Raw genomic sequence first — 251639 nt, 5'->3', positions numbered from 1 at the left:
AAATGATTGAAAAAAAGTCTGTATTCAGAATTTGATTTTTGAATCAATTTATTTATTTCTCTTTTTAATTCCAAAGAAGAAGATTTAGAAAATCTGGTTTTTAATTCTGGATTTTTTGAGAATTTAATGTTTTGTTTTGTTTTTCATGTAAATCCCTTTTCCATTTGAAGTTAAATAATAATAATGAATTACCATATAATACTCAAATAAATAGAAAAGATTAAAATTAATTCACAAATAAATTGATTAATCAATCATTTACATGGTTAATTATTACTTTGTGAGATCCTTGATGTAGCTGACTCTCCTGGTCTTCCATACTCAGTACAACACAGACTCCAACCATAGACTGGATATAGTGTTTTACCAAGATGTCCTCACCAACTAAACTTCCCTAAAAGCAGCCATTGCTGCCACTGCCCAGGGAACAGAGGTGCATTTGGCAGGAGCTAGAATACTTTGGGAGTTCAAGTGGTAGAGCATGTACCAATCAGAAGGTCGTTAGATTAACTCCCACCTCTTGCAGTCCCACTGTCAAAGTATTCATAGGCAACATGCTGATGCTGATTTCTTCTGTTTGAAGACACCTACTGTTTAGTTCTGCTGGAAACAATTAGCAAAATTTGTTTGACAAAATAATGCAATTAGTTTGATTCTGTCAGTAAGTTAGAGTCACTTTGAGTAACAAAGGAACCTGTCCAATCTGCTTATAACTCTTACTATTAACGTTCAACCTGACTTTTTCCTTATTTGAAGACAAATAAATTAAAAAATATTATTTTAAATATCCTTTAAACAATTAGCAGAAATAGTTCCGCAAAATAATGACATCAATTCTATCCTGTCAGTATGTTAGAGAAACAAAGACTAACAAAAGAACCTGTCCCATCTCCTTGTAACCGATTAGCGCTGTGGCGCACTAGCTGTCATTAATTGATGAGGTGAGATTACACGTGTCTGGAGATCAGATCAGCTGCAGGGCACACTGACAGCCCTTGCTGGAAACAGTGACACACTCTTGGAGGTCTGCATTACATGGAGACAATCAGCTTATAAAGGCTCTGAGTATGAATGCAAAGGAGGAAGAGTGAGGCTCTCAGATGTAAACACAAAGCACATAATGATCAGTTCTGTCACATAAAGGAAACGTCCTGAGCAAACCTGGAGCAGTGGGATCAGTTCCTTTTGGCATTAATTTGATGACAGGTTTGTCATAATTTGAAACTAGTAATCCATCCATTGTTTTCATCTTATTCAAAGTAGGGTTAAGGTGTGGGTGGACTGGTTCTAAGAGTATTCTAGATTGGCCTCTGACTAACACTCTATCCCCTCCAGCTGGATCCGGAGGTCCTCCAATGAACATGGAGAGATATAATCTCTCCATATAATGGGTTGGTTTTCCAGCATGACAATGGCCCCAAACATACCACAAATTCAATAAAGGAGTGACTAAAGAAGAAGCACATTAAGGTCCTGGGTTGGCCTAGCCCGTCTCCAGACCTCTGTCCTATAGAAAAACCGTGAAGGGAGACGAGGCTTATAGTTGCCAAGTGGCAGCCAAGAAGCCTAAAGGATTCAGAGAGTTTCTGTAAAGAGGAGTCATTCAAAATCCCTCCTGAGATGTGTGCAAACCGGGTGAGCAACTACAAGAAACATCTCACTGCTGTGCTGGCCAAAAAGGATTTCTCCACCAAGTACTGAATCACGTTTTTCTTGGGGATTAAATACTTTTTTGCTCAGTGACATATAAATCTATTTATAACTTTTATGTATTCGGTTGATATTCTGTGTCTCTCCAGTAAAATTAAGCTATCATAAGATGGATTGGTAAATTGAGAGCTCCACCATTTGGCTCACCCTTGCTTGATCACAACAGTATGGCACAACACCCACATTACTGCTAACAACACAAAAATCAACCATCAGATCCTCCTGAGATACTCTTCTTCCCTCACTTGGGGCATCCAATCCACTGGTTTCCTGAGTGGTGCCTTGCTACCTCTTTGGAAGTAATACATAACAACACCATTAATTTATGAGAAGTCATATGTGTTTGTCCTAAAATCTCAATTTTCAGGTTGTTTCCTATAGAAAAAGCAATTTGTTCATATTGATATTAGTTTAAATAATGCAGTATTTAAAATGCAATAATTTCCCTTCATTTTGCCTTTATTCTCATGGTATGGTCATGTTTAACCTAAAAAAAATCTAAACAATATCCTGAGCATGAAGGAATCTTAATGACAGAAGTGTACTGCTTCACGTCAGCCAACATATAGCCTTGATTCAATGCCAATATAAGCCTTTAAGTGGATCTGTGTTAGCTAGATTTTTATTGTAATCTGCAACCATCATGTTTGGATTCGAGGGTTTTCACTTACTTTATATAAGCCGTACAGCCCTCCCACCCTTGGTCAAACACCATCAAAAATTTGTATATTTCATAACATGTTCTGGATGGCAGCTTCCAGCCCATGTGACTTTCTGAGAGAACATTCTGGAAACATCTTCTCAAAAACAAAAGCGGACAAATACAGCTTCCTGCGGACGCCTACACGCTCCGCTCCATTGTTGACGAGGACCTCGCCCACAACAATCACTGTCATCACGATTTCCACGGAAGATTTGGCAAAGATTGGAGTTCTTATCCAAACTCCAAGAAATGCTGTCCCGAGATCCCAAAAAACACAGATGACGCATTGAGACAAAAGAAAGAAAAAATAGAAAATGAGGAAAGTTACATATTTGAACCTGAACTTCATAGAGTCGTTGTGTTTGTTGTGATACCCTACACAAGTAAATCTTCCGCCCATAAAGATGGGACGCTGCCAATGAGGAACAATGGAAACTTTAATTAGATCAAGACTTTATTCAGGGATTGTCCGTGCACGCTTGCATTCCTGTGTGCCCAAGAACACAATCGCATTAAGACATTAGCTGTATTCTTGTCTGTTTGGTAGGTTGTAATAACAAGTTTAAAGGCACTAACCCTGACAGGTACATAAATTTACTGTTCTGATTTTTTTTGCCTCCAAACAACGTACATATGGAAATATAATCAGGATATTTTCTATAATCTGATCTGACTTGGTCATTGATCCTTGTGCAGGCTGCAATGTGAGATCGTGAAATTACAAAGAATTTCAGTACAGTAACTCATGAGCAACTGAGAGTAACATTTATAAACAGGTGGATTGTAGACATTCATTTCTGAAGTCTCGTTTTGAAGCCTTGAGATTGGTGTTTTCACTGTCATCATCTTGGTTTAAAAAAACCCCACAAAAAAACAACAAACAACAAAATCTTCTAATCAAACCAACGATAACGATCCATTTTGAAACATAGTATGACCAATATTTATAAACTAGACTAAAATATTTATTCCATATGACATAACATGAGTGACATGAGCCCATAACCTCAGTAGAAAAGTGTTTACAGACATCAGGTCAGAACAGAAACTCGTGTTTTTATTGCCATGAAAAAAAAATATAGCTGATCTACTCCATCTGTAAATGTGTAAGTTCAACTGTTAGCATGCGACCTCTTTGTTTCCCACTTAGCCACGCCCACATTGAACCACTGAGACACCTACAAAGGAACATGAGAAATTATTGTACAAAATCATGTTTTCTGATGCAGGCTAAGAAGCTGACTTTGATGGTTTCAGCTGTGTTTTAATTGGAAGATGGAAGTTGGATTACGGTCTGGAAATTGATTTAAAGTTATTTCAAGTAACTTTGAACATTCTGGTTGATTACTAAAAAAAAAAGCGTTTACGTACATCTTCTATATACAGTGTATGCTTAATCCCTATGTTGTTGCTTGTAGTGTCTTTTAAAGGGTTATATTAGTTTGTCTTTTGTTTAGTGTATTTCTTCATTTTTTGCAAATTTAGTCAAAATGCAAAATGCTTATAGTCAAGTAAATGTTATGTGAATCATAAACACCCTGAGCTAGTCAAACCACTTGTGATTGGTCCTGTTTTCATTATGAAACTTCAACATCTGGCAGCAGGAGGAGTCTCCTGTAGCTGCAGTACTCACTCCCCACTGAGCTGCTGCTGAATATTTCATCCTCAAAGCAGAGATAGAGTGTCCCGAACTCTTCACAAGATCTCCCCCTTTGTCTTTAGTGTGAGGAGTGAAACACCAGGTCAGCAGTGTCGGTCTCAAACAGCATCAGGACAACAGCTTGAAACATGAGACGTGTTTTGTTTTTCAGTCAGACTCTCATATGAAACTCTGTGATACTGCACCGGAGTTCATGAAGGTCAGTGGAGGGACATTTTGTCCTGCAAACTAAGATGTTTAAAGGTCATCTGAGATTGAGCCCAGGCTCAGATTCCTTTTCGCTGCTGTGCGAATGTTTTAGATCGTCAAATAAAAGACAGCAACTTGAAAATTGTTTTTTGTATTTTAATATAGTACTTCTTTTGGTTAGGTCATTTAATTGCAGAAGACAAAATATTATATAAGTCTCTTCTGTATTTCTTAAATCTTCCAGTAAGCTTCAATCTACCCCAAGCATGTCCTGTTTTCTTTCTATATTATGCAATGTAATATTTTTAAACACACGTTAAACAGTCCTAAAGTACCAGTCTGTCTGTCCACTGAATGAGGTTTCTTCATCCCCCAGGAACTGCCTGCATCTTGCCATATGAGGCCGGGCATTGTCGTCCACCAGGAGGAACCCAGGACCCAGTCTGACAATGACTGCAAGGTTTCATCCTGATAATGGCAGTCAGGGTGCCATTGCCTAGCCTGTAGAGATCTGTTAATCCCTCCATGGATATACATCCCCAGACCATCACTGACTCACCACCAAGCCTCTGGTTGTTCTTATCCTGTTCCTCCTTTTACAAAGAAGAAGATACCGGTCCTACTGATGGGTTAAGGACCTTCTAAGGTCCTTCTCCTCGAGTGCTGCCTATCTCCTGGAATCTTGAACAATCTTGAAATTTTAGTGGGAGACACAACAAACCTTGTGGCAATGGCACCCCGTCTGCTAATAAACTGGCATGATTATCACTTCAGGACTTAAGAGGTTAGCTGAACTGATGCTACACTCTGATTAAAACCTGTCCCTTTAATTTTTTGAGTAGTGTATCAAATTGAAATTGCATTTAAGACTAACACAATCACGTTCTAGTGTCTTCAACCTGGCTCACTAGAGATGCATGCCACAGTTCACAAGGGTGAAAAGAGTGAGTATAAAATAGGAGTCAGAATGAAGGCGGTTAAGCTAGTCAATGAAATTTTGCTTGCTAACTGTAACATTAGCATCAACTTCTTAAGTTATCCTTTAAAATACAAAACTTACTGAAAAAAGCTGTATATGTTCTCAAAACTCTTTATAATCTAATCAGGAATTTGAACATTTGACCAACTGATGAAATGAACTTAATCTGTCATACTCACTATATTTAGTAAAATCTAGTATATTTGAGGTAATTTTCCAGCTGCTAACATAGAGACTATACTCTGCCACCAGGGGGCGACTAGCATGTCATCGTTCATGCAGTCTGTGGTGAAACAGGAACAGTTCAGTCTAGTATGCTAATATCATCCTATATATTAATTCTGTTCCCTCTGTCTTCACCTTCCTGTTAGTTATCTGTTTTTACCTGAAAAGACTGAACTTTTGTTTAGTTAAACTGAAGCTGCAAACACAAGACGTGCAAGTGGTGTTGAACCACTAATCAGTGTGACTCTAAACTTTATTGTTCTGCCACATTCCCCATAAAGTCACACTGGTTCTTAGCTTGTCATGTGGAAACAGCTGCAGCCCACCAGTGTTTGAGTCAGAAAACAACATAAATAGGGCAGTAGGGGAAAAGTGTCCCAGCGCATTTCTTTGCATTACAAATAACGAGGCCAAGAATTTGAGCTCTGCCTGGGTGTTTGTTTGCCGTCTCAGCGTGAAAGAAATGAAAACGTCCGACTTCTGCCTGATACAAAAAATAGGCCATCAGTCTATGGGTCTCATTACAGTATGGATTTATTTATAAGCCTGATCGATATTGTAAAACATGTTTGATATATATTATCTATGTTTTTATTACTCAAATTTTTATTTCTTAGGATGTAAGTGTGAATGCCACAGATGTGTGTGGTTTCTTTGCTTTTGCTTAAGATACTTTCATTAATGTTTTATAAATGTACAGCAAGACCCAAATTCAGGACACAGGAGGCAGACTAGGTGAACAAAATAACAGCAGGTTTATTATCTGATGAAAAAACAAAACAGAAATGCAGAACAAACGACATCAGTGAACATGGAGAGAAAATGAAAGCAAAACATCCAAGAGAATGAAGAGACAATCTAGGTGAAGAGAGCATTGCACCAACACCTCCCATAACTGTTTTGGTCACTGGCACATTGCTACTAACTGCTAGCTTAGTGGTAGTAAAACTTGCCTTTATTGAACAGTGGCAGCAGAAATGGACAGGAGAGCGATTAGAGAGAGGGGAAGATGCTTAGCACAGTGCCGCTGGTCAGACTTGAACCTGGTGAACTGTTTTCTGACCATGGTCGCCTACTGGCTCACTGAGCTAAACCGACACCTTATTTGGCTTTATTTTTAAAGTGCCTGATCACAACAGTCACCTCAAGGCCCCTTAAATTGTAAGGTAAAGAACCTACAATAGTCACAAAGAAAACCCCCAGGAATCAGATCACCCTCTTTGAGCAAGCACTTGTCAACAGTGGAAATGAAAACCTCCCTTTTAACAGGAAGAAACCTCCAGCAGAACCAGGCTCAGGGAGTCAGGGGGTCACTGACAGTTCCCCAGGCCGGTGTGACTTTGGCCTTATGCACTTAGACTTAGGTAGCCATAGACTGCTACCACCAAAATGATGGGCATGGTAATGTCACATAGTTAGCAGTCATGTGTATACAAAACCTGAATAAATGAAAGTTAAAAACATCACCTAATCACTGAGGTTGGAATTTTAAAGATAAAGAAACATATAGCCAATAAAAAGAAACAGAGATGATCCCATGTCAGTGCTTTCCTACTCCTTGATTCAAATTTCTATGAGCAAAGTAAAATTCTGCTCATCTGTCACTTATTCAAGCAGAACCAAAGGAAAAATTCATTTATGAGCCCACATATAAATGCTCCCAATACAAGAACAGACATTACTAATGAAAAGTGACCTACAGCGAAATGTAAACACACTCTGATCAGTTAATATTATACATGGGAAACAACATCAGCATCCATCCATTTACGCTGTTTGTGGCATCATACCCAGAACTGGTTTGACCAAGGAGACGATGTTATGCTATTTCAGCCATGTTTAGTGGGTTATAATTTTCTTTTTAAATCTCCATCACTCACAGAAGAGGAGGTAAAGACTAAGAGATAAATTTCACACTTGAGATTTTAACTCCACATTTTAAGCTGCCTTCACTTTAATGCCATTACAACTTATATAACATTCAGATTTAGTGTTTCTTGGAATTTTTATTGAGAAAAGCAATGAGCCGTGCCGTAAAATGCTCTGGATACTGTCATTCACACCACAGGGACTCCACAACGGGGTTTCACACACGGTTACATCACGATGGAGCTGTTTCATGGTGGTTGGCGGGGGGCAATGACCCCCCGTGTCCTCTGCTCGTCCAGGCAGGCCGGACCTCCGACAGTAACGCTGTGATGTGCCAGGATCAAGTAGCCTGGCTGCAACTATCTTGTTACTAATCTGATAATCTGTTTGGCACAGGAGCTGTTTTCCATTCCTCCTTACATAACTGGGTCTATGTTGGGATTCGTACTGAGTCTGGGCCAAGATGACCACTGAGAGGGACAGACTATCACTTTTACACAAGAGCAGGGCTTTGCCGTCACTTTAAGGGGGTGTAAGTTAAATTTGTCTCTTTCTTCAGAAGGGGTCAGAGGTTAAAGTCATCTATAATGTACAGCTCCAGGGTGATTTGGAGCATCATGATCTGCACCAATGACAAGTAGGATCTACTTATACCTCACGTTACCACATGGCTTTATTGACTCTAGACCTAAAGCTGTTGATGATACTGTATTTTCGGTCTCTGTGTGTGTGTGTGTGTGTGTGTGTGTGTGTGTGTGTGTGTGTGTGTGTGTGTGTGTGTGTGTGTGTGTGTCACAGGCATCAAAGCACAACTACAACTATAAGAATGAGGGTTCAATTGCCAGAGTGTGAACAGTGTTCAGCCAGCTAGACTGTGTGATATTATTTTTTCAAATTGATTCATCTTTGTAACTAATCTTAATCATTGTGGTTTTGCAAAACACTGCAGTGCAGCAGATCGGGGAGGAGTATCATCCAAGAAGGCATTAGTTTAATTCTGGCAACGCTGCACTTTGCCTGTCTGTAAAGTTGGTGACTTTCTTTTCTTAAAAAGAGCTTGTAAGCAGGAACTTTAGTCAGGGCCTGAATAAGGTAATCCTGAAGAGTATTGATTTAAAAAGAAGAAAAACTAAAGGTTTTGGTCAGTCTCTTTTGGGAAAACAAGTCAAGAAATACTAAATGTATATACAGATAATTGAAGGACATTTAAACTACATTTTAAACTATAATATTCCACAATATTATCAGGCAAATATTTAAAACCTGCACTTAAGTAAATGTAGAGGCATCATAACTAGTTAAAAACAGATATGCTCTAGTCTAGTCTATAAATGTACATTAATTTCTTCAGATAGGACTGCACACTGGATGGGTGAAACCTGACCCTAATAAATTAACCTGAGTAACTCTAACCCCAGACTTTACTATAAGGCCAAATTTAAATCCGATGGAGTTTCAAAGTGTCACCGCACACCAGCTCGTGCTAGCACGTGCTTCCAGAGGGACTTTGATGGTGAGATATGTCCTGATGTCTCAAACTCCCCCTCTGCTTACTGGTTAAGCAAACATATTTAATGCAAATATAGTCATTGGTTGGAAAAAAATAGTGGTTACTTATGTTAAACTGGAGAATTTTTCTTTGTGTGCTTCTTATTTAACTGGCTGGGCGAGGAGAGGAAAGAACCTGCTACAGTGTGCGTGCTTAACCTTTAACTTAAGTGTTATTTACATGCCAGTGTGCACCTTTGCGGTATAACTGGTTTGAGCAAGCTGTCGGAAAACATGAAAATAAGCTTCTTATCTGATGAGCACTTTTGTTTGAATCATTTTTACACGTACACTGGAGGGTGAGACTTCAGAGAAGACATTTTTAAATTTTAGTTTTTTATTCCTTTTGCTGTTTTTATCAGGGATTGTTTCTTTCCTCTTGTACTTTCTTGTTTTCTCTTTCCCCAACCCCCAAAGAATTTGCAGCAAGCGGCCGCCTCTTCCTGAGCCTGGTGCTGCTGGAGGTGTCTTCCTGTTAAAAGGCAGTTTTTACTTCCCCACTGTTGCCAAGTGATGGCTCATAAGGCAGCTTGGTTGTTAAGAATTTCTCCAGAATACTGTAGGGTGTACCTTACAGTATAAAGCATCTGGTTGAATGCTTCGGCATGAGTTTTAAAAAATCCTGCAAAGCAGTGTGAAACACTCATTACTAGTTATCGCAAACGCTTAGCTGCTGTTCTACCTGTGCAGACCTACCTAGCTATATATGACAAAGTGATTGCCCCTTATTAACCTAATAAGTAGCTGTGGCAACCTTGGCAGCTTGAGATAACTCTTTACTGTCATTACACAGTCATTCGTTGTACTATTGTACTAGGTACGACTGTGTAATGACAATAAAGAGTTATCTCTAGCTGCCAAGGTTGCCACAGCTACTTATTAGGTTAATAAGGGGCAATCACTTTGTCATATATAGCTAGGTAGGTCTGCACAGGTAGGTAGAGATTTTTCCTTAATAAATAAAATAATTATTTAGAAACTGCATTTTGTATTTACTCAGGTTATATTTGTCTAGAATTAAAATCTGTGTGACGATCTGAAACACGTAACTAAGTTTAATATCCAACAGAAAAGAAAGAAGAAAATGGGGCAAATACTTTTTAAACAGATCTATAGGCGTTAAAATTCTTCTTTAAAACATCCATATGTGAAGAAGTTAAAATGTCTTAGGAAAGATAAGTAACAAAAAGTGAGAAAACTTGAGGAATAGTGCTAAAATTGCTCCTCGGCTCTTTGGACTATGTCTTACAGAAAAGGGTGAATTAAGGGAAAGAAGCAGAATAAAAACAAAGAAACAGAAATGACACATCACGACTCTCATTTAATTTCATCCGTGATTAGTTTTATTCGGCGCTTTAGTCTGTTTTTGTCGGTTTGTTCACTTTGTTTTTATTGAGCTGGGGGGAAAAAAAACCGGCGAAGAATACCCATGATGCCTCGCGCGACTATAAAAGCGCCGTGTTTCGTCTGCGGGCTGCAGAAGTGTAGTTGTAGCGTCGGGTGGTAGTTTTATCTATAGAAAGTGGAACTACAGACTTAACAAACACCAAGTTTGCTCCGAGTCCCCGAATGGTGAATACATCTGCGGAGTTTTTGTTGAACAGTGATTGCTTTGGTTGTCATAAAAGAAGTAAATATCCGCGTTTCCTCGAAGCCATCATGTTGAACACCGAGGAAAGGTATGAGGATGTTTGTTTTTCTTTACCGAGATACTGAAAGCAGATGTTTGCGCTGCTGTCAGCTGCTCATATTAACGCTGTTTCTTTGTTAAAGGTGCTTAGTTTGTAAAAACTAAAAACCCAACTCGTTAGCACGGAGCTCAGTTAGCAAGGCTGGAAACATCTAGAAATTATTCCCCTGACAGATGTCGAGCCACTGTAAACACACGGAGCTGAAGGTTTTATGTTTATGATATTTACCGAGCAGGTTAATGGCGAATTTTATTACCGTCTTTAAAAAATAAGCAGGACAAGTTCACCCAGACGTTTCTAACAGTGTTAAAGCTGCTTTATGCCACATTTACACGGTATTTTCCCCGCGGTATAAAGCAGGTAAGCATCCCCTAACTGTGAGCTATACGTGAATTAAATTGTACGCTGTTTTATTGTTGGAGGTGGAGGTCTTTAAGGCCGTGAAAGCCCCATTACACCACTTTTTAGCTTTCTTCCGGGAGCAAGCAAGTTGCTTCTTGTTATTGAAAATATAGGAACTATAGGCCTGCATCGGCACCTTTTTTTAAATTTGTGTTTTGTGTTTAACGTTTCTTCCTTAGTCGCTAGAAGTTAATGAGCTCCAACTATGACATTTTCTTAAAAAACAAACAAACAGCCAGACACAGACTATTTTAGTTGGTTCACAGATTTCACAGATTTCATATAATTCATATTAATTTTTTAATCCAACTCCTTAAGTGATTACATTTCTGGATGTAATGCACTCCTCACCTTATTTCAGTAGAAAGTTAGTAGCCCTAACAGATTATTGAACGCATTTTTCCAGCTATTTATTCATTTGGATATTTGCTGTTTCCAATACTGGAATAATTTAGATGACTTACTTTTTCCTCCACTTCTAATAATATCACTGTTTTAATTGAATAATAGAAACATCACGTTTTATAAGCTGATAAGGTCTTTATTGGGGGGACCTCATGACATTTTTCCTAATGGGGAGTTCACCTACTGAGCAGATTTGTAGGAAGCAAGATGCTTTTTAGCTGGAAAATAATCAGTGCTCTCTGGTGGACAAACCATGTATTGGAGATACTACTGTTTTTTTTCTTGTTTTTCTTTCATGAACTCTGATATTTTTCCTTATCAGCCGACACATGCACTGATTTATTTCTGTGTAGACTGCCAGGGTGCCAGCTAAGTCCCACTGAACTGTGGGAAGTCTGGATAGTTATTTTGACTTGATCAAAAATGAAAATAACAATTAGTGGCAGCCTGTGTGGTTTTGTTTGGGCCTGGTTTTCCCCACCTCTGTGTGCATAGTGATATGCAAGCGCTAAGAGCATTATATTATCTTCACTTTATCTGGAGTGTGTAGTACAGTGGCTGTTCGGTGAGTGTTTAAACTGGTGGTGTTTTGCACCTCATGTTCCTGCTATTGCATCACCATAGTCCTACAGGGATTTGGTGTCTTGTCTTTTATTATACAGCACCCACCTGTTTAACCCATGTTGGGAGTGATTACAGTGTTAGACATTAAATAACTATTTGACCTTTTGGTTAAATGAGCATATGCAGCATTTAATTGTAGCCTGTGTGTTTTCTTTGTACGCCTCTGCCCTCAAACAAAAAGAGAGCGAAACAAGGCCTGTTTTTGTCCTGTGTGTTTATCATCTGACACGCAGAGCAGGGAGAAGGCAGAGGTCCATTGATGCTGTGAGCCAGAGCAGTGACTATATTAGCTCTCTGACTGCTATGGCCTTGTCAGCAGAAGGCATGCACTGGCCTACATTAGAGCAGTTGCATAACCCCATTCTCTCCCCTGGTTCACTTCCCAAGAATCAATGGAATCTGCATGTGGAAAGTGTCTAGGAGTGCATTCACTCAGAAACGGCTGGACTTTCTAACCTGTGCTACCTGAGTGCACTAAGTGCCTTTTTAATTCAGTGGTTCTGGGCTCTGCGCTGTTTGCTGGTATATCCTGGATCAGTCATGTTAAATATTCCGTAACAAAGCCAAAACTGTGCCAAGCAACATCAGCTGACATCTGGCTTTAACAGCCGCCGGTTTTATAGTTGTCCGCAGGGAGTTGGTTACATAAACAGGACGAATTCCTAACTGCCAACATGAAACAGACATTGATTGTTTTGAAGCAGTTGGAGATGAAATGCTTAATCACATAGGTCATTTACCAGTAATAAGTAGCAGTTATTATTCTTAATTTGTCACGCAAGATTTTTATTTTTTTGCTTTGCTTGTGCTCGCTTCTCAGATTTAAGCATGGAGTATTTTACCACAGTCACTGTCAGGCTGTTACCCACAGGGTTTGAACTGTTGGCTGGACTAAGCATGAGATTGAAGATGGAGATTGTGATGAGAAAGGTTGCTTAATTTGTTTATTAATTACAGCTTTAGTGCAAAGATATTAATCACCAGAGACAGTTGGGGTTTTTTTTTTTGTGTCTGTTGGGTTTTTGTGAAACTCCATCTCTGATCAGATCTTATTGTTTTATAATTGATCGTATTAATTAACTGTGATTTGATTTTTGTCAGTCCAGTTATAGCACTGTTTGATTTGGTGGTTCTCAAACTGTGGGAATAAAACCTAAATTACAGATTGCCAACAGGGGGCAGTGGCTGTGGTTGCAAATGCACTTTCCCAATTATCCTAATGCGGGGGTGGGCAACTCCAGGCCTCGAGGGCCGGTGTATTGCAGGTTTTGGATATTACCGTGGGTCAACACACCTGAATCACATGATTAGTTCGTTACCAAGCCTCTGGAGAACTTCAGGACATGTTGAGGAGGTAATTTAGCCATTTGAATCAGCTGTGTTGGATCACACATCTAAAACCGTCTAAAACCTGCAGGACACCGGCCCTCGAGGCCTGGAGTTGCCCACCCCTGTGCTAATGTCATTTTTGGGGGGTCACACTGAGTAAAAAAAAGCTGATTCATTAAATTGTGGGCATTTTAAATGTCAGAAAGTTGGATTATCCACAATATGCTCATTGGCTAGTGGCAGTCAGTTGTTAGCTATTGCATTTTCTTGATTTATGGTGTCACTGGATATTATGCCCTTGCAGCTGCGGACACCCTTTTTCGGTAGATTCACACTTCGAATATGCAAGTACGTCAGTGAGAGTGGCTCATTGGAAAATGCTCTGCCTTTACCTACACTAATAAATATATTATTATTGCAAGTATCAATAAAATTATGTGTATGTAGTATTTATTTTTCTGTGTTCTCAGCCCCACCCCGAAGATCCACCCATGTCTCATCAGATATGATGGTGACGGGGAAAAACGGTTATTTTGAGGCTTCATATTATGACCAATGGTTTGTTCAGGTTTGTTACCAGCCCCACTTGCATGGCTGGTATTGTTTTCACCTTGTGCGGCTGTATATCGTTGAGAGAACTCGTGGTCCTGTAGATGTCTTTGACTGCTGGCACAATCTCAAATACTTTGGCGGGTATTTGTGTTGGTCTGTTGGCTTGTAGGTCAACTGATTTTTGTGACTGTGATGGTATCATAAAACTTTACAGGTCTGTAGTTGAAATCAAAAGTAAAAGGTCTGATTATAGATATGGTCTGATAAAGTGGCTGCTGGTGTTTTCCGTCATGAAAGGGGTCTCAAAGTCTCTCTGATTCAGCTGCAGTCTGTGCGCTCTCTGTCAGCCACAGAAATACTGTAGTAGCAGAAAGGCAGGCACTTAATGAGATACCCATCCAATACACAAATGCCCTCACAAGTCTTTTGAGTCAGACACACCCTTTTTGCTGTTGGATAATGGAGTTGATGTTTTATGTCAAACTGCTTGCACAACAGGCATGAGCATGCATACTTTTCCCTTTAGTCATGCTTCAGTTTTATGTCATTCTGAACATTTAAGACCATTTGTCATGGATAAAGACAACACTACAAGTATGATAAATCCAGATAGAATTTAATAAGGATTTGTATAAAAAATAAATGGGCCCACTGTCATTTTTCTGGTTAAAATAGCTCAGTTGCTTAAGGATTGAAGGTCGAGGAGCCAGGACATCTTGTTTCACACTGAACTGTAGAGTTGCTCCAAGGCCCAGTGTGAGATAAATAAGAATTATTTTTTAAACTGTGAATCATCCAAAGGTACTCTAATCCAACAATAAAAAATGTGGAGCAGAAAATGAGCATAATGGGTCATCTTTAAGCAACTGCAATGCTTGAATTCAGTGTTGCAGAGCTGCTAGTGCAGATACAGGCTTTTACATTTGTATCTGAATGCATATCTCATCTCAAATGCACATCCTGTCATTTTTATCAGCAGATACATTCATTAATATATCTGTTATCTTGTTAATATAACAAGCTAAAATCTTCTGATTGATCGGATTGTGTCGTTCAGCTCTGTTTTGAACTGTGGTTAAGTATTGACCTTATGTGTCGTGTTCCTGAGTAACAAAAACGTTACATTTATGTCTCCACTGTACTTCACTGTTTGTCTGATGATTTTACTGTGAAGCATGTTCAACATACCCAGGATTTATTCAGTTTCCTGGCTTTCTAACCCTAAAATCAGAACTGAAGGCAGCAGTCAGACAAAGGTGATCGATAAATGAACCCAGGATTTCCCAGTGTAGTTTCTATAAGAGGAGGTGGGACAGCATATGACCAGTCAGAAACACAGAAGGGGCTGCTGCTAGCAGAGCAGCTAATTTTTTATTTATTTATTTTTTTATTTTTTTTTTTTACAAAGGAACATAACTGTAATGCACAAAGTGCTGTATGATATTCTGAGCTTTAAGCACTTTGGACAGTGAGATGGGAAAAGAGATAGTACACTTGTAACTCCAGCATATCTGAAGCCAGGAAGGAAATCTGGTAAAAATACTGTGCAAGATAAGACTTGTGAGTATCATAGCTCTACCTTTAAGACACAGGACAATCTGATAGATTACAGTAAATGACTGTTTAGATGTTCAGCCCAGATTGTTTTTAACAGTCTGAGAGCCAAAACAAATCAAGGTTCATTTTGTATTCAGTAGTAACTTGAACAACAATTTGATGACTGCTAAGTTACGCACGTAACATGTGAAACAAACACAAACAGAGAACTTAAGAACGCATTCTCAGAAAATCGTCACAATTCAGGTTTGTTTTTCATGATGTTTGCAGAAAGGGTTATTGAGATTGGTCCAACTGTTACGGAGAAATGGGGTACAGACATCTATATAGATAATACATAATTTAAAATGAATCTTGGGTTAAATCTGAAGTTTCTAGTACCGCTTCAGCACATACAGTTTAGGTGCAGGGGTCAGTTCTATGTTTTTGTCAGAGACGCCTCCTTTTACGCTGACGTTTCAGAGCACGTGTGCCTTTCCTGTTTCTCGATATTTCTCCGACATGCTGCTCTGACAGACTTACTGGGGTCGGCAAAAGTCTAAGGACTGTCCTTATTTTCCTACAGTAAATAGTTGTTCATGTGTAAGACCTAAAGCCCTTTCCCAAAGCTTTTCTGGAGCCAGGAAGCTTGTTTATGTTCAGTGTGGATTTGAGTTGAGTCGTTTTCCATGACTAATCTTGTAATTACAGCGTTAAAAGTTGGTTTGGTGTGTCTTGGGCTTCTTGGAGGACCTGCTAGAAAGCTTCCTGTTTTGGTTGAGTTGTGTGTTTTTTGGCTTTTGGCCAAACTCTGGATCAGCTGCCTGTCCAACCCGGGGTATTCATCCCCGTGAAACAATTCACCTGAATCAGTTCTCATAACAACTTGCACCTCAGGAAGCGCAAACTGGCAGTGCAAGCGTTCATCCGCTTTAAAAATAAAATAATAAATTCTCTTGAATACAAACATACTCTCACCAGTCCTGCCAAAATGGGATGATGACGCATCTCTCTGCAATACACAGATGATCCTCACTAGCAACTTAATGCAGCACAGGCTTGTGAACGTGCTCAGTCTTCACATTAATGGTCTACAAAGCATAAAGTCAACCTTCTGATGTAAACTAAATGGTCTTTTTGTCACTTGTGATTTGTTGGGAGACGACTAAAGGCCAAAGCCCTTCAACTTGAGTGGCATATTGGGACAGGAGGGTGTAGAGGAGGGTGTTTAGAGTGTGGCTGAAATGTCAGAGGACAAGAGCGTTGGCTTTCAAAACAAGCTGGCATTTCCATCAAGGGCAGACTGTCTGAAAGGGAAGATGGAAAAAGAAGCCTGCCTTGGCATCTTGCTCTCTCTCCCTCCATCTGTGTCCTACCTGTTGACCCAAATACAGTCGGTATCAGTTTTGTTTCTATGGAATCGACATGCCCTATTGATGAAGGCACAGAGGCTATGACCAATTTTTATAGATTACTTAAAGACTATTTAAAGAAATTGAGTAACCTACAGGTAGAGGGTCCTAAAATGTTACCCACTATAATGCAGTGGCACATTTCCTGTGCACAGCTAAGCACAAATAATGAGACAAGCAAACAGAGGGTGTGTGCAGCAGACATGAACAGGCATAATAAGCTTTGTTTTCCATTGCTCACTCTCTTGGCTTGTAGCTCTGTTCATCAGGTTGTGGGGGTAACCTGTCTGGTCTGCAGGGAAGCTGTGGCACCTCCCTCTCATGAAAGGCACATGCTTGTTTGATACATGTGACTGTTCTGTTGCACATGACTTGGATATGTGTGTATACTTGCAAACAGGTCAGTCCATCTGATGCATGTTTAAGAGAGAACGTGTCAGGTTTCACTGGCAATCGGGGACAGAATTGAGTCAGGTGCTGGTGCATAGCTGTCCACCTAAAGTTTGACACCATAAGGACCGGGAGCCCTCCCCGTGTCCCAGCCCGGCTCTGGCAGCGCCGGCCGTCTGCCAGCGTCTGGTGTGAGATGCATGACTGTAACTCGAAACGCAGACCATGCTTGTTCCCGAAAGCCATGAAGGCTATTTGCAGAGGTGTTTACAGATCATGCGCTTGTTTATGATACATTCCCTCCACCGCATGTGGTGGCTCTTTGAAGGTGTAATAAATCATCGGCTTTAATTCTGTCAGTGACAGGCTCGCTGTAAACAAACAGCTCGTGGAGGAGAGTCCATGAACTGGAGCTCAATACGAGCAATTTAAGAGTTTGTTGCTGGTTTGCATCACATGATTGATATTCAGACATTTGTGATTTGAATTTACTGTGAATTGTGGTAACAGGTTTGAAGCAGTGAAGAACTTTCTATATATAACCAAGCAGACCACTGAGTCTCAGGTTAAAGGCCACAGTGTTGCAGTCAGGCTGTTTCTGCTTCTGAGTTTGACGCAAATATACAAAGACGACTGTAGGAGTTTCTCTTAAGCTATGTTTAAATATGTAATTTAAGTTTCTCTTTTTTTCCAAACCTCAAAGAAATGTTAAAACTTACTTTATTTGGCCACATGCATGAGAACATATGTGGGGAAAACGGTATAAAGACAAAGTTTAGTTCTGGGTTTCTGGCGAAGCACCATCTTTACAACCAGTTGCACCCAGAAACTGCTAGCAACCTCCAGTAATCACCTGTCAGAATTCATTCTTCCATAGCAACCACTGGTTGCCAGGGTGTTGTAGACCAGACTCTATGCCTTTGTGACTGAGGCCTTACTGAATGAAGTGAAACTAGCACAGCAAATATCAGATGACCTTGAAGTAGCTCAGTATAAGAGCGTGAAGTACAGTAGAAGGACACTGGTGACACTTGTTGGGAAATGCTTGTTGTGCTTGCAGTAACATGACCTGTGACGAGCTGATTTCATTTATGCCGATTGTTTGAGGAGCCTCAGGAAAAGACAAAAGCGTTGCTAATATTTGGTTGCTGTAAGTGAGACAAATGCAAATATTTTACCACATTTATATCAGGCCTTTTCAACTCATTATTCTACTATATTTTATTATTTCTATAGATTTTAATTTGTAAAATTAGTAAAGCAGTGTTTATGGCAGCATCAGGCATAATTCTTCACAGTGAAGATTATAGCTCATGGATTTTTACACTGATATCTGATCAGAAGTTGGAATGAAGCGTCCTCATTTTTAATGAGCCTGACATTTCTGAGGTAGAATACGTTTTAAAAAAAATTTATAAATGTCAGCAGTGTCAGGTTTTCCACATTCCAGTGTGTCTACTAAGCATGTTGAGTAATTAAATGCTGGATCACACTTCACAAGGCTTTCCAGTAACCACTTCTCGCCCCTGGGCAGCAGGTTTGACATCCCTGGCTTTAAATGGAGCCAACAAACGAGCGGGCAGTATCGTGTTAAATCTCGTTCTTGGAGCTTGTTGCCACAGGTGCTTCATAGTTGCTAGTTATATGAACATGCTTAATGAAGTTAAAATAAGGTGTGTGTGAAGTAACAAGCTAAGAGGTTTACATCAGCAGTGGATCAGGCATTAGTCATGAGTGCCAGGGTTTTACTTCTGTCTGTCTGAGTTAGAGATGCCCTGCAGTGTTGTAAGTGCACGAAAGGATTCCCATAAAACTTTATTTATCTAGCTGTGGTCTTGGTGATTAGTCACTCTGCAGATTTTAATAATGCACTCTGGTTTCTCCTCATTCGCTGATGGTTTCTGTTTTGCTCTGTCAGGTATAAGGGTAGATCAAAGAGCGCCAATCATTTCCATCCAGTTTAGTTTGGCATGTTTGCAGCTCTTCATTTAAGTTTCTGTGAAGTACAGTCACAGTAAACAAGAACTTTAAGGCAGGAGACATATGTCTCGAAAACATTTCCATCTCACTATTTTATGGCAGTTGTATAAATTTATACAAAGTTGTTTTTTGTTTGTTTTTTTTACTTACACGAGTATTGAAAAATGTTTCTCCATGCTTCTCTCTGCAGTTCCTGGTTAGGGGGGTCTCTGATGCCCTGCTCCATCCCTCAGGCTCCGGGGCCTCTGTGGTGCTCCTGATGCCCCTCACCCACAGCTGAAGATCCCGGGTGGGCGAGGGACGGTCAGGGATCACTCTCTCGGCGTGCTACTGCACAAGGTGAAGGTCCTCAATATCTCACACAGAGCTATAGTCCAATTTTGTAAATCATCTTCTCCACGTGTGGCCACTCTAACCAACACACATGCAAAGTGGTGCCATAATGCATGCAAATATCACCCTCTTAATGCTGCTGTGGTGAGAGTCCTACATTAGTAGTCATCAGGGTCTTTATTTCAGATTAAATAGGGTTTAATAAAACTGAATGGGGTTTAGGGGGTAAACACTGGGGGAAAGGGTTGGCACGTGTTGCTCTAATTCACTATAAGCTTTTCTGTCATAACTGTTAAGTGCTTCACCACTCAAGGTCATTTCTGACTCACTGAGCCAAACACAGGAGCACCTGCCTAACGAGTTATACCCTCATTTCCCAAAGTTGTTTTATTTAAAGCTAAAAAAAATCCTTTAATCTGCTCATCTGCACCTGCAGTGGATTTAACAAAATTTTTTTAGTCCTCTCTCCCCTGGACATACTCAAATGGTATGTTTGCCATGCAGAACACAAAAAAGCACCCAAGTGAAAATGTATACTTTTATAGCTGTCTCATATTTATGAACTTCTTGGGTGGGGTTGCACACAAACTCACAAACAATAGAGAGGAAACAACAGTGTTTGTGTGTATGTCAGGTTGCTCCCCAGACATGTGACTGACTCTCTCAGGAGGATTAGAGCTTTAGGATCAGGCAGATCAGTCACAAACTGTCATTAACATCTTCATCTGTGCTCTGAGTGTGCAGCCCTTTGTAATATTACTGCTTCAGCAACAGCACAGAATGCTGAACGCGTTCACACTTTCACTTCTATTTCGGCACACGAGAGTCATGCACGACTATTTAGAGTGACGCTGCTGATCAGAGTTCCTGAAGTGGACAGCATCCTGTGAAGGGCAGCTATTAAAAAAACGAACCAAGACTTTACCTTTGCTGTTTGCCATGCTTTGGTTTAGTTTCAGTTTCATGACCCAAAGAGCTGTGCGCCACTAACTTGTTGGTAAAGACAAATGGTTTGCTAGTTCACAGAAGATCACACTTGTCTGCTGCTTCTTTAACCACTTCCTCTTTAACTGGTTTCATTTCAGCACAGTTCTCAGACAGAGAGAAGTCTTCTTCAGACTTGTGCCAAGCTTTCAGCCTCCTGGCATGTTTACACTTGCTGCTTCACCCTCGCACCAAAAGTGACACCACAGCTGGAGGCGTGTGCTGCAGTTTGATGTTTTAGCTTTCGTTCACCCCTCAAACTTTCTAAGTTGGCATGCACAGCCAGGATAAAGATGTGTACGCGTGGATGTGATATTCCTGCTAGAACTCAGATTCCCAAAAAAACAGAGTAGGAGCTTGAAAATGGCGGAACCGGGGGGGTGTTTGTGTTTATTGTCCTTAGAAAGTGTATCATATAGCATCTCACTCTGGTTTCACAAAGCTGGATTAGGATCTATTCTAAATCTGTTCTTCCTCCCTGTGCCTCCAGGATGAAAAGTTAACTGTGACTCAGGCCTCTTCAGTGAGTGGGAGCTCTACTCTGCTCCGCTTCCACTACCAGCTGAGCGAGCGCCGCTCGGCCTCCTGGGATACAGCTCTATCAGGAGACAGCCTCTTTCTGGAGATTCCTGCTGGGCCGTTGGTGGAGGGCAGCAAGGAGGGGTCAGTTCAAGAGGGATATTGTTAGAAAAGCACAAAATACCAGACCTGACCAACGCTGTTCTTTGACAATAAAATGTGACTTTAATAAAGGAGAACAGAGTTTATAAGACGATCTTTTAAGTTACAACTTTCCTCATTTTATTGTGGTTTACTAAGAAGCCACCCTGCTTTTTATTTGCTGTTGTTAAAACTCTAAATGGTCTCATCAGGAAGAAATTTCTGAGTGCTTTTCAGCTTTGTCTCAGATGTGTAGAAGCATTTTAAGCATAATGCAAAACATTGTTTTTGCCTCTTCCTATTCCACTGTTAGTTTCAGTGGAAGTTCAGGTTTAAGTTTAGAGGCTGAAGAGAGGAGAGTTTTGGTCCCTCACAGGACACATTTTTCTACATTTGTGATATTTTAACTGTTAATTATTGTTAGAAACTACAAGATTAGGTTCATTAACCTGTCATTGTTTGTGTTAGAGTACATTTTCTGGCATTTTCGAAACAATTTTTCTTGCTTACTGAATACAAAGTCGTGACATCCTTGAGTGACATGAAAAAACTGGGCACTGTTAAGACAGAAATGGCTTTTGTGAATCTTTCATATTTTACTGAGACCAGCATAAAAACGAGCAAAACACAAGCTCTTCTTCTTCTGGAGTTCTGGGTCATAAAGCTGCTTAAATGGGACATTTCTTATGTTGGTCTAGTTTTAGAAATGTTGACATACTGTCCCAGTGTTCTCCACCAGAGCAGGTTTTATGCCAGGATGTAAGTTGTTTATGAGAAGCTATTTATCATGGTGCTTCAAATCTACTACAAATTAAAAGGCTATGCTAATAAGTTTCTGCTTTTAGAGCCTGGCTTTGTGTTTGTCTGTAATCAATGCTGGGACAGAGTAACCTTGCCTGGTGCAGGCACCCTGCCAGTCCTAAAACAGCCAGCTTTGCAGCTGCCACTGCATTATTATGTAAAGTTGCAGTGCTTATATAAAAGAGGGGAAAAAAAATACTCTGTGCGTCATCCCCGCTCGTCTCTTCCCTCGCTTATCGGCTGACTCTGTATCTCTGTGTTCATGTCATCCACAGGCTCACCGTGCTGCTCGAGTTTGCAGAAGAGAAGCTCAAAGTTAACTACGTCTTCCTGTGGTTCCATAAAAACAGAGAGGATCGATGTAAGAGCTCCTGTTATTTTAAAATGCACTTCCCTTGTTCTTTCTGAAGCATGATTTGCCTTTGCCAACCATTGTATACTGATGCAGAGACCTTATCCAGGTGTACAGCCAATAGTAAGAGTGTATAAATACAGTGCTAGTATTCATACGCTATCAGTGCTACTAGTTTTTTGTGTATTTTTAACAGTTACATGTTTGGACAAAGATAACAGGAGTAAATACAAAATTTTTAAATGGTTTTATTTATTAAGGGGAAAAAAAAGCCCCCTATGCTTTGGTATGATCTTAAACAGGCCACTCAGTGTGGCGGATCTGAAACAATTCTGCAAACATCAGTGGGCCAAAATTCCTCCACAGCAAAAGACTCATTGCCAGTTATCACAAACGCTTGATTACAGTTTGTGTTGCCAAGGGTGGCACAGCCGGTTATTAGGATTAGGGGACAATTACTTTTTCACACAGGGCCAGGTGAGTCTGGATGACTTTTTGGCCTAAATAAATGAAATCATCATTTACTGAGAGGAGCTTATGCACAAACTGGCACAAAGACGGGACCACTTAGAGTCAAGATTAACACTCCAACTCAGATCATTTAATATTCCTACGAAAAGGAGCAGAATTTGCGGTTCCATTATATTTTCCTATATTAGAAAAGTATTAAAGAAGGAATCGGAGCTAGAATACGAGGCTGGTATGAGTCTCAGTGTAAATAAAAAGGAGACCTTATCATATGTTGGTTTGAGCAGTCTATCCCAGCTCCTTAAAAGATACAAAAACTACTTTTTTGAGGTTTTCTCCAGTGAATTATCTGAAAAATGGATAGAATATCCAGTGTTCCTGTGTCAGATCTTTAAATGGAGCAGTGTTGCTATTGAAATAAGATAGATAGATAGATAGATAAATAGATATAGACATAGAAAAAAAAATGAGATGTTTAGCTTCACATTCTGAGACGTGGAGTTGGCACAAAATTGATTTGGTTGCAGTTTTTAGGGCTTAAATGTTACCTCAACAAATACACTGAGCGCTCTCCCTCATTTCCTCTCCAGTGTCCATCATCAAGACGTTCCACTACATGGGCTTTGAGATGGTGAAGCCGGGTAACCCCATGGTACCTGCCCGGCCTGATTTGGCCTTCATGGTTTACTCTCTGGAGAACAGCAGCAGCTCTGACGAGGAGTGACTGTCACATTATCCCTGACGCCTCCCTTTCCCACCCTCACCCCCCTCTCCCCTCCTTTCCACCGTTTTTATTTCCTCTTCAAACAATCGAACCTGCCTCAACTTTCCCTCTGACACACCTCTCCTCCCCCTCCTCTACGAGGTGTCACTTTTTTTTTTCTTCGTTTTTTTTCTTAGACTTATTTTAAGGAGGTGTTCAGGAGCGGCAACGTGTCTGTGCGACAGAGCACAGACACTGCCGCTTCACCCTCCTATCTCCCCTTCTCTGAAGATAGCCGCATTATGAAGAAGCAGCATAGCTTGAACTAAGTTGTCACATGCAACGTGGGGATTTTTTTTTTCTTTTTCTTTTTTTCTTTTTTTTCTTTCCTGCTTCCTCTCTTGGCCACATTGTTTATGCTGCGGTTGACAGGACAACCAACTGCTGGACATCCAGGAGGATGTTAAAATTCAACATATCTCTCCTGACGTTGCAGAAAGGAGACTTTGTGTCTTTGTGTGCTGTTTATCTTAAAGCTGTGTTGATGGGGGAAGCCTGGGGTGTGGTATGGTTTTACTTTATAATATAGACGATGATCTGTTACATTTAGCATTAAACACATGTAAACGTTTCTTTAATCTTCCTCAAATGTGTCGAGGCATCATTCCAGCACGTCACTCACACTTCTTTTTTTTTCCTGCTCTAAACGATTTAGCCACAAATGTGGAAACACTCTGTTAGTGTTTGCAGTAAGAAGCAGCGAGCCTGTTCAATGCCATCGCCTTTACCTCTCCCCCGCCCACTAATTATGTCAGTGAGTTGCTAAGAAGCTGGAGAAAGAGACTGCTCCACTTCACAGAAACAGATCCTCACAATTTGCGATGACATTTAAGTCTGAGCGTCCTGGTTTTCATAGAACGTGACGAGCAGCCATAATTTGTGCGTTTATTTCAGACGTAATTGTCAAACAAGCTGAGCAGACTCGTGTCAGGCATTTCTGATCTGGAGATGTCACATTTTGAGAACAGAACAATCGGCTTTGTGACTCAAATATGATGAAGGTGCAATGAGAGGCTGGAAATGACGCTCGTTCAGTCCCGCAGATTCTTCAGCGCCGCCTAAAGTGTTGATCGAAACTGGGTTTTCAGTGCCTCAAGAGGAGAGTGCGAATGCTTCTTACACTCAAGTCTTATTGAAGGAATGTGTCCATTTTTCACCCCAGTTTCAGACGCATGTTGTGTGAGAGGAACGTTAGCTCGCCATCGGGGTACAAGCAGGAACTCTTCAGGTGATTATCCTATATGCAAGAACGGTTAAAACGCAGGCGCTTTTTGTTTTTATTTCTTTTTTCCATTTCAGTCTTTGCTTTTATGGTTTTAAGTACTCTGAATAAAACGCCAAAGAATTCAGTTTGTCTGCAGTCAGTTCAAATCCAGCTAATCTGAACCTAGCTTGTGTTTATGTAAAGCAATATTAACCTACATTCCCCACGCCAGCCATACTTCCTGTAACATGACCGTCTGTCCAGTGTCTGGGTGAGATGGGGCAGGGCCTTGTTTTTGTTTTGTTTTTTCTTCTGTGTTCACATCATACCAGTCTTTATTGCTACTGATTGAGCCCTGACTATAAGCTGTTAGGAAATGTCTATATGAAGTTTTTCAGAGGTATATTTTTATGTATATTTCTCTATGGTGATAGTTTTAGGGTTTTACTTTTTGTTCTAACTAGTTGGCAACCATCCAATGACAATCCGCACTTGTATTTCACGCAGGGGGAATCAATAAAGGTTGTTAACTGAAACATGCTTTGTTTTCTTTCCTTCAAAGAAATGCACATTTTGCTTGCAGAGATGTTAAAATAGACCGTGCAAAACATGGATGTTTACTGAAGATATGATAGAAATGATAGAAAAATCTATGGGGAAAAACACCAGTCACTAGTTTAAAGCTATAGTGAATAAAACCTGAATTTGACTTGATAAATTTAGCTCATTGTTGGTATCAGAAAGGTGGATTTTACCTAAACTTGTCAATGTCAAGATCATGTTCTCTGTATTATTGTAGGGTCTTTACCTTAAAATATAAAGCACCTTGAGGCAACTGTTGTTGTGATTTGGTGCTATATAAATAAAATTGGTTTGAATCTTTTGCACATCTTAGTTGTAACAAGTGGTTATTTGACTTACTGACGCCTTTCTGTCGTCTAGAAGCAGCCATTCTAATCTGAAGAGAAAACAGCCGCTCACTGGATGTTTCTCTCCCAGACCATTCTCTGTAAAAACCAGAGATGATTGTGCTGGAAAGTCCCAGCAGAGATCAGCAGTTTCTGAAATATTTAGACCAGAGCCACAGTCGCTCACTTAAATTGCCTTTCTTCCTCATTCTGATGCTGTTTGACCCTCAGCAGGTTCCCTTGACTGCGTCCACATGCTTAAATGCACTGACTTGCTGTAATAGTATAAGCAAAGAAACGCTGCAGAGAGAACAGACAGGAGGCAAGAAGAGCTTTCTAAACTGTGAAACCTTAGTGAACACCGAGACAGTGCAGTGATGAGGCTGATCTGAGGAAGTGAAAGTTTGTTTTTGTTTGTGTTTTTTAATCAGCTGTCAGTAGTTTCAGACAGCCACTGTCACATACACTTATATCCTTCATGCTAAGGTCACTGTTGACTCCTCACCAAAATCACCAGTTGATCAAGAGGACTATTTTCAGCTGTGGTGAACCTGAGCTGCAAAATACAAAACACTTCCTAAAGCAGAAAACTCAACATTCTGATTGATCTTCACTTTCTTTTCTGTGATAGATTATCACCATAAGCACAGTAATCTCTGTTAGCCAAACGCAGACTTCAGGCTGTTTCATACATTCAGTTTCAGTTATGTTTCTCACTTCTGTATCTGTATGATGTCAGAAACAGGAGCTATCCCTAGCACAGATCTCAGCCACACGTCTTTGGGGGAAGAGCGGCCCATCACACCCGCCATCCCCACCTTCTGTTTGTGTTGGGCAGCCAATCGAGGGAAGCAAAAGGGCTCAAACAGAGGATGAGCTGATATTATACCCTATAACCAGCTGTAAGACTCCCAAATTAACCTCTACACTCCTGTATAGTCTACAAAGTTTTTTCTGTGTGTTCATGTTTAACTGCTGCTTGAGGCTCCATTTAAGTGCTTGTGCTCTTCCATGGCCGACAACAGCTCGCATGTTAAAATAAAGCTGTGTCACTAATCCCGTGCACTAAAAGTCAAGAGGCAGGCTGTCCCCTCCTGGCCTTAATCTTATGTTGACTTTACGTAAAGTCACCTCAGATGGAGGCAAGTAAGTGGTTACAGCATCAGCTGCACTCACAGCACGGCACTTCTCAGAAGCTGCCCATGTAGGCTGCGTCCTCCCATCTCAGTTTCCAGCACTGGGTAGCGAGTTAAAGTCAGACAGTGGACAGCTAATCCCTTCAGAAGGCATTTAAACTGATGCAGATCGGATGTTCTAATAAAATCTACTTTTCTGTGCTTCTCTACGCTCACCACTGCAGACAAAAATACACTGTTTATCAGCTGTTCTGGCCCTTTCTGTCACATTAAGTGATCTTCATCATGTCACTGTCTTTTTTTTTTCCTCAGTACTTTAAAGGACTAACTGTCTAAGTTTAGGCTCACAAACCTTATATTTATTATCTAGGACTCTTGTAGAGTAGCTTTGCATGATTTGCAGATCAAAACAAGAACTGTCCGAGACCGTGAACCTCCAAGGCTGAAAATTCACTGTGCACAGAAGTGTGTTTATGAATTCCTGGATCTTGTTGTGTGGATTTGCATTAATGCGTGGCATTACTGAAGAACATCAAGATAATGACTTAAATGTCCGTTTTTGTGGTGGCAAAAAATGTCCAAATACTGTAGCTCCAGGATGCAGATGCAAAACTAAAACACTTCCAAGTTCCAAGGCCCCCTTTTCTAAAACTTTCCATGCACATTCTGATATATCTTTTTTGGTAGGCCAGCAAATAAAATGGGACATAGTTAACTTATTTTAGAGCCTGCTCTCCAAAACTGCTCTCTTGCTGCAAACCAAAGGCAGCCACGAGAGTAGCAACAGTGACTAAAAAGCTGTAAAGCTGCAGGATGACAGCCTAAAAGATACAAACATCACTATAAAGCTGACTCAAGCTGCAGACTCAACTGATAAATGTCTGGAGGTTTAACAATATTATATCTTCATTCAGTGTGACTGCCACATATCGATCACAACAAGGAATGCCACAACCATCACGTCCTGATCGACCAACTCTTATCCAGACTAAACGTAGCATTTCCCCATTTAGCAAATATGAACATATCATTCATTGTGTAATTGCCATCTCCCATTTCATAACAGTTTAAAGTATCCATTACAACATTCATGCAGAATACATGAATGCAAAGCAAAAAGCACTTGGGTCTAAAAGGTGACAAACAATCCAGGCCATCATTATATAAAGTAAAGGACTTTATATAATACTGATAATGATTATTAAAAACAGGTTAAGTAGCGTTCATCACCTGATGTGTATTTTGCTTTGTAATCTGACACGTGCATCATTGACCCTGGGTTTTATGTCTTTACTTAATATTTGGTTCTGACATGTGTTTCATTGTTCTTAGTTATTCTTTATTCCTGTTGATTCCCGTGTTTATGGCGTTAAACAGTAAATGGACTCGTTCTCCAATGGATACATCAGAGAGTAACTTGGGGCATGCAGGCTGGAGCAGAGCCAGAGTTCAAACCACCAACCTTCTGATTAATAGCTGACCTGTGCTACCTCATGAGCTACAGCCACCCCTCGTTCCCTTTAAATTTTGTATTCTTTGTATGTAGTACAAAAAAAGCTTTAGTTATGATTGTATTTTACGTTTAGTTTTAGTTATTGCTGCTTTATGAAATCTAGTTGCTTGACTTGAGTTGCAGTTTATACTGAATTCCTCGTGTTTCAGTTTATTCTACTATGTTTACTATGTTTTGTCAAGTCTACTTGGTTGTTTTTTCCTGTTCAGTTACTTCCTATTTTATTTTGGCGAGTCCTCAATCTCTTGTGCTTTGCTATAAGTTTTAGTTTTTATTGTCAGTGGCATTGGTTAGTTTCCACTGTGCCTTGTTACCCCTATGTTTCCATTTTCCCTGATTACCTCCTGTGTATATAAAACCCCAGTAAACTTGTGTTGTCTGTTAACTTTAGCTCATGTTTGTTTTGAGTTCTGTTGGTTGTTTCTTGGGTTCTGCTTTCTGCTGAATTTAATATAAACATGCTGATGACAATAGCGGCTCCTAACGCTTGCATTACCACTGGGCTACTTTGGATTTCACCTTCCACATCTTGTCTAGTTAGTCCTTCAGTCCCTGGTACTTCTCAGTCTACTTTCCTTGTGATGCTAATGTCAGCTGGGATTCCTCATCTATCTTCTCCTTCATGTCAATCACCACTCCCATAAGACCTTTGCCCTGTTGTTGGATGTCAGAGGTTTTGCTGATGGGTTAAATCTTGGTCAGTAAGGGTCCACAGGCTTAAACTGCCTTTTTACAACAAGGATATCCCATAATATAAGCCAAAAGAACTTAATCATATCGATGTATGTTGCTGATGGTTATTTATTTATTTTAACTTTGCCTTGAGAACAAACTACTGCTGGATTTAAAATGTTACTCTATCACCAAGTCAACTATTCTGGAAACACATGTATAGAGAAAGTTGTATCTGTAGCTTGTAATCGACTGCAAATCAACTTTCAGTAAATAAGTGAGACCTAACAGTTTTCACTACGCTGACTGGAGTTCAAAGTTGTGAAAACAGTTGTCTGCTCTATCTGCTGCCCATTATAATGGATTAATCTTGGAAGGTGCACTGATGTAACACTTTAACCTCATCAAAGTAACTCAACCAACTGTTCAATGAACATTTAAACCCACACTGTGCTACGATGTTTATTTGGTCGGGGACATTGACCAAAATTACTCCAGTTCTTTATTTTTACGGTGGCACGGTGGTTAGCACTGTTGCCTCACAGCAAGAAGGTCGTGAGTTCAATTCCACCATCAGGCCGGGGTCTTTCTGTGTGGAGTTTGCACGTTCTCCCTGTGTTTGCGTGGGTTCCCTCCGGGTACTCCGGCTTCCTCCCACCATCCAAAGACATGCAGTTTGTGGGGATAGGTTAATTGATTAATCCAAATTGCCCATAGGTGTGAATGCGGGAGTGAATGTGAGCGCGAATGGTTGTCTGTCTCTGTGTGTTAGCCCTGCGACAGACTGGCGACCTGTCCAGGGTGTACCCCGCTTCTCGCCCTATGACAGCTGGGATAGGCTCCAGCGCCCCCTGCGACCCTGAAAAGGATAAGCAGAAGCGAATGGATGGATGGATGGCCTTATTTTTGCAGTTTTACCACTAAATTGTTAAAATCTGAATAAAAAAGATTTCTTAAACATTGCACCTCTCTACAGACAGCTTGCTGACATCGTGGTTTTATTGAGCACTTTCATGGTGAGAGTGAAGGCCAAGGAAAGGGTAATCTCTCCCTCCCTCTAGTCCTGCTTCAGCATTGACACAGCAGCCTTGAAATTAGCTGAGTAGGTGAAGAGAAAGACAGTAAAAACTCTTACTGTCACTGTTATCACAAAGTTTACACCCATCACCCTCCCTGTTAGTGATGCAGACTTCACAGGTGTGTAGATGTGTGCAAACCGGACTTCAGAGACATGTAGAACTGAAGGTTTCCTTTGAAACAGTGTTCATCCTCTCATGTACACTTTCACTGTCTGCCGACTCTCATACAAGCTCACTGTGTGTCAGGATCAGGTGTCTCTCCTCCTCGGACAAAACCTGCGCCCACTCATGTTACTGTATGGCTTCTTGGACACAATGCACAGCAGAGGCTGTTACCCACAATCCTTTGTCTGCAGAGATCAGCAAAGCCAGCCTGAATTTAGAGTTGCAGAGTTGCCCCAAGAGTCAGCACTAAGTAGGCCACAGCATGTCTGCTTATTGTGAGCGTCCAGTCTTTGTCATTACCAGACACACTGAGCAGAGGCGCCTTCTAGTGTCACTATTTAGAAACGCATTTTATTTTCATTTCTCCAGGTTTCTGTTTAGCAGGGCTGCTTCTTTACTGCATGATTATTTTGGTTATTTAACAGCATTGCTCACTGACTGTAGATAATAAATGCCTTTACTGAACTTTTTACAGTCTTAAACTGTGGATTTCATTTAATTTTTTATCATAATATAAATACATTAATGCAAAAGAAAAAAAGAGAAACGAAACAGAACCATATTGGGGATATCATCTCTCTTTGACGTCCTGAAGATTTAAGAATAGAAAAGACTTCTATGAGTTCAGAACAGTTTTTGGCTTACAGAGATTGCTTACACTTTCATTGGCCTCATTATTTTTCCTTGGTTAGTGTTAAAATCTTGACCAAAAGTACACCTTCACGGTTTTTCTTTACCCAAAAACGATAAGCACTCGCCTACACATGCTCAAATCAAATTGGTTGAAGATTCAAATTTCTGCAGTGGATCTGTCAGGTCCGCCGGTGCCCTATGGTGCCCCGACCGGCGACCTGTGTGTATGTGTGTTTGTTCTCTCTCTCTCGCTCTGTTTCTCTCTCCGGCTCCGCTGCGATTGTTACGCGGTTGCGTAGCAACGGGAGATCTCCGACCCGGAAGTGCTGCCACTCTGAGCTGTCCCACCTGCGACTGATTCCTCGCCAGCTGCTGCCAATCATCCACCATCGTTGGCAGAGCTATTTAATGGTGTGGCTGAGTGACAGACAGCGCTGGAGTATTCCACCAAGCCTGGTAGAGACTCGAGCTCAGCGAGTGTAAGACCAGTGTCTGATAGCGGAGGGAGGCTAATCGGTTTCCATAGCCAGCCAGCTCCTGTAGGTGTAATGTATAGGTGGCCCGGTAAACATGAAGGGGTGTATAATGTTTAATTTGTGGAAGATGGAGAGAATAGTCAACATTATCTGCTAATTCATTGGTTTGAACAGTAGATGGCGGTGCTGCATAAAATAACAACCTGAGATTCACCTTTGCGCAGCTCATGTGCTCAGTAGCTTCTAAATCCTTTATAACACTTGAATAAGCCTGCTGAAGAGCAAGAGGGCCAGTACAGACCAGTGGGTTTAGCTGGTATATGATAAGCACCAGTTTACCTTAAAAGCTGTAGCCCATCAGATTTTATGACTGCTACATCAAAGCAAATGTGACTGAAACTATTTACACTACATGCTGGTGCTGGTGGTGGCCAACACACTGTGTTGCTGCTGCTGTGGGATAAACTGAACCAGTGGTTCAACTCACCGTACTATAAGGCACTGAAGTGAAATTAAATCTCTGAAGTATAAACTGGTATTTCAAGATATTAGTACATCATTCATTTGGTTTACTGTGAGTTTATTTTATTGGGACAGTGTACAAGTACACCAAATCCTTCTGTGATGAAAACCAGATGTTGCTTTGCACCCGATTATAATCATACATATGTTTCCACCTGGAGTCCCTAAGTGGCCTAACATGTTAGATAACGCAAAAAAGCAGTCATGCCAGGAAACTACAAAAGGAAAGCAGAGTGAGACACAACATCCCTTGAAGTGACGAAGAGAGCAGCCATCGATGTCATCGGTGGAAAACCCATATTAGGTTTGACAGGTCAATCATTCAGATGTATATTAAAAGGAGGCAGGTAAAGGAAGGAAAAGCAGTCATTTATAGTGGACAAGGGGAAGTGAAGAAGATTTTCACAGAGGGCATAAAGAGGGAACATGCAGAAAATGGTTTTTTTTAGCAGGTGTTTACTTTGTGTGAAAGTAAACACAACAGTGTGTTAGAAAAAATGATGTCCTTTTAGGTAAGATTAGCTCAGGAATCTTGTGACGCCATCATCTTTCCTCCTATGTGCTTGAAGCAACTTCAAGAAGCTGTGGCTCTTGAGAAGAGCTATAGCGTTTGGTGAAACTAACCCCCCCCCCCGAAAAAAAACCAAAAACAGGACGTTGTGTAAAATGTAAATAAAAATAGAAATCATTGATTTGCAAATCTCGTGAACCCAGTTTATTCACAGTACACACATCAAATGCTGTTTAAACTGGCATTAATAAGAAATATAAGCTCATTTTAAACAACACATCTTAAAAAATCTGAGACAAAGGGGGAAAAAAGCTAGAAAAGTAAGTGGTATTTAAAAGAAACAGCTGAAGGAACATTTTGAAACCAGTTAGGTTAACTGACAACAGGTCAGGTCAGGTTTTCAGAAGAGGTTCCTCGGTCTTCAAAAAAATGTATCTACGAATTGTGCAACAGTTTCAGAAAAGTGCACCTCAGCATAAAAAATGTCTAGACTTTGAATATCTCATCATCTACAGTAGATAATATCACAGTATTCTGAGATTCTGGAGAAATTTCTGTACACAAGGGACAAGAGTGAAAATCAGTGATGGATATGCGTGCATGCCATCCTTGAAAACAGGCAGGATCCTGTCGTGGAAATCACTGCATGGGTTCAGGAACACGTCCAGAAATCCTTGTCTTTGAACACAGTTCACTGTGCCATCCACAATCCAGGTTAAAGGTCTGTGACGTTAAGAAAAAGCCTTAAGTGAACGTGCATGTACTGCAGGAACAAGTGCAATCTATTCAAAAACTATTTTTGGGATTTTTCACACAACTGGACAGATAAAAATCAGCTTTAGTCACGAAAAATCCCCCCAAGCCTGCTACGTTTATTGTCAGTGCGATGAGTCAGCTCACTGTATGTTATCAGTCAAATTTCCATTTTTAGAAAGTCCATGAAAGCTTGAAAACCCTAAACAAATACTAAACACACCTAAAGTTTTGTTTTTCCAGGGGGGAATTCATTTACTTCTACAGATCTGATCAGTAAAAGCAGAGATTCTGCTTTCTGATCGTATACACAGCACCGTAGCATGTTAGGAGAAACCTTTTTTCCTGTTTGAGGTTTTTCTCTCTATTGCACAGCCCAGCTTTGTGAAAGTCTGCCAGGTTATCAGATATAATCACATCATCACATTGCACTCAGGGGATTGCCACAGGAAAGTAGAAAGTTACAACCACTCACAACATCTCAATAAACAAACAAATGATGGCACCCTGTTTATTCATCTCAAAAGACCTTATTGCAATTGCTCTGTTTTTCAAATTTCTGACATCTGAGCTGAATCCAAAGCAACCACGCTGTGACTTTTTGGGAGGAGTCTCTCCTGACAATCTGTTTTGACATTGTTTTGACAAACCAGCTCTTGGCTGAGTGGCAGCTCTGAGCTATCAAGTTTCCTCTTTTTGCCTTTAATTGTACGGTATCACTAAAGGAGTCTGCTCCAAAGGGATTTTTATTGTCTCTTATAAAAATCAGTGTAGTGGCATTTTAGTTTCAGCACTCAGGTGAAATAGGAGACTGTGAAGAGGATCCACAGACCAGAAACCTCACATTAACACACACACAGCCATGCAGTCAGATTCAGCTAGCAAACGTATAGAACTGCAGATAATTCCGGCTCATTATCCTTTAAAGCACCAACAGGTTAAACCGCCTGCTGTGCTGTGATATACACTGCTTTACAATGTTGCTCAGACTGACACGTTTAAAATTTGCTTTCCTTGTGAAACTACTACAAAATGTAGACAAAAACATAATAAACAGTATTAGTTAAAGGACTGAAAGAAATACGATATAAATGAAGTCTACAGTATATCTGTGTTAGTTTCCTCAGTTTAAAAGTCTGTTTAAATGAGCCTTTTACGTTGTGTTTGTAAAAAATCTCAACAGTTTCACGTTAGAATATTTCATTATAAAGTTCATTGTAAATTCCAGCATTTTAAAATCATGTTAAAGCTTCCAAACTTACATAACACCATCAGGACAATGAAGAAACAACCACTATGAAAACATCTGTGTACTGTGTTGAAGAAATATCAACCAAAGTTGAATATGGACCTGGCTGTAGTTTTGCGTAATACAGTTGTTGTTGTTGTTGTTGTTGTTGTTGTTGTTGTTGTTGTTGTTGTTGTGGTCACATTTTTATTTACAATGAGCAGCCAAGAAAAGCCAATTGAAGCAATGGGTGTAGGAATATAAAGGAAGTCTCATAAGTTAAAAGAACAACAGAACCCACTCAAGAAATCCTGACCCTTAGTGGTGGAAGTTTTTATTCAACTTTGCAGAAGGTTAATGCAAAAAGTACTTTTAAACCAATTTGGTGCGACTCAAAAGGTATCAACCAAGAGGCAGAGTAAGTCATCTACCAGTCGGAGGGTTGGTGGTTTGGTTCCAGCCTGTGTGTATCCTTGGGTAAGATACTGAACCCCAAGTTGCTCTCCAATTCATCTATCAGAGTGTTAATGTTAGATACAAAGCGCTTAGGTAGAAAAAACATAGAAAAGAGCTTGTATGAATGGGCAAATGAGGCATGTTATATAAAGTGCTTTGAGTGCTCGACTAGAAAAGTACCATATAAGAATCAGTCCATTTACAGCTCTGCATCTACCCTTAACTCATGCCAAGAGAAAAAAAACCCCAAACCGTATGAATAGATTTTTATGTTCCCATTCTTTGACTTTGATGACATTTCCTCTCATTATTATGGCCTACAAAGTCATAGTTTTATGAGACACCTTAAAAAGCTAAGAAATACAGTGTGGGTTAATTTCATGGCCTAAAGGAATATTATTTTTCACAATTCAGCTCAGCAGTCCTGTGATCAATAAACATTGATCAGGTATACTTTTTCTATAGCTTTTTTATGTGTGACACATTGTCAGTGATTTTTGACATCCAAATAAAATACTTTATCCCGAACTGTGGCAATTAGTCTTTTTAGTTTTTGTTGTACATTTAATTTAGTTTATTCAGTAAAATTTAAATCATGCTGTCACAAATCTGCCAAAATATCTGCATGTGGTTTATTCCCCACATTTCCCAGACGTCAGGAAAACATGGTGACCCACTGACTCTACCTTTCAGCTTTGTTCTATTTTTGTTCTTAATCTCGTGAGTCATGAAGACGATCATCAGACGTAATCCGGAAACAGTCACACGGTGCAAAATTTCAAAGGATTTTGAAATGATGGGATGTCCAAAGAGTCAGAGCAAAGGCAGGTGTGAGACAGGTGTATTTAAGATTGTGGGAATTTTTCATTCATTCCAGAAAAAGATTCGCCATTTGGGAAAGTACTACAAAATTAAAATATTATCAGACAAGTCATGAACATAAATCAATATATGTATAAAAGAATTAGTAAAATAAGTTACAATGTAAGTGTAAAGAACTGGTAACAAAGATTTAAACTTTGTGTAAGTCATTTGGCACAAAGAGAACAGTGCAGCTAGCTTAAATAAAAACACAGGTAGCTAAAAGCTAGCCAAACATTTGTCATAAAACTCCATCAGTCAGTACTTCTGAAGATCTTAATATAAGCTTAAAGCGCGTGCACTACAGCAGTAGAAAACAACACCAAGTACCACTCCTGTCAGGAAACAAGAAGAAACTGAGGCTACAATTTACACAGGCTCATAAAATTGAACAACAGAAGACCAAAAAAACCTTGTCTGGTCTGACAAGTCTCGATTTTGATTTCTGCTGCGACATTTAGAGTCAGAATTTGGATATTTGGATAAGATATGTGCATTACGGAGGTGCAGCGAGCAAACCTTCAGCATTTTTTATGCTATCGTGTGAACATGAACTCAAATCTCAGAGGAATGCTTTCCTTCTGAATCTTTGCCAAAAAGAGTTACGTCTCTCCTGAAGGTAAAATGTGTCCAACCTGGTACTAGTACAAGGTTTAACTAACAAAGTGGCTGGTGTATATGGTCTGTTGCAACTTTAATGTATTGTTGTATATCACTGTATTAAATCTTGCATCAGTAACTAGCTAAAACATTTTAGTGAGCAGGCTAATACTAGCAAAAGTAGCTAGCAAACATTTTCTATATCTACCACCCTAGTTATTAGAGAAGTCATGTACAGGTATATAAAATAAAATGTTTAAGTATGAATAAATAATATTATTAGTTTAATAAGTTAAAGAACACCCTGAAAACAGAAGTTAAAATTGTTTATTTTTATTCTAATAACCCATTTAATAACCCACTCCTACATCGTTCCCTCGCTCACCTGGAGACCGCTGGGAGCACTGTGAGAATCATGTTCTTTGATTTCTCCAGTGCCTTCAACACCATTCTTCCCACAGTCATGAAGGACAAGCTGGAGAACTCTGGAGTGGACCATCACCTCACTACCTGGATTTTGGACTACCTCACCGACCGACCACAGTATGTGAGAACTCAGGGCTGTGTGTCGGACAGGGTCGTCTGCAGTACGGGGGCCCCACAGGGAATGGTTCTGTCTCCGTTCCTCTTCACCATCTACACTGCAGACTTCTCCCACAACTCCACCCAGTGCTTCCTGCAGAAGTTCTCTGATGACTCTGCTATAGTCGGCCTCATCACTGATGGGGACGACAAGGAGTACAGAGGACTGACTCAGGACTTTGTGGACTGGTGCCAGCTGAACTACCTCCAGATCAACACTAATAAAACCAAGGAGCTGGTGGTAGACTTCCACAGGCACAAACATCCTCCACTGCAACCACTGAACATCCAAGGTATGGACATTGAGGCCGTGGACAGCTACAGGTACCTTGGTGTTCATCTGAACAACAAACTGGACTGGACTCATAACTCAGACGCCCTCTACAGGAAAGGGGAGAGCAGGCTGTACCTGCTGCGGAGACCCACGTCTTTTGGAGTGAAGGGCCCACTCATGAAGACCTTCTATGACTCTTTGGTGGCCTCAGCCATCTTTTATGGTGTGGTCTGCTGGGGTGGCAACATCTCTGCTGGGGACAGGAAGAGACTGAACAGGCTGATCCGCAGGTCCAGCTCTGTTCTAGGATGCCCTCTGGACCCAGTGGAGGTGGTGGGTGACAGGAGAATGGTGGCTAAGCTGTCATCCCTGTTGGACAACATCTCCCACCCCATGCAGGAGACTCTGACAGCACTGAGCAGCTTCTTCAGTGGCAGGCTGCGGCACCCACGGTGTGGGACGGAGAGATTTCGCAGGTCTTTCCTCCCCACTGCTGTCAGACTCCACAACAAAGACTTCTGCAGCTGATCAAACACACACATCCACACATGTGCACTAAGACTAAGTGCAATACTCTTTTCTGACAAAGTTGTATTTTTACTCAGTTGTATACAGCATTTGCATTCTATTTTTATCCTATTGTGTATTTTATTCTATTTTATTCTACTGTATATAGTATTTTATTTTATTCTATTCTATTCTGTACAGTTCTGTACAGTATTTTATTCTTATTGTATTCTAATTTTTGCTATATAACTTTGCACTGTCCACTTCCTGCTGTGACAAAACAAATTTCCCACGTGTGGGACTAATAAAGGTTATCATATCTTATCTTATTTTCTGTTCTATTTTTATCTTCATTTCAAAGATGCAAGAATTACTTTGAGAAGATTTCTGTGGAAACTTAACAGGCTAAGGCTATTGATTATTTTTATGATTGTTTTCAGTGTAGAAAAGTAAAAATTGATCATCTGGATAAAGCATGGTGAACCATGTTGTTAAAGAAAGCTTGCAGTTTCTTTCCTTTTCTCTCCGTTGTGCTTCAGTACAACCAGGGATTATTTTGTGATTAACTTGATTCATCTCATGTTTTTCATCCAGTTATGCTTCCATCCACGAATTTCCCAGAAAAAGTATGAGGCAAAGACCGGCATTGTTTTTCTTTTTAGTTCCATGAGTCATAAAAGTCACATCATGAGATATAATTAACTGTGACACAAAGAAAAATTAAAAGAAGATTATGAAAAGACGGGATGTCCAACTTATTTGCACGGCTGGGAAATGAGACAGGTATTAGACAGTGTGTCATTTCAGGTGGGTGTGAGACTGGAAGATTTCCCCAGAACATCTTTGATATATACTGTATGGGAAACAATTGTTCACCCGACAGAATTTTTAACAACGTTTACATCATTCTTTGTGGCCAGCACAACTCAGCACTTTCAGTCTTATTTCAGTCAGATGTAAAAGTGCAAAAGAAATAAATAAAATCATCAGTTTGGCTGTAAAAACAGGACTTTAATGGAAACCCAAACAGAGTGGATTCCCGTCTTTTATAAATCTTATATAAAAAACATTAGTTTGACCTAAAATATATATGTTATTTGCTTTGTGTGTGTTCATGCTGGTATACAGATGTTGCCACTGTGAGACGGGGCCACTTTTCACCCTGTTTTAAATAGAAAAATTTCCAAGTGTCAAATAGCAAGAGGTGTCTTTGTTACTGCCTCCTCTGTTCCCGAGGATACAGATTTTTTCTTCATCCTGTCTCAGGTTTCTCATGTCAGTAGAGCCCTTTCGGCCTCCTGGCTAAACTCCCCTCCATTTAAACGTTTCTAGTCGACTGTCTCCATCACCCCGGCCTCTTCTCTCAGCTCCTGTTCCTCTAATTTAATGTCGAGCTACTGTCATTTTGGACGCTGACGCTAGCCTGAATGTGTGAGCAGAGGGCCCCACGACACGGAGTAGGATTCCAGCTTTCAGGGCCGAGGGGAGGATTTCCTTTTCAACATGTCTGGCTGGTAAATATGTCACCGGGCTGGAAACCGATCCTGTGAAAAACAGGTGGGATGTTTTCAAACCCACTACAGGAGTGCATGTGATCTGTCTTTCTTCCCTCACACATGCACACACACACATACACACACATATTTGAATGTAAAGAGAGTTAGTTCCCTGCCAGCAAAGGTATTATCTGTCAAGAGTAAGCAGCCCTGGAGCAGTTTATCTGAGATCGGCTGCTAAATCTTCTCTCATAAGATTCCTTAAAGATTTACTGTGTGTGGTGTGTCCGTACCTCAAAAGGAGTTACATTTCACCGAACACCCCTGCGGTGGAAACGAAAATGAAACGACAGTGACCTTTCCAATGACAAATCCATCTTGACACAAAGGTGTGTTGTGTAAAGCCAGTATTGACTCACAGCCAGCCCGCTGTCATCACACGCCTCAGAGAAGAAAAAAACCTGTGATTAATTCTTATAATGACGTAGCAGAAATGCTCCGGTATACTCCGAGTTTTTTATAACTCTGACAATAATTTATTGCTTGATTCCAACAGCTGCGACCAGGGACCAATACTTGATCAGTTTGTTGTTATTAAAAGTTTCAACAAATGTACAAATCCTCCAAATTCACTGTAACTTTGGATCCACGTACCGATGCTTACCACATACTGTTTAGCTTTTTAGCGTGCATGTACAGAAGTTTAGTCCGCCAAGAAAAAAATAAACAGCAACATACGTAACTGATAACAGACACGTGCATTTTCTTTATCTGATGCCACTATGTTGAGAGTTTTAGGTGTTTTTTGAGGTGTGGCTCTGTCCACATGTGCACAGGTGTTTTGGAAAGCACAGGTTTTTCTGTGTTCTGTGCTGTGAGGTTTAGTTTGAAAAGATTTATAAAGGCTTAGAAAATCAAAATGTTTATCAGGGAAGGAAAAGGAAATCAGATGATTATGATAAAGCATGGTGATCTGTGACTTTGATAAAAACCTGTAGTTTCTTTCTCTGTCTTTGCCATTGTGCTTAATTATTGTGACGTTTTTCACACATTAAGTTAAAAAAAAATGCAAATGGAAAAATGCCGTTGTTACCGGTGTCACAGTTGCATCGCTTCTTTGCCCTTTCATCTATTCCAACCACTAACTTAATCACTTTCTTTATCATTTAGCAGTAAACACATCTTGTTTGTTTTTACATTTAAAAGAAAAGTATTATACGAAATGACGTAGGTACAACCAAGTAACAGCCTAAAAACACAACAACAAAAACTAAGTCCCAAAAACTGCAGTTCCTCTAGTGGCCACTTGAGGTCAAGACTGCTATGTTGAAATTTCCAGATTTAGAGCATTCAAAAGCATGAGCACAACCTGCTACAAAAACAGTCCTCACCCCCCATTAGATAACTTTCCCCTCTATACTAACTCAATGGAAGTTTGAAGTGAGTGAAGTTCTAGTATTTAATCAGTGTGCTCCTTGGTATTGTGTCTGTGCAGTTTATGGCTGTATCTTGCTAACTAAACTTGCCAGTGAACACCAGGGACGTCAAACTGATTCTACACTGTAGGCCACATACAGCCCACTTTGATCTTAAGCAGTGAAAATCTGTTTTCTGTCAGTGTAAAGAAATCGAATTACACTTTTACTCCCTGTTACATCTTAATATTTAATTAATTTCAGTTCAGTTTTATTTATATAGCACCAATTCACAACAACAGTCACCCCAAGGAGCTTTATATTAAAATATATAATATAGCATAATATAAGAAAGATGTGCAATTTTAATAATTGTTGCCGTAGTAAATGAAAGAAGCCGCTCATTGGGCTTAAAGAAATAAATGTGTTAAATTAGAGTGAAACGTTCCGGTAGCTCATCGCCCCAGACTGTCGCCCAGACACAGCGGGGGGGGGGGGGGGGGGAAGCAACTTTTCTATCAGTTGATTGTTTATCTATTACTTTATCAGTAGGAAAAGTTGTAAAACTTTTACAGTTAAAACTCCAAAATGTATTGGATTCATTGCTGTGCTGATTCTGGCCCCAGGCCTTATGCTTGACTCCTGTGACTGATAACATCACATCACTCTATTTTATGATCAGTTTTGGGTCCCCCCCCCCCAAAAAAAAAAACCCCACCCAAAACAATATGACAGCTTCCAGCCAGGGGTGCCTCTGGAATTTTTTCATAGCGGAAGTAGCTTAAGATTCACTTTCCCAGAATGGAGTAACCTAATGTCAGCAAATTTGGGGGGCAGTGCCCCCTTGGCCCCCCTTTGGTGGTGCCCCTGCTTTCAGCTTTCATTGTGAGTTGTAGTTCAAAATCAGTGTTTGATGCCTTGGTGGCCACACCCATATTTTAAACTGTCCCTGAGTACAACATATGTACAGCCAATAAATATCATCATCAAGGAAATCATTCACTAGTTTTTAAGACACTTAACTTTTAACCAAAAAGAAAAGCACACAGGGGTTTCTGCCCAAAAAATGTATTAGGGATCAGCAAAGTCATTAGGCTTCATCCTCTGGGGATCATTAATGCTTGCGGCCAGCTATCAAACTGATGCCGAGATGTTTTGGCTTGGCCCAAAGTGGTAGGCTGACAGACATCGGAGACGTCGCTGAGGCTCTCTAAACAGCCCAAAGACAACACTGGGAGTGCCTGAGATGTCACAGAACAGGTCGTGAGAGATGTGAATCCATCCTGGCATCACACAAGAATGTCTGCACATAATTAGGTCTCTTGGTAACATGTCTCTGACAGCAAGTGGTAATTAAATCAATGATACACTCATGCTACACTATAAAAAGTCCCTGACAGCCATTGGGTTTGTTTGTTTTTTTTCCACACTCAACATTTGGTTTATCCCATATAGAAGGATGTAAGATATCCACAACACATTCTGCAGCTAAAACAAATACAGCCTTGTTGTCTAATAGATCTTTGGTGGCATATTTTAATCATGCACAAAATAATAGAAACATGTCAGTAAAGTCAGTTCTACTAAGGACACACTGGGAAGCTGGAAGCACATCAAGGCCCAGACATAGCCCTGCGTTCACTTGCTTGTATTGTGTTGTGTTTGTTTCTTTCTTTATTTTTAATGGTTAATTCTCTGCTGCCCTTTTGGCCCCGTCAGTCTTGGAAAAACAAAAGATTTTTAATCTCGGTGACATGTCGATAAGGATTGCATGATTGCATCTATAAAACAATAATAGAAAACAGACAGTAAAATTAAGCTTTCTGTGTCATTTTAGTGATCTGTATTAAATAAATACGGTAAGCTTTGGTTTGGATTTCATCTTCATAATAAGCGCTTGATTCTGCAGGTAGTACTGATTTGTATATTGGTCATTTTATAACTGGCTTAATGCAAAACACCATACTGTAAAAACCTCCACTAAATTCAGTCGTAAATCTTCCAGAAGTACAAAGATATTTTACTCCAATTTATGCATCTTCCTGTGTGTGTGTGTGTGTGTGTGTGTGTGTGTGTGTGTTAGTTTATTGTATATTGGGTGTGTCAGCATTGGCCACACCCCTCAGCACGTCATGATCTGAGTGACACTCTCAGATCCAACACGTTAATTCTGCTCAGAAAAAAACTAACTATCAAAAACTACTTGTATTGCTCAGATCTTCACTTGAAAACAATCGCTGTTGGTTCATAGCAGTCTCCCACCTCCACCCACCAGCATCACTGCTATAAAGCGCCCATCCTACGGTGTGCGTGAACGCGCAAGCGCGAGTCCACGCGCGGTAACAGCACCGCGGCTCGTAGAGGAAAAAAAGGGAGAGAGAGCGAGAAGAGAGCACAGAGGAGCTGGAGGAGCTGCTGTGGGAGGAGGGCAGACGTGACGGGAGCACCCAAAACAGAAGCTGCCGGGAGTACGACACGGACAGAGGGACGGGAAAGCAAAGACCGGATCTTATCTGCGGCACATTTTGGAGATTTGAGCAGCCGGATACGCGCTCTGTTAACGACGGCGGCTTTTCCCCTGCGGTTAAAAAAACACATCAGCACGGGTGTTTTTGGTGAGGAGGTCTGCTCTTCCTCTTCAGAAAGGACAGTCTGTGACGGAGGGCTGTGCTCAGACTGAAGGCACGGTGGAGGAGGTAAGCCTTCCTTTTCTCCTTTCTTTCATCTCCGTGTTGTTCAGCTCCCGCTGTCAGTAAGAGCAGACACCGGGGTGAGGAATGCCAAACCTCCGTCCTGCGGAGCTGCTGGCTGCCCCGATCAGTCAGCTCATCGGCTGCAGCCGCCTGTCCACCCCCCCCACCCCAGTTCAGATGTTCCACCAGGACACCTAACCCACACCATCATTCAAAAATACCCTCCACCTTACGATGCCTACACACACGCACACACACCTACACCTTTCTCACGTCACCCTCTTCCACCGCCGCCACCGCCTCGGATGAATGTCACCCTGTTTTCTTACATAATGCAGTAAATGTGCGGGTACTGTTACAGATGTTGGCCGGTGGATGCGAGGCTCCACATCTGGCGGGGTGCAGCAGATAAACGTGACGCACTGGTGTAAACGGATAAGACGGTCCGGGGCGCTGACCCGGCCGGGCTCTGTGTCGCAGAGGACGGGCTGCTGGAGCTGCAGCTGCGGGGCTTTGTTTTTGTGTCATTTACCTCCCCGCTAACGCGCTCTGTGAGCTCGTGACGCTCGGTAGTGACATTTTTTTTTTCGTCAAGCGCGAGCCTCTCAGCTTGCTGACATCACGCTGCTGCTGCTGATGGGGCATGGCTGCTTTTTTTTTCTTTTACAGCAGGGCAGGATGATGTTCAGCTGCTGTGGACGAGGCTCAGTATAGATCCTGTATTATGTCCTGTTGATCACAGCGTGCACATAGAGCAGTGTTCTGCTTTACCTGTAGTCTAAACATACTTTGATTCCGGCCTGATCGTAGATTCTGAATGGTTTGATTTCGAAACGTAGGCAATTCGACTTTTAAATGCAATTTAGTGACTAAAGAATGCACTAATTTGACACACATCCATCAGATCAACAAGTCTGACACAGCTCTTGTCAGCAAAAGTAGAGCTATCAACACCAGAGCGGGATTTTAAGCTGTAAGCCTGTTACACATTGGAATGAGAGAGCAGGTAGAGGAAATGTTGGTGTGATGTAATACTAAAAAGTACGAGCCATTTTGTGATGTTAAGTCGGGCTGAGAATGAAAATAAAATAACGCTTGAGTGAGAGTCTGAGTCAAAATGAGGTGATTTCAAACCAGCTGACAGGTTAAAACATGCCTGCTTGGCCTCAGTCAGACCACCGGTGCCCTCAAGGTCTCCATCCACTAGCTCCAAAAGCCCCAGTACTAGTTCTACCCTCCTCCTCCCCTCCCTGTGGCAATCTGCATGAAATGCCACAGTGATGGCACTTTTAAGAAAACAGATAACAGCATTTTGGGTGGACGTCTTTGACAGGCAAGGAGAGACACTCCTCACCACCTCCGGGTGCTCTTGAGCTCAACTGTCTGGTTTCACTCTCCCCGTTGCCGGTTCGGGATAAGGAACGTGCTGCTTTTTTGCAGTGTCAACTTTGCTGACGTTAACATTTCATGCAGGTCATTATGTAAGTGGCGAGGCCCTTGAGAGCAGAACTGAAAACATTGCTTTGACAGCTCCAGCTGGCTGGCGAATGGGCTCGTGAGCGCGCCGAAGGAGCTCCAAAGCGGCCCAGAGATGTTTCGTTTTTAAATCTGTGGCAGATGAAGACATTTGTGAACGTGTTCGAGCAGCCAGTGTGGCTATTTTTCCTCACAAGTTAATATAAACACCACATAAGAGCACTCAAGGCACTGAAAGAGAGATACCAGTCATTTCAATAATTCATAAACAGTGGAAGCCTTTAATCTATTTTCTACAGCTGTTTAGAGGCTCTGGACCAATGTGTCTAGATTTGACTTTTTCTTGACTTTTTAATGCAAATGCACTCTTCTGCTGGGAAGCTGCTTTGTGAACATCACGGTGTGCCAGTTTAACTCACTGGGGCCCATTTTCCAAACCCCTTTGACAGGGATCTGCTGACAACTAGTCACTATTTATGAATTCTACCTTGTATCCAGAACCTGGGAACTTGTGCACGTGTCCCTGACGATATGGAGGTTTTCCACTAAGATTTAATTGCATTTAAACACTAAATATGTAGCCTGTAATTATGCCATTTATTATCAGAAATAATAAATCATACTGGTAACGCGGTTGTTAGTGTAGCAAGAAGGTCCTGGGTTTGAATCCACCATCTGGCCATGCTAGGTAACTTGAACCTATCCCACAATTCAAAGATGTGTAGGTAGTGAGGTTAGCTTAACTGGTGATTTTAAATTGGCCGCAGGTGAGAAGGGGAGTCCAAATTATCTGTCTCTCTGTGTTAGTCCTGCAAACAGCAGGCAACCTGTCTAGGATGTACCTTGCCTCTTGCCCTATGGTAGCTGGGATAGGCCCCAGTCCTCTGTGACCCTGAATTAGATAAGTGGGAAAGAATGGATGGATAAATCATACAATCTTGTGGTTCATTGCTCTCACATCTGCAGTTTGTTTGGTTGATGTGAAACAGGAAAACAAATGGAAATGTGTGAAGGAAGGGTTCGAAAAGAGAGGCTTATACGGTAGTATGAATGGGGAATATTTACCAAGCCAAGTGTCTGAATTTTTAAAGAAGAAACAGGTCAAATCTGTGCAGCTGCAGTGTAAAATTGCCAAGTTATTGTCATAAATAAGCACCTTAAAAGACAGTTGGTCAGACAGTTTGACTGATAGCTTAAGCACAACGAGTTAATTCAGTTCAAATGGATTTAAGTCAGTGAACAACTACATTTATGAAGCGAAATAGCTTCTGTGTGAACAATCTGGACCCTATTTGTCCTCACATGAGATGTTGACTCATTCTTGAACCTGCTGCAGCAATACTCAAGGCTTCATGTAAAACAATATCAGGATGAGGTTAAGGCCTCATATAGCATGTCAGTAGCTATGTGCATCTCTAAGCAAGTGTATTTATAGAGCCTTTTACAATGGTGTGAATGGTGTGTGTGCATGCATGTGTGTGAGGCATCTATCTTTGGATTCACGCTGACAAAAAGATTTTAAAAAGATACTGCAGTTAACTAGTCAGATTTCAGTTGTCACTAGTTTTATTTTATTTACCATGGCCATGGCTCATTTATGCACCTTTTTTTTTTTTTGTAATGCTTTGCCCTCACATTTTCTAACCCTGATCAGACAAATGTAAATGAAAATATAAAAGCCTTAATTGATTTCTATTCCATGTTTATTTATGTGTTAGTTGTATTTAGACCCCTCTATTGTCTGCTTCAACTTATAGTATGAGATTTCTCACAGTTTTATTTTAGGTGTCACCCACATGGACTGTGGTGGTTGTGGTGTGAGAGGAAACAAACCTTCACAGACATCGTTCAAAAAACAGTCACTGCGATGCATTGTGGAGTACTGAGGCATGTCTGTGCACAGTTTGACGTTTTGCGTTTACTATTAGATTCTGATGAACATAAAAAGTAATGTTTTTTTTTTTTTTTTTATCTGTTAGATATAAATATCTCATTATATAAAAGATATAGCGCTATCCCAGAAAGACCAAAGCTGTTTGTTTAAAGCAAGAAATACATGTTACGATTGTGTCCTAGGCCTCAACTGTTGTCCAGAAAATGTTAAAAAAGTTAGCCTGACTAGATCGAAAGTGTGTCAGTCTTCATAGACTCCCATGTTGAACTTTGTGGCATTTGTGTGCACCTGTAAACTCAAGTTATGAAAAATCATATCTATATTTTATCATCGGAGACCAAAAAAGTAAAAACGCATAGAGAAAATAGACAACTTGACCACCAACTGAATAAAATCTTATCCTCTTCCTCCTCACCTCAAGCCTCATCTCCTGACCTGAAGTCGGGACTCTAACACATGCAAACATGCAGAAACATGCTCGTTTAGTCCCCATCATTGTTGCAGTTGCATATTGTCAGCAGATTACACATCTGTATCTGAACCTGAAGCATTATCTCATTTGGAGTTCTCCAGTTATGTGCAGCCATCTACAACAAACCTAAGGCAGCAAGGGAAATCATTGCCAACACTGCACAAATGTAGTAGAGACCAACATATTTGTTGATCTTCTTATAAGGAGTTTATTAAGCTTCATTTCTTATCTATTTTCTAGAATAAAAGCTTTAGTTGTTGTGTTAACTTCCTGTTAAACTCCTACACTCGATCCATGTTTAGAAGAGACCTCCTCTTGGTGGTGCATCCACTGTTGCCACAATGTGTTGGTGGAACACCACTAGAATAGACCCAGTTCTTTTACGAAATCTGTTTCACTGCCTGATGAAGGAGTGTATGCTGGAAGACGCTGAAGTTTTCATTTTAGATTCGACATACTCGTGCCACGAGAATAAAGGCATTTTAAAATGTTATATAAAAAAAGAGTGTCTTGGCCTTCTTTAATGCCTTAGCTAATCTGTCTTATTCCCAAAATGATTTGAAGGAAGATACAATGTAGCACTGGCAGCTTATTGATTGTGTAAATCCCGTTATCAGTGGTGGTTGAGCTTGTAGTCTCGTGCATCTGATGTTGCTGTGTCCTTCAATTTGCTCCTAACAAACTCATTTTTACATACACCAGCACACGGGTGCGTTAAAATAAAGAATCGCACATTTGCTCCAGCCGGCTGGATCACTCAGTCAAACACGATTGCTGTCACACTTTAGTGTTAGTCGCTGTTAGTCGAGGCCGCCTTGTGACCTGCTGACCTCTGTCACACGTGTACCGTGAAGACAGAAGCTGACTTGTTAAGAGTGTGGATGCTGTCAGATAAGTGCTTCATTTCATTGATTGAAGTCCTTCTCACAAACTCCTGAATCCAACAAATAATCCCCACACAGACACGTTTATCCCTTTATTACGTCCGTCATCCGCAGCTGGGGTTAATTCATGAGCGCATTTTACTTGTTAGGTGTTATTTAGAGAAAAACATTCAAAGGAGCTGCGTCCAAACCAAAGAGACAGCCGGTGAGAATTCCTACCTCTCTTTTGTGCAGCTGTCTGATGAGATTAAAATACCTTTCACTTTTTTTTTTTCTCCAGAAGCTTCTTGAAAGGATTTACTGCAGTATAAGAAGTGTCAGTGGCGCAGATTGTTAGCATGATAGCAGAAGTCCTTTTGATTCCAACATGGCTTGTTTCTTGGTGGGGGCTCCGCTGTTTGTTATTCCTACAGCTGCTCAAAGCCCGGCTCTCCGTGGATTTCTGCATCCATTATCGCTTCTCACATCTCCTTTGTATTATTCATTAACCTCATGCTATGGCTGTCACTGCTTTAGGCACCATTTAACGAGTATTCGCCTTGTGGAAATAAACACGTCTTGGTTTTATTGGTGGGCTTATTTTGACATAGAGAATAGGCGCACTTGATTGTGGTTCTTACAGTAGGTAGCAGCCGGTGAGGGCATGGATCAGTCCCCTGGCACTGCCCGGGGGCAAAGAGCAGCCAGCGGCACAGCACCTCTCCCCTCCATCCTGCCTAGCTGGTTACAGATGGAGAGGCAGCAAGAGAGACTTTGACAGGGAACGAGGATCATTAAGCGAGCGAGTTTGGGCGTTGATACATGTTGAAGGATTCCTTTTAAATCAGCCAGCAGTGAGACTCCCTCTGCAGATTAAGACTGTGTCTCTTACCCTTATATGTCTCTACTAGTTTCTGAAGGCAGTATATTTATGGTATATAAAGAGGAATCTTTGGTGGATCTCTGACTTTAAAAGCTGTGTGTGGTCAGCGTGTTGTCAACTACTGCATGAGAGGGTAGACCTGGGGACAGCTAAGGCTGATTAATAGGATGCTAAATATGGCTTGTGTAGAAACAGGTTTAAAACAAAACCTGCGTATCAAGCAGCTCAGTGTTTTTATCTACTGTCACCCATCTATCACCAACAGCGGACTGCCCATAATAATTTACAATTTTAAGCTTTACCCAACAGTCACAGTGAGTGAAATTGGCTAAACAGGCCAAAACCATTTTTATACCAGGCTGTAAACGTGTTTATTTCACCTCTAAAGTTTGGCATTTTAGCATGGGAGTCAATGGGATTTATTCAGTTTTGGAAACAGCTTCAAGTAGCCATTGGAGGAACTTCAGGTTTTGGCAGTTCTGCAAAAACTAACCACAGAGAATGTGACTTGGCCCAAGAACCTGGAAACAGTGTCACTTACCACAAGAACTCAAGTCGATCCTCGCCAGCTACACGTTACGTTTAGCTCCAGTAAAGACCTGTCCTAATAATGCAGCTGGCAGCCTCCAATGAATTATATCATGAGTTTTAGTTTACTCCCTGTGGACTGAACCACTACAAAGAACAATTTGGGACAGGAGATAAGATACTGTTGTCTGAGTTTGTGCTAAAGTCCTATATTAAAGACTGCTGCATATTCAAGTATATATGCATACGTGTATCATTTTCTCTCTCTTAATTCTCTTAAAATCATTTATCAAGCGCAACAGTTTCAGCTGGCTGTTATTTCTGTGAATAGAACGATCAAAACACTGAATTTGTATGCCAGAAAACCAAAGCGCTAACGGGCACTAAAATGTAAAAGTAAAGGACGTCTTTCACGTCACATACAGTTAAGAAAATAATTGTGGTATCTTTAAAGTAGCATTTTCTACTGTACTTTATGGCTTTTGCTTAGCAGGGCAAAATACGCAAGTAGTCAAATGAGTCTGGTTCACAGATTATCTTAACCACTTTATTTGGAAATTATGCCTGTAGTGAGTACACTCAAATGCTATAATTATCTCTAAAACTGTTTGCATACTTTGTAAAGGCGCGTTGAGCCATTTAAAGATGAAATGGAAACATGTTCTCTGAAAAGATCCATCACAATTGACAGTTTGGGTACATAAAACCTATAAACAAATCCTATAGGACTGTGTAAATATTGGTGCCGTTTACCCTCTTTAATGATTATCAACTGGGAGCGAGCAGAGTTATCACAACTGATATCAACTGATATAAAACCCAAATTGTATGAAAGTGGAATTTCCCTGTGAACATTTCCAGTTCGTCTCCCTTTCCTTGTCCACTTCTGTGTGGCTTAGTGCTCACATGATCCACATGACCCCAGACCATACATTTAAGTGAACAGTGGTCTGTCAGTCATTAGTTCCATTAATTTCTTAAGATTGCAAGTTCACTGTGTTAGAGCTCAAATGGCTTTTGAGTAGATTAGTAACTTGGGCAACTAAAGGCCATTTCCTTGGAGTCATCCATAAAATATCACACTGATCTTTTTTTGTTTGTTTGTTTTATTGAGTTTATATGTTAAGTAGCTGAGGGGAGCCAGAATCCAAACCTCAGCTCTTGGAAACAATGGACACACCTCAGAGGAAGTCATCCAGAAATGCTGAAAAATCTCAAATTCCTTCAGTTATTATTATTATTCTCATATGAAGTTATAAGCAGCAACTGAAAATGGTTGAACTTGCACTTAAAGCCCTCGAGTGAGTTCAGGTGGCCAGTATTAGGCCCTGCCGTGTGTTTTAGCTCTGCTCATGATGCTGATGCTTGCACTGTTTGTCTCACTGTGTTAACACCAGATTGATGGAGTCGCTGCCCAGATTGACAGATCTAGCTCAGCCAGCCACTCTCCCCTAAAGTCTGCCAGACTCTGCCTGTGAAAATGCCTGTGAGGTTAAATCAGTAGTAAGAAAAACTCTTGCCCCCCTCTGCAATTAGCACCGTGTCATTTTGGGGTTCCGAGGCAGTCGATAATGTCACATCTCACTTGTGTGTCAGTGGTTCACTTTTTAAACGTTTTTGACATGGTGCCTACAGACTGAAGGGGGGCTGCGTTATTCCACGCTTGTGTCACTTCCCTAAATGCTGAACTACTGTCTATAATAAGTGCTTGTTTCATATTCGTTCTGTCAGTTAGTTTGCAGGCTGCAGAGTCTGGCTTCAGTCACTGCGGCCTCGGCTGCGGGTTGGGAGTCGTAGCCAAATGACGCCCTGCTGAAGAGAGCTGGCAGCCGATACACACGCGAGAGGAATTTGAATACATGCACAGTACGACAAGCAGGCAGGACAAGCATGTGACCTGCTGTCTGCCACTGCTTTGTTGCAGTATGCTGTTGGCAGTGTGTGAGAGAGAGAAAGAGACAGTAGTGGCCAGAGCCAGAACAAAGCAGTCTGTGACCAGAGTTGGGTGTGGCGCTTTCAGTTTGATGAAGTCGGGATCCTTGCTGCTGGATTGCCGCTCTCTCAACACTCAACACTTCTTCTGGTCACCAAACATTGCATGAATTTCCTACCAATTCCAAAAAACTGCATTTCCAGTGTGCTCTGTGAATTGTAAGCTACATGTAGACTGAATGACTGTGAAAAAACTAAGATAAGAAATCACACTTATTTATCTCAAGACATCTCAGGCTGTCCCTCATCTGTTTTATACATGAGCTATTCATTAAATGAGGAAAAAATAAAGAACGCTTAATTATATTATATTTCTCTTGGAATTATAGTTTTTGCTTCTTAAAATCTTGATTATGCCCCAGGTAAACATTTTAAGAAGATACTTTACAGAGCATGCTTGTCACAGCACTATAATGTCAAAATCAAAACCTGCACCCAGGGAAATACTCAGTACTCAATGCTATTTTCGATACCACAGAGTTAAAAAAGCCAAAATTAAGAGAAATCATTAAAAAAAAAAAAAGAAAAAGAAAATTACAGCAATACTGGTTTATGTAAATTTAGCCACAGCCTTGTGACTGTATTTTTGCTGCTGACCAAATACCTGTTAAGGCAGGCTGGCACTGTTTCTGTGTAGTCGCTGGTAGACCTTCCTTAGCTTCAGTCTGGGAGATTTAGAGAAACATAGTACTCTTTAGACACAAATAATTGTGTTATTGTTTTAATTAATATTTTCTATTAACATAACAATTATTGTCTAAACCCACAAATAATGTTATTATTCTATAATTAGCCATAGCTGCTGGCTGCTACCTTAATGACAAGTTAAAGATAGCTAACACTTAAACGGCTAACATTAATATATTAATATACATTAATATATATTCATATTTATGATGCCTGCTTAATACTTCTATGTTGTTAAAACAATGGGAAGATTTAGTGACATTTTGAAATTCCTCATAAAGACCAGGGTATCAGTGTCAAGTTAACCGTTGACTACTGTTGATGTGTTCAGCTGCTAGTGAAGGGAGGGGCCATGTGACTTTCAGGTGACTGCTCAGATGGAGGAGGTTAACACAGAGTTGTTTGTATCGATACCTGCAAATTAGTATCTAATCTGATAGTAAATTTCAAGATCAGTTAGTATCTGAGTGTCATTTTTTCTGAGAACACTAAGAAAAACCCCTACAATAAAAACAAGTAGATTTGTGTTTTGAGCAGTTCTAAAGGTACTGTAAGTACTGGTCCTGGTCACATTCCTACTAGAGAAAAATTTTCTTTTAAAAATGCAAGTTATTGTGCAATGCTTTCACAGAATTGGCCCATTTAAAATTAAATCAGGCTCTGTGAGGCCCATGAACTGAAACGAGTTTAACACCCCTGACATGATTTTTAGTTTTAGTCAGAAATTCAGGTTTTCTGTGTTTCTGAAAGGAAAAAAAAGAGTCAAAGGTGTCTTGCTGAGATCAGTGTAAAAAATGTAAACTATTCCTGTCCTAACAGTCTTTCTTTTTGCCCTCATTTTCTTCTTGGTCACATTTTCTTCCATGCCTCTTTTCTTGCGTCTCACTTTCCTTTGTGTGGCTATAAAAGCGTAGTCATTCTGCCAAGGTTGTCTGAAAGTTGCTCTGTCCTGCAGCCTGTCCTACTTTGGGTGCACGACTCTAAACTGGGACGGCACAATACGAATATAGCAGGTAGGATCCGGTGGTTCGGTGGCCTTAGTCACGGGATCTGTAGATGCAGTTTGTACGGCGTCTCTGTCTCAATATTCATTCATCATCCTGTACTGGAGTTAGCTGTAAATAGCCCAAAGTTACCAAATCCTGTGTTGCATGTGCAGGAAGTGACATTGTCTCACAGGTCCCATGTACATGTGATTTAGCATTTTTATTTTACACACAAACAACATTAGAAGAATTTGGTCAAAGCTTTCCTAGAAATGTAACCACCATGTCTGCGGAGGTGCATGTCCGGTCATGGTGTAAAGTTTTAAAAGTGTTGGTGGTTATGACGCACCTGCAGTGTAGATTTACCACAGAAGCAAAAAATCCTACTTGATGTCTAAAAACTAGTCAGTGCATCTTCTTCTGCTACATAATCTACCACAACAACACCTATTCTGTTAGTCCTCTCTCAGGTTTACAGTTATGATAACTATTTAGTACTTCAATGTTGTTGAAACTAGAGCTTTACTGACCTCTGGAAATCCTTCGTAAAGAACTTTGGGAGAATTTGGGGGCTTTGGTCAAACAGAATGGGTTATTTTGAAAACTTTGAACAATTTTGAAGAGAATGTTGTCCATTTTTGTGAATTTTACGAAACTAAAATGATCATCTTGATGGTAATGAACAGATAATTGTTAAGACTTAAAAGGTTAACGGTTAAATGTGTATGCTGACCAGGTAATATTTATGATAGAGATTTAATACTTCAGTGTTGCTGACATGAGAGCTTTACTGACCTCTTGAAATTCTTAAAGATGTGAAAATCAGTGTCATGTTAGTTGCGCTACTATTGATGTGTGTTCAGCTGCTAGTGAGGGGAGGGGCTATCTGAAGTTCCGTTTGAGCTGGAGGAGGTGAACACAGAAGTGTTGGTATCAATACTGTTGCAAAAAAGTATCTAATCCGATAGTAATTTGTACTAACAGTAGAGCTGGGCGATAGAACGATAACGATATGTATTGCGAAATAACTTTTTCTCGATAGAAAAAGTTAACTATTGCGATAGGCCTCATCTCTCTTGTCCTCTTAAAAAAAAAAAAGAACAGCCAATCCAAATTAAGTAGCGCAGAGCCTAACCAATCACAGCCGCAGCGTCACGTCACATGACTTGTTACGTACAGCACAAGTGCCAAGGCGCATATGTGTATTTGTTTTTGCAGCCGGGCCGCCTGGGTAATAAAGGAAATGAGTTTGCCGACTAGAGAAAAATCAACCGAGAGCGTGAGCGAAGGTTACCGAAGAAAAAAAACAATGATGGTTCCAATGCCGGAGAGATTGTCGAACGGAAGGGCCATAGAAGTTCCGTAGTGCGAAGGTATTTCGGCTATTTCAAGTCTGACAAAAAACAGAGTAGCGCGCACTGTAAATTGTGCCGAAAGCAAGTCTGGAAATACAATAAACCGGTGCATGCTCAATCTCTGACTGAAAGCGCTAATTCGTCATTCGGCTTTTGTCAGACTAAAGTAACTGTTAAAACTGTTTGAAAAGCTAAGCTATACAACAAGCAGAGATTGAAAATTTCCTTTTAGTTCTCAGTTTATTTGATATTGACAAAAGTTAGTCAATTTTGTCTGTTCTTCTGTAAAACTAAGATTTATTTTTAGAATTAAAATTTTGTTTCTAAGTGGAATTGACAATTTAGTAGTCTGTTTTGTTTGTTCTATTTTGAAACTTAAACGCTTTAGCGGCTGCCTTTTGTGTAGTTTGCAATATTTGCCTTTATTTATCTGAAAAAGTCTCATGTTCCTTAAGTACATCTACCCTGTTAAACGTATTATGGGAAATAAATATTTAAATTAAAACAAGCTGCTGATTATTTCACATTTTACTTGTGAGCAACGGCACATTTAAATCTTACAAATATAGTTATTTGGCTTATATCGTGATATATATCGTTATCGCCAGAAATGAAAAAAACATATCGTGATATGAAAAAATCTTATATCGCCCAGCTCTAACTAACAGTATCCAAGTATAATTTTTTCTGATAGATGTACTTGTCAATGTTGTTGAAACTAGAGCTGAACGGTTATTTTGAAGACTTTGATGAGAATTTTGTACCTTTTTGTAACATTTGGAAAATAATCAACTGATTCTTTGATGACCACCTATAACTGATAAAGGCATACCAATGAAGCAGCTTAGTCCTCTCTATTAGGCTCTTCATTAGCTCATGTCTGTCTTGTTTGGGCTTCTAAACACTGGCCACAACAACAAAAGCCTGCAGCCGCTGTGTTTTCATGGCCGCCCGTGTTTCCCCTTTCCTTTGTCTCATTTTCATCTTTTTTATTTATATGTTAATAAAGCAATTAGTTAGTGTTTGGATGTGCAGGCGGTCAAAGCTCGGTCCTGCTTCTTCTTCTACTTCCTCCTCCTCCTCTCTCTGCTGCACGTTGTTCATTCATTCAGGCTTGTGGTCCTTGTGACAGCGTAACCTCTTCAACCTTCCCTGTCAGGCAGCAGTTGCTAGGAGCCAGACTCGCTCGCTCGCTTTCAAATAAGCAGCTAGTTGGTAACAATAACCCGACACTGCTGATGAGCTTCACAGAGGTGCATCAGGTAAGATGGATTTTTACCTAAATGTCTGTTATAGTGATGAAAAATGTTTTCACTGTGTTCAGGTGCTGCTTTTAGATCCACCTCCACATTGTCTTAAAGAAATCTCCAGTTGTGTCTGGGTTGTTGTTTTTTTCTCTTTCTCCATTAGTAAATGATGGCATCAGCAGATAGAAAGATATAAGACAGCAGCTTTAAATGTGGGTTATTTTTGTCTCTTTTTTCTGGACAATTAAAAATTGAAAATGGTTTTTATTCGCTCCACAGTGAATCCTTTTTGTTTTGAAAAACTGCCAAAATATTCACAGGTTTCAGCTTCTAAAATGTCAATGCTTGCTAGTTGTCTTTCTCTTTGAGATACATGTGATTATGTCGACTTGATAGATGAATCCTTAACAAATATAATGGTGTGCTGCTCTCCTAATGAGCAGTGGACACTTTCACGTATTGAAACATTGTAAAGCATGATGAACACTGTAAATGAGGGAAACCAGTGTAACGTAGCAAGGATGAGTGATAAACAGCTTGCAGAGACGATGAAGAAGGAGCGACAGTTAATATTTTTTGTGAAACGTACAGTATGAATTCATCAGGGAGTCTGTTGTGTCTGCAGCTGTGGTGCTAATGAAAAGCTCTCAGTTTCCTCTCAGGCAGCAGATGCTCTTTGGTGCGAAGAGGAGAGCCGAGCAGCAGCAGAGCTACAATCTCATCTGGAACAATGATGAAAGCCGTTGGTATAAAACCATCCGTGGAGGGAGCGCTCTCATTGGGCGGCAAAGAACGAAGGGAGACTAGTGATTGGCTCGAGGGTTCGGAGTAGCTGCGTTGTGGTTGGCTGTTGTCACGGCGCTTAAAAGTCCACCAGAGAAAGAGAGTGTGTACAGATCAAGCTCAGGACAGATGCATGACTGTGTGTGTGTGTGTGTGTGTGTGTGTGTGTGTGTGTGTGTCTAGTTTAGATCAAGGTGGAAACAGTGGGGTTTAATTTAGTTTGAGGAGGGTGTGAAAGCTGGCCCGCTGTGGCTACATGGGTGTGAATAAAGGGTCTTTGAGTCATAACACGCTCAGCAAACACACACACCCACACACACACTCACACTAATAACATATGTCCACAATCACGTGTCAGATGTCATCTTCCTGCATAGCTGCATTTTGAAAGATGACCATGTGAATCTGCATCTGCTGCAACACCATGTATCTTAACTATACAATATATTTTTAATCTGTTGGATTGCATTTATCATTGATTATGTAGATGTAAAAAAACAAACAAACAAATACAAATAAAAGATGTTTAGTCAGTTTTACGCAAACTTGATGAGATCTACCGGCTAGCACCGGTTAGCACATAATCACATGACAAAAGTCATGTGATTTGCATGTGCCATGCACTCAAGCTTATACAAACGTTTGACCTTGTTGCGTAAAATTGTGCTTAAGCACTTCTGTGTCAGTTGTGTATTTACTAAACCAAAAAGTGTGCAAATAGGCGACGCACTTGGCACACTTTAAAGGGACGGGTTGTGTTCAGCTGGTTTTAGTTCAACAGAAAGTAAATAGTTCCTACTTGAAAGTGCTCAGAGAGGTTTGTGGATTTTATTTTGAGAACCTGTTTCATAGTTTCTGGAAAAAGATGGTTGCTGAGTTTGTATTTTTTTTCTTCATTTTTCCAAAAGAGGAGTGCAGTTTAGTTTCATCATATTAAAGAGACGACAGATTTCTGTACACTGATGTCTCCAGAGCTGAACAGCTGATTCCAGAAAGTGGCTGGATGGCTAAAAACAGACCACAGGAAGTTACCATGTAATATTTTATATGTAAATTAAATGTTTTAGATTAGTTTTTACGGTAAATCTTTAATATTTGTTTACTTATATCAAGTCATATTGTTATGTTATTGTTATTTATGCTTTTTATCAAAATAAGTATATTTATATTTAAGTAGCTTCTTTTTTTATTATTTTTTTTTAACAAATATATAAAATACCCCATGACGTATTGTTTCAGCGCTATAAAAACAGGATTATAAAATGAACATTTGTGTTTGTGTGTCTGAACTGAATAAAAAATGAGCACAGATACAGGTTAGATGTGGTTCATGCTCGTACAATCATCCTCATTAGTACATGCAGACAATACTGGCAACCTCCATTCAGGCTTTTTGAGCTTGTTTGTCTCCCACACCACAAACCCCAGAAATTTCAAAAGCCAAACATCAAGTGCCAGGTTACTCTGTGCTGTCTGTTTGTTTTTTGTTTTTTTTAAATTAAAATTAAAAAAAAGCTCTTCAGCATCATCGCTAAAGCCACTTGCTACTTCCTGTTTGTAGATTAGGTCTTCCACTTTTGTTACTCTCAGAAAAACACAGGATATCCAAGCAAACCCCAGCCCCAGTGAGCCTTGCTGATTGCATTATTTTTCTGTTTATTTGATTTATTTGTTTGTTTTTGGTGAATAGTCTTTGCAGAGTCTGCTTTCCATGTCTCTGACATAATATGTATAAATAAAAGACACGAAAATCTGATGGATCCTTGCTTTAAATTCATCTGTAGGCTGGGCTCTGAAGGATTAGAGACCTTGGATGTGTTCATTACTGAAGGAAATTTTAATCTCCGACCTCTTCAGTCCTTCTCCAGCTGACTGACAGTTGATTAGGTGACCGAGGCAGAGGAGGGAGGCAGAGCAGCTGCTGCCACAGAGAAAACAATCAGCGAGTCACACACTGGCCTCTAAGTGGATTTGGTGGCTGGATGGAGAAAGGGAGGAAAAAGGGAGGGGGAGGGGAGACAGCGTCTGCGCTATATGTCTAGATCGCCTTGTGGACTCTCTCTGTGTGTGTGTGTGTGTGTGTGTGTGTGTGTGTGTGTGTGTGTGTGTGTGTGTGTGTGTGTGTGTGTGTGTGTGATTAGATGTGCCTTTTGTTTTCATGATGTGTGAGTGTTAATCCTGTGCAGTGATTTTGTGTTGCCAGCAATGTGTTGGACATGCGTGTTTGTTCAAGATGAAATTTTCATGTGGGGAAACTGGGTCATTCCACCGACAAATCAATTGGATGCAATGAAATTATTGAGGTTTAACAGGAAGGTTACATTTAATAGCAAATGCATGTGTATTTAATGCAGACAAGCATTGAAATCTGGTTAATATAACTGATAGAAAATCATAGTAATTTAAGAAAATGTGGTTTATTATCATTGTTTTTAGAAAGCTTTTGAAGTGTAAACCATCTTTGATCAGTAAAGCTTCTACAGACGGTTACAGAGATGTGTTGTATTTGTGTGTCTGGGCTATTACTTATGAAACTGACCTTGTGGGTAAAGCTAAAAGCCATATGTGTGCATGTTTAAGGGTTCAGGGTGTATTTGTATCTGCATCTGATATAACACTGTCTGTTATCTAAGAGATAACTGAGAGCGAGGGCAATTCTGTCAAATCACTGGGCAGTGTATGTTCCTACCCTTATTTATGGCCACCGTGCCTGATTAGAGACAGAAGGAACATGATTGTTTATATATGTAGGAGAAATCAGCTTCTATTGAAGATTGTCTGAGTTTAGCTTTAGACAGGTGAGAGGTTCAGTCATTCCCAAGGGACTAAACTTGGGAATGACTGAAGTAGGGAAGTACAGCTAATTTGAGACAATCTAATCTGAAGTGGTTCAAGCATCTGTGATGTTCCTGGTCCCCTCCTAGGTCAGGTGTCTCTTTGGTAGTATAGGAATGACTCGGTATTCCTAAAGTTGGAAGTGGTTGCTGGGGTGAGAGGGATCTGGTCATCCCTTTTTCATTTTGAGCAAAAACAGTGAGAAATGCTCCACATTTCCTTATTCCAGCTTCTCAAAGTTTGTTTTTTGTCATGAATGATGGGGATATCCCACACTGAAAAAAGCCTAGCCTAGTTGTATCATTCCTTTCTTCGTGAGGTTTGTCTGGAACTCAGATTCCCACTGGAACTAAGCCCTGTTGTTTTCGACCCCCTTTGGTGGTCTCCCATAAGGAATTGGGGACTTCTAGTCCATATGCACCACATATGTTCCTGTCTGGTTTCCCAACCACTTGGTTATGCCTCTCAGTATATGTGTCTCACCTTGCATCTTACATTGTGCTGCTATGTTGTGGATGGTCTCTGGAGCACTATTGCACAGTCTGTAACTTGGGTCCTGTTGGTTTTGGTAGAGTTCTGCCTCTATGGATCTGCTGCTTAGGGTCTATGCTTGTGCCGCCACATCAGAGTCTCTGTGCTGTCCTTTAAGCTGGCCTTCATTAGGAGTTCTTCATCTCGGGCCCTTCCTCTGTCGATTGTATATCCCACACAGGTGGTTGGCCATCCATGAGAGTTCCTCCTCCTGTTCCTCATCACTGTCTATCTCCAGTTGCTTCATCCTGATGTTATTTGTGGATGCTCCAAGTCCCTGTATTTCTTGCTCTCCCTCTTTCAGTTGCTCATAGAGCCTCAGAGTGCTGGACTTCACGTGGAGACCTCTGTGCATTGTCAGTTTTCATATGTTGTCATCAGTGGTATCCATCTACTCCTGTGACCAGCTTATTATTCCAGTTGGGTATCTGGGTTCCTTTTGGCCTGTGGGATACCCAGGTACTTGTAGCTGCACTGTATCTCTGCTATTATATATTTCCAGTTGCTCCAACGCTGGCGGATGCTGGTGAGATGGATCAGTGAATCGATGTCTGGCTGATGGTCACTCCACTCCTGAATCTATATCCATATCTACTCTTAGTGCTGGGCTGGTTGAGGCCAACTGAGAACAGCAGGGACAGCATATTCACCTTGGTGTATTCTGCATTTGTTGGTAACTTGTGCGATTGCCTTCAAGTTGGTCACTACTGTTGTCTTCATTGAGCATTGAGTTGTAGGCTTTCTTGTACTCAACCCAGGCAGTGCTCAGGTTGGCCTGCCTGGCCTTAGAGTCCTAGTACTGTTCTGATAACCACCTTTGACTCTATGGGGATATTTTTAATATATTTCCGAGCTGTGTTCATGTATAGACTTATGCCTATTCAGCTTGGCTGAAATGCCTGAGAGGAGCTTCCACGTTGTGGAGAGGCAGGTAATTGGCCAGTAGTTTAATGGCATCTTACCCATGTAGGGATCCTTCATGATCAGGATTTTTCTGCCCTGTGTTATCCAGACTGGATGAGTACCTGCTGTTAGGAGCCCCTTGTTTTGAGTGCTGTTTGGCTTTGTCAGCTAGTAGGTGTTCTTATAATAACTTCCATCTATGGGCTAACTCCAGCATAGTGGAGCCTACCCAATACCTGCCTGTAGGATATGTTGTAGTGGCAGCCATAATAGATCTTTATTATGCACTTATACAGCATAATCAGTTCAGGGTATGGTAAGAAATTGTTGTTATTTGTACCCTGATAGGAACAACATGGCTGTGTCTGTTGCATTTGTTTTCTGCAGCACATCTTGATGTAGTCTGTGGGTTTATTTACCTCGAGTGTGTCTGTGTCTGCTGAATGTGGTGAGAGTTTGTGGTTACACTTTAAAGGAAGTGTAGAGAGCTTTGTCTGTGTCTGCTTTTGTCTCGCTGCTCTTGGCTGGTACAGAAAATGAATCTACTCAGGTCACACTTGCAGACTGCTAAAAGCAGATGTTACTAGTTATTCCTCTTTTTTTTCTTGCTTTACGCTGTCTCTCAATTTGGGGGGAGAGGAAAAATAAGAGTCATGATGCAGTGAAACGTAAACTTAAAAAAGAAAATGTAATTATACCTTTAAATTGCACACTTCATCCCCCCTCCTGTGTGAGGAAACAGACTATCTGTTTCACCATCGCATCCATACGTGATTTATTGATGAGGTTGTTATAGGTTTCTTTGTTCCCAGAGAGGATTCACACACGTCTTTTGTATTATTTATATTAAAGCGTTAAAATTCACAGAATGTGGCCACATGTTTAGATTTTTCAATGATGTGTTTCAGTCATGCCAATGATATTTTTGTAAGTGTTAAATTGTCTGTGGTCCCACCCTGTTTTCTAAAACGTGCCCTGAGGCCTTGTGGGAGATGCATTTTGGCCTGATGGCTGCATTCTTGGGACTAAATTGAGTGTACATAATCCCACGTCACTGATATCGCCACAAACACACACATGCACACACTCTTAACAGCGCTTGTGTCTGCCCTCAGGGGCTCTGCGTAGGAAGCAGACTGGTGGCTGATACTGCAGACGGACCCTTGGCCGTCCCTGCAAACCTCTGCTCTTTAAAATGCCATCATGAATGTGATCTGTCTAAATGCTAATAATCTAAAATAGCTGGCGGCCATGAAGCCTTATTACAGTATTAAAAAATGTGTTTGAACATCTCTGACATCATCCTGCAGGATTTGGCAGATGCTGTAGAGTAATTTGATGCTGCTTTTCGTTTTTTTTCTGTTCTCTCCTCTTTGGCCTTAACTGCCTCTTTTCTTTTTTCCCCCTTTTAGCTGACATAAAACACATATGTGGGCTACAGGCGACGTGAGCATTTTCAAAACATCCTCTCAGGAGTTTTGGAGGACAGTCCGGAGTCGCAGGAGCGAACAGAAAGCTGCGAGTTTGTCACATAGTTTCTGCTTCTGGGCTCTAATCCTCTGAGGATCCAGTTCCTCCGTTTGATGGTCATATCTAATCTGTACAGGATTGGTCTCGGGAGGGCACACAGGGTGACTGAGACACAGCTGTTGCTATGGTAACCTCGTGGACCAAGGATAGTCACTGGGCATTTGGTTTCAGGAAAAACTGAAGGAGATGTAATTGAAGCATTTCTGTATCTCAGTCAATGAGGACATGATTTTTGGGTTTGGTTGTTGTGATGTGGCAAGACAGTGACATAAGAATGAGTCCTAGAAGCTGGAAATAAGTTATCATTACTGTACTTCTGGTTCTCTCAACTCTTTAGTCATTTTTTCAGTGGGTTTGTGGTTGGATGTATAAAAGAAGGCAGACAGTTAACCCAACATTTGTTTTACGACATGAAATATGTCAATAAAACCTCACTTGTGCCCAAACGAGAAGATAGGGACATGCACTGTCATCATGGCGAGCATATAAGCTTAGTGGTTTTGACCCTGCAGTCATGTGACCTTGCTGTTGTTTGTTTATATCCTAACATTAGAGTTTAACCTCCTGTGATATCATTGAAAAATCACGAAAGTGGTGTTTATCAAGATTATCTTATTGAACAAAATCTGTGTTTTCTATAATAATAATAATCCATAGGTTTTAGATTTTGTTGGAAAAATCTGGTTGTCTTTTCCTCAAAGAAACCAAAGAAGCATAAAAATGAGCCTCAAAGCCCTTTTGACATCAAAGGATCTGTTTATAGTTTTGGATATTGCATTTAAAAGATACTAATCGCATTTGTAGTCTTATTGAGAATTTTGTGTGCACCTGTTCTTCAGTATCGGTCTGTCTTTGAAGGACAGTTTAAGACTGTACTTGTCTGCTTGAGGATCTTTAGGATTTGATAACTACAGCATGTGCTGATCTCGTTCAGCTAAGACCTTGATTTATGACCCTATTTAGAGTTATCTTCACCGAAGACCCTTTTGTGGTCCCACGTTAGCCTCCAGGGTCAGAACATACCGCTGACTCTCTTTTGACACGTCATCCGTTTTTCAATGATAGGACGCAGCGGAGCGTTCAGTGCCAGAGGTCTTCGCTTAATAATACAATCGCTCGGTCCACAAAGAGGAGATGAGAGTTGCTATCAGCTCCACATTCAGTTGATGCTGTCACACCATTACTGTAGTTGTTAACTGTTATACAGTTAATTCTAACACTATTGGCTTCAGTGTGAGTGAAAAGGAGAAGGAAGATAGGTGAGAATATCAGAAATATTTCATTATGTTCTAAAACCCCAAGAACTCTCCCACTTCAGCATGTTGTTGCATGTCTTAAAAAGTCAGATGTCACTCATCCTGTCAATCCTTAACGTAGTAATTGTCGCTATAAAGGATAAACTATACAGCCATACCTTTTTAAAAATTGTAATTCATTCTCCCTATTGTGCCAAAAGAGAGAGTGAAAAAAATCCACATTATAAACATATCAGAATTGTTTTAAACTGTGTTGAAGGCCTGTACAGTACTGATGGGGCAGAACTAAGCAATGGCCACTGTCATGGGTCGCAACAATAGGACCCAAAAGCAGGCTTTGAGACAGGCAGGATAACTGAAAGCCCCTTATTATGGCTGGTACAACATCCACAGAATACAAAAGTCCACAGGAAAAGGAAAGCAGGTTCCAAACAAAGTAGACAGGAACACACTGGGAGAAAAACGGACAAAAAGGCAGGGTTTAAAATCTCACACGTGAGGTAATCAAGGTAAGTGGACACAGGAGGGTAATGGGACACAACTGAAACGAATTAAAACAACGAGGCAAGGAAGTACTGCAAAAGTGAATACGAGGCACTTGAGACAGATGACTATCAAAATAAAACAGGAAGAAACTCAACGCTAACCTAAGAGGAAGATTTGACAAGACACAAAAGGATGTCGTGGAAGTTTTGAATAAACTAAAACATCAAGACTTAAATGTAACTGTAAACACTAACCACTGCATGGAATATCCGTCCATGCATTTCCGACAGACTTCCCTCACCCTGGCCACCTTTTCCAGCTCCTTCCCAAACCGGCTGAGTGATATAATCTCTCCAGTGAGTAGAGATTATATATTATGTGAATCTTAAATGACCAAGCTCCTCACTATCTCTAAGGGAGAACCCAGCCACCCAAAAAGCTGAACAAACTAAGCAGTACTATTTTGTTGTTTGTAACATGTATCTTTTTTAATAGAAGTGACCCCAAGTGCTTTAGAGACAGGCACATTTACCTGCCAGATCCAGAAAAACCCAGCTGAATGGTTGAAAGGGGTGTTTTTGTTTTATTGTGTTAGTAATTTTTGTGGAAAGTAAAAATGACAGTGATTTAGTTGTCATGAAAATTAGTTCAGAATTGGCAAATTAATAATGAGTCATCTCATAAATCATGAGACACTGCTCTCCCATACATAAGGTTAAAAAGTATCGGTATTGGTATGGGCAATACTGGCCCTGTATTTACTTGGTATCGCCAAAACTTGTGGTATCACATGCTGAGATCAGGGCTCCGCTGTAAGATTCCTCTCACTGTTGTGACAGATGAGAATCTAAAAATCGTTTTACTGACTTTTAGAGATTTGGAACCTTTTAATTTTTCGTTTTGTTTTTCACATTCACATTATTTGTCTTTCCCCCGTCATCTCTGCAGAGTAGCTTGCGTCAACTGAGTTCTTTTAGATTCAGAGCCCTGTGTTGTAATGAAGGGTTAAACCAGCCGTGGAGCCTATGTTAGAGCCCCGTTATTATCTGTCATTACCCCACAGAAATCTGTCTCTTCTACTTGCTTTTGTCCACTCTCGTGTCTGTGTGACCTGCTCCAAGCACCGCGGCATCAGAGATAGCGGTGCTGGTTTTCAAGGAGGCTTGATAAATTAGGCCATCCTGTAGCTCGAGACTTGAGCTTCCAGGCATTTACTATCCAGTGCTCATGCAGGTGAGAAACAGTGAAGTTTAAGAGGAGGATGTGCTAATCTTCTGTACATTTAAACAGATTGTCACAGGAAAATGATTCATGTGGAGGGAGGAGGCAGAGAACTCTGTGGCTGAAAAATCCCTGAAGCGGAAGTGAAAGTGACCACAGTGCAGTGTTTTCCCCTCAGCCTCTTATCGTGTCATGTTTCACCCGAACGAAAAGGGGACCTTGAAACATCTTCCGCTTTCTCTAATTGGATAGTCATTTCCTTTTGGATTTCAGGGTGAGAGGGAGGGGCGCGCTGATGTGGTTGAATGAAAACTGAGAGCCGAAGAGAAACCTCTACTACCAAGAACGAGCGAAAAACAGAGGCCCAGATGATGTGAGCGACCGAACGCGTACAGCAGCAAAGACCTCACACTGTTATTGTGTTGAGCCCTGGTTGAATTTGCTGAAACGCAAGGTCTGGCACACACAATAGAGGTGGGGCTTGAGCAAACAATGCAGGCTTTTCCTCAGAAAACAAATCAAAACGTCAAACAGACAGTTCTCGGAAACTGCAGCACCACTTAGCTGCGCATAGCGCTAGGTTTCCCCTTAATGAAACACCTCATTTTCTTGCAGCTCTGCTTAAAAAGCAGCCATTCAAAACACATTGTCACCTTTGCTTTCAGAGCTCCTGCAGGATGTCAGAGGTCGCTGCTGTGTTTGAGGGCCACCTCATCATTCGGGTGAAGCGTTTACAAGGTCATAAACAGAGTTTGTTCAAATTCAGACATCTGGTCGAGGCGCATTCTTCTTATTTTTGTCCTGTAAACTGGGATTTTTGGACGACCTCCTCTTCCCTTCCCTTTACAAACATGAACTCTGCCTCAGGTTGGATTAAGGCCCAGACAACAATAATGCTAAACATGGGGCTTAGAAATCTCCCATCTCCCTGAGAATGTGTTTCACATTGTCCACTTTTATCCACTGTTCTTAACCTGTGGATCTTTAAAATATATCCAGCTTCTTTCATAAAATGTTCTTTACATTTTAGCTGAAGGTTTTAAGTGGATTGACCTTGTACATCTGATGCATCAGCCATCGCTCTTCCACTGTCCCGTCCTTGCTGACTGTAGAGAACATGACCGTTCCTCTTCCTGTCAGAGGAATGACGCTCTTCGAAACCCGATTGTCATAGTCAGTCTCCTGACTCATAGTGGCAGACGCCAAGTCCCCCGAAGCCTCCTGTCTTCTTCATCTGTTGCGTCCTATCAAGGTCATTTTTGTGCCTCTACGTGCTTCAGTATGTGTACTCCGCGTCCCTCTTTTTTTTTTTTTTTTTTAAAGAAACAAAAGAGGAGTTGATAATCCTTAATAGGGCTGGGCCATATCATACCGTTCACGGTAATACCGGTATAATGTTGGGCAACGATAAGAAAATGAAATATTGCGATAGAATATGGGTAAAACGCGCATGCGCAGTGCCTTTGTTTTCATACACACATGGCGGAAAAAGCATGGCGGTGACAGAGAATGAGAAGGGCGAAAGTGGATTGTTGAATGAACCAGATGAACCAGAATTGGTTTGTAAAAATGCTGCAACTTCAGTGGTGTGGAACTGGTTTAGCTTTCGTCCGTCAGATACACAACAAAGCACTATTTTTGGTAGAGCATGCTAGCGGGCCGTCGTTATTACCATGTTTTTTGGAAAATACAGCACACTTAAAATCGATCCTTTGATTTTTTCTGAAAATCGACAGTGCCCCTTATAATCCCGTGCGTCTTATGTATGAATTCTGGTTGTGTTTACTGACCTCGAAACGATTTTATGTGGTACACGCCGCTCGAAAATCTGTCAAATGTTTTAGTACGACTTTGCTAAGCTACGAAGCCGCACCGCTTGATGGATTGTCGGAGGATTACGGCTATCGTAGGCAGGAGCCTCGCGGAGTGATACATGCTGTGCTTCAACATAATATTACCGTATTGTGTGTGTATAACCTCTTTTTACGTTTTGTAGATATTATACATGGTTATGCTGAGGATATGTTGGCCAGTTTCCACTGGAAATGCCTTTTGGTTAAACTGTCAGCCAGGAATTTGCATTTGCACTGTTAGATTTTTATATAACCTTAATGCACATAAAAACAGCTGCTTGTTTAAGTGAAAATACATTGATGGTTTTCTTTTTGCACTAATAAAATTGTGGAGTTGTAAAGTATTTTGTCTAGTGTCAATTATATCGTCAGTTATATCGTTATCGCAAATTTTCAAATGTATATCATGATAAATATTTTTGGTCATATCGCCCTGCTCTAATCCTTGATCAGTCCAGTTCTGAGTGGTGTCTGAGTACTTGTAGGGAAATTGCTAGGTGGGGCTGTTTTGTTGCAATGCTGCCAGATGGGCAGATAGGTTGACTCACTGCAGCTTTATGCAACTATATGAAATTGTAATTGTTCATATCAACATTTTTAACTACCATCTCTTTTAGTTTGAATAGCAAAAAAATAAAAATGCTGCGTTCTGGAGTATTCCAGTTTTATAAGTGCCAAGCTGTGAAACTTGTATTTAATGTATTTAAGTGTTTCTACGTTTTTAATCATTTTTAATCATCAATCATTTAATCTTTCTTTTTAGTTTTTCCATCTATTTTCTTCTGCTCATGCAGTTTTGGGCTAACATAAAAAGACAAAACCACTCAAGCTCACAGCCATGGAGAATTTAACCCAACCCTATTGACTGCATGTCTTTGGACTGGAATACCTGGAGAGAACCCACAAACACATGGAGAGAATGTAAAAACTCCACAAAGAAAGGCCCTGGCCTAGTGGTGGATTCAAACCCAGGACCTTCTTGCTGTGACCATGAGTTTTTGGTATCATAGACATAGACATAGAGCCAATGCTCCTCTGTACTTCAAGGAGCCCATTGAGGTGGTCCAGCCATTGGGAACATGGTTAGGATGTCTCCTGGGCACCACCCTGTGGAGATTATCCAGATACTACAAACTGGGAGGAGACCCCAGGGGAGGCCCAGAACTCAGTGGAGAGAATATTTATCTAATCTTGCCTGGGAATGCCTCGGAATCCCCCAGGAGGAGCTGGAAACTGTTGCCATGGAGAAGGACGTATGGAATAGCCTGCTGCCACCGCAGCACGACTGTAAAGGGTGGCTGATAATGGATGGATGAATGCATGGGTTCTTAAAGGTATTTGTCTCTCACAGTAAATGTAATCTGGCAGTGAAACCGCCAATCAGGAAGCGAGGCCGTAACCGAATGCTTTGATCTATCAAAAGGAGACTTGGTGCGTGGACTCGGGATTATTTCAAAGACGACTTAAAACATTGTGACATTTGTCCCACTGGTGGTGCTGTAATAAGTAATAAGAAAAAAAAAAAAAGATTTTTCCCTAATTGTGCTTCCAGGCTTGCTTTTAAGACGACTACATTAACATTAACATGGTGACTGCACCCTGCCTGAACCGCTCCGGCCCTTTTCGTCACCGCTTGCAGCAACATTTCAGCGCTGGTTTATTTCCTTCTTGGATAATTAAAAGCTGAAGAATGCCAGCCTTATCCTTTTTTAAGGTTAAAGCCCCGATCAAAGAGAACGCAGGCCTCAGAGAGACAGTTAGGGAAAACTAACATGTGTTCTAACAGGCGACATGTCATTTCAGATCGCAGAAGCTTGAGAGCCGCTGTCAGAGGCAACGTCCAAAATGTGGGCACAAACATGCAATTCAACATCCCCTCTGCTGATTGTCAAATGCCATCTCTGGTTTGAAAGACATGCCACTGGTAATGTTTGTGGCACCCTTGTTTTGCTGGGCTTTGCCTTTTTTTCCTCCCTGGCTGTGTGGCGATCGGTGTCATGTTTCAGCCCACTTTTATTGGAGTGCTGCGGACCTCTTCATCTCAGAGCCACCACATCCATGGCGACTGCATATACACATGCATGCACTCACACTTGAGAATGCACAAAAAATGCACGCATTAGCTGCTGACCTATTTTTGTCTGTCTGCGTTGAAGGTGTGGCGGGCTGTTGCCCTGAAGGCAAAGTGACAGAGCTGCACAGGAAGCAGGTGATTGTTTAGGCTGAACAATCACTTTACCTGTCGGGCTGTGCTGTGAGTTCATTCATCTATGAGCTTCATTCATCTGTTCAGCAGATTGGAACACAAAAGCTTATGACAGCTTTTGTATCCAAAAGTGTAGTTCCTTGTTCTCTGGCAAACAAACGCACACATCCTGCTGCCTGTGGCATCTTTGGTTCTTCCTGGTCCAGCGCTATAAGAGCCATTATTAGGGCCAGACTTGCTTTGCTTTGATCTCCCCAAAACGCCACGGCCTCACCATTTATTACTGTGCAGAAATTATGCATGAGGAACGGTCTGTCCACGAGCATTACTCAGCCCGAGTCCCCCCCCCTTTTTTTTCTTTTTTCTTTTGTATGACTGGAAAGTAGCAGGAGGACGGAAAAAAAGGCAGTTTTAAATTAAGAGTTAAAAGAGGCCAGCGTCCTTTGAGGCCATTTAATTGACTGACATTTTACATCCCAGACCTTTTATGGACACTCCTAACCAGGCCAGCTCGAAGTGAGTAATGCAGGATGATGTTAGGCCTGTCGTACACTCTGAATATCTCTGGTCTTAATGCTTGCATTTAATTTAATGGAAACTTCTCACACTGATGTCCTAGCCTAACCCGTTCCATTCGTTTGACATTTAGGGCTCTGCAGCACAGATAAAACAAAACAACCTGAGTTTATCTGAGCATCGACTTTTTTAAAAAGAAAAAATGCGGACAACTAATGCACAAAACAGAGGGAGAGGATGGAGGATGGTATTGATTGTCGTCATGTGGACACAAATCCCAGTACAGAACAGTAAACAGAGGTGGAAACTGGAGGATCAATGAGGTATGATGGAGCCATTAGTGACACGGTGACCCTGTGAGGGGAGATGGCGTTTTTGTAGCATTGTTTGAAAAGTGGGAATATTGATGATTGGTAATTGCACCGTGGGCTGCAGCTGATGGTACCTCTGTGGTCAGTCTGTTGACATCTCAGACGCCCGTTTCTTCGGTTGTGTTGAAGCGAGCCCGTCTGCTGCTCCGGCTCGCCTTATTAAGTTCTTCTCTTTCATTTTCCACAGCTCTGCGGCGTCCAGCAGTTACTCAGCATTAGCTCCTCTGAGTGGTGCTTGGCTGACCGCACCCTGAGAGCCAAAACTGTGGGCAGATTGTCTCGCGTTCTGATGAACAAGTCCAGGGCACAAGCAGCTTTAATGCAAATAGACTTGGAGGGGGGGTGTTTTCTCTGGCCTCACTCAGGCTGTGGGAGAGAAATACACACCAATCTTACCCCCGTCTTCTCCTCAAAAGTGCTTTTATTCAGCACAGCAAGCTGATATTAAAGCTTGGACCTTGGACTAATTGGTTCAAATTTGTGTTATAACTCTTTTCCCACCCTGTTTATTTGACTTTTTATTTTTCTACATTTTTACATATGTCTTACATTTGCTAATTTACTCACTTCATCACTTGAAATTTGGACTTAAATGAGCTAAAATGTTTTTGTACAGACATCAATTATTTTTATTTATTCATTTATTTTTGGTATTCCCTGATTTACTTTGTTTTTGTCTTTTTTGTATACTGTAAAATTCAACATACATGACTTTTTTGAATAGGTCTACACTCAGTTTGGAATAATGGAAAGGAACAAGAAAGACAGGGAAGAAGACAGGATGGAAATAGGCAAAAAGAGATGAGGAGGGCAAGGAAAAATGGCAGGAAGGATGAAAGGAGGTGGAAGCAGGAAAGGAAGAAAAGAAGGATAAAAATATGGAAAAAGCATGGAGTCAAAAAAATAAAGCAAGGAAGAAGGGAGTAGGCAAAGGGAAGTGAATGAAAAAAGGAGAAAGGAGTAAAGAATGGCAAAGAGGAAGGAAAGGAAGAGAAGGGGTGAAAGGAGGGGACGAGTAAGAGGGTAGGGTGGAAAGCAAAAAGACAGAAGGAAGGGAGAAAGGAAGGAAAGAAGGAGAAAGGGGTGAAAGGAGGGGAGGAATAAGAGGGAAGGATGGAATGATGCAAAAAAGGTGAGATTAGAGGGAATGAAGGAAAGAAGGGTGTGAATGTAGCAGCTATGAAATCACATGAGTTGTGTAACAGTTGTGCCCTCTGTTTTGACCGATGACTGTATCGTCATTGGTTTTGACAGGTTTTTTTTTTTTTAAGGTGCTAACCAGTAACGTCCTGTGAACACATTTACCCACCCGTGTTGATGTTTGAGGTCCCACATTAAATGACATAACGCACACAGACCCAAACCACTCCGACATCTGTCTGTCTCAGGCCAGTTCCTGTCAGTCATCTTTAGTGTAAACCTGAGGCAGTCGGCCTCCAGCACACTTCCCGATGGTGGAGGTCGACATTTTGTCTCTGCTCGCTGATCAATAGCGACTCGCTTGCTCATCACTTATGGAGTCATAGGCGTCTCCTGGGGGTTGGGTAGCTAGGAAGAAAGAGCGAAAGATGATACTGGCTCTTTGGCGAGCTTATGTAGCGGGTTGCAGAACACATTAAAATAAAAAAGTCCCTCACATAGACTCACATTTATAATTTTGCTAGTGGACGTTTAGCTCACTCTGCTGCCTTTTGAAATAAAAAAACAAAACAGTACTACTATTGCTGCTCTCACTGCTCTGTGTGCCAACATACACACCACACATGCACAAAAACATCACATTGGGAAAATCGTGATGCTCATGATGCTAATTGATTTCAATTACCATGTTACCATGGCAACAGAGAAACACAGTTAATGTTTGATTGCAGTAAGAAGCGGGGTCTTCAATCAATAGAGCTCCCTATTGCGGCTTTTTCTAAGGCTCCATTAAAGTGTGTGTGTGTGTGTGTGTGTGTGTGTGTGTGTGTGTGTGTGTGTGTGTGTGTGTGTGTGTCATGTTTTACTAATGTTGTGGGGACCTGCATTTACGCTCACACTATGGGGACATGTGTTCCTTATGGGGACAGAAAACAAAAAACACTCCTGTGTAAAATTCAAATAACTGAAAGTGAAGACGTGTTACAAAGTGAGGGTATGGTTTGGGAAAAGAGCAGTAGCAAGAGTGCTGTGATGGGGTTTTCACATAGGGAGCTACGACGTTTCAGAGAGGGTGATGTTTCTGTGCTAGTAGGTATTGCTTACATTGTAGACAATGAATGTAAGTTAATGGAAGGTCCACTGAAGGCATGGATACATGACTGTGTGCGTGTGTGTGTGTTGTGTGTTGTGTGCCAGGAGAAGGGCGGATGGGCTGAGGTGATGTCATCCCCCAGTGGGAAATCTAAGAGTGGAGAGAGATTGGTGAAGTGCTCTTAAACACACATCACACAGTATTGAAGGATCTGGTAAAGTGTGTGCTGTGTAAAAATATATATCTATTTGACAAATGTGCATTTTGTGAAGTCAGGAGAGGACCCCTCCTGACTTCACAAAATGCACATTTGTCAAATAGAAAACCTAATTCTGCATTTTGAAAACATGCCACTGCTAACTGTGGCACCTTTATGTACAATATCTGCTGTATTTCCAATAACTTTAGATCTGTCTCTGACTTTGCTGTCATAGTATTTTGGCACCACTCCCTTTTGCCAGTTTGAAGGGTTTGCAGTCTTTCACCAGCATTTCACTGGGGTTCAGGTCCAGATTTTAACTCGGTCTGCACTGAAGTTTAATTTGATCCTTTTTGAGGTGTTCAGAAGTGGCCAGATCGTCCTGGATAAATAAAGGATGATGACCTATTTGTGCTTGGGATCATTCTCCTATTGCATTGCACTTGAGCTTTAACCCACAGAGTGTTGACCGATCTTCTCCTTAACATGAGAAAGTCCTGTTTCTAGCTCAGTGCAGAAGTGGCGTCTTGCACACACGCTCCCCCCCAACACACACACATACAGTCCACAAGCCTCAGAGTGCTTCGCTAACTGACTCGGTGCTCTGTGTGCATGGGTTTCTGGCAGATGTTTGTGTCTGTGTGGGCTCAGTTCCTGTGAGCTCTGCTGGCCCACTGGAATTCAGGAATTCACACACACACATAGGGCGATTATTATTAAGCTTTTTTGCTTTTTTTATTTCAACCTTTAACTTTCTACGGAAAGTTGCCTGAACACATTTTTTGTTCTGCAGTAACCCTCTGCGTCACATTTGTGCTTAAAGTAAACACTAAACGGGAGGAACACGACACTCAGTGTGAGATGCCTTGTTAAAAAGTACGACACAGATCTGTGTCTAAAGGTGAAAGTTTTTTTATTTGTTCAGTTCTGCAACAGTTTAAAGTTGGGCAAAAAACCCTGGCGCCTTTCACAGAACGTTTGACGAGTCTTGCACAAATTTCAGCACATTGTAGACTTGATTAAGAAGTCAATTTCAACTGGATTTGGAACAATCTTTACTCAAATTTATCCGATCCTAACATGCATGTCTCCACACAGAAAGGCCCCGGACTTGATTATTACTAGGAGCCCACAGTGCTAACCACCAGTACAAAAGTGATTTCTTTTAAGTATAAGATTTTATGCATGTGGTGTTTATCAGTTGTTTTTTCTGCCTGCATATATACTGACACTCTTTAGCACCTCTGCGGATGCAGATTTGACGAGTTTCTGTCCAAATAAGCAGCTGTTGATACACACAGAGTGAAAAAGATGATTATCTTCCTCTATCTTCCTCAGATGTTGCAGGAATTCAAAATAGCAGCTTTGCGGTAGCAGATATAAAATCCTGACCTTTAAAATGTCAGGATTTCAGGAACTGAGAACAAGAACTGTTTGAATCTCTGGCTTCAAACAGCAGGGTTTGAAAATGATTCGTGAGCCCTAGATTATTAGTTTTTGAAAACTTGTGTAGGTTGAACTTTCGATATATGCTTTTACATTTTGTTGAGGACAATAATAAGGTGTGGTCCTCATCTGAGGTGATGCTTTGGGTGTGTGTGTGTGGGCTAAGCTTGCTATGATACTGTAGATCAAGAGTGAGCCTGCTGAGAGTAACACTGTGCCTGCAATCCTTAAATGATCTTCAGTGATGAGTGATCCTGGCTGGGAGAGTCTGTGTGTCTGTAAGGAGGCAGAAAAGACTTGATGTGCAGTCACAGTTCAAAGTATAATTAAAGCCCGCAGTTCCCATTCTTCCACTTGAGTTTTATTAGCACAGCACTCAGTTTTGGGACGGGTAAGAGTGCACCTTTTGTGTTGAAAAATTGTACGTTAAGTGTGTTTATGTGCGTTAACGGTGTAGGGGGACTACTGAGGTCTGATGTTTATTGCTGGTGTATTGGTGAGAACCGACTGTGGGAGAGGAGGGGGTGTTACTGTTTAGACCTGCAAGACTAGTTGAGCTTCTCATCTGCATTTAATATCTTGGATGTGTGCCTGCCGTTCCTGGCAGGTTTCTCAAACTTTTCTGTGATCCTGAAGACTATCCAACTCCTGTAGTGCCTTCCTTGCAGCAGCACAGTAATTTATTTGCTACACTGCTGATGTAAAACAGTTCTTATTCCAGTTCCCACACATTTGGAATCTAGTTGCAGTGTTGGGAGGAGGTTGGGTGCGCACAGGCGCATGGGAGTGCAGATGTGGACAAGCAAATGTAGCTGCAGGTTCACAAACTTATATAAAAATTGGTTTATATTTGGCTGTATACAAGATGGAAGCTGTATCTGCAGGTGTAAAAATATGAAGCTAGTGCAGATGTGCTTTAAAACTGCAATCTCTCTAGCGTCCAGCAGGGGGAAGATCCTTTGGTTGCAAAAAGACATTAGATGTATGTAAATCTATGAGACAACAACTCTACTTATTACTTGAATTATGGACTTGGTAAACATTTTTCTCATGATGTCGTGGTCTCAGTCATTCATTTCAACTCTTCTTAAACACAATGTGATGTTTATTTTGTTAAGTGTCATCCCATTTAGACAAGCTAACTGATTATAACACATGTAGTGCAGTCATGAACTTTTCCAGACATCACCCGACAGAGGTGTGTGCAAGAACGCAAAGGAACATTGAACATTAGCTGGTCTTTGGCCTGATGTTTGACTGTGCTGATATGTGAATAGTAGAGCTGGGAAACACCACAATATTTCTCTCAGGTTTGGCTATTATTGCGATTTTGAACATTTTGTTTTCTGTTGTTACTCTGGCCGTTATGGTAACATCCATTGCGCCTTTTTTTTCAACTGCAAATTACGTCCTCAAAGTTAAACTTTGCCAGTATCTATTTCATCCAATAGAAACATATTTTTGCTGAGCCCTGAGAGGAGTTTTTTGTCTCCAACCGTAGTGGATAATTCAGAAATGTGCTGGCTCCAAGTGTGCTATTGCTGTGTGCTACACAGAAATTACTTGATGTGTAAAAAATGCTAATGGCAGTATGTAACAGTGTGAATCAAGGGTGCATCTGCATTGTAAGAACATCTTGGTGTGCAGCGTTCTCTTTTCAGTGAGATCCGTCTCTAATTTGTCACATCTGTTTCCAAAAATCAAGTTGGCTACTTTTCTACAGTACACAGTGTGTTTTAGCAACCAGCCAACACATGTCATATTACAGTAAAGTAGCAATCTAAAGTGTCCACTTAGCATCTAATAAGTGTTATTCTACCCTCTATCAGGTCAAATAACATCATATAAACTGTGGTGCACCATAATTGCTCTAAAAAAAAAGAATGCACAGCATGTTTTATGATGGGTAACAATTTGAAAAAGAGATGAAGCTTCCAGCAGTTTTGTCTGAAATTTTGTTTTTATTTTGCCATCAGACAGACAAACAAATATGTAGACTTATATTTTGCATTTATCAAATGGATTGCTCAGGGTATAATTTAGCACACAACATTTGACTTAAGAAGATTTCTAATAATCTGCCTGAAGTCAATAAAGCCTGAGGCAAATGTTAATGTTGACCATATTTCAACTCAAAAACAAATAAATGGGTTTAATATGATTCTAATGCAACAGCTAATGGATATTTGCAGCCGCACTGCACACTTGTCAACATTATTGAAGAGATGGTGCTATGGTTTTATGGGAAGTCATAGTGGATAATAACTCGGCAAACAATGTTTGAGAGTACCCAAAGTCTTTTTTTTAAGGGACGCAAACAACAAACCTAGAGTGTTATTCAGGCTCATGAAGTCAAGTCATTTATTTATTTAAGAAATGCAATTCCATCAATATTTACAGCTAAATATCTTTAGAATTATATTTGCTTGTACACAACAACCTGGCACCATTAGCTTTCTCTTTCCTTTAGAGCTGAGACAAGTAGTCAGTTAGTTCATCTCTATAAACAGAAGCCTGCACAATCAATAAGATAGGGATTCAGATAGGGAAAATCCTGGCTGTTACCTCAGAGGCTGATTCTTCAGATTAGCTGATGGATTCCTATCCGATCAGTTAGTTAATCTGTAGGTATTTTATCAACAGTTATTTTAATAGCTGATTTTTAAATTGATTGAAAAACTAATTTTGAATTTTGGATTGTTCGGCAGATTAATCAGTTTAGGAGCTTACAGGAAATCCTTCTCCTGTCTCCCCCCCCTCGTCTTTTAAACTCACTTATCTCCTATCTGAACCTTTTTTTTCACTACTTTCTGTCAGTCTCCTTCTCTTTAATTATCTATTTGGGAGCCCTGTTTTTAAACATCTGTAGTTTTCCTCCACATGCGTATCCGTGACCCTGGGCTGAACCTATCCGGCAAGTCAGATGACTTCCATGCTCTTATTAAGACATCTTCTACTCTTTCAGTCTCTCTACTTTTAAACTACAAGCTCATTTCTCCACTATGTCAGCTTACGTCCTTATCTCAACACGCTGTCAGCACTTCAGATTCAACCGTGTCAAAACAAGACGTAACAGATGTTCAGCCCCGTCCTGTGCTTCGCCTTCCTTCCACCACTTTTGCTTTCTATCATCTCATCTCCTCTCTTCTCTTCCATACCCGACTTGTATCAATTTCCAGCTTCATCCATCATCCTCCTTAATTCTGTCAGCAATAGTTAGAGTAGATGTTGAACATACAGTTAAGGTCATGTCCAGCTATATTATTAAAGGCTTTTGTTTTCTAAAAGTCATCCAGTTCCTCCCCGAATGATCTCACCGCGTGCAGCTGTTCGAGGAAATGTCAGAAAAGATTTTTTCCATCTCCCCCCAAAAAATGTTGGCAGCAAGGTCGCAGCTCTACCATGTGTGATTTGTGACCTTGACTAGTTACTCTGACCTTTGACCTTTGCACCATCCACCAGTCTCTACCTTCTTCTGGCCAGGAGTGTCCAGTGTAACCTGCATGAACTCTCTGCAAGACTAAATGCTGAAATGCAGGCGAACAGGTTAATTTTCTGCTCTGGAGACTTGCAGTCCACTGACTCGGGCAAAGGGAAGCCAGTGGTATTAGCTTTCAAGGCAGCAAAGCACCACATATATATTTGTGGGGCAGGGACGTCATTACCTGAAGTAGGGATTTGGATTGCCCTTTAAACTCCTAATCCACAATATCCTTTTATTTTGGTGACATCTGCAGTGTTTTTCAAACGGTATTTCCCAGCGACCACACGTCAGGAGCTGAGTTGTAGCTTTGCTCTGTTTAGGCGGCGACGTTTTCTTCTGCTGATTCCAGACAAACTGATTTTCCTTCAGGAAGCCACCTGCCAGACATCAAAGGAGATCTGCACACTTTGTTGCTCTGAGCTAAGGGTTCATTGAAGATTTTATTTGATTTCAGTGTATTTAATTCCCTCTTCACTCTCTGCTATAGCGTTGTTTGATGTGTAAGAATGTATCGTGCAGTTTGCCAATATGGAGAAATGTGGAAAGATTCTTCAGTCTCCCCCAGGCGCCTGCGTCTCCTTGTCATCCATTCTCATTGGGAAATCTGCATGCTTTTTGCCCTCAGTGGCTCATTTTTGGCCTGTGACAGGAAGACATGCCGACAGCAGTCATAAGTTGCTGCTTTCCAGTTTAATGACTCTCTGAGTTGGACTGGCAGCTGAGCTCAGCAAGCTGCAGAGAGCTGATGAAGACAAAGCAACTGGAGAACTGAATGAAGGCCACAGCAGCTGGGCTCAGCAGCAGCTTTACAGCGATGTGCAAGACTGTGCTTCATCTCATTGTGAATCAAACCTCTTCGTTATGCTTATAGAGTAGGCACACACTAGTCTGCTCAGTAGTTATCCAGTAAATTAAGATTTCAGACTTCTTTTTTTAATGCTGTGAGCGGTGGAAATTAGAGAGAAAAGTGTGAAAGACACAGCTGAAGGTCCCTTGGAGTATATGGTTGCCTGCTCCACCAGGTGAGCTAAACTGGCACATCTGCATGTTTTTAAATGGCACTTTATATGAAATTAAATCAATCTGGACTTGGCATCAGTAAGGATGTGCAGCAGTGACGATTCTATAGTCTTTTGGGCCTTAGGCAAAAATTCACCAGGGAGCCCTTATAAGATACTTCTAAAAATTAAATGCTAATAACATTCAATTAAAAAGCTCTCATGTTATAGAAGTAGAATTCCTCAAAATCCGTTCCCTATTCAGTGTTTACTACTTCCTTTTCCATGTGTCATTACGTATGCATTTATGTGCGGCTCCATGTGTCCCTCGGTGTCTGTCCAGAGGCGGGAACTAAGGTGGGATGAACAAGATGTAGCTTCTATTGTGTCTCCACATAAATGGAGGCATGCATCCACTTCCTCAAAGGAAAAATAAATGTTACCATTTATGAGGTTATCCTTTGCAGAAACCTTAATAACCAACTAGTTTGTGATGAATAAATAACACATCAGACTAAAACAATCAGCTGCCCCTCCAAGTGAGAGTCTCAATCCACGGCTGTAAACTCAAACTCTAGCTCTTGTTTTATTACAGCGCAATGACACGTGTGCCAGTTCTCCACCTGCTCCAGGTTCATTTAGCTGACAGTGTATGTCCAACCACAGAGGAGGGAATCACTGGAGAGACAGTGGAATTAAATTGACCTGAACAGTGAACTTGCTGGTAAGGAAACGTGTCATGTGAAGAGCCAGGGCTACCTTCTGAACTGAGACGGAGCCTTTAAAGTGACAGCAAAGGGGTTGGTGTCGCTCTCTTGGAGGAAATAAAAATGCCAAAATGAGGTTCTAAATCTGGGTGGCCCATCCAAGTAAACTGTGTGTGTGTGGGCAGGAGGGGCTATAGTGAGGAACAGTGTAATTGTATCAACATCCATAAATCAAGCCTTGGATTGCATTTTTGCCATTATTACTCACATCGTTGTGACCACAGTGTCAGGGAACTTTGGAGTGGCATTGAAATACAAGCCTTTAGTGTTTGTTTGTATATTTGTGTAAAAACACCAGAAATTCCCAAAAGGAAACCAGCACAGCGTACACGCACCGTGATGAATACTGACTCTATTTGCATTTCTGCATAATAGACTTGAAACTTTGACCTTCTACCTATTTGAGCAGCTCATTAGTGTCCCAGCGAGTGATTGCGTCAGTTATCTTAAGTCCCAGGCTCTCTGTCATCTCTGCCTGTCTCTCAGCTCTGCCTCCTCTGCCTTTGCCCTGTCTTTCATCCCTCACAGCTCACTTCTTTGTGTCTTACAGACACTCGGCTGTCTGTTTCCTCCCTGTTTGTCTGTGGGCTGCTGCAGACTCCTGTAGGTGTTCAGGATTACTCCAGACAAGCAGGAGGGAGAGGAAGGCCTGTCTGGAGCGCTCAAAGGACGAGTGGCTGGCTCATCCTCTCCTCTCCTGTCTTTATCTTTCTGTGTTTGTCGGCCACATACTGTACACATAGCTCAAAGGACAGCTAAAGGAAGCTGTGTTACTAACAGCCGCCCTGACAGACGTTTGACTTTGGCTCTCTGGTGCATATTTGTTGTATCGTAGAAAAAATGGAGAAGGCATGAGAGAGATGTAGCAGATTAGAAAATTCAACCAAAAACGAGAAAGTAAAGAATGAAGGAAAACATGAGGTGAACTGGCTCCAGAAAAGAAAAGAATAGTTAGTTAAATTAACCTTGAAGTATTTCAGTGGCTCCATCAAACGGATGCAGTCTGAACACTGTCGAGATTTCTGGCACAACTTCACCTACTTCTCCAAACTAATCACACATGTAGTGTACAGAACAACTTCAGAGTTTGACAATAAAGCTGTTCTGTATATTATAAGTAATGCTGGAGCTTTAATTGCCCAAGGAAAAAGCAGTTACACATTTAAGTAGAGAGGTGAATATAAACTGTTACCATCAGTTAAAAATAAGGTAAAAAATGCTGTATATAATCAGGTATATTAATCTAGTACAGCATAAAAGTGCTATAGTCTGTTTCTGATCGTGTCCCAGACAAAATATACAGTATTGTTGTTTGTGCACTTGAATTTAAAAGCGGTTTGTCTCCCAAAATCATTAATCGATGGAAGAGCACTTTAAATTTTCAAGTGTGACATTTGAAGTTTGTGTGTGTGAAAGATTGAGAGGGAGAATGGAGTCCTGTGTCCACTATCAACAGGGAAGTGGTGAATTAGACCATTGTGCTCTCATTACAGCCACTTTTGTGTGGAAGGTGGCAGCTGTTAATCTTGGCACACAGCTACAGCACTTGGATTATCTCACAAACACACGCACACACACACACACACACACACACACACACACACACACACACACACACACACACACACACAGACAGAGTGTACGTGGCTCTGATAAGCTGTGGCCAGTAGCCTTTAAATTCATGCAGCAGCTACTGTTCCTCATTGTTTTGAATAACTATCAGCCCACTATCAGTTCTCGACTCTCCCTTAGCATCGGGCTCATGCTCTTCTTTTGCGGCGGCTCTCATAGTGGTTCCCTTTACGATACAAAACAGAAAGCCCATTGAGTCGGACTACTGTGTCGCCCTGACTCTGATGACCCCGTTGTGACTCAATGTACTTGGAAGTGTTTGACGCTGTGAGGGGATGAACTGATGTCTGAAACCAAAAATGTGTCCGTCTTAACCGCCTCCATCTTTCTCTCTCTCCCTCCTCTAGTTGGGATGTCCTGAGTCAGTCCCTTGGTCCCTGAGAGCAGCTTGCTGATGGGACCTGCTGCGCCGCCATGAGCCTACAAGATGGCGGCTGCAGCTACACCAGCAGCGCCAACATGGCCACCATTAGTGGCAGCATGCGGCGGCGCCTGGAGGACCAGGAGTTCACCCTGCGCGTCTATCCGGGCTCCCTGGCTGAGGGCACCATCTACTGCCCCGTCACCGCCCGCAAGAACACCACTGCTGCTGAAGCCATCGAGTGCCTCATCGAACGGCTACACCTGGACCGTACCAAATGCTACGTGTTGGCCGAGGTGAAGGAGTTCGGTGGGGAAGAGTGGATCCTCAATCCCGGCGACTGCCCGGTTCAGCGGATGATGCTGTGGCCAAGAACCGCCCTGGAAAACCGTAGTGGCTTGTGCAGTGGCGAGGATTACCGCTTCCTCCTGCGGGAGAAGAACCTGGATGGATCTATTCATTACGGGGGCAGCCTTCAAATGTGGCTGCGGGTGACTGAGGAACGAAGGCGCATGGTCGAACGGGGTTTCCTCCCCCAGCCTGCAGGGAGCGACCCACCTTGTGACCTGTGCGCTCTCCCGGAGCTAACGGAGCGCGCCCTTTTGGAGAGCCTCCGTGCACGCTTCCGCCAGGAGAAGATCTACACTTATGTTGGGAGTATTCTTATCGTGATTAACCCCTTCCAGTTCCTGCCAATCTATAATCCCAAATATGTCAAAATGTACGACAACCACACGCTGGGGAAGCTGGAGCCCCACATTTATGCTGTGGCAGATGTGGCGTATCATGCCATGTTGCAGAGGCGGAAGAACCAGTGCATAGTGATTTCTGGTGAAAGTGGATCTGGGAAGACCCAAAGCACCAACTTCCTCATCCATCACCTGACAGCCCTCAGCCAGAAGGGCTTTGCCAGTGGGGTGGAGCAGATCATCCTGGGAGCGGGGCCTGTGTTAGAGGTAAGGAACTCAATTAGAAACTAAACTCAGTTAGCATTTTGCCTTGTGACCAATGGAGGACATATGGGTGTATTTTTAAAATGAACGGTGGCGTATTTGTGATACCTGACTGTCTGATTTCATTTATAAGGCGCAAAACTTAGTCTAGTAGTCATCTTCCACTGCACAAACTTTACTAAAAAAAAGGTAAACAGCATAAAAGATGGATGTAGCTAGCGTGATGTCATACATAACTTAGTTAAGTCCTGTTTTGAAGCTTTGAGTTGACCAGTGAAACCACACTAGCTGAGGCCATGTCAATCAAAAGTCATTAGCCAATGAGCATACTATGGATAATCCTCATTTCTCAAATTGGAACATGCAAAATTTGCAAAATAGACTGTATTTTGAATATAGTATTTTGGGTCATACTGATTCTATTCAGTATGTCTCTAAAATAAGTGACTGATTCCACTCATCAGGTGGACTTTCAGCTGCCTCTGCAGCGAGTCCCTGCTTTTCCGACTTTACTGTTGGAACGCACTAACTGAGTGATGTCACTCTAAGTTCCGATATTGGACTTCTGAAATAACTGGAATGCCCCATAAGTCTAAGATGAGTATCTGACGACATGTAAAGTCTGATTTGAAGAGGATTGCTACTCTTTTTGATGACATTTGGTACCACAGCCTTTGCAGCTCGGCAAATGTTGTGCTCGCTAATAACGTCTGTCTCATTACATGGTTGACTCTGATTGGTTGGTTTGTAGAGTTGTCTGAATCGTGTCGCAGGGTGTGTTTTGTGACCAAGGCTGCAAATCACCCACTGATGCATATATCTAGACATTTTCTCTGTCTAGATCCCATTTGGGATTAAGCTTTACTGCATTTACTACGTTTTTTGTCACTATTGTCAACTTCGTGTAAAGCTGTGCAGTTCATTTGGGCATTGAGACTAGAAAGGTTTGATAGTTCGAACAAGACTCGGACCCAAAATGCTTCAGAAAACATCATAAACGTTCGCCCCTGTGTTGGACTTCAGCTGTTGTTTGACTGAGTTTATTGAAGGAAAAAAAACATCAAGCTGACTTGTTTTCAAGCTGAATATGGTTCATATGTTGTTCATTAAGACACCCTGTGTGTAGAAAGGAAGTGACCAAAATAAAAAGGCCAACGAAATCTGTAGAGAAGTCAGCGGGAATTTTTTTTTTTCCCTCTGGTGATGGAATGTCAGCTCATGAGACCAGGCATGAAATGGATTATAGAAATGTCCCTCTGAAGCTGGAATCCCTTAACAGGCAGGAAACCTATATTTAGCATCAGCTTTACCACATATGACTCCTTATACTTAATATTTATTGTGTGACCTAGATATGTTGTTTTTCTGCAGTGTCCAATCTCTGCATTGACAAGAGAACGGAAGGGAAAAAAATAATGGAATGCTGCCTAATCTGCTGTGGATTATAAATCAATAATGGATTATGGATTATGGAATTTCATTGGGAATTCCATGTTTGGTCTGTTCAAGGGCAGCATGTTCTCTTCAGCCTAAACATGACTCTGTGTGCGATATGTGCCCACCCGTAGTTTGTTGTTTTCTGGCAGCCATTTTGTTCTTCAGCTCACAGCTTCCTGTCAGGATGTATGGGGATGTCATGTCAATATGCAGCTGTGCATGTTGACACCACATGCATCCCACGTGGAGGTCTGTACAGTAAAATAAATCTACTGTACACTCAGTCAGATATACGGTTTGTCAGCTGGAAATCATGAATCACCTTTAAAGACCCCCACGCTGCCTCTGGGGAAAGAAACCTGTTACTGCAGCTGGTTTGGGGAAAATAAAGGTTTCTGGTATGTGTGAGACGCTCATTCTTGTTCCAAATTTCAGAAAAAAAATCTTTGGAGAAACACAGTTTTCATGTGATGCCTGTATACAATACCTTACATGGCTAAGAGGTTTTTGTGCACCAACAGAATAAAGGTTATGTTACACGTGTTTTTCTTTTTTAGCCACACAGCTGTGGTTCAACACACAACTGCTTTGATCTGCAGGCTGACTGAATACCTGTCAGAGCTCAGTTGCCGGGGGCGACATCACCACAAAAACTGACATGCTCTTTTTGTTTAATAATAACACACATAGAGGAACATTACAGTACTCTCTGAGGAAGTAGATACTATTTGGCTGCATATGTGCTTTATTATGGAGGCTGTGACTGTGTCCCATGTAATTACTTCCCTATCAATCACCTGTCTGACTGTGGTGTGTCAAAAAAAGGTGCGCACTAGGAATGTTTCAAGATCAAATTTAAAAAGATTTTATAAAGTGGTGTAAAATATATATTTTACACTAATACACTTTTTTTTTGGCTTAAATACTTCTAAATACTGTCAATGCTTCTGTCTGAACAGCAAGCATTCTGCAGACTTTTACATTCTGTTGCTCATAACTGAGTAAAAAATTAGGTTGAAACAGGTATGAATAGATGCTAAATGTTCATTTTAAATTGTCCTCAGTCCAATCATTGCAACATTTTAAAGATCACATGATATAAAGTAAAATGCTAGCTACCAGAGCTGTCAGCATTTTAGTGTGAACCTACACCTTTACAGTAAAATACTGTAACAACTTTTAACATTCATCCAAGTCAGAGAGTCTGAAACCTATACTAGTTGTGATGGGCTGAGGTGTCAGTTACACCCTGGACACGTCGCCAGTCTTAAACATATTTAAATAAACTACATTGGTAAAACGGTAAAAATATGGTAAAATCCCGGCATCTTTGATCACCAGTAATCAGTCATTTTTTTCTGGTGTCTTTTTCTTGTCGATGGATTTCAAATGGTAGAAAACAAAAACTCATCAACAGAGGGACCAGCACCTAAAAACTGTTAAATACCAGCAGCTGTAGTTTGTTGTGTTACCAACAAGATGGTATAAAGATCGTTTTTCTGTCACTTTCACAACACACAAATTCATGTGGCTATCTAATTTCTTTAATCTGACAGACTCTTGTAAACTGGCGAAATGTCAGGTTAAACCAGCCGGATTATGATTAGTGAGCATTTTAGAGATGCTAGTAGGTGGATTTTGTCAGCTAATTTGATGAGCTGCCACTCGTCATCCTCAATATGAGCTCACAGCATTTACATTGGTAGAAGGCCAAATGACAAATTACAGTAACAGGAAAAATAAGAAGAAAAATGTTGAATTTCTCGAGGGGTCAGTATAGCTAAACTATGAAAGAGAAGCATGCAGTGCCATTACATGTAAAAAAGAAACTATGCGCTTCATGTAGTGTAAAAGATGAATCAATAGCGGTTATGTGTCACATGGCATTAAACCAGCGTGCAAAGAATAGCTTTTAACATGTTTAAAATGAGAAAGCAGGAAAACATTGAGTGTTTTCTCCTTTTAATGGGAAGATCGGCTCCTCCCCAATATAAGGAGAAGCAGATTTCTGGGGTAAAAAGTTTACCAGCAGGCAAGGCACAAGAGTGCTTTGGTTCCATTCTTTGGTTTCCACAAGTTGTAATGGCAATTACAGAACCATTTGCTTCGGTCAGATGCCGCTGCTGCTGCTGCTGCTGCACTGAGGCTTTGTGGTGGTTTGAATGTGCCCCTGAGGCAGAGTCAGGCTGAAAATATGAGGTCAGAGAAGCTTATTAGATTGATTTCAAATGCATGCCGGTCCAGATGAAGTATTAAAATTCTAGCCACTCTGTTTGGTTCTCAGTAGTTTTATCTCCCTTTTGTTGAACGTCTTCCCTCTTCATGCTTGTAAATTGGATACTGTCTAATACAGTGCATAACTTTTCTAATAAATTACTGCCAGAGTTCAGTCAAAGCTGCCTGTTGTATAGACTGAAAAAAATGCTTTGGGACCAATCTGTGACTTTAGGCCAAATAAATCAAATGAATGTGTATTTACCACCCAGCTTCCACATCTACGCATCACATGTTCTGACGGATACATTTACTGACCAGTTAAGTGTTATCCCCACATGCTGGCTGCTGAAGTGCTGACCTCACAATCAGAGGTTGACTAATGGTGGATTTTTAAAGGCTGATGTAATGATGATAACAGGAAGGACAAAAAAGTGATAACCATTAAGACAATTTTATGATATCATTATAGAGGAAACAGAGCTGCATTCAAACAGTTTTTAGCTTTTACAGCATTTTTTGTCTAATGCGTTCGTAATATCAGCTCACAATTTACAGATAAAACAAACTGATGTGTAAATCTGTTACTGTTTGTTAAATGTTTTCTTCCTGGATTAAAAGCAAAGCCCATGCAGATGTTTCTTAAAACTTTATTCTTTCCAGCATTTGCCAGCAGGGGGTGACTGCTCTGGTTTCAAAAAGAAGTCTGATTGCAAAAAAAATCTGTGTGAAAGCTGATTTCAGCTCCTTTGATCTGTGACTTCAGTAAACATTGTACTAATAAACTTATGGTTTCAGTTAATGGTTTAAAGTTTTATTTAATACAACATCTTACTCATGTTGCGGTCCCCTTTAGAGTGAAAAATCCAAATAAGGGGGCGCTAGTGAGCCGACAGTGGAGTAAGACGTGTTGGACTGGGCTCCCGCTTGGCTAGTTTATATTTTAACAATTCCAAGCACCTTTCAAAAGCTTATTTAAACTCACTGTCACTCCCCATTACACCTGTGACCGAAGAAGGAAAAAAAACAAAACAAAAGAAAAAAATATATACATAAACACTTAGGGAGTGAGATTTAATTATCAGTAATATAAATAATATCTTATCTAAGGTTAACAAAGTCAAAATCTGGCCTGCGTGTTATTATATAGTCCGTCCATTTCTTCCAACGTGATACACACAGGTCCCTCTTGTATTTCACATCCGCTGTCATTTTCTCCATCCTGTAAATGTCCATTGTGACGTCCATCCACATGTTCATAGTTGGGCTCTCACATGAAAGCCATTTTTTTGTGAGGGCTTTTTTGCCTGCCACCAAATAAAATATTAAACAAATATTTATCATTCTTTGTCCATCCTTCTGGGATGAGTCCAAAAAATAAAGTTTTTCTTTCTAAAGGCAAATAACTTCCAAATATCCCTTGTATTGCTACATGTGTTCCCTTACAATAAGCTTTAATAGCATGACAGTCCCAGAAAATATGAAACGATTTGCATTTGTGTTTCCACAATTTCTCCAGCAAACGGTAGGGTTACCTTCATAGTGAGATTTTTGGTAAGGTGTAATAAAATATCTTATCAGGCTTTTCCAACCAAATTCCCTCCTGCTCTGTGACCTGGAGGTATGTCCATATTATTCATATTGTTGTCCACGCTATTGTTGTCCTCTGTTATATCTATTGCTCCCTCCATTTCCCATTTTGTTTTAATATATAGGGTCAAGTGTGATTTCATGTTTATTAACCCTTTATTACAGGCCTGATATAATGCCTCTATCTTTATTTGAGCTGTATGACCTTTTAAATAAGTCTAACAGCTGTTTGCTTAATTCAGCCTTAGATTTTATCTTTTTGCTGACAAAATGCCTCATCTGTAGGTATCTTTAAAAATCCTGTGTTTCTAATGAATATTTTTTCTTTAATCTTTTCAAAACAAAGAAGTCTACATTCCTCCATTACCATACATAAAGTCGCCAATCCTTTATTTGTCCAATCTTTGAATCTAGTATCCAATTTATTTGGAACAAAATGTGTATCATATGCACACCACTTAAGAATTGCTATATCTTCTTCTAGTTTATGTGCTACATCTTCTTCTAGTTAATGCTCCTTTATTATTATTTCCCAAACTAAAAGTCAGCTTGATCCATTTAAACTGTTTTTATTAAATCTTGCAGGCTACTGTCTGTCATAATAGCTTGTATGGGAATGGAGGTCAGACCCTCCTCAATGCCTTTCCACTGAGCATCATATGAAGGATTACACCAGCATATCATAGGCCTTAATTGTGCTGCCCAATAATAATCCTTGAGAGAAGGAAGGCCCCACCCCCCTTTTCCTTTATCCAATTGTAAGGTTTTAAATCTAATTCGGAGTCTATATATCTTGACAGCATTTTGTCCCATTCATTAAATCGTTTCTTGCTTATTTCCATTGGCCATGTTTGAAATAAATATATTAATTTGGGTAGTATATTCATTTTAATAGAATCTATTCTCGAATATAAACATAGATATGGGATTAAATTCCATCTCGCTATATCTTCCTTTATTTTCTTTTGTATTGGTACGTAATTTTGTTCTACGAGTTCTGTGCGATCTTAGGTATTATAACTCCCAAATATTTTTAAAATACTCTGTTTGCCATGCTAAATGATACTTATTTTGATGGATTCTAATTGTATTTAAGCAGTTGTGTTTTACTCATCATACTCGTATCTCGATAATCGACCAAAGTATTCAAATGATTGCATTAATTTAGGTAGAGAGTTTGCTGGTTGACCCCAAAATATTCAAATTAGTGCTGTCAGTGTTAATCTTGTTAAAATGACGTTAACGCCATAACCTCATTAACCGCTTGTATGTTTGATTTGTTGTTTGTAATTGTACAAAAATCTCATTCAATAAAAAGACCTTGATTAAAAAAATCCAAATGAAGTAGGGTATGTCACAGGGTGGGACTACCTTGGGTTGGTAATCTTTACTATCCAAAGAGCTGTTTTTGAGGAAATGTACAACTTTTTTCTTTTTGGAGTTGAAATACACAGTTAGAGGAACTCGAGAGTAGACATTTAAGTGTATACATCCATGCTTACCACCAACACTAAGTTTCAGCAAAATTAAGAGGTGAAGCAGACAGAAGCCGTGATACTTTTTCAACTTTGTTTTTTTTTTTTTTCTCCCAAATTTGGTGTCTAGGTTGAATTTTTCATTTCAATTTCCAAATTGCTGAATGTAGAATCAGTAGAAACATGCAAAAGAGCCATATGAAGCTAGAAGATCCTACCCCAACTGATTTTTGGACGGCACAAAAAATGGGACTTTGCTGACCAGAGGCTCACATCACTGTGGCTTCATCTGACTTTTATAAGCAGTCTATAAAAGTGTAATGGTATTTGAATATAAACAACACTATTACCTTGACTTTGTGTGTCAAGACTGAATGCAACACCATTTGTTGTATTCCTGTAACACTGTTTAATAACTCATGCTGACTGTTGGACTATGATGTGATTCTCCCAGACATTGGCGATTTTCAAATGTATTAAGATGAAAATACCAAAAAATGAATCGAATCAGTTTTTTGGTATTCTTCTGATAAATTCCTTGAAGGCCTTTGATGAAATTTGATGCTTTTGTTTGTTTTACATCTAAATTGTCCTGGCAAGACTAACAAAACACAGTTCTTTGGCATTTCTATCTGCCAGTTTGTATACTGTATTGTTGTCACCCATGCTAACTAGATGCATCTACTAAAAACCTCAGATAAGCATGAATCAGATCAAAGTCAGAGGTCAAGTGTTTTTTGAACATCTGGTGAATGTGATAACTTAGTAAAGCCTGACACAATAGATGTATCTACTAAAAGTCTCAGATGAGTTCGAATTTTGGTAACATTGGCCCACAAGTATGACCCACCAGGCAGGTGCTCTAGAAATTCTGCTTCTATGGTATTTGCGCTAACTAAAGATTCTGCTGCCAGGAGGCTGAGGGCTAGCACTGGTGGCTGCCAGTATCTTGTAAATTGCTTTCATAGTGTGGTGGTTTACACATTTGTCTAACAAGGAGAAGATCCCTGGTTTAATTCATGGAGGTGACACAAATCTGTCAGCAAGGGTTTAAAAAGCCGCCAAATCAAACATGCAGAGCTACCTGCTGTGGCGACTGGAGGTTGGTTAGTTTACATCATAATGATTCATTAGATTTTTCTTATAGATTGCCTGAGACGGAGCAATAACGAAAGCAGATGTCCAGATTTTTACATTAATGTCAGGAAGAGGTCTGGAAGAAGAAAGAAAACACTCTGCAGGATGAGATATCTCTCGCTGGCAGGAGATGCTGCGGTTGGGCCTTGATTTGACAACATTTGTATAAAAGCCCATAGCCTTAGATAAATCATTCTTTTTGGATTGGTGTAAGAGGCTTACTGCCAACTGGATGAATGGAAGGAGGGGGGGGCAACCTGCAGATGAGTGAAAAATTACTTTTTAAACCTTGTTCCTTATAAATATTTTAAATCAATTATATTAAATCTCAGGCCTTCCCGTGTATGTTTGATTGACAAAATTAAAATGAGATTTAAATGGAAACACCAGGTGGGCCGTGAAGGATCCAGGCTGGGATTATTTCCTTCAGTTTTCAAGCTGTAACAGTGAAAGCTTCTTCCTGTGCTCAGGGAAATGAGACAAAGTGGGCTTTTAGTCAGCGTGAAGGTAAAAAAATAAAATAGCCCTACTTGGTGCAGCCTGAGCTTGTGGCTTGCTCTTGGTACACGGAGGCTACTGTGAAATGCCAGGTTAACAACAGTGGAGACAAAAGCTATACGCGTGTTAGTCATTTGTTGAGTCAGTGTGGAGGACTGTGCATTAACACACCTCGGCAGATGTGTTTATGCACACAAGACATTCCTGCAAAACAAGGGCACAGGAAAAAATGGTAAGAGAAAAGCACCAAAATACTTGGCTCCAAACATACGAATAGATTACAGCGGCCTGCTGGGGTAGCTTTGGAGTTTGTTTGAACCTCCTAATGGGCTGTCGTGTAGACGGCCTTTTGCGTAGTCAAATATCACAATATTTGCTGTCCTTACAGGCAGATAACGCCCAAATCTGTCCTCATTTCTTTTGGTTTGAAGTTCATATTCACTGCCGATGACACTGTCTGTCCAAAGACTTTCTGTTATTTCGAGTACTCTGTTTATACTATTCTGTTTACTCGTGTTAAATCCGTGGATTAGTATGCCGTCTGCACTTCGTCTGAAAGTTGTCTGCGCCCCTGCACTGACATGCTCGGCTGCTTCTGGCTGCGTGAACGTTTTTTTTCCTCATTAAGCTAAGTAACTGCTGTTGTCAGGACTGTTAGAACCTAAGTGAAGATTTTTATTTTTTGGCTGGAGATCTTTGGAAGTTTGGGCTGATCTAATAGCCAACCCTTTTGCACACATTTGTGCATTTTTCTGCATCACAGTGACCTGATTGTTCACCTTTGCTCAAGGTAAAGCATGCTGCAGTGAGTGAAGAGGCTGTGCCTGACTTTACTCCCTTCTCAAGGACACAGTGTGTGTGTGTGTGTGTGTGTGTGTGTGTGTGTGTGTGTGTGTGTGTGGTTTTAAAGGCTTAAAGACTCACACAGCTTTATTTCTAGTGACTGATGACCCCTCAGCTCTTCATTGGCTGCTGCATCAGCCGCTGCAGGGGTTCAGTCTTGTGACCTTTTTCTTTTTTTTTTTTTGGCTACAGTGCAGCCTCTGTAGCCTCTGTGTGATGCGTCTCAGAAATACAGCAGTGCAGACACATGACTAACAATGACTGTCTTCCTTGCATCACGCCAGCGGTAAAATCCAAGTATTCATGATATGCTGTCATCGTCCGCTGGAAACGTTTCTCGTTGCGTAAAAGCCTTTAATAATGCGCCGCAGATGTCCAATAGCTGCCGTCGTGTGTAATTTGAGCGGCGTTCAGAGGCAGGCGACGGCAGAGATATGAGCGTACAGCGGGAGAGCGCTGACGGGAAGACAGCTGGCAGGCTGATGGGAAGGACTTGGCTTCCAGTGTCCGTCTGTGTCTAGCAGTCCAGTTGTAGTTGTGCAGTCAGGTAATATCAGATGAGATGTTCTTTTTTTTTTTGGTCCCCTGCAGCCTATTAAGTTTCAGAGAGCTGATACACGGGAGGTGAAATTTGACTATTATTTGACTGTGTTTGATTGTGAGATCAGATCAAACCCAGAGGCTTGCTGAAAATAAAGAGGCCACTGACATTATGTTGGACTATCAGTCATTTAGAGGCAGGAAGGGAAGCTGAGTGATGACGAAAAAAATCCTTCACTCTCACGTAAGCTGGACAGACTTTTGTGCAGAGCCATAAATTTAAGCAAAAAGTAAATAAATAACTAAAAAGATTCAGTTTCCCAAAAGCTTTGCGTATGTGGAGCAGCCGTTATATGTGCCACATTTGGAAAACATGCACATTCGGTAAATAATCTCGAGGCGTCATCTGAGTGAAGGATGGGATTTCTGAAAGACTACCTGCTTAGTTGTGTCATCCACAACTAAGCAGGTAGAGAAAGTGTTAAAATCTTAGTGTTTGAGTTACTGTCATGTGAAGAGCGGAGGCAATCCATGAAAGCGAAGCAGTCTCTCGCATGACGAGCAGACGTCTGCGTCTTAAATCCGTCCTGAAGGCCAAGTGAGACTTTGAGACTGACCCCAGCTGTGTGCTGCTCTGTCTGGGGAGGCAGGCAGACAGAGCTCCCCCGCCACGGCCGCGGGGACCACATTACAGCCTGCCTTTGTTCTGGTGGTGTGGCCGGCAGACCTGCCTGCCTGCCTGCTGCAGGAGTAGCAGAGCAAACTCCCCCTTCACCAGATGGTTCCCATCCAGATGCCCCCCCCCCCTGCTCTTAACCAGGCCCTCAGGGAAAGGCTCTGTCTCCTGTGGCTGATGGATGGCTCCAGGTAGTACCTCAGCACTCTGATACAAAACAAAACGTGGGTTCAAAGGAGCGTGCGTCATTAAGTATGAGTGTGAAATGGCTTGAGGACCTGTCCGGTGCTCCTATCCAGCACCACCGATGCTGGGATTGGAGACAGCTACCCGGGTTAAAATGGCACGTACTCCCCGGGCATATGGGCACATTTACAGTACGGCAATGGTGCCACAGCTGCTGGGGGTGAACCCACTCAACCTCACAAACCAGGTGAGAACTGCAAGGCCTGTTATAAGGCTGGCAGCTTGATAGAGGATGCATGGATTACAGCACCATCGCTCAAGATGCGTGCGTATTGCAGGGGGTGCTGTTTTTATTCTGCTTGAATGAGGGCACCGCTGCTCTGTGTGTGTATTCTCATGGCGTGTGCAGCGCTAACCTCTGTGCACCGGAGAGGTGCCTGTCAGAACATGTTAGCAGGCAGCTCCCCAGGAGCTGGGGAATAGGAGATGTTCACTCATGACTGACTGTGTCCTTGGTCTTTAAATCACAATGAGACATCGGAAAGCTCTGTACTGTCAGGGCTACTCTAGTGCAGAGGACAGGCTGGTTTTACTGCACAGTGCTCTCCTCTGTGCTGCTGTCCCACCCCACCACACTACCTCTCCTTCATCTTTAGCACATGCTAGAGTTTTCACTAAATGAGCTATTTCCTCTTAATTAAATGGTGAAGAAGTACAAAGCAAAGCTCCGTCCACTCTCACATGTCTGGAGTCTTCTCTGTGTGACATCTGGAGTGTTTCTTTTGCCAGCAGCTACTTCTGTGAAATTCTCTCATTACGTGTGCTTTAACAACAGCGGCTACCTTTTACATCACAGGATCACACTCTGGCTAGCCTTAGCAGGTGTGCGTTGGCTAATCGTGTAGCCCACCTTGGCTCCCAAGTGTTCCTGTTAGCGCTTCCATCCGCTTATAATCGGTATCCTCTGGGCAGCGAGCGCTCTTCGATGTGCTCCCAAACATCTGTTCACTGGATTATCCTCATCTCCTTCTCATGCGCTCTTTCTCTGGAGCATTCCTGCTTTCCTTTCTCAGGAAGCTCAGTACAGCATTTATCCCCTCAGACAGCTGTACACAGTGTACTCAAATGCTCTGTAGACATATAGTTGACCTGGACAAGGTTCAGCGTAATATCACCAGCCAAGTATTTTTTTTTTCTTTTTCCTCTCGCTGCTTCTTTCTGCATCCTGAGAATTTTTTTTCTTTTTGCCCTGTCATCTTTTTTTAGCTTAAAGGATCCTGTTTTTATTCTGCTCATTTTTATCTTTGAACTCTGCTAGAGTAGCTTTGCATGATTCGCAGTTCAAAATAAGCCTTATTTACTTCATACTCGGCCTTAACAACAAGTTGTTTTAGCTCTTTTCCCTCTCCCTTAAAGCTAACTTGCTTCTGATTATCTGCCCCCCATTAACAGGTGATTTTAAACAGGTGGGCAGAGCTTCTGCAGTGACCATATAAGGATTCTTGTGTACATGCATGCGTCAAAGAATAATAAGTACCTGTCATTTTCATGCAGTGGAATCTGTATTGTTGTCTTTTGGACAGTAACACTGAATGGATGTGCCCATTTAAAAACAATGGCTGACACAAATATTTCACACAAATATTTCAGTATGGCCAGGCGGTGATTTCCTCTTCTTCCTCCCCACCAGCAGTGTCTTTTTTTCTCTTGATGACTCTCCGCGACTCCGCCCAATAGATTTAGCGAGAGGCTCACGACAGGAAATTGATAGTTAAAACGGGCCTGATTCAATCTGATTCTGCTTATGTGGTGTCACAGCAATCAGGCCCAGATGAGATTACTGACATTAGTGCAGCTTTAGTTGGACACAAGGCCATCTGGGCTTTATGGAGGCTATTGAGCAAACTAGATCTGCATTTGTAATCTTGTCTGTTTGAAACCGTTAACTAGACTTTCATCAATCAGACGGAAACTGAGCCCCCCGAAAAAAAAGTTGTTTGTTTTAATTTGTCATACAGATATCTGTTTATCTCTTCAGTTTTTTCATGCGCGGATTCTCAGTGTCATTCCAAGACTGCTTCCACAATTGTTAAAATTAACATCTTCCCCATTCACTCTCTAACGTGCACAAGTCGGCTTGGTTTTCATTACCTTTTGTCCCAGCATCATGCGGTTGTGAAGCAGCCTTTGAAAAGTTATTTTAAGCCTGTAAAGACAACAAACTCTGCCTTTGTTTGTGAGTTTCTGGAGGAGGCTTGCCTCAGAATAATTGGTAGCCTTGGTGCATAACAGCAGTATATGGTGTTACACAGAGAACCAAACATAAGAAAGGAGAGATGTCAGAGAATAATGTGGGGGGTTTTTCAGTTGGTGTGCATGGTATGTTTCTGCACAACAGTTGTTATTTTTATCTAAAGGTGGATATTCAACTAATAGCTGCAATAAACATTGAGGTAAAGTGCTTGTTTAAATGCAGAAGAGTGTACACATGATAGAGACTATACATGCCTCATCAGAGTTGAGACAGTGCTATTTTTTTTCTTTAGGGTTCACACATAAACATGTCACTTTGTAATCTGAATCAGGTTTTGGGTATTATCGGATTTCTAGTGCAAAAAGAAAAAGTGCACGTGCATGTGAAAGAAAACGGCTATGGCTGCATTCCATTTTAAGTGGAGTTTTCAACTGTAACGCCACCGCAGAAGATCAGAGCAGCCGCACTGACCCCAACCTCGCAATCCAAGATGTCGCCTATCAAACCTACCTAATCCTACCTATCATACCTAATCAGGTCAGGCCAGATGATCACAAAGGAACAAAAACAGGAAGTTCAACCGCAACAGGACACATTAGAAAAGCTAACTATTAAAAAAAAAAGAAGAAGGAAGTAACCAAAGGGCAATTAACATGCACTGAAACATAACTAAAAGCCAATGAGAACCACAGGAAACATGACATGTGCAAGTAGCTGGGATACCCTCAAGGAAATTAGCATCTAATTTTTTTTTGCTTGCTTTTTCTTTATAATTCTGTCATTCCTTATTGAGAAACATATCTGTGTCACAGACTGACTCGGTGAGCCTGAAAGGACTTTTTTGCAGGTGTTTGATTTCCTTTTTTTTTCTTGTAGCACGTATCACTGAATTTAAATAACTAAAGGAATGTGCGTGTTTATTTAAGGACTACTTCACTATTATTATTGAATTCTTTACCTTTCAAAGGACCTTAAACAAATAGATACTACATACAAAAAAGCAGAAATATCCTGTTGCACCCAGTTGTCCTAATGCTTTATATCAGCAACTTCAGTTTCTACTACCCAAAGTATCCCACAGAGTTTCTGCTAGCTAAAACTAACTGATAAACGCATGTTCTCTAGCCTCACAGAGAATAACAGTTTGCCTCCATGATGTTTTAGCTACTTGATTTCTGTGTTTTTTAGGATTTTTGCTTTTACATTTTAGAAATGTGTTTCTATATCTTTCACTGAGCTTCTTGTATATTTGTTTAGTCCTTTTTCTAAAACCAGGCTGAGAGTCCATTTACATGTCAGCAGCTCTGTAGTTTTGCTCTGTGCTAAATGCTAACATGACAGTGCTAAAGTGTTATTTTTATGTATTATTTTCAGCATATTTAACCACTTTTTAGAGTGCTAGCTTGCTAACATTTGATAAGTACTGCTGAATCTAATCATCATCATCTGCTGGTTCAGTCGTCATGAAACTTAATGAAATTAGCTAGGATACCAAGTTTTGTAACATCCATACGGGGTTTACTACAAATTAAAAAAAATATGTCCGTGTATTTGTTTGAAAAAACTGCATCATTGATTGCATCATTTGTACCGTAATGTTTGTACATTTATATGCACATTACATATAACAGTCACCTGATGGTTCCATCGTGGTAGAGTTTGCAAAACCTGCCCTTAGGATGTCTTTCGGCTAGTGTTTGTAATGTTGCATGTCAAAAAAGCCAGTTTTGAATGCAGGTATACACAAATAATAAAAGCTTCATCTGAACAGTGTCAGAACTCATTTATAGAAAAAAGGTTCAGTCATTTAGGAGGTGTTTAAAGTAGAGCTGCTGTTCTTCCAGATTGAAAGGAGGCAGATGAAGTGATCCAGGCAGCAATCAGGATGCCTCTTGGCTTAGACTTTGGATATTATTGTTGTTTGTCTGTTGTTTTGGGCAATCCAGTTTCTGTATGACTGCAGTGAGAGCTTGGTTTGCATTGCCGGCAATAAGTCAGCCCCATTCCTGTGGAAGTTGGACTCCACCAGGGCTGCTTTTTTCCCCACTAATTCTGTTTATTAGACTGAATTTCAGGCACAGCAAATTGTATAAACTCAGAACCTTGTCTCAGCTTTTTGCGAATGATGTGGTCCTGCTGACTTCATCAGGCCGTGACGTCCAGCTCGCACTGGTGTGAAGCGGTTAAGATGAGGATTAGCACCTCCAAGTCTGAGGCCATGGCTCTCAGCCAGAAAATGGTGGCGTGTTCGTATCCAGTCTGGGTGCAGGGAGGAGCTGCTGGAGTTTTAAGTATTGTGTTGAAAAGAGTTGACCGTGAAAGCGACACTGGCATCAGTCTGCTTTCATTTTAACTCTCAATTTGATGGATTTTGGTTCAGCTGCTGTGCAAGCTGGGTAATAGTGGTGTTATCAGATTGGCATGAAGTCATCACTAATGGTCTGTGGAGAACACACACTGCCTTGTTTTTGTCTGTGTTTGTAAGTGTGGGTGATTGAGAAAGTTTCAGACAGTAGCAGTCCTAATCACTGTCTTTGTACGCTGTCACAAAACAGGGATTTACACAACAAGCACATGAACATGACGCTCACCTGTCAGGTTTCAACAGGTTTTGATGTTGAAATCCACTGAAACAAACCAGACACCCCAATACTTCAAGTGAAGTACAGTCATGCTTGGTCTAGCCATTCAAAGCCCAGTAGGCTGCTATGGATAAATGAATGAATGAAGGGATGAATGGTACAGCTGTACCATTGAGAGTCCTTCTGCTGAGTGTGTGTGGACTGGGTGGGTGCGTGAAAAGACCGGGAGTGGCCGGTGGAGGTTTGAACTTGTTTTCAGACTGAGGCTGACAGGTGATGCTTTGGTTTGGTTTGTCGCTGTATGGTGCCACATGCCTGCTTGCGTTTGTATTGTATTGTTTCAGTGCAGTATTTACTGCTTGGTATGAATGAGGCAGCACTGATGACATTTAGCAAACTATAGTATATTTGTGTCTACAATCCTTCCCTTCCCTTTACAATTGTGCTGCACAACATAACATAGAGTTTAATCTAATGATTTTCTTTAACTTTATAATATCCAAAGAAGACGCAGCATTGTGAAAACAATCATAACATTCAGTTTCAGTTATAATAATGATATAAATCAAAGCTTATGATATTAAATCTAAACCTAATATGCCCTATTTCAAGCTTTTTCCGGTTGTAATTCTTTGCTGTATTTGCTCAGTGGTGTCTGTCTGTTCTACTCTGATCTATATCCTTTTCACGGCTGGTGCAATGACCTGATTTTCCCCACGGGCATCATTAAAGTTTCATTTATTTTTAATATTTAATTTATTCTAATAGACCATAGTTGACTGATGCTGCCGCTGCCATAACCTGTGATGATATAGTAGGGTGCCCAGTGCTAAATACACCTAAAAACTGCAGTTTTATTCAAGGAATCAGAGCTGCTTTATTTTCTGACAATTTGCTCAGTCTGCAGTGTTTAGTTTGTTTTCTGCTAATTATATTTTATTCATAAATCTGTGTTAACTTTATTTTAAGATTCTCTTTATTCAAATAGAATAGAATAGAATAGCCTCTGTTGTCTTTGTACATATACAATGAGCTTGAGATTCACCAGTAAATTATTTAGGGTCACACTTGTTTTTTTAACCACATCCTAAACAACCACATTTTATTTAGAAAGTATAAGATGTTCCCCTTCAAATGTCTCATACATGGATTTTTCCCCAAGGTAACTCCTTATTAACCAGTTATCTGTGATCTTCGTCCTTCGGATTTTATTATTATTGTTGTTCAGATGCAGCTTTTAAATTTGGGTTGCTGGTTTTTTTGGGTTTTTGTTTTTTTTTACAGCAATAATTTCCAAGCAGGGACTACAAGCAGAATTAGATTAGACATTTATTGAAAGAGAAAGGTATATGGAATAAGTGTAGATGTAGGACTGAGAGTGGGATTTAGGGTAAGCCTCAGTGAGGACTGCTGGCGGGCCAGGCAGATCCCCAGGTATTAATGAGAGGTCTGAGAACTGAGAATGGGGGAGGCAGGGTGGGGTATGAAAATGAAAACAAACATCCTGTAGTGCAGGAAGGCATATATACTGGAGGCATAGGATTTGAAGGGGAATGCATAAGGTGTGGCCCAACCCCTGAAATTCAGATAAATGATCTCCAGTTCCAACTATCACCTCTATAAACGCAGATGTTTTGGCAGTTCTGAAACCTTCACTCGTGTAATCTTCCCAGGAGTGGATGTCCCAGCAAATTCACCCAAGGTCAAACCATGCAATGTTGAAAAAGCAGAAAAATTAGCTGTCATGTCTGGCTCCACAGGTCTCAGGTATATCAAATATTATCATCTTGGCATATCATTTTTCTGCTTCTGGCAAAAAAACAAGTAAAGCGTATCAGCACCTCATACCAACAGTCAAGCACGGTGGTGGAGGGATGATGATTTGGGTTTGTTTTGCACCAACAGGGCATAAATCAGCCATGTCAGCTTCTCTGTACACATCAAAGAGTCAGATGTGAGACTATTTGTCTAATAGCTGAAGTCTGCCAAAACAGAGTCGCATGACAGGACACTGAGACAGCAGCAAATCTACAACAGGATATATAAGAAAGAAAAGAATCAAGATTCTGCAATGGCCCAATCAAAGTCCCAGTCGAGGAAATGCTGTGGTGGGACCTTAAGAGAGCTGGACATTTTGGACTTTTTGTTTGATGTTGCCTGTGCAAAAGTGCGTTCAAACAACGTATGCGGCATTTTTATGTAGTTCGAACTGCACGAGTTGTGCAATCAGCTCGGTGTTTGACTTTTCCTATACGATGTTTCCATGTGGCAGAATGGACGGGGCAGAGTCACGTGACAACACAAAATGTAGTGTGTTGCTTGTGCTCTCACTCTCAGTAGGATTAGCAGGAAACAGATTGGCTGAATGAATAGAAATAACTGCAGCTCTGCCTGGTTCATGTCATGTGACTCATATTATAGCTACTGAAATATGTAATATGTCTACCTGTGAGTAACACGTTCCAGCAGTTATGATGACAGGTTAAAAATGCATGTAGCATACAGTTATGGTGCCCTGGCTCTGCTGTATCACTGCATCCACTTGGTGTGACTTCTCCCTGATGCAACAGCCCTGCAGAGAGTGGATGAAAGCACTCTGCTGCAGCACCCTGCCTCTCTGCCTTCATCTTCTCTCTATCCCACCCACTCTGCTAAAGCACCACCGAAGGCACACGGGGGAACGACGGAGATAAAAAAGGAAAGGGGGAGGACAATAGAGAAAGAGGAGAGTCAAGGAAGAGAGGAGGAGGAGGAGAGGATCTCGCGCTTAAATAATGTAGAGCGAGAGAATCGTTTTCAAGTTAGCATGGCTCCCAAGTGCCCCAGTTTTGAGGTTTAGTGAAATCGAGATGAGGCTGGTAATGCCGACAGATTTGACTCTTCCTAAAGGCCGTCTCCATGGTCCTCAGAGGCAAAGGCGTGCAGTGGAAGAGATTCCTCCGGGTGGCAAAGTGGGTGGCAAAACTCTTATCCCCTCAGCAGCAGTTTGTTTGTTCACCTTGTAAACAAACGGCGTGAAGAAATGTGTGATTGCCTTGTTCAAGCTCGCTTTCTCTCACAAATAATGTCCCCACACTAGTCAAACACTGTGCCACCCATCTCATCACATTCATGTTTACTTACTATGTTCAATGAAACAAAGCTGCAACACTGCTATCACTGCACCGTCATGACACGTTTGATAGTGAGCATTGGGAGAGGTGCGTGAGCATCTGTGGGTTTACCCTCTGTCTTTATGTATGCTGGTGTGACTGTATAGCTCACTGTACGCATGTATTTTGGTTTTGGGTTTACATGCGGTGAGCGTTCCAGGGCTCCTGTTCACACTGGCACTAAATTTTTGCGGGATCGGTGGCCGCCGTCTCTGTGTAAAAATAGCTCAGGTTTCTTCTGCTGCCGAGTGAAACACCGTCTGAAGCACTTGGGCTCAGAGAGAGCTTAGCTAGAGAGGGGAGGAGAAAGAGGAAGAAGGCAATGAAGCTTTCAGATGGGGGAGATGGAAGTAGAAGAAAAGGCTGAAAGGAAGGGAGAAAAAGAAAGACATAGGGCTAATATTAGACTGTCATGTTAAACTAGAAGAGGTAGAGTGTCTCGGTTTCTTAATTTCAGGAAGACAAAGAGGAAATAGTGCAGCCTCACAGGAAGGCAAGATTGTCTTAATTTAGGTGGCTTCATCTCCCTCCAATGTTTCCTTCCCCCCGACAGGCACAGATAAGACAGGAAATGCTGCACTCCTTTATTGAATTAGTTTGCCAAATCCACAGTTCATGTAGAGCACTAATTTAGCTTCCCGACTCTTTCTTTACCCCCGGCGCTCCGGTAACACAATACTCCATCCATGAGTGCACAAAGACCGAGTTACTATCGCTGAGTTATGAACAGTGAGGTAACTCTCAGTTACAGCCGACGTTATTTATTTGTGTTTTTGGAGAGTGTGGAAAGTGGACCTGTTCGCCAGAATACTGTACTTATAAATCTTTTTGTGTTTATGTCATAAATAAGGAGCTGTGTTTTTGAAGAGTGAGTTCATGTCCAGAAAGGTTTCACTTGAATATTTCAAGCTGCGCAGCTTCAAGTCCACAGGTCTGATGTTTGGAAAGAAAATGTTTTTCCACATTTCCAGAGCGGCCGTGTAAGAACAGATGCACAGATCTGTCTTTTTGTCTGCTGACACCTTTTTCACTGTCTCAGCTGATACTGATTACTACTTGAGCACCACTGCGTTCTTTATTATTCTTTATTTAATTTAGCTTTCACCTAACGTTTATTTATTTTATGCTTATTTATTCTATCCTGTTATTCTACTTATATTATTAATTTAGGTTTTACCTAATATTTATTGATTTTATTCTTATTCATTTTTTATCTTCTTACTCTATTTATATTTATATTTATATTTATATTGTATCACATTCTTATTTATTTTATCTCTTTATCCTGTATATATTCTTATTAGGTCATATCTCCAGTGTTTCCTCGGAGGGGGCTCTCTGCACCGGGGCTGTGATCGACCGTGGCTGCTGGGGCTCTGTGGGTCCTCTCAGCCTGGCTGGGGGGCTTCTTTGCCTCCCTCCTGCTGTGTGCCCAGCCTCGAGGCTGCGGTCTGTGACCGGCTCCCGGTGCAGACGGCTCCCTGTGATAGTGTTTCCTCACTTGGCTCATGTGTGCCCAACCCAATTTTACTCTTTAAGTGTGCGTGTGTGTGTGTGTGTGTGTGTGTGTGTGCGGGGGGGGGGATGTGTGTATTCATGATCGTTTATGTTAATGAGAGTGCGGGGAGTGAGTGGGAGGGTGGGGTGGGCTGCTTTTAACCATGTAAAGCACTTTGTGCTACATTTTTTGTATGAAAAGTGCTTTATAAATAAAGATTGATTGATTGATTGATTATTAGGAATTACAAACTGTATTAAAGCTACAGAAATACCAGAAAAGTTTACTTTTTACTTTCAAACGCTGAAAGTGATTTACAACATGTATCTGTGCAAATCACCGTCTTAAGGAGGAGATAACAAAGCTGTTTATTCTTAGTTGGCTGTTTACCATGAAGCTCACAGCGTAGTAGAAATGTACAATCCTGCAAGCATGCTCATGCTTATGTTACCTGGTGAAAATCAAGGTTTAGATGCTGGGTTGATGTCAGCTTATGCTCTGCGTGAATATCACTCTGGATCTGTAGGTGTATGAAAGAGGTTAGCATGTTGCTTCAGGTGCTTGTAGAGCTTTTAGGAAGTGTTCACAGCGGTGGATTGTTGTTGTTTCCAGATTAAGAATTGTCGTCTCTTTATAGTCAAGTTCCTGATTTTTCCCTGCAATAAATCTTAGTATAATGATCGTAGCATATGTTTGTATGTTCCCTCATCTTTACAAGTAGCTGCAACACTACGTCTACGTTACATCTACGTGCACATAGTTAACATTACAAGTATGGTGCATGTATGTGTATTTTGTGTATAAATATATTTAAACTATTTTTAGTGGGGCAGCACGGTGGTTAGCACTGTTGCCACACAGCAAAAATTCCACCATCAGTCCGGAGTTTGCTTCTTCTCTCCGTGTTTGCGTGGGTACTCCCCTAGTACTCCGGCTTCCTCCCACAGTCCAAAGACATGCAGTTAGTGGGGATAGGTTAATTGATTAATCTAAATTGCCCATAGGTATGAATGTGGGAGTGAATGTGAGAGAGAGTAGTTGTCTGTCTCTGTGTGTTAGCCCTGCGACAGACTGGCGACCTGTCCAGGGTGTACCCCGCCTCTCGCCCTATGAGAGCTGGGATAGGCTCCAGTGCCCCCCGCAACCCTGAAAAGGATAAGCGGAAGCGGATGGATGGATGGATATTTTTAGTGTAGTGGCACTTTGGGATCATTGGAAAGTTTTGTCATGCATATCTGTAAATAAGCGTTCATCAGACAGTGATGCTAACAGTGCTTGTAACTGATAACTTTGAATATGTAACAATGAATATGTAGCTTGGAAAGAAAGAAGAATACATTTGGTTTTATTATTCATTTGTCTGTTTATGAAGAGCCGTTTTTGCCATCTTACTATATATAGTATTATAATGAACATAAAATGAATGACATGATACGTTAACGTTAACATGCTTTCTTACATGAAAGAAGCGAGCAAGAACCTCTGGCTTGGCAAAAACTGCCTGCATGGCGGGGTTTTGCTAGTTAGAAATGATGTGTATATGGTCACTCCTCGAAAGCAGATCACTCTGCCAACTTTTTTCTTCCTCCTGCTTGAATTGAAGTTATGCACCTGTTGCGCAACTGTACTCACATTTTCATCTGGCAGGTTATAAAAGAAGTCGTGTAGCTCAAATAACAGCATAACGGTTTCATTTACAACTTTAATGTGATTACTGAATTTAGCACAGTGTTTTTAGACAAATGTAATGTGATCAGAGTAAGGCTGTGTGTCCTTTGTCCTTTCTGTCTTTATTGTCAAAGAATACAGGGCGAAAATAGTAGCGTCAGAGATTAAAAATACTTGTCCGTCCTTTTTTTAAATATCATAATAATGTCTGATTTTGTCAAGTTTTTCCAAAAAGTTGCAGAGACGGAGGCTTCCACTTTCATAAGCGTGTGAATTACTATTAGACCATTAGAGGTTTAACCTTTTAAGTGTGGTTTTAGCCACTGAGCCAAACGCATGCTGAAATGCAGATACTGCTTCATAACTTAATAATAGGCAACAAATTGGTTGTTTATTTTCTTCAAAAATTGTTTATAAAGTTATCTGTGCGGTCGGTAGTAACTGTTATAGTAACCCATTTTCTTAGCAGTATTACTGTAAACATTTAACAGAAGCAATATGTTGCTCTTTACACCATTCATGGTCTAGGTGGAAACTTTTGTTTCACAAATGCATAAACAGACTGCATTGCAACATCCAAATATAAATGCACTTCAGGCTACACACACTCCTCCCAGTCAAATCCCCAAATTAATCATCTCTCACTGCAGCGCACACACACACACATTTGCACACTGCAGCATGCAGAGGTCCAGCTCTCGGGGGATTAACACTTCAACACGCTCAGTCGTGGGATTTTCCCACACCACCTAGCATGCTGAGTTACATTTTATGTCATTCACACCGCGCTGCGTTACAGGATCGCCGCCAGCTCCGAGCGCACTCCCACATATTCACAGGATTTGCCTGAGAAGCCGTGGTGTGTTAGAGCGCTGGATCAAACTGAAGGGGGTTTGGGGTTGATTGGGCACCTTCACGTTTCTTGAAAGGTGTCTGTTTTTCTCTGCAGAAAAACAATAGTTATGCAGTACACACAAGCAAACACTGCTCAAGTCGGTTCTTCAGAGCAGGTTTAGTAATAAATATTTCATCAGGAGGAGTTAAATACAGACCTGCATGCCTCTCTCTCCCTGTCTCTGCACGTTCACATACAGCAGTATTTATGCATTTTTTCTACTTTGTGAGCAAGAAAAACTTAACGAATGATGGTAAATAAAAACTAAAAAAAATCAGAAAGATTAAGCTTGGATGACGTGGACAAGTTTGATATTGAGAAGGTGCAGCTACGGTAATGGCTGCTATTACAGATATGTGTTTCTTAAGTGATAGCATATCAGCTTTTTTGTTTTTCCAAATGTCTACTGTGTTGACTTTTTTGTTCTGAGTATGTTGTTGAACAGACACAAGCCCTGAAATGCTGTTGAGTTATTATTCTTCCCCTCAAAGCTTTTTATTAGCACAATTCATAACTAACTGTTCAAATTATCGAAGATCTCAATCACACGGGCCAGGAGACCAGTTGGCAACCTCCTTGCAACCTCCCCTTGCAAAGGATGCCCACTGGTTGTTGATTGGTTGCTAGCTATCGCTGGGTGAAATCACTCATAAAAGGGTTGCTGCAACAAAAAACCTCCTTGTGCTTTGTTCACCAGCAGATTGCTGTGGCTGTAAACACTTACCAACTAACCATCGAGCAATAGTGTCATTTGAAAAATGTGACAGAAACTAGAATTGGAGAATGTTCGCCTTCAAACTAAAAGTCGCGCCTTTTGAAACCTGCTGGTTTGAGCTGTGAGGTTGAGAACTTTTACTCTGAAGTTGAACAATCTACACAGTTTTTGTTATTTTAGTTCTATAATTAGACGACCACCCATCATAGCTTCCTGTTAAAAGGGAGTTTTTTCCTCCCACTGTTGCCAGCTGCTTGCTCATAGTGGGTTTCTGTTGGGATTTTCTCTCTATTATATAATTATTATTGTAGGATTTTTACCGTACTGTATAAAGCACATTGACGCAGATGTGATTTGGCACTCTTTAAATAAAATAAATTAGAAGTTGAATCTATCCAATAAAACATGGTATTACTGTGATGAAAAGGTTAAAGTACTAAATCATAAAAATGGCAATGCAGTTTGAGCTGTTTTTTCCCTTCCTTTATAATCACCCTTCTGCTACTTCTTCTTCTTCTACTTTTCCTGCTGCCTCTGTCTCTGTCCATTTTCTTTATTCCTGTCCTCCTCTTCCCCTTAGCCTCCCTCTTTTTCTGTCCCTCTCTCTGTCCTCCTCCTCGCCGACAGTGGTGGAGGGCCTGTTGACAGTCCTCTGCATTGGAAGGAGGCTTTTATTGAGTGTTCAGCCCTTCCTGAGGCCAATAGGATCCAGATGTGTTGCCGGCACACTACGACAGCAGCCATTTATGGAGAGAGAGAATGTGTGTGTATGCATGTGAGACAACCTGTGACAAAGATGTGATTTTTCTTCTTCTCAGTGTGCTCTGGAGCTCTTTTTAACACGTGTTCACATGTGTTTGGCTGCATGGGACGTGCATTTTTCTGCCCATGTGACAGCACCAGATGCGCTCAGGAACTATTTTCTGAAGGATGGACACACATGAGACACGCACCAAAACGTTTGAGACACATCTTCGCAGTTCCACATGCTATAAAAAAAATCTGAAATCTTTGTGAACACACAAAAAATGTACAACAATCATGAAACTGAACTTGTGGCTAATTGTTAGGCTTTGGTGCTGGTTTTGGCTGTTTTACAGCTGTGCTGTTTATAAGGCTGGAGAAACGTGGCTAAACAAGCCACTTTGATGAGTGTTGAAACGCTCAAACACTGTGTCCAGATGATGAATCCAAAGTTCTGATATTTCTTTTTAGTTTGACAGTATTTTCTCAGCCTTGTCATGCTGCAATTACAGGTAGTCCAAGCTAACGGCAACCCCTTCACTCATCCGTGTTGTGTTTTTACGGGGTTTTTTTGTAAAACCTGAACACCAAATATACACGATTTCAAAAATAAAGACATGATGAGCCCAAACGCTGTCATCACATACACTGATTTTGCTTTGTGTTTAATGTATTTCATGTTATTTCAGTACATGCTGAGTCACTGACCATTGCAGCAGAGCCCTGTGCTGTTTTAATTAAAAGGAGAGTCACTTAGCTAGCATTAGCTTTTTCCCTACCATCAGCCTTATTGTGATGATAGCAAAAGGTGAGGCCAGTTGTGTCAAACATGTGCCCCAAGGGCCAGATCTGGAATTTCAAAGGATCCAGTTGGTGGCTTTGTTAAGTGTGGAAACTGCTGTGAAGTCAGTAATTACATCATTAAAAAAATATATATATATGTTGCCAATTCGTCTTTGTTATGTTAGTATTACCATGCAGGAATGGAAATAAACATAGATAATTGCTCCATCTCGAAAAGAAAGTGATAAAGTATACAAACCACTTCATATAGACTAAAAGTTTGATGCTCTCAGTTTTCTCTTCTTCCAGTATCAGTTTAAATTACCGAATGTTGACGGGTGAATTGTGAAAGCTTATCTGTGCGTGTAAATTTTATGTTTGATCTTTATTTTATTTATTATTATATTTACAGGCTATCTATCACCAAGAAGTTCCAGTGTGCAGCTATCGCAGTAGAAGTAAACAGCAGCATCAAGAGCATAATGAACATGAATGTTAGTGTTAAAATAAACACTCATGAATTCACATGCCCATTTTCAGTCACATGACTGTCCTGTCTTATTTGCTGCACCAGAGTTCCTGGTTACAACTTTATTTGTTGCGTTCTTTAAAGCTTTAACACTCATTCATGTGTGAATGATTGGAGTAGGCAGTGCTCAGTTGATCGTTTTTCATCATTTCATCATCATTTTTAAGTGAGCGCACACAGAGCCTGGAACAGAAAGCCTGGGTAACAAAGAAAGCTGATGGCCACCATCATTGTTATCTCTGACTGTCAAACCAGCTAATGTAAAGAAAGCCTGGATATGCTGATATACTCTAAGGTGTTACTCATGTTGTTGTGTGAAAAGAAAATCACAATATGGGTAGAAAAACCAAGTTCTTATAGGTTAAATCATTAAACACAAGTGCCTGTTTTAAGGTTAGGCTAAGTGTTGAGTTAGTAGTAGTAGTATAAGCCTCCAGGAAATGAATATGAGTCAGTGTACGGGCTTCATAAATACACAACTGTGTTTATACGTGTACGTGTGAATGAAATAATGGGCTCCTTTTAACATGATGATCTTGGCACAGGCACAGTGGACAAGCAGAGCTGCAGATGACTAATGCAAGCGTGGAGTGTGCCAGATATGAGCAGAAACACTCTGCTGCATCTTTTGGATTAATGTTGTTGAGCACTTGTGGTGTTTCTTGTGTTAAATAATGTTCTGTAGTGGAATCCACACAAGTGCGACTATATATATTCAGAATAAGCCTTTTATCTTTCACAGCTGTTATACACGTTTGTGAATCAGCAGGCCAATGTCAACTTGTTTCCCTGGTTTTAATTCTTCTTGTGGTCAAATTGGGCAATAGATTCTGGGCATTTTATCAACTGGAGGACGGTGTTTTTATTCAGTAAGGTTTTTCATGTCAAGCACCAGCCATTAAGCCATGACGTTAACAGCTCATGCTCACCACATGAAAGAAACCATTTCAGAGTGTGTCACCTAATATCAGAGCATTATTAGCCCTTAAATACAGCCCCATGGAGGGTAGCGTTGAAGCCGAATCTCCTGAAAGGTAAAACCAGAGCATGTAGTACAGTGGATCTGACCTGACTGTTTGCATAGTAATCGGTGTCCAAATTTAAGAATGCAGTTAGAAAAAAACGAGCCTTGGGGTGATGTTTGCTTAGGAAGGTTCCTGACTGAGTGAATTAACCTGGAAAAACAAGTGTAGCAGCTTAGTGCTCACAGCATGTGACCTACATGAAACCATACAGTAACAACACCTTACAGTAAAGTAAGTTGTGTGTGTTGCAGCCCAAACTTTGAACATTGTGGTTAAAACATGGCACGTACACGTGCTGTACTTTTCTTTTCCTAAGTCTTCTTCACACCTTTCCATAACCTAATCATGTTTTCCTTAAAGGTCAAGGAAAAGTGATTACTAGTAATTAGAAGAGGTGGGAGGTCATTTTTTGGCTTGTAGAGCTGCTCCCCTGTTTATATTCTGTTCAGGCAGATTTGTAACTCACTCATATTTTCACAAATACTAGAGGGTTGATTTCAGAGAGAGGAAAAAAAAACCCAAGACATACATTGTAACATAGTGAAAGCTGTTTTTTTTTTTTAAACTATATTTCAGACATTCACTATATACTGTAGGAAACACTAATGCTAATTCCACACAGTCGTGGTTGCAGCATTATATAATCTTGATTATATAATGGCTAGCTTAAAATAGCAAGCTCAAATTTCATTTCTAAGCGTTGGAGTAGGACTGACAAGAATTATTACACACGGGACGACTCGGGATGAACATTGCATTCTTCCTCGCTGCCTTTTTCACCAATGTAACAGCGACTCACACGGGCCTTTCTCGGCTCGAAATGCGCCTTAGGGTGCTAACTAAGGGCATCTGGCACAGTCGATGTTACCCTACATAACAGGAAATGCACAGGCCTCTGTTGCGGCCATTTAATAAACAAAACAATGAGTTTTCTGTTTGAGTAAATGAAACCACACTTTTAAAAAGAAGAAGAAGAAATAAACAGAACATATAAATTGTTACAAAAATAAATCTTTATCTCACTTCTGTCGATTTTTCTTTAGAGGAAGTTCAAATCTTTGTGGTGGGTGTCAAAACTTTTTGTATGCAGGAACATCCCTGCTGACAGCATTAATGCTGTATTGCTTGTGAAATAACAAGATGGCTGGAAATGCACAGAAAAGCTAGCTAGCTAATTTAATAAGCTTTCCATGAGAAAGTTATTACACCATACTAATTTTATTAATGGTTTGTCCTAGCTAGCTATCTGTTAGTAACTGTTGTCCTACCTACCTACCTAGCTGCTACTAATATAACCAGCTAACATTATTTTGTGGTTCATTTTAGCAGTAAAAATTATCTGGTTTTTATTAAGCTAGTGCACTCACTCTTATTATATTCCAGAGACAAGAGGGTGCATGTATGCCTATGTATTTGCTAGATTATGTGTGTATTTTGAGCCCATATTTTATTGCTTTTTCGCTTCACTTGTGTGTTAAAACACAAACATGTATCTGAAGTATTGTAAATCCGGTATATAGAATCATACTTTGTGACTGTCGTGTGTTTTCCTGAGAAATATATGTGGAAAAAAGGTAAAGTGCAAGCTCAAGAACTGGAAAACAGGAGTTCATAAAACCTAGAAGGGCAATGTGAACTCAATCCATGTACGATAAATGCGAGGACAGTTTGCAAACACGTGGGAATGTACATGTCACCACATGTTTTGAGATCAGCTATTCCACATAATGTATATAATTTGTAAACATATGAGTGTAATAAAATTAATTCCCAAAAGCTAAACAGATGTTGATAATCATCAACATCTGGTGCCCTAGGCAGTTTCTTTGGTAACTTTCATCCAGATTGATCAAGGCATCTCAGAGGAGTTCAGGTACATACATGTGCTGTGATCATTATAATAAGATTGGTTTCTCCTTTACCTAAACACCCTCACGTCCTTTCTCCTCATGCTTGCTGTTATGCAGTGGCCCCTTCTTTGCTGTGTGACCTTTGTGTGTAATCACACAAAGGCCTATTGTGTGATTACATAACCGCAGTCCTTCTTCTTCCGTACTCACCTCTTTTTCACTCCCAACCTTTCTATTTCCCAGAAAAGGAGAGCTCATCCCATGTGTCCGGAGGAAAGGACAGAAAAAGAGTTGAGGAGTGCACAAGAATGGGGGAGTGGATTCAGAGGACAGAGGAAAGTTAAAAAGAGAAGATGAGATGCAGATGAAGCAAAGATCTTATTGCTTAACTTTATTATGTAATTTAGAGTCTTTGATGTTTTAGAGATAAACGGTTTATTTACATTTGATCCAAGCAGTCTGGGTTAAATGTTGTCATCTGTTTCTCGAAGTGAATTTCTCTGTGTGTGTGTTTATACTAGATGTGGTTAAAGACTTAAGGAGATTTTAAGAGCTGCCTGTGTTTATGTTTGCACATATTGAGCGTAACAACGACGCTGTAATTTTAAAAAATTAAATCATCGTGCTATTTTTTCTTGTATGAGGACAAAACTGTCATACACCAAACATCACATCTATATATAACGCGACATTTGCTTTTTTGCAATATACATGAAACTGTTTCACGCATCTCATTTTTCCCTCCTGTTTACAAGCAGTACATTGATCAGCAGGAACATCCAGAGGTATCAGAGATGAATAAAAACGCACATTTGCATACACATACACACACTTGCACAATGCTGCCATTTGACACATCTTGTAAATGTTACAGCTTGCTGCCGCAACCACCTGCTCGGCTGCATGTGTGTGTGTTACAACCTCGTCTGCACAGCTAGAATAAGGGCTGCATTGAAGCTATCCCCAACCACAGACACAAATCCTCACACACACACACACTTGCACAGATATGCTGTTTTTCCCAGCCTGCCATGTAAAATCGAGCTGCACCTGCTTGCAGAGGAATGCAATGTGATGTCATCTCAGCTGTGAGTGAGGGGCACTCACCGCTGAGGGGAAAAAAAAAGAAACTCCTCTGGGCTTATGAGTAGCCTTCTGGAGGAATCCACACAGCATGAAGTCATCCTGAAAAACTGTTTTCGGGGTATTTCTGCTGCTCCAGATGTTGTTAAACCACACGTCATACAGAAAATCAACAGTGTAAGGATGGAGGGGACGAGATGGACACAAAGTTAAATAGCACTGGCATCATTTTATCTGGGCATCACTTTATTTGTAGTGAATTTGCCCGATGACTTTGACTCATTGCGACTCATGCTTAATCCATCAGTGTTCATTGTTTCAATTTAGTACAACAAAGCTAACAACCCACCAAAACAAACAGACTACGTTGCTTCGTCATGCTAATGTTATTAGCATTTTAACCTTTAGAGGGAACATATTTGGTACAAGAAAAAAAGCCTCCATGTTTATTAAATCAATATGAAGAAATGTCTTCTGTTCATCACAGATTGTAGATTTAAATATAACTGGAACAAAGTTCACTCCTCATATTGTTTTAATTATATCGTGGCTAAAGACATTATGCTGTATTTTAAAAGAACAAAGCAAAGATGATTGCAGTTTGATTATAGGAATACTGGCAGTTAGCATGAGAGCTTATTTATATTTTCTAAATAAGGCATCACTGAAAAAAATAAAATTATTTATATATATATATATATATATATATATATATATATATATATATATATATATATATATATATATATATATATATATATATATATATATATATATATATATATATACATATATATATATATACATCTCTAAAATTGTCTCGCAAAAGAATCCAAAGGGTTTCTGTTAAGATTTTTTACACACGATGTTTCTGTTTTACCAGTGAAGCTGTCAGAAAAATGATTTGATGTGTGTATGTATCTGATTAGTATTAGCAGTGTAACTCGGCAGTCTACTGCTGTCATGCTATAGTTGTTTAATGAAGCAGCAAATGGGGTTTAGTGTCAGCCTGTGATCTTGAGAGTACATAAGACATGACATTCACTGTATTTGCTACCAAAAGAAATGTGCTTGCAGCCTAAATGCCTGCAGGCTGAAACCAGAGAGGGTTTTTTATTTTATAAAGATGGCCTTGTTCCTATAAACATGGAGGAACAAGGCTGGAGATTTCTCTCTACCTGCTGGTTTCAAAGCCAACTTTACCCTAACCAGACACAATACTGTCTTTGCAGCTAATGAACATCATGGGCAAAGCAATTAAATCTAAATTGTCAAGGACCATGGGTAGCTATATAAGAATAAAAGAAAGGTAAACTGATCAAATGATTATTTATTGCCATTGATAAGTCACCTGACAAAATGCAAAACGAATCCAGAAAAAGTTGGGACGTTCTTTAAATTTGAACAAAATAAAAAAGACTTCCAAATCACATGAGTCAATATTTTTTTCACAACAGAACATAAATGATATAACAAATGTTTAAAGTGAGAAATTGTACTCCTTAAACTAAATGAGCTCATTTCAAATTGGATGCCTGTTACAAGTCTGAAAAAAGTTCAAAACCATTCAGCTGGAAGAACATCTAGCAAGTAACTGAGTTAATTAGTATCAGGTTTGTAACATGATCACCTTTAACAGCGATGTCTTAGAGCGGCAGCGACTCTCCAATCTGTGAAAGACACACTACATCACTCATCAGCATGACGGTGTCCCTCAGATTACTAAATGGGCACAGGAATACTTCCAGAAACCACTGTCGGTTAACAATCTGCCGTGGCATCTGCAGATCCCAGCTAAAGCTCTATCATGCAAAAAGGAAGCCATATTTGAAGATGGTCCAGATGCGCCATCTTGTCCTGTGGGCCAAGACTCCTTTGAAATAGACTGTTTCAAAGTGGGAAAGTGTTCTACGTTCACATGAGTCCAAGTTTGACATTCTTGTTGGTAATCAGGGCCACCGTGTCCTCCAGGCTAAAGAGGAGGCAGACCTTGCAGCGTGTTATCAGTGTTCAGTTCAAAGACCCAGCATCTCTGATGGTATGGGCGGTGCATAAGGTCACGTGGTATCGGCAGCTTGCATGTTTTGGAAGGAACAATGAATGCTAAAAGGTATAGAAAGGTTTTAGAGCAACATATGCTCCCCTCCAGACGACATCCATTTCAGGGAAGACCTTGTGTATTTCAGCAGGACAATGCAAAACCACATACTGCAGCTATAGAAGAGTCTGGCTGCTGAAGTGGCCTGCCTGCAGTCCAGATCTTTTACCTATAGAGAACATTTGCTGCATCAGTAAATGGAAAAATATGTCAATAAGGACCACAAACTCTTTAGCAGCTGGAAACTTTTATCAGGCAAGAATGGGCCCGAAATCCAAAACCATAACATCAATGCCCAAACTGTTTAGAAAAGAAGAGGCGTTGCTACACCATTGTAAACACACCCCTGTCTTAACTATTTTGAGATCTGTAGCATCAAATTTGACACTGACAATAACTGTTAATTATTTTTCATAAAGAGAATGAGGGTAGAAGCTAAAATAAAAAAGGGTAAGGTAACAGAAGATAATATGAAACTATAAGAAGTGATGTGACATGATAAACTGATTTGAGTTGGTTGGCCTAGAAAGTAGATAAAGAACTTGTACAAATGTAGGCTAGTAGCATGCTTAAAGAAGATCCAATTAAACAAAAAGTAATGATTGTTACTTATAACAAGGAAAATAGGGATTTTCGTTCCATTTGTTCATTATTCATAATTGACTCATTCATGAAAACTTTTCTCTCTTAAAACTAAAAACTTGGGGAATTGAAACCATTTTCAGTCATTTGAAGCACTCATCGCTCCCTGAAACACAGAAAGCTATCTAATGGAAGCTAGCCCAGCAGTGGTTTTGGCACATCTCCACTTGTTTTTCATAAACTAGGTCACCTAATGATTTTTGAAAGTGTACGAGGAAATACTGTGGCTCTGCTGGGAAACAAGGGAAAGAAAGTAACAGAGAGGGAGAAAGCATGTTATTAGAATTGGTATCCAAACCAATTTTAGCCACTGCTTTGAGGAAAGGCTTGACATGCTAATTACCATCCTAGCTCCCATCTCGCCCCCACTCCACTTCAACATATAAAATGCAAAATTTTATCCCAAAATAGCAGCACCACTGCTTGCTTCCTCAGTGCTTGTAGAGCACGGGCTTTCTGCAGGAGTGGAGAAAACAAGTGGCTCCTAACATAATGTGACAGCATGGAAGGACCCGCCAGGGCTACCACAGCACATATGCATTCATTAACATATTGTTAGAATGACGCTTGGACTTAAACCTACACACACACACACACACACACAGTGTTATAGCTGGATTAAGCCTTGGGCTCAGCACATTTGCTTCGGCATAAAATGTGACATATTGCCGGGTAAGCGCTGTATCTTTCATTTGTATAAGTGGACGCTGTGGTGAGCTGCTATTAACACATTTAAGTTGTTTATTTCTGTACTCCATGTGGTCCCACAGGCTATACACTGAAAGCTGGGGTTAATTCAGATTATGTTGAGTCACTTTGGATTTTCAATTAAAATTCAAATTTGAGGCCAGATTTACTAACATATTGCACCAGCGCAAAAAAGGTATTGTTGTTATTTACAGAGAGCACAGTGAAAAATTAGGTGTAAGATGTGGGAATACTTTTGCAACTCATCCTGTTCCTGTGTATTTCTGGGAGTTCTTTCCTCAAGGTCCAAACTTTAGGGAGGCAAACAATAAAATCAAGCGTGCAAACTGATTTACGAATGTTTGTGACATGCAATTTACTGCTAAATGCACCAATAATGCCAAAGAAGCCTGTCTAATTTTTGGCGCTTGATATTGAAATGAACTGACTTATATATACAATCAAATAAATGCTTCTTGTATTTTGACAGCATCCGAAGAAAACAATGTGATAAAATATGACTTAAGATATTTTAGGCCTCGCTTGTTCAACTGGTTGCATTAAGCTAATTCCCTCCTCTCACAGCATCTTTCCTTATCAGTCTTTGTTATCTGCCTGGCAACAACAGACAGATTTTTAACGAAAGTAGGTCATCAGTACATAATATAACCAGTCAATATTTCAAACACTTAGAGTAAATCTAAGTTTTATTCATTTTTTATTTTGACATTTCATAGGTGACAGTGGAAGCCTTTTTTTTCTCATACCTGTGAAACTGTTGTTTAAATCCAGTTTGGAGTAAAACTAGGTCACAGTTTGCATTTGTATAAACATGACAGAGGAAAATTTTCAGTTATTGTTGATTTCTAAAAAAGAAAATGAAGATTTCTCCTGTTTGAAGCAGACTAGTATCAAAATCAGGCCTCATATCTAGTTTCCTTGTTTATATTTATAGCACTGTAGCAGCACAGCATTAATCATTAATCTTTTTTTCTCCAATAAAAACCCTTCATTTCTTAATAGGGCTTTTATTTTATATCGTATGACTACTGTTGCCCCCCCCCCTCTGTGTTTGTTCATGTTTACCAGACCCCCTTCCTGTCTGACTTCAAATTGGCTACCGGTTGAGGAAATACGGTTTGTTTGGGGGCTTTGTCCAAAACAGTACAGTGAATGCAGGAAATTAGAAAATAAGATAGCGGGCATGGCGTGGCAACAAAGACTGTCTCTGTTTTGTTTACTATTTATTAATAAATAGTCCAAATAAAGTTAAGGTTCTTCTTGATTAGCTTAGTTTTTTCCTTTTTTTCTCTCTGTTTTGCATCTGTTTTCTCGCTTCGTCTCCACGCGTTCATACATTGAGCACACACTGATGCAGACACGAACATATACACGCACACGCACACAGACTAATCATAGCGTGTGTTTTCCTGTGCTGTGGTCGCAGCAGGCGTTGACCATGAAGCAGAGTTCAACACTAAATCATTCAGACTGTGCCGCCCTGCTCATTAATCTCTTTCAAACATAAACAGAAAGCACACGCACAAACTGCGCTCGGCTTAGCACATGCGTGCAAACAGATGTGCGACGGGCAAGTGTCCTTTTCACATACATGTTACCAGTGCATTTATCGCTTCTTTTTGTTAATGATTGTGAGTGACAGTTTCTGTTAGGGCTGCTCACTTCAATCATTTCAGGAAGTGGATTTTCCCCCTTTAGACTTTAAACTGGAAATATTCCCCACAGCAGAATGATTGAGGATGAAAGCTCTGTCATTATCATTCTGAATTGCAGTTTCGATTTACATTTCGGGAAATCAAAGGAGATCTCACTGCCAGTCCACTCTCCGCCTTTACCTCCTTTTAGTTTTTTTTGGTAGTTACCATTGTGTGTCAACCACTGCAAGACTGGCACACATTAAAGACCAACAGGGGTCTAAAAGATGGATGTGCAGGGGAAGCTGTTGCTTAGTATGAAAGTGAAAGGCCTGGAAAAAGAAGGGAACGACATCAACCTTACTTAAACCTTGTTTTGTTGCTTCTTTCTTCGGGCTGCTTTGTCCCGGTTGGCTCGCTGAATGTGTGTCAAGTTCTGTTTTTAAATGAATCATCACAGAGATCAAAGCCTGATTCTGAAGCAGGGTTTTATTTTTTATTAACCGTGTTATTCCTGAGCTGTAGTATTCACCCAGAAGCCACAATCAATTATCCGACGCCCACACCGTTCTCCGCCACTCCCCTTCTCCCCCACCCTTTTACTCTGCTGGCTTTTATATAGTAATTTATCATCGCTCCAAAATACTGATTGCATCAGCCGGAAAATTTACCGTTGCTACCACTTTATCCTCTCTTAAAAATCTCCTTATTTCCTGCCATATCTTTATCTGTGGGCTTGTTTCCTTCTTTTTTCACTTTTCACTTAGTTTTTCCCTTTTTTTCTCTTTTCATCATGTCCTCTCTCACAGATGATCATCCCTTCTTCATACTCTTTTGGTCTTTTTTGTTTTGTTTTGTTTTATCTCTGAGCTCTGTCTTCTTTCTTGTCCCTCCCTTTCCTTTGTATCTCTGTGGTGTATTCCCTTTCCTTGTTGCCTCTCCTGTTGCCTCTCCTCTCCTCTGCCTAACTAACCAACCCAGCGTTGCCCATCAGACTGCTAATGAGAACCTGAATGAGTCCTCCAGGGGTCTCTAATGATAGTTTCTCTCTATGTGTGTGTGTGTGTGTGTGTGTGTGTGTGTGTGTGTGTGTGTGTGTGTGTGTGTGTGTGTGTTAGCAGAAATGCCCACAGACTCCCACAAGCAGTGACTGTGTCTGTTTTCAGTGTTGCAGTGTTTGCCTTCAGAGGAATTTGGCAGTTTAGTGCGTGACTGACGTGTCTGACTGTGAGTTTTAACTGCGTGTTTGTGTATTTGTGTGTGTGCCCCTTTTGCAGGCCCCTTCCTGTGCCTCATGGCCTCTGTTACAGTGCTGTGATTGGTAGCTTTCCCTTCATATATCAACATATTTCAACATATTATTTTTACTTTTCTTCAGAGCTTGCTGGTAGATGTAAAGTCTACTGAAATCTGAATGCTAACCCTAACCTGTTGATACTTGGTTTATCTTACAGGTGTAAACTGTTAATCATAGCTTGCCAGCACCTTGTACCTGTGCGTGCTGATATGTAATCCTTTCTGTTTTCTCTTCAGGCCTTTGGGAATGCTAAGACGGCCCATAACAACAACTCCAGCCGCTTTGGGAAGTTCATCCAGGTCAACTATCAGGAGAGTGGCACAGTCCGGGGGTGAGAGATGCATGCTGACATATAAAGCACATCTATAGAAGCCATATACTAGAGCTGGACCGATGTTATTTGCCAGTTTATCGGCATTTATGAGACAGAGGGCACTCTGCAACTTAGCTGTTGGCAACGTGTGCTTGGAACACCACAAACAAAACAACGAGCTGATCCGAGCAGAGTCGGGGGATTCCCATGATGCATTGAGCATTTCTTCTTCAATCACCTTTCTCGCTCACCATCAGAGATGGGCAGTAATGCGTTACAAGTAATGCGCTACTGTAATCCGATTACTTTTTTCAAGTAACGAGTAAAGTAAGGGATTACTATTGCAAAAAAGGTAATTAGATTACTGTTACTTTCCCGTAAGCACGCTGCGTTACTGCGTTACTAAAACCGTGATTTTTTTTGCAAGAGTGTCTCATGACAATGACGTAAGCGAGTGAGACGTTCGTGGCAACAGCTGTGTGCAGATCAAAAATGGATAATATAACGAGTGCGGGAGAGAGTATGAGCGTGCAGCGTTTAAAGCGTGGAAGTACTGACCTTACTTTGAGTTTGATTCCATAAAAAGTGACAAAAACATTAGCGTCCGCTGCTCACTGCGTGGGAAGAAAACTTCTTTTTACAGCGAAAAAAAACCCCTAAACTTCCGAGCAAGCACCGAGTGCGCTACCACGGAATGGGAAATTCACAGACAAACTCGCGGATTCTTCCACTGACCGCTGCGGCACACCTGCACCAGGGCAAACCTCCGCCTGCCCCACTCCTGCTATACAGGTGAAAATAGAGCAACAGGACTGCTGAGTCTTTGATTTTATTTATTTTCTGCTGTGTTTCACTTGCATTTATTTGAAAGACTGAGTGTAAACACAAAAAATTATTTTATTTTATGTGCTGGAATGTGCAGAAAATAGGTTTAAATGTCAAACAAATTTCTTCCAGTCAGAGAATGTTGCATATAATTTAATTTTTGCTTGATGCATAAAGTTAAAAGATTAAAACTAATAAAACAAGTTTTAAAAAGAGACCTTTCCATTTGATTACATTTTATATGATGGATTATGCAGAAAAAGTAGAATTGGGCTGAAAGATCTATTGCTTTATCACCTATTCAGGTTGTAAATCGTATTTTTAAAAAGTAACTAAGTAATTAATTACTTTTGAAAATAAGTTATCAGTAAAGTAACAGGATTGCTTTCTTGGGGAAGTAATCAGTAATTAGTTACTGATTACTTTTTTCAGGTGACTTGACCAACACTGCTCACCATGTGTTAATAGACGTCTCTGCATCAAATCATTACTTGTTATTAACCTCTGGCTCTCTTCCACAGCATGTTTTTTATCCTGTTTTCCTTCTCTCACCCAAACCGGTCACGGCAGGTGGCCCCGCCCCTCCCTGAGCCTGAGGAGGAGGTTTCTTCCTGTTAAAAGGGAGTTTTTCCTTCCGACTGTCGCCCAAGTGCTTGCTCATAGGGGGTCAAATGATTTTTGGCTTTTTTCTCTGTATGTATTATTGTAGGGTCTACCTTACAATATAAAGCTCCTTGAGGCGACTGTTGTTGTAATTTGGCCCTGTATAAATAAAACTGAATTGAATTGAATAGAATCACCAAATATTGTTATCAGTCTTAAAAATCAATATATCGTTCCAGCTCTACTAGATACACATTTCATGTTGTTTTACTCGTTTTTTGGGGGTTTTTTTAATCAAAAATTTGTTTTGTTTTGTTTTCTTATTTTTGTCTGTCACTTTTGGTCAACAGCTTTTGTTTTTAAAGGTGTTATAAAAATGAATATAATTTAGTAACAGATATAATAGCAGAATAATGCCTACGATTTATGTATATTATTATTATTATTACCTTTATTTATCTCTTAATATTGTGCTATGATTTATTAACATGTAAGCTACAAAAAACAACATTCAGCCATTATTGACGTGTGATTATGTAAATTCTCATTTGACAAACTATTAAAAACCACAATTCAGATAATTATACCTCTTACCTCTTCCTATTGTCTGCTAATCTGTTAAAACGCCCTGTTTATGATGAGTATGGCAAGAAAAAGCACATTCAGTGTCCATGTGATATTGAAACATTGTTCATTTCTGATCATAATTACAGCAGCTTGTTCTTAAATTACTCTTATGACTTAGTGCAGCTGCATTTATGTTTATTTCCAGCGCGTACGTAGAGAAGTACCTGCTGGAGAAATCACGTCTGGTGTACCAGGAGCACAATGAGAGGTGAGTGCAGATCACATATTGTTTGTTTGTTTGTTTTTTCTTCTTCTTTTTTTGCTGGATTAACCCATACAGACATCATTAGAAGATTTGTCATCTGCAGTACTTGGCTCACTTTCCACATTGTTTCATCAGTATGGATCGCTGTTTTATCACACCTAGAATGACTCAGCAGCAGCTCTCATGCTTTTGAATGTAAATAACATCTTGTTAATCAGAAAGGATCCAAGTCTTTGCTTTGTGTGGATTTAAAATCCATCAAAAATAATCTGTTTAACTTTGACTCCACCTTTAACGGAAATCCAATTTTTCCTGTGAACATTTCTAAAAGGTGAAAATAACGAACCTCAATAAGCGCAGCTAGAAGTGGTGCAGCCATAAATAATCTAAATATGATACTTGAAACACTGAGACACTTCCACTTGCCTGAAAGATAAGATGTTAAATGCGTATCTTTTCGCTCACATGCTCTTTGTCTAAGAAACTCAATGCTGAAATAGTCTTCATTTCCCCTGCAAGGATATATCAGGTGGCCATCTGACTGAAACCTCTGGCCTTTGTTTAACTCTCAGGTTTTCCTCTGAGTTTAGGCATTTATTGACACAGAATGGGACAAATACTGTGATACAGATTTTGAGATATTACATAAGGAGTCATATTTTCTGTCCAGTATAACAGTGTAAAACTGTCTATTTTTACTTTTTATATGTATAAACACACTCACATGTGTATGAAGAACTCATCTACCTGACGTTGGGCATATGCACGCACATGCACGTGTCTCCACCTGCACCCACATCCTATAAATAGCTTCACTTGTCTCAGGTAACACAGAGACACACCCTAACAGTTCATCATATCGCTCCCAGGTGACAGTAAAAAAAAGCCACTGATCCCACCAGCATAATAGCTTCATGCGTGGGGAGGAGGGGAACTGTCCAACAGTCATCTAATCGCTCTAAACCTGACTGGTCTGGGGTTTTTGTTTCATCCTGATGACAGGCTCTGGCGGCCATATTGATAGGATAGAAACTAAAGTCAGGACCTCCCAGATGGTTCGTCCTTGAACCACAGAGGTGGGAGAGAAGGATGATAAACTGCAAACTATCTTAAATCTTAAAGTCGGTTCAGTGGCAGGTTGCCTTTGTACGATCCCACTGGAGAGGAAAAAGCACTAGGGAGTGAACTAGCTGAACTTTCCAGGGATACTGTTGGGGCTTAATGACTCTGCACTTTGATGGAAGGGAAGACAGAAACTACAAGGGAGGGGGCTTTACTGCATTCAAGAGCCGTCACGCAAATCCCAAGTGTGGATACTGTTTTTGCTTGTGGTTATTTTTTGTTATTGTTGTTATCTTATAAGTTGCCCCTGTTTTATGTTGTCTAACGCATTGAATGAGAGACCCTATTTCTCCAATATTATTTTCTTTTTCCTGCCGGTTAAATTCAGAACTGAATTTAAAATTCTTCTCCTCTCATACACAATCTTGAATAATCAGGCCTTTCTTCTGTGGAACCAGAAGATGATTTGGGAGACATGCACCCTGGAATCTTTTGTGTGGAATCACAAATGAACTTAATCCAAAGATTTAATACTTAATACAGTGTTCAGCTGATAGCCACCCATTTATGTTTCACTACTTCATTCAGGCCAAGTCATTCATTGGTGTATTTGAATGAGAGCCTGATGGATTACATAAGTTTTCTGGGCAAAGCCATGGTACCTTACCTACATGAACTCTGCTTTTCTGGTCTTACAAAAATACAAACCCAAAAAGACTGAAAGCAGTCGATCACGAGGTTTGCTATTTGATACTGTATTCTGGTCAGCGGTTAGTGTGAAGATGCGGAAAAACTCTGTGGCAAAAAAAAAGGTTGTAAAGCAGTTCTTTGTGGAAGGTCAGAAAGAATAATTTGGGGTTGAGTGCATTTGTTTCACTTTTGTGTTACGGTTGCGTTCAGGGCAAATGACGAGTAACCTTTGCCCTGTAACGGCTGGATTCATTAAGCAACTTTATCTGGATTCATCTGGATAACTCATTACTGCCAAGTCCATGTATTATTTACCAAACCTGTATATATGCAGTTCATGAAGCTCAGAGTAAAATATTGCAATATTTTAGAATCTGATGTAGAGATTATGTAATAGCATCTTTTATTTGAGAGGTGCGATGATAGAAAACGTGAGCTTACGGGTTGAGAGTCTTTAATATCCTCCGTGGGTTTTATAAGTTTCCACCACTCCATCAAACAGTAAGTGTCCCTCTGCAGAGAAGGGAAACTCGTTTCCAGCTGTAATAGAATTACCTCTCAGCACACTGGCCAAAGCCCCAGCCTTTGTCACGGTTAATCACAACTCATTACCTTGAGCCCACACACCACACTGCCGCTTTGTTTGTCTTGAAATGTGAGACCGCCGGGTCAGAGGGGTGACTTATCTGTTACATGTTGCAGGTTTGTTTTAAGAAATGTTCCGCAGATAACGCGAAAGGAGTCTCCTCCTCAGGGGCCGTTTCGGCACAGCGGGGAGATATGAAAGCTGCTGTCCTTAGTTCACCTCTGAGGAAATTTAAAAGAAATTAATACAAGAAAAAAAAAATCTTTTTTTTTTTTTTTTTCACCGTCTAACTCAGGAGTATCAAACATAAGGCCCAGGGCTCGGAATCGGCCTGGCCAGAACTCCAATCCGGCCCACTGGATGCGTTTGGAAAATATAAAGGAGGGCATAAATTTTTGACTTTTAACTGTATTTTCACTGTAATCAAGTAATAGATAAACACTTAAAACAAAGAAAAATTCTTGCTTCTTTTCAGTATTTACTACAGACATTTCTATTTTTGTAAACCGTGTCCACAGTTAAATAATAATTAACAAAATCTTGCTGTTTTAAAACTACAGGACAGTCAGGCTTTTTCTGTAATTTTACACATGTATTTTTTACAGTTTAAGCACATTTATATCAGCAGCAATTCTTTATCATGTGCAAAAACTGACATATACTGTTGAAAAATCACTTCTTTTTCTCATACTGAGGTATCCAAGGGATTAAACATACAGTTAAACTTCTTTACACTGACAGAAATGGGATTTCCTCCAGTCTGGCCCACTTAAGATCAAAGTGAGCTGGATGTGACCTACGAAAAATATAAAGAAGTTTGACATCAGTCCTCTAATGTGTTTCGTGTGTTTCTGTAGGAACTACCATGTGTTTTACTACCTGTTGGCTGGAGCCAGTGAAGAGGAGAGGAAGGCCTTCCACCTGCTCAAACCTGAGGAATATCACTACCTCAACCAGGTCGGCACACAAAAACACACACGCCCAAACATAGATACAAATAGCAAAGTAGGTGCTGCTTTCTAGAAAAGCTTCACGTTATTGTATTATATGTTATTATCTGGCAAGTCATTCAAATCCAGTTTCTGTTGGTTAAAATATGAATCGATTAAAGCTCCAGCAGCACTTGTGAAGAAACAGCTTTATTAATTTGACTGATAAGCTTTGGATAAAGGCCTTAATTTGGTTAATCACCAAACAGGTTACAGTGAACATTTTAAACAGCTTACGTAAAACAACCAATCATATATGTCCAACTTAGACAGTCATCAGTGAGGCACGAATAAGGATGGAGTGAGCACGTGCTTGTGGTTTAATGCAAATCATTGCCAATGGAAACCAACATTGGTTTTAGAATATCTCATTGCCTGCTATATTCAGTTTACATGTAGTAAATAGTATGTACCAGTGTGATCAGTAAAATGTGTGATCTTATATTAAAATAATAATATAACTGATGGCATTTTGGGAAAAAATTAAAAGACATTTTTTTTAAATTACACATAAACAGCCCATCAAAATGATACAACTATGAAATATAAATATCTAACATGACCATCAAGTAACCTTCCTCACTTAAGGAAGGATTATCCACAAATCCTAATTTACCGTAGCCTAATGCAGTACTATAGCACTATAGACAGAAATATGTCTGTAGACTTTGTCAGGATGTATTTATTATCAGACATGATCAGATATATCCGGACCTCTAATTTAAAACAACAAAAATTCAGATATAAACAATTTCCAGATGAGATAATGAGTTACAAATGAAGACACAATCATTATAGCAGGGATGCTTGAGTCTACAAAAAAATCAGAAGATTTTAAACTGATAACATGTTAACCGATGCACGTCAAAGCCTTTTTTAAAAGATGTAGGGCAAAAAAATGGAACGGCGTTAACAGCACAGTAAATGCATTTTTGGCATGTGAAGAAAACTTTAATGCTTTAATTTTATGTAAATGATTCATAAAAAAAAGCAAATATTCATCCCAAATGAAAACCGGGTTAAGTTATTATTGATTAGTAAAGCTGAAAAATCTCTGCTGGATCTTATTTACTCACTTAACTCAACTGGGACACATACATATCTTTGACTGCCAGAAATTCAACTCTTTTTCTCACATGTATGTGCGGCCGAGTGAGCATACATGCCTGGTCACATGCCAAAAGCCCACATACGTGTGTATCTTTTGCAGTACATCTGTGTGTTTTGGCAGCTGATGTGTGAGGATTCATATTCCCTCATGCCATGAAGGCAGCACACTGGAAAGATGAAAAAAAGATTCTCTCTCCTCATCTGCCCAAAAAATAAAAATTTTCTCCCCCGTTCTCTTTAATCTCCCCAACGACAACAGCAACAACAACCCCCTCTTGTTAGCTGCCAGCTTACTTTGCAGCTCTGTTTCCATGGCAACTGCAAAACTCACGACTCAGTCTGGCGCTGACGAGGACTCACGCAGAGGCTGCCGGCAGTCGTGTAGTCGTGCGCACTTACACACACGCCGATGTCACAAAAGAGCAGAGCGATTGTCCGTACTTAGCTCTTTGTGTTACTCTGTGTTTCTCAGTGGATTTGACTGAAGTACATTTACTCAAATACTTCAAAGCTGTGCCCCCTCTTTACTATACAGTGCACTTAACTTACTGTGATTTTGAGTGTGTAGATCTGCTGACTGAAGCCAATGTGAAAGTGCCTTAAACATCAGTTCTTTCAGTGGCCAGAAAGGGATGTGTCCTCTGCTTGCAAAAACACCACTGGTTTCCTTATAAGACGCCTACGAGGAAACCTTTAGTGTGCAGAATTGCTAGTTCCAGGTCGTATTGAGCAGAACACAAAGTTAATTTTGTGGATTTAATTGGTAAATTTTATGGTCATTGTCAGAATCAGAACGGAAAGCGATCCAGGATATTGTCATCAGCTAACAATCTGCTGCTAGCCGGTCTTGTTTGGTGAGTCTTGTTCCTCAGCTCAAGGCTTCCTAACTAGACTTCATTTACCACTGAGTTACATCGTGGTGGCTACGTCTGTTCTGTATGTCTTAGCACGTGTCAGTCAAAGCAGCAACATTTCATAACTTTAAGACTTCACAAATCTAAACTATTGAGTTCCAGTGGTCTATCCGATATCCCTGTGTTGGTATTGTTCCTATATCATCATAACAATGCTGGTCCAGGATCAGCATTGCAACTGACCAATCACTTTATCTGAACAATTAGTTGGCATTAGCCAAGAAGTTAGCTGATGCTAACATGAGTAAATTTAGCTTATAGCAAACCTTACTCAGTAATATATTTGCTACACTGCTAATTATTAAAGAAAACACTTGTTTACTTTTTGTTTTAGAAGAGAGTTTTATATAAACAGGCATTTTCTTCCCTTTTTCTGCCATGTTGTGATGTCAAGGCTAAGACATCACAGCGTAGTTTGTTCGTCCACGATGATCACTGCAAATGACAATGTTATGATGGTATGGGGAAAATGGCAACACAGGGACATCGGATACACTGTCCCAATGTTAGGAAGGGTGTTTTTGACACTTGCACAATGGATTAATTTCTGCTTATAGCTTTAGTTACTAATTCCTTTACTGATTGTGATTTACACATTAGAAGGTGTTGCAGTGTGGTACAGATTTAAGCTTAAAGTTAATGTTTAGGATAACTTAAAATAAATCACTAACTTAACCAGTCTGAATTTTAAAAAAAAAAGCAAAATGATTAAAAACACAACTATAACATTAAGGAATCAACAGCATTTATCCAGTTGTGTAATGATAGTATTGTAGTAGTTTTAATTTAGATAGGAAACGCTTTCAAAATTTTAATTAATTAATATTTGCCACTACTTTTACTTACATAAAATATCTAACTATTTTTGCACCACAGATGGTGTGTTTTTTTCCAATGCCAAACCCTGATGAGGTCATCGGGGTTTCATTTTCGTGACTCTGTGGATGTGTGTCTGTTTTCGTGAGATTCTTTTTCTCTCCTCACATCTTAACAGTATGCGTCATTGCTTCCTCAGTCTTTTTAAAGATTGCATTTTCATACTGTACGTATGTGTAACTCAAGCCTTCTTAACCCGCTCTGCCTTACTTCCAGATGACAAAGAAATCGCACAAACTCTACTGGGACAATTACTATGAGAGTGAGCTGGTCAGTATCGTGTGGATGACAAGCTGTTTGTGTACGTCTGTGTCCATGGGTGTGTCGTGGTACACTGGGTTTTTGGTGCCAGTCTTAGTCTTGTTCTTTCTTGGCTTTCCACACCCGCCCGCTTTCAGTGAAAAAGATGGAGGCGACCTGGACTGACCTCCGCCGGTTGTGCTCTAAAATGTTTAAAGGGATTCCTTAGTGTAGTCTTTTGACTGTATTTGGCTGTTCCGTCTCAAGACTTTTGCTCTTTGTACTTTGTCCAGTAACTCAAGGTTTTTGCCTGTTTTTCAAAGTAAATGAATCTTTTTCTCTCGTTAAAAAAAAAAAAGATGGGTGACGACATGCTGATTAACAGTATTCGGACAATAAGGCATCCCTTTAAACTTGTCCTTTGGCTTTTGCGTGCTTTGCTTTTGGGGAATAGGTGACAAATTCGACACTACCATCTTTAAAGGGAAGGTTCAGGATCTTAATGTGAGTATGACAGAAGTTTTGCAGTTTTGGTTTGTTATCACAGAGCCACAAAAACTGATATTGATAGCATTGATTGCTTACCACAGTAAGGAGGGAAAGGAGTAAGAAGAACCTTCAAGCACTCAAAAGTGTCGCTGATCCAAATATACTAGTAACCATGTTCAAAACGAGAAGCAGACTTGCAGCAGCAACACTTTTCATCAATGTTAAATAAGCATTTGTGGTGAGGGCCTTCAAGTATGTTGACTAGGATGTAAATTTAACATAATTTCATGCTTCGCGGTAACATTAAAGATAGGGCAAGCGCTAACCTGAACAATTGGTAAAATACTCCTAAGTCTATTAGTCAGCTTGAGCAGTGGTCAATTAGTTTCACATCCTGAAACTTCCCTCTAGCTGTGTGGTCCGTTTTATGTGTGTTTGTGTGTGTTTTTGCTGTTTCATTGGTCTCTGAGCCTGCCCGCTGTCTTTCCAGCCTCCACCTGAAGTGAGTAATGTTTGGTCAGTGGGATTTGTTGTGTTTGTTTAAAGGCCCCTGTATCTCCTAATGGGAGATTATGTTACTTAGACTTTGCTGGCGAGCAAACACTTGACATGAGAGTTGGTCAGTTATAAATACGACCTGTGGACTTACTGTATTTCACTCTTGACTTTGGCTTTTTCAACTCTTTGTTTTTTAGCTCTGAAACATTTCTTTTTGCTATGAATGAAAACAAATATTTTGAGTATTCTCTAAAAAGCTCTCATTGGCATTGTGAATCCCTATTAATCTTACAAGCTAATGGACTTTTCTCATATCACACCTGCAGAATATCCTTTACTTCATATCTTGCCTGGAGGCATTTGACAACATAAAGTACAGCGATAGCACACATATATACTTGTTTTTGTCTTTAAACGGCTATAATCTGTTACTGCACGCCCATAACAAAGTCATGATAAAATAACGTGATGTTTACAATCCCCATATATTATTACCTGCATGCCTGTATGTTGTCAGTACAAACAATGGCAGTAAGAAACATTGTTGTAAATATAGCTCTAGGTAACATTATTATTACTTTGAACTTCAGATCAAACTGTTGACCTTGAAGGTTAGGTCAGAGGTAAAACGTGACATATTTTAAGTCTTACTGTACTTTGTACATGTTGACAATACACACCACATTACGAATCATACTTTAGTTTTAAGGCTTTTTGTCAACCATAAGCTCAAACACCAGAAACATAAGCTCCTTGGCTGAGGTAGCATACTTAACAACTGCTTATAAGAAGAATCATTTAAGTCATGCTGAACATGTGGCTTTTGCTGCAGGAGTGGTTTGAGAAATTTCTGGTGAGGTTTTTAAGATACGATTTGTGTTCCTCTCTTCATTTGATTCATGCTGTGTCTCTGCATCATTTGCACCATTTACCGTAAATGTAAATGTTATGAAGCCACATTAATTACTGTGCTATGCTTCTGAGGCCATTGGATTTTCAAGAAATTGGTGCAAACACAAGATCCTACAAGGATCCAAGAAGCCAGGTGTGAAACTATGAAGTTGTTGCTGAACTGGACCAGTTAGCAATCTTCCATGAAATTGGTTTCACTTAAGTGTAGCTTTTTTAATCTTAGATTTATTAGACTGTTTTTAATTTGATTTCTTTCTTTTATTATATTTTTTGCAAGGAAAGCAAAAAGGCATACTGTTAGGCCCTAACCTCTGTACACCATCACCAATTTTACAACAAACTATCAACATGTGATTGAAGTTTGGACTTAACTCAAGGGTTTAACCAAAGTTTTGTAGTAACTGTTTAGGAATTACAGCCATTTTTATTCATAGTCCCCCATTTTCAGAGGCAGAAATTGCAAAGGGAAACTGGAAAATTGACTGAAAAGCGGTTTCATGGCCTGTTCCCTCTTTATTTCATGAAGCAGATAAAAGATCTGTAGTTAATTCCAAGTGTTAATCTAGCGTTAGGTAGCTGGTCATTTGGACCTTTGAATGTCAGTGATTTTTTCCTGGTCATTAGCCAGGAAAAAACCCCAAAATAAAACAAATCAGAAAAACATAACAAACTTCACGAACAGTGACTGCACCGGCCAGCTCAGCAGTAACAAAAGTGCTGAAAGCCCACAACGGACTAAAGTGCATGATCGCAGAATTCTTTGCATGGTAATGAAACCAAGAAAAGAATGTGGCAGTATACAGAGGTAATGTTACAAAAAATGTGCCAAAGTCCAAATACTTAGAGAAGCTGACTGTCTTTTTCGTTATGATCTATTACTTTGAAGCTTTGCTTTAGTAAATGGCTCCTTTCTGTTATTACTTTCTCGCACAATCCTCCCATCTCACTGTTTGCTGACACACTGTCTCTCCCAGAGGTCATTGAATGACCTCATGAGAGACCCCACCACCCAAGGAGATGATGTCAGTGTCTACACACACACAGAAAGAGTGGCAGCTTTTGACAGCTGCCTGATGACCTGACCAACCCTCTGGGCCTGTTTGGCCTCTGACCTCTACCACTGGTCAATGTGTGCTGCAGTAAATAGAGACGCACTTTGAGCAGTGACAAGTGTATACAGATTCCAGATGCAGCGTCTGGGGCTAAAAATACCACTTAAACAATGAATGTGAATGAAAAATCTGAGTATTTAACTAAAGATCCTAAAGACCAAACATTTTCTGGATGTTTGCATTTGATGTGTGCAGTCTGGTGTTTGGTTCTGGGTCTCGGTGGCTGCTGGTTTGCATTTTGCGCTTGTTTGGGTGTCTCTAGTTTTTGGCTGTGTGGAATGTCTAGAGATGGGTTGGCATGCTGATGTTTTTTGCTTGGCTGGTCCATGGCATAAATCTTCACTAAAGTCATGGTAAATAACAGGAAAGCCTTGACTGGACGCACGTTCGGTTTTAACAGAATCCTCGAGCGATCTGTTAAAAAGCTTCATGTGCACAGTCAGCAGGGTTCCCGGCTTGATTTAATGCACCAGAAGTGTTGCAACTGGCCTGAAATTACAATTTCAAGCTCTGAAGTGAAAATAGACTCTTTGTTTAAAATAAGTAAGAACAGATTGTTTCTTAATCATCACTTTACTGCACTCAACAATCCCTTGTTCTTTTCTCGACTTTTGTCTGAGCACCACGAGCTAAGGTTTTGGTTTTCAACCCAAGTATTCCATTGCAATTGCCAAAATTGATCTCTTTATTTTCTCAACTTCCTTCAACGTATCACATTGTGCTGTTTGGCGCCGATTTAAAACATACCCGGCAATTTGAAAACTGGCTTTTCCTGGGTCTCGATGTAGCTCGAGAAGCCTCAAAACCCCTTTGTTGCAATTGGAGAAGCTCACTGTAGAAATGCGCTGATTGTTGGCTCTGCAGTTCCTGACAAGTTCGAAGCCAAAGGAAAACAATGGAGAAGCAGATGAGCGTTGAATGGTAAAGGGTACAAGAGGCAGATCCAGAGTGTGGATTATGGGTTCCTGTGTCTTCTCTCGCCGGCCGGTCACTGTGGTATGTGCTAATTATGTGCCTGAGAGAGGCTCGCTGCTGGAGCAGAGACACGCCGACTGACTGGAGGGCTCGAAGAGACAAACACACACGCTATGATTGTATACGTACACATCCTCACGCTGCTCATTCCTTTGCTTTACTCATTAATTGTTAAAACACTTTCAAACACTGTGCGATGGCTCATGATTACACAGGAATGTACTCGTGTTCACTTCGCAGGGTTTCCCCCTTCAACAGCTGAAATAAACCATGTAAACTGTATTTTTTTTTTTTTTTTACATTCATTACACAAAGGAATGTGCAGTTTCTATAAATAATTGCTGTTAGTTGCTTAGCTGAGTCTGATGACCATGATTATAAAACAGTTTAAAGTTCAGTTTCTACATTGTGGTCCAACCCAGTGAATGTGCTTTTCTCATAATTAACTGCCATGTGTCACATAAACTCATGTTAGACTTGACTTATGAATCTAAAGACACAAGATTCAACTTGAGGGAGGCTATAAAAGGCTGATGAGATATTGTCGTCACCCTGCTGGGCGGGCAGGCAGGAGGCCGGGCGAGATGGACACCCAAGTTTGCGCATGTGAGAACTCGAGAATGAAGAGAAATAGGACTACTACTGAAAATCTCAGACGAGTTCGAATCTGAGTAACCTCGGCCTCAAGTTCAGGGGTCAGAGGTTACATTTTCTGAAGATCTTATGAATCTGATAATTTGAGAATGAAGTTACGCAGGAGTTTCAAATTTATACCATAGGTGCATTTACTAGGAGGCTAAGGGTTAAACTGGCTGCTGCCATTATTTTCTATTTCATAGGGGTGGTCTTTTGCTGCTAAACCTCATCTGCTTCAATGCTCGACGTGATGCTCGGTCTGGCCTTTTTTCTGTCATGGCTAGCATCAACATTTTGGCACAGAAAAATGCTGCTCAATGGATATTTTCTTTTCTGACCATTCTCTGTAACCCTAGAGATGATTCTGTACTAAAATCCCAATAGAGCAGCAGTTTTTTTTTTATTATTATGCAGCAACAGTCATGCTGCGTTCGAAGGCACTTACATAAAAATTAAGTTTCTGTTGCATTTTGATTTATTGAATTGCTGCTTTGTTATTGGCTGTTTTTACAAGTAGTTGAACTGGTGTACCTGATGAAGTGTCCAATAAGTTTATAAATACAGCACATTAGTAAGACACAAATATCTAATATTTTAATCTTTGACTTTTTGCACATAGGTTAGAAAACTGCAATAATTCATAATTATTTTAATTGCATTTTTAGAAAAAGCACTTAAAATAAATCTCATCAGGAGAGCTGAGGTCTTGTTATTTTTGACTCGGGGTTCAGTGTTATTTTGCAACTTTCTTTGATAATTTGAGGAAATCGGGCACATTTTATATTAGAAGTTCTGTGGGGAAACCCTGCTTAGTGTCACAAAAAGACAGCGTGCTGTCTTTTAGCTTCAGGTACACACTTTAATAACAGATACAATATAAAGAATCTTGTTTTTGTTGAATTTATGTGCTTTGTAGTGATTATGTGTTCCTCTGTTTTTGTGTGTTTCCACCTGACACCAGCAGGACTGCTTCACAGTGGAAGGAGAAGATCTAAAACACGACTTTGAGCGGCTGCAGCTGGCTATGGAGATGGTTGGCTTCTTGCCCACAACACGCAAACAGTAAGATTAGCTGCATGGCTACAACTAGAGCAGGGCGATATGACCAAAAATATTTATCACGATATACATTTGAAAATTTGCGATAACGATATAATTGACGATATAATTGACACTAGACAAAATACTTTACAAGTTCACAACTTTGATGGGTTTTTTTGCACTAATAATGTATTTTCACTTAAACAAGCAGCTGTTTTTTATGTGCATCAAAGTTATATAAAAATTTAACAGTGCAAATGCAAATTCCGTGCTGACAGTTTAACCAAAAGGCATTTCTAGTGGAAATTGGTCGACATATCCTCAGCATAACCATGTATAATATCCACAAAACTTAAAAAGAGGTTATACACACACAATACGGTAATATTATGCTGAAGCACAGTACGTATCACTCCGCGAGGCGCCAGCCTACCATAGCCGTAATGCTCCGACAATCAATCAAGCGGTGCGGGTTCCAAAATTACACCGGTATTACCGTGAACGGTATGATATAGCACAGCCCTAGCTACAACCATTAGCTTGTAACCTGTTCTTGTGTAAAACTGAGTAAGATTAAAGAACTACAAGCCAACAGTCAAAGTCTGAACATTTTTAGAAACTTATCTCAGTACTTTTTTATTTTATTTTATTATTTTTTTGAAGAAACCTATGCACTGGTACAAAAAACAGAGAATTGTTTAGCTATGATAATGTTAGCAGACTAAAGCAAACTAGCGCTCCCTCAGTACCCCTGCTCCTCACGTGATGTTTTCACCACAAAACATTTTTAGTCTCTCACAAGGTGCTTCAGCTTGTCTCAGCAGCTCAGAGCATGTTGTGCTTCTTGTTTACTTTTTTACAGTCTTTCTAAGATTTAAATCACTAGCTGAATTAACTGTTAGCTAAAAAAAATTATTGCAAAGTGTAATTTTTTAGCTTTAGCTGAAAAAAGAAGCATGTATTCTTATCTTACTCTTGAAAAGAAACCATATAAATTATATAGTAAAATATATAAAAAAATAAATACATTTTCCCAAATTTCCCAAAACTATTTCTATAGGGCTTCATATTAATAACTATGTTTTGTAAACCACAGTTCTTGGAAATTAATCGATGGGATTAATTACTTCAGTTTTTCAGTCCCTGCAATATGTATTTAAGTATAAATACGTTTTCACGATGCCCTAATATCCACTGTAAAGCCTGCTCAGTAAGAAGGTGGAATTTGTTGATGTGATAAAGAAAAGTACCTTTGTTCCTCGTCAGGATTTTCTCCCTGCTGTCAGCCATCCTCCACCTGGGAAACATCCGCTACAAGAAGAAGACCTACAGGGATGATTCCATCGATATCTGCAACCCAGAGGTCCTGCCCATCGTCTCAGAGCTGCTAGAGGTGAGCGGCATGGTGCAGATCGTGACATCTGTCCGCCAGCACTGAATCAGCAGCATTAAAGTTGATTTGGCAGACATGAGTTTATGCTTTGAATCAATAAATGTCACAGAGCTGTGTATATCCAACATTGCTCTGTGAAAATCAAATGGAAAAATGGCACATTAAGATATCTGAGGAGTTTATGGTGCTGACTTTAGGCTGAAATGCAAAACTCTTAATACTTTGAAGGGTAATAAAAAATGAAGAATTGGAGCAGAACTTTACCACAGGACTTGTTTGTTCTCCCAAAATTCCTTCTTTGCCGTTTTTTTATTCACACAGACTTCATGAACTTTAAAAATAAGTAACATCCACTCGAGCAAATAGGCGTTTTTCTATGCTCTGTTTTTTTTTAAAGCTGTGAGAAAAATGTGATTCCTCCCACAATGTGGGTTTTACAAAAAGCCTTTTAGAGAGCTGAGGATATAGGTATACAAGCACAGCTTGTGGTGACAGCGGAAGTTAAGAGGTGCTTCAGGTCCCAAAGAGCCGTCCACCCATCCAGTACTTCCACAAAGTACTGTTTGTGTAGAGGTTATTTTCAGAGCTCTTATCCTGGTCTGTTGTTGCTCTCCCACCAGGAACAATGAGTCCCTGTTACTGTCCCAATTTTAACTGCAAAGTTTAATCATATTTAAGTTATTGTAGGAGCATTTTAAATACAGATAAAAGCTTTGTTAAGGGTCATTGTGATTAATTTGTTTGTTAACAACTGTTGTTCCTTAATTCAGCTCCCTTTTAAAAAACAAAAAACAGTTGTTTTTGGCTTGTTTTGTCATTTCTTCAGCATTACACTCGGGCCATTTGTTTTCATACTGGGAGCACATTGTCTCTGAAGATGAAGTTCAAGTAGAGTTCATCCAGCCTTTGATTTCAGCAATTATATTGCAGACTGTTGCAGTAAAACTAGACTAATAATAGAATCATGAATAACGTTAGTTTGTGCCAGGCAGAAGTCAAGCTCTGCAGCAGTCGCTGCAGTCCAGCTGATCTCAATGCCAGCCAGTATCAGCTGGTGGCTCAGCTGACGTCCACCTCAGCATCCAGCTGGCAAATGTTATGTTAGGATCTACTGTCTAACCTGTTTATAGTTGCTGTGCATGTGCAAGCCACTTTGCAAGCCACTTTCACCCAAGCGCTTCCTTCTGTTGGTAGCTCCACCCATCCTGTGTTTTCAACATATGCATGTGGAAGGGCGTTATAGAACAAAGGAAGTGACTCTTATTTTGACTGTAGTGGCTCTGAGTAAACTACACTTTTGGTGTTAAACAAAGCAGTTGAATGTTTGTTTGTTATTCCTCCTTTTTGTAATCTAATCACTGAGATATTTTATATTCATCTTTTTGTTTTGTTAACATTTAATAATGTAAAATTAACACATTTTAAAAGATGCTCTTGTGTACATACACAGACTGTATAAGAAAGATAGCACCCACTAATTTGCAGGTGCGCTTTTAAAATCCCAACTTCAAAAGCAGAGCATCATGATCGTTACCATCTTGTTTCTTAGGAACCACATGTGACCATACAGTATGTTAAATGGTAAAAAATGGTAAATGGCCTGCATTTGTATAGCGCTTTACTCAGCCCTTAAGGACCCCAAAGCGCTTTATACTACATTCAGTCATTCACCCATTCACACACCCATTCACACACTGGTGATGGCAAGCTACATTGTAGCCACAGCTGCCCTGGGGCGCACTGACAGAGGCGCTAACGCGAGCTAGCTTGGTTAGAAAGGTTCGTCCATAAACTACATCACCCAGACGTAGATACCTACTAAACAGTGCTAACCTTTAGCAACATTTGAGTGCGGGTGAAGCCTGTTACTTTGCTGCGGGCTCTTTCACTCACCTGTTCAGTATTGCATGACTTTAAGCGTCTGTGGAATTTCAACTGCTGGTGACTCTTTAACTATCCTGGGGAAAATAGAGACCTGCAAAAACATTTACTGGCAGGGTTTATGTGCCACACAGTGTTTACAAGTTTATGAAGTTGAGCTGCATTTTGACTCATTCTTGACGTTGAAAACAGACCACACACACACACACAAACATGCACACACACATGCATAGAAAGGACAGCTCAAATACCCACATGCTGCTTGGACGTGTCATTTCCCAGTCGCTGTTACAAACTGCAACGATTAGCCGGATGCGCTTGTTGAGTCGGTGACAAAACAATGTCCGAAGTGTGCCGGAGACTCCTGTCAACAGCACAGCGGGGATGTTATGACTGTGGAGTGTTCGCCTGTAACATCCAGGCTGGTCTCTTTGTTTCCCCCAGGGATCCAGAGTGGCAGTGCGGCGAGTTGAGCAACATGTAGGCCACATGCTCGGGGGTCAGTTTTTTAAGTTCAAGTTTATTTGGATGTCTGTTATTTGATGCAGAGCCTCTGGCTGTCTGTCTCTTGGGTCTTATAAGACATTCTTAAAAAGCCATGAAGAAAGAGAAGGAAAGAAAGAAAGCACAGTGCTGACCTGAAAGAAGGGGTCATAATGAATCCCTGTTTTGAGTGGATCATAAGCATTAATATTTGTGGTGAGATGCAATCTTTTGGTTGGATGATGGGAAAATATTATCATTCATTATGTGACCATTGAATCAGGTAGGCAGTGAAGTTTAAAGACTGTGACAGATTAGGTGATCTAAGAGTTTACGTTTAAATACTACTTGTAGTGTTATTTAATGTACACAGCCTAGAAAACAAGCAGGACCTTCTGGGAATCAAGATTGAGTTTAAATATTTAGCCTTTGAAGCTTGGCAATAGAACTACAAACTTCTTCCTGTGCCTATGATTTAGATATAGATATGCTGAATTAGTATGACCTATGCAAATTGGTGATGTTGTTTCATCCTTGCAAACTTAGCTTTATGCTAAGAATCTGAATGAGTGTCTAGACTACAGACAGGCACCATCAAAACTCCTCAGCACTTATGTTTTATTGATGGTGCATGGTTTTACTTTAAGGCACTGTGTGAGAGAATCTGTTAAATGGTTAAAGAGGTTGTTCGGGTCAGCTGAAGGGAGTCTCATGTTGAGTCATGTGAGGCTAGGACTGCTTGAAGGCAAACTCTGGCTCTAAATGAGTCCTAATTTGCATCAATGTCCAGCGTTTGATGTGTAAAATGGTTTCAGACAGGATGAGGTATGTTTACTGCTGCACTCACTGCTGCCGTGGCATATTAATGCAAAGCACCTTTCAAAGAGAACCGAGTGTGGATTGATGCACAAATGGGAATAAAGCCAAGTGCCACTTCCTGTTTCCTGTGGAGGTGAAACAGGAAGAGGAAGTAGAGCTTGTACAGGCTGATGTACAGTTGACAGACTGGATCCTCTGAGGTCTGGAGTTGAGTGATTTGACCTAACCAGAAACATTTCTGTGCAAACTGGAAACCAGCTTACAGAGAGAAGCTTTCCGTCTGAATAAATGCGCTGAAGCCTGAAACTGCTGATGGTAATTGAATGCTAAAAACAGTTTTTCTTTTGTCTTTTTTTTTCTTTTTCTTCTTTATTTTAGACATTTGCTATTTATTTTGCTTTTTAATTGCTGCATTTAGTTTTGAATATGAAAACCAGCTGTCTAACGTTTGCGTTCTGCCCTTACAATAACCAGATGCCACAGTTTATTCTTATATCTGATGTTAACTTACTAACAGCATCAGATATTAATCCACTCTGGACATTTACGATAAGAGGATAGATATCTTTTATTGACTCCAGTAGGGAAACTCATTCTCTGCATTTAACTCATCCTTCTGTAAGTACAAGGAGCAGTGGGATCAACTCCAGATGTAAGCTATTGTCTTGGTCGCAGTAACAGAAGACTCAACCTTTTTGCTGGCAGACAAACCTGGGGCTCCTGGAGGAAACCCGCACCAGCATGAAGTGAACATGCAAACTGCAAACAGAGGGGCCCTGTAAGCATCCAAGCACCCAAAGCAGCTATCGTGCTGTTTTGGGTTTTGATATGTAATAAAAAGATCTCCATTAGGACACAGACGGGCTACCAGGTGTCACTTTTAGCCCAGTTCAAACGATCTTTGAACCATGATAGTGTGTCTACATAGGAGAAAACGTATGTGAGATGCATGGCACTGCGTTACTGTGTGTTTCTCCAGGCATTTGATTACAAAGAGTGAAGCATTCTGGGTATCCAACAATGTGTGCAATCTTTCAATAAACAGCACGTAGCTTGATGGGGAGGACTCTCTGTGTAGGTTAAAGTGGACCTGGACAGATCAAAAAAGGCAGTGACTGCAGCTTCTTAAATTGTGTCTTCTCAGCAGGATGCTGAAGTACCAATAATAGTTCAGTTACCACAGACTGATTGGTTTACACATTTTTGACACTGCCTACAACAGGTTGACGATGGTCTACAAAGCTTTGCATATTATTAATGCAAAATCACACTGTCAATTTAGACATTAATAGTGATAAATAATGTTGACAGGGAAAGCCTAAAGTCCTTTCAAAACAGACCTGGGCATTATACGGCCTCCTGACCACCTCCTGCCCCGTAAGTGTCCCTGACCAGCCCGCCACACATCAACAGGAAGTCAGGACTCAAACCTAAATCTTGCAGTTGTCTTGTTTCGGTTGCCAATTACTCTTTCATACACCCCCCCATCAGAAATTCCGTTTCAGGGTGAAATCACAATATAACTTTGTTGCTTTTATTTTGAAGGCTACTGAAAGTTTTCTTTACACTCATGCGTCTGCAGCCTCACTGTGGAAGCAATGGAACTGACGTTTATGAGAAGTGTGTTTTCTAGCCCCAACAGGCTTCAGCTGACACAAAAAAAAAAGATAGATTGATGCCGAATGCAGAGTTTTTAACAACACATAAACCGCTAAGTATTCGTTTACTGAAGTCAGAGGTAAAGCCATCTGCTTGGTTTGTGGAGAGCAGATTACCGTGTTTAAGGATTACAATTTGAAATATCATTATGAGACTAAACATTCAGAAAAATACAAGAATTTGACCGATGCAGAGTGGAAACAGACATTTGAACCTTTACTAGCAAAGCTGCTATGGAGTATGGAGCTAGAGTATAGGACCTGAGAGCGAGAGAGAATAGAAGGCACACTTACCTGTGGCTCTACTACAGTAACAGGTGGATATGCCCACCACCTCACAGCTGAAACTTGTGTGAACCTCTGCTGTGCAGATGCAATATCACTGGCTCATATTTTCCTATAGAGTTCTATTCAGGATTCTTTGTGTGCAATGTCTCTGGAAAACCGTCGTGTTCAGATCAGGCAGCTCTGCTGTGTTTGCTTTTACTTTTTGTCCTCACTAGGATCTAAAGGTGCTCCAAAAAAATGGTTGACTTCAGTTCAGAATCACTGGCCCCAAACTGGTGCTTACAAACTTCTGATTATTAGAGTATTAAGATCTGTGATCATGACAGGGCATCGCGCCTGTCACCAAGCAACTAATACATGGAAATGTACCAGTTAAAGACCAATCACTGAGCTGCAGAATAGGCTTTGCTCTTTGTGGAGGGATTACCAGGCAGTGTGAAATGAAGTCTGATTATGCCCCCCGCTCCCCACCAACCCACTCACTGCACAGATGACTTCTCCTGCCCCCCCCTCCAAATTTATGTCAAAGCATTTACAAAAGAGGCCACTGACAAAAATAGATCCATAATGGTATTAACTATAACATTAACACCCTTGCTCTTTAAACATGAAGACATCAGGCAGCCTTGTGATGGCTCGTTCTCACATGTACACACACACACACACACACACACACACACACAAACACACACACACACACACAGTCTCAGGAGCAGCTGTTCGGCCCACGCCCATAATCCCTGTAGATGGAGGAGATGTGTGCAGTGACATCTGCTTCTCCCAGTGTGGCCCTGTCATCGCTGGTTTGTCTGGGGCCATTTTTAGAGTGTGCACAAACTCAAATGGAAAGTCATATAGTACTGTACTGAATATGATGTGTGCTGCTTTTGTGTCAGCTACGTTGGTTAAAAGCAGCAGAGATGACAGAGTTAAGGTCAGCTAAATACATACAGACAATATGTGGCAAACACTACAACTGAATCAAACAATCATCTGCGTATAGGTAATAGAACCAAATGGGATTGTCTGTTTTTGACTTTCTGACATTTCATCAAATGAGTGAAAGAGTACCGATTGGGTAAACTTATGAATTAGCTGCATAGTGATGCAGTGGTTAGCTTTGTAACCTCACAGCAAGAAGGTCATCAGTTTGAACCTCCCAGCCAGCTGGAGCTGAGTGTGTATGTTCTCCCTGAGCCTGTGTGGGTTTCCTCTGGGTACTCCAGTTTCCTCCCACAGTCCAAAGACACCGCTGGTTCCAAACTGTCCGCGGTTGTATGAATGCTGTGTGAATGTATGGTATAATGTGGCTTTAAATGGCTGTAATAGATACCACGAGGGACATATTGGTGAAACATTCATAATGACTAAGTTTAAAAGGCCTTTATTCTGTGTACCTAGTGCAACTTCACTGTAGGAACTGTAGGATACATAGTTAGTCACCATATCTCTGCTCCCATATCTTTGCAATCTGTCTCCTGTAAATCCCCCCAGCTTTGCTGAATGTCTTATTTCATTAGTCTCCTAATCAATGTTATCACCATCATTGCCTAAACTGTAAAATAAACAGTAAATCTCATTTCAGGTTACATTTTACTGATAGAGTAGAAGTGATCCTGTGTTATAGCTATTGTGGGTGATATCCCTTTGTCATCACTGATTATTTGTTAATAAGTCCAGGAGTGAGTGCCCTGATGTCTTCCTTGAAAATGACACTTTTATTCTTTTGTGCACAGGTGAAGGAGGAGATGCTTCTTGAAGCACTGACAACCAGGAAGACGGTGACTGTTGGAGAAAGGCTCATAGTGCCCTACAAGCTTGCAGAGGTAACCGCACCAGAGTGAGACATGTGCCCTAAATACAGTGGCTTTGTCTCACCGTCTAAAGCTGCTAAATCTTCTATGAACCTCTAGTCCTTCGGTGCCACAACACATTTAACAAAATGCAGCAAAAAAATATTCGTCTGTTCTGCTTCTTGATGGCGCTGCTGTGTGGTGTGGTGTCAGCAGGAGCGTGGCTTCATCACATTCCAGTGAGTCTCAGTAAAAGCACGTTGTTGCTGAACGTTTTGTTTTGAAGTGCGTCATCTGTACTGGAGATTCTTTGTTTGTGTTTGCTTGCTTTAGAGTTTGTCTGGGGAGTTTGTTGTGGCATTCTCTTTTGATAGGGGTCTTCCTCTGCAACTTCCTGTTTCCTGTTAAGCCAAGCAGTGGCGGTTTGAGTTAACCATGTTCTCTAGACTCACAGTCTGAAGAATTTACCTCTTTGTTGCCTCTTTTGACCTAGATAAACTCCACTGAAGGGCATCAGAGTGCTGCTGAATATTAATATTCAGTGAATTTTGCTTATCTCTCCCTCCAAGTTCAGCAAAGCACTGCATAGTCCTGCTCTGTGCTTGTGGCTTCAGGGCCTTTTGTCTGAGGAAGGAAATGCTACACATTGATTGCCTGTAACCCCGTTAAGCTCCACCTCTCCATCTGATCCACAGCCTAGTTTCACCCAACAATGGTTGTTCCCACTCTCCCACACCCCCGTTGCTTCAGTCATGTGTTCTTGTCTTAGGAATGTGCAACCTCCACTGGAATATACAGCACAGAGGCCAGAAACACGATCCTGCCTCAGTCTGTTTGTCTGTCTCTTTCTCCTCCAGTCGCACATGTTTCAAAGCATAAATTCACTTATTTTTGGACTGGCTGTGTGAGACAGGCTCAGACGATGTGATCAGAACTCTATTCCTGGGTTAGAGCTGCATTTCTGATTAAATGATGTTCAAAGGCTTCTGGTGTTTTGCCACGAATCCCCCTCTGTCCTTGTTGAGGTGGTCGTATCTCGAGAAGAGCAAGAGATAAAAGGATTCACGGGTACCTGCAGAAACCTTCAGGTATGTCATCTGTGGAGGAAGTGGTAAAAAAAATAATAAAAAAAATGAAAACAACAGCAGATTAGCATTATAGGAAATCCTCAACTATCCACTCAAAGAAAGAAAAACGTGTCATATATAACATGTTACTTTTAATTTGTGCCAACATTTATGCAGTCCATGGAGACAGGGCAGTATCTTTGTTAGTAGACTCGGTTTATTGCTCTAATTCAGATTGCGTACAGAACATTGTTATCTATCAAGTAGCAGCACATTACAGATAATGATTACTACTTCGCACTATATATGTAGACCGCAAACATATTTTATTAAAAATATTTTTTTAAAACAATATTAAAATGTTTCATAATGATGAAATTAACATTTAACATTAGATTAACATTTCAAGGATACATATATAAATAAGGCACAAGTTTGGGGACAACTGGTGGACTTCATGCTAGCTTTAACTCTTTCCCCCATAAAGACGACGTTTAAAGATCTCCTCTGAGGAGTTTTGACACCTCAGTTTATGTCAATAAAGACGTGGCTCGACGACCATTAGAATAGTTTCTTGGTTTTTCCAGGGGTAGCTGCACAGGCAGAGACCACCCCCACTAACCTCTGTTCTATAAGCAGGTCTAATACGACAGAAACCACTCAGTTCAGAAAAAGTGTTTCAAGGGTTACTCCGCGTAGCCTTTCAGGAGGTAAAGAGTTCAGTTTAGCTTTTAGCTAGCTTTACATGGATGTTGCTGCAAATGCACTGTGTCTTTCAGCCTGGCCTCTGTAGGGGAATGACCATATTAGGGAGATCTACTCTTCTAGTATCGCACAGGGCCAAGAGCAGAAAAAAACTGTCTGAAAAAATGCGTTTAGAGTCTGAAGCCTGAGGTTTTGGCTCATGGGGTTTGTTTGCCCTCATTATTTGAACGTTTGGCCACATTCAAGATGGGCATCCTCAGCTGTAAGAGTATATGTGTCACAGAGAATAAGGAAAAGTATAATGGATCCACCATAAGCATTATAACAGCGATCCTTAATTCAGCCTTTAAACTAAATCAAATGCCAGAAGCCATGCCATTTCCCGCATGTCATCCCCCCACACTCTTTCCCCAGTTTCGTGTCCACTCATTGCGGCATCAGTAAAAGCATAATGCCAGAAAATCACACTCCACGTAAAATTAGAAGTGAAAACCTGCCCCGATCTGACGGAGGGTCGTGGGAGCGAGTCGAGGCCACCTGTGGAATCCATAACACGCCTGTTTTTATACAAAGGAAATGTGGAAAAAAGAACCTGGCAAATGTTGCTGGTTCTTCTCAGAAATGATTTCTTCCTGCTTGGATAAGAAAGGTTGAGAAAATGTGCTAGGCAGCTGTCCCATCCACCCGCAGTGGAGGTGGGGAAATTTGGATGAGGTGTTCGACCTGCTGAACCTCAGCGAGCTGCGGATTGAAAGATGTTGGTTTTCTAACTTTATCGCAGACAGTCTCGAACCTCAGTGGACGATGTCTGGTTGAATCATGTAGCTCTTGGGGTTTATCATGGAGGAATAATGAGAGTAAAAGTAAAACCCAGCTCAAGCAGGAAGATTGTGCTTGGCAGCTATTGTTCTGTCATTCAAGCTTCCTCAAGGACATCAAAGAAGTTACTTACTACTACTATACTACGACTTACTACTCTTACTACTTAAGCTGGCTGTGCCACAAATAGAGAAATAGTGCAAGTACTGTTCGTCATGTCTAGACTAAATGTTAAAGTTTCACATTCAAAAATATGTTTTGGACATTGTTACTTAACATGCATATTCAGAGTTTGACAGATTGTTTTCAGATTCTTTTGCTGAAAGTAGAACATTTCTTTCAGCAGAAATCTGTTTTGAGCTGCAGATTTTTTACTATCTTAGTTGTACGTAGTTTTAGTTTAAGTTGTGAAACGTAAAGAAAAAAGAAGGGTTGTTGGTCAAGAATATGATGTCATTAAGAGGGGGTACAGTTATCTTAGGCACACAGGCCATCTGCTGCTCAAAAATACTGTTTTGTAACAAAAGAAATAAAGAAAAAAGATTTTGTTTGACATCAAGGCTCCAGCCCAACCACGACCCTCAGTTGGATGAGCAGAAAAAAATGAATGGATTGGCATCACTTTATTAAATAGCTGTTATTATAGATATCCTTTGTTACCCAAGCTGGATGCGCATAACTCTGACCCCTGTGTGATTTAGTCTGGGTTTAGAAGCGAGTGTGTACGTGTGTGAGATCTTGATTGCGTGCATGTGTGTGTGTGTGTCTGTAAGCACGCACAGGTCCATGCTGGTCACGATAAGGCAAGCAGTTTGACAATTTTGATGTGGCTACAGATTATTTGACTCTACCATTTCCTTCTTCCTGTTTGAAAGACAGACATATGGAAAGGGAAGTGTATGTGCGGGGATCAGGCGTTGATGGTGGGGAATAATCAGACCCTCATTCAAATGGGTTCCATTCATATATGAAGCGTCACTTTATGTTAGTTTCAAAGTGATTTAAGCTATATGATGATGAGAAGTATAAAACCACTCCCCTATTGGTGATGGATTGTAAAATGCATCACAAACACCCAGTAAACATACATATATGGGCACTAACACAGATAACAAGTACATAAATGCAAATGAAAAACATATGCACACTGGCATATTGTGGTGAAATACCTAGATAAAACATCCTGCAGCGAGGAAGCTAGCAGGCCACGTGCAGTGTGAGCTCATGCTGGTGTTTCACGCCTCCTGTGGTTTTTCAAGGAGGAGGAATGAGAGAAAGAGATGGAGACAGAGAAAACAACAAGTTCCCCTTCCAGGGCTTTATAATCAGAAACACCAGCTAAGACCCAGTTTAACAGTCCGTATTGCTGCACTTTACAAAAGCCTCCGATAAAGTCCTGCTAATTATTTCATCTGTTGCTTGGGTGGGCACTGAGTGAAACATTTTCTACGCATTTGCTTCCAGCCATGTTCCCTTCTAGTTCCCAACTTGTCCCATTTTTATGAATAATTAAATGACATGGCAAAATACAGAGACGACACGTGCTCAGTGGGCATGTCAAATGTTCACTTCAGATCTGCCAATCCCAAGTTCCTGCTGCAGCAATTAAATTGTGATTCTTTTTGTATTATTCATATCAATCTTACATAAGTCTGTGGGCACAGAGACGTCACAGGCCTGCCTGCTAAAAATATATCACAAGCAATCAATAATGTAAAAGAGAGGAGGCAGCTTTTAAAAATGCACGTTTTTGCTTCATCATAGTGGTTTGCTGCAAGACTTTCAGTCCTTCGTGCATCTGCGTTGGTGTGCTCGGCCTCTGCAGTTGTTAAAATAGTGGTTAGAAAAGGCCCAAAAAACTTTTAGTAGAAACTATCACCTCTTATGATTTCAGCTAGCCCACAGATATCAACAACAAGTGTGTGATCTGAGAGGAGAACACTAACATAGCAGCAAAGCAAAAAGACACAGTCGGAGACCAAACACCCCTGCTGAGAGAAACATGGCCTCCTTTGGAAGAACACCTAGCTAACCCTCTAAATGTTTTTGACACCTCCCTCATGGTAATCAGTAGTAACCTTTACTCTCATAGGAAGTCATTTCAACGGCTCCCCTCAAAGCTGAGAAAGGCTTAACTCCGTGAGCCTGCACCAGCAGTTATTTTACTTCTTGCTGCTCGAAGGCAATGAATATCATTGATATTCTGAAGACAGTGGATCGCCGTGCTCCTAATTGCTACATAGCAAACTGCTATAGTTGGCTAACAATACTGGTAGCTTTCTGATTTATCCACATTCTGCATATAACTGTTATAGGAGTAAAACTGCATGTGTAGGAATACTGAGTGTCCAGATCCTGCTGCCCTGCTGGTCTATCTGCCAGAATCTAGTTTTTATCTCAATAAATGCTTAGCTAGTCTGGTATTAGTGCATCCCATCGCAATGTAGGTTGAAGGGATTTTTAACCCTTAGCTGTAAAAGACTGATGGGGTATTGTCATCACCTGGACACCCCAATGGAGTGGCTGTAGCTCAGGAGGTAGAGCAGATCATCTACTGATCGCAAGGTTGGTGGTTCGATCATTCCAGTCTGCCTACCAGGAATATTTGGGGTTACTATCTTGCCCAAGGATATTTGGGCGGCTCTCCGATGCATCCACTGGAGTATGACTGTGTATGAATGTTACATAGAAAGCACTTAAGCATGTCACTTATTAAAACATGAGAGTAGAAAAGCACTGTATAAGAATAACTCGTTCTGCTGAAGGCTTCTTCCTGTTAAAAGGGAGTTTTTCCTTACCACTGTCACTAAGTGCCTGCTCATAGGGGGTCTTCTGATTGTTGGGGTTTTCTCTTAATTAATGTAGGGTCTTTACCTTACAATATAAAGTACCTTGAGGCAACTTTTTTTAGGCATTATATATATTGAATTGTGAAGTTAACTGATTTGAATTTGCCATAGGGCTTTTCGGTAGTCACATGACATACGGGTCTATGAGGGATAAACCTGCATCAAGATGAGAGAGTTATTTACAACAACACAACTGATTCTGTGATTCTTTTTGATTGTCCTTTAGATGAAATCCTCTCTGATTGGATCACACTTAGCAGCCTTTTCAGATTGGGGTATTGCACTAATATATTGGGGTTCCTGGCATAAAAATATTTGACCTAGCTGAAGCAGATTTCCTTTGTCTCATTACACTCCCTGTTCAATCATAACACCTATTCGTGCCAGAGAACATGCTCTGGTGTCCAAGTCAGGTCTGCTTATGTTAGCTTAGCATGATTTTCATCATCTCTAAAGAGAAAGAATAGTTGCTGTTTTGCTCATTGAGGCATAGCCGGTTGTTTTTTTTTTTTTATGGATCACAAAGTGAACTATAAAAAATGTTGTGCAAATACTAATCTGTAGGTCTGGAGATACTTAAGGCTCTGGCTCATGACTGAAAACTCCAAAAGTATTACAGCACTGTGCACAGCGAGCCTACAAAACATAAGACCACTAACTCTGAGCAGACAGGGAACTTAAACAGGGGCTCGGTTTGCCCTTTAAATACAAAGTGGCTGTTGTTATACTGCTTAACAGTTTATTCATAACAGGAGCCTCGGGTACATTTCCTTTTCTAAGTTACAGTAGCACAGCCACTGATAGGCTGTTAACATTGATGGTAACTTACTCAAGCAAGTAGCTCGATTATTTTTCCTTAAGCAACTGCTGATTGTTGACTGCTGGCTCTTTTCAGCTGCCTGTTGCTGTAATTATACATCCTGATGTTTTGATGCCTAAAAATAAAATAAGCATTTTATACATTAATGGAACAAAGGTTTTTCATTTAGGTTTGAAATAAGAGGATTGATCATCACTTACGTGTCTGTAACATTAAATCACTCATAGTGTAAACTGTAAATCACTCATACTGTAAACTGTAAAGCTGCTACGCTGGTCAAATTAAACCACTTCAAGGTCACTTTAAATTATTCAACTGTAAATTGGAAACTTAGACTGTTATTGATCCTTTTTACCCTAATTTTAAAGTGTATATTTATTCCTTTTACCTTTACCTTAGTCTTAAGTGTATATTTATTTCTTATTCTTCTTATATTTATTGTTGGTTTTTGCACTGAATGGAACTGGAGCCTTGTCGTCTCGTCTCTCTATATACTGTACTGTATATAGCAGAGATGACAATAAAGTTGACTTTGACTTTGACTTTGATTATACTTAGGATCAATGCTGGCAACTAGAGAAAAACTAGCAATGCATTGCAAAAACACAGTGCCACTCACCTCTTACCTCCCTGCTCATCTAAATCTTGATCATATACACTTAGTGTCCACTATATTTGGTAGTACCAGGTTGGATCTCTGGTTACTGCAGATTTGTCGACTGCACATCCACGATGCAAATCTCCTGCTCTGCCACATCCTAAAGATGCTCTGTTGGATTGAAATCTGGTGACTGCGGAAGTCATTTTAAAACCGTGAACTCACTCTCATGTTCAGGAAACCAGTTTAAGATGATTTGAGCTTCGTGACGTGGTGTGTTATCCCACCAGAAGATGGGTACACTGTGGTCATACAGCAACAGACATGAGCATCAAATATACTCAGGTAGGCTGTGATGTTTAAAGGATGCTCAGTTGGCACTAAGGGTCCCAAATTGTGTCAGGAAAAATTCCCCAGACAATTACACTACCAGCACCAGCCTGACCTGATGATACAAGGCAGGATAGATCCATGCTTTCATGCTGTTCACACCAAATTCTAACACTACGTCTGAATGTTGCAGCAGAGAATGTTTGTTGTTGCACCAACAACCATGCCACATTAAAAGTACTTAAATTACTTTTCTGCCCTGTTCTGATGCTCAGTTTGAACTTCAGCAGGCTGTCTTGATCGTGTCCACTGGCTGAATTGATATCTGTATTAACTAGCAGCTGAATAAGTTTACACATAAAATGCCTTTGCGTGCATATTCAGTACTTTTGTGTGCATAGAGATTAAGCTAAGAAGACCATAACATCAGTCATTTAAATTTGGAGCTTCTGGTATGTAGATTATTCTTGCAGTCAGGCTAACTTCTTTCCTGTGCTTTGAGTCTTTAGGCAGATCAAAGTTAGTGTTTGAATAAATGTTTGGCTGTTTTCAGAAAAATCTGGATGAGGTTTTTGTTGCAGCCATCGCCAAATTATGAGCAGTTTTTGATTTAAAACACCATCCACTGATTCATTTTTCTCCATTGCTTTTCTGTCTGTTTAATCTCTTCCATCAAATGTTTCAGCTGCAGCAGGAGTTTATTAGAACTTTTTCTCTGCCCTCTTTACACATTTAACATGACAATGATCCAGTCTCAGTAACAACAGAACAAGTGAAAAAAAAAAGCTAAAAAAGTTACTTCAGCCAGACTGTGAGTGAAAGCGGTAAACATCCACAGAGCTAGCTTCTGTTTCAGATTACAAAATCCATATGTTTTTGATCACGTTGTTTGTCTGTGTGTGTGTGTGTGTTTGTGTGTAGGCGGGCACAGTGAGGGACTCCATGGCCAAGTCACTGTACAGCGCGCTGTTTGACTGGATTGTGTTCAGGACCAACCATGCCCTGCTGAACAACAAGGACCTGGAGGACAGTTCAAAGGTAGGAATGAAAACACACTCCACAAACACAGAGTCAGACACCTTTAACAAGGTGTACAGGTCTAATATAGACTTGATATCTCTGATTAGTTTACCTTTCCTCCCATTATTGCCATCTTGATTTCACCTGTGTGTGTGTGTGTGTGTGTGTGTGTGTGTGTGTGTGTGTGTGTGTGTGTGTGTGTGTGTGTGTGTGTCCATATAATATGATCTCCCTCAAAATTCATATCATAAATATCCTTATTATTATTAAACGATTATACCATTATACTGAGTAAATATTGGCCATGTTGTTCTTTCTTCTATTTCTGTTGCCTTTTGTTTTTATCCTAGAGGCAGAGGGTGTGATATGTGTGTATACGTGTGTGTGTGTGTGTTGGATTGGCAGCTGGCAAGCCAAACCCAGTGGGTGCATCGAAGGAATTGGAAAACAGATCGTTCTGTGTGTGTGTGTGTGTGTGTGTGTGTGTGTGTGTGTGTGTGTGTGTGTGTGTGTGTGTGTGTGTGTGTGTGTGCTAGGAACATTTGGGCAGATGGCATCAAGTTCCCTTCAGCTCGGTTTACCCCCCATGGTCCTCTGATGTCCCAGCACTGTGCCTGTGTGTGTGTGGATGTGTGTACTTGTCTTATTCATATCGTGGGGACATAAATCTATTTACACAGTCGCATTGTGGGAATTTGCCCCTTTCTGTGGGGAAAAACAGTCCACAGGATGTAAATCATTTGATTTTAGGCTGAGGACTTAGTTTAAGGTTCGAGTATTGATGAGCAGTGCTTTAGCCTGCAGGAAATGAATGTAAGTCAATGCAGCGTCCTCTGAAATGGTGAAAACAGGAGTGTGTGTGAGTGCCTCCCTTGGCACTGACATCATCTGTCTGTGTGTTTGTCAGGGGTCGATGAGGTTGCAATTTCCATCAAGGTCATTGTTCTTATGTTCAGATAACAGATAATATATATATGCCATGTGTTCTTGTATGTTTTTTATGCCAAACTATAAAAAATGACCCTTCAGAGGGAAATAAAACGCTGCTGAATAACATTCAATTAAATGAGAAGCAGCTTTCACAGTCCATTTCATAATTAAAGGCCTTCTCTGAGTGAATGCCTTCTTTAGATGGTGCATATTAATGATGCATGATGACATGAATCTTACTGACACCCGGGGGGCAAGTGAGAGGCTGGAGCAAGTGGGACGTAAAGGGAAACATTTCTAAATAAAGATGCTGTTGGTCAAAGCATCATGCATTTCTACTCATGTTTACAGTGTTTCAAAAGGAAGAGTCTTCCTTTAAAAAGAAATCGTGCTGATTAAAGAAATCTGAGGTATGCTGTCTGCCTGTTCCACCAGATCCTGTCTATAGGAGTGCTGGACATCTTTGGCTTTGAGGATTATGAGAACAACAGTTTTGAACAGTTCTGTATCAACTTCGCCAACGAACGGCTTCAGCACTATTTCAACCAACACATCTTCAAACTGGAGCAGGTAGAGTAATGTTACTGTTTTTCCTTTCCTTTCCTTTCCTCCACACAATAATCATTGTGCAGCCGCTGATAACACGTCATTGCATTTTGTGTGTAGCTGGAACTACGATGACGTTAAACACATGCAAACATTCAAACAGGATCTGCTTCTCCACATCTACATATGCACCCACTCAAAGGGGTGAGGTGGAGGGACATTAGTAATTTTTTCTGATGTGTGATACATGGCTTCCTCTTTAGTTGAACCTCTGAACGCAGTATGGTAAAGAGGTGCTAGAAGAAAAGTGCTTTGATGTGCAAAATCAGTGCAGGTTCCTTTTAAGTCAGATGTGTCAGTACATGTGTCAAAGTCTACTTCATTTACAGTCAAACAGCAAGTAAGTAAAACTTTATTTATGTAGCACCTTTCAACATATACAATTGCAAAGTGCTTTACAAGATCCAACAATGCATAAAAAACAAAACAAGAGAAATTAATAAAAAAGCAGATTTAAAAAGATATGTTTTTAACTGGATTTCATAAGAGATCACAGAGTCCACCAGTGTCAAATCCAAAGGAACAGAGTTCCAGAGTCTGGGGGCCACTGAACAGAAGGCTCTGTCTCCTTTTGTTTTCAGCTTAGTGTGGGGGACCATCAGCAGGCCCTGGTTATAGGACCTCAGGGACCTGCCAGGGACATATGGATGCAGTATCCCTCTGATATAACCTGGTGCCTTTCTGTGAAAAGCTCTCCAAGTCAATAAAAGAATCTTAAATTCCACTCTGAAATAAACCGGAGCCCAGTGTAGCTGCATCAAGTTTGGAGTCCCATTTGAGTCACATTGTGTTGTTTTTTGTCAGAAGGCTGGCAGCAGAGGTATAAGTGTCTCCTTTATCCCAGACGTGCATTTTTCTGGCACAAAGATAATTATTTCAGTTTTGTCTTGGTTTAGTTGAAGAAAACTGTCTGCCATCCACTGTTCAACAGTGTCTTGGCTCTTTCATAAACTGTGGAGTTTAGACATTTCATTTGGGTGAAATTAGGCGTACAAGTGAATATCATCTGCATAGCAGTGATAGGAGATCCTTACAGGTTAACAGTCTGTGTCCTGGGGAGCGAGTACAATAAAAACAGCAGAGGCCCCAAAACAAAACCAAGGGGTACACCAAAATGAACTGGAGGGGGAGATCTGTACTTAAAACTAGCCGCAAAAAAAGATCTGTCAGATAGGTATGAAGAGAACCACTCTAGGCCGATCCTGACACACCAAGGCAACTGCATCAAAAGCTGAGATCTGGACAGATGCTAGGAAGCATCAGCTGCTAAGTAGTCATCTACAGAACATTCTGGAGATGACAACTAAGGCTGGTTCATTGATTTTTATTGATAACTTGATAATTTTTATTGAAAACGTGATCATGGGAAACTCTTTAGTTCTTCATGTGGTCTCCTGTCATATATCATCAACCTTAATCATGCTGCTTGTATTCCTCTGGTGAGCGTGCATAGTGCTCCTGTGACACTGCTGTGAAAGCAGCTGTAATTATGCAGTTGGGCTAGGGTAGCACGCACATCTATTAATGTGAAAGGTCAGAGGAAAAAGTGCTGAATACTCAGAACAGGCTGACAGGCTGGGTTAGAGTGCATGAGTCAAGCTGAGCAGCATGGATCCTGACAGCTTAGTGCTGCTAACATAGCTTTGTGCAGGTCGTTGGATTGACTTGTTTACTATTTATGCTCCTTCTCTTTTACCACTGCTGCATCTCAGAGCAAACCCATCTGTAGCATCAAAACTAGCCTCTGAGTCAAAAAATCCCACATCAGTTACATTATATATTCATGCTGTTTTGTTTGGGTGCCAACTGCTAACCCACTTAATATTCTGCGTGCCATGTTGTTTCTGTTGTTGTTTCCAAATCACATCGAGTCGACAACAGAACTGAGAAGGAAAAATAGAGAAGGATCATTTAGGGGAGATTATGAGTCTCAAATCAGACGGACTGTGTCAGAGTAGCTGTCAGCTCTCCTCTCCCTCTTGCTGAACACTGATAGGCCGTGGCAATTTAACATGCTAGCTGATGGCTGATGGCGAAGCTAAGAGAGGAAGGGAGTGTGAAAAAAAAAAAAGAATAATGCCAGCGAACAAGTGCAGTAAACGTCTCTTCAGTCTTAATGAAGATAACAAACCGCCAGTCAGCCAGTGCTAATGGCACTGTTATCTGTTTCTCACTGTTAGCCCTCAGGCTACACACACATGCAGGATAACATTTTAACCCAGCTAGTATTTTATACAATTCAGAGAGGAGACTGGCAGGACTGATCAGAATGTATTGCAACGTAACTTCAAAAATAAGTCTTTATCTGTCTTTCTGCATCTAACATCTGATAGAGTGACTTGTATCTAAAAACTCAGGATGTGATGTTTTTTGCACATTTGACTACCAAATGTCCTCAAATATATAGAGATCTGTGAAAAGAGTATTTCCCCCCTTTCTTGATTTCTTTGTTTTTTTGCATATTTCTCACACTTACATGTTTAAGATCGTCAAACACATTTTAATATTAAATTAAGATAACCCAAACAAATACAAAATCCTTTTTTAAATGGTGTTTTCATTTAAAAAACTACCCAAACCTACCTGGCCCCGGTTTAAAAAATAACTATTCCCTAAATCTAATAACTGGTTGTGCCACATTTGGTAGCAAGAACTGCAATCAAGCATTTGTAATAACTGGCAATGAGTCTTTCACATTGCTGTGGAGAAATTTTGGACAACTCTTATTTGCAGACTTGTTTTAATTCAACCCCATTGGAGATTTTTAAGCATGTATATGTTTAAGGTCATGTCAAAGCATGTCAATTGAATTTAAGGCCATACTTCAACTAGGCCACTCCAAAACTGTCATTTTGGGTATTTTTTAGCCTGTCAAATGTGGATTTGCTGGTGTTTTTTGGATTAGTGTCCTGCTTGATAACTCCAAGTGAGCTTGAGCTTCAGGTCACAAACTGATGGTCGGACGTTGTCCTTCAGGATAATCTGGTAGAGAGCAGAATTCATGGTTCCAACAATTACAACAGTTCGTTCAGGTCCTGAAGCATCACACTACCACTACCATGTTTGAGTGTCGTCTGATGGTCTTTTTATGAAATAGTTTTATTTTAGATGTAACGTGACTCAAAGCTTCCAAAAAGTTCAGCTTTTGTCTCATCGGTCCACAGAATATTTTCCCGAAGGTCTTGTAGATTGTCGAGAAGTTTTTTTGGTAAATGTGAGAACAACCTTTGTGCTCTTTTTGGTCAGCAGTGCTTTGCTCCTTCAACTCCCATAGACACCATTATTTACCAGCCTCTTTGTTATTGTCGAATCATGAACTCTGACCTTACCTGGGGCAAGACAGGCCTGCAGTTCTTGAGATGTTGTCATTGATGTGTTCTTGGAGTAATTTTGGTAGCCTATCAATTCCTGGGGAAGTTCACGACTATTCCAAGTTTCCTCCATGTGGGCATAATGTCTCTCACTGTGTTTAGGTGGACTTCACAAATCCTTAGAAATGGCTTTGTAACCGTTATCAGACTCGTAGTTGTCAATGACTTTGTTTCTCACCTGTTCTTGGCTTTTTTTATATCCTGGCATTATCTTTTGCTTTTTGACACCTTTTAGCCTACTTCACTTGATCTATTTAAGTAATTTTTTGATTTAAATGCCTTTTTTTACATTTTTTCAGGTTATTTTTGCCAAATATAAAAAGTTGTTTGGTGGTCTGAGACCTTAAAGTGTGACAAATATGCAAAAAACTAAGAAATTAGGCATAGAAAAAATGTGTTTTCATAGCATTGGAGGCCTTAACATATTTCCAGTTAACACTCTTTGAAAGCAACTATACATAATATGTTTTTCTGCAGTGCTGCAGTTAAGCTCTATGTACCGTGTAAGAATAAAAGATTACCTTAATTACATAAGTCATCATCTTATTGTCTGTTTGTTTTAAAAGTACAGTAAATTTATTTATTTTTAGTACGGTCTGTCACTGATGAATATCTCTGTTTTGTAAGGTACTTCCATTTAAAGGCGTGTTCCTCTGTTACATTGAGTTAATAAGAGTCAAAGTGCTCCTGAGATGGCCAGTCTTGCATCAAATATTGTTTCAGCAGAGTTCACGTTTATTATCCTTAATCACCGGTGTTCTCCGAAACTATCATTGAGTTTATTTAAGAGAACAACGGCTGAGGTGGTGTTGAGCCCCTCTGAGGGAAGCTGGTAGAGCTTCAAAATAAAGGGCTGCCAGATCTCAACTGATTTGCGTTTGTTTGAATAAAATTGCGAGCCTTACTCTGATGTGATACGGAGAGAAAGCTCTTCACACCTACCTGTGGCTTTGTTTTGAGCCTTTGACTGCTGACGTCAGATCAGCTGGCACTCACCTTTAGAAGGTAACTAAACACTAATCATGACCCTGTAGGTGTCGTGGGGTGTTTGATGTAAAGTTTTATTTGTGGGGTTCAGATTACCTGGTTAATCCCAGAGTATTAACACTCTGCCTTTCTGAGAGTTTTCTAAGATTTCTGGCATTAATAGATTACTGTTGTGCAGACTGAACACTTCCATGGTCATGCTTTCATTAGAGCTGCCGTTACAAACTATGAGAGCTTAATTTTGTTGGAGTAGTACTCTGAGTATTAACAATAGTATCAAGTGAAATGGAGCTGCGATTGAAATAAAACAGATCATATTGTGTACTTCCAGCTAACTGCAGCTCTTTACTCTTTTCTTTTTCACTTTAATTTTTCTAGTATTTTTTCTTTTCTTTTTTTTTACTATTAAGGTTGAATTAATTTCTATTCAACCTTTAACTTTCAAAGACTGGAGCCATTTGTGGATTCTGGGCATGCTTGGGTTGTAGCCCATTAATTGAGCTGTAATAAAGATCTACTGTTTGTGCTCATTTTTAAGAAGGATCGTGTGTCTAGAAAGATGTAACCTGTTTTCTGAATGCGAGCAAAATGCATGCTTTCTGTCAGCTCATATAGCCTCATTTTTGAAAGGCGGTTTTAGCTCTCCATCAAGGGGATTTTCCTCCTCTCTTCCCTCTGGGCTACAATCCGCTCTAGCCAACCAGCTGGTCTTATCAGTGCTGCGTGTTTATCTTTGGAACAGGAGCCAAAGCTAATAGCGCCGCACCAACCTTAGCCCTCAGCTGGATCGAGGAGGGTGTGAGTGTCTAGTGTTTACACTCAACATGCCAGTTGGTGCTTGATTTCTTTTCTGTACGAGGAACGTGTATCAAAGTGAGAAAACATATATGATGGCCACCGCCTAAGGCAAACACAGTATCGTGTTTACCTTGGGAGATATCACACTGACTCCGAACTGAAATAAAAAACATGTGGAAAGGTTTATCGTCATCTGACAGAGAATTCTGCAGCTTACTTTTTCCTCAGACAAAGCAACGAGGTATTTCTCTGAATTAATAGGATCCTTAGGAACATGCCAATTTTACCAAAACAATCTCTTTATTGTATTAATGGTCATACTCATGAATTCATTTTTATGGGGCGGCTGTGGCTCAGGAGATAGAGCAAAACGCTGGAGTCCAAATTATATGATAGTTAAAACAAATCTTTTGGACCACCTATAATGAAACCATAAAAACACACATAAAAAAAATCGGGATGGATATTTATACTGATATGCACTGGGTAAGGAAAGGATGTCACAATGAAAAATATCAGCCTACAAAGGACTGAATCCAAACGTCGGGACATGCTCCTAATGAGACAGCCTTGGTGTCCATGGTGTCCCATCTCCTCCCAGATCTGAACCAGGGGATCACTGAGCTCCTGACAGTCTGAGGTGCAACCTGGCAGAAACATAATGTCCCACAGGTGTTCAATTGGATGTAGGTCAGGTGAGCATGAGGGCCAGTCGATAATATCAAGTGTTTCATCCTCCAGGAAAAAGCACAGGATGCTTGTAGTGGATCTCCCAGTTCTGGTATTCAATGGCAAATGCCAATTGGCTCCATGGTGCTGGGCAGCGAGCACAGAGACATTTAAACCAGTGACCTGCTGTAGGTGATTTTGTAGGGCTTATCCTGGTCCTTCTTTCACAAAGGAGCAGATACCAGTCCTGATGGTTTAAAGACCTTCTACAGCCCTGTCCAGCTCTTCTAGAGTAACTACCTGACTGGAATCTCCTCCGTGCCCTTGAGACTGTGCTGGGAAACACAGCAAACGTTTTAGCAATAAGCATATATTGATGTGCCATCCTGGAACAGTTGGACTACCTGTGCAACCTTTGTAGTGTCCAACTTGGGAGGTCGCCTTGTAATCGGAAGGTTGCCGGTTCGAGCCCCGGCTTGGACATTCTCGGTCGTTGTGTTCTTGGGCAAGACACTTCACCCGTTGCCTACTGGTGGTGGTCAGAGGGCCCGGTGGCGCCAGTGTCCGGCAGCCTCCCCTCTGTCAGTGCGCCCCAGGGTGGCTGTGGCTACACCACCCTGCCATCACCAGTGTGTGAATGGGTGAATGACTGGATGTGTAAAGCGCTTTGGGGTCCTTAGGGACTAGTAAAGCGCTATACAAATACAAGCCATTTACCATTTATGGCTTCACGCTGCCAGTAATGACACTAACTGGAGCCAAATGCAAAACTTTAACTGAGGACCCACCAACCTTACAACATTAATGGATAAGTCTTTGAATTTTCTTTGACATTTCATGGTCTCTGGTCTCTGCTAGTTTTCTCCTTTCTGGATGCCCCTTTTTTCCCAAAGCACACACTCCAGCCCGTCTTTTTTTTTTTTTTTGCATCTCTGCCAGTTTTGATGTCTTTTTCTCCTCACCCTTTTAAAACCACGAGAACTTGCTCCATCTCCAATTATTTCACCACTGTTCCTCCTGTCCGCTCAATAAAAACACTCTGCTGTCATAATAAGAGAGACAGGAGCTTAGGGAGTTAGAAATATAAAGTCGGAGGGAGTGGAGAGATAGAGGGAGCAATCGAGAATCACACACACACACACCCTCCCTCACCTCTACATTGGGGCTTTCAGCCAAACACAATCCGGGTTGCTTGAATGCTGCACTGAGTTACGCAGGAGAGAACAGACACATGGTTGACTAATGGATGGAAGGATGACCACAAATCCTGACCAACCTCATCGACTGCAACAGAACTCCCGGCTCACTTTCGACTCAGCGGGAGGTTTGAGGGCTTTTATTGCTTGCAGATTGGATTTTAGGGGTCCGATATCAGTTACATCTCTCTCTGTTTACAGTGGTTTGGTTTTGCCAAATTTATTTCATCATGTTTTGTGGAGGATCTGAATCCTCTATTGTACTGGGGAAATCTTATCAGCCTTATATTTCAGAGACAAAGTCAGAAAGATGGCCCTCAACAGATTCTGAGTTAAACTTGGTATGAGTTTAAATCAGAACTAAGCACCCATCAATAGAAAAGGTAGTAGAAGTACTTTTTTCAGTGCCCCAAAAATGATTAAAATTAAGTTAATTTTGATCATGTTTTTTAATAGCTGCCCAAATAACAGGCGTCACAAAGATAGCTGAGAGTTTTTGTGGAGAAACTCGGTGAACAAATCTGCAGTCACAAAAAAACAAGCAGGCAAATGAACTTGATCTTCTTCCCCCCATGTCAAAGGGAGAGCTTGGACACCCTTTGCAGGAAGTTTGTTTCCTCCACTTCTGTCCCTGATGTCATTATTTTGGTCACTACCAATATTTTGTGAGCACAGGTAAGGGTAGCAGTAGTAGATGAGGGAGTAAATGAACATCTTCACGCTCAGGCCTCTCGTCTCTTCTCCGTGTACCAAGCAATCTGCTCGTCTCGCTCTTCTTTTCTCCCCTCACTTGTGAACAAGAACTCTGAGAAACTTGAAGTCCTCCTTTTGGGGCGGTGACTCCTTGACCCAGTGTGGGCTCTCCATCCTTTTCCCCACTGAGAACTGTGGTCTCAGACTTGCTAATTCTCATCCCAGCTGCTTCACACTCAGCTGCAAATCCTGAGACCAATGGTCCAGGCAAAGGAATCTTTCTTCTTTTAGCCATTTCTCTTCTTCCTCTGTTATATTTTCTCCAAGCAAACCCACCATCTGCTTCCTGTTTACACCAGCACCTGTGCCCACTGAATGGTCAATGTAATATTTTTAAACAGACGTGTCAGTAAAGGTAGAAATCATTTTGGAAATGCTCCAATGAGCAGGGATCACTTCCACTTTAAAAACTACTTTAAAATAAAAACATATCAGACTGGATATAGCTTTAGTCCGTCTCCTCTGTTAGCATTTTTTCATCTGAGCTCTCCTTTCTGCCAGCTCAACTAGAACGAGACCTTGATTGGCATTTATTTGCTACTCTCAATTACTGCGTTAACAGGACTTCCATGAATAGGGTCTTGCATATAAAAATTAGAGGGTCGCTCTGCAGTGCATAAAAAAATCTCCTAAAGCAGCTGTTTCTCAGTTGTTGGATCTGGTTTGCTGTTTGGTTGAATCATGACTGAAAGACCTTCTGTACATTCTTCACATACTGAGTCACCACTTTGTAGTCCTCTGTCTGCTGGGTCGGGCTGTTTACGTTAATGTGCCTATGTAATAAAATGGCTGATTAGTGCTCGCGTGTGTGTGCTTATCTCATTATCAGAGTGTCTGTATCTAATTGCCTTTCTCTCTGACTGAGTGTGCATGTTCACAAACTCTCACAGACACAACAAACCCAGCCAGATGAACCGTGTCAGCCAGCGGTGCCGGCGCTCGTCCTTGATGAGATTTAAACAAAAAGAGATTTAAACTTCTTGACGCCTCTGTTTTCATTTTGCTTGATCCGGTGCGACCTCGGAATAAAAGCAAAACACGCCACATGTTCTAAATGCCTCATCAGTGATTCAGCAGCCTAAAAGAAGGAGAGGGCAGACGTGTCGCATATGTGAAACTATGTTGCAGCTCCGCTTTGAATTTTTGACCGCTGTTCGGTTTAATGAATGGCCAGCATATGTTCCACAATATTTTCCTCTTTCTTCATTATGCAAATTTGCTCTCTAATAGAGCCATATAAAGGATGCAAACATGTAAATGTAAAGACTGAACTACACTATGACACCTAAAAATTACAGTACTCAAACTGCTATGCCAAGCACACATAAACCCTGAACTTGTTCCCATACAGTCACATTTACAATTGGGTTTATTTTAGGATTAGTCATTAATCATTATGCACATTCCTGTGTTACTGCTTGTTTTTGAATTGACTTATTGCCAGGGTACAAACACACCCAACTTTTTGCTAGGAGACAGAAGATGGAGTGTGGTGAGGAGCTTTCACTTGTTGAGTACTTTGTAGGTTCAAGTAAACCCTTTTTGAGCATTAGACATGGTAAGAAAGCTTTAGAAAGTCTTTGAATCCATCCATTTTCTTTCATGTATCCAATTCAGGGTTGAGTCCAGCTGCCATGGGGATATCTGGCCGAGTACATCATGGACAGGTCGCCCATCTGTCGTGTGACGAAACGTTTCTACCACTAAAAACGCTATGTCCAATCAACTTACCTATGGTTAGGGCCCAGTCTAGAATCGGTTCAAAGCAAAACCTTCCACCACAAATTTGGTAGGCAAAAAGATGTGACTGCTCAGTGCTGTAAGAAAGCAGTTATTGGCTGTTGTGATTGGCTCCAACTTCTGCTACGAGGTGTAATAATATGTTCTCAAAAGGCAGCTAGGAAGAACTGGCTCAGCACCAGGACCCACACTATGTTGGTAGCGATATAAGTGCTCATTTTACATGAGTTCACACACGCCCACTAGAGGTCGCTAAAAGTCGTATTAAGAGCTCATACAAACAACCAATCCGGTCATTTTCAGTGATTAGCAGATTTCTGAGGACTTGTTTGCAGTGTAGCCCGTGTCGTCGAACATGAAGGCTCTAATCGTAGCACAATTATCAGTTCATTGTTCTTACTGTCTTTGGATATTGGCTGCTTGTTTAATGCTGTCCAGCTGATTAATCTGATACCCCCACCCTCTTTTCTTATGTTTTTTTTTTCAGCTAGGCTTTCTGCTTTCGTGGTGCTTGCCATTAAACCTTTTGCTGAGTGTGCATCCTCTTTTCCAGCAGCCTAACTGAAAGACGCTCTCTAACCTGCGAGGTTTTGGAGCAGGAACTGTTTACATGACTTTCTCAAATGTACCTCAACAGTAGCTTTCTTAGTAGAGCGGAACGTTAACCTCGTCCCGCCCCGATCAACTTTTCATGCTTTCCGCCTCCAGCTGGCAGAGGCTCGCTGGTTTCTTACTTAGGGGTGTCAAGGGCACGAGGGTCATATCTTTCAGAGGCAGACAGATCTTGCCAAACGGCTTTTTCTGACAGTCAGCAAGCGGCCAGGTGTTTTCCTAGTGGTTACTCAGGTTTTTCAGCGGAATGAAGTCATCACTGAAGACTTCCTGATTGAGTTCTATGGAAAGCCAGCACAAGCATAAGCATACTCTTTGGCCTGTACGAGCCACGCTTATCAAAGTCAAAATCTCATGCAAAACAGAACATGTTTGGTTGCAGCGCTGGTAAACAGCTCTGCTGTGTGTGTAAGATGCCTAACCTCTCATGCTGTAGTGCAGCTAGAGACTGATTGATAGATACGCCTGTGGGAAAATATGAAAGCATTTCAGAACAACAGCATATGCAAGAAATCCTGCCAGACTTTAGCTACATTATGGTCAAAGACATTAACACACGGGTTTGTTGTCTCGCTTCATTTGTGTTTCGCAAAGTTACTGACCATTCTTCTCCTGTCTGTTTGTTCTTGCTTGCAGGAAGAGTACAGGGCAGAGGGCATCACCTGGCACAACATCGACTACATCGACAACAGTGGCTGCATCAACCTAATCAGCAAGAAACCCACAGCTCTGTTCCACCTGCTGGACGAGGAGTGCAAGTACGGCACCTGTTGATTAGCATGGATCATGTTTGTTTACTACATAATTATTAAAACTGTCAGTCGAACTATTTTGTGCGTGATATTGCACAACTGCTGGTTTACTCCATGTGTTATAAGGGAAACGGTGTATTTTATCAAGTATGGGAGGGGGCCTTTATAAAATGGAATCAGAGCCCTGAAAACTGAGCAAGGGTTTTCAGGGAGGCTTCAGGTGACCCTTCCTTAGGCCATGTCCACACTAATACGTTTTCGTTTGAAAACGCATCTTTTTCTCTCCGTTTTGGCCTCCCGTCCACACTGAGATGGCGTTTTCGGTCAAGGAAAATGCAGCGTTTTGAAAACGCTCTCCAAAGCGGATACATTTGAAAACGCCGTTTTCGCGTCGCAGTGTGGACAGCGAACTCGGAGACGTTTTGAAAACGATGACACGTTTTAGTCATGTGATGCAGTCATGTGACCTATTAAACTAAGATAGCGGAGGGCATTATACAGCAGTTGTTTTGTTTGCTCTGAATTTTGACAGCCCTATTAATGATTAATATCAGTTTGTACATGCTCCAGATAGCTTTTCTTCAAAGTCTTTAACTCTCACTCGCTTTTGCAACTTTGTGCTTTTGTGTTACTTGCAGCAATAACTCCACCTCATCGTTAGTCCATTTAAAAAACTCGGTGCTTTTCCTCAACATTTTGTCGCGACGTTTCAACGAGCCGGAAAGTAAATAAACGCCAGACAGAAATGAGGCAGGTCGAATCGTCTTCATCGTTTCACACATGCGTAGTACTGGAACATAAACATTTTCGACCGTTTCAATGTGGACGCCCTGTGAAAATGACTGAAAACGATAGTGTGGACGTGGAGCGTTTTTCAAATTTATCCGGGCTAGTGTGGACGTAGCCTTAGTTATACTCCAATAGACCCTTGGCTGCTGGGGGCTCCCCATGATGCACTGAGTGTTTCTACTTCACTCACCTGCTTTTGCTCTCTTTGTGTTTATACACAACTCTGCTTTTAATCATTGGTTATCAACAATCCGTGTGTCTTTTGTCCTGTCTCCCTCCCCTCACACTTAACCAGTTGCGTTAGATGGTTTCTTCCTGTTTCTTTTCCTGTTGAAAGGGAGTTTTTCCTTCCCACTGTCGCCAAGTGCCTACTCAAAGGGGTTGTCTGATTATTGGGATTTTCTCTATTCTTTGTTGAGTCTTTACAATATAAGTAATTACTTTACAATAGGATTTGCTGTTGCCTAAATAAAACTTGTTGCACCAAACATGAGGAGAGGATATAAATGTAGCTGATTATTGGTGAAACCACTTGAAGTGCAGAGTATTGATAGGTCTTTTATTGCTTGCAGTTTGGTTCTTGCTTTTAAACTTTGTCCCCTTGCAGTGTGCTTCATCAATGATGGTCACGCTACGTGGAAATTACTTTCGTGCATCTGTTAAACTGAAGAGACAGATTGCTCCCTCTGCAGGCTTTTCATACATTAGCCTGATCAATACCAACACTGGGACTCCTACCAGGGTTTAACCAAAGATACACTGATTCCTCCCCCACATTTACTGTAACAGGTTGTGCTTTTTCTCTGCCTTTCCTATGGTGAAACATTGTACTGCGGGTCAGCTCTCTGTCTCGGCGTCTTTCTTCTTCATAAATCAAATCAAATGCTCCCCCAGCCCCCTTGCATAAAAAAACACACCAGGCGGTACATCTTTGGAGCCATATTTATCTATGTTAGCTGTCATCTTACCTGCCACTTAGCGTAGCTGCTTCATCTGGATGTAATAACGTTGGGAGTGGACCGAATGCCGTGTATGTATTTGTTCGTACAGCGTGTGTGCGTGTTGGGGTGTGGGGAAGCAATTTTGAAGAATTAGGGTCAAAGGGGGATCTCTGAAGAAAAAAGTGAGGGGGACAGGATCTCTCCCAGGGTTTGTGCTGCCGCAGGAAGGAGCTTCATGCTAAATGACTATAGCAAAAGAAGGAAAGACTCTTGGAGCTCTCATCACTCACAGCTAGTGCAGCCTTCAGGGCCTCTGGAGAGATGGATTATGTTACTGCAGAATCAGACGAGCGTGGGGGCTCATTTCGACTTTAACAGCATCAAACTTCAGGACCTCCACCTGGGTAGGCAGTGCGGTCTGGAGGTGCAGGGAGGAGAGGTGATATGAAACATCTCCAGGAATGTTGATCCAGCCAGCAGAGGTTAGTAGTTAATGGCTTAAATGTCCATAAAGCAGAGGTGAAAATACCAAAGAAGAATGTGCAAGCGGAGGCCACGTAAGCACCCTTGTGGTTAAATTTAAGTCATGGGATTAAATATGTGACAGGGAGTTTTAATCTCTCGGGGTTAGAGGAATGGGATGAGCGCTTGAGAAGTGCAGGAAAGCAGATGTGTTGGAAAAATGTGACAGGTGGTGGTAATTTTTGTAACTTATTTTTCATTTTCCTTAAATAATCAGGAGATAAAGTCTCTAAAAACAAAAGTGTGTCCACTTTGGTCTTTATGACTTTGAATGCGAGCCTGATGAAATCAATGTCTTTGCAGTTTCCCTCAAGCTTCCAATCAGACCTTGCTGGACAAGTTCAAGCGTCAGCATGAAGGAAACAGCTACATCGAGTTCCCCGCTGTCATGGAGCCTGCCTTCATCATCAGACACTACGCTGGGAAAGTCAAGTACGGAGTTAAGGTAAGACGAGTCTTTGCTCTCATGCAAAAGATCTGATCTGCTTTTTACAGTAGCGCGTCACCACCGATGATCATTGTAGCCTCAGCATTGTAGTTTCACCGTGTCCCCGACCCTGCACGTGTTGGTAGTTGCTTCTAATCTCAGGGCAGCCAACTGTAACAGTAATCCAAAGGATTTATGTACCGTTTGCTCTGTTGCTGCCCTGGATTTACAGAACGGCCCCACTTGCTAATAGCTGCAAATGAACCCAAAATTAGGAATTAAACCGAGCACGCTGGCACAAACAGTTGCGTGAAAAAAAGAGATTTTTTCCACTGATATCTGTTAATTTTGCTGCGGACTTCATGTTAAATAAAGTGTTAGGAAACATGTCTCCAGTGATAACATCAATTTACTGATGAAGCCAGGAACTACAGTTCGGAATCTGACATCCACTTTTCTACCTTTCGTTTGCATCAAATTGATATTTTGATAGTCTGAGCTGTCTCACTTCACTCGAGTCTTTATGGATCCTGAAACCCTGCCGCAGATCTGCTTGTTCTGTCGACCTATTTTTGCAGTTAGATCTAATTCTCTGCTCATTTCCCAGCTGGGTTTTGATAAGAAGCACATGTGCTGGACTGGATCGAGCGTATTGTTGTTTGACTGTATAATATAAATCTATAACAGCTGGTTATCTCAGCTGTGGAAAAGTATCTTATATTTGCTCAGAGCCAGTGAGTCGTTTGGTGCGAACCGTGCAGCGAGAGCCGCAGACGTGAAATGTGCCTGACGTTGGCTCGGCAGCGAGCGCACAGCTGATTTGTTTCATATGGACAGAGAAGGGTTTATAGTTCAAGCTTTGTTATGATAGCACCACTTCAAGTTGGAATATTTCATTCCTTACAAACAGATGGGGCAGAGGGCGTGGGGCATGTGTTTCTCCACTCGTATGGATGTGTGAGAAGATTTTTCCTCACCTCGTGCTTAATGTGAAGCGAAAGGTGCATGACAACAAGCGTGAATTAACTACATATTTACAGGCTGTAAAACTGCTTCATTTTAATTATGGCTTTGAAGATTAAAGCAATATTTTGACATTTTGTATTCTAATATGTATTTGCATTCTTGCCAAGTCTTAGATGAAAATCGATGGCGCTATCATGCAAGCTATTTAACTCTATCCACACAACTGAGTAAAGAAAAGAGGTGAAACATTTGCCCATAAATAGTTGCAAACTCTGCTGCCAACTGCCTTTCCACAGCTTTACAAACAAGAAATAAAATCGCAGCCACAGCAATAACTAAGGTCCTTGTTTGTTGTAATACTTCAGCTTTATGCTTTCATGCTTTAGTCCTACAAAGGTTGCCTAACGTTCTTCTTTAAATGAAAGAAATAGGCTGTTACTCAGTTTTGAAAACACGTCTTTCCTTCATCCAGGACTTCAGGGAGAAGAACACTGACCACATGCGTCCCGACATTGTGGCCTTGCTCAAGAGCAGCAAGAACGCCTTCATCTGTGGCCTGATGGGAATCGACCCCGTGGCGACCTTTCGCTGGGCCGTGCTCCGCGCTTACTTCAGAGCTCATGTGGCGTTCAGGGAGGCTGGACGCAGACACACCCACAAAAAAACAGGTGAAGAACACCCTGCAGGTTCAGTATATGCAGTAAACCATTAAAGTTAAAGGCCAGGAAAAAAAAAAAAGAAGTTCTGCCATAATAGACTGTATATAAAAGATGGCTGTTGCAACCACAATGTAACACTTCTTTAAAAAAACCAAAGTTTTTTTTTGCTAAATGTGACCACACATGGGTGAGAGAGTAGACTGTTAAAGCTATTAGCTAACACTGGAAAGCTTGGTTTAGCAAGCTGCATCTGAAAACTTATGGGTGTGCAGTGTACAGACATGGAAACCTTCCAAATAACATGAAAATAAAACACTATTTCATAGTCCAAAACTGTTGGCTGGGCTGTGTGTACAAGTAACAGCACAGCAAGCCATGTTAGATGTCAGGTAATTATGTTATGAAGACTTGAATTAAAAGCACTTTCTCCCCCTATAGTTGTTACGAAAGACTAACTTAGCTGTAGGTGCTACAGATACTTTTATGGTGTTTTCTGTATTTTAATTTGATAGTTTATGGAACAGACCATTAATTTTCAGAAGAAATTATATTTACAGAAACTTTCTGGAGTATATTTGATAACATTTCTTTGTCTAAAATGAGGATAACAGTGACTAGCTATACATTCAAATATATTAAGTATACAGGTGTGTAGTATTGTTTACCATAAGCTGAACTGTGCATCGCAAATATTAACCAAGCTGACAGTAGGAGCTACAGAAAAATGATTGATTGTTAAGATGTGGGCCTTTTTAAATATTTGCACATGGTTAGTTGGTGTATTTACCTTATCATAATAAACTTTCTGTCTTCAGTCGGGACTCAAGTAGCCAGGCTATGTAAAAAGTGCAGGGGGGTGTGCTCATGGTAAAGTTGAACAGGAGCCCGGGTAGAAACTTCCATAATTGAAAATTTTGCTTTGCCTTTTGTTCACTGGAGGAAGTTTAGCAAGGTTGTCCATCTTTTATAGATTCTGTGAGGACAGATTCAGTTTTGTAGGTACCACTACAGTGGGCACCAGAGGAACTACGTCAAACCTTCAGTATTAAAAATCAAAAGTCGGCATTCATAAGCATTTGACTCATGGTTTTGAATGACAGTAGGTTGTTGTGATGGAGTTGGTTCATTATTCCCAGCTTATCTACTCTCTGTGTAGATCTAACCTCCAAACTCCAAAGAGCTTAGTGACTTAATCCACTCACAGTATAACCATTATTATGTTTAATATTCCTGATAGATGCTTGACTGGAATTTACTGTCATATTTTCTCTCCCTCTCTCTGGTTTAGGGAATGATGCAGCAGTTCCCTGTGCTGTTGTTAAAACCGTTGACAGCTTCAGTTTTCTTCACCACCCTGTTCACCAGCGGAGCCTCGAGATCCTTCAAAGATGCAAAGATGAGAAATACAGTAAGTAACCTGAGTTTCCTGCACACATTCACACTAATAGACGGTGGGAAGAAAGTTGGAGAGACTTGCGTGTAGCCTCAGTTCAGTCCCACATACAGTGATTTCACTATGGATGCGGTTTTGTGCTGCAAAAGGATTGTCATGGATTTTTGCAGTATTTTGTTCATACATGTTTCATGTTTTATGGATTATTAACCAAAAATTGAGACCCTTTAAAAAACTAACAAACTGATGGGATGGAGGCAGCAGAGAAAGTGTCTGTATGTCTGTAATTTATTCAATATGCTTCTCTTGTAAAAAAGCTTTTAAAATTGCTTTTACTTTGAAGTAAAATAAAAATATTGATATACTGTTATTCTGAAGTAACAGTATGTATTAGTTATTTGTGTTTTTCTCTATTCCTCACCTTAATTCTGATTTTTTGTTTGTGGAATACGTGAAACTCTTTAGCCTAGAAGTGGCAGTGTTGTTTCTTAGTGTGGCTTTCTTTTGTTTCACTTGGACTAGCTGTTCAGTGCTTTCATTGCCAATAATTGTTACATCATCAGTCAACAACCAACCTCCATGACTGACTTGAAAGGCAAACTAGGCTTGCTGCGGGTGTAAGCGATGCTAGGCTAAAAGTGTAGCCTACACACATTTTTGTAGCACTCCAGTCTAACTGACCACTCAAGGCACTTAAAACTACAAATCAACTATAATGAACCATATGTTCATACAGCAGGTCAGTCTATACACAGGGGTGCACATAAGTGGTCCGCATTCGCTGTCAAAATAAAAGAGGCGCACCAGATAAGAAGTTGTAACGCGCGTTTGCATACATAAGATTTTCTGGAGGAGGACAGACATTTGTTTAGAACTCTTAAAGATGTCGAAGAAGCAAGCTCCTTTAAGCAATTACTTTGGTGTTCCTCCACCTCCAAAGAAATGTCAGAAAGAGCCCGAACCGCAAAAGAAGCGCGTATTCTCGGAAAAGTGGTTGCAGGAGGTGAGCTGGCTTCAAACAAATGATGAACGCACAGAGATGTGGTGCAGAATATACCGTGAAAATCCCACTCTAGCGGACAAAAACAGTGCCTTTTATATGTACGCAAACGCGCGTTGCAACTTCTTACCTGGTGCGCGTCTTTTATTTTGACAGCGAATGCGCACCAGCGGACCACTTATGTGCACCCCTGTATATACACCTAAAGCACTTTATATTCTTCATACCTACAACTGATTTAGAGTCGCCAACTGGCCTACCATGCTAATCTTTGGACGCTAGTTTTTTAATAAGCAGAAAGTATTTAGGCAAGTCGACTAGTCTAAGAGAAAGAAAATCCCCCCAAAAACAATACATAAACAAATTATGTATTGAATGTCACTAAAAAGTGTAGCACTTACAAACACATTAGTTTGAGAGTCTGGCTAGTCTTAGCAGTGTTAGCAGGAGTTTTGTCCGTGCTATCGCCTACACACTGGGATTTACACCAGTACCTACTATTGTGTCATGCACAAGTATAAAGGCTGGCAACAACATCAGCTGCCTGCATAGGCAACCTAGAAGGCTTTGCATGGATTCAACGCAATCCAAGGCAGGTCACACATTACTGCTGGCTCCCAGGATCTGCAGTCATCATGTTTTTGTTTCATTTATTGACTGCCTGCTTTTTATATAGACGGTATAAAAGTGAAATAAAATCTCTGGGGAGCGCTGCTTCTTCTTTTCGTGTTAGTTCGACAGACTGGACACTAGGATGAGTCAGTAGCTCCTCTTGAGCTATAAATTGGTATTACGGAAAGGTACAGCTGGTCCTAGCTGAATACTATCCCAACTTCAGTAGATATCACTACAGCTACACAACACAGATATCTTTGACACAAAGCTATATTTCTTGCATATATAATCTTGCATATTGCACCCTTCACGTTCGTATGATAAGTGTTATCCTTATAAATAATAAGGATGTGGGATTTCGCTTCTTCTCATATGTGGATTTGTTTTGTCAGATTTTAAAGATAGGTTTGCAGGGTCAATATTTCAATAAATTTGAAGCCAGAATAATAGGGACCCTCTGTAAAACTGAAAGGTCGGCACTTATATGAGCGTGCAATATTTTTTGGTATTGATCATTTAAATTAAATTTGCTAAGAATATGAGAGGCATTCCTTTGAAAATTGATGTAATTCTTGAGGTTTAATGGGTTTTATCTTCACTTATGTATTAAATGGTACTATATTGGATTGTTATGATTCATATCTAAGTAGAGTTTGAAAGGTGATCCCTGTGAAAGAGGTTTTTAAATGGATTGATTCCTCGTGAGTTAAGAAGACACGTAGCTCGGCCTAATGAAAGAAATGAATCCTGTGCTGTATAGATCATAATGGGTGGCTTGTGGTTTTGAGGCCCGGTAAACTGGTTCTGTTGCAGCCATTAATAAGAAATCAGGTATGTGGGTCACTCTGAGCTCTAGGCAGATTGACTCAGCCTAGGAGCAAAGCTCATAACCAAAAATTTTCCCACGCATGAGTGATCGGACAAATGAATCAGGTCTCTGTAGACCAGAAGGGTTTAATGACACCCACGGATTTTCTGGCCGTCCTTTATCACTCCTTTCAGCACTGATAATCACATTTGTGTGCCTGAGTGTGTTTTTGCATACTTCAAGTGTGTTTATTCATGTCATGTATCCTAATGTTGTAAAGCAGCACTTTGCAGAAGTGGGATTTAACAGCTTTCCAGCAATGGAACTCATTTCAAAGGAAATTCCCAAGAGAATTTCTGAAGTCTTTATTTTCTCCTGTAAAAGAGAAAGTCTGCTGATTTTGCACCTCAACATATGTGTACTAAGTCATGGTTACTACAAGTAAGCCTGTGAAAACAGTCATATACTGTAATGTTTATATTTTGCTTTGAAAGAGCTTTGTTAAGATTATATCTGTAATGCCCAAATTACGGGTAATCTGGGCAATTTTCTTTTGCACCTGCTGTTTAGGGCAGCCAATCAGAAGAAGGCTGACTTAGGTTTCAGATAGCAAAGCCACTCTAATAGAGTCCAAGTAGAACAGAGATGCTGCCCTGAAGATAGTGGTTTGTCATGTATAAGGAAGATGTGTGTTAGAGAAGTGAAAGCGAAGAATGGTAGAGAGTGGAGTTAGGGGATTAGTGGAGACCCTTAAGTGCTGGATCTTAATGCTGTGGCTTCAAACAGGGGGTGAGTGAGATGTAGGTGTTGATAAACCCTGTGACCTTTGACTCCTTTTTTGTATTTCCTTTCCTTTTCCTCTCTTCACCACTTCCTATCCAGGTATAACCAGGAAGAATCCCCGCACCCCCTTGTCAGATCTTCAAGGCACCAACGCCCTCAATGAGAAGGCCAGCTGGTAAGTACGAGTGTGTATTATTAGTATTAAATAAAATGCCTCTGCGCTGATCTTCACTCTTCCTCCCTCCCTGTAGGGATGGCTACAGCGTTGGATGTAATGGTCGCACCTCCAGGTCGGGTCGCCTCTCTTCGATGGGAAGCCCCGCGCTGGAAGAAGATGGGATCTTCCTCAATTCGAACAACAGCAAGCTCCTAGAGAGAGCTCAGGGAATTCTAATGTGAGTGACATATCACAAAGTCACAGTAGTCTTTTTTTTGTTTGTTTGTTTTTGACAATTCTCAATCCAGTATATCGCGCTGAGCACTCGAAGCGCTTTTACCCTGCAAGCATGCATTCACCCATGCACACGCAATCATTCAGTGCTTTGTTCTGTGCACTTCAAGCTCTTTTATCTATCACCCACACACTCACACAATACATCAGGAGCAATTTAAAACCATTGACCTTCCAATTAGTAGACAATCCACTCTACTTCCTGAGCCTCGCCCGCCCCTGTTGGTCTAATATTAGTAGCGATACGCTTTAAAGGGAACCTATCCTGCTCATTTCCTGCTAACTATTTTTATTCTTGGACTCTACTAAAGTAGCTTTGCATCAGTCACAGTTTCAAAAACTCCTTGGTTATCTTACACTCTAACTTGGTGCTGTTCATCCGCTGTCTGAATCTGCTGATTGGCTTCCCCAGTTGTAAACGGGAGGTTTAAACAGCAGATGTGTCAGGCTTCTGGGGCTGACAGCCAGATCTTTGTGCCCATTTGAGGGCTATCTGCAGTCATTAACATCATACAGAGCCAAGGAAGGAAATAGCTGTCTAAAAGCAGGCGTTTTGAGCAGACTATGACTCACAGGGATTATCCACACACGGACTTCATGAATCAAACCTTTGGCATGTTTAATATAATGTCACTGTAACAGTATAGAGTATAGCCAGCAAAAAATAAAGACAAGCATAATAGGCTGTCTTTAAAGCGATGGTTTTTAAGGCGCTTTCCCCCAGCATACTGTAAGGCCTGTAAGGCTGGATTGTAAGAAGGGATAAGAGAGCGTATCAGCACTAATACAGAGGAAATAAAAGATGTCAATAGCTGTTGATTCTGCTGATAATATCTGCTAATTATAATTTCTCATGTTCAGGAGAAACAAAAACTGCAAAACTAAACCAACCCTTCCCAAGGTAAGACCCTAACCTGACACTACGCAAAACTTAGTAGGTGTTCATTCACTTCAGTGATACACAGGATTGTAAATGATCTGGCTTTTTGTGCGCAGCACTTGCTGGACATTAAGTCTCTGCGCTACCTGAGCAGCGTGACACTCCACGACCGCATCACCAAGTCTCTGCTTCATCTGCACAAGAAGAAGAAGCCTCCCAGCATCAGCGCTCAGTTCCAGGTCAGTGCCGCTTTCTCCCTCTGCTGGAGCACTCAAAGAACTACAACAACATCAGTGACACAGCAGACGGCAGCACGAGCACGTGCAGCAGCATCAGTAACAACAAAGAGCAAAAGTGTGATCATTTCTGTTTGTGTGTGCAGGCGTCGCTCAATAAGCTGATGGAGACTCTGGATCAGTCGGAGCCGTACTTTGTCAAGTGCATTCGCTCCAACGCTGAGAAGGTGATCACTCCTGCAGAATAGCCTCCACTCCTCTTAGTGACCGACTGCTGGATTGTGTTTAAGCGCTCCTTTGTTTTCTGTCCCACTTAGCTGCCGCTGCGCTTCAACGACAGTCTGGTGCTCAGACAGCTGAGGTACACAGGTATGCTGGAAACCGTCCGGATCAGACAATCAGGATACAGCAGCAAGTACACCTTTCAGGTAATCCCCTCCTAACGCAACTGCGCTGCAGATCCACAGCCAAAGCCATGTTATCACTATGATGTTGCTTAAAAGATGTTTTACTTTATTGAGAAAATAACATTTCTCATGATGTTTAAATTTCCTTGCTGTGTTTAAACATAACCAAAACTCTGTCGTCACATAACAAAACACGCTTTTTATTGTTCTATTTTCATCATAAAATGAATCACCAGAAAATGAACACACAAATATCCTTTTTTAGGACTTTGTGCATCACTTCCATGTGCTGCTGCCTCGGGGCACCAGCCCCACAAAGTCAGGTGTCAGGGAGTTCTTCAGACGGATCCACCTCCCCCCTGCTGGGTACCAAGTGGGCAGCACCATGGTACGAATTCTGGAAATTATAAATGGCCTGTCCTTCTCTCTCTCTATTTTTTTAAAATGTCCCATACAGTGGACTTCAGTAACTTCACTTAACGTAATGTTTCTGTACGATGCAGGTGTTCCTGCGCGAGGCCGAGCGCCAGCGTCTTCAGACCCTCCTGCACCAGGAGGTCCTGCGGAGAATCGTCATGCTGCAGCGCCGCTTCAGGGCAGTTCTGGAGAGGAAGCACTTTGTCAACATGAGACAAGCTGCGTGCACCATTCAGGTGAGACCCTGTGATGGGATGGACCTAAGAAGTGGTCCAATTCTATAGCTTTGTTCCTCTGTCCTTATTGCTCGAAGGGTATCACTAATCCCTCTCAGAGCACTTTAGGAGGAGCTTCCATTAAGGCTTCTCAGTCTGGGACTGTTTAAGCATTAGGTGATTAATAGCTGTGCATTAAGTCTTTATATTTAAGTATCGTGGTTCTTAAAAAAATAGTCTCTCCTTTTGAGATGATAAGCACTTGTGTCCTCACAGGAGAGCTCTGACCTTCATTGATGCTGCGTTGGGATATAATGTATGATATTTGTCTTCTTGGTCTTTAACTAGCAAAGTCTCTAACACAAAATCCATGTTAATGCGATTGCATCCATATACCAGATAATGCTCCAGTGGATGTCATGTGTCCTGGGTCAGGCACCGCCTTTGCCTGAGTGTATTCAGCTTTCATTTGTCTTGTTATAAATCCAGAGCAGTGTGTTTTCATCTAAAAGGTCAAAGTCACTTGCTATTTAGCTTACTTTGGTGAGCACGATCGATCTAGTGGAAACAAAAGCCATGAAAGCTTTTGATAGGTTTTTGGTGATTTGGTGCTATATGAATAAAATTGAATGAAATTAAGTATAAAGCACCTGTATTGAAGGATGACTGAATATGTTACATTTTTAATGAGTTATAAGAAAGAAATAACACGTGTGCTACAGAGTAAATACTGTGGAAAAAACGATGCAGCACTAAGTGGTAGAGAGAGGATGAAAGACAACAAATTTGCTCTTTCTGTTTTTTCTGGACGAGTTTTTGGAGAGAAGCTGTCCAAATCCTCATCAGACTGAAAGAAAACACACCAGGTCATTCCAGAGCAGGATCCATTCAGGCACAGATAACTTTTGCGAGAGAATATCAGAGCATCGAAATATAAACTGTCACATATGGGATTTTTATTCTGTGCTTGTTGGTTGCATTTCTGCGTGGGCCCTCCAAGATTACAGTTCAAGTTTTGGAGTTGGGCTTAATCAAAATAACGCGAGGTGTCCTCTGCTTTTCTGAGTTTTCTGAATCAAACATTCCTGCGGTGTCAGTCATACTGCATCATATTGCTTTGACATACTGAATGAATAACAGGCATCAAATTTCATACATCTCTTCCCTAATCTGTGTCAGTTTAGCCTCACAGAAATGCACATATTTTTAGGTGGTCCCAAAGGGGAATAAACATCTTTTTCTTTTAAAAAAATATTCAAAGCTTAGCTCAACATATTCAAGGATCCCCAGCCTGACTTATTTTCCTTACATCTGTTTTGTCTCACCGTGCTTTTCTTTCTCTTTCAGCGATGGTGGCGTTTCTGCCTCTTCAGGCAGTCCACCATTGACCTGAGCGTTGAGGAGGGAGCGGTGGTGTGTCTACAGGCGGCTTGGAGGGGTTACAGAGAGAGGAGAAAGTTCCTGCACTGGCGGGATTCAGCGATCGTCATACAGAGGAGCTGGAAAAACTGCTGCCATCGGAGGGCTCTGGCAGCTACTACAATTCAGACAGCCTGGAAGGGATCCAGGGAGAGGAGGCGTTACCACAGAACGCATGCAGCGGTGATACAGTTACAGGCGAGGAGCAGAGGATACCTCGCCCGACTCAGGTGAGTGAAGGAGTTGAGCTTGTAGGTAGTTTGAATCAACTGATTAGTGTCTTTTAAATACAGCGTGTTTATTTGTATAGTTGGACTGATGCACTGACGCATTAACATTGTTGCATTTAAACAAAATGCAGCCAATGAGATTTACACAGGACTTCTAACCAGAGCTAATTTGGAGACCTTATTGCTGGTTTAAAAAAAACAAGTCCACAATCCAAAGGGACACCTGCTCTATCTGTCTTATATCTGTATGCACAGTCTAGGATTCACAGTTGTATCTGCTGCCACCAAGTGGTGTTTTATGTGAAAATGTGTAGAAACCCAAAACACTGAGGCACAGTGTTTAGTTTTTGGCACAGGAAGTAAAATCATGGTGGTGCCTATGTGGATAATAGGCCTCTGTTTTCTCACTATTACTGTTTCCAGGTTTAGAGACTTCAAGGAGCAGCACGAGAGACTTGGTGAACAAACAAGTCTGTCAGCAGCGATGGAGGCAGGAAGAAGAGAGCCCGCCTCATCTGGACTGGAGAGTTATGGCCAGGACATCTCTGCAGAGCTCTCCGAAGACTCTAAGTCTGTTTCATTTTATGCAGCAGAGATGGAAAAAGAAGATGACTTGGAGCGAAGCAGGAGCACAGACGAGAGCAGCCATAAGAACCGGTCGAAACGAGAGAGCAGACGAATGAGAGAGCTGGAGCAGGCGCAGTTCAGCTTGGAGCTTCTTAAAGTCCGAAGTACCAGCGTGGGGGGTTCGCTGCCAGAAGACCCGGTCCCAAACAGCAGCAGCAGCTCTCAACAGGATGAGCATCACAGATATTCACCCCAAGGGTCCCCAGCTAGTCATGGAAGTTTTGAAGTTCTCAGTGTGGAAGACATGGAAACCGAAGGCTCTGGAGGATATAGTTCTCAGCTCAGTGTACTTCAGGAACAGCCCCAGACGCTGGATATTCAACTTCAGCAGGGGCTGAGAGATTCCAACTATAATGAAAAGCCTGTGACTGAGTTGCCAAACAAAGTGGAGGCCCCGAGGGCAACTTTTTATATTGCTTCTGACCAAAGTCCAGCTCATGAACCAAAATCTGAAAGCCCCAGCAGATCTTACAGAGAAAGAAGGGAGTCCACGTCTCGAAGGCCTGTAGTGGTGTTAATCAGTATGCAGAAAGAGAGTCCTTTGGAAGAGGGAGAGCTGCTGGCAGCCCAAACTCTAGAAAGAGCTTCTCAAACAGGAGCACCCAATGCCCAAATGACCCCTATTGCAGGCCTTGAGATAGCATCAGACAGGGAGCAGCCTCACGGCGTTTCCACCCAAGCCAAGAGAGACATATTTGGGGTCGATAAGTCTTCAAAGGCTCCCTTCACTCGTGGAGAGAGTCAGGAAGGTCCGGGGATTTGTTCCGCAGAGATGGACATCAAAATAGCCCTGAAGCCCACATGCAGCGTTCCTGCCGTACTCCCCACTCAGCAGGAGAGGAAGATTACTAGGTCAGCAAAGGAGGCCCCCAGCCCGGTCCTGGACACCAAACCTCCAAAGGCCCAGAAGAAGAGCTCCGCCCAGACTGTGATTGTGAACATGGTGGAGAAACCCTCTAGTACCGTGTTCTCCCCACCCAGGCGCAAGCTGCCGTTCTCCAAGTAAGTAAACTGTGCTTTTGTGTTTGTGTAGCAGGGCCGAGGCATATATTTGCCTCTCCAGAGTACACTGAAGCTATTTAAATGGAACGCCATGAACACACCTGCAGTGCCTCTTCTGTTTCGATTTAATGGAACAAAACACCTCAAAGCAAACTGTTTACCTCATGGTCTATTCCATGGAGGGGGTGGAGGGGTCCTTATCTGCTGGAAGGGAGAATCTTAGCCAGGACAAGCAGGAGGCGTGCAGAGTGAATAGTCCCAGTGGATATTTGCACAGTTGTGTTAAGCTAGGTCTTCATATGGTGTCAATAGAAAAATCTGGGCCAGATAGGTGCACAGTTTCATGCCTTGGGCCTGGTGAACATAACCCTTAAATATTGTGATGGCCATGAAAATGTCCACTTTGGCCAAAAGACTAAATGCTTAAAGAAGATGCCAAAAAGTCAACTCACTTAATCCGAGTCATTTTATTTTGAAAGTGCAACAGGAACAGCTGAAAGCCTGCAGTGCCGTTTAAAGGCTAATGATTCATTTCCCCAAATCTGTATCACCAGTTTTCCTTCATTACAAAAAAAGTTGACTTCATTAGCGCTTTTTAAAGAGACCAGGTAACTCAAAGTAGAACCTTTTAAACTGTGGTGATTTGATGCAGGTCCGATAAGGATTTGGTGAACCAGGAACGATCTCTCGCCATGTTCAGAGATGATTCCAAGTCTGCTGGATCCAGAAGCAGAGAGGTAGGAGCTTCTACACATCACTTTAATTTCATTTGCACATCGTAATTATTGTTATCTTTACTCACTCAGTTGAGACTCAAGATTGAGATTTTTATTTACTTTGAGTCAAGTTTAAGACACAAAACAAGTAAATACAAACACACCAACAAACACACACATACACACACAGCTGATATATTCTTATGGTTGCCTGGAAGCAGGTGGGCCGTCCCGGCCCCAAAAAGAAAGCCCGAATGTCCCGGACGCGCTCCGACTTCCTGACTCGCTGTAACTCAGAGGGGGCGACCCAGTCGGATGACGATGATGAATACTACATCCCCGCCCACTCCTGCACGCTGCCCCCCTCCCTGTCTCCCCCACACTCCCACCCCGACGCTGACTGTCACAGTGACTCCGAGATGGTAAAATACCGGGTCTGCGGCGGTCACCTGACCTCCGTGCGAGTAACCTGTCCACTTCGGTCCCCCTCTCTACCTTCTTCTCATGTGCATCTGGCCACACGACAGGGGGACGAGCCTTTTAACACTGCTAACCCCACTTTCAGTTTTTCAACGCTGTTGGACCAAACACATGTTTCTCTGCTAAGTATGGCAGCACTGTTTGTTTTTTTTTCCTCAGTGCTGATAAAGGTCACTTGGTGCCGTGAATGGCCTTGCACACTGCTTTGGTGGCTGCTAGTTTGAAACTAAGTCCAAGCTTCTAGACCACACTACCTTTTTTCACTTCGCTCTATCAGCTAGTTTAATTCAGTTAATATGTGCTTTGCAAAAATTTCATCATCCTTAAATTATTCAGACAGGTTCTAAATGCAACAGGGTCACTTTGCTTGTATTGTTTCATTAGAAACAAAATTTACAGATTTACAGAGTGAAGTGGAAAGTCATCAAGTTTTGAAAGCTCATAATTATTCTTAACCTGGACCTATTATGCTTTCCTATATTTCCTGTGATATATACTCATTGGTCATTAGTTACCTTGCCTTCTAAACTACTGAATCCTTCGTGGCACAGATTCAGTACGGTGCTAGACACACTTCCTGGAGATTTTGATCCAAATTGACATGATAGTGTCACGCATAAATGTGCTACATATTCATGATGCTAATATGCCGTCGCACCACATTCCAGATGTGCTCTGTTGGACTGAGATCTGGTGACTGTGGAAGTCGTTTGAGTGCAGTGAACTCACTTTGATGTTAAAGAGAGGATTTCTGCTTTGTGACGTGATGGAAGCACACTGTGGTTTTAACAAGCAGCTATTTGAGTCACTGTGTAGCTTCAACCCTGAATATGTAATGAAACAATGAAGGAAGCTCATATTAAACATGTCCACAGATCAAGTAATCCCTGCAAGCCTAAAGCCTGAGCTTCAGACTGCTCTAAACCCTCCATCTCAGACGTATTACAGAGGATAATATCATTTCTAATATGGTCATCTCAGCACAGAAGCCACACCCACCTGCCGTTTAAACCTTTTGTCTGTGAGAGTCAGCCAATCAAAAGAAAGATGCGTAGGTCAAATACTGAACTAATGACCTACAGCAAGGCCCCTATATAAGATAAATAAAGATTATTATGAACCGTGTGTCATGCAAAACTAGTCTAATAGAGGGCAAGACTACAGAATGGAGCTTGGCTAGAGAAAACGGTATATGTAACAGTGTGGAGCTAAAACTGAGCACAATAGGTTCACAATAATAGAAGATGTAAAAAACAGCTCAGTGGTATCTGTGAATGAAAATTCAACATGATAGGTGAAGCCTAGGCTATCTAAGCCTCAGCTTATCTACCTGTGGTTGTCCCCCTCACCATGTTAAATTATAAATCCTTTTAGACCAAACTGCTCACAGTTTTTGCATCTGTCATGAAGGAAAAATAAAATGCTAAAACTCAGAATGAGTTTATTTAGATATTCTTCTTTTACAGCACTGAACGCAGACTGTCTCAGCGCAGACTCTTGTTTGACTCGTGGGATGTGGTCAAAGACGTTGTCCTCTCATATTTTGACCTCCAAACCTGACCCGTCCTTGAAACAAAACATCTCGTATTGCACTGCACGGCACTGCTCCTGCATGCTGGAGTCAATAAAAGCTCGACCAGAGTAACTTCTCACTAACGATGAGATTTTCCTACACAGTCTAACACATATGACTTCTGTTTGCCTATCACACACTCTCATTATCAGGCCTGTGCATGTTTATGGTGCCGATTTTTTCAGTTTCTTCACATTAAGTTAATGTGATTATTTATTTATTCGAAGAAGTAATTTAGTAGTTGTAGTTTTGGAAATAAACTCTGCTAAAACCATAAAAATCTGCAGAATTCTTAATCAAAACATGTCACAGTCGTGTCAGCTGACAGATTATAAATATGTTTTGTGGTCTTTCTCACTCACTGTATCTTTCTCTTCTCTCCAGTCATCTCACAAAGACCAGAAGAAAATCCATAAGACCATGTCATCAGGGGACTTGGGCAAGATGGAGATCCTCAGGAAAACCTCCAGTCAAGATGGAAGGTAGATCTTCCTCAACTTTCTCTTGTCACATCTTACTTTTTATGCTAGATATTGAAGTTTTTTTATTTTGTTTTGTTTTGTTTTTTCAGCAGGATGAGAGGGAAGATGCGATTCTGGAGTAAAACGAAACACAGTGAGAAAAAACTGTCAAGGGAGAAGCAGGCCAGCATGAGTGAAGTTGGAGAAACACATGGTAAAAATAAATGCTATTCAGCATGCCACATACAGCCTCTGAGCAGATTTATAAACACGCAAACGCTAGATGTGCTCACAATTATCTCTGAACTGTAAATAAAATGAAATACGTTACCTGATTAGCTCTGGACAGCCTCAGCATTGCTGCTGTTTCTAGATTGCTTTCTGGATCTTCCTCTTGCTTTGCTTTTCATGGACTTTGTGGATATGCAGAGAACAGCAGAAGGATCATTGCTGGTGATGAGAGAGCTGTGTCTCAGCAGTTCAAGAGTTTCAAAGCTTAAAGGCAGAGCAACCAGGAGCACACTCGTTTTTAATCAGTACCAATCACATAAAAAAAAAGTCACCTCAAGGTGCTTTCTGTTGTAAGATAAAGACCCAACAATAATACAGACAAAACCCCAACAATCAGATGGCGCTGTGAGCAAGCACTTGGCGACAGTGGGAAGGAAAAACTTCCTTTTAACAGGAAGAAACCACTATCTGAACCAGGCTCGGGGAGGGGCGGTCATCTGCCATCTGATGAGAGAAGACTGCAGAGAGAGATGGGCCTCTGACACAGATCACCAGGCACAAGTGCAAGTGAACAGGACCGATCTATAAATAGCAGCTGTGTTAAATGTTGAAAAAGACTTCCAAGAGGAGCTCTACTTCCAGAATATCCTGGTCACACCTGTGTGCAGTACACACAAATACAAGTGAATAAAAACAGGATCAGAGCTGCAAGCATGAATTTGTTCTAGCAGTAAATTTTAGACATGGTGTAATGAATTTGTGAAGAGTAGAAGTGTACAGTATAGCATAAGGAATAGTCGTTTTTAATGGAAAACAAAACAAAAAAATCCTGTATTTTATTCCTAGATGAACTAAGCCTAAACCTTTGGTGTCTTTGTGTAGCAGAAGGCCCGTCTCCTCCTCACAGTCCAGATTTGGAGGCGGCTTCATCTCGGGGGGTCAGGGACAGTAAGGAGAACAAGGAGCCGTCTCCCAAAATGAAGAGACGTCGCAGCGTGAAGATCAGCAGCATCGCTCTGGAACCCGCCCAGTGGCAGAATGACGCGCTGCACATCCTCACCTCGGCCCACGACTATCGCAGCATGAACGACTTCCTCATGAAGAAGGTGAGAGGGCAAAGGCCGAACACGCTTCACTGACTCACACAAAGAGCAGTGTTTGTGTGTTTTCGCTGTTCATAGAGTTGTAAGGGTTACCTCAGGGTACATAACGTTTAAATTCTCATGCAGCGTGTTGTATGTGGTTGTCTGTGTAAATTAAACATCAAACAGAATTAAAGGAACAGTTCACCCCAAAATCCGATTCACGTATTGATCCATATAGATTATTTTGGTGTGCTTCGCTCCCTCAGATTGCCGATCTTGATTCTGAAGATGGTAAAAAGGACACCATGGTGGATGTTGTTTTTAAGAAAGCGCTGAAGGAATTCAGGATCAACATCTTCAACTCGTACTCCACTGCCCTCGCTGTGAGTCTGAAACCCTCTTTTACTCTGTCATTGCTGTCACACGACCAGGAAGATTTTAAAAACAGAGATGCTGCCACTTAAACTAGATTTACATTTTCTGCTTCCTTTCCTTTCTTTTTTCCTTGCCACCAGATGGATGATGGTAAAAGCATCCGTTACAAGGATCTGTACGCGTTGTTTGAGCACATCCTGGAGAAGACGATGCGTATGGAGCAGAGAGACTGGAGTGAGTCACCCGTGAAGGTGTGGGTCAACACGTTCAAGGTGTTCCTGGATGAATTCATGACGGAGTATAAGCCCATGGAAGGAACCATCGGCAGGGTAAGACCAGTAACATCTGGATGGATTCATTAAATGATAACAGAGAAATTCTTTCATAGGATATAACATCATAAAATTGCTTTAAAGGTAATGCCTAATCTTAAGGCATTACTGGTAAGAAATACAGAGAAAACTAATTTTGTCATTTTTGCTTTTTTCAGGCTCCAAAACGAGAACGCAAGAAGTCAAGGAAGAAGGAAACTGATATTGTGAGTTTGGTAGTTTGAAAGAAAAAATAACTTTCATACCATCAATCATAAAAAGCAGATATTGCAACCAGTTCTGTAAAGATTTAAAACAGGGCTTCACAAACCTGTGTGGTAGATACAGACATCTTTTATATGCAGTCTCTGCTTCATATGTCAACTGAGCTGACTGGCAGGTCTGCTGCCCCCTGCAGGTGGAGGAACACAACGGCCACATTTTCAAGTCCACTCAGTACAGCATCCCCACCTACTGCGAGTACTGCTCCTCCCTTATCTGGATGATGGATCGAGCCTGTGTCTGCAAATGTAAGCACTACACAAAGACCACATCTGTCCAAAACACACATTTATTAACTGAAGTCAAAGCTCCAGTTTACCCTGCCCAGGACAGGTCACCGGGATACCACCCTGGAGACAGGCCTGGGGTAGGGACTCGAGAGCGAGCCTCTGTGGCTCAGCTAAACTTAGTTTAAAAAAGCTCCTTGGGTCCGCCCTCATGTGGAGGGCACAGGAGGTGCTGTAGGATTTTTTGTTCCAGCTTCCAAAACTACTTTGTGGTTGTCATTGGGGAAAAAAGGTTAACTAACCAGACACCCTTCAGCATGGTGGGGGTACAGTGTTTTAGCTTCCAAAAAGAAAAATGAAGACCAGACTACGAACACAACACTGAACAAAATAACGAAGGAAGTGTTGCCATGTGTCAGTGCCAAATTATCCTTATTAGAGCCTTATGTTTATTAGAGCAATGTCACAAAGTGTGGCTCACAAGATTGTTGAATTCTCGGTTTGTTAGGTGGCTTCGAGGAGATAAAACATCACATCTAAATTATCTACAGTCCATCCACCCATATACACATCCATCCACCTTTTTTGTGATGCTTAACTGGGTAAAGGTTGCAGGGGCATCAGTCTAAATGCTAAGATGTACTTGAGCTGGCCGAGAGACATAACCTCTCCAGCATGTCCTGTGTCTACCCTGATTGTTCTCCCAGTGCGCAGGAGTCATCCTTATCAGATACCCAAACACCTCATTGTGAAGGAGCAGCAGCTCCAGTAGAGAGCGGGGTACACCCTAGACAGATCGCCAGTTTATTGCAGGGCTAAAGCAGAGGCAGACAGCCATTCACACATATGGCATATTTAGCATCACCAGCTAACCTGACACGTATGTCTTTGGACTGTTGAAGGAAATCCAGGGAGAGCTCATGCAGACTCATGGAGAAAGCAGGACATAGTGGATAGTGAGTGGGTAGATTTGAACACAGGACCTGCTTGCTTGGAGGCAACAGTGCTAACCACTGCACAATGTTTCTGGTCTTAAAGTGAAATATAAACAGGTGCAGCAGGCACTTTTGTCTTTAAAACTGCAGGGATAAGAGCTACGTGCATAACGTCTGTTATCTTAATGCAAAATCATAGTGAGGTGACACTTTTCAGTACTGTTGCTTTAGTTTTTCTGTCAGTAACTGTCAGCTGTCTGCTGGTCAGTCTAAAATCAAGCATTAAGCTGTCTGCCCAGGATCTTTCTCTCTCTCTCTCTCTCACACACACACACACACATATATAAAAATACACACCAGCAGCAGATCCTAATGTTCTCCTAACTCACTTACCACACCACTCACACTCAAAACTGTGTAGTTTTTCTTTCCACTCACATGGCAGTCCTTACACACATACACATAAAACTAACACACTTTCCCTGCGTGCCTGAGTGTCTGCAAAATTCGATTAAACCCCCCTCTCCTTTCATGAGTCCTTCGATCTAGTTACAGAGCTCCATCTGCACTCTCTGAGAGCAGACATCCCATCCCGGCTCTCTGCCGCCTCCACGCTTGCCCTAGCCTTTGAGGTGGTAAATGTCTGCAGCACCGACTGCCGCTGTCGTGAGGAGTTTGATTGTCGTTTGTTTTGTCTACAGTGTGTCGCTACGCCTGCCACAGGAAGTGCTGTTCCAAAATGACCACGAAGTGCAGCAAGAAGGTAGGTGGAGTTCCTTTTTTTATGTGACACTTGTTTTGAGATGACACGGGTTCTCTCCACCGTTCAAAATATGTAGCCAATAATAGAAATCACAGCGCAGTATAATCATTAGCTAAAATAATCACCTTTTGCAATTTTGGTTTATTTTGTGGTTTGATGTCGTCTGAATGTGTTACAGTATGACTAAAGGAGTTTGTATCAAGTTTTTCTCCATTAATCGTGCAGAAAGAATTTTAGCCCTTAAAGAAAGGAATTCATAATAAATAAAAAGTCCTGTGTGTCATCAGTACACACAGATGTTTACCAGCTTTAGGTAGATATTACTGTATAATGCAGATAACTATGGGAGTTTACGTCATCCTTCATCATCGAGCTGTAACTGTTAGTGGTCTGTGCAGCCTGCCAGTGGTTCAGTTTAATGTGCAGCATTATTTACGTTTGCAAACAAGTACGACCCGGAGCTGTCGTCACGGCAGTTCGGCGTGGAGTTGTCGCGTCTGACCAGCGAGGAGCGCACCGTACCCCAGCTGGTGGAGAAGCTCATCAACTACATCGAGATGCACGGCCTCTACACAGAGGGCATCTACAGGAAGTCGGGCTCCACCAATAAGATCAAAGAACTCCGACAGGGGCTGGACACAGGTGAGGCTGACTCACAGATCAATGAGACACACATTCCAAATACATATTACAGGATTCCTGCCGGGGCATTTAAAAGTGTGAAACAAGTCTGAAAGTAAAATTGAGAAAATAAAGATCCTAAAAAGTACGTGTCGCCAACCTAATGAGCTGGTTTTATGGGTGAAAATGTGTATTGTCATAAAAATGTGGTTTAGTTGGTGACTAATTATCACTAATTACAAAGTACAGCTGAGACAGATGGCATTGTTATGGAAAAAAAGGAATTTTTAATGAGGACTAAAAGCTAAAATAAAACTTGAACCTTGTCAGTTTTCGTGGCTGTTTATTAAATGATTTTAAACCACATGTATAAACTACTGCATCATTTGGACCAAAGATCGAAGGGAAAACGTGTTAACTTGTCTGAAATCATGCTCTTTCAGATGTCAGCAGCGTGAATCTGGATGACTACAATATCCACGTCATTGCCAGTGTGCTCAAACAGTGGCTCCGTGACCTGCCAAGCCCTCTCATGACCTTTGAACTCTACGAGGAGTTCCTGAGAGCCATGGGTAAACTCATGCTTATGCCCTTTACCGTCTGTTTGCTGGTTTTCAGCCCAGGACCGAGTTAGCTTGAGAAAATGCGTTTGCCTGAACTCTGTGGTGTTTTTCTGCCTTTTCAGGTCAGCCAGACAAGCGGGAGGTGATCCATGGAGTGTATTCGGTGATCGACCAGCTCAGCAGGACACACCTCAGCACACTGGAGCGCCTCATCTTCCATCTGGTCAGGTGAGTGATGATTTGAATCAATATGAGCAGTGTAGCTTCAGGCAAAAAAAAAAAAAAAGAGTTTTATAATAAGATCTGAATCATGTTTTTGAGCATCAGGTCGAAGCTGCAGAGGTTTCAGGTCCTCTCTTAGTATTTTCACTAGTTGTCAGACACACTGGATTAGAGCTGTGTTCAGTGGGAATGGCACATCAGGATTAAAAGTATTATGCCATTACAGGATTGCCCTGCAGGAGGAGACAAACAGGATGTCAGCCAACGCCCTCGCCATCGTGTTTGCTCCCTGCATCCTTCGCTGCCCCGACAGCATTGACCCACTGCAGAGCGTCCAAGACATCAGCAAGACCACAGCGTATGTTCACAAACTGACCCTGCAGTTTTACAGTCAACATTATTCATTAAATGCCAGAAACCTGGTATACTGCTGTAATTACAGCTTAATAACATCTGAATGTAACTCATCTTTGGGCTGATGTCAACAGTAAAAAAAAAACTTCAGCCTCTTACATTTTGAAAATGGGTTTTTCAAGAAAAACAAACATCTCCTTATCCAAATGTGTCCAAGTCTATCATAGGGTACCAGAGCGTCTCTGCTCTGTTTGCTTCCAATTTAAATGGCTCTCTGGTCCGCAGGTGTGTGGAGCTAATCATCAACGAGCAGATGAGCAAGTACAAGGCTCGTCTGAAGGACATCAGCAGTCTGGAGTTTGCAGAGAACAAAGCCAAGAGCAGGCTGACCCACATCAGGAGGTCCATGGTAAGATCAAAGTGCAGTAGGTGTTAGCATAGAGGCTGAGCTTGTCATTGAGCGAAAGTTTTTTATTTTCTATTTACTCCTTCCTCTCACTCCTCATCAAAATGGATCCGTTTTCAGCTCCACGAGCAGCTGGCATGGTTATCGCCATGGCAGGAGTTCATTCCTGTGTGTTTCTTTACATGTGTCATCAACACTTTTTGCTGTGTTTTTCTTACACATGCAAAAAGGTGACAAAAAAAAGCATTTGAAGGGGATGGACACTTGTTTGAATCATTCATTTGTGAATTATTCTGCTGTAATAATACCTCACAGTTTAATTCTTCACATCAAAGGTCTCTTTGGGACACATAAGATCATTCATACCAGGGAAACTATACCCTCAGAAGAAAAGTGTAAAGTTTTCAATAGCACCCTAGTGGACTGAAGTACTTTCCAACTGCGTAGTTTTAGTAAATGGTAATGATGCAGCCACTATTCATGCAAGTAATCGGCAAGAAACTGAGATAAGAGGTTCATTTAGGCAACAAAAGCTACAAAAGATTCAAAATTGGAGAAATTAAAAATTTCAGCAGGAAGCAGCTCATGGCTAAATACAGTATGTAACATTATACAGTATACCTCCTATTACATGATTTCACCCAGGAATGAAATTATTGTACTCCCTAAGGAGCATCCTGCTGTGTAATCTGTCTTTCTGGAAAGCATTATTCAGGAAGATGAGCTAACTTGTACTTCACAGGACAACCAAATTCCTCCAGCATCCATATGGATCCACACTTTCCAAATAAGAGTGTTTTTTAATGATTTGCAGGTTTAGAGCTATCTCGCCTGGATTTTTTCTTATAGGTAGAGCATGTGTAAAGTGCCACACGTCCATGGATGTTGTTATCTGGGCCAGATCTGGTCAGCCAGTCACAGCAGACCCTAGTTCCCAACTTCCCACAGCAGACCCTCGTTGGGCTTTTACATAGTTTTTGCTCTCATAAAACTGCAATGCACCAAGGACAAAAAACAAAAGCAAAGACACATTAACTGGTGAGAGAAACAGAAATGTCTGAGGTTCATCTTTGTTGAAAAGTGAAAGGTGAAAAGTCGTCTTTTGAGGCTCTTACAAAGACTTGAATTCAGCCTAGTATGAATCATGAATTCACGTTTGCCCACTGAGGAATTTCCTGTTAATTAACTTTTTAAACAAACCTCAGCATTGTTCAGTTGCCTATCAATTCCTCCCTCGGCGTCTTTTTACACTGGGTATTTTTTGGTTGGGAAGATTTCTTCAGATCTTTCACTTTCTAACCAACTGTAGCTCAGTTTAATCTGGAAACCTCTTTTAACCTGTAAAATAACCAGATCCATACTAAAATGATAACCTTCACCGCTCCTTAATCCTAACCTGTCCTTCCTCCTTTCCTCCCCCACACCCTCCTTCCAGAAACCCGTACTAATTGCCGTTAGGTTTATGAGCATTACCCGCACTACCACCCCGGTATGTATGCCCCTCCCACAACATGTACCCGCCCACCACCAGTCCTGTCCTGTCCATCAGTCTCTTAATTCCGTCCACTCATGCTGTCTGTAACACCACTCATCTCGTATACCTGTAAGCTACTTCTATGTCAGGTGTCTGACTCTTTGTGTTGCTGTTTTGTTATCAGTGGGTTGGCTAACACGCAGCGCAGCAAATCATACAACACCAGAAGTCTTTCAGCTTGCATTGTTATATAGTTTATTATAGCAACGTGGCCTCTGGCAGCCAGGTCGGGTGTTTGTATTAAATAATTAACATTGCTGGTAATCATTTTCTCACAGTTTCAGTTGTAATTTGAAATAATGTATGTAATGTAATGCATGTCTTCTGTTTAGCAACTGATTATTGATTATATTGATGATAATCAGAAGTATAGGAAGGTGGAGAGGGTCTGTAAGCACAACTGTACTCAAATAAAAACATTTGCTCGTTTACTTTTTGTATTAATATTAAGTATTATTACGTTTAATATTAGCTTGATATAAGTTATTGCTTCAGTTCTTTTTAAATATACTGGTTCGTCGTCATCATTAGCAGTATATCAAAAGAGGCTGACTTCAACATCATAAAACTGTATAAAAGAGATGGATGTAGCCATTGATGAACTATTTTAAATCTGGATTTTTTTTTATTGGCCAGCAGGGGGCAGCTCGAGATGGCAAAGAAGTTTGTGCTTTAGCTAATGGCTGCTTTATGTTCACAGCAGTACACAGCTACATGAGCATACTGTGTCCTTAGTTTCTCGGTCTCTGGTTTCAGAAAACCTCGACAACAACAGACGAAATGTTCAAATTGACGCTTTCAATCAATGGCTGCTACAGTCTAAAGTTGACTTTACAGTCAAGCAAAAGTTGAACAACTGACCTTAAAGTCAATTAAGCCACAGCATTTTAAATACAAAACAGTGTTTATGTGCAGTGTAGTTTTGAAGCTGAGCTACATAGCCTCTCCAGATATTGTTGTTTGTATAAACTGTATTTATACACTACATTGTTTCTCAGATAATGTACTGTAGCTTTGTTGTTTGTGTAGATTTAATTATCAGTATAAACATTAATAGTGATGTTCTGTGAAGTCTGGAGGGAGGCAAAGTAAGCCATTATCTTAGCTAGTACATAGTTAGCATATATTTATATAATTGGTAGCTACATCCAGATGTTTCATAGGAGACATCTCCCATTAAAAGACTTTGTGCCGTGTTCACACTTAATGTTTAACATTTCCAAAAACAAACTGCACTGTAAATAAACCCTGAAAATAGAAAGCATATGCTTTCTGCTACGAAAGTGTTAAGGCTAACTTAATAACATCAGCTATTTCAGGTTAGCAGAGCTGCGCCATAGGCAGTCGTGTGCATTTCTACAGCTTCACGGCTGCCCTCACTGTTCTTTAATCACTGCTGAATGTTTATGCTTCTCTCAGAGAAGGCGGCTCACTAACTGCAGCGCCACTGATCGCTCTTTGCTTTCTGTTTCTGCTTTACAATGTACAGCCTAACACAGCTAAAGTTAAGGTAATGCCAACCTCTGTGTGTGTGTGTGTGTGTGTGTGTGTGTGTGTGTGTGTGTGTGTGTGTGTGTGTGTGTATGAAGTGATTGTGTGTAACTGTTCGTAGTGATTATCACCTGACCTCATAGTCTTTCTTTTTAGCAGTGATGTGGTGAACTGTGGTCAGTCTATCTAGTCAGTATGTGGTCAGAGCATCAACTATACCTGTAGCAGCTTAGCTTTGTGTGCTTCATCAATGTCTCTCCCTGAACATTCTGGTCACTTTGGACTTCCGCTAACACACTGTCTCTGTATGTGTGTGTGTGTGTACTTGCAGAGCAAAAGCCGTGTTTGGCAAAGCAGCACCCACACGACCTCACCTCCTCTCAGCCCCAGAGCGCCCTCTGGGGTTGATGGAGAAACTGCCGTAGGAGGAGGAGGAGTAGAGGATGCAGCAGAGACCGTGCTCAATGACCAGCAGGAGCTGGCGATGCAGCAGGAGGAGCGAATCCTCGCAGAGCAGATTGAGAGTCTGCAGAAAGAAAAGTATGCAGTTTCTGTGGTCATACTGTTACATTTAAGTTGTGCATTCCTGTTACACATGTTACATATTTAAAGTCATACAACAGTGCAGGTTTTAAAACCACCTAAAAACTAATGGTAACTAATGTCACCTGGAAACTCAGGGCAAACATAAAATTTATTTTTGTTCTGTCTTGTAGCTGCCGTGTGCTGTTATGTGGGTTGGCTTTGGGTCAGTTGCATACAATAATAAATATCCCAAAACTTAAAATATGACCTTTAATGTGTCTGTCAACAGGGAGGAGCTGACCTATGAAATGCTGATCCTGGAACCGCGGGCATCTGATGATGAAACTCCTGAATCTGAAGCCTCCATCGGCACAGCAGATAGCTCAGAGAATATCACCATGGATACGGAGGGAGCCACCTCTGACCCCTCTGGTGCGTGTCAGTGTTTGTGTTCATGTTTCATTCCTTGCTTACTGTGACTAACTGCAGGTAACGATGTAATCCAGAGATCCTATATAAATGCTGCCATCTCACACACTCACTCAATCTTCATCATCCTTATATTCATTAAGGTAATGGCTTAATTGCTCCAGGTAAAGTCAGCTAATCATATTCTATTTATGTCTAATAAAGGCTAACCATGTGAAATTGTCTACATGAAAGTAAATTTTCCTAATTTTGTAATTAAATTAGTTGCTTTTTGTGTAATAATCTAGTAAATTACATTCAAAATAATAATCAGCAATTCAGAATAAAAAACCATAGCATGAAGTTAGTTTCACTGACAGACATGAGTCCACTGTCAGAGGCCTTAAGAAGATCATTTGTAACCTTGACTAAAGCTGTTTTTGTGCTGTGATGAGCTCTGAAACCTGACTGAAATGGTCAAATGAAGCATTCCTCTGCAGGTGATCAGTTAACTGGTTAACAGCTTCTCCTTCATCTACTTTAGAGATGAAAGGAAGGTTGGAGATTGGTGTATAATTCCAGCTAAGCTGTAGCTCTTTAAGTAATGCCACCTTAAAGGTTTTTGGTACTTGGCCCATATAAAGATGGATTGATCATATTCAATACCCTGCACACTGTATTAACAAGGCAGCACTTTTTTTTAATCATACCATGACGGTCTTCACTCAACACCTGCCATTCTCGCCAAATAAAATCCAACATTCATGCACGGAAGTGTAAAAAGCTGAACTTGGCCCAGTTACACACAGGAAGATGACCACGAAGGGGGTTGCCGCCGAAAGTTGTGGAACTCTCTCTTATCACTGCCATCTTTGTGTGTTCATCTTCACAGAACGCGGCACAATCCAATCCAGAAAGTCAGAGGCGAAGAGCAGGCGAGCTCTGCGACGCCAGCCCGACTCCCAGGATTCAGCAGACTCCACCTCCACCGTCTCCTCCTATCACCCTTCCTCCTCTCTCTCCTCCAACGCGTCTGGTTCTCCTTCCCCTCACTACAGGTTCCGTTCCTCCTCCTCCGGGCCCTTACTCACCTCCTGCAGCCTGGGGACCCCTTTGGCCGAGGCAGAGGGGGGCCAAAGTACCGGGAAAACACGCCACAGGCTCAGGCTGAGCCGCAGCTCGCCACGTGAGCCCTCGGGAAGCCATCGGAGGGAGTCGGACTTCGGCTCGGGGCCGCAGCAGCTGGTTCTGTACGGCAACAACGAGTTCATGGTTTGACCCCGAAGCCGACCATTCGCGGGAGGCTGAGTGAGAAGGGGAGGAAGACGAGTTTAGGGCAGAATGAGGCTGGTCATGGGGCAAGGTTTACGCCAAGAGTCGCCTGCTGCCCCTCCTTGGTGCCCAGCCTTACCTCCTCCCTTGGTCCAGTCAAAGCAGGAAGGAGATTCTGACAGAGAGGGACAAAAACAGCAGCTGGTCACTGAAGGATGACTGACGACTAATGTGAAATCTGGAGAGAAGCAAAAAGACAAGTTGAACTGTGTTCGCTGATCCTCTGATCTGAACCGTTTGACCCCTGCTGGAGCCCCAGGGGTCAGTCAGAGGAGAGGGAGGGGTGGGGGAAGAGGAAGGGAAGGACGGGTGGCGAGACACAGGACACCACACCCACACCTGCAAAGCCAAACCTTTCAGAGCCTCGTCTTTATTTTTTAGCATGCGGGCAGATGGTGAAAGCCCCCCAAAAGAAATGTAGCCATACTGACCGAACTGGCGGACAACCAACTTGTCTGTAACCAGCACCAAGCTAAGTCTGCTTTTCTCGTTTACACAGGACACACCAGCCAAGAGGCTGCATGCTTCTCCATCACAATTTTTCTACATCAGTTTGAAGAAACTGTCTCTTACAGCTGTATGTTAATTATTATTATTATTGTTATTATTATATTAAAGAGGAGGAAAAAAGTGTACATAAAGAGACAGTCCAGTGCTGCTGCTGGGTTGCTGGGTTGCTCATCGGTGATCAGTCTCTACGGCCTGTTTTGCAAATATAAGTATCTGAAATTCAGGTTCCACTTTTGTTTCTGTGTCGGTTCTCCTCTGTTTACTGCTAGCTTCTCCCGTTTTTAATATTACACAATGAACAGAGAGCACTTTGGTTGCACTCTTGAGTCGTAAAAGAATTTGAAAAAAAAAAATGAAAGAAAAAAAGCCACCAACCTGCAGTTGTAGCGCAGAGCGTCGGGTGTCACGCGAACTTGACCTGCAGTATCAGATGTCAGTCAGCCATATGTGTTTTGTTCTGTCTTTCTTTGCCCGCAGCCTTTTATTACCCCCCACCCCCACATTTCAGAAACTTCAGTGTTACTGCGTCAGAACTTGAATTTTTCTCTTTTAATATATATTATTGCTGTATTATAGTGTACATGTTGGTATTGCTGTCAATAGTTTTTGTTCAGATGAAAGCCATCGTTTTGTTTTTTCTTTCCGATCTTTATTATTTGTTGGAGTGAGTGAACGAGTGAATGATCCCTTCCATTTTTATCAGCTCCCACTTTGTGCATGTTTAGCCTCTCCTCCGTAAATATTCTTAATGGAAGGACTGAAAAAAAAAAAAAAAGAAGCTCTACATCCGTCGTGTGACACTAAAACTAACTGATGTGAGATTAAAAGGGTTAGTCTGAGCTTTACTGCACCTGTGGGGAAACACTTGCACTCATCCATGCACTCAAACCGTCCACGATGTCCTCTGAGCCATGCCTGTTCTTCTTCTTCTTCACCAGTACAGTAGCTCCCCTCCCGGCTCTGGGTGTGATAAGTAGCATTTAATCTGCCTGTTAACCTGTCAACAAAAAAACAAGTAGCAACTAACTCAAACCGTTCGTGTGTTTCTGCATATTCTTCCTCTCTTTCCTGTCTCTGTCCATAAAGTATCCATACAGTATCCGTGTGATGTTGAGATTCTTCTCAGTAGCTAAACAGCGATCACGTCTCCGTGATAAAGCTGCGATCTCTCTTTGCTTGCCGCGTCTCTGGAGGAACTTTAAAAGCTGGAAGTCTCAGTGATGATTTAGTGTTTGTTTTTTTGGTTTTTTTAGTATCACTTTGAACCATTTAGACATGAAAAAAAAAACCTGTTTTTGGAGTTGAGCTGAAAGGGCACGGCTGATTCTGGTCAAATGTCTTTTAGCTGATATTTGATGGGATGATGTTTGTTGTGTATGTCTAAGCTGTCCATGTGGAGAAAAAAGAAGAAAAAAAAGGAAAAAGTGAATGTACCTGTCACTGGAAGGCATGCTCTGCTTTCTTTGGTTGTTTTTGGTTTTGTTCCTCTTTTATACACAGTGTATGTACTATTTATGATCATGCTTTTGGGATGTACATTGATTTAAAAAGAATCTGTTATAAAAAGGTGTTATAAAAGGATATATTATCCTGTGTACGGTTCATTATCTACTATTACTCATGGCGACATTTTAACAGGCCGTACTCGGTCACTCATTTTTTGTGCTATAAAGCAAAAAGCAAAAAAACAAAACAAAAAAAAGCCTTGTGTCTGTCTGCGCCACTCTGGACACAGTTATCACAGTATGTATGTATAAGGTGCGATTTGTGTTACATTTCCTCTTTTTTTTTAATGATATAAACATGTCTATGGTTGTAAGAAGAAAAAAAAGACTTTATGAGGGAAAATCCATCTGCTTATTAAAAAAGCAAAATTGCAGCCAAGCACGAGTGAGTTGAGTCATCTTTTGAACCTGACTTCACGAACCAAAAGAAGCTCACACAATCATTCACTTGGTCAACACCAACAAAGGATCCAACCTGAAATAAAATCACAAGAGACATTTTCGCTTGTGCAGAGCCCACCTGCAGTACCACCACCCACCACTAGTGGGAACTGTCCCACAGTTTGAGAACCTAAGAGGAATGTACAAATCTTTAAAATAAACATTTGTTGTTAAGGAAGCATATTAATTCATTGAGCTAGAGGGCTTTCATCTACTCCAGATATTTATGAATTGTCATTTATGTTCTGTGACGCGTCATTAGGCTGTAGTGCAGTGTTTCCCAACCACTGTGACGCAGCACATAGGTGTGCCGTGGAAGATTATCTGGTTCCACCTGATTACTACTCTAAGCAATCGGCGTAATGGGCAGAACAGTTACATTATCTTCTACTAGAGGGCAGTACAACTACCTGCTCTAATTAAATTGGTTGCCAAATGCCAGTAAAACAGAAGGAAGAAGAAATTACATGATAGTCATTCTGTCAGACAACGCAGTGCGTATAAGGAATAGATAAATTATTTGAAAAGAAAAGGTAGTCAATCTGACCTGGGTGCTGGAGAAAATTCTGACCCAGATGAAGGCCCTAGCATGAGTAGTGGTCAGAAGAAAGCGAAAAGGGTATACTGGGGACAAACCGAGCCAATTCAAAACAAAAATTATCAATATCAATATGCTTTTGTGGCATTTTTGTTTGGTGGTGTGCCGTGTGATTTTTCTAATGTGAAATATGTGCTGTGGCTCCAAAAGGTTAGGAAACACTGCTCTAGTGCCACCATCAGTGCAGAGAAAGACATGGAGTGTGCGAGAGGGTAAACCTAATATTTAAAAAGTAGAATTTATTAACACAGAGTATTTCTTTTCTACAACGTGTCTGTGAAGGTTCTCAGTCATCCAGGTCATCGTAGTCTAAGGAGCTTGGAAAGAAAAGCGTCTGGACTTCTTAAAGTTGCTTGAAGACGTTTCACCTCTCATCCGAGAAGCTTCTTCAGTTCTAAGGTCAAATGGCCGAGAGTCCCAGATTTAAACCCAGTGGGAGTATCCCCCCAAAGAGGGACAAAGGACCCCCTGGTGATCCTCTAATCACATGAGCCAAGGTGTGAAAGCGGGTGTGGGACCTAATCAGCCAGGGTTTCGGGTGAGCTCATTGTTAAACCTGGCCCCACCCTATCATGTGAATTCCTGAGGTCAGATGAGATGGCCATGCCAATGTTCACATTTTGGACAGAGAGGACAGATGGTTTGAAAGAGGAGTGAAAGAGGCCATCTATGTCCACTGTGAGCGACCATCTTTGAACAGAGGCGGTGGTTTACGACACCAATTGTCTGCCATCTATAATCCAGTTTTGAGATCCCTTCCCAGACGCCTTAACGCCCACTCACATTCTGGGCCATCTGACCTCAGGAATTCACATGATAGGGTGGGGCCAGGTTTAACAATGAGCTCACCCGAAACCCTGGCTGATTAGGTCCCACACCCGCTTTCACACCTTGGCTCATGTGATTAGAGGATCACCAGGGGGTCCTTTGTCCCTCTTTGGGGGGATACTCCCACTGGGTTTAAATCTGGGACTCTCGGCCATTTGACCTTAGAACTGAAGAAGCTTCTCGGATGAGAGGTGAAACGTCTTCAAGCAACTTTAAGAAGTCCAGACGCTTTTCTTTCCAAGCTCCTTAGACTCTTTTCTACAACAGTTATACAATAAGATTTGCTCCAGAGGAAATAGGGGAAACTGCAATCAGAAACAGTTACATAAGCTTTTTGTGTTGGCACCACACCTTCTCACCTCTGTGATCGTCTTCATGCTGATGTGTTTTGAGTGATGTCTGGTATGTTTTCTTTAAGCTCAGGTTCAGATAGAAAAGGTTTGAATACAATATATTGTTTTTTACGTTGTAGCCTACTAGTGAAGGTATTTTTTTTCTCCAAATTTTATCTAAAATAACGTAATGCATTTACCTGACAAAAAGCCACATACCACTGAATTACTCATGTAATTATCTGAATACATAAAAAAGAAACAAAAAAACTTTCACAACCACAGTGTGAAAAACTAAGTGCACCCTTTGCACTTCCATAGGAATCAAGAGAGTAAGTAGCAGCAAATGTAACCTACTCTATAAAAGCAGACGTTTTGTCAGTTTGCAGGTCTGGAGCACTCAGGTGTTTGTTAACACAATGTGAAGGAGGAAAGGCATCGACAATGGTCTTAGAGAAGCAATGAGCTGCTGCGCATCAACCTGCAAAGGTTATACATCTATGGTCCAGTGAGAAAGATTATTCACAACTGAAAAATGGTCAACAGAATATCCCAGTAATTTCAACCCAAGGTCTGATTTCTAAAAACAAAAACAAAACAAACAAAAAACATGGCAGTACAGCCTGAGGAGGTTTTGGTCAGTCACTTCAAGGTCCCCAGCCCAAATCACCATCCCCCCGCCACTGTGCCTGACAGTTGGTAAGAAGTGTTTGTTATGCTGCATTTAATTTTCTCTAAATGTAGATCTGTGCATTTTGGCCAAACGTCTCCGCTTCGCTCTCGTCTATCCAAAGGACATTGGTTCAACAACTCTTGTGGTTTGCTCAGATGCAACTTTGCAAACCGAAGAATACCAAAGTACTCTAACGTGTGAGTCAAGTGTGTCCAACAGTTAATGCTTGGAGAAAACTGGGTTGTGCAACAGGACAATGGTCCCAAGCGCAGCAGCAAATCTACAAGAGAATGTTTGAAAATGAATGGATCAAGGTGCTGCAATGATCCAGTCAAAGTCCGGATCTCAGCTTGACTGGAATGCTGTGTATGGATGAAACACCCATAAAGCTCAGTGAACTGAAACAGACTAACCGCTGTGAGAGCGGACCACAATTTCCTCACTACTATGTGATAAAGTCACACAGTAAATAATTACTTTAAGTTACTGTTTCTGAAGGTGTCTCTACAAACTTTCACAGAACAGCAGAGGCGCGTGTGAAAACGTTTATACTGGACTGTAGGAAAATGATCAATCATGAGCATCCCTGGTTGGTAGAAGGTGGTAGCTAACGAGCGCAAGATAAAATAAAGTATGAGTTGTGGCTCTTCGCAGAATATTTATAATACTGTAGAATACGGGTTGTTTTTTTTTGTTGTTGTTGTTTTGCTTTTTTTGGGGGGGGGGGGGGGGGGGGGTTGCTGTTGTTATTTTTTACCGTGACTTTAACAGTTTTTCAAAAACTTTTTATTTCAAGTGAATTCAAAATCATTACGGTCACACGCTACGTTTTAAAGTTTCGTTTAATAATATAGCTTTTTAGAAATATGAATTTGTTTAGATTTGTATTTTGTGTCATACAGTCACTTTATTTTTCATTTATATTACATAGGCTGTTCAAATCTACGGTTTGCCGTAGAACAAAAGCCGTGTGTCATCTATCGGCTCAAAAATGAAAGTGAACGAACAGCAGAGAAGTTTCCACGTTTACCGAGAAACGTGCGTGCGTGTGTGTGTGTGTGTGTTTCTACCGCTGGCACATTCACGGACGTTCAGAGCGGGCCGAACGAGCAGGAAGGAGAGTGGTTAGAAGAAAAAGAAAAAAAGAGTTTCTCTTCCACTAAAATGAAAGCAGGGCGCAGTTTTAAGTTGTGAAATGTCGTGGCGGGGGTTCACCTGCTGGGCCCTCCCTGAGGAGTCCACATAAGTACATTTATTCTCTCCAGCTGACTTCACATCTGTCACAAGGCTCAGCAGACTTACAGCAACCTGCAGGCTGCACGGTGAGTTCAATACACGCTCTCAGTGACTGACTACAGCTGTGACTGAGGAGGCAAAATTAACTTTAAAAAGGTTCATTTTAAACACTGACTGTTGTTGTTTTGTTGTTTTAATTTTTCATCTGCAGATGGCTCAAGACAAAACTGTCGTTTTCTTTGACCTGGAAGCCACTGGATTAGGTACTAATCTTTAATAATATAACTTTTCTTGTTGTATTTTATTTTATTTTATTTTATTTTATATAGAGCTTTTTTGGACTAAATTTGTAATTTTTTTATAAACCTCAGCCTCATTGGATGTCAATGAAATGAAAGCAGTAGTTACATGTAGTTGCAACTCTATGCATATATTGCCTAATACTGCATTCACCAATTTACCAAAACAGCATTACAAGACGCTTTAAGCACCAAAACATCACTTTATTTACTTGATAGACGGCCACTGCTGCACTTAGTTGTTTTTGTTTGTTTGTTTGTTTGTTTTGTTTTTTGTTTGTTTGTTTTTTAAATTTATTTTATGGAACAAACGTCCTAGATAGGTGTTGGTCTTCATTCCCTCGTGTAGTTCTGGTAAAGCCACATGAAAAAAAAAATGCTACTGATATTATCCATCATGTCTTTACAATCCAGTCTGAAGGCTTTACCTGCCAACACACACGCACATCATGTAGAGCCCTTACTGTAAGCGATAAGGAGGGTGGTAGCTTCTGTTTGGTGTCTAATCTTACACTTGTCAGCCTTCCGTTTCCTCAAGCTCTCTTTCAGGGATTATAATAAGAATTAAGTGTCAGGCAGCTTTAAACCAAAAAAAGCACAGAAACCACGGCTATGCTCACGTGCTAGTATCATACATGTTCTGCATTATATGAACAGTGAATTTAACATTAAATACACACTCGTGCTTCAGCACTGCATGACTCTGCAGTTAATTTGAGAAAGGTTCAGCAGATTACTCAGTGGAAACCACAGCACTGTTCAGTTAGGAAGTCAGTCAAAATTATATTTCCTGTCATCGTTGGGACATAAGACACGCCATAGATGAAACCAGATGCTGATTTCGTTTCTGTGATTTGAGCTAGCGTGGGTGTGAGAATGGCCTCAGAGGCCAGGCATGTTGGTGTCACACGTCTTGGCAGGAGTCCATTAAAGAGAAGCGTGTTACTGACGTCAGTATAAGCGGGATCAGCAAACAGCCCCACCTGCCCAGGACAAAAAGAACAGCACGCAGAGAGCTGAAGATTAACAACAGCAGCTGATGATATTTTCATTTTCACTGTAATCTACAAATGGGGAGTGATTATCTGTTATCACTTCCTGATAACAAACATTATGTGTTTATATAATAGGGTGGAAGATATTAGGCCTCCATTTGCTGATAACTAACACCTGATTCTCATTTTGTATTTAAAGAATACAAGAGGGTCCCCCCCCCCCCCACTCAAAACTGCTACTGCAACACCTTTAATACACTTTGACATCCATGTCAAATGTTATAAGAGGCAGTCACAGCAGCTTAAGAATCCTGAATGGAAATCTGTAGGAGTATAGAGTTGTCAGTAAAATGTGTTTCAAAAATGCACATGCTGCCCCAAAATAAGGTTTTTAAAGCTTATTTATGTTTAATACATCTACCGGCCATTTTTATCTTGCGTAATTCTCCAGTGGACTTGCATCCCTCTCTGTCTGTAAATTCAATAAGCTGTTTTCCGTCTGATACACACTCAGCCATTTCAATCTGGAAGCAACCCTGAAATGTGAAGGAAAAACTGTTCAGTTCACAAAATAGAAAGAAGGGTTATCCCTATCAGGTGTAACATCCTGAAAGGTGACAGAAACTATTGTCCAGCACAACAAAGAGAATGTTCGAGCCCCAACTCCTGCACAAATGTACGTCTAGGCACCTCTCCCATTTGTTTGAAAACTAATCACACAAAAACTTAGAAACCAGAGAGCATGCTCTGTAGCATCCTCAAGACTGTCTGTTTTCTAGTGCTGTGCGATACAGTAAATTTTGGTATCGATCCAATACCAAGTAAATTAAGAGCAGTATTGCCAACACCGATACCTTTAACTTATAAGGGGAGCTTATGTAGGTCAGAGCAGTGTGTCATGATTTCTTAGCTGAATTATCATAAATTTGCCTATTCCTGAGTACATTTTAATGAACACCCACACAACAGTGTTGGGATTTTAACTACATACGATTGTGTTAGTATTGATCCAATACCAGTGTTGGTATCGATACTATCGATATTGCGATTGATCTGCCCACCAGTACTGTTTTCAGCATTTCTGTCAAGGTATCCATCTGAGTGACAGATGTTAAGAGTGGTGTAAGATTTCTCATCTAAGTCTTGACAAGGATAGAAATATTAACATTATAACCTGACAAACTATTGCTTTTAAATGGAAAGCTACCATCCTGTTCATGTTGCTCTGCTTTCTGCAAAAAGACAGTTCTGTTATAACTTGTGGTTATCTGTTTTTCCTTTTGTCTCATCTTCTATTTTCAGACACCACGGTGTGTGACATCATTCAGCTCGCCGCCATCTGCGAAGACAGGATCTTTAATGTCTACATCCTCCCCCGCCAGCCACTCACAGAGAGCGCAAAACGTGTCACGGGCTTCACCGTCAGCAACAACCGCCTATTTCTCCGCGGGGTTCCTGTGGACACCATCCCTCTTGCCGAGGCTCTCACTAATTTCATCGCCTTCCTGCGCTCCTTCCACCGTCCAGTGCTGCTGGCGGCCCACAATGCAAAGCGCTTCGATGCACCTGTGCTCACCAGATGGCTGCAGAATTGCTCCCTCCTGCAGCAGTTCCAACAGGTGGTGTCTGGGTTCCTGGACACCTTCTTGCTTAGCAAGAACCTGTTTCGTCTGAGCAGTTACTCCCAAGAGTTCATGGTCCGGCGCTTCCTGGGAAAAAGCTACAACGCTCATAATGCTGTGGAGGATGCCAGAATGCTGCAGGAGCTGTACAAGGCCTGGAGACCTACCACATTTAGCGTCTCCAATTGTACCTTCAGGGCAGTCCGGGTGTATTAACAAAATGCTGAAAGAAATACATGAAAAATTATCAGACAAAGCAAAAATATTCTATGTTAAAGCTGACCTTTTATTTGCTGTTATGTTCAGGTCATTGGACAAACAGGAACAAATGAAATGGAGTAATGTGTGGTCATAAGTTATCAAGATTTAACTTATTTACTGTTAAATGTAATGTAATGTGTCACATGCAGTGCAATCTTCCTTTTCTGTTTCCCTTTGAGCTCATTGATGCCTTTTTGTAGCCTCTGTGGACCAAAATGCAATGGGTCTGCAAAATATTTTCTGTTTTTTAAAAAAGAGCATTACCCACATTTTCTCAGCCTTAATAAAAGATCTGCTACTACAAAGTGTCTCTCTGTGGTTTCTAAGGTTTCACTGATTCTGTTTTATCCCAGGTTTCTATAAGAGCAGGAAATGACACCTTTAATCTGCACCATATCCTGTCTCAGCTGACTCTTCATTTCTTGAAAACTGTAGACGCTAGACTGCTAACAAAGAGACAGACAGACAAGCATATGGAACCAATTACACACGTCTTCTTCTCTAGAGGGCATAGTTGTGAACCTCGGGCTTGCTGGTTAACACCAATGATTATATCAAAGATTCATTTATTTTATTTTTTTCTACAGTCAGTGGTGGAGCCAACATAGCTTGTAATTTGTATAGATGACGTGCTATCTTTTTTGTCTCTTATAGACGGGAGCATTGTACCTTTATTCAAAATTTTGAATGACTCACGCAGAAAAAAATCAATATGTCAAACAAATATATCCTCCTTAGAACCAGCCTATTCATTTATGTCCTCTGTAATGGACATCTGTTTTTGGTCTATATCATTTGACTTATTTAAGGTACCCTACCAAGTCCTGATGTACCAAATAAGGACATCCTGGGGTTTGCATTGACATCTCATGTGTGTGGGTGGCCTCTTTTAGCTCCAAAGAGGAAGAAATCACAAAAAAAAGTTAAATGGGAAGGTTCTTTATTTCTCGGTTTTCAGGAGCATATTATACCTAAGCGTTTTTTATTTGTGTTTTTCATGTATCTTCATTGTATGGTCCAATATGGTTCTTTTCGTCGAGGCTTTTGTTTTGAAGCTTTCAAGCTTCCGGTCGGTCACTGCGCAGGTGCTTTAAAACATGGCGGGGAAAGTTTGACAGAGTAGAACTGTGCCGACCAAATGTAATGTTTTATCGCTAAATATTTTAGGCCAGTGATGATAGTCGGTTTTGGACTTTTGTAGCTAACCTCTCTGTTGCTCTCACTAACGGAAGTTATTTAGTCGTGATGCAAAAACCTGAGGAAGCTGAAGGCGCTCAACAGTCGCTGGTTTTCTTTGACCTGGAGACGACTGGACTGGGTACGGTCATACTCTAACTTTGTTTTACGTGACATATGACCGATAAAACTGTATCATGAAGCTAATGTTGTAAACTGCGGTTAAAAGTTGGAAAGACACACACGGTTGACTCACTCAGCGCACCGTGCACACATATGTATCAAAGATAAATGGAGCCAAAATATTCAATAGCTCATTTGTTTGTTTGTTCTTTTTTTTTTGGTCATTTTTCTTTTCTTTAAAAGAAAAAAACAACTATTAAATAGCATCTCTTCAAATGTAAAATGCAGCCTTGCAATAAATATGCTGTTTATTTATTTTATAAATATGCTATTTTTTGCATTTGCAGCTACATGACAAAGAGACAGTGAATTTTTTAAAATTATTATTAATGAGGTCATTTTCCCAGAAATTCTGAGAAGCTTTCAGCTACAGTCCAAAAAGTGGAAGACTGCACAGTGGAAGACAAACTGTGCAACATCAACAATTATTAACTTATTTGAGGGTGTTTTTTCTGTTTCTTCTTTATTTATTTTACTTTCATTTATTGGCTCTTAAAATTGCTCTTGTTTCTGCTAAAAAAAAAAAAAAAAAAAAAAACCCAAACAAAATCTACAGGTAGTCATTTAAATTTGAAGCACATGAAAGTGTTCATGTTTTATTTCTCTAGATCCAAATTGTGAGATTGTCCAGCTGGCTGCGGTGAGTGGAGGCCACTCGCTGAACCTCTACGTCGTCCCTCGCTGTCGAATGCAGCGAGGAGCATCCAAGGTGACTGGCTTCAAGGTACACAGGCAGAGGCTGTACCTGCACCGGCAGCCTGTTCTCACCAACTCCCTCAGAGAGGTGCTCGTCTCCTTTATAGCTTTCCTTCAGATGCTCGGCCGCCCTCTCGTCATCGGCCACAACATTCGCCGCTTTGATTGTCTGCTTCTGGCTCGCGCGCTAGATGAATTTGGCCTCAGAGCAGAGTTTGAGTCTTCGGTCTCAGGTTACGTTGACACTCTGCCGCTGTCACGTGAGGTGCTGAAGGACTACGGCCTGGAGAGTTTTCGACAGGAGAACTTGGTCAGGGAGCTGCTGGGCGTGAGCTACAAGGCCCATGATGCTCTGGAGGACGTGCGGGCTTTACGGGCACTGTATGATGTTCTTCGGCCCAAGCCGGAAGTGATCTGCAGGCACAGATTTACTCTGGACACCATGGATGACAAAACACCTGTTACAGCTGCCAAAGTGCCCTGCAGACTACCAGGACAGCGCCCCCTGTGGGAGCACTTCAAACGGACCGTGACGGTTACAGAGGATCATAACAGAACCTGATACAATTTTAATTTATTATCTGAGACTTAAGAAATTAATATTAAAAGAAAATAAGTAAACATAACGAAAGTCTGTACACTGGATATAAGGAAATAAAACTTTATGGCACTTTTCTACAACACAAAAGAAAATTCTTATTCAGGAGTAGTTTTAGGATGTGGCGGCAGGTAAATGCATGGATTTACTGAACATGACTGAAGATGTTGCCGGTTGCAGCTGATGATTTGGAGCTTTTAGCATACATCATCTTTGTTTCTGCCAACAAGCAGGCAGGTCGTGTTCATCGTTAGGTTTTTTTTCTTAATATACAAATGTCTATTTGTGGTATTATAAATGGTCAATCCATAGGCAGTGGAGATTTTAAAAACTCATCGTTGACCCAGCAGCTTTACTTTCATTATTATATTCAGATATTTGCTTACAGTTTTATGACAGAAGAAATTTTATATACTTAATGTTTCAATGTGTTCTATGGAAAGCTATATTTGACATTAATAAATGTGTTGCATTTCTACTCTGTTCCAGATTGTATACTCTTACATGCTCTTTTCTGCTCACTAGCATGTAAAACATTCCAATCAGAGATGCCCCAGTCTGCTACACATTTGCCACTCTATGACATTGTGTTATAACAAACATTTCTGTGATATGATATAATAGAAATACTTGCTACAGTACTGTCACACAGGGGGGGCTGTAAAAGTCTGTGTGTGGTGTTCATGTTCATGCTCCAGAGGCAGGAAATAAAAAATAAGTTCAGACCGTACGGTTAACAGAACCTGGCTTTATTAAACCGTTTTTACATACATGTTCTCTGCAGTCCCATGCTACAGCATCACCACATTCAAAAATACTCAACCATGCCCTAACTACAGACATATTCTAGTAAATGTTCCCATAAAAGAAAGAAAACAACGCAGTAATCTCCCAAACTGTATTTGAAAGTCATTAGTTTATAGTAAGGAAAAAAGAACCACAAACTTCAGGTGTCCAGTATTCAAATGAAAACGTGACTTACAGCAAGATCGGCAACAAAAAGGTGTGTGATCATTAAATCAGAAGTTACATTAAATACAGTACTCCACAAAACAAAGATAACATGAAAACATGGCAAACAAGAGATGATTCGTTAACAGTGTTTTGAGCTACAGAAGGATGATTTGAGGTAATCAAGAAAAGTGATCTAAAAAATAACTTCACATCCTTCTTAGTACTCTTTTTTTAAAAAAAACAGCAAACAACTAAAGGTTTACCACATCTGCACTGGGAACAATCAACCTACATCACAAGCGTGATAATAAAGCATTAACAGGGCTTCACTCACTCTGAAAAACATGTTCAGTGGTAGGTTGGCAGGCTGATAGAGGACCTATCATTGAATATTTGAGTTGAGAGCCTATAAAAACTACTACAAGAAGAAAGTGCACATCATTATTGAGTGAATTCAGATCGACCCTGGTACTAGAACCGGAACGTTACACAGAAGTTTGCACCATTACTGAAATAATCTACTATTACTACTGCACCAACATGTTGTAAAGTGGTCACCAAAAGAGATTATATTTTAGGAAAAGAAACCTGTTTAGCTATTATAATAAACATGTAAAACCATTTACTTCATATGTATCGTCACGTGCTGATTAATCGTTACAAACAACAGTCAAAAAAATCTGTCTCCAATACAATAAGGTATAAAATTCAATGCAGCATTTTGTTGTACAACTGTACAAAAAGACAAAAAAAATCTTTTAAAGGTACTTTTTGTAATTAAACTGCAGCAAATGTTAACTAAAACCTTTATCACCAGGGGCCAGTATTTCACCAGTAAATGCCATTGTAAAAACAATGTTCTAATGGCTTGCCTGGTTAAACAAAGGTTACGCTGATGCACCATCTTGTGGTACAAATTGTTATTACACAAAATTGCCGTCCAGCCCTGATTAAGGTTCTCTTTATATCTCTTCAACAAAAAATATATCAATGTTTTGGACGTAAAGTCATGCCGATCAATTATTTACATTCTGCTGAAAGCTTCATTTAACTTTAAAAGGTGTTAAAAACACTTTTAAAACAGAGGAAATTACAATAAGTACCTTAAAGCAGGTTTAGTTAATTGTTAGTTGACAAACAAGATGTTTGACTCGGTATGCATTTATGATTCTTGAGGTGTAACAATTCTCCCAAACTACAAGGTTCATACCTTGTTTTTTTGTTTTTTTTGCGTTCACACCAAAGACAAAGTGAAGTATTGCCGTGAGTTATTTGCGTGAATTCATGCACATTGGAAACTGTTGAATAAGGTATTTACAGCTGCTTTCTTTTTTTCCCCAAGATGCTGCCACAGCGGATGGATCTGAGTATTTGATTTGGCACAGTTTTTATGCCAGGTACCCTTCCTAATGTAACACTTCAAGTTACTATGCTACTAACAGCTAACAGGACAATGAGGAGTACAACCAATAGCTGGAAACATGTCAGAGTAATTTCAAAATTTGAAAATCGTGTAAAAGTCCATTAGGTTGCATGAATTCCCTCCCTTTTTTCCCCAAAGTGAAGTTTACCCGTTCAGCTCTATATACCCTCAGACAGTCTCAATACCCGTCCTGTCCGACAGCTTCAGCTGTTGTGCCAAACACATTTGATTTCCCAAGAAAAGAAGAAGAAAATGTCCAGTGCAAAAGTTCTTTGATACATCCAGATTAGCACAACGCAAAACGTTCTTGATAATGAGGGCAACAATTCGCAGCAACATCCCCTGTTAGCCAGGAGCAGACAAGTAGAGTACTGAAGACCCAAGACCGCACGACCCAGGGAAACCCCGTAGAAGGAAGAGTGAGGCCACAGATTTATCCCTGATGGCCAAAGGGACGAGACTCAGAGGACCAGATGCAACAGGGAGCTGACCTGGCCAGATGCCAGCCATCCCAGCACAAGCTGAGGACAGGACCCCATGCCCCAAAATGCCCAAGAACGGCCTGGAATCAGACAAAGAAGCAAAGAAGTGGGTAAGCAACCACAACAAATCATCGACCCACACTCCCTGGACCATCAAGTACCCACATCCCACTGGAGGCAGCAATGACCAGTGGGAAGTTGTAGGGAGGGCTAGCGTCCCATCCTCCATGACCATGTCCCACAGGGCCCAAGGCTCAACAGGCCCCAGGCCCAGTCTCTCTCTCACACAAACACACACATGTATGCACACACTGGCTCCCTCCAAGGTCATATGTGTACACTGACATGTTGTAGGCTGTAATGATGCCATCCATTCTGACTGTAGTTTCACCAGGAGAGAATTGACAATTTTGCTCTGTCTCGTTAGACTGCAGAGACGTACAAACACTTCACTTCATGTTTTGTGTGAAACATTAAAGGGAATGAATCATTGTCCATACAAATACTGTTCGCACAATGCTTAACCAAAAATCTGAAATCTGTGCTGCCTTTTTGTGTGGCCGAGTGTGGCTAGTGTTAGCATAAACACCAGAAGTATTTTTTTCTTTTCAGGTTAACGCCCACATACCTGCACAGTGCTCTGGTTGTTAGTTTTGTCAGATAAGCCCACATACAAAAGTCGAACATCACGCCCTGTCAGGGAGAGGTACTCCCACCTGTTATGGGTGACTGAACAAACTCTTCAAATCAACAACTTAACTTGCATCTAATTAAAGCAATAATTAAAGTCTGCACTTCTAGTACTTCTGGACTTTCTGTATGGTCGACAAATAGCAGGTGTCCCTGCTTGTTACTTGAACAATCTTTATTACATCTTTCATAAAGTTAGCATGCTTTAATTGCTCTACGTGAATCCCAGAGTACCTACGTGACACAGCATGGTGGACGTTTGTATCATGGTTTTGGTCTCAGAATTGTTACACCCCTACATGGTTGCCACATCGTCATGCTTCATGGGACAGAGATGGAAATGGCTCTTCATGCCCACTTCTTATTTATTTTTATTCATTCGTTTTTAATACTCATGAGTTTTCACCACTTTGATGGGTATTTTCCAGACTGTAAAACATGCGCTGGTAACAGAAGCAGTAACACTCAGCAGGCTTAGCTTCACTGTGATTGGTTTGTAGCACTGATATAGTAATCACAGAAGGTGCTCTGGAGAGTGCTACTGCTCTAAAACATGCACAGGCATCTCAGTATCACACTATGTACTTTTTTCTGTTTTTCTTTTCTTTTCTTTTTTTTGCCTAAAATGACGTTTGAAAGGTGGATATTCTCCAGTTTGAGCTAAAGTTAAAATGACAACACTGATCCTGGGTGAACGCAGCAGCTGGCATATAAAACAGATGTGCTTTGTCCTCAACAGGTTGGTTGTCTGGCTGTTCAAAGCACTGAGTGGTGGTGAAGTCTACAAGAGTAAACATCAGCCCCACAATGCTGTTTAGTTCATTACAGCTAGTGTGTGTCACCTTCATCATACAGGATATAAAATAACATGCAGGAAAAAAATTGAAAAATAAACTGTACTTGATGTTTTTTTCCAGTTATCACCAACATTTTTTTTACATTCAGCCTTTAGCTAATTGAAAACTTTTAATCATGTTGGATGTTCTTCACGTGTCCTGGGACGGCAGATGTTCAGATTTCTATTTTTGAGCAAACTAAGGACCTTAAATACCAAAACAGCAACTAAACAGACATATTTTACTTTTTAGTCTGCCCTCTATCCAGCACCTATAAAGAATTTTGGATGTGCAGATCTTCTGTGTTTTATGAGTACTTGCACACACGAAAAGGGTAAGAACCAATGAAATCCATCAGCATTGGATTAAAACTGGAGTTTAAAGCTAGAGAAGAGTGCTGGAGGTGGCGGAGAGGGCCACATGTTACATTTTAGGGGTTAAAGGGGAGCAGCAGGTACCAATGAGCGTCAATAAACTGGGTCTAGAGGCTCCTTTAGCTTCTATACTACCTAGTAAAAAGTGCACGACTCATCGAGCTCAGTTAAAACACAAAGACAAACCTCGACACTTCAAATCACAAATACAAACAGGTAGTATGAGCTTTAACGACCACAGACCCACAACTACAGAAGGCAGCAGGCTCGAAAAAGGGTCATCCCCGACTGCGAGGTGATGTGTAGAGAGACGCTCTCGTTGGCCGAGACAAACAGGACGCTGCCCCGCGTCAGTGTGAGGTCAGAGAGAGCGGCAGGCGAGGTTCCCGTGGCTTCACCTTCAATGACCAGGAGGATGCTGGCGCTGTCGACTGGAGCAATATTGTACTGCTTCACTGAGGCTGGGATCTGCAGGATGGAAGGGTGACAATGAGTCGGTATTTAAAACAAAAATTAAAACACTAAAGAAAACATTCGAGACTTCCTGTTTAAAGATGGTGCTCGCAATAGTCCAATGACAGTTTGGATGTCGATCAAAGAGTGTGTCATCAATCCTTAATCAACCAATCAGCATGCGTTTTTTAATTGCTTTAGCCATTACACTCAATTCATTCCTCTCACTGAGGACCCTCTCATGAGCGCCACCTGCTGATTAATAAGATATAAATCCAGTTTTACCAACAACTGTGGCCTCATGTGCAGATTTCTAAATTTGATGATGTGTACTTTGTGACTTCAGACATTTGTTATACTTCAGTTCAGGTCTAACTGTAGATGTGTATTTTTAACAGTATTAAAATCACAGGTGTTGTAATAACATCAATAATGGTTTAACTAAAGCTAGGTATGAAAAACCATTTTGCTGAACTGGAATCAAATAAAATCTAGACACATGAAAAAAGTAAAATGACACTGTACACAACATATACACTCACCAGACAGTTAACTACATGTGTTAAACTGCTTCTTATCTAATCAGTCACATGTCGGCACCTCATTGTACTTAGGGATGTAGATATAGTTAAGAAGACTGATCATCAACGGGGGGAAGAAAGGTGATTTAAATGATTCCCTATTTTTACTTTACTGTCTGTAATTGGGACCTAACTTCCTGAAATCAGTGAAGTTTAGCATGAGTATTCATTGGTCTTTGTTAAACCTTTCATGCATGAATTATGACAACCTCAATCAGGATTTTTTTCCTTCATCTTTAGGCATGAAAAGATGAATAAAAATACTTATGAAAAAATCCTGATTGAGGTTGTCATAATTCATGCACGACAGGGTTAAATAACAATAATTACAATGAAACACGTCATACATCTATAGTCACACTAAGCGACCAGTGGATGGCAGGGTATGGAGTGACAGATCAGTGTCCAATGTATTGGTTTATGTGCAAGTATACCATCAACACTGACCCAAATACAAGAAAACAGCCTTTGCATAGCTGTCCACTGTAGTGACCACTATGCGTGAAAGGGTTAATTTGGTCAGATTGTTGAGTCACATAACTGTGACTCAGCTGCCTTCAAAAAGTTGTTGTGTTTGTATTGCACGATCAATTTGTAACTCCTTAAATCAAACCTCTAAAACTAATACTGAAACTAGTAAAAACTAAAGTGAAACTAAGCAGTTTTACAAAAACTAAACTCAAATAATCAAAGCCACTTCGGAAAATACATGAAAATACATGAAACTCGCGTTTCTTTCAAATTTGTTTTTGCACTCTGTCAGTTCAACAAACTACGTGTCAAAGTGTCACAAAGGCAGACTGATGGAAGGAAGTTTTCTATAATATCAACTCCGAGTGAACATGGGTTGAGAGTAACAGTTTAACTTTTTAAAAACACAAAACACAATATGCCAAATATTACATTTTAAACTAAATCTTAAGAAAAATTAAAAGCAAAAAACAACTGGTTATTATATACACTGATCAGATATAACATTATGACCACCTGCCTAATTTCTGTGTTGGTCCCCGTATTGCTGCCAAAACAGCCCGGACCCTTCGAGGCATGAACTCCACTAGACCTCTGAAAATGTGCTGCTGTATCTGTACCAAGATGTTAGCAATATATCCTTTAAGTCCTGTAAGTTGCAAAGGGGGCCTTCATGGATGTTTTTGTCAAGCACATCCCACAGAATGACTGGATTTAGATCTGGGGAATTTGGAGGCCAAGTCAACACCTCAAACTCATTGCTGTGGTCCAACCATTTTTTGCTTTGTGGCAGGGAGCATCATGCTGCTGAAAGAGGCCACAGCCAGCAGAAAATGATGTTTCTATCAAAGGGTGTACACATCAAAGTAACATCCACATGGATGGCAGGACCCAAGGTTTCCCAGTAGAACATTCCCCAAAGCGTCACACTCAACCAGCTTGCCTTCTTCCCATAATGGATCCTGGTGCCAGGTGTTCCCCAGGTAAGCAACTCACACACACCTGACATCCACGTGATGTAAAAGAAAATAAAACATGATTCATCAGACCAGACCACTGCTTCCATTGCTCCTTGGTCCACTTCTGATGCGGATCAGCATGGACACCCTGACTGGTCTGCTGTTATGCAGCCACATACACAACAAACTGTGATGCTCTGTGTATTCTGATGTCTTTCTATGAGAACCAGCTTCAACTTTTTCAGCAGTTTGAGCTACAGTTACTCATCTGTTGGATCAGACCACACGGGCCAGCCTTCACTCCTCACATGCATCAGTGAGCCTTAGTTGTCCATGACCCCGTCGCTTATTCAGCACTGTTCGTTCTTTGGGCCACTTTTGATAAATACTGACCACTGCAGATGGTGAACAACCAACAGGAGCTCCAGAGATCCTCTGACCCAGTCATCTAGCCATCAGTCCTTGTCAAACTCACTCACATCGTTACATTTGCTCAATTTTCCTACTTGAAACACATAAACCTTGAGGACAAAATGTTCACTATCTCCCTAATATATCAAACCCACTAACAGAAGCCATGATAAAGATACAATCAGCATTATTCACTTTAACTAGCAGCGGTCACAGTGTTATGTCTAATTTGTATATAATGTCAATATATCACGTAAAGTTAGTTGTTTTTTCTCAAATGACAAGGTTTTATTTTAAAGAAGAGATCAACTATACAATTTTCTAACCTGTATCCTCATGACAGTGAAGTCTGGCACGGGCGGGTTGTATATGGACACGCAGGGGTCAGAGGGGTCCTGAAGACACGGGAAGATTTTCGAGGAGGCGGGGGCGGGGCTGTAGTTCAGCATCTCACAGAGCGTGTTAACATCGATGTATTTGGGTGTCAGTCCGGCCCTCACAGTGTTGTCTGAGCAGGCCATGCACTCAATACAGTCTAGATGGGTGGATAAATAGAAAATCAAATATTAAAATCAATTCCCAGAAAATCCTGCAATATTAAACAGATTCAGATGCTTTCATGTGGGTGAACAGCAGAACAGGGCAATTTTCCAGAGATAAAGATGAGCTGAACACATCATCAACACATCTCATAGCCGGATTGCATTTTATTCTGCTGAGACAGCTGCTAAAAAAGACACTGCGGTAAATCAGTGCTTCACAGACTGCTGAGTTCACAGAGAAGCTCTTGAGTATGCTTCATGTTTCAAAGAAGATGACACCAAAGCTCGACATTTCTGGTAAAAAAAAAGAAAAAAAAAAGGCTGGCTCTCAGCATTTTGCGGTTTGCTCCCAGTGGATGAGGCAGTTTTACTAGCTTCCACGTCATTTGCTGAAAATAACTAAATCGATGTATTTAACATCAACTCATCTAAGGAATCAAATAATACACACAGAATTTACTGGAGCTGGCTACTTGGTTATGTTAGTGACACCAAAAACATTATTTATTCTGCCTCCACCCAAGAGCCAGACACCATTTACTGTTTACTGTCAGACAAACCCCACTTTTTGTGAAAGTTCATTAGCTGCTAGCAGGCCACGTCCTGTCTTGTGTTTCCCTACCTGCAGACTGATTAGTTCACTGCTGTGGCAGTCTTTGATATAATTTAGCTTCCTCTCCAGAGTCTCTTGTCCAGCAGTTGGACAGATTCCAGTTTAAACATCTCTGACTGTACAACAAAACGTATTCTGCTCTGTCACAAGCTTTTTAGTATACTTTAGGGTTCTTCAGTGTAAAAAAATAAAAATGCGCAATCCTCCTTTAAAAACTCCCTGTGTATTAATCTGCAGCTGAGCGTAGTTCAATATCTGAGTAGCATTTTCTCAAAACTACAGAGGCCTGCAGTTTTGAGACTTTATTGATCTATACTTTAAGATTTGTGGTAGAGATGCAGTGGACGTGACGTTGAGAGTAACAGAAGATGGATAAAAACATTGTTTATTTTTATGATTGGGATTAAAGACCCAGCGCTTCTATGACATAATAGCTCGTCCAGTTTATTCACCTTCACAATTTACAGGTTATTGACTGTAAAATGACAAATGTGATCCATTAGGTGATGAGTGTGTTGTAAGCTTGACTAAAATTCTGACCAATACTGTAGAGAAGTGAGCCTTGTGGACAGACAGAAGCCAGTCTTGGCATAATCAAATTGGTCGTCCAGACAGAAAAGCCGAAGCTGCTAAATAATCCCATACTAGCTCTTAAAAGCTGTATCTGCTGCTCTGTTATACAGGAGAACTGCAGCGACGCTGGAGAGTCAACAGTTTCAGTCACGCTCACTCAACTGAATCTGGAGCTCTATTGTACTAGAATCTTATAAATGTAAATGCTATCTACTGACCTCCATAAAGGTAAGCGTGAGGCTCATTGGCTCCCAGGAACATGGCCTGGCCTGGATTCAGGACCACATGATTGAGGAAGTAGATTGAGAAGCAGCCAATGTCTCCAGGGTACTGAGAGTGGAGACGGAGCAACAGGTCACCATTGATGCCTGACGTGTCCTTTCCAGCTGCAGCTGCAAGGATCACAAACATCCCAAGGTAGGACTGTGTTAGCAAAACATAAGATCAGACTGAGCTCTTATTGTTCTCTGTGTTTCAAAGTCATTTTTGTATAATTGCAGAATGGTCGACTTTGCTGCCACATGCTAACACTGCTAGGTGTGAACACACAGCACCGTTCCCCTGATGTGATCTCAGGGCAACACAATCACAGCTGGACCCCACCCTTTCACTGTAGCTATTTATTCTAACACAAATACCCTCAAAACATTATTTATACTTCAGCAATTATGTTTTAGTAAAGACTTCAAGTTAGCGGATACCACACTTTTTCAGGTCTTAGATACGTTTTCAATTCCATTCAGTTTATGTAGTGCTAAATCAAACGCCTCAAGTCAAATGCTTGCTCATAGGAGCAAGCACTTGGCAACAGTGGGAAAGAAAAACTCCCCTTTAACAGGAAGAAACCTCCAGCAGAATCAGGCTCAGGGAGGGGCAGCCATCTGCCCTGACTGCCTGAGGGTGTCAAGATTAAAAATATCATCACTAGCTAATGAGAAACCTTCCTATCCAATGCCAGTATACAACAGAATCACACAAAGGTTTCTTAGCCTTTATAATTTTAGTAATTACTCCAATCTGACACACAGATTCGATCTTCAACATGTAGGTCCTGGTTAAAATGTGGCCAGAACTACAAAGTCTAACGAGCTTGGAAAGAAAAGCGTCTGGACTTCTTTAGGTTGCTTGAAGACGTTTCACCTCTCATCCGAGAAGCTTCTTCAGTTCTAGAGTAAAATGGTGGAGAGTCCCAGATTTAACATATTTATTAAACAAATACTGCATATCAGACTTTGACTCTGCAATTTTCAGTGTTTTTTTTTTCATTTAATATAGTATAGATCTTTTAAAGAATCTATTATTGTAAATTAATCTCTTTTAATAAACCGTTTTCAAAATAATTTTTTTGCCTTCAGTGGCCTTGATTCAATTTTTGTGTCATTTACAATAAAACTGCCTCAGAAATGTGTAATAGTTAAACGACACATATCTACACACACATCATGCAACCTGTTGACAATCATTTAACCCTGGAGAACCCATGGGGTCAAATTTGACCCCATGGGTTCTCCAGGGTTAAACAAATTAATTCTCACCGTCTTCCGTGACCCTTTTCACCAGCTCGTTGAGGTTCTCTACCACCACCTTCTTCTCCCAATCCATCATCCTGGTGAAGCACCTCTTCAGCGCCTGGCTCGTACGGTCTGCATCTCCCACGCTGGCCCGCAGCTCTTGTGCTGCCCCGTGACCCACCAGAGTGTGGAACTCTGGGACCTCTGACAAATAAACACACACAGATTAATTTTGTTTTATGACCATTTGAAGCAGAGTACATGTTTTTTGGTTTGACACAAAAAATCCAAAACTCACTTTCAAGAAATTCCAGGATCTCTTCCACTGGTCTGAAGCCACAGAGGCCTTCGAAGCGGGTGAGAGCAATGGCCATCTCAGGTTTGTGGTTGGTGTCTGGGTAGTGCTCCGGAAACTGAGCATGTAGTCGAGTGGCTAATTCCTGACCAAAACATTATAGAAAAAAACATGCGTTTTCATACACATACAAAGGAAAAAAGTATGTCCTTGAGCCTAAAAAACTTGAAAATATAATGAGTTCAGTATCACTACATGCTATACGAGTAAATTTGAGTAATGCCTTCTCCTGATTAATCATTTGATAAAGCAGCTGACATTTGCCTCCACCCATAAACTTCAGCCAGTTCACAATGATGAGCCAGCTTCAGCAGAACTTGAACTCTGAGCAGGTGTGGGAGTCTGTGTACTCACCTTGTTGGGGTGGGCCTGTATTGACAGAGCCGTGTTGACCGAGAGAACTTTGAAGAGGAAAGGCAGCTGACCCTGGAAGGTGTCTTTCACCTTTAAGCCCAGACATGCAGGGAAGTGGGCAATCCACTGGCCCAGGGTGGTCTGTGCGATCCTGTTGTCCTTAATCTGGGCGTCACCTTTTGGGTGAGCGCCCATCCACAGCTGGAGAGAACAGCACAGCTTTTAACTGAATAACAGCTCATACTTTATTTACTTTATTTAGAAATATTCCAGTTGGTGTTGCAGCAAGAGGTTCCAAAAGTGGGCACACTTTACATTTCCTAAGTACTAAATCTTAAGTAAATATAATTGAATAAATAATAAAAACCACAGTTTTGTAGCTCGCCTTATTTTCTTTTTATCTGCCTTGAAACTTTCTAAAACTCCTATGAGAGGCCCCAGATGTCTTGCTGACTGAGAGAAAAGCCTGCGATTATACATGGACCCAATTAATCCAATACTCCAAACCATGGTCATTTATAGTCAGTGAAAAGGAAGGAATCCAAACTATGAGAGTGTAATCTACGGGATCAGAGCGCTATTCCAGTTTGTAAATAAAGGACAAGCTCTACCAAAGTCACGTGTCAGTAAGCAAACAGATGATCCAAAAACTAGACACCTACACTGTACTTCCTGACTTCATATCAAATTTGACAGCACACTAAGGTTGAATAGTGTTTTTATATTTAATCAGACTACTTCCAGAGTTTCCATTTGGAATCAATGACGTTTTTATGGAGTCTTTTATTCACAGCATGGTTGTTTAATAGATTGTCTGCTGGGGGAATTTGTTTTCTATTGCTTGTTAAGCTGTGCCTAAAACCACTGAATGAAGCACAAACTGTGTGCTGTATGGAATATATCACAGAATGTTAATGATTCAGAGATTTAGAAAATCAAATATAGGTGTATTTAATTATAATTTGATGCTAAATCTTTTTTACACTGCTTCTAGAACACAAAACACACCGAGAATACCTGTTCAATCAGTAAAATTAATTTCACTTTGATCCATGACTAACTGAATTGGTTTCCACATCTTGTTTATCAAGCTGTGTAGCTTTAAGGTTTAAATGGACTCTAATGTGTAAATATCTGGAATTAAAATGATTATTTTTACCGCTAAATAACCAGATTAATAACTTTCTACAGCATATCTTGCAGTCTTACATACTCATATAGTATATTTTATATGTTCTCAATGAGAACCATTTGATAACATCTCTGCAGTAGGTGGCTCAGATAGGGATCATTTTCTGTGAAAAAAAATGAAGTCATACAACCCGTGAAATGCCCCCTTTAGATTGGTCAGGTGGTGCCAAGACCACCCCTTTTATGTGAACGGGCAGGGGAAGCCCTGGGATAATTTAGCCAGTTAACTAGTTGTGTGTGAATGTTTATTCATATTAGAGGCCCAGGTCTGAAACATAAAGCCTTAGGTACCTTCAATCTGCGTTATTTTTACTAGGCACCAGGGGGAAATGACTGTGACTATAAAAGGAAGTCTGTGGGAAAAAAGCACCAGCTGTGGGAAGAGTTCAATAATATGGGACAGACTGGAACAAGTCACTTAAAAAGAACAAAACAAAATAAAACACCAAAAGTCAGTTAACAAAAAGACATGTCACATAATGTGTTGATCAATGCCATCCTTCTGAAAATGTGTACAACCAAGGGATGTGGTCCACAGTATGTGAAAATATCAGCACTATCGTAACCTGAACTAATGACCTTTGTGACAAACACTGCAAAGCTGTTGTGGCTAAATAAAGACAGACTTATTAAAGGCATGCACAGCACCGAGCCTGTGCCAAGACAGCGTAGGACATGACTGCATTTAAAACCAAAATGATTACCTTATTTTTGCTTGGCTGAGGAGTTGTGTATCATTAACGGTAACGTAAGACTACAGAGCTAAATTCAGATGTTAAAGATCCCTCATTGCTGACAGTAAGTGTAAACAAGCTCAAGCGACTCAAGCGTAGCTATCTCAAGAAATTGTAGTCTTACAATTCTATTCAAATCTATTCCAGAAAACCAGAGTGAAAACCAAGTTTCCAGCTCTGTTCCAGCATAGTGGTCTCATGTTTTCAGAAAACCTGAAAACATTAAGTTTCCTTAACTTTTAAGAATGAATCACATGCATGTTTGCACATTTTCAATACTGAGTGTTAAATGTTCACCACCCTCCCTCCAACAGGTACCCCAAATATCTCTGGGCCTTACCTCTGCATAAGGTTTATCAGCCTCTACGACAGCAAGTGCATCTCCGCCAATCACCAGCTTGGCCACCTCGCTGTCCAGTCCAACCTTGCCCCATGCATAATTTTGCACAGCACAGGTCAGGGGAAACACTGAGGAGGAAACATTTAATGTGCAATAAGTATATAAATATTACAAAAAACAAAACAAAAACACACAGTGAGTTACAAAACTCTAGTATGAGCCTCTTTAATGTTCTACTGGCAGGTGCATATGCACACAGCAGCCAGTTTATCAGCAGCAGAACTGAGACAATAACACATTAGGGTTCCATCTTCACACACAGTGAGACCCATGTCGAGCTTTTAATAGTGATAGCTGTACTGCTCTAAGATCATTCAAACAACAAGCCATCTTTAAATATCATCAGACGCTCATGGTAATAATTGTTTTTTGTGCCCATGATCCAGTAATCCTTTATTATGCAATATCAATCATCAGAAAAAACCTTAAAGAGTTAAAGTCATCTATAAAAATATTAAAATGCATTAGATTTATGTAGGTACAGGAAAATCATCTCATAGTTTTACTTATTAAGCTCTTTATTTTCATTTCATTTATTTATTTATTTCACACTTGGTACAACAGTTTCCACAGTTAGTTCTTTCAGACAAACCAACTACACTTTCTATCAGTAAAGCACTGCAACCATGTGTGAAAAGGAGCAGGAAGAAGAATATATTCTTATTAAACCCTGCCCTTATTGTGTTATATTTGGCTTTTGGTTTTTTACATGATGTTAATTTATTTAATAACACTTTTTATTGAGTTGACTGATTTAAAAAATAAATCTTTACCTCATTAATCTCTTTCTGTCTTATCACAGTTTGAACTATAATAAACAAGTTTCACTGGATTTCTAATAACTACCTGCTTCGCTAAACCAGTAAGACAAGCGGAACGGATTGCTAGGGGTACATTTTTAATCAGAACACCAGGCAGCTGACGGTGCAGCCTTCACAGGACAGAAACACACAGTAAGCAGCTTTACGTTTGGCAGGCTCTGTTTGCCGGTTTCAGACAAATGTAGCTGAAAGTAGAGGTTTAATATGCGGTGGGGAAAAAATACCAAACTCCATCTTTGTGGCTGAGGTGCTAACAGCACAGTGAAAAGGTCAGTGAGCCACACGTAAAGCAATCAAAACGCCGGCTGAAACAATGAGGTGGTTTTTCGGATAACGCCGAGTCTCCCGTCACATTACCGAGCAGCACCGGACATCACGCAGCGTAAACAAACATCTGCTGTTAGCTAGCTGAGTATGTATCTGTGAAAGAGATCATTTCAGGGAGTTTAAAAGGAGTCAATCTCTCACCTCTCACTTCCTCCATGTCTGCGACGTCGACTGACGGCTGCTGGTGACGTCACGACGAACGTGGCAGATGCGTTTGGTTTTTTTTGTTTGTTTTTTTAAATTTGAGTAATTCAACTGAATTATTTCAGCTTTTTACCCACAGAGATAATTGCTTGGAAAAGAATAAAGCAAAAAAAATAAAAACTAAACGCTACAGAATGTTTGTTTGTTTTTGTTTTTTTAATATTTATTCGACCATAACTGGCCACAGGGCATTCTGGACATGTCCTACGAGGACATCCGACAGTTAGGACCAACCCAAAATGGAAAGAAAATGAAACAACAAGAACACTATACATATAATCATATATAAGTATAGATAGATAGATAGATGTGTGAGTGTGTGTGTGCGTGTGTTCTTTTTATAACAAGTAAATTAAAGTTGAACTAAAAGAGTATGGAGTTTTTTATGCATTAAAACTTTTCATACATATGAGATTTTTACAGAAATCTTCTGTTATATATATTTTTCTATAAATGCATTACACATTTTTCAGAAAATTTAATGAGCCAGCTATGAAACGAACTACGAGTGGAAATGTGGTTGGTCCAAATGACATACCTGTGGAGGTATGGAGATGTTGTCTTACTGACCAGATTGGTTGACACAATCTTGGAGAATGAGAGGATGCCTGAAGAAAGGAGGTGAAGTGCACTGATATGAATTTTCAAGAACAAGGGTGATGTGCAAACTGTAACTACAGAGGGATGCGAAAAAGAGGAAGACCTCAGAGAAGATTTATGGATTTAGCAAAGGAAGAAATGCAGAGGCATCCACAGGATTCACAAATAGTTTATTAATACTTTATTATTATTGTTGTTGTTGTTGTTGTTATCATTATTATTATTAGTTTAGTAATCAGTTTGTTGGGTAAATAAGATTGTGGGGGGTTTTAATAACAAAAACTCAAATAACATCTACAGTATAAGCCATGGACTCATATCAACATCATTATGCTCAGGATTTTCTCCAAGTCTGTTGTGGCCAGTGCTATCCTCTACGCTGTTGCATGCTGGGGCAGCAGGTTGAGGGTTGCTGATGCCAACAGACTCAATACACCGATCTGCAAGGCCAGCAATGTTGTGGGGATGGAGCTGGACTCTCTTAAGGTGGTGACGGAGAGGCGAATGTTGTCCAAGATAAAGAAAATGTTGGATAATTCCTCCCACCCACTCCATGACATGCTGGCTAGCCACAGGAGCATGTTCAGTGAGAGACTGAGATTACCAGAAAGCACCACTGAACGACACAGGAAATCATTCCTGCCTGTGGCCATCTCCCTGTACAACTCATCCACCTAACACACTGTATACTGCAATAGCTACACCCTTTTTGCACATGCTCTTCTTTCTTATTCAGATATTTAGTCGTAAGTGACTTATATGTATGTATATATTGTATATATTGTGCTATTTCTTACTTCTTGTTTTGTCTGTTTTTGTTACTGTTTGTACTGGAGCACTGTAACCAACATAATTTCCCCTAGGGATCAATAAAGTATTCTGATTCTGATTAACAATTGCACAATATAGTGAAGTAAGATAGAAACAAGGTTAACATGTAGGTAAAGAAAATAAGTAATAATAATAAAAATGATAAGAAATAACAACTGGAATTTGCTTTTAATCTCAAACGGCGCCGAGAGGGGTTGCAGGTGGCGCGCTTTGATTACCTGCGCATCATTTGACGCACACGTCATCGTCCAGCTGGCTCAGTGCGCATGCGCTTTAAACTTTATTCGAGGAAGTGGTAGGACAGGCACCAGAAGCGATAGGGAAGAGTTTGTTGTTAACTCCACCTTCAGAGAAGACAAAATGTCGGAATTTGATAACAACCCGTTCGCAGATGCTGCCAGCGAAAACCCTTTCAATGTAAGTACGAGGACTGAGATTATAAGGCGCAGTCGGTGACATATCAAACGGCGGCAGTTAAACGGTAGCCAGCACGCCAGGAAACTTGTTGGGTGGATGTCGGGGCGGGGACCTACGTCTTTGAGGATTGCAACCATTTGGCAGGAAGTGTGACTGACAGGTTTTTAACCAATCACGTGGCTTTTTTGTACAAGGGCTGGGTATCCTGTGGGTTTAGTTGCAGGAAGTTAAACTTGAAATGTGTGTCAAATATATTTTTAAGCCACAGTACCTCTTTTCTGCTTCCTTCGGAAGATAATGTACATTTTTGTGTGTATTTCTAATGTCTTAGACGTGATTTGTGATAGTTCTGGTGGTTTGTAATGTGACGTTTATCGAAACTGCTGGTTTTCTCTCCACAAAGAGCTTCTAGCATACAGGATGTCTGGTAGTAGGCCAGTTGTTTGTGGAAATAGGAACGTCCTTCCTTCACTTTAAAATATTAAAATGGGCGAGCGACAAAATAAGGTCTTTCTTTATATGCACTGAAATAATATATAGTTATATGAACAGATTTATAGTAGGAAAGCCTACTGGGAATGTTCTTATCCTCATGTTCCCATACATTTTTCCCTGGATAAATGTTCAGAAATAGTGAGAGTAAGAGTGTTTAGTTGCTATGTCTTTATAGATTTTCTTTTGTTCCCTTGCACTAAAATGGGTTAATAACAGAAACAAGCCCAGAATTTCACATTTGGCCATTAATGTTTCTGTTGGCTTTTTAACAAAGACGTGTTGAAGCTTTGAGGGGTATACTGTGAAAGAAGTTAAACACAGCCAGGTTTTCTTAGTGTTAGCTGGCTTGACAAAACCTAAAACCCTAGTCTGAGGTAGTAGGGATCACAGTGGTGGTTACTGCTCCGGACAAGGTTATGTGTTCAGTCTAAGTTACCAAGGTAATTTGGCCAGTTATGAAGAGAGCCACTTTTGAGACACAAGAAACTGTGACGTTAAGTTTGACATAGCTCACTGACCCATTAATTGTACTTTACAGTACACTCAGGAGCTAGAATTATTTGCCATTCATAAAGGAAGTATGGAAAAGTGTCCTTGGGCAATTTTACCTCCATTATTGCCTAGTCCTCATCTGAAATTGAAAATGAATTAATAGAAAGTAACAGAAGTCATAGAAAAAGACAAGTAGAATAAAGTACAATGTGAATATGTGTGTGAAAAGGAAGACGTGGCTTTTAGTCTTTAAGTGCTTTGAGTACTCAGTAAGGGTAGACAACCCCTTTAAATGCACCAGTCTATGATTTAATATTATGCCAGCCAAGAAAAAGGATGAAAATGAAATAAATGGCTGACACAGGGGCAGCAGCAGTTAGGGAGACTCTGACATTGATTAATCCCTAATGTAAGTTACGCTTTAAAAACCTAGTTTTTGTCACTGTGTCTCATACTCCTTTAACACAGTTTTTAACACACAGAAGTTTCAAACCCAACAATGGAAGAGCATCAATTTAAAAATGTTAACCATCATCTTTTGCTTGTTATTTTTTATCCATATATATGTATATATAAGAATGAATGATTTATTGTACATGTGTATGTACATGCAGGGAAACAGTCCTTTTATATCAGGTTTTCTCTTTTTCTTTCACGGAAACCTTTGAAGTCTGTCAGGAATTATCTCACATTCCATAACTTTTCTTTTTTTTTTCTCTAGGACATGAGCTAGATATGTTAGCCTAGTTTCTGCAGTAGTAAAGAACCTGTTTATGTTTTCCATCTTTCCTTCTTATTATGCAATATGAAATTCATAAAGTAAAAAAAAAATTAAAGGCTGAACCTGTCATAACTCTCCTTATTTAACAGTTTTGAAATGAAGTGTAACATTTTAGTAACAGTGGCCATTCTTGAAAATGTAGAATTAGATAAAATACAACATAAAAGGTGAATAGAAACTTAGCAGATTAATCACAATGGCTTGATCATGATATCAGATTTGAATACCCGCATAGATAAGTGGGTGTTTGCATCTGTTAACACACATGTGCTGTTGTTAGGGTTTTTCAATTCTACCAAATGTTAAGAAATCCATCTTATTGCAGAGAGAGCAACAGTTTACAGGAGCATTCAGAGTTCAAGGTCCAACCAGGCCTCACATTTAGTGTGACATATTTAACAGTGAATTGCTCTTATCACACTCCAAATCAAAACCAATGACCTGCGGGTACTATTCTGTGTAAGATTTAAGTGGCATTATGCTTTTACAGTATTGCAGAATGGAACTTTTGTTATCTCAAGTGTTCAATAGGTGTGACGTCAGTGGAGACTTCTGTTTGTTTGGTGGGTGGACTGGATAAATACCCTAGTAGCAGCTGGAGTATAATATGTACTCTGAAAAGCAGTTCTATTCATAAAAGCTCGCTGTCTGTGGTCACATTGAATATTTAACATGTTACCAACCTTTTGAAAGACTTAAAGAATATTAAAAATATTAAAATGTGCATGTTTGTGGACTGCAGACTGCACTATGTTGCTTTTTTTCCCTGTAGGCCTTTCTGAGCATGTACTTCTATCATTTGTAGCACTGTGTGGCTGTGGTATCTAAATTATTATTTTTGGGCCTTTGCCAGACAGACGCAGTGAAGATGTTTACAGGTGGGAATGTTTACAGGTGTGTCACTTTCCTATGGTTAGGAAAGCAGATAGAGAAAGGGGAATACGTGCAACAAAGTGCCGTGGGTTGGAGACTAACCCATGCCATACTGCATTTGGTCACCTGCTCACCCAGTGAGCTAAACCGGCGCTCCATGGCTGTGGTATCTAATGTAAAAAGTAGTAGTAGTAGTATCCAGCTGCTGTTTTGAAATGGCCACACCTAGGCAATCAGCAGTTATGAGAGCATGTCCGGTTTCCTTGTACAGAGACGTTAAAGTCACTGTATTATTTTTGTATTAAAATATGCCATGTTTATCTGTCATCTATATACAGTACGCAGTTTTCCATATATCAGCATATATGGAAAACTCCATCTTTGTATGTCTGTCTATTGTTTTGAAGATGCTGTCCTCTTGTTTGAGGCTTGTCCCAGCTCGATTTTCATTTCAGAGACTGTGTAAGTTTGCTGTCATCAGTTACTTTATTCACTGCTGTCGGTTTGTCTCTCTAAAGGATGTATAATAAGCCACTCCTCGCTGTTTACTAAGCATATGTTTTTTACCTGTGCAATTAGGTAAAGACGTTTTGCATGAGAGCCTTTGAATATCTTTGCAGGCAACAAGCAGTTGCCTGCAGAGATATTTTACATTTCGTAAAATGTATCATGGGTCATTTAAGTTGGGTTTAGAGGTTAATTCCATTCACCCTTTTTCCCTTTATATTGCTAGCTGTTGATCATCTCACTCAGACGTCTCTATGTTGCCGTCTGGGAATGTTTACAGGTGTGTCACAAGCACATATTAACGAGCAGGCGAGCTCTTATCACACTGTTGGTGAGTGACGTGTCACGTAGTCATGTGAAGTACTCGTTCCGTCTACCTTTTAAAGGAAGGACTGATTGTCCCAGATTATTGAAGTGATTCTGGAAGTTGTTACTGTGTCATAGTTTGTTTTGTTTTTGATCACCCACCGAGTTCACACAAACTTGCAGATGCAGCATTTCTCAGGACTGCATTGTACACCAGCATTACCAAATAAAAGCTTAGTTGTTACAATATGTTCTAGTGTAAATATTAGATATTGGTGTATATATATGTGTTTTAGATGTTTCTTTTTATGTGCCAGTCTGGGATTATCTCTGAGACCTTGTCAGAGTAATTTACAGCACAGTTTCAGGTTCTTACAGAACATCACAGGCTGTTGAGTTACATTCAAACCTTTTATAAGGAATGTTTTAATGAGGACAAGGTATGAGTCTACATATGCGCAAGTTACATTTTACAACATAGTAGCAACCACCACACCCTATCAGTAAATTGTGTATTTCATATATGTATATGACAGTGGTTATAGCTACTGTTGCATAACCCTCTGCTTTCTGAATTTTAAATATTGACATTTTGACTGCTGCCATGTTGGTATGTTGCTGAAATCGAGACCTGGAGTAGACAAAGGTCATTGGGAGGGTTGCAAACACAATATGTAATAATCTGTGCCAAATCAAATATGCATATCCTTCCACTGTAACTCACATTTTGAGTAAACCTCAAGTGGCCATTAAAAGAACTGCAGTTTTTAGAACTTGTTCAAAGAACTGACTAGGGCTCCAAATTAGAGATGGACCGATCCGATATTATGTATCGGTATCGGTCCGATACTGACCTAAATTACTGGATCGGATGTTGGAGAGAAATATAAAATGTAATCCGATCCATTAAATATCAAAAAAGCACCTCACAAAACTTGCGACATGGCAAAACTCGGCTAATAACCGTAGCACGTTGGAGCAGTATGCATCACGTGATAGAGCGGCTGTGGCGTGCCAGACCTGTCGGCGGTCTGGTTGAGTATTTGGAACCTCGCTACCAAACCGGCATTTCATCTCCGAGAAAGTTATCCCAGAGAGAAGTAAAGCAAGTGTGTAAGTTCATCTCTGAATGTTTGTAAAGCATTCCAGCGTTAAGCTTAACAACCGATATATGGAGCGACTGCCTCTTCTCTCTCCCTCCCTCTCCTGCTGCTACTTCAATCGTGAAACTGATCAATGATCAGCTGATCGGCTTTTCTGTTGCGAGTCCGTCTCTCTTGTTTGTTTATCGCCCACTTTGCACCAGAAAGAGGAAACCAGCGGCTGAACAACAGCAGCACATTTAAGCTTGATAAGCTGTTGTTAGAATTTATTTAATATTACTTTCTAGACCAGGATCCTTTTCTACGTAGCTGACGGCTGGTAACTGTGCAGGGGCGGATCTAGCAAAGTTTAGCCAGGGGGGCCGATAGGGCATGAACAGGGAAAAGGGGGGCACAAAGACATACTTTTCTTTCTTATTCTCATTTAAAATGTCTAGCTTTTAATAATTAATTATCTGAACCTTACACCCAAAGTTTTAATCTGATGTAAAATGTATAGAAGTCCATTACTGTATATAGTATATTATATACTATTAAGTCTAATATACCCTAGTAAGCTATAGTACTTTTTCCTTTGGGAAGGTACCATCTGTGCAGTCTGCAGTTCTGTTGAAGAAAGATGTTGAATCTATTTAATTATTCTTGAAAAATAATTTATTTCTGTGCATTTTTTTTCACACTGAATCAAATTAAAGTTGATTACGTCGATTAAGCATCATGAGGTGGGGGGTGGTTCCCTATTTTATTTTATTTTTTTGCTGGGAGTTTGCAACCCTATTAGTTAGGTTGCTTACTCATTAAAATACCAGAATAGGGTGGATGGAGTAGGTTTAAGTTTATTAGATTGATCAGTATTCCTGAACTATGAAATATTTTGGGTGCAGTGTATTTTTTGCATACAGGTATAACAGAATAGCTTTAGTGTTGTTGTTTTTTTAAAACTTGAGTTTGAACTTATACAAAATGTGGCAAGATATTAAAAAACAGTTTTCTTGATTAAAAAACACACTATATCGGATTAATATCGGTATCGGCCGATATCCAAATTTATGATATCGGTATCGGTATCGGACATAAAAAAATGGTATCTCTACTCCAAATACAAAGAGTGTCTGACTCCATTGCCCAGCCCTCTGAAGAATCCAGATATCAAAGGGAGATTCATAGAAATCAAGGCTCAGATACTTTCCCTACTGAAAGATGTGAAAAGCAGGCCAGAGGTTGCACCACCATCAGAAAGAAGCTGGTTCAGCCTATGTTGTGTGGCGTGTCTGCTCAAGACACGTCCATGGAGCAGACAGTATGGAGTTTCTGTTCATCCTCTGTAAAGAAAGCATGAACAACCTGTTGAAGTACACAGGATATGGAAACACAGCAGGACTTCTTGCAGCTCGACTGGGACTCTTCTGACTAGGACACAGGAAAAGAATACAAACCTGCTAACTCAGTTTTGTGATAACCTCTTCACTGGTTATGTAGGTTATAGTTATTGAACCTTTTGGGGGGAAAAAAATCTCTCCAATCTACCTGAAGACATCTCTGATTCAGACTCTGACTACTGCTGCTGAACAACTAGGCCAAGTTTTCCAGACTGAGCCTACGGGCCCCACCCCCGACACATCTTGAGCTGTGTCCCATTTTAAGACCTGGATTTTTTTTTTTGATAGATCCACAAAGCTGGTATTTGTAGCTGGGCTGAATTTGAGCCTTTATTCTGAGCGAACTGCTGAGTGTAGAGGTGTGTCCAAAAACTTCAGGTACTGGATCAGGGAATCTCATCGTCGTCAGGAAATTGCTATAGATTGGAGAGGAGAAAAAAAGCAGAAATAATTGTGTGGGACACTGGGACAAGTGGTAGCAAACAGTAGCTGAAGCTGTGTCAGGAAGATGGAGAACAATAAAATATTTGTGTAAGTTTAATTGAGATTGTAATTTTGCTTTGCAGGGTCTCTTTGGTTTTCCTTACCGATATTGACTGACAACCACTTAAGTACAAATACAAAAGGACAATTTGCAATTAAGCTGTTGGCACATCCTAGAAATCTTACCGTCTTCCTTTCAAATAGGACAGACCCTTGTTGAATTACATCACGACACATGCGTGTTACATCACAGGAGGCTCCAGAGACCCTGTTGGGCTGAAGTGGAGTCATGTATGGCAGGAACTCACAGTTACTGTTGTAGTTTTGGTGCGAATAAAAATTTCCTGGTACCTTTTTTTTCCCCCTCATTTTTTTTTGTATGCCAATATAAAATGCATAATTTAAATTAGAGCTGGGCGATAGAACGATAACGATATGTATTGCGAAATAACTTTTTCTCGATAGAAAAATTAAACTATTGCGATAGGCCTCATCTCTCTTGTCCTCTTAAAAAAAAGAAAAAAAAGAACAGCCAATCCAAATTAAGTAGCGCAGAGCCGAACCAATCACAGCCGCAGCGTCACGTCACGTGACTTGTTACATACGGCACAAGTGCCAAGGCGCACATGTGTATTTGTTTTTGCAGCCGGGCTGCCCAGGTAATGAAGGAAATGAGTTTGCCGACTAGAGAAAAATCAACCGAGAGCGTGAGCGAAGGTTACCGAAGAAAAAACCGATGATGGTTCCAATGCCGGAGAGATTGTCGAACGGAAGGGCCATAGAAGTTCCGTAGTGTGAAGGTATTTCGGCTATTTCAAGTCTGACAAAAAACAGAGTAGCGCGCACTGTAAATTGTGCCGAAAGCAAGTCTGGAAATACAATAAACCGGTGCATGCTCAATCTCTGACTGAAAGCACTAATTCGTCATTCGGCTTTTGTCAGACTAAAGTAACTGTTAAAACTGTTTGAAAAGCTAAGCTATACAACAAGCAGAGATTGAGAATTTCCTTTTAGTTCCAGTTTATTTGATATTGACAAAAGTTAGTCAATTTTGTCTGTTCTTCTGTAAAACGAACTAAGATTTATTTTTTAGAATTAATATTTTGTTTCTAAGTGGAATTGACAATTTAGTAGTCTGTTTTGTTTGTTCTATTTTGAAACTTAAACGCTTTAGCGGCTGCCTTTTGTGTAGTTTGCAATATTTGCCTTTATTTATCTGAAACTGAAGTCTCATGTTCCTTAAGTACATCTACCCTGTTGAACTTATTATGGGAAATAAATATTTTAATTAAAACAAGCTGCTAATTATTTCACATTTTACTTGTGAGCAACGGCACATTTAAATCTTACAAATATAGTTATTTGGCTTATATCGTGATATATATCGTTATCGCCTGAAATGAAAAAAACATATCGTGATATGAAAAAATCTTATATCGCCCAACTCTAATTTAAATTTTTGGTCATGTGTTGGGATGCCACAAGCTGCCAAAATAGTGTCATCATCTGGTGCAGACATCAAAACATGCTTTCTAGTTTTTTATTTTAGATTTAGGTTGTGCTTTACAGTTTCAATTCCTTAATAAAAAGGTTTATTGGAGGAAGAAAACTGTATGTGTATATAATGTTTTTAAGCCTTTAAAAGGTCTCCAAAAGGTCTTAAAAGGCTTTGAGAGAAATCTATAATTGCGTGCATGTGTGTAAAATGTATTGAACTGTATTGATGGAATTTATCAGGACCAAAGTCCTGACTTTCTTTTCTCAGACGTGTCAAAATAAGCAGTGCCTTCTCATATTAAGGAGAGTGGTTAAATCAATAGTGAGCTCACTAGAGTCATTTAATGATTACCAGTGCTTCTCCAGGGGTAATATCACCAGGAACCTCAGAGGTTATTGCTGGATGTTATTGTACTTTACTTTATGACTTTGGCAAAGCATGATACGAGATTTCATAATCTCGGCTTCCTTTTTTATTTTTTGAGGGTTGCTTTCAGTATTTCAGGAAATGGTAAATCTTATAACAAAGAGTTCTTCTGGAGAGAAAATGAACAGCACTAAATGAATTTCTTCTTTGTAGATTTTAAGTCAAGCATCTCTAAATAAACTTGATATTCTTGCAAGACGGTTCAGTTAAGCCATGTAAATGCACTTACCTCTCATAGCAGCTCACCACACCTGGTACAAGAGGCCTCTTTTTCATTACTGTATAGCACCTACACTTATTTCTGCAGCTTTTGACTAAAAGATAAGAAATACTTCCAAGCTGTCATCATAGACAGAAATTGGATCTAAAATGTATTTGTAGATTTTCAGGTGACCCATTACTATTTGCTGCATGGAGAAAAGTTGATAAAGATGAGAACATGTTTTTATTGTTTTTCCAGGATCCCTCTGTCACTCAGGTGACAAAGTCAAACATCGAACCAGTTGACCAGTACAACCCTTTCTCTGCTCAACCCAATGTAAGACATCTGGAAGCTACATTTTCTACTCATTTTGTTGGTTTTGAAACCATTTGATGGTGTCTTATCTGCACATTTCCTCATTATTTCATTTTCCTGTCAAAATATTGTATCTTTTGTTTTTTCTCACCATCTTTCAGGTCACCATTTCAATTTTTTGGTCTTCTTGGCCTGCTTATGTCACCATTCCCTTTATCTTCTTAGCCTTGTTTTCCTGGTATTCCTTCTCTTTTACGGGTTGCATTTGAATCTTTTGTTTGCTTATTGTTGTTTTTTTAGGATGGACTAGCGGCTCACACCACATCTCCTGCTGTGCTACAGCCATCTACAGAGCCCAGTCCACAGGTGAGAATTTATACCAAACACACCACTTATATGATTAAAAAAAATGGTTTCATGAAGGTGAATGAGCAGGTGTGGGTGAGATTTTATAACAATCTCACATTATTATTGCACAAATATGTGACCTCACTCTGTTTTTTCAGTTGATGGATGGTGGGAATTATGAGATTGAGATACATCGAAGCCCTAATTGACAACAAAGAGCAGAATAAGACTCAGTTGCAGTTTACTGAAGCTGTAAGACAGCCCCAGTCTGCCAGGAGAGGTTGGCTAATGCTAACATTGTGCAAAGCAAGCTAAAAATACATCTGGAAATAAAACATTTTTGAGAGCAACTCAAACCTACTGTAGAAGACCACTACATCTAAGCCAAGATGAGCAAGACCATTTATTGAAATTCAATAAATACATTTAAAAAATTCAGTTCTTATGCTAGGTCTAGATGTCACAGATGGGCTCTTAATCACATATTCCTATTGCAGCACATTTAGAAGAACTCATAATAACTATGATGACAATTGGATGTTATTTAGTGACAGTGTGAATGGAGGTGTGCATTTTGTCTTGCCCTCTGTTGTGCACTGGGTACTAAAAGTTTGGAAACCACTAAGAAAGAGTATTTTCTTAAGTTCCAATTCTACTTATCCTGCCTGTAGCCGTTTCTTTTACTCAAAGCCATTTAGTTGCTACATCGAACTAAATGTCCAAACCTTATTTTGCCAAAAAGATCACAAAACTGAGCTTTTAATGTAATTTCTCTACATGATAAAGTCAGACTTAAGGCATAATCCTACCTGCCAACTATTCTAGTCTAGCAACATCTGATTCAAAGGATAAAATGTTTAGAAATGGCATTTTTTGGCAACACGTGGCTCATTTTAGAATTCTAAAATAACTGGATGTGTCTAAAGGGCAATCTGTCCCTTCAGACTCTCAGTATGGTCCTTACGTCAGGATGTGTGGTTGCTACACAATCATCTACTCACTTTACACATTATTATAATGAAGCTCTTTGTTCTGTCCTATAAATATTCATGAATAGCAAAACAGATCACCTGCGTCCTACCTCTTCCTGGCAAGTCAGAGATCAGATATGATAACCATGAATATGTATTTCCTGTAATATGTCATTTAAAAGTCACGTACACCCTTTTAGATGCCTGTGAAAACAGATGCAATTCAGAGTGTTTATTGAAGTGGCTCACAGCGACTCATTGCTGTCTTGGGTGTTAAAAACTGAAACTAGAAAGCTTATATGTGAAGTGAATCATTTCTGCACCGTTTCCCTGCTATTTGCATGAAATCTGAATCTCCTGACAGTGGCTTAGATAATTTTCTGTGCATCTAATGTGGTGGTTGAGTGAAGCGTTTCCTCCTTTTTCAGGCAACTGCTGCTGCAGCTCAGGCCAACCTGCTGAGGCAGCAGGAAGAGCTGGAGAGGAAAGCTGCCGAGCTGGACCGCAGAGAGCATGAGCTACAGAGCAGAGGCCCGACAGGTCATTAAAAACAAAACTCCTCAGCACAGCGCCCTGATAACGGACAATGATTTGCAACGTGTGCATTATGTACCAAAGACAAATATAAAACTACATCCTTGCACACACTGGCTTTTTTTTTGTTTTGTTTGTTTTTTGGCTCTGATATTGATATCAATAGGTCTGCAAAGAGCTATAACAATAATATGAAGATCATTATCTGTTAATTATCAACTCTGGTGAATGACTGAATGTCTGGTGAAATGTGTCTTCATGTGCTGCATCTGCTGATGCAAACTTGCGGTGATAAGTTTTTAGTTTAGTTTAAAAAGCAGATGCTTAGATAGGTTTATGTAAACAGTGCAGTTATGTTCCAGAGGCACAGCAGTGACATTATCCAGCCTGCTTAGGTAGGAATGCTGCTGTACATTGACTCCCACACACTTGAGTAAATGACTCAGATGAATGTGTCAGTATTTTAAAAATAACCACCGATTGCTTGTTGTTAAACTCTATTCGTGCTCATGATATATCTGCTGTCTTGTATTTATAGTTTGCCATGCTGATATTATCTCTTGACTCGACAGGTAAAGAGAACAACTGGCCTCCACTTCCAAAGTTCTTCCCCATCAAACCATGTTTTTACCAGGACTTCTCAGAGGAAATCCCCCCAGAGTACCAGAGAGTCTGCAAGATGATGTACTACCTCTGGATGTGTAAGCACATTACATTTTTAGGGGGGCGGACATTGGAAGTCTGAGAAGTAAAAACCTTTCGGGAAGGTTTGAAGCTCTGAATCTGTGTCAAAATGTACCTTAAAATCACTTCTTAACAACACCGGTTGGTGTGATGGGAAAAACACTCCAGCCAGTACTGTTTAGTTTTTTTTCTTCTTTGCTGTATACATACATGATACTGAAATTCTCACTAGAATACAATCACTGACTCTCTCTACTGTCGTCCTCAGTCAACTGTGTGACTCTGTTCCTCAACCTGCTGGCATGTTTGGCTTTCTTCACCACGGCTTCAAGCAATGGTGTGGACTTTGGTCTCTCCATTCTCTGGTTCATCCTCTTTGCTCCCTGCTCTTTCCTCTGCTGGTACCGACCAGTCTACAAGGCCTTCAGGTGAGTCCCCCCATCATGAAAGGTACTGTATGCATCATTTGACCCCGTGTGTGGACAGTGATGTGTGTTTTTAAGAACTCTGTTTAAAAGGCATTTTTTTCATCTGAATTTTACAAACGTTTACAGGCGTGTACATTAATGCATTAGCTTTTGAAATGTTTGTTCCCAAATGAATTGTGTATAAATTTAACAAAAAACCCTGTGAGTTTATTTTTAAGTTTCGATCAACTGCTGTGAACAAAAAGAAAAATGCCTGATAACTTTGATACTTTTTGTTACAATGATAATGCTTCTGCGCCAAATGTATTCGCTTTGCCTTGTAATTTTTGTGCTGTCACAGTGTGTATTTCACACATTACATTTATATTACAGCGTTGCCATGGTAAAGACTTGCACTTGCATATGTCACTTAAATTCATATAACTGTACTCCTGATATAAATGTGTTTTCTAAGTCTGAAAGTTTAATGGATGTTTTTTTTTTCCTATTTTTTCAGGACTGACAGCTCCTTCAGCTTCTTCTTCTTCTTCTTTGTGTTTTTTTGCCAAGTGGTAGTCTTCATCATCCAGTCAATAGGCATACCCCACTGGGGCAACAGGTGAGTGTCATGTATGTCCTATTTTTCAATAAAAAACTTTAGTTTTCCAGATGGCTTCTTCAAAAGTAAATATGTGGGCATTACGTTTATGGTTTTTAAGCATATACTTGAAATAATATGTTAAGGATATAATCAATTTAGGCTTGTTGGGTTAGCTTTTTTTTATTACCCTCTGCAAATTTCAAATAAATTTTTTTAAACGCTAAGGCATCTGTATTTAATTACATATCTGGATAAATAAAGCTTATATTAGTCCACCATGTTATGGTAGATATATGCATTGCATGAAAATAAATCAGAGTCCTATTTCAAGTTCAGTTTGTGCATCTTCATCACAAACCACAGACATTTTGGATATAAAGATTTAAATAAATAAAATAAAGATTATATATAAATAAAGTAACAGTTATTTCATATTCTGTTGGCGGCTTTCGTGAAATTTAGAAGTTTAAAAAACTATTTTTAAACACCAGAAATTGCAATAAGTATATTTTAAGTTCAAGTTCGAACAAATGTTATAATTTAACATATAATTTTGACAGAATAATTATGTTTATATTAATATTAATTCATAGTATGTATGAATTTCATAAGAGCTCATGAATAGATAATAAAATAACTGGTTTCACGGGAGTATTCAAGTTGTGATCGTGTCCCTCTGACTGACAAAGTGTTTTGTGTGCTTGTGATTTGTTGCGTTAAATAATCAGAACTATTACCGGTCATTTGGCCTGTCAGCTGCCGTCCTCTCTCTTTCCTTCATTTTCTGCAATCTTTCATCTCTTACGACAGAAACTTTCCATTCTTCAGCCTCTAGCCTGCTGCCTCTCTGTCTGCTGGTAACTCTGTAAGTTTCTGCTGCTTGCAATCTGTTACCCCACCATTTCTTTGTTCTCTTTTCCCAATCTAAGTGTGTTTCAGCTTAAACTGCATCAGAATATGGTGTCATAACCTCTGCTCTTTAACCAGTGATCCATTTTAAATACTAACCTTTTCCTTTTCCTATTTTTTACTTTTGTTGTTTTTTTTTCCTTTTTTCCTATTTTTTTAAACGTCTTAATATTGCAATCAAATTAATTATAAATGTATTAAAGTCAAACGCAGTTTTAAAGGTAAAAAGGAGAATAAGAGCAGCAGAAAATGAGGGCAGTCCTGTTTATTTATTTCATGTTAATTATTTAACCAGAAAGTGGTTGGCATTTGTTTTTGATTTTGTCCGGCTGCTTCTGAAACACACATTCCTCTCCTCTCCTCAAATCTAATATAGCAGGGTACATGTGTGCCGAATGTACCTGCATAGAAATGTTTCCTTCTGTTGAATACAATTTTAAGTTTCACTGATGCTGTTCATAAGATCACCTAAAACTCTGCTGTTTGTTCCAGTGGTTGGCTCTCTGCATTCACTGTCATCAGTGAACACCGTGCAGTGGGAATCATCATGATCATAGTGGCCATCCTCTTCACTTTGTGCGCTGTGATGTCTGTCATCCTGCTCAAGATGGTAAGAGTTGCCTCACTTTTCTTTTCTTTTTTCAATTTTCTTCAGAACAGATTTTTATCTCTGGTTATTTTACTTGTTGAGTCACTAATCAACAGTTGGCAGATGTCAGTGTTATGTTATGGTTGATTTTTGGTTAATACCAGTGCAAATCCTTCAAGTGCACCAATCATGACGAAATGGAATTCCAGCCATTTATTCATTCTGAAATGTGTGTCCAGTTCAGGAGCCTATCCCAGCCCTATGCTTCTAATAGGGCAAGAAGCAAGGTAGATCCTGGACAGGTCACCATTGTGTCACAAGGCTAACACAGAGAGAAAGACAGTCATTCACACTCACATCTAAGGCATTTTTAGAAATGCAACATGCTTATCTCTGGACTGTGGGAAGAAACCAGTGTATCCAGAGAGAAACCCATCTGGCCAGCATGTTTGAACCAGGAACCCTCTTGTTGTGCTGCCTGCTAAATTCAATTTAGAAAAAAATAAAAATTCTACTTCATTGTTGTAGCACCAGATCAAAACAGTCATTGCAAATTGCTTTATATTAGAGAGAAGACTAAATCAGTCGATCCCCTGTGAGCAGTACTTGGTGATTTTTAATAGGAAGAGACCTCATGCAGTACCAGGCTGAAGCAGGATTTATTTTCCAGCAGAGGTAGCTTGTTTGGTGTCTGCTCCCAAAAAGGGATGACCTGCCTGCTTGAGACAGTATAATTGTGCAGTGTGTCACAATCGCAAATTGTCATAACTGTTTAAACAGCAATTTTCTCATAATTTCTTCCTCCTCAGGTCCACAGCATGTACCGGCGTACTGGGGCCAGTTTCCAGAAGGCGCAGCAGGAGTTCTCTCAGGGCGTCTTCACCAGTAAAACCTTCCAAACTGCCGCTGCTGGAGCAGCCTCCTCTGCTGCACAGGGAGCCTTCCAGGCAAACAACTAATGGTCGATTTAGCTAAACTGAGCTTGTTTAGCAGGTCAATGTCTGTACATTATCAGGTCTGGATAATTAATTAAACTAAAGCTGAACAAATGAGATGACACGCACCAATCTAGAAGTGATACTTCCTCCAGCCTTTTGAAGCCATCGGCCAGATTTCTGGAAATAATAATTTGACCTCATAATGTACAGACCCTGAGCCAGGTTAAGCTCCTTCACCCTTCACCATTAGCATTTCCCTGTATCTCCTTTTGCTTGTCACTTTCAGTGTGTGCCATGCAGAGTTGGATCGTCTGAAGTGGGTGTTTAAAAAAAAAAAAAAAAAAAAGCAAGCAGTGGAGGGAAAGTGCAAACTGGAGTGTAAAACATGAAGTTGACTCAGTGCTATTTCAGCATGTCTTGTACATAAAATATAAATATTTTATATTTCATGTGGGTGCAGTGAGCTTGCGGTCCTCCACACTGATGGAATATCCTGTAATATAAATAAGATGAAGTGTTTGTCATTGATTGACATGTATTTTGTCCTGGAAGCATATCTCTTTGCTTTTGTTTGCTGCACGTTTTCAGTCTAATGAGGAAGAAATGGATCTGATAGATCATGCTAATTGTAATCTGTGTGGCCTTAAAGTTTTGGATATTCCTTGGATGTTATTGCAGAAAATGACTTAAACCTGGAGTAAGATGATCTTGGTAGTTAGCTCATGATTTCTACATAACCAATCGCATCTACAGAGGAAACCACATCGCTCCACATCATTTCATGCTTGTACTCAGATTTTCTTAATCTAATTCGGCAGCCTGAGGTTCTAATGTCCTTTTTTTTGTTTTTTGTTTTTCTCCAGCCGAATATTCTTGCTGGACTGGTAATATTTACAAATGTTATCAGGATCACATTCATTTTTTTCTTATTTTTTAGCAGCTTCAGCTATGTCTTCTCACTACCTTGTTTAAGAGATGTTTCTAAGGAAACCAAACGAGTACTGAATATAAAAATGGAACATTTTTCTGATAAAATAAGTAGATCAACATTTCATATAGATTCTTTAATGGACTGAGTCCATCCAACCTAGAGTATTTTTTTTAATTTACTAACATTTAATGCAGGAGGAATGTTAGAAAATTTGCCATGATTTTTATTTTTTAAACGGTGTGAATATTTAACAACAATCAGAAAGTAAGTCGGGCATTCTGATTTCTGAGAAATCGGATATGTATCCGATTAGATATATACCAAAGCAGTGTGAATATGATACATTTCATCCTCCTCAGAACAGATCCAGTTTCAGTAAACAGCTGCGGTATTTTCATTTCTTCTTGGAAATGGTGGAACATCTTCCTTGTATTCCTGTAACTGGTCCACTGAGCTCTAAATTATTTGTGTGCTGGTGTATATTTTCTACCTGATTTCATGTATTAAAAAGCATGCGTATGTGTGTGTGTTTATTGATTGTACTGTTTCAAAGCATCAGCTTGGATGTAACATGTTCCTAAATGACAAGTGCAAATTTGAATGTTTTTTATGACGTTCCTGCACTGCATAACGGTCTGATTGGAGGTTTGAGCTTATTTACACTATGTATAGTAAATGTGGTTTTAAATTCACACATTTCTGAATGCAGATCCGGATTTTGTATTTTAGCGTCTATTAAAATGCTTTGCTTTCATTTAAAACTGTTTTCCTTACTTTCCTTTTTTAAGTTTTACAGAACATTTACTTTTTTTCCCCTAAGTTTTAAATCTAATTTGAGTCAAGTTAACAAATACACTAGACTGATGAGGCCTGCTGTAATGAGTGATTTGATGATGGTGGCACTGATTTTAAAAAAATCACAGGAGGCTGAGCTGGAGGTGGTAGAGTTGAAGATCTCAAGACGTGCACTGGGAGTGACCAAGTGCAACAGGATTTGATCTGAGTATATAAGAGCGATTGAGCAATATGGAGACAAAGTTTAAGTCACAGTTGAGAAGGTTTGGACATGTGGAGGGTGGATGGTGGATATAAACAAAAGACTTTCGTACATCTGGACTCAATAAAGTACCGGTATATGTTATCTAAAAAGTAACTGGTTAACATTAGCATTAGCCTGCTATCTGACACGATCAAAGGAGACATAATACCAGTGACATGTGAAGACAATGATACTGCATCAATATGAGTTTGAATATTATTAAAAGCTTAAGTATTTTAATCCATAAATGTCACATACCTTTAAATTGGGTAGCAATTTGAACTAGTATGATAGAACAAAGAGGCTGATAATGTTTTGCTTAGTGTTGCAAACCAAAAATTTGGGGGAAGAAAGTTGTTGATATATTGATGCTTAGTTGCTACAATATGTAACAGAAATTTATCTGTATTGTGGACACCAGTGCTACCCCTCAGCCTCCTAGTAGATGCACCTTTGATATGAAAACTCGTTCTCAATCTCATTCAGAAGATTTTCTGAAACCTTGACCTCTGACCTTGACTTTGAGGTTGAGGTCACAGATTCAGACTTATCGAAGATGTTCGTGACTAAACCTATGGCATCAATTTGAAACTTCTACATTGTCTCATTCTCAAGTTACAGTCACAAACTTGGGTGTCCATGCCAATAACCCATTAGCCTTTTATGGCTGAGGGGTAATGAGTGAACTAGAGCTGCAGGGATATCACATTGGATGCTTTAATCCAGGGGTAGGGAACGTTAGTCCTCGAGAGCCGGTGTCCTGCAGGTTTTAGATCTCACCCTGGGTCACCACACCTGAATCAAATGATTAGTTCATTACCAGGTCTCTGGAGAACTGCAAGACATGTTGAGGAGCTAATTTAGCCATTTAAATCAGCTGTGTTGGATCAAGGACACATCTGAAACTGGCTCTTGAGGCCTGGAGTTCCCTACCCCTGCTTTAATCAGAGTTCTGAGGTGTTGCCGGCATCCATCCTTTTCTCAAACTGTTTACTGAGTTGTCTAACAGCAGCTGAGATAAGGTGAGAGGCGTACACCTTGGACGGGTAACCAGTCAATCACAGGATCATCACATAGAGGCAAATGACCACTCATGTTCACATTCATGCCTAAGAGCATGGCTGGGTATTGTCACAGATTTCTACAACCAATTCAATTCTCTTTCACAATTTGATTCGATTCAATTTAATTTTAACTCAGCCAGAAATATTACAATTATGATCATTTATCTTGAAAATGTGCTATAGAAAAAACCCTCTAAACCTTGTAAATAAATTAATTTATTATTATTAATATATTAATTTCCAAATTAAGAACAGATCCTAAAGCAGTTAAAATAATGCACTTTTAATTTAGCTTTTTATTTACTTCTGAGATTTGTGGTATTTTCACAGTATTTCAGCTCCATTATGCATGTCTTCCATATGCCTTTGCTTTTGTCCAGCTCTTTGGAGACAGTGAAGCTTGGTGGCGCCTTCAGTGGAGTAGCCATGATGTTTCATGTGCAGCCAGGTTACTTTTGTTGATTTCAGGAATTAATGAATTGATATAAGATTATTTAAATTAAAATCGGTTTGAATTTGAAAATCCTTAGCAAGCACATTTAACTAAATACAACATACTGTAGACAACAGTGGTCTTTAATAGATCCCCCTCCTCAGTGGATGGAGAGGGAGACCTACGTGACCACTTTGGGTCTGCAGTGACCCAGACAGTCTGTGGAGAGTCTGCGCTGAGACCATGACCCCTCTCCTTTGACCATCTGCCTGCCTGTCTCTGTGCTTTCTCCAGCCTCCATCTGGAGCTCAAAATAGCCGAAACTACTTTCCATCAAATAAAGCCATCGACAACGGGACCAGACAGCATGGCTGCCCGAGCAGACAGGCACCGTAATGTTATTAAAGGTGGAGACAGAGATTCTCTTTATCAGCGTCTGCAGCGCAAGGTAAAAGCTGCAGGAGGAAACAGAAATCCACTAGGAACTGCTGTGCACATCCTGCAGCTATTCCAGTGTACTCTCAATGAAAAGAGTCAATTCAGCCAAGGTAGATATAATATTTGCGCAACTATTGAAATATATGTACTTACAGTTAACTAAAAGCACTTTTAAGGCTTCTTATGTAGCTTTAATTTATATTTTTCACAACTTGTTTCACAACATTTGAGTCACATATAAATTCTGCCATAGTTTAAAAAACTTTTCTAGGGTTGAGGTTGATGTGTGTAGAATAAAAACGTAATCAGCTGTATCACAGAGATGCAGTGTTTCAGCATCAGTTTGACAACAATGGCTTTTAAACACAGTTTGTCCAGAAGATGGCGAGGTAGAGCCCTGCTATAGTTACCTGCTTTAATCTTAGCTGTGCTTAAAAATGTTCTTCTCTGCTACTTCTCTGAAGTACTGACCAGATCAGAATATCTGATCCCCAAGTGAATAACAGCAAGTCAGTGTAAATAAAATAATCGTCAATTTATTTAAAGAAAGACGCATTTCTCCTCCTCCATCGGAGGAGAAAACAAATACACCAATAAATGCTTTCCAGTTTATAAAAAGAGCCAGCACTGTACATTCAGGTGAGTCAGCCTTGACATAATACAACTGCACATAGATTACATCATCTGCTAAAGTGTGGTGAGACAAAAGACTGTAGTTTTACCACTAGAGGGAAGCATGGCTGTGGTTAGGTGCTGTGTGGTTAGAAGTGCTGACTCACTGTCAGAGAGACTTGCAGCAAAAGCCTGTGGCGAGGTATCCACACAGGGTGGGATGCTAAACACAGTCTATTTATGCCTTTTTTGACTGGAGCTCCTGCAAACACAGCTAACTGTAATATCCAGTAACTTTGCCAAACATGATGAAGCGCAAGTGCTGTTTTTATTTTTAACACTGACTGGCATCAAAAGGTGCTTAATGAGCAAAAGCAAAAAAGATGTAAATGCATAAACAGTCATATGTTCAGTCCTTCACCAGCTCCTGCCATGTATTAGGTTGTTTGTAGGCAGAGGGAGACAAAAGCCAGTAGTTGATGCAAACCTTCGTGTTATCCTCTCAGTGTGGTGCTGACAGTTTATGCTGAGATCCCCTCTGCTACACTCCAAATTGTGCCAAGCTCAAGGTTAACCGGGAAAAAGCTGAATGAGGATCATTTGTGTGAGCAGGAAGAAAGAAAGGAAGGAAGAAAGTCTATTTTAATGCTGCGTTCTCTTTGTGTCTTCATCAGTGTAATCTCACTGTGTGCTAAAGACATTTAAAGTCTGAAGAAACTTGAATTTTCTGCAGATCATTTGAATAAGTCCTCTGCACTGCATCCATTCTACTAGACACCATCTGAATCCAGAGTTAAGACTGGGAGGCAGAATTAGTGCCTGACTGATGTTTAGAGCAGTCTGATCAGGCTTTACTTCTATAACTCTCACTTGCCTAGAGCCTAGAGTTTTGCTTTTAACTGCCCCCCCCCCCCAAACCCCCCCCCCCCCCCCCCCCAAAACAAACAAAAAACAAAAAACAAAACCCTAATTGAGCATTCATACAGCGTAAGAGGATACATGTAGGCATAAACATGCTACACGTAAACCATCTGTGTAAGGTCCCCTTTGTGCCAGTTAAAAGCTCTGACCTATTGGGTCATATATACAGGACATTGGGGGTAACGTGTGCTTTCGGACACCAGGACTCTGTGACTTGTGTGCTGCCAGTCTGGACCTTCATACCTCTCATGGATGCTCAATCTGACTGAAGTATGGGGAGCTGGAAGGCTGGGTCAGTATTTGGCTCAGATTTGGAGTGTTCTGCTGAGTCAGGCTCCCATCGGAGGGAGGTGTCGGCTGGGGAGAGGGTTATCCAGAGAAAATCTACAACAATGTTGTGAACGACGCACTCGATGCTTTTGATATTGTATTAAACGTGTAACCGTTGTAAGTGCTGCATCCATAGATGGTATAAAAAGTGAAGATGGTCACATGACATCCACTGGTTAGTGAAGTCGTGTTATGAAGTTCTGAGCTAAGTGTTTTTGGTGTTAGCATCTTGGTGTTTTGAAAGCATGGGGTAGCTGTAGCTCAGGAGGTAGAGCAGGTCACATTCTAATCAGAAGGTTGGTCGTTCAATCCCTGTGAATGGGTGAATGAGGTAAGTTGTATAAAGCGCTTTGAGTGCTCAGGTAGAGTAGAAAAGTGCTATATACAGAATCAGTCCATGAAAAGTGAGTGGTGGATGTGACTTGACACTGAGGGCAAATGCTTGTGATTGGCTGTCATTAGCTCACCTTACTTTACAAATATTTACAGAAATCTTCATTGTTGTTCATCTAAGACTTTCAGTACAACTCTGGGTCTAGGCCATGTCACCTACACAAATACTCTGCAGTGGTTAGATGTATAGATGCAGGGTAGGAGTAGTACAAAGAAACCAACACAGGGCACTATTTCATAGGAAAGCTGAGATCCTTCAACTTCTCAATCAAAATGCGTGAAATTTTCTGGCAGTCTGTTGTGGCAGACAGGGCACTTTGCTCTGGTCTGATGAGCATTGAAGCTGGTGACACCAAAAGACTGAAAAAACTGATTGGGAGGGCTGGTTCTGTGATTGGCTGTAAAATGGAGACATTTGGAGCTGTGAACAAACTGTTATCCATCAGGGATAATCCTGACCACCCTCTTCACCACTTACTGGACAGGCAGTACTCTTTCTCTAACAGACTGATGCCACAAAGACAGACATCTTTAATCTTTGATACTTGCAGTTACCTTCTACAATATGATTTACAGTCGGGGGAAGTAATTGTTTGATCCCCTGGTGACTGTAAGATTGCACACTTACAAATGTAGTGAAGTAGATTTTGGGGTAGGTTTTTACGTAATGTCCGCGAATGCAGCACTAACATCCACACCTTCCCAGATGATAATTAGCAACCTTATAAGAAACAGCTGTGCTTCACAACCACGCGGAGGCATTTGGCAGTCTTTTCCCATCCAAGGTGGCTGAGAGCGTTAGGCAGCTAAGTACTGCAGATCTCCTCAGGAAAGCTGCTCATTTTAGTATTGCCCTTTAGATAGTGGTAAGTGGGACTTTTGTGTTTGCTATAATGTGGCATGTAGTAGGGTGGACCTTGATGACTGTTTCCCTCTTTTGTTACAGGATTGTGCCATACTGCTGCTGTCTTGTTTTATCCTGTTTTGTTGTGGCCTGTTGTCATCTTACAAACGTTTATGGACTGGCCTCACCTGACTCCTGGTTTATGGTCTTTTACTCGGAATTGTTTTATACATTTTAATCATGCTTTTATAAAGAACTGTAACTTGGGGTGTTTTTTTTATTTATCTTTTACTAATTTGTTCAACGTTTTATGCTTTGTTTTGCTGCTTTAGTGGAGGTGTGGCCGCTTGTTGAGGGGCTAGGCACGTGAGGTGGAATCCCCTCCCCGATGCATGAGTGTACACACCGGGTGTGGGTAGATTGCACCATTTAGATTTCAGTGTGAGTGACAGTGAGGTTTGCAGTGGGACTACACGGGTGAGTAATTGGTGGCACCCTTGGGCACTCCTCTCTGTAGGTTGCCTCCTCAAGTGGCCGGTCTCCACCATTTTTAGTTATTTTACTAGGGTAGCGCCGTGGCAGCAAGCCTGTTGTTTTAATCACTGTTTGTTAATAAAGTGTTTTAATTAACAGTCTTGCACTCTCAGCCCTGCTACCCTAAGAATTTCTCTGATCTTACAGTTCTATGCTTTTAGTAGTCTTTCTTAATTTTGATTTGTAAAACTGCTTTGCCTCACCTCTGCTGTTAATAACGAGCCTGTGGGCTTTGGTAGCTAGTGTAATATCTACGTTGGCTATAAAAATCTTTCCTGGGGTGTAACTCTCTCCCCAGGTGGCGTTGTCAACATCCCTTAGTCACCGTCCCTGGTTATCCCTCATTTGCGCCACCACACAAATGATGAGTGTCAGATTTTTATGGTAGTTTTATTTTAATGGTGAGAGACACAATATTACCAAAGAGCCAGAGGAAGCACATTACATAAAAACTGATTTGCATGTAACTAAGTGAAAATATGACTTGGTGGTAAAATCCTTTTTGGCAAGCACAGCAGTGAGATGTTTCTTGTAGTTGGTCACCAGGTTTGCACACATCTCATGAGGGATTTTGGCTCACTCCTATTTTTAGAAACTTTAAATCCTTTAAGTTTCTTGGTAACTCAAAGCTTTGGTCATACTAAGTGTTTTGGAGGAAGGTTCAGAGGAGGTTGGAGATTGTTACCATCATGGGCTCATCCGGTCAGGATGAGAATGAACAGTCAGCAATCACTTGCAGGTTTTGTTTTATTGAATAATGAGCAAAGGAAAGACACATGGACTGCTATCTCTGAAAGGAAATAAAGTATGATTTAAGTAACTCAAAATAATACAGGAACTCAGGAAACTCACCTCAGCTGCTGCCCCATGTGGGAGTGAAGAAAGAGTGAGCTGTAGGTGAGTACAGTCCTTATATAACGAGTGGCAGGTGAGTGCAATTAAGGGAAAGCACCACACCCAATCAAAGGTGAGGAAAAGAAACAAGGTGCATCCGGCAAAGTGAATGTGCTGAAAGGCCTTTACAACAGCCGCCCCCATATTTCTAGTGAGAAATATGTTGAAAGGATTACAGTCAATCTTTTTCAGGAAGTGGGGGCAGAGGAATCAGACATGCTACAGGTGTGATTATAGGTTCCATTCTGCAATAGGATTTCTACAGTTCTGTGGTCATCTGGCCTCTTTAGTAGGTGTGTCACTTTTCCTACAGGCAAAACAGTTCAGGGGGTCAACCCAAAGGTCGACAACGCAGGCCAAACAGTTCAGGGGGCGGACCATGTAGCCAGCGGTGGCGGCAAAGCAGGTCCAAATGCCGACCGCGTGGGCTGCAGGCCCAGACCTGCAGACCATCGGGCAGTTTTTGCAGGCACTGGGGGCAATGTACGGGGCTTGGCAGAGGCAGGACCAGGTGGCGCACTGACCACTGGCGGAATGGCAGCCACAGGCGGTGGAAGTGGTGATAGTGGCACTGCAGGTGACGATGTACATACTGCTTATGGTAGAGTAGGAGGTGGCTGAACGGATTCAGAGCCATCAACGGACACGAGGATGTGCTGGAGCGGTTCTCCTGAACTGGAAGATGTGAACAAACACTGGGCATGTGCGGGAGTGCTCTGGGGTTGGAAGTCTGTGATCGGACCTTGGAGTGTCCATCCTAAGCAGGTTTTGACTGCTGCAGGAGACCCAAATGGTCCATGTCTAACTGGTGCAATAGGCGTAATAAGGTGGGTATGATCAGAGCCTATGAGCAGTAGTGGAGCTGCTTTGTTAATAAAGGGTACCTTGGAGATGCTTGTATCTCTGTTGGAGAGATGATACAGGGTAGGTGTGGTCTGAAAGTGCTAAGTGACTTGAAGTGAAGGCATTATTAATTATAAGTTTTCTCTGGATGTGCGGTGGGAGAGATCTTGAAACTTACAGAAGAACCTTGAATGGTTTCAATTTCTTGATGGACAGTTCTGAGTGACAAGTTCTCGGCCTTCCCAGTTAGGTGGAGATGCTGAGCTGCTGATGTCAGAAGCATGGTACGTTGGGAGCCATCATCAAGTACTGCATGTCTCAAAGGTTCTTTTGCCATTATGCAGGAGCACTTTCACAACCTTTAATAGTACACTAGGACAGCCACTCGGTCTATTAAAATACAGTGTCCTCACTACAGGACTAGTTTCAGTTTTAGGTCTCTGATTCACCTCACACAGGATCTGTAGATGTCCCCTGCAGGTAGCACAGTCTTTTCTCAGCTCAAACTTTGCAGCCTGATGAGTTCTAGCGCAATGCCAACACAGTTTGTTTCCTTTTATCCAGTTTATTTTCTCATCCTTTGTCTTCTGAATAAACTCAGGACACTTACTAATGTGGTGTTCAGGTGAGCAGCAATATGCACATGTTGCCTTAGTCGTTATGGGTTGTGCTGGCTGTACAGGATCGGATGAATTTGTCCCATGTAATATTGTTGTGAGTGGAGAGGTGTACTTACGGGCAAGTCGTGGCTGGTTGAAGGATGAGACAGGACTGTCCTTTCTTGGTTGACACCTGCACTCCATTTGCAACCAGGATGAGAACAAAGGTAAGTCATACATATCTCCTTGTTCTCTGTAAATGTGCCGTTCGAAGCGACTAGAGTGCTCTGCAGGCAACTTCTCAAGTAGGCAATCAACATGGGAGCCACAATTTAGTTCTATCCATCCTTGATCACCCATGGTACTAAGCAAACCAACTAGAGCTTGTACACGAAGAGCAAAGTTATCAAGACTCTGACCATCACCTGCTCTGATAGGAGGGAGCTCCAGTATATTCTTTAGCGCTTTCAATGCTAGCTGTCTTGGTTGCCCATAACATTCATCAAGGGCTTTGATGGCTTGAGTGTATGGGTCAGGAGCGTATGAAAAGGCAAGAGCTAATCGTTTAGCTTGGTCTACCTTCAGATGATCGAGAAGGACATGATATTTGAAATGCTCTGTCTCATGAGGGTCAAGAAGGTTAGTAAGGGCCATTCGTAACAGCCTATACTGGATTTCATCTTCACTGGTAAGGTCTGGGAAAGAAGGACCTCAAGCTTATACACGTGTTCTGGTAGTAACAGAGTGACTAGAACTAGCAGTAATGGGTACCGAAGGTTTCTGTACATGCAAACCATCAGATGTGGCTGGTTGCTGCTTTACAGGAGGGTGCTGCCTTTGTTCTGGAATGCAAATAAGAGGTTGAGCAGGGTCTTCATCTAGAGGAACAGCAGGTTGAGCACATGAAATCTGGTGGGGACCCTGCAGCGGTGTGGACGGGACATTAAAGGGAGTCTCATCTTGTGTAGGAAAAACTGGTCTAGGCAAACCACTTGAAGGAACTGCAGCATCTAATATTGATGAATTCAGTGAAGGAGGGCTGGCAGCAGGAACTGTACCAGAGTGACGGCTAACCTGTGGGGGCTGAGAGGGTGAATGACATGTTGCTGGATCAATCACTGGGAACTGCTCATGTTGCTGATTGAGGAATGGCTTGTAAACTGCATACAGAGGATTTGCTTTCATCAGATGAGACGGTGTGAATTGAAGATTTGGAGAAGCTGCGAGAATGGGGAGGATATAAATGAATCATGAATTGCCTAATCTCCCTCATCGTCATCAGAAGCTCCCTCATAACTTCATCTTGGTTAGTGGGTAAAGGAGCAGGGTGTGTCTCTGGCTGGATTTCTCTTCCCTGGTCAGGATCCTGCAGCCCATGTGTGTCTGTGTCACTATGCTGGCATTCTGTTTGACTCTCTGTATCACATCTAGCACTTCTACTTCCAGGGTACTGAACGTCATACTGCTGCAGGTGGGCAGGAGGTCGCCTCTCACGACTGGAACGTCTCAAAGCTTCAGTCAATGGCTGCTGTGAATCCATGACAATAACGCTACTCCGGCTCGAAGGACCATGTTTTGGAGGAAGGTTCAGAGGAGGTTGGAGATTGTTACCATAATGGGCTCATCCGGTCAGGATGAGAATGAACAGTCAGCAATCACTTGCAGGTTTTTCATTTTATTGAAAAATAACTGGACTGGAATCTCTGAAAGGAAATAAAGTATGATTTAAGTAACTCAAAATAATACAGAAACTCACCTCAGCTGCTGCCCCATGTGGGAGTGAAGAAAGAGTGAGCTGTAGGTGAGTACAGTCCTTATATAATGAGTGGCAGGTGAGTGCAATTAAGGGAAAGCACCACACCCAATCAAAGGTGAGGAAAAGAAACAAGGTGCATCCAGTGAAAGGTGAGCCTTTACAACACTAAGCATTTGTCTTCTCCAATCATGGCGGGTCGAGTTTCTGCCAAAGAACTCAATTTATACATCCCCCCCACAGCACTTTCTCCCAAGCCTTCACTGAATCATTTAGACGTTTACTGGTAGATTTAAGATGGACCTGTACTGCTGCTTGCTTGAACAGCGGGACCTTGCAGGTGCTTCAAGATTTTAAACCAATTTAGTGTAGTGTATCTGTGATTGATTGATTGTAAACCTTATATCACATGGGCACACACCCAATCTGTGGGAGCCAGACTTCTGGTTGGATTGTAGGGGAAGAAATACTTATTTCACTCAGTGACACACAAATCAGTTAATACCTTTTATTTAATGTGAATTTTTTGGTTAATACTTTGTCTCTCTCTATTAAAATGAATCTAACATTGTAGACTGTTCATTTCTTTGAGGGTGAGAAAATTCAGATTAATAATAATCAAATTATTATTTCCTCCACCGTAACTGGGTAGCAGAGAATCATCTGCTCTTTTTCATCTGCCGTTAGTTCAAGTTCATAGTTCAAGTTTATGTATTATTGTAGGGTCTACCTTACAATATAAAGCGCCTTGAGGCGACTGTTGTTGTGATTTGGTGCTCTATAAATAAAATTAAATTGAGACTTGCAGAATTGATAAACATTACACTGACAGCAGCTCAGACTTCCGAGTGACCACTGTTTGTCACTCGGATTTGTTTTCTTTTTTTCCACATATCGCACCTTGAATATAATTTTATGATTTATAAATAAAACATCGCAAATGTAACAAAACTAAAATAACGGATTGAATCCGGCTTGCTAAATGTATAAAAACAGCATAAATACAACACTTTCACGAAAGCGCTCTTATTTTGAAAGTTTAGGCGGAAATTTCTTTTGGATTTCTGGCCCGTTTGCTTTCACCTGTCTTCACCTCCCTCCCCTTCCTCACCTCTCAGCGTCCTCCATCCTCATCCTCCACTCCCGCCCCCACCCTACCAGGCTCTTCCCCTCGTTCACACCGGTAGTTGTCATGGCGATGGAGTCAGCCCCGGCGTCGGCTCCGGGGGTTGTTGCCATGGAGATCCCCGTGCGAGGTGCGCTCCCGGTGGTGGAGGAAGACGAGGACTTCAGCGCGCCGCTGCCGGGGTGCGAGGAGCGATTAGGGCACCGCAGAGGCGCGGGGAGACGCCGCCGAGGGGTGCCGTTCAACCGGGGTAGCTACTACATGCTGATAGTGATTGGGGAGATCGGCACCGAGCACCAGCTGGACACCGCCAGAGCGCAGATAGAGCGGGGTGAGTGACGGACGTCCATCCGCTTTATTACCCGTGTGTCTTCCGTGATTCCGTGTGCAGCAAACATGGAACAGCAACAGGAGAGACGTGTTTTGACGCAATGATGGGATAGTATCCATAGGCAGAAGCCGTTACTGCAGCATTGCACCATGGGACACTACGCATTTTCCTTACCCACAGAGTGTTGCTGTAAAAACTGCAGACTCATAGAGAGCAGAATGGAATTTAATAGTGCAGTAGTTTGGCCAAAATCTCTCTTGGAGCTCCAAATACTGCACTAAACACCTACAAACACTCACCAATTACCAGATAAAGAGACATAAATCAGCATGTCAGCAGATCACAATCTGCACAGGAAGTCTTTAGTTAAAAAGAAAATAAAATAGTTTTTATTTTCAGGCATCCGAGTGTGTTTTTGTGCTTGGTGGAGTGTCACTATAGTGTTGTTGTTGTTGTTTTTGTTTTTTTTTCCTTCTTTGTTGCCGTGATGTCAAGTCAAATCAGTAAACACACAAACTTTGTAGGCTTTGCCCAGCAACAAGAACACAACTGTTTCCCAGACACAGTGAAGGAAGAGTTTTCAGTTGCCTGCTGGACTGATTATTTTGCCATCATTACTCGGCTGAATATCTCAGCGCTGCTCTGAGTTGAAACCCTCCTCCTCTTCCTTCTTCTGTGGAACTGCAGCAGCTTGCAGTCGTTCCTGTCACTGAGGGCTGTCTGAAGTTTAGAGAGTAAACGCTTTGTTGTGTAAAAGATGTTTCGGGAGCACGCCTGTCAGCTGTTTTCTGCGCCACCCTTGCCAATCTAAGCTGTTCCCGTTGCGACGCCATATCAACCCCTGTGCTTCCCCTCTGACCTCCTCTTGTGATCACAAGCTCAGTGTCACACCCACTCAGCTCATTACTGCATCGATTTTCCCAGGTCGGTGTTTTAAGCGTGACTCAAAGTAAAAGACCTGCTGTCGACTCACATTACACCTCAGCTGCAGGGTCCCTGTGTAGGCCTGCAACAAGTCACCCTCACTGCAGTGTTGTAATTTCATCAAAACAAAAGGCCAAAAACTTCATTTAGCTACAGCTGATGGTTTATTTCATTGCTGATTAATAGGCCAGATTTTGGTTAATCCTTTGGTTGACATGACGTGCCCCAAGTCTTTTGAAACAACAGGCTAATGCTTATACAAAAGGTCAGAATATAATGAGAAACTGGCATTGCAGTGCTGATCTTTATGAAGGCAGTTAACTCGAAAACCTTATCAGACAGTTTCTGTTAATGAATTTGATGTGAAAAACACTGAAAAATAAAAATAATGACAGGTTACTATATTGATATAGATAAAGCATTTTTCTAAAACTCCATTAATGCAGCAGACACACTGGATTATTTTACTAATCAATTCAATTTTATTTATATAGCATCAAATCAAAACAAAAGTCAACTCAAGGCGCTTCGTATTGTATGATAAAGATCTTACAATAAAAAAGAGAAAACCCCTACAATCAGAAAACTACAGGAGTTGTTTGATTGTTGGGGTCACTTGGCAGGAGTGGCAAAGAAAAACTCCCTTTTAACAGGAAAAAACCTCCAACACAACCAGGCTCAGGGAGGGGCAGCCATCTGTCACCACCAGTTGGGGTTGAGGCTATTTACCAAATTCACCTTTTTACAGATTACAGGGTATCTGGCTCCTGATGTTAAAAATGAAAAGATTGCTTAGATAAAACAATCCACTTAGTGTAAATGTCATATAAGCCTTTACAATCACCTAGGTCTAACTCATCTTCTTACGTGCACATTCTGTTATACATATAGACTAATGCATATACCTATATACTTAATCTACAGTTTGTTTCAGAGGGTCATGACAAGTGAGTGCCTTTTTTTTGAATCAACAGTAGTACAGACTCATTACTGCCATTTACTGCAAGATTTATTAACATAATGTTTAGCGGGGGTGTTTAGTTAGGTATGATTGTGATGGTTATTGGCCCCCAGTCTGCCCATGGGTGCTTTGAAAGTTACCACTGAGGCTGGCTTTTTTAAAAAAAATTATAGATCCTGTGATAGTGAAGTAATAAGGCTTTAGTAGTTTCATGAACAGTAGTTCATGAACGTTCTTTCATACTTGTATTTATTATTGAGCACAAGCTGACCATTCGCTTCAGCTTGATGATTATTACATCAGAATCAGTGCCCAACTTTTCTGCATTAATCCTTTCATTTATATAATTTCTTCTTCAAATGTGACGCGAGCTGGAAAAAAATTGCAAGTTCATATTTTGGATTTGATTAACTTAGACACTATTGTAAGACTTCTTTGCTATAAAGCCTACCTGTAGGCAGTCTGCAGCATTAAGCAGTCATAATCCTTTCTCCGTATCTCAAAGTGGGGAAAGAGGAAATATTCTACACATAGTGTAGTAAATGACTCATTCAAAAACTGTATGTTGTTTTTATGCTATTATTAGCCTTTAACAACCTTCCCATTCTCCTGTCCTGCTGCAGCTCCAAACACTGTATTATAGGGACATTCCCAGAGTACACAGGGTGGTTGTTGGCCAGCTTTACTGGCCGTGCTCTGCTTAAGGTCTTATTCAGATGAACATGAATTTTTCATAAACCCACTACTGAGTCTGCACATTGACAAGACTAAACCAAATGACTTTATTTTATATTTCACATTACCTGCGGTGTGCTGAATTGTTTAATTCATAATTTTAGCCTCATTAAGGATATTTTAATGCCACTTATTAAACATGGGAATGAAAACTATGCCTTACTTGGAGAGGTTTCACAAGAAGACCTTACAGATAGTAAGATAAGGAACTACACGTCCGATTAACTTACAATCCATGTGATGAAGAGCAATGTCCGTTTTTAAAAATAAGTAATTTATTTGAAATTAACGTGGACTGTGTTCGATGCAGTGTATGAGAAGCTCCAAAGCTGAGCTGTCAAAATGAGTCACACTGATATGCAGATCTCACTTTGAGCAGATGCCGACAACCGGAAGTCAGAGGTTTTCTTCTGCATGTATAAAGTCAGTCCAACCAGGCTTCTCATTAGTTTAGCTGACTTATTTGAACTTGTGAATGGGTTCAGTTAACTAATTACTTTTTATAGATATGTAAATAAGTAAATATTTTTAAGGTTTTTAAATTAATGATTTATTTTATTGTTACAAAGTTGTGGGGAAACCAAAACCCAAAGATATCAAATCTATTGTGATATACAAGCAGCAACTCTTCACACTGGAAGAGAGGGTGGAGTGCCGAGACGTTAGCTGGCAAACTGAGTGGTTTCGATGCACAGATACACGAGTCAGTGCTTAGTAACAGATAATAAAGTTGTAGAATTTCATTCTCCAGTGCTGAAGCAC

At 40.8% G+C, this 251639-nt stretch overlaps 6 protein-coding genes across 12 annotated transcripts; 5 read left to right on the top strand and 1 right to left on the bottom strand.

Moving 5' to 3' along the window:
• Positions 1 to 10365: 10365 nt before the first annotated feature.
• oaz2a (ornithine decarboxylase antizyme 2a) lies at positions 10366 to 25305 on the top strand. Its single transcript, XM_063479201.1, is given in 6 exon segments — positions 10366 to 10562; positions 19395 to 19461; positions 19463 to 19543; positions 21012 to 21184; positions 22258 to 22343; positions 23393 to 25305. Coding segments are annotated over 6 exon segments (651 nt in total). The 5' UTR covers positions 10366 to 10452; the 3' UTR covers positions 23527 to 25305.
• Positions 25306 to 42930: 17625 nt separating this feature from the next.
• On the top strand, positions 42931 to 193844 carry LOC134631158 (unconventional myosin-IXa-like). 7 transcript variants are annotated; one of them, XM_063479194.1, is made up of 43 exons: positions 42931 to 43252; positions 81230 to 82199; positions 118186 to 118280; positions 120463 to 120525; positions 123718 to 123817; positions 126966 to 127019; positions 132576 to 132673; positions 133919 to 134045; positions 140911 to 141000; positions 149077 to 149193; positions 150541 to 150675; positions 161474 to 161595; positions 164145 to 164286; positions 165707 to 165902; positions 167182 to 167301; positions 170592 to 170667; positions 170744 to 170887; positions 171805 to 171844; positions 171940 to 172062; positions 172206 to 172286; positions 172377 to 172487; positions 172732 to 172854; positions 172970 to 173119; positions 174446 to 174747; positions 175171 to 176376; positions 177029 to 177113; positions 179530 to 179627; positions 179717 to 179820; positions 180720 to 180943; positions 181189 to 181305; positions 181438 to 181626; positions 181788 to 181835; positions 182027 to 182138; positions 183754 to 183815; positions 184265 to 184457; positions 184880 to 185008; positions 185122 to 185227; positions 185448 to 185579; positions 185861 to 185984; positions 189005 to 189025; positions 189338 to 189546; positions 189821 to 189963; positions 190832 to 193844. In XM_063479194.1, exons 2-43 carry the CDS (start codon positions 81297 to 81299, stop codon positions 191215 to 191217), a joined length of 7200 nt encoding a protein of 2399 aa, XP_063335264.1. In that variant the 5' UTR covers positions 42931 to 43252; positions 81230 to 81296; the 3' UTR covers positions 191218 to 193844. The 7 variants fall into 7 exon arrangements, with proteins under 7 accessions (XP_063335264.1, XP_063335267.1, XP_063335266.1 ...); XM_063479197.1 differs by having other exon boundaries at positions 132573 to 132673; positions 179720 to 179820; XM_063479196.1 differs by having other exon boundaries at positions 132573 to 132673; positions 180723 to 180943.
• A 3586-nt stretch (positions 193845 to 197430) lies between these two features.
• Positions 197431 to 200744, top strand: LOC134632306 (DNA polymerase III PolC-type-like). Its single transcript, XM_063480980.1, has 3 exons — positions 197431 to 197480; positions 197606 to 197657; positions 199991 to 200744. The coding sequence occupies exons 2-3, from the start codon at positions 197606 to 197608 to the stop codon at positions 200524 to 200526; spliced, it is 588 nt and encodes a 195-aa protein (XP_063337050.1). The 5' UTR covers positions 197431 to 197480; the 3' UTR covers positions 200527 to 200744.
• A 1072-nt stretch (positions 200745 to 201816) lies between these two features.
• On the top strand, positions 201817 to 203188 carry LOC134631785 (maternal protein exuperantia-1-like). Its single transcript, XM_063480340.1, has 2 exons — positions 201817 to 201889; positions 202539 to 203188. Exons 1-2 carry the CDS (start codon positions 201817 to 201819, stop codon positions 203186 to 203188), a joined length of 723 nt encoding a protein of 240 aa, XP_063336410.1.
• A 772-nt stretch (positions 203189 to 203960) lies between these two features.
• Positions 203961 to 218535, bottom strand: mpi (mannose phosphate isomerase). Its single transcript, XM_063479192.1, has 9 exons — positions 218421 to 218535; positions 217072 to 217199; positions 214807 to 215007; positions 214396 to 214537; positions 214122 to 214301; positions 212805 to 212978; positions 211185 to 211393; positions 208227 to 208451; positions 203961 to 206163 (listed from the first exon to the last, which is right to left on the bottom strand). The coding sequence occupies exons 1-8, from the start codon at positions 218434 to 218436 to the stop codon at positions 208233 to 208235; spliced, it is 1269 nt and encodes a 422-aa protein (XP_063335262.1). The 5' UTR covers positions 218437 to 218535; the 3' UTR covers positions 203961 to 206163; positions 208227 to 208232.
• Positions 218536 to 220213: 1678 nt separating this feature from the next.
• Positions 220214 to 236833, top strand: scamp2 (secretory carrier membrane protein 2). Its single transcript, XM_063480979.1, has 9 exons — positions 220214 to 220331; positions 229135 to 229212; positions 229492 to 229557; positions 230939 to 231050; positions 231617 to 231745; positions 231997 to 232156; positions 232653 to 232754; positions 234138 to 234255; positions 235044 to 236833. Exons 1-9 carry the CDS (start codon positions 220275 to 220277, stop codon positions 235191 to 235193), a joined length of 972 nt encoding a protein of 323 aa, XP_063337049.1. The 5' UTR covers positions 220214 to 220274; the 3' UTR covers positions 235194 to 236833.
• Positions 236834 to 251639: the final 14806 nt, after the last annotated feature.

The sequence above is a fragment of the Pelmatolapia mariae genome, linkage group LG7, assembly GCF_036321145.2.
Source record: "Pelmatolapia mariae isolate MD_Pm_ZW linkage group LG7, Pm_UMD_F_2, whole genome shotgun sequence".
Taxonomy (NCBI): Eukaryota; Metazoa; Chordata; class Actinopteri; order Cichliformes; family Cichlidae; genus Pelmatolapia; species Pelmatolapia mariae.
This window is presented reverse-complemented; position numbering and strand designations above follow the sequence as displayed.

Excerpts from the sequence above, each read along its gene's own strand:
- LOC134631158 (XM_063479193.1), top strand. The coding sequence starts at position 81,297 with ATGAGCCTACAAGATGGCGGCTGCAGCTACACCAGCAGCGCCAACATG. Across the intron at positions 123,818-126,965 it reads AATATCACTACCTCAACCAG|ATGACAAAGAAATCGCACAA; the intron begins GTCGGCACACAA and ends CCTTACTTCCAG. Across the intron at positions 171,845-171,939 it reads CTAAACCAACCCTTCCCAAG|CACTTGCTGGACATTAAGTC; the intron begins GTAAGACCCTAA and ends TTTTGTGCGCAG.
- LOC134632306 (XM_063480980.1), top strand. The coding sequence starts at position 197,606 with ATGGCTCAAGACAAAACTGTCGTTTTCTTTGACCTGGAAGCCACTGGA. Across the intron at positions 197,658-199,990 it reads CCTGGAAGCCACTGGATTAG|ACACCACGGTGTGTGACATC; the intron begins GTACTAATCTTT and ends TTCTATTTTCAG.
- LOC134631785 (XM_063480340.1), top strand. The coding sequence starts at position 201,817 with ATGCAAAAACCTGAGGAAGCTGAAGGCGCTCAACAGTCGCTGGTTTTC. Across the intron at positions 201,890-202,538 it reads CCTGGAGACGACTGGACTGG|ATCCAAATTGTGAGATTGTC; the intron begins GTACGGTCATAC and ends TTATTTCTCTAG.
- mpi (XM_063479192.1), bottom strand. Across the intron at positions 214,302-214,395 it reads GATCCTGGAATTTCTTGAAA|AGGTCCCAGAGTTCCACACT; the intron begins GTGAGTTTTGGA and ends TTTATTTGTCAG. Across the intron at positions 212,979-214,121 it reads GAAAAGGGTCACGGAAGACG|CTGCAGCTGGAAAGGACACG; the intron begins GTGAGAATTAAT and ends TGATCCTTGCAG.
- scamp2 (XM_063480979.1), top strand. The coding sequence starts at position 220,275 with ATGTCGGAATTTGATAACAACCCGTTCGCAGATGCTGCCAGCGAAAAC. Across the intron at positions 231,746-231,996 it reads GATGTACTACCTCTGGATGT|TCAACTGTGTGACTCTGTTC; the intron begins GTAAGCACATTA and ends TGTCGTCCTCAG. Across the intron at positions 232,157-232,652 it reads CCAGTCTACAAGGCCTTCAG|GACTGACAGCTCCTTCAGCT; the intron begins GTGAGTCCCCCC and ends CTATTTTTTCAG.